At 37.7% G+C, this 243,793-nt stretch overlaps 1 protein-coding gene across 1 annotated transcript; it reads left to right on the top strand.

Moving 5' to 3' along the window:
• Positions 1-504: 504 nt before the first annotated feature.
• FRK (fyn related Src family tyrosine kinase) lies at positions 505-122,600 on the top strand. The gene is made up of 8 exons (XM_004471210.5): positions 505-1,524; positions 50,576-50,697; positions 85,058-85,221; positions 86,889-87,057; positions 96,533-96,691; positions 114,961-115,142; positions 116,817-116,982; positions 117,364-122,600. The coding sequence occupies exons 1-8, from the start codon at positions 1,154-1,156 to the stop codon at positions 117,558-117,560; spliced, it is 1,530 nt and encodes a 509-aa protein (XP_004471267.1). The 5' UTR covers positions 505-1,153; the 3' UTR covers positions 117,561-122,600.
• Positions 122,601-243,793: the final 121,193 nt, after the last annotated feature.

Here is a 243,793-nt window from a genome sequence, read left to right as displayed (position 1 = left end):
AGCTCCTGAGCTCTGGCCAGCAGAGTCGGTCGGATTTGCCTAGACCAGAGGTCAAAGTTTAACAGCAGCACACACAGACCTACTGTCTCTCCTCACTGTCCCAGTGCCTGTGTGTGTTTCAGAAATAGTACTTTAGAGATGGAAAATTAAAGTCTCTGTGGGAACTGTGTGTTTTAGGTTCTCAGCTTTTCAGACAGATGCTCTCTTACTTTTCCAGACTGGTGAATATCTTTTCAGGCTATGAAAGTCTAGTTATGGTGATGAAAAAAGGTAATTACTCTATGATTCCTTTCCCAATTGCCCTTTGTCCAACAACTGATACCTAAACACTTTCATTTGCATTTTATTCCCCATAATAACAAAAACAATCTTACTCATCTTTGTGGGTGGGGTAAAAAAAACGCACACACAACATACCACTTCCTGGATTCACCTGCCGAGAACACGGCAAGACAAAAAGTTGCCTGGGCTAGCCTGTTTCTCCAGGGAAAGGAATATGGATTTTGGCTGTTTTAAGTTTGGCTCCCCGGTGTAGGCACTGGTCTCTCCTGGGTGTGGCAAAGGGGAGGGGTAAAGAGGCCGGGAATGCCTTTTAGATCCGCGACAGACACAAACCAGGAAGTCAGGAGAAATTATTACAGTCTGTTAGTAACTCAGGATGTTAAAGGCAATCGCCTTGGCTGGTTGGTTATTCATTAGCAAAAAGGAAAGAGCCGTGGGGGTCAGGACTGGTCAAACTACAGGAACCGACTCAGAGCCGGGAGAGAGCTCCAGGCAAAGGCAAGGCGAGGAGATTTCACCTGGAGTTCATACTCTTGTTAACTTTTCCTTAGGACAAAACGCAGGAAGGCTCTTCTCTGTTTTCAGACATCGGTTTAAACATTGCCCACTTAATTTCGGTTTGTTTTTGTTGTGGGATTCCTAAAACCAGAAGAAAAGGCAGCAGCTCCCGGCACAGAAGGAAGGAGGTGAGTCTCTCAAGACAGGTCGCAGCAGCCACATCTGCTAGACTGTCGTGAAGCAGGACTTTGCACATTCTCCAAAGCATGATGAGCTGGTGCTGATGACAAAGTTGCCTGGTGGAGGACGAGAAAGTGGGTCCGCAGAGACCACGGGGAGAGGGAGAAGCCCTCTCCCGCCCCGCTAGGACACCATGGGGAACGTGTGTCTGAGGCTCAGGGGGTACCTGGAGCCCTGCCTCCCCTGCCTGCTCCAGGAAGCAGACAAGCCGGTGGTGATTGAGAACCCGGGGGCCCGATGCTCTCCGGATGCTCCCCGGCCGCGCAGGCAGGAGCCCGAGAGAAGCCACGGCCACTATTTTGTGGCTCTGTATGATTATCAGGCTCGGACCGCAGAGGACCTGAGTTTCCGCGCCGGAGACAAGCTTCAAGTTCTGGACACGTCCCATGAGGGCTGGTGGTTAGCCAGGCACTTGGAGAAAAAAGGAGACGGCTCCAACCCGCAGCTCCAGGGCTACATTCCGTCTAACTATGTGGCTGAGGACAGGAGCCTCCAGGCAGAGCCGTGAGTAGTACAAACGCCCACTGTTTCTCAATTCTCTAAAGGCCGGCTAATGGGTTTTCCTCCTTGCTTATCTATAACCCGCTGATTTCCAAAGAGCTGCCTGGGAAGTATGAGGAAGTACTGGCAAGAACCACTAATTGAAACACACCTCCCCTGCTAAGTGAGAGTGAACCTGGTCGGTAATTGTTGCTGAAATGCCTATTACAGGATGTATGCCCAGGAGCGCTGGGTGCATTTTGACCAACGTAAACAAATGGTGCGAGTAAAACTCTACCTTTTTTTCAGCTGGAACAGAACTCACACCCTACTTTTAGCAACAGAACTGCATTTCATTTGCAGATAAAACTCAGGACTTCCCTAAACCACAGTTTCAATTTTAAAGTTCCTTCCTTCCTTCCTTCCTTCCTTCCTTCCTTCCTTCCTTCCTTCCTTCCTTCCTTCCTTCCTTCCTTCCTTCCTTCCTTCCTTCCTCCCTTCCTCCCTTCCTCCCTTCCTCCCTTCCTCCCTTCCTCCCTTCCTCCCTTCCTCCCTTCCTCCCTTCCTCCCTCCCTCCCTCCTCTATTTTTTTTTTAACTTTTACTGCATTCTAGAGAAATACATCAAGTGTAGTCCTAACTCTAGCCCTAATCCCCTTTCATTCTGATAGGCACACATGGGGATAACTAACATAGAAGATAACATTTAGCAGATACTAATTTTACCAGTACTTTTTTTCCCAATGAAATTACAATGTAGACATTTTCTTTGAGTTCCCAGATCTTGATTGAGTTGCACTACCCTATACCTTTTTTTTTACTATAATATGAAACTACTGAAATTTACTATAATATGAAACTACTGAAATTTAACATGAAAAATAATATTTCCCCAGAAAAGGAGATAAACATTTTACCCAAGTATTTGAATGAATGCTGTGAATTACAGTGGAACAAAAGGGGAAATTTTTATGTTTTTATTCACTTATCCATCATCTATCTATCTATCCATCCATCCGTCCATCCAACCATCCATTCTTGCAAATGCCAGTCACAGTATTGCATGGTGCTTGGGGATGGGGTTGGGGAAGGAGGACTAACCTAGTCGTGGTTGCTTATAGAGCAGATAAAGCACAGTCTTGACAATACATTCTTGTGATCTGGTGAGTTGGGAACCAAGGAGAGACTATATTTCTGGCTCCAGCCTTATTGTAGCCTGGTTCCTATGAAGCCCAAGACTGGAAATGACTCGTAGGAAAGGGGCTCATTTTATAGAATTGTTCCCTTGTGGAGGAACCACCTGGGTTTCACTCATGTTCTTTTTCATGTGAGCTGAAGAATCCCTTACCTTAGTAGCCCAGGGAGTAAAATGTTAAGAGTCATGGTGACATCATTGCTGCTTTCCATAGTCACAAATTCAAAGATGAAGGGTGATTAGGTGATTTTTGAGATTCTTTGCATCACCAAAAAACCTATATACATGTTAAGGAAAATCTTAATTTATGCTAAATAGAAATGAATTACAATTTAGACTTTTGATGACTGGTACCACTGAGTAGTTCCCAAAGAGAAAATCACCGGTGTGTACATTTATTTTCTGTGATAATCTATAGGAAAATATCCTTATTTATTCACTAAATGCTTTGAACACACATAGATGTAAGGTAAGCATTACCTTACACATAGGTGTAAGGTATAACGTTATGGGTGCTTTATATTCAGTTTAATATATGCACACTACTATATAATAATAATATTTAGGGTTCTGAATTTGAAAACTGCTGGGCTTTTACTATAGTCATTTCACTTAACTGCTTTGGGCTTCAGTTTCCTCATCTTAAGGTCCCTGGGGTTGCCTAGACTTCTGGATTTCCTGGTTGTATGGATATGTGAGTTACATTCATATTTGGCAGAATTATAAATGATGATGAAAGAACATGGACTGAAATAAATCAGGCAATCCAAAAGAGATTACTTTCTGGGTAAAAGTCTTGAACCCAGTCTCTTTACTTATTTAGGCTGTCTTTGCTTAACAAACACAAAATAAGGCAAATAAAGCATAGTGGTTTTTTATTGATTCTCAGGGGTCATCTGTAGTCAAGAATATTTTTCCCTTCTACAGATAACTCTAGACCTTTCCTTTTGAAATTGGTTCTCAGTAGTGTTCCCATGTGTCACTAACAGCCAACATTGCCATACTGGGCTTCCCTCGGGATTTTCACATTCAGCGGGAAAATTATGATGCTCAGAAGATACTGCCTCTGCTTCTCTGGCCAGCATGGGCTACCTGTTTCCTTTTAAGTGCACACATAGCCTTCACCAGTGAACCCAGGTTATGTTTGCAGTTACTTGCCACTGTATGTCTAAAATGCTACAAGATGGTTAGTGCTAGTGACGATAGCCTCTGGAAGTCTATGTCATTTCAAATAGAAGTGATTTTAACTTAATGGTCTTCTGAATGAGATGTGAACAAGCAATCCACACAGTGCCTTAACTGTGGGAGATTATACAAAATATAACTTTTAGTGGCTTCAGTGTTTTTTTTCTAACTTAGACTTCCTTTTCTCTTAGGAATACTGTGAAAATCAATGTAGTTTATTCTACATTGAACCCAGTAAATATTAAGGAAAGATTATTATTTATATTCATCTATGTAAGATGAAAAGGCAGTGAGAAAACAATGTAAGTTGAATCATCTAATTCCTAATTATACCAGTTTAATGCAATATATATTAATATTCATCTGTTTATTTCTTTATTCTGGACATGCATTAATAAGAAAATAATGCAAATACTCCTGAAATTATTAGTGTCATGGCAAAAATGTTGAAAGTTTTAGTTTTTTTAAATTTTTTAATAATTGGAATTAGAGCGGTTGAAAGGGGAACCAGACTATGGTTAAAAGATAAACCAGTTTACTAATTGATTATTATTCCACCTAGAAATAAATGCTTTACCCCTTCTGTATATCTTACATTAACTTATATGCTAAACCAATTATTAATGATTTATTTTGTCTCTATGAAAAATCATTTATCTTATCTTCCCTTTGAATTTATTTCTAGATCCTTTCATCAATGAGTGCTTTTCTTCAACATAGAATCCCTCAAAAGCTTTACTCTTAAGCTCTTAAGCTCTTTACGTAGAACTCTATTTTAATTCATGGCATTTTTAAAGATATAAAGTTCACAGAAAGATTGATAGTATGAAAATTACATATAAACTTGGAGCCAAGCAGAATGGCTCTAAGTTCCATTGATTTTATTAAAAATTTTTTGAAGTTATGCAATATATTGAAGAAAAGTAATATGGCCAGCTACAGCATAATTTACACATAGCATCTTTCATCCACAACAAATTTCTAAAAATTGTTTGCCTAAATGCTAAGGTGTACCTAAGTTGAGGTCCACATGCTTTCCTGTGAGTGCAGTTACATTGGACTAGGATCAGGGATGAGGTCAGTTGAGTCTTCTAGAATGTCGGGGAAGAGGGAATGAGGTGGACATAACAACTTAAGGCAGGAGCTGATGATTTTTTTACCACACCAAACATTAAGATTCCTTTAAAAAAACAGATCACTAAAAAAATGTCAGAACTTTTTTTTTTTTGAGTAAGCTTTACATTTCTTCTGTGTGATATTCTTGTGAATATTCTTGAGTATTAGTAAATGATTTTGTTCTGAGTCCATTCCATGAGGCTGGTATTATGCTAGGTGAATAACTACTCCGAGTCAGAGGAATTAGTGTTCATTTTGTTTCATTTTTCATTTGACTTTATGTTAAGAATGTTTCTGCATTTATGCATGGAGAGTAAAGGCTATGAAGCCTCTCTCTATACTCCTAAACTTCTGAGTATCTTTGCCTCTAGAAAGGGCTAAAGAAGCCACCTGTACTGACCTACAAAAATGTCTTTGTATTATTCTCTGTTAGTACCTTAGCAGGAAAAGCAGCAAAGTATTTTGTGGGAAACTTTCTCCTCCTTCTGTTTCCAAGTAACGGTAAATTATTTCCAATTTCCTCTCCTGTTCACCATCAGAAAGAAAGAAAGCAAGAGTAAATATTTGTAACATAATTTTGTTGGTAGTTTTAACTGATGGATAAAAACGTTAGAATGTTATGAAGTATAAAGGAAATGGGATTTTTCTCCATTTAGGGCATATTTTTCTACTTATGCTTCTCTTTAAGGTATCAGACTAGAGTTTTAAAAATATTTTATCTAATTTAAGGTCATTGCATGCTTTGTCTGGTTTGACAAAAGTGGTGTGGAGAAGTAAAGTGGAATATTCTCAGGAAGATTCTCATATCCTTGTTTCAGAATAGAGTGGAGCCTTCACTGCTTGGTGATTTCAATACTTCTGATTTTAATAATATCGAATACAGCTATACAAAGAGTTCCTGGTTATTTTCAAATTAAGTGTCAGTAGATTTCTTTCTCAGTTGGGATAGTGATATGAAAGCATTTTCAAATGCTTTGGAACCTTAAACTAGTTAAAGGTAAAGGAACAATATAGTTTAAAAATTAAAATTACTGCTAGTAAATAAAAAGACATTGTATATTTTATCTACTTTGAATAGTTACATCAGTAGAAAAACACCTATGAGCAATTAGTCCCACAATTATTGTTTATCCAGATTATTTAGTCTTTCCCTTTGTGCTAGTTTTCAAGGAAGATTAAATGCACATGCATGGAAAATGAAAATAGCATGTTTATAGTTTTCCCCTCTAAGACAAAATATACTTACATACCAGAGATTTTAGAAACTAAGTAAAAGAAAGGTTTATAAATATAGGTAAAATACTTATAATACATGTATATATGACTATCTATCCAATTAAAATTTTTTGACAAATCCAAGATAGGAATTTCATTACAAATAATTTGAATCAATCAAAAGCATAGTTAAGCATAATACACCACATTAATAAATCAAAGAAGAAAAATCACATGATCATATCAGTTGACACAGAAAAGGCATTTGACAAAATACAGCATCCTTTCTTGATAAAAATACTACAAAACATAGGAATTGAAGGAAATTTTCTCAACATGATAAAGGCCATATATGAAAAACCTACAGCTAACATTGTACTCAATGGTGAAAAACTGAAAGCTTTCCCATTGAGATCAGGGACAAGGCAAAGATGCTCACTATCACCACTGTTGTTTGATATAGTGCTAGAAGTTCTAGCTAGAGCAATCAGGCAAGAAAAAGAAATAAAAGGCATCCAAATTGGAAAGGAAGAATTGAAACTTTCACTATTTGCAGATGATATGATTGTATATCTAGAAAATTCCCAAAAATCTACAACAAAGCTGCTAGAGCTAATAAATGATTTCAGTAGAGTGTCAGGATACAAGATCAATATGCAAAAATCAGTGGTGTTTCTGTACACTAATAATGCATGATCGGAGGAGGAAGTCAGAAAAAAAATTCAATCTACAATAGCAACTAAAAGAATCAAATATTTAGGAATAAAGTTAACCAAGGATGCAAAGCACTTGTATTCAGAAAATTATAATGTATTGCTAAAAGAAATAAAAAAAGATTTAAATAATTGGAAGAACATTCCTGCTCATGTATTGGAAGACTAAATATCATTAAGATGTCAATTCTACCCAAATTGATATCCAGATTTAATGCAATCCCAATAAAAATTCCACCAGCATTTTTTAAGCAAATGGAAAGCACAATTATCAAATTTATCTGGAAGAGTAAGAGGCCCCAAATAGCGAGAAACATCTTAAAAAGGAAAAGTGAACTTGGAGGACTCTCATTTTCAGACTTTAAATCATATTACCTAGCTACAGTGGTAAAAACAGCATGGTATTGGCATAAAGATAGACATATAGACCAGTGGAACCGAATTGATGGTTCAGAAACAGACAGTCCCATTTACAGCCATGTGATTTTTGACAAGCCTATCAAGCCTTCCCAATTGGGGCAGAACAGTTTATTCAACAAATGGTGTTGGGAGAACTGAATATCCATAGCCAAAAGAAAGAAAGAAGACCCCTACCTCACACCTTATACAAATGTTAACTCAAAATAGATCAAAGATCTAAATATAAAGGAAGTACAGTAAGGCTCCTAGAAGAAAATGCAGAGAAACATCTTCAAGACCTGGTGGTAGGTGGTGGATTCTTAAACCTTATACCAGAAGTATGAGCAACAAGAGAAAACATGGATAAATGGGACCTCCTCAAACTTAAACACTTCTGTGATTCAAAGGACTTCATCAAGAAGGTGAAATGGCAGCCCAGTTGATGGGAGAAAATATTTGGAAACCACTTATCCAATAAGGCTTTGATTGCCATTAAATATAAAGAGATTATACAACTCAACAATAAAAGAGCCAACAATCCTTTAAAAAATGGGCAAAAGATTTAAACCGACATTTCTCCAAAGAGGAAATACAAATGGCCAAAAAGCACATGAAAAAAATGTTCCATATCACTAGCTATTAAGGAAATGCAAATTAAAACAACAATGAGATATCATCTAACACGATATAGAATGGCCATTATGGAAAAAACAGACAATACGTGCTGGAGAGGATGTGGAGAAATAGAAACATTCCTTCACTGTTGGTGGGAGTGTAAAATGGTGCGGCCTCTGTGGAAGACAGTTTGGCGGTTCCTCAGGAAGCTAAATATAGAACTGCCATGTGATCCAGCAATTGCTCTATTAGGAATATATCTGGAAGAACTATAAACTATGACATGAACAAACATCTCCATACCTTGTTCATAGCAGCATTGTTCACAATTGCCAAAAGATGGAGACAACCCAAGTGTACATCCACCAATGAATGGATAAACAAAATGTGGTATATATATACGATGGAGTACTATGCTGCAAAAAGAAGAAATTAAATTGGGACATATGTGATAACATGGATGAGTCTTGAAGACATTATACTAAGCAAAGTAAGCCAGACACAAAAGGACAAATACTGCATGGTCTTATTAATATGAACTAAATACAAATAATAAACACATGGAATTTAAACCTAGAGTATAGGTTATAAGGAGATAAGAGGAGGGTTGAGAAGAACTATGGATGCTTAATGTATGTAGAAGTTTTAATTAACTTGACTGTGAAAGTGTGGAGATGGATAGAGTTGATAGTAACACATTATAGTGAGTAGCAACTGGTTTATAAATGAAATTGTGACTGAAAAAGGTAGTCTGGGGAAGTAAATGTTAATAGAAAGAAAGCTAAAGAATAATCTAGGGACTGAATAACAGTGAACCCAGAGGCGGTTGAGAATTGTGGTTAAGGGTACAAATTCAAGAGAGTCCTTCTGTTAGCTAGTGCAGATGTACATCACTATTGCAGGGTGATGGGAATATGGAGAAACATAGGAAAACTACAATTGGTGTGAACTATAGACTGTGGTTAACAGCAATACTATAATATTCTTGTATGAATGCCAAGCTATACTGTGTTGATAATGGAGGTGTATGGAAAAAGTGTGCCAAATGTATGCTATGGACCATGATTGGTGGTAATAATCTGATGATGTTATCTCATAATCTGTAACAAATGTTCCACCAAGGTGTGGAGTTATACAGGAAATCTACACATCTGTATGACTGTTTTGCAAATGCACAATATCTGTAACAAAATATATTTTAAAAAAAATAGTATGGGTTGGGGGAAAAATATACTAAATGTAGGATAAGGACTATAGTTGGTAGTAATATTTTAATGATGCTCTTGCATAGTTTGTAACAAACATTTCATGCCAGTGCAATGAGTTGGTGGAGAGGTGATGTCTGAGACCTCTGTGTGATGTTATGTATGTTTATTTTGTAAGTTTACAATCTTTACTATACACCTATTGTTTACATGTGTTCATGTATGAATGGTATACTTCAATAAAAAATTTTTAAAAAAGTATAGTTAGATGCCATGCTATTAATTACAAAAGTCTATTGTTATATTACATTACTTATAGGATTGTGATGTAGTCTATTCTCCCCATTCTTTGAATTATTTGTAGTTGTATGTTACTTACTCTGAAGTAAAAATAGCAATATGACAAATGTGTTGGTAACATAAATAATTTGTGAAAGGTATTACAACCTAGAAATAATGATTATGTGATTTTTTTTCTTGTTACTTTAACTCTACTTTGTCTTTATATAACTATGTTTCTCTCACTTTCTTTTTTTTTAAAGATTTATTTATTTATTTAATTCCCCCCTTCCCCTGGTTGTCTGTTCTCTGTGTCTATTTGCTGCACCTTGTTTCTTTGTCCGCTTCTGTTGTCCTCAGTGGCACGTGAAATGTGGGCTGTGCCATTCCTGGGCAGGCTGCACTTTGTTTCGTCCTGGGCGGCTCTCCTTATGGAAGGCACTCCTTGCACGTGGGGCTCCCCTATGCAGGGGACGCTCCTGCATGGCAGGGCACTCCTTGCGTGCATCAGCACTGTGCATGGGCCAGCTCCACACGGGTCAAGGAGGCCCAGGGTTTGAACCGTGGACCTCCCATGTGGTAGACGGACGCCCTAACCACTGGGCCAAATCCGTTTCCCTCACTTTCTTATATAATGAATTTTTACATGAATTGTCACAATTTTTAAGAAAAATGGTAATTAACCACTAAAAGAATACCAATCAAACTGCATTGAAATCACAGTTAAATTTTGAATTTAGTTAACAGCAGTTAAAAATAGTTAATAGCAGTGAAACTTGATTACATACATCTCAAAATTCCTTTAGGAAACAATGAAATGACATGGTATGGAATCATTAAAGCAAGTCAGGATCATTCATTATCTTTTCTAGAAAAATTAATAAAATTGATAAAACTTTGAAAGTTTTAACTGCAATATTTTATTCAGAACCACTCTCTCTTGTGAAAGTGTTGATTACTTCTTTCTTCAGAGGTTTTCAATATATTTCTAATGATAGAAAAACTTTAGGCCATTTAAGATAGATAAACTACTATCTTAAATGTCATAAGCTTCAAACTTAGATTAGAAACTCAATTCCAACTTAATTGAATAAGTTCTCTGGAAAAAATGTTCTCTTGTATTCCAATTGGTTTTTGTTGTACTGAGTTCATTTAAATGTTTGGTCTGTTTCTGTAGATAGATTTTGGTGTCATTTTCTGAAGAATAAAAATCAAACACCTCACCAACCTGAAGTTGTCAAAGCAGATAAAACTTTTGCTGTAGTAAAGTAGGGCAAACTTGATTAGCAACTACTCTATGCTGTTCACAGACTAGTGATGCTTTTCTTCAACGAACTCTGGTTATTAGCTCAGAAAATTCCCTTCAGATTTCCCCATCACCAATACCAGTGAAAGTCTATACAGAGAAGCAAAAATCAGAGCAGTATTTGGGTTCTTTTGCTAGATATTTTAATTAAGCCTAAACATTAGTGGTATAGAGTTTCAATTGAAATAGAAATACTGGTTTTCCCTTTTGGCCTGGCCTGTGGTGAATTAAGGACAGAGGCCCTGACCCCAGATGATCTGGATTTGAATTTGACTCTATCATGATTTAGCTGCGTAGCCTTGAGCAAATTATTTGACCCCTCTGCCTAAATTTCTAATTTGTAAAACAAGAATAATAATAATGCCTAACTTATAGGATTATGTGATTTAAATGAGACTGTCTGAGCAGAAAGGGATTGGAGAGTGCCTGACACATAGTAAGGGCTTAATAAATGTTACCTATTGCTTAGTTGGGCAGTTCCTCCTTTACTTCTGTTTAAACCAATTATGCTTGACACACCTCTTTCTAGCCTCAGCTCACAATATTCTTCCCCTACCGCAGGTCTCCTGCCCACTGAGTATCTTTAGGTCTTCTGGCTGTTGTATCCCCTCCCTGACCTGAGGTGTTCACTTGTGCTGTCCTCTCTATCTCTCGCTCATCCTCCAGGTCTCAGCTCATTTTTGCCTACCTCTCTTTAGCCTGGCCTGACATCCTAGACTATGTTAGGTGTTCCAGTTGAAAGATTTGAAAACCCTTTGTCGTTATTACTAATTTATTTTCTAGAAGATAAGCTCTGTATGTGAGCGGTGGGAAGAGGAGTCAGTGCCTTGAGCTCTGACATTTAGGGTGGCACCTATGTATAAAAAGCCTGTCAAATATTGGTCGGATAAATGAATAAGTAAATGAATGATTGCTTATCTACAAAGATCAGGTCTCTTTAAGAGCAGCCAAAAGAGTCAAAGTCAGAGTCTTTATTCTATGACTGTTCCTGTTTGAGTTGCCTTTTATATACCAGGAAAATCTAGAAAGTTTCCTTATTAAAGACATACGTCATTTTGCATTCTTTTTTCAATGAGTCATTCGTACCTTCCTTTTGGTTAGATGCATAATCAAATTGTGTAACTGCCAGGCTACTAGCAATTAGTTGTTCTAATTTACCCTCTGGGAGAAAATACTTAGGGGTCACTGACAGACTCACATATTCTTTATAATATAGAATGAATCTCAAGCCAGAATGAATATTGTCATTCTCATGGAAATGGCATCTAAAATCAAATATACACAAAATAAACTATCCTGTGATTATATTCAAAGTAAAGGAATTACTGACCTTAGCTTCTAAATGGACAGCAAACCACAGCTCAATTTATAAAATTAATGTTGTGGGACCAGACTTTTAATTTCAGTTTTTATGCTCAACATGCATAATTTGAAATTATTATGTATATGGAATTTATTATGCATATTCAATTTCAACTTGTACATACTGGAAGTTTGACTCTTTGGAGTATTAATAGATTTTCCCCGTTACATTTTAAAACATTACCAACCAAAATAATTTTTGTTCTTTTTCTAGTTTTCTTGCTAATTAGCTATGGATTTCGCTGCAGCATTCTCTGACTCCCCTTTGTTAATGTGGATTCTCTGCACTTGCATGGGAAGAGTTCTGGCAGGTTTCTCTATGGAGGGCAGCCATGCAGATTAATAGTGGCTTTCGTGGGGTTTCAGGACTCTCCGTGGCTATTTTCCTGAAGCCTGCAGCTTTAGTATTAGTTTACCTGGTTATTTCTTTAATGATTGATGTAACAAAGAATTTTGCTAAGATGCATAGACTCAGATGTGGATCATGTGATCCGTACCACCCACTCAGTTGCTTATTTGGCTAAATTCAGATGCTGTAATAGACTATCCCTTGGGTGAGATCTTTTTGTCATAGTGTTATTTTTTCCCTACATAATTTTTTAGTGAGATGTTTTTCATTTTAAAAATTGAATTAAATGCTGAGTGTCAAAACACAATGATGCTTTTGTTTATATGTCTTTTTTTTTCATATAGCCTATTTCATATGTGTCTTTTCTAAATCAAAGACAATTTCTAAATTAGAGCTTTTTTTATTTTTAGGAATTTAGTGCCTTTTAAAGGGTAAGATCAATTCCAGAAATGCTATTACTGGGAACTTTGGAATTTTGAGAGGCATGTAGTATCTATTGGGAAAGTCACTTAGAGTCTTCTATCCAAATAAATACTTCCATTAATACAGATGTTGCATCCTGTATGGGCATTGTGATTTGGATGAGTCAGGAAAATCCTGAAAAGTTCTTCAGGGCCAGAAATGTTGATAGATTTAAAGTCGCTGTAATGCTATTCCAGTTTCACATTTATCTTTTTGCCATTTCTAAATAGTACTCAGTTATGACATACTAAGATTCCCATTACAGGAGGCTGCCACCCCTCCAATGCCAGCCTCGTGCTGCCTGCAAAATCGCTGCCAGAGAATCATTGCTGGATGGTGCTTGTTGCACTTCTGAGAAGCAAGATTCAGGACATTTTCTCCAAAGTCCCTTTGGTATTTCTTGTAGTCGAAGAAAATAGTTTCTATGAAATTCATGTATCCATTCCACAAACTTTTTGTGGATAGTGACTCTTTTGAAGATGCTTTATTTTGCATTAGTGGGAGATACAAAAATGAATAAGGCATTGTCTGGGCATCTGAGAATTTTACAGTCTCAGGATTATATTATGCCACTGCCCCTTACAAAAGACCAGCAGGGACCCACATGTAGTGGTTTGACACTCATCAGCATGGGAGAACCCAGACCATGGAGAATGAGGGCCATCTCAGTCATAGGGTGTTAGAAAGGGTGTCTAATTTGGGGGTGTGATTTTGGGCAGGGTTTAAGGAAGTAGGATTTGCTCTGGATTGTATGCTTACAGGCGGTGAGGGTAATTGTATGATGCGATAGCTTAGTAAATCTTGCCAAGGAGGAAAGTCCAAGACTAAAACAATTATTGGTAAAGCAACAGCAGTCACTGATACCAGCCGAGATGGATGTTTGGGCATTTTTGTGGTTGGACAATGTCCATGTTTTTGTGGCTGTCCAGGCGTGATTACAGAATGGTCTTGTTTTTGTCTTCATCTGTTATTGTCACAGACTGACCTTTTCTAATGTGGGTATTCCATGAGATCATTCATGTCCAACAGAACACCAAAACTTAGCTTTAAGTGCCAGGCCAGCTCCTCACAACACCATGGCCTGGATAATAACGCTATATTGGACTAAGTTTGGGCACACCTTAACTAATAGCATCTTCAAAGACCTTATTTAAAAATGGAATCACACCAACAGGAGAGGGGTTGGGACCTGAACATGGCTTTTGTTGAGAACATGATTCAATCCCCAGCAAGGGGTTATGGGTTATGGTATTCTCAGAGCAATCATGGTAAAAAAGTGTTAAGAATCTGTTTTCAAAAATTAGTACAGGCAAAAGCTTAAGGATTGATTTTCTTGAAAAATTTATTTCTCCCTTATAGCAGATAATAAGAATTCATTACAGATCACATATTTCTTTTTTCTTAGTTTCCAGGAAGGTCAGAGTCCAATCTAATGCTTATTCACAGTAACTATATTTGATCTTAAATCTGACTTATTTTCTTCTTTCTTTTCTCCTTCTTTTTTAATCCTTTTCTTTTTCTTTTCCATGGAAAATATTTTTTTAGTGTGTGTTATTATAATGCTTTAATATGTAAATACTAACAATCAGTCTAGACATGTTTTACATTTCAGGACCCTTAAATTATAAAGAAAAAATGTTTTCCTAATCTCTATATTAATGAAAGAATACATTTTTATTTTCTTTCTGAGCTTGATTGAAAGACTAAGGCAAACATGGCAGGCTGTTCGATAGTATCACAATTAGTGACTGTTGGCAAAAAAGCTACTATAACCACTCCCTTGCCTTCCTTCCTGTTTGCTTCTCTGGCTCCCACCCTGGTGGGCACTGTCTCCCATGCCCCATTCTTTCATTTATTTTCTTTTCTATTTAAATTGAACCTGTCTTGTCTGTGGGAGAATTCAACACAAACTCCCTGCCCTTTCTCCCTATTCTGGGGATTATAGCTAGCATGTGTTGAACGTGTGTGGGATCTGCCAGTCTGGTCATCTCTGGATCTGAAGAGACAGGCAAGAGGGTGCCTTCATTAGGTGCATCAGGGGAGAAACTCAAGGGGTGGAGAAAACGAGAGACAAAGGGAATGAGGGGACACATGGTTTAAAGTATGCATAAAAATGACATGAATTTTTAGATAAACATCAAAAAAGAAGATGTCAGGAACAAACATCTTATAAGCACAAATAAAAGAAAATGAGGCAAATGAGGAAAACAGGTAAAGTGAGAGTAGGTGAGAAACCAGGGAATTAAAAAGGGGATTAATGAGCAAACTGATAACAGTGTGTATTGATTTATAGTTGAAGAGAGCCTAGATAAGGCTACTATGCTAAATGTGGAAATAAGTTAGACAAATGTGAATATGCCGGCAAGTCCATGGACCTATGCCTCTGCTATTTTAATATATTGAAAAAAATATTCTGAAGCTTTTGTGTTACATAAACATTGATACTAAGGGGACCATAGCCAGATACAACTTTGCAATTCATTCTTTTTTAAAATTATTTTTTCCCTCCCCCCTGCCTTGTTGTTTGCACTCGCTGTCTGCTCTGTGTCCAGTCACTGTGCGTTCTTCTGTGTCTGCTCTTCTTTTTTCTTCTCGTCTTTCTCTTTAGGAGGCACTGGGTACTCATCCTGGGACCTTTGGTGTGGGAGAGAGGCACTCAATTGCTTGAGCCACCTCATCTCCCTGGTCTGCTGCATCTCTCACTGTCTCTCCTCTGCATCTCACTTTGTTGAATCATCTCGCTGTGCCAGCTCTCCATGGCACAGGCCACCAGCTTTCTATGGTGCAGGCCAGCTTGCCTTCACCAGGAGGCCCTGGGAATCGAACCCAGGGCCTCCCATATGGTAGATGGGAGCCCAGTCGCTTGAGGCATATCTATTTCCCCTCAATTCATTCTTCACTGTTGGGACTAGGGTGAAGAAAAGAAAATGCTAATCATGGGCACTGAAAGTGAGTTAAATCCTTCTCTTCCCTCACTCTATCATCCTTATATCATTCAAATTACTCTGAAGCTTCACAAAGAAGAAAACAATCCACAAAAACACACATACCTGTAGTACAAACATTGAAACCAAGTCAGTTTGACATCAGGGATCTAAAAATGAATTGACCTCAAACATCATGGGCAAATCAGGTCAAAGCAGCTTAGGAGTGACACAATAATTCCTTAAATTCACTAATGGAAGATTGGCTTCTATAGAGAATTAGAGTAAATTAATAGCCTTGCTTGGCTCCAAATGATTTAGAAAGTCTCAGAAATAAACCAGTTGCTGATTTGGGTGTGCCTGACAGTCTCCATCAGGGCAACGTGCAATTTTTGTTGTCTGATTTAATAGTTATAGAAATATTATGGTAATTAAAATAAGAGCAAGGTTCATTCTGCTGTGCATGCTCACATATAGAACATGAAGTCGCTTTTTGAGGAATTAAAAGAATGAATAGCTGAACATTAGATCTGAGAAGGTTTATATAAATTTCTGCACAATTCAAATGTTAGCTTTTCCTAAGAGAGAGCTCACTTATCTCACTTAACTTATCTGTACATTATATATACAGTTAAGTAGGCTGATATTTATTTTGAAAAGCTGTTTCATTTATTTAACGGGCAAAATATATTTTTTTCTTTTCAATGGAATATTATCAGTTTATTTGACTTGAAAGGGACTTAACAGGAACTAATCACCTGTCAATGCAAAGGAGGAACATCACCCAGAAATCTTTGCTTAAACAGTTTGTGGGAATTAAAGAGAAGCATTTCACAAAGCAGTTTGTTTTGGTGTTCTAACTGCATCCTTGTATAGTGACAAAGATCACTGAGCGTACTTTCTGAATTAGTTTGTGTACAAGCAGGCATTATTAATAAACTATCCCAACTCATTTTTCAAACTTATGTTTTTAGTTTTCCATTGACATAATCATTTTAGCAAATTTTGGTTGCTATGGTTTTGTGCCACTGTAAAGAAAGAGGGGTATAAATAATGAATGGCTTAATTTTTTTTTAAATTTTTTAATTTTTTATTGACTTTGTAATAATATTACATTAAAAATATATATGTGAGGTCCCATTCAACCCCATCCCCCCACCCCCCCTCTCCCCCCCCCAACAACACTCGTTCCCATCATCATGACACATCCATTGGATTTTGTAAGTACATCTTTGGGCACCTCTGCACCTCATATACATTGGTTCACATCATAGCCCATACTCTCCTCCATTCCATCCAGTGGGCCCTGTGAGGATTTACAATGTCCGGTGATTGCCTCTGAAGTACCATCCAGGGCAGCTCCATGTCCCAAAGATGCCTCCACCTCTCATCTCTTCCTGCCTTTCCCCATACCCTTCGTCCACTATGTCCACTTTTCCCATTCCAATGCCACCTCTTCTATGTGGACATTGGATTGGTTGTGTCTGAATGGCTTAATTTGATGCAGCAGAAAGTAAGTATATTTGCTGATGGCTACCCGAGTAATTGCTGAGGTTCACTGCATTCTTGGAGCTTACCTTATCGAATGGGTCTCAGCCACTGCTGAAAGAGGGGAGCAGAACTCTCCCTATTGCTCAATTTGTAATGGAAAGAGGCTTTGTCCAAGCAAAGAAGGAAACGTTGTCCTTTCTTCTTAAATGACCAGTCTATTTTCAGAAATAAAGTATTTGTTCAGACAAACTTGTTAAAAAAAGAGCAGACAGATCTCCCGCTGCCAGTTCCATTTCTGTCCACACACTTCCTAGAAGGGAATACTGAAATTAAATCATGTTTAATGGAACTTAGAGGTAATGGTGATTGAGACAGAGAGCTAGATGAAGAGAAAGAAAATAGATGGAATGAGGAAGCGAAGATGAAGTAAAATAAGGCTAGGAATAAGGGAGGAGAAAGAAATACTTCAATTTCTACTACAAAGGAAAGTATCAAACAACCTCTGCGATTACTCTTCTCTACTGTAAATAGAAACCATAGTAACACATATTCACCTGCTCACTATTTATTCCTTGGTAGTTGTTGCAACACAAAAACTCAGTATCTGTTAGCTTAGTCACCAAAACTGGAAAAAAAAAAAAATTGGTACAGTGGAGAGTCAGGGAAAATATTTAACAAAATTCTTTTTAGAGGTCAAATTGGAAAGTCTGATTTTAGGGAGTAGCTACATGAATTATATTGTATCACACTTTTCCTTGCTTCTTCTTTTCTTGATTCAGTCATTTGTTGCATTTAATCCAAATTTACCAGCTATCATACACAATACTTGCTAATTAAATATATTAGCAGAATATAACTTTGAAACAGAATTTTTAATCAATATTATTAAGTAGGGGGCTCTGAAAAACATGCTTTTGATGAATGAGTAGGGAGTGAGCAATGGTTGTGGTTATATTGAAAAAGAATAAGAATGCCCATGTTTGGAATGCCCATGACTCTTAAGCGTTCTGTGGGTTCAGCTGAAATTGAATATGTGTGTATTGATTTCTTATAAAATTTCTTGATCTCTCTTAAGGTCAACACTATAATTTAAATTCTACTTAGTAAAGAATTGCATTATTTTTCAGAACTAATTTCTTCTGAGAAAGCCCTTAGGTCATACAGCAACATTCTTTACTCTTAAAACAACCCTTGACTTCCCTTCCCCTCTGGCTACTGCACAATTTGTCTTCTCTTTCATAGCAAAACTCTTTGCAAAAGTTGCCTCTACTCTGGCTCCTATTTCTTTTCTTTGTCTCTGTCTCTCCTCAATTAAAAAAATAATGATATGGAAAATTTTGAACACAAACATATGGAAAATAATACTCCCATGTACCATCACTCAACTTTAACAATTATTAACACATGGCACTCTTATCTCATCAATATACTCCTTCCCTCTCTCACTCCCACCCGACCACTAAGTTATTTTATTTTATTTTTTTAAAGATTTATTTTTAAAATTTATTTCTCTCCCCCTTCCCCTACCCCCACCAGTTGTCTGCTCTCTGTGTCTATTCGCTGTGTGCCGCTGATAAGAATACAAGCACTAGGTTATTTTGAAGCAAATCCTAAACATCATATAATTTTATCTGTAAACTCTTTTGTAGGTATTTCTAAAAGACATGAAATAATCTTAACAAATAAAAAAACATAACCACAATATAATTATGACTCCTAAAAAATCAAATAAATCTTAACATCATCAAATAAATATCTAGACATGTGAAACTTCTCATATATATAGATATTTTTGGTTTGTTTGAAACTAAATTTTTACAAATTTGTCTTGTGGTTTATTTGTGGATCCAAATAAAGTCCCAATATTACCCTTGGTTAATATGTCTCTTTTAATTTCTTTTAATATGTATCCCTCTGTGATTTTTCCCCCTTGCAATTTAATTCCTTTAACTGCAGTATCCCAAAATCTGGGTTTTGCTGACTTATTCTCTGTAGAATCTATTGTAATTTTAGACTTTTATCACTTTCACTGTATCACTCTTATCAAAGGTCACCAAGAAAATCCCACATTGCAAAATCCAATTATCTTTTTTCAGTCCTCATCTTAGTTGTTTTATCAACACTATTGATCACACTTGATAATTCACTCTTACTTGAAGTACTTCCTTTAATCATTCTCCAGGATAATCATTCATTTGGTTTTCTCTTACACCACTGACTAAGACATCTTTTTTGCTGGTTTCTTCTATTTTCCTTGACCAGTAAATATTGGAGGGCCCCAGAGTTCTCATCTTGTTCTTCTTCTCTATCTGCCCTCACTTTCTTGGTCATCTTACCAAATTGAGACATGTATATCCAATGATCTACTTGACATCACCATATCTGAATGGAGGCGTCCAAATTCCAGACGTTGTCAACACTTGTAAAACTGAAAGCCTACATTCCTCCCACAAGCCTGTCCCACAAAGTCTTTCCCATGTTTGTCAATAGCAGCCATCTCTCCATCAACTCAGGCCAAATATCTTGGAATAATCCTTGATACTCATCATCTTCTCATATCTCACAGTAAATCAGCAAATCCTTTTGTCTCTAATGTCAACATGTATCCACAAATTCATCACTTTCACCATCCCCTGACACCCCCTGGTTCAACCCAGGTAGGTGTACTAGTGCAATAGTCTCCTAATTGGCCTCCCTGATTTGGCTCTTGACCTAAAAATAGTCTATTCTCAAATCAACAGGCAGAGTGACTCTGTTAAAATGCAAGTCAGATCACATAATTTCTCTGCTAAAAATTCTGCAGCAGCTTCCCAACTCACTTATTCACTCAGAGTAAATGCCTGATCCGGCATTTTCACTATTACCTCTTGGACATCATTCCTCATTTTTCTACCTTACTTACTTGACTCAGACCACAGGACTTATTTTGGGGGAAGTCAGAGTAGAGTTGAAAAATCATTTTGTAAAGTTTGTGTAGAACCTGGGACTGGACTTAATATTGCTCAATAAACCTGTAAGAAATAAGGAGGGAAATGACTCGTTTAAACAGAATTAGAAAGCTGAAGAGCATCAGAGGTGATCTTTGATGCTCTACTGTGAACCTCTGTCCTGCAAGGGTAGGCCAAAATACCCCCAAATATTTTATTTTGATATTAAGGGGAAGAATGTCTTTCTTGGTTCATGTATAAGTACATTTGCTAAGAATATTGGCAAGCATAGCAAGCTTTCAAATCTACTGATATTGTGGGAAAGACTGATTTTTACTTAGATTTTTGACTTGAAGAGCAAACTTTTATATAGGTTGTGCTGATATGTCATCTGTATCTGCCATTTCAAACTGTTTCTTATCGAAAGTGGTGACCTGTCTTCAATTGTATGGCTTTAAGAACAAAGTGTTTCTTGCTCAAGTATGCTAAGTACAAGAAGGGAAAATCTGTGAAGTTGAATGAAATGGTCTGTAGCACATTTAACCACACAAAAAAGGCTGTTAATAAATAGATATTTAGGTTTCAGTCCTTGGCATTTCAAAATCCTTGACATTGCATTTGCTTTTTCTTATCTATATTTTTAAAGAATATTTTTTCTTCCCACTGAATTCAATGTGATATATACATGCCTAAAAGTAGATCTAAATATAGAAAAATCTGAAGGAGCACCACATATAATTAACATCAGCATCTCAAAGATGGTTTTCCTTCCTCAAGAAATTAAATGCTCCTATGAAAAATGAATATGTGTTTGCTCTATTTGCCACTTGATATTTTAGTTGTAATTAACAGAACTTTTATATTAATAAACATTAACAGTATAAATGCTTTAAACATGGAAGGCAGTTAACTGCCATACAGCAGATTATACACATTCATCAATATAACTCATGCTTAAAGATTTCTTTCTGAATGCTGTGCTGTTAGACAAGTATATTATGCCTACCACATGTATCTTGTGCTCTCTGTTATTCCAGTTCTGTAGATTTTACTCCTTCCTTAGGATACTGTGGTGGTGGAAGCTGGCTCTTCTGAGTAGGCAGAAGTGAGATAGATACCATTTCAGGTGAGAGATTGATCAGGGATATTGTCTTGGGAGAAGCAAAGGCAACCTCTTTTTTGTGTTTAAGAAAACTAACACATGCTCACTATGAAAAGTTTCAGACAACACTGAAAAATGTGAAGAAAAAGAAAATGATCTCTCATTTCAACATCCAAACATAACAACTGTCCATATTTTGGAGTCTTCTCAATCTTGTAGGAAAAAATAATATAAATTACATGAAATATTGCATACATAAATTACATGAAAAGTAGGAACCATATTATAATCTATTATATATTTTAAAAAAATGAAATCTACTATATACACTTGTGACAGTTTGTAGCTGTGTGTGGACCCCAGAAAAGATCATGTTCTTGGAGCATGTGGGTGTGGGACCGTTTGATTGGATTAGACCCAGTTGGGAGATCTTTGAATGAATTGTTTCAATGAGGTGTGACCCAGGGTGGGTCTTTGTCCTTTTGCTGCAGTCCTTTATGAATAGAGGACTGAAAGCAGAGAGACACAAAGAAAAAAACCTCAGAGACAGAAGGAGAGGTCCTGGAGACTGGAAGCTAGAATCAGTGGGGCACAGAGAAAATGGCAGAGACAGAAAGAAGGAACCCAAGGTGTTCACAGAGGAATCTCAGAGAGAGGAAACCACAGACGGAGCAGCCAGAAGCCAGAATGGACCCGGAAGAGATGCAGATGCCTCCATGTGCCTTGCCATGTGGAAGGAGTCTAGGATAGCCTGCAGCCGACATTTGATGAAACAGCATCTCTGATGATGCCTTGATTTGAGTGTTTTCACAGCCTCAAAACTGTATGCTTTTAACCTAATAAATTCCCATTATAAAAACCAACCCATTTGTGGTATATTGCTCCCAGCAACTTTTAACAAGCTAAGAAAATGCTATATGACTCTTTACCACATACATGCACCAAAATTGTGTTGATATTTCTTTTTACCTTTCCATTCCTATTTGGCGAAAAAAGGTATCATTATTTTAGTTTGCATTAAAAAAATAATTAGTGGAATTAAATGTAAATAATAGGGTACTTGATCATTTAAAGTTTTACTTTTGTGAATTGACTTTCAAATGCTTTGTCTATTTTTCTCTTGGATGTCAAATTTTTTCTTAGTCATTATGAGGATGTTACAAGGAAAAGTAACCCTTTTCTCTTAGAGATGTTGCAAATAGTGTTTTCTTAGTTTGACTTGCTTTTTTACATTTGTTATGGTATTTTTGCTGTACAAAGTTTTAAATTTTATTGTATCTATCAGATTTTTACTTAATGATTTTTACCTGCAGGGTTTTTTCTCAGAAAAGAATTCATAACTGTCTGCTATGTGCTCAACATTGTGGGTGAGTCCAAAGAATAAGACATAGACTGTGCCCTCATAAACAGATTCTTTGCTATCAGGAGGGGACCTTATTTTGGGAATGTCTCTAATATCTTCTCTTGCATATATATTGTTGTATCTCAATTTATTTATAATTTTAGAATTATGGCGAAACTTTACTAGAATGGAGTAAAGAGAAATTGTCTGGAAATCTGAAAGGAACTGAAAGATTGGTAAATTTTGAGGGGGTATAATTTCCTGCTTTGTTGGGCTGATGTCCTTTACTTAATCTTCTGTCAGAAGCAGCGTGATCACCTTTCAGGAATAGTATCTGAACATTTAGGGCACTTCTCATGTGAATGATCATGTCATTCCTTAAAATGGATTTTATTCCCAATTCATTGTATAATATTTTGTACATAAGTTGGTTAAAGATCATCAAGGTACATTGTTGTTACCTTTTTCATCTTCCAGGGATCAGGTTGAAATAAGCTTAAGCTGAATCTATATCAAGCTGGTTTTAAAGTTATTTTGATGATGGATATGGAGGTCACATGACTCTGTGGGATCCATGGACCCTAATTCTGATTGGCTTAGATATACATAGCAGTGAGTTGATTCTTTACTTTCCTGATATAGGGGTGATGTGAAGATAGAAACAGCAACGAAAAGTACTATTCTGAATGTGCTTCTCTCTTTTCTCCGCCCTCCATATTTAAATCTAACTTGCTATATTACTCTTCCCTCATGCACTCTGGCTAGATGTGATTTCCTCAATTTTGAAATTCACTTAAATATTTTTGGCACTTAATCATACATTATCTTATAGTGACACTTTTGAATATCATTAAAAGTACTTCCCAACTGATATATATATGTGTGTGTGTATCAAATATTTTATATACATGTAAATAATATACTTTCTTAGTTTTCACACACACACACACACACACACACATATATATATCTTCTACATGGAAGTAATCAGTGTACACTTTCTGTGTTTTTACTTCTCTGCCTACTAAGGAACTACTTAGCCTTCATATTTATTTTTCTAATTTCTGTAATACTCCTCTTCGTGAATACACCCAAATTTATTTAACCCTTCTCTTAATAGTTAGCGTCTCGGTTTACTTTCATTTTTCATTACTCTTGGATTTTGAATAGCATGGCAACAAATATCTTCCTGCATAAAGATTTTTCCATGTTTAAAAAAAAAAAAATTTCTTTAGGCTAGCTAGATTCCCAGAATGTTAATTACTTAGTCAAAGCATGAACAGTTTTAAGGCCCTTAATGCTTATTGCTGATTAAAAAAAAATTCACCTGAAACTATATAGGATGCTTATATATTGTGATACCCTTGTTACTAGTCATTGTCGTTATTTTCTTTTTTTTTTCAAAGATTTGTTTTATTTATATATTCCCCCCATCCCTCCCCCCTCATTGTTTGCACTCACTGTCTGCTCTCCGTGTCTGCTGGTCTTCTCTTCAGGAGGGTGCTGGGAATGGAACCTGACACCTCCCATGTGGGAAAGAAGTGCTCAATTGCCTGAGCCACCTCAGCTCCCTGTTTTTGCTGTGTCTCTCATTATCTTTCCTCTTTGTGTTTCCTTTGTTATGTCATCTTGTTGTGTCAGCTTGCTGAGCCTCCCTGTCTGCTTGCTTTCTTGCTTGTCTTCTCTAGGAGGCACCAGGAACTGAACCCGGGACATCTCATGTGGTAGGTGGGAACTCAATCGTTTGAGCCACATCCTCTTCCCTGTTATATTTTTAATAAGAAGAAGTCACAATTTTTAAAAAGTTTCTCCATAGTAACCTATTTGAACTTGCCCCATATGTTCTTTTACTAATTGAGATTTTCTCTAATGAACTTTAAATATTCTTGCCATTTGAAACTTGGATCTTATTTTTTGTTGTTCTTAACGTTGTGTGTGAGTTCTGTCAGTAGAAAATGTTCAGTCACTAATGTGTTTATCAAGTTATTTCGCAATGAGCATTTATGGAATGTTTCCTACATTTCAGCTTCATGCTAATTGTTAAAATAGAGGCAAAAGATATAGTTCTTGTCTTCCTGGAGCTGAAATTTTATATCTGGAAACTACCACTCTCTGGTTGCCTCTGCTCCTGCTACACTGACCAGCTTCCTGTTCTCGGGACACACTAGGTGGGCTCCTCCTCAGGAACTTTGCCCTTTCCCTTTCTTCTTCCTGGAACGCCCTTCCCCTAGATGTCTGTGGGGCTTCTCCCTCCACTCCTGTCCTCAAACATCACCTCAGCGAAGCGGTCCCTGAGCACCCTCTTTAAAATAATGACCCTTTCAATTCCTCCCTAATTCCTTTGCTTTAGTGTCCTTAGAATTTTTCACTTTTTGATATAGTCTGTAATTCACTTATTTATTTTGCGTATGGTGTGTCTCTCCGTTAGAATATAAACTTGTTGAGGACAGGGATTATTGTCTGTTTTGTTCACTGTTGTATCCCCAGGGCCTAAAATCATACTCAATGAAACTGTAGTGCGTAAAAAGAATTAGGTTGCAGTGGGCTCAGTGCTACAAGCTCCTAGTCTGGTACTGCAGATGTAGTCATTCAATTCTTTGTTCTCTTCTTTTTCTCTTTGAAGAATGACAGCATCCTAATTCATGCATTTATCACTGAGTTTGCTTTTAGGGGTCTGAGAAGGGACCTAATATATAATATTTAATCACATAAGATAAGAGCCAGGCACTGCGCCAGTTGTTTATTTTCCAATCTGTTCCTCAGAACAACCTGATGAGGGCTATTAACTCTAATCACTTTGAAGACAGAGTACGTGAGATATCATAAAACTTGTCTGAGGTCACATTAAGTAGCAAGCCCCAGAGCTGGAATGCAAATTCAGATGTTAGCCACCTCCTTTGCTCTATGAGGATTCTTCCCTTTGGCATCATCTCATAGAAATCAAAATACCCTGCCAGGATAGTCTTAATTCCCTCTCTGACCTGGAATTTCTTAGTTATTACTCTCAAATTATTTTTGTATTTTTGCTATTTCTTTTAGTTTACTTCTACTAATTCCAGGTCTTATTTTCTGATGGTCTCAAAATGCATGGTGTAAATTCGCTACACTTTTAAATTTATTGCATCCTTTCGTGGACTAGGATGATGTGGGTTTTTTTAAAAACAAAATATGGCTTCTTCAAGAGAAGGTGTAATCCAGATTTATGTGGTATAGAGTTGGATTCCGAAATGTGTTTTCCTAGTTGTATAGACAGAATGTGAGAAGATAAGGAACCAACCACTCCATGGTTCAGCTCCCATCAAAAAACTCCTCTTTGATCCCAAAGAAGGAGGGGAGTGGGAGTGGGGGTAAGAGTATGATGCTATTGTGCTCTGTCAGGTATGCCTCTTTATGGTTTCACCGACTCTCTCTCTCTCTCTCTAATGAATTTGAGAATTCAGGTGCTGCTGATTGTGGATTTTGTTTCTTCACAGTATCTGTGAAATTAATTCTAGTTCAAGAAACTTTTGGCTGGAATGGCTTTATCCCTTAATAGACCATCTTCTTATAATGCTATATTGCAAGTCCTTGCCTTGAACACTTACAGTTTTTCTTTTCTCTGCGTACTGGCTGGCTTCTCCTTTGAGCCCTGATCCTATCTCTGAGCAGTTCCTCATTTCCCTGCTGACCCCGGCTTGCCCACTATACTACATTTGCAATTTTTTAACAAAAAGCTTGTTTTATTTTGGTGTTTTTCTTAATCTTTTTATCTTAACCTCTTCAATCATATTCCCCTTTTTCCCTTTTAAATTATTTCTATATTGACTCTGTTATATACCTATAGTGCTGGATTCAAAGTCTCCTGTTTTCTCTTTTAATTTCAAATAGTTTTTGTTTTATGATTTATCTTTTGCGTGTATCATACTTATTATTTATGCCTGTTGTCAATTATAATGACCCTCTTTATTTTGATGCTTTAAAAAAACCTCCAAACTCCAGTTTTCCTAAATTAATATTCTTTCTAGTGTTTTTAAAAAATTGATGTTTTTATTTAGCATTTTACTTTTAACATTTCTGTATCTTTCTAGCTTCATTACCCCTAATAAGCAACATACACTTAAATTTGACTTTTAAAGTAATCTTAAATTCTTTGTCTTTAGGGACATTTAAGGTCACTTATGTTCATTGTTATATTAATATCTGTCATCTGGACACTTTAAAAAAATTATGTCTTCATGTCTCTTTTTCAGTTGAGACACATTAAAATGATGGGAAGAAGTTATTTCATCTTAAAGGATACCAATTTTTGAGCATTACTAGATGATTTAAAAATGTTATCGCATTAGTGCTTGCAATCACTTCATCATATGAAGTAATTAGTAACTATTAGCTTCATAATCTCATTTCCAACACAGTAAACTCTTTGAGACTCCTTTTCCCTGCATGTCAATTTATGTATAAAACAAATATGATAGCCAGAATCCAATATCTTTGAGATTTATTAGGAATTTCTTACCAGCTTTTTGTTACTCCATGCTAGTATTCCTAACCCTATTTTGACACATCTTTCTCCACCATTTTTGAGATTCAACAAATCTTTTCTCCAGGTTGCAAGCCAAAACACCTTTTCAACTTTTATGCTGCATTTCCTTCTTTTTGATAAATCATCTGTGAGGATTATTCCCCTAAGAACTAACTATTTTAACTTCTCTTTTTTGCTCTCAGAAAAACTCAGAGGATGAAAAGACAATTGTGGTATATCCATAGTGTGGACGACTACAACTCAGTAATATAAAGGAACAAATGATTGATACATGCAACAACCTAGATGAATCTCAAAGGAATTATACAGAATGAAAAAAGCCAATCCCAAAAGATTACATTTATATTACTGAGAAGTAGTCCATACTATGGATAGACCACAATTGTCTTTTTTTTTTTTAAAGATTTATTTATTTATTTATTTCTCTCTCCTTCCCCCCCACCCGAGTAGTCTGTTCTCTGTGTCTATTTGCTGCATCTTTGTCTGATTCTTCTGTTGTCAGCGGCACTGGGAATCTGTGTTTCTTTTTGTTGGGTCATCTTGTGGTGTCAGCTCTCCCTGTGTGTGGCACCATTCCTGGGCAGGCTGCATTTTCTTTTGCGCTGGGAGGCCCTCCTTACGGGGCACACTACTTGCGCGTGGGGCTCCCCTGTGGGGGACACCCCTGCGTGGCATGGCACTCCTTGTACACATTAGTGCTGTGCATGGGCCAGCTCCACACGGGTCAAGGAGCCCCAGGGTTTGAACCACAGACCTCCCATGTGGTAGATGGACGCCCTAACCACTTGGCCAAGTCCGCCACCTGTTCCACAATTGTCTTTATATCCTCTTAACTGAGTTTGTTTTTTGTTTTTTTTTTTTGCAGAGCACAAGTTTTTAATTTGGATTAGGTGCCATTTATCAATTTTTCTTTTTATGGATCATACTTTTGGTGTCAAGTCTAAGAACTTTCAGCCTAACCCTAAATCCTGAAGATTTTCTCCTATGTTTTTTACATACATACATTTAATTAAAGAATTATATTTTGCACCCTCCTCAAGTGAAACCAGTAATGTCTTGATTCCAAAGTTGAAAACTGCTTAAATGAATAAGTGGAGGAAAAGATTCACTAAGATCTACACAGCTGGAATCTTCTCTTTAAAACTACTGTTGATGGCTCTGTGAGTATTTTAATGAAGGAAAGAAGGAAAGACAGGACCTCTGTTCTCTGTGCTTTGTAGAGTTAGTGGTAGATTCTTAGAATTAGGGGTGTCTGATATCAATGTCAAGTCGAGATTAAGGTATTGGGTGTTACTTCTTTTAAATCTACTTTACTCTTTGTAACAAGCCTGTGATCATACCGTTTTAACTAATGGGGAAACTGGCACTGGAGGTAATGAAATATGTGAAACATACTCATTTACAGTAAGTCAATGGCAGATTTTGGATTCAAGCATAAACAGACAACTGTAGATCACTCTCCCAACAGTATTTACCATTTTGTATTAATGAACCAATAGTCAATGACTCATATTTTTAACAGAGGTTTATACCACAAAAGATTAAGAATATGTAAAGATATTATTCAGAAATAGTCTATAACAAAGATGCAACCAATATCTTGGGTGTTCAAGTTTTTAAAGTATCTGACCTTTAAAGGTAAAAAATCATAAGGGTGTGGTGCCAAGCTTTATTATTTCTAGAAAAAGCTTCCTTATTTTGGATATGTATTTATGGTCCAGGCTTATGTTTATGATAACTTCACCAGTAGTGGCAGGAGTTCCTGTTTAGAACTGAAGTTCAGCAGGATATTCTATATTTAAATATAGAACAGATGATATCTATAGATTTTTAAGATGGGCTTATAGTTATTTTTCTTATGAAATTGAAAGCAAATAATACATTTTGCTTTCTTCCCAGACTTAATATTTCCTTTATTAAAAAATAACATTCAGAAGCATAGCTTTTCATAATACATTTTGTGGTTTAGGTGTTTTACCTTCTTGACTCCAGGCTTTGAGCTTTAGCAAATCCTCTGAATATTGTGAATATGGCTGTACTTTCATAAACAAAGAAGAGGCTGCAGTCTCTGTGGTATCATTTGAGAGATGTTGCAGAGCCACTCTAAGTTTCTCCCTTTCATGGAACCTGAAATTATTCCTGCCATGTTACTTCTAGTTAAAGTTAGCTTTTCAGAAGACCTTTTATTTTTAATGAAAATATTTCACTAAGCAACCTGTGATGGTTAGGCTGTTGTGTCATCTCGGCCTGGTAATTGTGCCCAGTTGTTTGGTCATGCAAGCACTGGGCTAACTGTAATACAATGGCATTTATGGACTTTAGTCACCATTCACTTTACTGCGGTGGTAAATCATAGATAGCTGATTACATCAATTAGGGAGATTGCCATCAGCAATGAGTGACACTTTATCCAATCAGTTGAATTCCTTAAAAGGGTAAGTAATTCCAGCATTGAGTGAGAATTTCTCCAGCTCACCTTTGGACAGCCAACGTCTCCCAGAATGCGTCAACAACCTTCACTGGACTTTCATTGGAGCGCCTGGTTGCAATCTGCCTGTGGAACCTGGACTTGTGCATCCCCATAGTCACATAAGAGACTCATAAAATCATATACTATTGACAGATACCTCTTGTTGGTTCTGTTTCCCTAGAGAACCCTGACTAATACATTAGCACGTATTGAAATCCTCAAGCAACTCCTATTGCCATATTCACCCTGTAGCTGAGAATACAACCTTAAGGAAATAGGAATTAGGACAAATATAGTCTCATGATTGAGTCTAGAAAGGGAGCTAGAGGTTCTCAGGACCCTGTGGTCAGACTGCTTAGGTCAGACTTTCCAATAGCACATTTCCCCCCAAGAATCAACTTATTTATTCCCAGATCTAACCAAGGAAACATTGGGATTAAGAACTCATATTAAAGTTTTAAAAAATGAAATATAGTTTTTAATTTTAAGGAAATATAGCTTATATACAGTAAAGTGTACAGATCTTAAGCTTACATTTTGATGAAGTTTGGCAAATGTATACACACATATAACCAACACAACAAAAAATATATAGAACATTTCCATAACCTTAGTAAGTTCCTTTGTGTCCCTTTCCAGACACAACCCCTTCATTTTCCCCCTAAGCAAACACTGTTGTGATTTTTATCATCATAGCCTAGTTTGCCTATTCTTGAATTTGATATAAATGCAATTATACAAAATTTACTTTGTTGTGTTTGGCTTCCTTCACTCAACATAATGGTTGTAAGACTCAAACATACTGTTGTATATATCATTAGTTTGTTCTTTTTTCCTATTGAGTATTAGTTCATTGTATGAATATACCAAAATTTGTTTCTCCAGTCTCCTATTGATGGGCATTTGGGTTGCTTCCCATTTTTGCCTATTACAAATAAAAGCAGTCATGAACACTTTTGTGCAAGCCTATTTGTGGACATATGTTTTTATATTTCTAGAGTCAGTACCCAAGAGTAGAACTGCTGTTTTAGAGGATACATCTTGCTTAACTTTAGAAGATTTTGCTAAATAGTTTTCTTAAATGTCCATACCATTTTACACTCTCAAAACAATATATGAGAGATGTACCCCATCCTTTCCATGGTCAGTATTGTCTGTCATTTTTATTGTAGGCATTTTACAGGACATGAAATATTATCCCATTGCATTTCTTTAATGACTAATGAGGTTGAATGCTTTTTCCCATGCTTATAGGCCATTCCTATATCTTCTTTGGTAAAGTGTTGGCTCTTTACCCATTTTTTAAAAACAATTCAACATCTAGGCCTATGTAGAGTTAGTTTGCATGGACTGTTTTTATTCCTGACTATGGATCACACTTTTCTATTTTTTTGCAACACTAGTGATTTTTGGTTGAATACTGCTCATTGTGGGTAATATGTTGTAGCAACTCTGGATTCTGTCATTTTCTTCTGAGAATTATTGGTCTTTTGTTTGGGTAGGTAAGTTGCCTGGATCCTAACTGCAAACTTTGTTTCCCTCAAGGTAAAAAGCTGCTTGTATCTTTTTTCTCTTCTTATTTTACCACTGAGCATGATAACGGCTGAATGTTTCTACTTATTGCCTTTTTTTTTTCAGATTGAAGAAGTTTTCTTCTGTTTGAAGTTTATGAAGTATTACTGTTTTTTAAACAAAAATGTCGAATTTTTCAAACATTTTTTCTGCTTCTATTGGGCTGATCATGCAACTTTCCTTTTTAAAAAATCTGTTAATAGTTATTTAAATTGATGATTTCATGTATAAATTAATCTTATTTCTGGAATAAACCCTACTTGTTTTTGGTATGTCTTAGTTTGCCAAAGGTGGCTGATATAAAATACTAGAAATGGGTTGACTTTTAAATGAGGATTTCAAAGTAAAAGCTTACAGTTCCAAGACCATGAAAAGTCCAAATCAAGGCATCAACAAAAACCTTTCTCACCAAAGTAAGCTACTGGTGATCCTGGCATCCTGCCTCGTGGTGAAGTAAGATGGTCACTGATCTCTGCAGAGGTCCCTGCCCTCCCTTCCAGGCTCACCGTCACCTGGGGCCTAGCTGTGTATGATCAAGCATATGGCTGGTCTCCTCCTGGGCCTCCTCTGTCAGTCTCTGCTGCTCTGCTTTCTTTCTGAACCTAGTGGGCAATCAGGCATGATCAGCCTTGAGCTGCTCTATGGTCCAGGCCCCTTGGGGGTCTCTGTTGTGCTTCTATGCTCTGCTAATTCCAGACTCTGGGACTTCACTCAGGGTCTCAGTCTTCTATCCTCCTGCAGTCCTCTTTTGCACATGGTACAATTGAAGTGGCAACTTCGTTTATCTATGTCTCTTTTCTCTCTGTGTTCTCATTTTGTAAAAGACCTGGTAAGAGGATAGACACCCAACCTGAGTTATACCTCACTGACATAGTCCAATCAAAAGTAATTTAATCAAGGGAAGTGGGTATGGCTCAAGCAGTTGGGTACCTGCTGACCAGATGGGAGGTTCTGGGTTTGGTTCCCAGTGCCTCCTAAAGATGAGCAAGACAGCAAGCTGACATGACAGATTGGCAAGGTGAGCTGATGCAACGAGATGATGCAGTGAGATGATGCAGCAACATTATGAAGAAACATGAGGACACAACAAGCAGGGAGCGCAGGAGACTCAAGTGATTGGGCAGCTCCCTCCCACATGGGAGATCCCAGGTTCAGTTTCTGGTGCCTCCTAAAAAGAAGAGCACACAATGAAAAGACAGAGAGAGCAGATAGCAAGAATAAACAGTGGGGGTGGGGAGCCTGCAGGGAGAGGGGGAAATAAATAAAAATGAAAAAAAACTTTAAAAAAGTAATCTAATCAAGGTCCCTTATCAGAATCTAATGCAATGAAATGGTCTCACACCCACAGAAATGGATTAGTTCAAAAGCATAATCTCTTTTTGGGATTTACCAAATTTAAACTGTCACATGGTATGTTTTCCATTTTAGATATTTTTGGACTTTATTTACTGATATTTTTTGAGGATTTTTGCATATGTGTTCATAAGGGATACTTACCTGTGATTTTTTTTTTCTTGAAATGTGTTTGGTTTTCCTATCAAGGTAATTCTCATAAAATAAATTGGATAATATTTTCTCTTCCTGTATTTCCTGAAAGAATATGTGTTATAATGCTATTATTTCTTTCTCGAATAAAAAAATCACCAGTGAACCCCTGTGGATATAGAGTTTTTTGTGGGGTGGGGGGTAGGGAAAGGTTTTAAATTATGACTAAAATTTCTTTAATAAATGTAGGACTATTAAGGGTTTATATGCCTTCCTGTATTTGTTTAGTTAAGATGTATTTATCAAATAATATGTTTATTTCATTCAAGTTGACAAATTTATTAACATGTAGTTGTTAATTATTATACCTTTATTCTTCTTCTAATGTCTGTGGAAATATGTGATAGTCCTCTCTTTAATTATTGATACTGATAATTGTTTTGATATTTTTTCTTGGATTATCTTGCTAGAGGCTTATGACATTTTTAATCTTTTTAAAAAATCAACTTTCATTTCTGTAGATATTTTCTATTGTTTCTGTTTTCTATGTGACTGAATTCCACTGTTTTCTTTGTTTTTTTTTTCTTTTATGTCTTTTGGGTTTAATTTGTTCTTTTTTATTTTATTTTATTAGTTTCTTTCCTTTTAATGGGAGTACCTAGTATGATTTTTAAAAAGCAATGAAAAGATTTGCAGGCTTAGAAAATTTATATAGAACAGATTTTTCATTCTCTAGTATTTTATTAAGGCATTAAAAAATGATACGGTCTCAGTTTTAATTAATTACATGTGATTGGATGAAGACTGTAGGCAGAAGAGAGAAATTATGAGGTTTTGTCAAACTCTACTGCTAAAATAGCACTTTGAAAGTGGAAGTATTGTTATATATTTGAGGCAGTTATACTGCAAAAGATCTTTTTCTCATAGCCTCTGCCTTATCAGATATTATATATTACATTTTGCTTGCACCATTGACGTATTGATCACACATGTCAGTTATGAAACATTTCCTCATGATACATTTCTTTAAAAATATATTTCTCCAGTTTTCTGACAACATCAGGATATTTGGCATGGGCAAATTAAAAAAGATGATAAATGACTCAAACATTACAAAAATAAAAAATATTAATAAACTGCCTTCAACTATTCCCTCCTACATTCTTATTTCTTTTTTTTTTTTGGTTGTTTGTTTCAGATTTCTGCTTCCCTACATACTTCAACTTCATTTTTTGTGATTGTCTTTTCATATAACAAGAATTCTGTAAGACCGTTTTCTATAGGAAGATTAAGTGATAATTTGTTTTCACTCATGGGATGAATGACAAAATGTGACTAGAAAATTTTCTTTAAAATTTTTCTTTTAACTTCCTAATTCATTATTTATAATACCATATATAATTTTAGGGTTGTTTTAGTTAATTAAATATTTATTTGAATCTTACTTTGCTCTCCATTTTCAAATTTTGATCCTTTGGTCCTTCTACAACAAGCCTACCTCTAACTAACCAACAAGAATTAGGGTGTAACTGTGTAAAACTATATTCTGTTATTTGGCAGGAACATTGCTTGGACCTGAAGTTTCGTTCTTAATAAATTATAACTATTGAGAATGATTGACCCATTGTCTTGCACAGGTAATATTATTTTCTCAGGAAGAGTATCAAAGAGAATAAAGGTTAAAATCACCTCATGTGATTTTGTTTCTGAAAAAATCATTGAGGTTAAAGAGAAATCAGAAAAAAAGAGAAATCATAATATATTTCTTGTTACACTAGGCAAAAATCAATGATTTACCCTGTCCCATTCTCCCCGGGAGATATCATAAAAGAGAGCTTATCTAGTCATGATGGAAGAGGTGTGCCCAAGCATCCTCTTTTGTTTTTCCTTAAGATCACATTATGGGTCAATTTTCTATGAACACTGTTTGATACCTATTTTTATTTTAATCTTGATGTTCCTCTTTATGCAATGATTACATTATTTCCAACCCCCTCTGTAGAATGGTATTGTGATTTGAAGACATGTCCCTATTTCACACTCCGTATTCTTCACAATTTTAGGAGGCCATGTATAACCTTTGTGCACATCTGTTAACATTCTGGCAATGTGAGTATTTGCATACTGGCCAAGTCATGTAATTTCTCTCAACTCCAGTTTCTTCTTCCACACAGTGGGGATATTGAAGCACCTGTTCTGACTCCCCCAAGATTTCCCATGAGAATAGGTTCCACAATGTAGATGATGATACTTTGTGAATTATAAAGTGGCCTCCAAATGTTATTGTTATTTTATTGTCACCTTCTCATGGTACTGTGGTCATCTGATTGGCTTTGAGATTACTCGTGAACTGTAAATATTAACATAATTTTGTTCTTTGTACCAAACCTTCAGAGGGTTTGCTCTATATTCTTGTCTTATTTTGTGAAATGACTTGGTCAGTTTTAATTTTTAAATGCAAGACGGTGCCATTAGTTATTAGTTCATTCATTCATGCATGCATTCATTCCAAGTGCTGTCTGGGAATTGCAATGATGAGCAAAAAGATAGGGTTTCTGCTTTCCTGGAGCTTACAAGTATGGTGGGGAAGCAGACTTGGTCAAATAATATCAAAAAGCAAAAGAAATTGTGGAAACAGATATGAGACAAGGCAGAGAGTGCTAAGACTTAACTGGTGTGGGAGAAGGATTTCCAGGACAAGAACTTTGACTTGCTATCTTAGAGGATGAGCAGGAATTAAGTTAGAGGGAGGCTCACTTGTGTAAGAAATCTACCATCATGAATCTTTGCAGAAACCTGCTTCATGGACCTCCTTAGGGTCCAGATCCCAAGGCCTTGGGGTGTTCCTGTCCTGTGTCTTCATTCCAACAGCAGGTATTTTCAAATGACTAAGATTTTAAAATCACTTTCCTGAGTCATAATTCAGAGGTCGGAGTTCACAGTACTTTGTGTATCTTAACCAAAGTCTTTCTTCAATTACTTCTAGGCAAAGAGGTTTGCACTGGGAAAGTCTATGTCATAAAAAACCTGGAATTAAACCTATTTAGTTGGAATTTGCTTATTATGAGGGAGGCAATTCAGGCAGGGGCATATTCTAGTTTATTAAAACATATTTGATACACAGAAAGTTTCATTGCTAGTTGCAAATAATATTTGCATTCTGTAATCCTCTTGTAAAGACACATTGAAAGAACAAATATTTCAGCTGAGTCAAGTAATTCATAACTTTTATAAAAATGCATTATTTAAAACATAAACACAACTGGAATGAACTCTGTTCTCCCCTCTTCCCCCAGGGATGGGGTTTGTTCTAGACAAGGAGATTGTAACTAATTCTACTGCTAATTTCTTCCTGAGGACAATACCGTGGGAGATCCTCTACCTGAGGATTCCATGTGCCGAACAAAATTCTGTTTTCCAAGTTCTGGCTATTTTTTGCTGCTGAAGATCAAGACCTGGAGTAGCTGGGTCTCTAGCAGAACAATTTAATGAACTTTATAGTACACAGAGGGAGGTTCAGAACCTAGTTTGGGGTGAGAGTGGGGCGGAGAACCAAACTATCTTGCCTAAAATGGCCTCCTCGGGAAGTTTGTAGTAAAATTGGAGAGGAGCAGGAGAGAGGAAGAGGAAAGAGCCTTCGCAACCTGGAAGGTGGACCAGGACCTAGGGGAAGAGAAGTTTAGGGGAATTCCCTCTGCAGGGCAAAGGGCATTACATTTCTGTGAACACAGATGTCTAATAGATATTTGAACTTGTTTTCTACTCTGGGTCGTACTTAACCTTTGCTATTCACAAACTTCCCCCAAATTTGGATTTGAATTTCTAATGTTTGGGACCAAAAAACAAAGAAGTAAGTACAGTGTGGGGCAGAGTGGAGAGGAAAAAGGTTGGGGTGAGTTACAGCAAGGAGGTAGTTGCTGCTCACCAGAACCAACCCAGAAACACAGGTGAGAGAAACCCTCTGCCCTCAAAACACAGCACTGTGTGTTTCCAAGTGTGGTTCCCGGATGGATCGCCTGCTACCCTTGGGGACCTGCAGGTCCTGAGCTCTACCTCAGACACTGGGAAGCAGATCTCACCAAGTCCTGGGAATTTGCATTTTAAACACTCTCCTTGATTCATTCTTAAGGCAAACTGGAGTTTGAGAACCAAGGCACTAGAAGTTAATCATATGGTGGTGCTTGTGTGTGTGGGCTGGAGGGGCTGGGGACATTTCCTTCTTTCAGACTGCTGTTCCCCGTAAAAGGTCCTGGGGAGTGAGGTGGTAAATATTCTTCAGCAATTACCTTTCTTTTCATTCTTATCAAAAACAGCAAGGAGAAAACTAATTTTTGGATTTCAGAAAAATCAACAGTGCTAGCAGAACCTTCCTTTTGTTTCCTTACAAATAGCTTGTTGACACTGAAAATAAAAGGTGTATTTTCTGGCACTGCTTCTCTTTCCTTTAGACTCTAAGAGCAAGCTGCTTTGTGGACATGCTCAGCCTCTATCATTTCAAAGTCCAGTGGGTGGCATTTACATGGTCTATAAACAACTTTCAGTTATTAATGCTGGTATTATTATTGCTAATTATTAATGTTAGCAATATTTACTGAGTATCTGGGTGCACAAGGCCAAATTATTTAAAGAAATATAGAAAGCTGTGCCACTCCCGACCTTTAATGCACTCTCTCTTTTCTGCCTAGTATGGCGGAGAGGTGTGTGTGGCTCAAACTCCCTGCTTGGTTCCTTTTTATTCCCAAAAGAGCAGTCAGAGTGGTGCTTCCCTCTCAAACTCATGCATGTCTCCTGGAAGGTAGCTGCAGCTACACACACAGATGCTCACATCCACATCTGCGTGTGTGTGAAATAGGGATTAAGGTTAGATGAGAGATTTTACTCTGCATAGAATGTCAAAAGCAAAAAACAATTTGATTTTAACATTTATTTCTGAGCTATATATAGTTAGACTATACATAGAATATACATAGACCTTTCCCCATTAAACAAATACCTCAATTTTCCTTGCCCAAATTACTATAATGTTAACCCCATGGAGATCCTTGGAGGATAATTGTAGCTTTTTAGTATTTTGCATTTCCATAAACATTAGTGATAGAAAACAGTGAAGCTGATGGACATTGTTTGTTTCTTAATTAGAAAAAAAGCATGGTTATAGATTGCAGCCAAGCTGCAGTGGAGAGATCTGGATATTGGCTTCAATCCCAGAGTGGATCATGACCTTCACTCATCTACTCCATTCAAAGATTCTATCCAATTTTTCTCCACAGCTCTATTTATTCTCCAGATTACTTTTACTTTAGGAATGCACTGGAAAGCCCTCTAGAATGCCTACTGCTGCCTACTAAACACATCCTGCTGCCTACTAAAGAGTGATTTAAAAAGGTACTCTCAACTCTCCTTACTTTGCTTCATTTTTGTCTCCATCACACTTACCTTTACACGTTCTGTACAATTTGCTCATTTGTTTTTGTTACTGTCTTTCCCCATTAGCATGTGAGCTTCACAGAGGAGGGCTTTTTGTACCATTTGCTATTCTATTTTCACCACCTTGAAATATGCCTGGTACATAGCAGGTGCTCAATAAATAATTGTTGAGTGAAGAATGTGTAAAGGAATGAATTTTATAGTGGTAGATTCTGTTTTTGATTTCACCATCAGCCCTTATATGTACATTGAGAAATCATTTAGCTTCCCTGACGCTCAGTTGTTTTGCTTCTCAAAGGGGATGGTTGCTTCTGTCTCTGGCTACATTGAAAATTTAATAAAAGCAATGGAGTCACTTCTCAGAAAAATACATGGACTCATTTAAACACAAACGTTTACAAGAAATCAGAGATTTAACCATTACCTTATAAAACTTTCTTTCTAGCTCTAAAATTCTGATACTACCTTCTTTTTTGGGTCCTCCTTGTTTCCACCCTTCCCCTCTAAAATTTGCTTATTAAACATTTTTTTAATAACAAGTCAAAATTTCTTGTCACTTTTGCTGGTAAGCCCAGAATTTAAAATTCTCTACCATGTTAAATCTTAAACTGAATAGCTTAATATCTTCCTAATTTACTTTACAGATATCACTGAAGATTTATTTCTTCCAAGGAGCTAGTAGTGTCTACATGGAATGAGCTATAAACATCAAATAATTGTACTTCTTGCTTCCCCTTTTAAGGGACTCTCTTCCCTTGTCCCCCTAAGCCATCTCCTCACTGATACCTGGTGGGTTCTCTCCCTGTGTATGTGAATTTGACCTTTCTTTCTTTGGATTTTTCATTTCTTTCAAGTATTTATTCAAAGTGTATTTTTACCTGTTGATTTCTCTGACTACATATCATTGGTAATGAAATACTCTGTATTTGTTTTCTCATTCTCTTTTTTATTCATTTCTCAGTATCCGTTTTAAGTATTTTGATATCACTCAATTATCAGTCATAAATATTTTGAATATTACCCATTATAGGCAAAAAGGAAAATACAGGGTCCCTATTTTCTTTTTAAGGGAAACCTGGATGTAGGAAATACAGAATGGGTTCCTAAGTTCTAAGTAGGACATTGTAATTGAAGGTTAAGAATTAACAAATAATTATCATTACTAAATCATTATATAGATGCCTTTATATTATAAAATGACAAAAGGTTAATACTTGAAATTACTGCAGCTGGCTGGAGTGGTCCTGACCCTCTGGCCAGCTCACTTTAGCTTTAACCTCACCCTTGTGTATGCTTACAATTGTGACGTTAATTCTAGATCGAGTTTACCGATCTGTATGCTTACTATTGGGATGGTAACCATCCCACTCTCCTGTTTAATATCCTTATGGAAAACCTTGTGACTGACCTCCACTGCATACGTTCCTATCTCAAAAACTTGATCTCTGAAAATGATTGTAACTTTGTAACTCCCTCTGTTTGGGGTCCACCCCCAGCTTGTTCAACCCCTTAATGTTTATTAATGAAGGAACCTGTGTCCAGCTCCACCCCAAACTATTCATTAGCATCCTGATGTTATAAAATATTTGAATTTCTCCACGTCAGGGAAGCAGTGTTGGACCATCTAAGGTGACTGACCGCCTTTGCTTGGGCAAACAGATAAATTTGTCTCTCCTTGAAACCCTGGTGACTCAGGAATTGGCTTTAAAGATGCATTGGTAGGATATGTAATGTCCAGCATCTGACCCTGCAATAGCATTTAGGACAACTCCAAGTCCATAAAATGCCCCCACATCACATCTCTTCTTCCCTCTCCCTGCCCTCAGCAACTACTGTGGCCACTGTCTCCACATCAGTGATACAATTTCTTCCATTATGTATCCTGCCATAACCCACTGAATGGACTGGGGGAGAGTGTAAACTACAATGTAAACTATAATCCATGCAGTGCATCAGTGCTCCAAAATGTATTCACCAAATGCAATGAATGTGCCACAATGATGAAAGAGGTTGATGTGGGAGGAGTATAGGGAGGGTGGGGGGGTATATGGAAACCCCTTATATTTTTTAATGTAACATTTTTTGTGATCTCTATATCTTAAAAAAAAAAAGACAGTTAAAAAATAAATTAAAAAGAAAAAGATACATTGGGAGAAAAGCACCCATTTTTGCCTGGTATCAACATTGTTAACCTATCTCCAGGAGTTACACACACTGACTACTAACTGAGTAAATTCAATGTTTAACCTTGCTTATTTCATAAAGTAATTCCCAAAGAACAAACCATTTTGTAGCTCTTTAAAGAACACTTAATGCTTTCAGTAAAAGGGGATGAGCAATTTTCATTCATGATACTAGGAATTAAAATTGTTTAAAATTAGGTGAATTTTTAAAATTACTTTTATTTTTCCTCTTTGGGGTCAGGAAGAAAACCATTCTTGAGAGATGAATTTTTTTTTTTTTGTAGGAAATTAAATTGGAGCTGTCACCTCTAAAATCAGTGCCTCTATAACCATTAAGAACTCATAATAAAAATGAGTGTACTCCACAGGAGTTCTATTAAAAAAAAAAAAAGAGCTCATAATACTGCCCCAAAGTTTATTCATAAGAAGGAAAGGGTAAGCATCTGTGGTGTTTTATGAGGGAATCCATTTCCCCAGGCATCTTAAGGTTAATTGCATTTACCTTCTTTGGATGTAACAATAATGACTCAATTATTAATGAACCCATATTTCTCTAGTTTTTAGAACAAGTGTTATTACAAATACAGCACATACGCGAAAAAAGCAGAAAGATTAAATTTTACACTTTTATTTCAGGCTAAATGATAGGACATTCCCTTATGTGTGTATACGTTTTGTTTTTTATTTTAAAAGAGAAATCAAGTTAGCTTCCATTTCCTTTAGAATGAATAGAGAATGGTTGTGAAACAGAAACAGTGCCTTGGATTGAGTTACCTATCTGAAATTTATTGTATTCTTTTAATCTTTTTGAGACAAATTGTGTACTTTTGATAGATTCAGGGAAGGAGGTTTAAGTTATAACCAGATTCTTTCACAAATGTGTACTTTCCCCACTAGGCAAAGCATGAATTAACTTACCTTACTTCCTTTCTAAGAAAGTTCCTTCAAAATTCCCCTTTTATGAGACTGTAAAGGTGAGTAACAGCAACAAAATAGTTTTTATCAAATGACCAAGGCAAAGAACTTCCTTGTTTTTATGTGGCTGCAAGTTTTAGCTCAGATACCAGGTGCCACCTTGTCACTTTATCAACATTCTTAACATGTAGGCAGCCCTGATATACACTTGAGTTTTGAAGACCAGAAAACTCACTTTCATTTCTGATCTTTACTTTCATATTGAAGTGTTCTCTTTGGGAGAAGAGAGTGGTCAGTTTGGAGTCTGTGGCCTAAGGCCCGTTAACTTGGAGTCCACCACAACTGGCCTAAAGCTAGAAGACATCTCCCTTAAGTGCTGCATTAATCTGCCAAAGGGGTCCTGATGCGAAGTACCAGGAATCTGTTGACTTTTATAAAATATATTTATTTGGTGTAAAAGCTTACAGTTACAAGACCCTAGTCCAACTCAAGGTTGATTTCTCACCAAAGTCAGTTGCCATGTGTTGAAGCAAGATGGTCACTGATCTCTGCAAGGAAGGGGTCAGCCTTCCCCTCTGGGCTTCCTCTCTCTCAGCTGCAGGCTGGCATAGGGCTTGTCTTTCAGGACTTCCTCTCTCTCATGGCATAGGGCTCCTTACTTTCCAGGTCTTCTATATCTTCTCTTCCCATGGTCAGCTGCAAACTATCAGGTGAATGGCTCATCTCTCCCCAGGGTCCCGGGATCAAAAATGACAGACCTCTCTCTCTTTCAGTGTCTTCTTGAGTGAATGTCCATTTATATCTACCGATCAAGAGGGCGGGGACCCAAACTGAGTTACGCCTTATTGATGTAGCCCAATCAGAAGCCCTAAATGGATTTTATCAAGTAAATTTAATCGGATGCCCCTCAGTGAATTTAATACAATCAAAGGGTATCACACTCAGAAGAAAAGACTAGTTTACAACAAAATCTTTCTCCTTTTGGGAGTCACAAAAGTAATCTCAAACTGTCACAAGTGCTTTCCACTCCAAGGCATGTAGCAAGCACAAATAAAAGATTACATGAAAACACAGGCATTACCTGAAGTTCAACATTCAGTGTAAACCCAAAGACTATACAAGATGCCCACCTCGAGGCACAATGCATTAGTTGTTTCATCAACCAGCATTTATTCAACAGTTCCAAAGGAGAGACTATGTCAGAGGTAGGTGGAGTCATCAGATTCAGTCCTTGTGCTGGGAAAGTCTCCAGCCTCTGACGAACCCAGGGCATAATCTCAAAAACATAAATGACAACATGGTACTAGTTTTTGCAGACTATGTGCCAAACCAATGGGGGTAGTCACTGTGTACTGTTGGGAAATCTGGGTAGGCAAGTTTAAGTCATGCCACTACAAGTGGAGGTGAGAATAGGAGTTTAGCTGGAGCAGAGAGTTGATGTAGGGAAGATAAAGCTGAAGAAATGGTGAGTGTTCAGATGATACAGGATCTGATTCCAGGTTAATAAGGGTTTTATTCCATAAGCCAAAGGGAACCCATGAAACCTTATTTATGTGTGTCTATTGGTGAGATGTACCAGGTCATATTTTCAGATGAGTCATCTGGTGGTGGTGATGTGAGCCAAGGCTGATGTGAGATAATGTAGAGATAACTTATAGCAACAGTGCCTGGCTCACTGTAAGTGACCCATTTATGTAAGTTATTAACTTTAGGGAGAAAAGAAAGTCAAATATTGCCACAATCCAAATGGCAATGATGAATCTGACAATTGTGATGGCGGAAGTAGAAAGGAAGGAATGAATTAAAAAAAAAAAACAGCAACTACATAAGAGTATTATTTGTTTTTCTTTGTCTTAATATGTTTTTATTTGTGCCTAATTAATTAAAGAAAGCTGGGGGAAAGAGAAAGTTTTAGTATAGATAGAACTTCTAACTAGGTTTAGTAATTGTACTTAGTGCTTAAACATTAGTCTATATGTGTATGTGGTGGGAAAAGAGTGGCAGAGCTAATTTATTGTGGCACTAAGAAGGTTTTGTAGGTGGGGAGGGACATAATTAACTAGACAAGAAGGAACTTTACAGAGGCCTTCCTGGCACTGTTGCTGAAACGCTGATAGATGCCCGTGAGCCACATTGAATCACTATCGCTAAAGGTGGCGTAGAGGCTACAAGTCCAAGAATCATTTAGATATGATAAATAATCACATGAGATTATGTAAGTGTGCCCTAAAAACTGTAGGTATTTTGCAAATGACAGTGCCACTGATGCCTTCCAAGCCACCTGGTGAGGAAGTTGGTGGTTTTATCCATATAACAAGTGTAACTGTGACAACAATGCTAAGGGAATCCTAGCTCTGAGATCCTACAAGGAGACATCCTACCTTACTTTCACCATGGGTGGTTGTGCAAGTTGATCACCTATTCTCCTTTCTGCAGTTTCTGGGAAGACAGAGTTTTTTCCTGGGATTGGTTTTGTTTGTTGATTTCTTTAGGGTCTAGCTACTGTGTTTGAAAACCAGTCACCTTGGTTTGGGGGGACACACTGGGAAAAAGAATTTTAAATTAAATTTTATAATAATTTATCAGCTGACAGTAGATTCTCTTAAGAGAGTAGGAGGAAGGAAGTGGATGTGGCTCAAACAATTGGGCTCCCCTGTCTACCATACAGGAGGTCCAGGGTTTGATTCCTGGGGTCTCCTGGTGAAGGTGAGCTGGCCTATGCGGAGAGCTGGCCACAGCAGAGTGCTGGCCTGCACAGGAGTGCTGGCCCAAGCAGAGAGCTGGCACAGCAAGATGACACAAAAAGAGACACAGAAGAGAGACAATAAGAGACACAGCAGACCAGGAAGCTGAGGTGGCACAAGAGATTGAGCACCTCCCTCCCACTCCAAAAGTCCCAGGATTGGTTCACGGTGCCACCTAAGGAGAAAACAAGCAGACACAGAAGACGGTACAGTGAATGGACACAGAGAGCAGACAGTGGGGGGCGGGGGGAGAGGGCGGGGTGGAGAGTGATGGGGGGAGGGAATAAATCATAAAAAAATGTGTGTAGGAGGAAATTAGCTCCATCTGAGTGATAATCATGCCTATCTTAGACAGCTATTATTCTCCAGAGACAGCCGAGTGAACAGAGTAAGACTGATGAAATGAAGAAACACAAAGGCACCACATCTATTTACATGTTGGTTTCCCGACATTTTGATTATCTCTGTTAGTTAAATGTTGATATTCTTTGCTTAAATTCTGTTGTTTTTTTAAAGCTCATTTTCTCTTTTTCGTAAAATAATACCCCCCCAGTTAATCACACCAGTTTCTTGGATTAGTAAAATGTCTGCTGCCACCTGGTGGCAATGTGTCCTAGACAAGAATGGACAAGAGGGACAGTCACTTAGGGTGAAACTCAAGGCAAACGCAGTTAGAGAAGTAAGATCTTGTTCACACATTCTCTCTGGTGTTCCATCATGATCCCAAATCCACCATATTTAAAACCAAGTGCCTACTTTCTCCTACAAATTAGCTCTCTTGAAATAGGGTACTATTTATTGAGCCGATATGTGCCTAGATAGCAGGTGCTTCACCTACATTCTTTTTCATCTCAAAACAAGTCTTCAGGGTAATTCTTATTATTCCCATTCCCAAAGTGAGGAACTCAAGGCATAGAGAGGTTAAAGAATTTTCCCAGTGAGATGCTGTAGCTTTGAACTGTCATCATACTCTACTTTCTCATTTGTTGCATGGCATATCAGTCTAGAGTCATCCAGAATTGAATCCCTAGTGTCATATTTGATTTTCCATCTCTTCATCACTCATCTGTAGTCACTCATGCCATATTCCTTTGGAACTTTTCTTGTATCTATTAATTCTAACTGCCAAAGTTTAAGCCCAGAACTTGATAACATACAGACTGACTTCTTTTAATTTTTAAAAATATTTATATAAAATCTAAAGTAATATGCAACAACATCATTGTAAACATTCAAATTATAGAAAAGAATGCAGAGGAAAAAGTGAAGTCTGACATTTGTATCCTCTCACTTGTTTCCAGAGAAGTGAGCACATATAATTTTTGGTTTATTGGTATTTAAAATACGTATAGAATTGTAATAGACTGATTACTCTGCAATTTATCTTTTTTCATTTAGCAAAACTTGCAAAACTTTCTATATCAGTGCTTCAGAATTTATACACGGTAGACTACCCATAAATGTTTACAAACTAAATCTTAGATTTCATCCCTTTCATCTAAAGCAGTATACTTTTTGCTCTGTTTTTATTGAACTGAAGCATTTCTCTCTCCAGTAAATAGGTATCATAGCTTTCCTCTCCTTTTTGGTTATACTTAATAAAGATTTTTTTTTGAGTGGCCAGGTATAGCATAGCAGTAAATTTTTTCATTAAATATCAACAAAAGATATTTTCATTAAATATCAACAAAATATGTGTGAGTTGTCATTTTACTGGATACTTTTTCATATATATGTGCTAAACTAATTTATTCTCAGCTATCTTGTGGGAATTCCTAATTTCTTTACTATCTCTGTATCCCATGCTTCTCACACTTGAGCAGGCATCAGAATACCCGGAAGGCAAGGCAAACTTACATTGCTGAGCTCCACCCCCAGAGTGTCTGATTCTGTGTATCTGAAATGAGGCCCATTTGCATTACTATCCAGTTTCCAAGTGGTCTGGGAACCCACTTTGAAAACTACTGATCTACATGACTCCTCCTGATGCTGTATACATCCCAGGGCATCTTGATCCCTTCCAGGCACTCCCTATTTACTGCACGAAAGAGCTATAGCGTCAAGAGAGGGTTGAAAGTCTCTGTGGTGGCCGATGAGAACTGGGGTGGGTGAGCCCTTCCAGAATGGGGCCAGCAGGGACTCTTAACAAGAATGATAGTTCTGCCAATTGCTCAGACCACAAATTAAGGAACAATTTTCAAATGGGCAGTGGATGGAAAGAACTATTGACTGCTCATTTGTCTCTTCAGCAGCTCATGCTCTAGATATTGCAATAGACGGCAATTGCGTCATCTTTGAGTATGAAGGGGGCATTGTAATGCCACTACATCTTAGAAAACAATTTTTATTTATATTCTTTACTTCCTGATAGGAGCTCAGCCAAGTGAATTCCAGGTATTAAGTAAGTTGATTCATTTGGTCAAATATTTATATCCTTTTCATTGTTGCTATTGTTCAATACTGGTATGACTTGTTTTGTAAAGCTATTGTACCAATCTATTACACAAAAATCCAAAATTATTGTTCAGACAATACATTTTTTTCTTAAAGAAATTATACAGGGCTTCTCCAGAAATGTAGCAGAACTATTTTATCTGTAATCATTTGATTTGTAAAAAATACTTCCTTATACACATATTGGACAGAGAAAATACACCATTTAGAGGCATGGTAAATAAAAAATACAAATGTAGTATATGTACATAAAACTTACATAATGGAATATTTGTTCTAGTATTTTTTCTTGAGAATAATGAGGCATAGGAGAGACAACCATATTTTTAGGAATTTAATTTGCTAGACAAATTGTAATTCTTATAAAGGTTTATATATTTCCATTTTGATCAAACATTTTAATGTTGATGCATAATTAATGCACTATAAATCAGGAAAATGCATTGGATTGATCAGTATATTTGATCTATGTTATTTCTTTACTTGAAATATTTAAGTGTGAAGAAGTTCACCCATTTCTGGAAATGAAACCTAAAAAGATCTGTGAATATTTTAACTTTCACTTAGCATGCATATATCCATAAAAATATTATAGTGTTTTTTATGTGTATGCCTAAACTTTATATAACTAGAAGTATAGAGGTATATATTGTTCTTTAACTTCCTTTCTCTCCTCCACAAATACTCATTTTAACTGCTGTACAGCATTCCACTTTATAACCATAAGTCATATTATTTATCTTCCAGCTCTATGATCGACATGTAGGTTGTTTCCAATTTTTCAATGCTAAAATTCCTCAGTGATTGTTCTTGTAGCAGATTTCCTTTAGTACATGAATAAAGATTTCTCCAGCATCTAGTGCAGAAATGAAATTGAGTGGTTGGTATGCAAACACTCAATTTTGCCTGATATTGCCAAATTTCTCTCTGAATTAACTATAACAAATGATATTTGCACTGGTATTATATAAAGGTTCTTGCTTCACATTTTTGCCAATACTGATAATGGGAGAGTTTTTAATTTTGACCAGCCTGAAAAGTGTGAAATAGTGTCACATTTTGGTTTTAAATTCAGTATCTCTTATTTTATTAGTTTTTTGGGTTTTCCTCTTCTGTGAATTATGCCCTTCGCCAGTTTTTCTTATGTATTGTCTTTTCCTTATTGATTATAAGTCTCTATATAGTCTGAATACTAATCTAAATCCTGTTTTTTTTTTTTTTAAAGATTTATTTATTTATTTAATTTCCCCCCCTCCCCTGGTTGTCTGTTCTTGGTGTCTATTTGCTGCGTCTTGTTTCTTTGTCCGCTTCTGTTGTCGTCAGCGGCGCGGGAAGTGTGGGCGGCGCCATTCCTCGGCAGGCTGCTCTTTCTTTTCACGCTGGGCGGCTTTCCTCACGGGCGCACTCCTTGTGCGTGGGGCTCCCCTACGCGGGGGACACCCTTGCGTGGCACGGCACTCCTTGCGCGCATCAGCACTGCGCATGGGCCAGCTCCACACGGGTCAAGGAGGCCCGGGGTTTGAACCGCGGACCTCCCATATGGTAGACGGACGCCCTAACCACTGGGCCAAAGTCCGTTTTCCTCTAAATCCTGTTTATATCCTGTGTAAATATTTCCTCTAATAAGATGATAATCTTATTGGTGCAGAAGAAATGGTGATATAATTAATATTATTAATCCTTTTTCTTCAGGCTTCCCTGTCTTTTTTTTTTTTTCCTTTTGTCTTGTCTAAAGAGCCTTTCCTAGTCCAATGTCTTCACATAGTGTAAATTTTTATATTAGGTCTTTTATCTACATGGACTTGAAGGTGTATGCTGTAAAGCAGGATCGATTTTATTTTTCTTCTATATGGTCATTAATGGCACCGGCATCATTTATTGAATAATCCATTCTTTCAGCACTGATTTGTATGTGTGGGTCTGTTTGAGTTTTCTATTAAGTTCCATTAATCTGCTGACATATTTCTGCAGTAGTAGAAAACATGCATTTCTATTCTACTATGCATTTATTACATGGTTGCCTTAGATTTCCATGCCTTCCGTAGTTTCAGTTAGACAAACATTAGTCTATGAACATCAATTTGGCCCCTGTATTGGGTCAGTGTGATAGTGTAGACTCTCAGATGTTTTTAGTTGTCTGCACTGGGAAAGATGACGAAATAGCTCTTTCTACTCTTTTTGCATTTAGGCACCAGCATGTGACTTATTTGGCCAGTGGGTTCATTTTTGAGTAGAAACTCTGAAAACCAGCCATCCTTTCCAGTCTTGCCTCAACAGGAAGCATGGAGGTGGAAACTCCCAGAGGATTTTCAGTGGACATGCAGCTGAGTGAAAAATAAATCTTTGTCTTAAACCATTGAGATTTTTGAAGTTGTTTATTATTGCAACATACTTAACAAATCCCAAATGATATAGTTAATATTTGCATTTTTATAAGAAAATGGCAAACAAGCACACTGCATTTGTTAGAAGGTAACATTTGTTTTCCAGCGTCTCTCTTTCTTTTCAACACCCCCCCCCACCTCCAACTGTGTCACTCATCTCCCCAACACCCAGGATTCAGTGTTCCCACAAGGCCTTTCTTGCCAAAAAGGCAAATGATCTGCTAAATTGGCTTAAGCTAAGTTTTGATAGCCTATCTTCTCTTTTACTTGGTATTTCCTCTTCCAGCCTGTCTTCTCGAAGTCTGCCTTTTCTCTCCTGGCATTTTTACAGTTTCAGAGATGATTCCAGAAAGGATCACTATTTTACCTAAAATCTCTAAAGATGGTTTTTATGGCTGGGTAGTGGGTATCCGTTATGACAAGCAGGCTTTCTGAGCTTCCTCTTTTTTGGCCATATTGGTGCCTACCAACTTGATGTAGATTTTAGACTGGCCCTGATATTAAAGATCCATAATTATTTGGTGGTTGACCATAGTCACAAACTTACATGCCCAATATCTGACTCTTATTTTTCTGGAATAGTACGGAGAAGAGGGTCAAGACAAGAGATGGTGATAACAGCACTGAAAAGATACTTTGTGGGAAGAAGTATGTTTTTCACATCATTTCCCTACCTATCAATGATTCCTTTAAATTAATAAGTTCCTCCCAAACATGCAAAATCATGCCAATATTATGGTGAGACTTGGGGCAGTGATGGAGGTGGAATAGAAAGGATTTAGTGTCTGGAGAACCACAGTTAACATGTCGTATGTGAGTCCTTTCATTGCAATATTTTACTCCTAACACCTAGCTGGGAGTGGGCATTTGAAGGTGACGAGGAATAATTTAGAGCATGGAATGGACAGGCTTGTGAGGCAGGGCCACCCTGGAGGTTTTGGCTTTGATAGAAGGAGCACACAGGACCTCTCAGACAGAATGTGGGTGCAAGAAGGGTTGTGGAAGTAGGGAGAGCCAAATTCCTGTTTTGTAATTTCTTTTCAGGGCCCCTAGTGTGGATTACAAAGGTCCTGAAAAATCATTTCAAGTGCCAAAAGCCACCATTTATTCAAGCGTTGTTTCTGGTATTAAGACATTTTATTTTTTTAATATACCTTCTTATTTTTTTTTTAAAGATTCTTAGATTACATAAATGTTATATAAAAAATTTGGAATTTCCCATATGCCATGCTCCCTACTCCTCACACATTTTTCCACATTAACAACATCTTTCATTAGTGTGGTACATTTGTTACGATTGATGAACCATTTTTGGAGCACTGCCACTAAGCGTGGATTATAGTTACATTGTAGTTGACACTCTCTCCCACAAGATTTTGTAACTTATGACAAGATATATAATGGCCTGTACTGTCATTGCAATGTCATTCGAACAATTCCAAAGTCCGGAAAATGTCCCCATGTTACACGTTTTTCTCTCTGCCTCCCTTCAGAACCTCCAGTAGCCACTGCCTCCACATCAATGATAAAAGTTCTTCCATTGCTAGACTCACAATCAGTCTATAGGAGAATACCAGTAAGTCTACTCTAGTCTATCCTTCATTCTGGGATGGTGGATTCTGTCAAGAGGATTCTGGGATGGTGATGCCCTCTCCATCTCTAATCGAGCTTCTTGCTCCTTGAAAAATGAGTGTTGATTGGTTAATTAAAGTTTACATATTTCTCTTTTTTAGGTGGTTCTTTGGAGCAATCAAACGAGCAGATGCACAAAAACAACTATTATATTCAGAAAACCAGACGGGTGCCTTTCTAATCAGAGAAAGTGAAAGCCAGAAAGGAGAGTTCTCTCTTTCAGGTATGGGTATTGTTTTGTGTGATTTAAATATAGATTTGAGAGTCTCCAGTCATGAACGTACTCTGTGAACATGGAAATGTTAATTTAAAATTTGCCTTATTTCTTATTTTCATAATAGGACGAAAATTAAGTCTACTGAACTACTTAAGACTAGTATAAAATTAGCAAAATTTTTGTATTTATTGCTGGAAGTCTCTGTAAACAGTTTCAGATTATATGAACTGTAGGTATGAAATGAAAAAATATGAATCTGGCTGTATTTTTTCACTTATGCATTATTTAGGAAACTTCTAGGGAAATGATAAGCAAGAGGCAAAAACTATACTATTGATAAATTGATTTTGCCACGGTACAAATTCTTCCTTTCTTTGCATTTCACTTGTCTTGGCTTGGTAAATAGAAAATGAAATACCTAATGCAAATGCCTTTAATTTCTTTAATTAACCACATGACATTTAAAATTTAGTCAAATATAGTTTTTTAACTAAAAGGAGTCAAGTACATGTTAACACTACCCTAGGTAAAAAACGCAGTGGGGAGCTGAGAAATCTCTTCAAGAGTTACAAGGGCTTACATACATGCTTTTGCTTTCAAAAATCTGTATTTGCAGGTATATGGTGCAATGCTGCACAAGGGCTTTTCTTAAAGACTCTATTCCCGTCCATCTCTCTTGCTAGACTTTCTCTCTCTGTATGCCCTATTCTGATCTGTGCATTGTCCGATCTCCGCATAGACCTTGTGGAGAAGAGATTTTGTCTCCCCTTTGTCCCAGTTGTCCTGCAATAATGTTTATTAACCCTGATGCCTAAGTGCTCCATTGTGTCTTCCTGGCTCCCTGAACCAAAAGTCAGGAGCACCTTCACTGCTCAGTAGTGAAACTGACCCTGGGCCCACATGAATTGGGGACTTTGTCTTGGCATCCATCATCCTTCCTCACACCTGTGGTTGTGCATACCAGAGTTGATGGATTGGAGCTGGAGGGAATCAAGAGCAGTGTCGTCGAAACACTGAATAAACATGGTGTGGATTCGACACTATCCTTACCTAGTTCCATGGACAAGAGGTTGGGCAATCCTGACCTGCCCACCATTCATGATATGCTAAGGAAGATGTGCCACTGACCCTTCTAATCTTGTTTTCACACAGGGCAATAAACAAAATATGTTCTTTTTTGACCCCCCATTCTCATCTCCCTCTATCTCCTGGTAACCTCCGATCAGCATTCTGTAAATTTCCTATTTGTACAGATTTCCTATAAATGACATCATGCAATATTTGTCCTCATGTGTCTGACTTGTTTCACTGAGCATAATGTTCTCAAGGTTATTCTGTCTTGTAGCATGTCTCAGGACTTATTTCTTACATCCAAGTAATATTCCATTTATTATTTGTGTCTGTGCCACATTTAGTTCATCCATTCATTTGCTGATGGACACTTAGGGTTGCTTCCACTTTTTGACCACAGTGAATAGTGCTGCTGTAATAAAAATATTGATTAAATATTTTAAATATAATAAAAATATCCCATGACTGATATGGGGTAGACACTAGCAACTCAGAACTGATGCCCTACCAGACTGGAACTTCACACTAGTGCACACTGTGTAACCCAGGTGAAATAAGTGAATATTTTATTTTATATAATACCATTTTTTTTCTGATTATAAAACTAATATAGTATAAACTTTTTAAACAGAAAGGCACAAAGAAAATATTCTAGAATATCGCATTTTGAAGATACATTATTAATTTTGAAATCCCTTTCCTGTTAGGCCTTTTTCATGCTTGCCCTATAAGTATATTTACACATACATACTCTATACTCAGAAAGCAAAATCGAAATCATCTTATAAATTTAATACATAAACCCAGGCTTCATTTTTCTCTGTGAACATTTTTGCACGTTTTTTCCCCCTCCCTGTCTCCCTCCCCTGCTGCCTTGCTGTTTTTGCTGTTTGTGTCCATTCGCTGTGTGATCTTCTGTATCTATTTCTCTTTTTTGTTTTTTGGTCTTCTCGTTTTTCTCCTCTAGGATTCACCAGGATTCTATCCTGGGGAGCTCTGAGGTGGAGAGAGGTTCCCTGTCACTTGGGCCACCTCAGTACCTGGTTTCTGCTGCACCTCGCCTTGACTTTCCCCCTTGTCTCTCTTTTGTTGCATCATTATCTTGCTGTGTGACTACTTGTGTGGGCACTTGGCTTGCTGTGTGGGCACTCAGCTCACAGTGAGGGCACTCAGCTCACCACGCGGGTACTGGCTTGCTGCGTGGGCATGCTCTTTTTTACCAGGAGGCTCCAGGAATTGAACTTGGGTCTCCCCATATGGTAGGCAGGAGCCCAATCACTTGAGCCACATCTGCTTCCCTTTTGCATGTCTTTTAATGTTCTTCTATATTATTTGCAGAAGCCACTTAACTTTTCCTTTAATGGGTGGATCATCATTTATTTAATCTATACTGTGTGTATTTTAATCATTTTCAGTTATTTTGCTATTATAAATAGTGATGCAGTGAACATACTTGTAGATAAATACTTCAATACTTGGAAATCTCCATGAGAATACTATTATATTTATAAGAAGAAAAAAAATAAACCTTTTGAAGTCTCTATGCTTGATGTTGGCAAAGGAGATCCATAAGAGAATTCCTTGTTTAAATGCATCCGTATTTCTTTATTTGCCTAATGCTAAAATTTACATATAAAATTAGGTAGTTATTGTTTAACTAAAAACTAGATTAAAAGTTTTAGATTAGCATTAAAAATATGGAAGCACTAATATTTCCATGAGGAAAGCAAAGTAAAAGTAGAATTACCTGAGTCATAGCTTTGAATAAGTCTCTGGCTACAGTGACTTCTCTGAGCACTCTCTAAGAGAATATTATGGAACAAAACAGCTTTATGGGCTTAGGACAAAATTACAAGGATATTGACAGTTATGTGCTGTGAATATTCTAATGCTTGCTTATGGATTTAGGAAGCTTATGTTGGCCTTGCTTGGAGACTAGCATATCATTATAGATTCTTTTCCAATGAAGTCAAACAATTTAGAGTCTTTCAAACAAATTATCTGATTGCTGTGTATTCACTGGGGACAAAGTAAATACATGCCATTATGTTCTACTGAAAGGAAAATTTTCTTATGAATCAGAGGGAAAGCTGTATATGAGACAAATCGAAAGAAAAAGGTCTTGAGTAAATAGGCATTACAATAAACAAACAAACAATCAAAAACTCAATTGCCGGCTGTTGATTACCACCAAAGATTTTCAAAAAGATTTTCTTCTGAAGCGGTGCTGCCTCCTCAGTCAGGCAGAAGTGATGGTCTTCAATTTTGCTGACTGCTGTGTTGCTAAAGAAACCAAAGAATGTCCCTTTTCTTTCTCAGTCTTTTTCACATGAGTTTTCCTTGGGCAGCTACGGTTTGCAACTGTCACTGAAGAGCTTGTTGAGGGAGCAAGATGTACCGATGCCGAGGTGGGCTCTGAGAAGCAGTGGCCCAAGGTAGGGGTGGGTGCTGATTGGCCTCTTAGGATCTTTGCGTGTCTGTTGGCTCCTGTGGGGTCTGAATGGATCTGGAAAGAGAGTTAGGGCAGTGATACCTCTCATAATGGCGAGACACTAATTAGCTGTGAAATGCAGCCGCGCTTTAGGTTATTACATGTTATATGTGGTAGCCAGAGAATCTATCTTCATTAGACGCATGGCAGATAGTTTTACTGGCCCTACTGTTATTTGTCACAGGTAGTCAATTGTCTTTTTGTTGAAAAATATAAAAATTCTGGAGGCAGTTCAACTAGTTTCACTGTTGCTTGGCTTCAACCAATTACTTTAACAGAAATTATTATTATTACCATTAATATGAATTTGAAGTTGGTGTCCTTTAAGCATTTATATTAAAGTTTAAAGTGCACTGTAAGGAAAATGTGTGTTGAGGGCTAAAACTGAGCTGCAGGTGATTTTTCAGAAGTGATTCTCCATCTCACATTGTAATGTGACTGGGGGCAGCTCTGCCTGTAGACACCTACCCAGTAGCACGCAGGAACTCCAGATTCAGCCTCAGAGAAAACCCTTTCATGAGCAAATAGCAATAGATTGAAGATAGCTGAAAAATGATGAAATTGAAGACATGAGGCAAGAAAAGCTACCAACAGTATTTGGGGTGATGCCTCCAGGTGGTGACATCACTTATACATGTGTTTATTTCCTCAACAGTGATCTAGAGTGCCGTCCCTGTGCCAAGCCCTCTGCTTGGTAAAGGCCAGCAAAGGTGAGCACAGTGCAGTCCTCTCTGTCTAGGGGAGGGATAGAACCTTGCTGTCTTGTGAGATAAGAGGAGGCAGGGGCCAAGTGTCCTTGGGGAGCCTCATGGAGGGTTTCGCAGAGGAGGGAACCTTTGTGTTCTGCATCAGTTTGTGTTATGAGGTAGCAGAGTTAGAATAAGAATTTCTGGCTAAGGGATGTGCCTAGAAGTTGTGGGAGGGATGGAGGACAATGTAGGCACGTGTTGGGGATGGGATGGGGAGGTGGAATGGAGAATGGGAGGAATGGAAGGAAACAAACCTGGAAAGGAAAGTTGGGGGTAGACTGTTCAGGGCCTTGCATATCATGCTGAGGAATTCAGACCTTGTAATGCAGAGGAAAGTTTTACATACAGAAAGTAATGTGGTCTGATCTAGGTTTTTGACAGCTATTTTTCATGGCAATACAAAGAGCAGAAGAGAGACTTATATAGACAGTAGTATGGGGAGAAGGGAGAGAAGCAAACATAGTAACATCACTTGCTGCTTTCCAAAATCATAAATGGAAGAGAGCTGTGTCCCTCTGCAGAATGCAGAGGGAAGCTACTGAACTCAGATCAGCTGGCTGTGCTCTCCAGTTCTCTAGCAGAGGACATTGCCAAGAGGGACAGGGCCTCCAGTCGCTTTCCTTTTTTTATGGGGCAAGTGTGAGTGTGGCCTTGGGACTAGGGATTAAAAGGAATGCTTCATATTGCCAAATTCAGTTAGTAGGAAAATGAAATGGCAGTGATAGGTATAAATATTAGAAATAGAATACATACTAATTTAGAAAAACTGAAATAAAGTAAAAAATAAGTTGGGGAATTAAAAAATGAAAAATATCATAAAACTTTGTTTTTGATGTTTTGCCTTTCATCACTGTAATAGGTATTGCCCTGTATGTACAGTGACAAGGCAATATCTTTCATTTCTTCCTCAGTACCTACATCCTTTTTTAAAAACATTTTTAAATTTTGTCTTCAAAAACGTTTTAGAGCATAGTAAAGTCACATATACAATATAGGGGACTCCCATATATCCAACATCAAACCCTTTTCCCCAGCAATAATCATTTTACATGTTCATGTTATATTTGCTGCAGCTGATGTACAGATATTGAAACATAGCTACTAAGTGTGGTTAGGCTTCATTTTTTAAGAAGTTTTGGATCCCAGAGGGGTTCAACTATGGCAGGGAAGGAGCACTGGTGTGGGGTGTTATTGATGGGGACACATGGTTGGGAGGGAGTTCTCCAGGGCATGTAAAAATGTTCGGATATTCATTGGGTATTTTCATAGTAGGTAGAGTTACAAACAATAACTGAAGGAGTACTAAGTTCCTAGCCAAGGGAGCTCTGTCACATTCCCCAATGGAGCAGCAACAATCCCCCAAGTGCAAGGGCAAAGACCAGTTAAGAAGGACGGTCCAATGATGAGCCCTTGATACTGATGACTATGCTTATAAGTCTGTGTACCTAAAATTTCAACTAGACCTAGAGCTGCAGGGTGCCCAAGAGTTACCTCCTGAGAGCCTCCATGTTGCTCAAATGTGGCCATTTTCTAAGCCAAACTCAGCATGTAAATGCGTTACCTTCCCCCCAGTGTGGGACATGACTCCTGGGGATGAGCCTTCCTTGCGCTGAGGGACTACCAATCACTAGCTGGTGATGCAACTAGAAAAAGACTTTGAATAAAAGGGGGAAATGGTAAAGACAAATGAGTTTATATGGCTAAGAGACTTCAAAATGAGTCAGGAGGTCATTGAGGGGTCACGTTTATGCATGTCTCAGCAGGATCCCAGAGACAGCCAAAGTAGATACAACCCCAGGTACTGGTGCTCCTAAGGGCTACGGAGACACACAGATTCTCTGGTCATGGCATATGGCTCTGGAGTTCAGTGCCTTGTCAGGGGGCCCTACTTTGAAATTTGTGCTCCTGAGTGTGATAGAGGTGAAGTCAGATGTGACCTTTCTACATATGCCTCTTCTGACACTTTTACTGAATCTGTGGTTGGCACTGGGGTTAGTGTATACTCAGGAGACTTGAATCTCTGGACTGGTCATGTGCCAGCTGGGCCCTGAGCCTCAGCAGAGTTGTATCACCTACTCTCCGGTTCGTTTGACTTACCCAGGTCAGCTAACCGGGAGGTGAAGATGGTCAAACAACACATCAGAAAACTGAGAATGCCTGCAACTGCAAGCAGGAAAATTGCATCCATCAGCCATGTGGGATCTAAGCCCCCTTTTGATTGAGAGGTGGAGTGGACATCACCATCCCAGGGTCAAGATGGAGGAATATAATATGGATTAGAGTGGACTTACTCGTATTCTACTTTGGGACTGTTGTGACGCTAACAATGGAAGAATCTGTATCACTGATTGGAGACAGTGGCCACAGTTGTTGCTGAGGGCAGGGAAAGGGAAGAAGAGATGTGATATGGGGGCATTTTCAGGGCTTGGATTTGTCCTAAATGATATTGCAGGAACAGATGCTAGACATTATAGATCCTGCCATAACCTACTGAATGGACTGGGGGAGAGTGTAAACTACAATGTAAACTATAATCCATGTGGTGCAGCAGTGCTCCAAAATGTATTCACCAAATGCAATGAATGTGCCACAATGATAAAGAGGTTGTTTATGTGGGAAGAGGGGATGGAGTGGGGTGTGAGTTATATGAGAACCTCTTATATTTTTTAATGTAACATTTTTTTGTGATTTATGTATCTTTAAAAAATAAAAGACAATTTAAAAAAGGGTTACTTAGTTGCTGAACAGACTGAGTTCAGATATCAACTATTTGCAGGGTTGTTTGGGAAGCCCAGCACCTATGAGCTTTGGGGGCCGTGGGAAATTGTAGTGCCTCTTTCTTGGAGGATCAAACCATGTAGGAAGTTGAATTCAAGTATAGCCCCCCTTGCTGGGGGTTCAGGAGGCTGATGGTAGGACAGCCCCTTTGCCATTCAATCCAGAGAGAGACCCCAGGGTCCTTTACTAGACAGTCCTGCTCATCTCCACAAATAACTTGAAGCAGGGCAGAGGTTCTAGAAATGGAGAGTAATGTCCTGGAAGTGAGAACCATGTGGAAGATAGAACTGGCAGAAACTGGAGGTTGAGGAAGAATCTAGGACAGTATCAGATCTCTGACCTGAAGATATTGGTAACATTAGCCAAGATATATAGGCATATAGGCATATAGCCAAGGCATATAGGAAAAGAAGACCTATAGAGAGAGGGAAGAGAATGGAGTTAAATAAGTTCAGAAGCATTTGAAGTACTTGTGGATGGACATACAAGTACCTGTTGTCTCTTTTCTTGACTCATTTCTACTGATTTGGAGCAGAATTCTTACCTTGATAGAGTTCCACTATAGGAAACATGAAGGTTCCATAGAGTAGGCAGGACTTTTATAATGGTCTGTGATTACTGCAAAGTCTCTTATTGAAAATAAGATATTCCTCTGAATGATGCAATCTAATTTTTAAATACATGAACTAGAATTTTTAGAACCAAATAAATGTTTCACCCTTCAAAGTAATTAATTATCATTGCTCAAATTATTTCACAGATTTTAGAACTGTCTTTACAGAAAGAAGTCACTTTATATTAAAGACCCTTGGCTGCTGCAATTATGTGTTCATTAGGGGCAGCTTTGATACTGGAAAATGGCCAGAATTATTTGAAATAACTTTTTGAATAATATGGGTATTAACCGAGTGATATCATGACGTATCACTTTATGAGTATTTCTGCGTGCCTTATAAGTTCATTCTGAAGACGTTAAAAAAGTAATGAGAACAACAACAGTGTCTGTAGGGAGGCTGTGTGTCCTCTCATGTTGACCTTGTGTGTATCCTTCATGTTGAATTTATATGTTCAAATACAAATATTCATTTATGTTTATGAATAACTCAATGATAGGTAAAATACAAACATTTATGTTTATGAATAACTCATTATAGGCCAAAATTTCCTTCTCAGACCAGCTTTCTTGAGCAGGAAAACAACAACAACAAAGCAAAATATATTTTTTCTGCTTCTATTCCATGCTTTTCTCTATCCCAATAGAATCCAGTACAGTTCTATAAAGACAGTAGCTGCTCAAACATTCACTCCTTTGCTCTGTAGTCTACAAGGACTAAAGGAAAGCAAGGCCATTGTCACTTTCTTAATTCTCTGAAGTCTGGGCCAGGTCAGATCACAAATAATCCTTCTGTTCACTGCGTTTCAGACTTGTTTTATAAAGACAGTTTTTCACTTTGACAGGTTAGTTGGTTCCAAGTAATAAGACTTTTGTAGAGGAGACAAAATTAGAGAAAGATATCCCTTATGGTATAGTGTTCTATCTCTCTACCTGGCACAGGATTTAACCCAAACTCACTTTACATAGGCCATTGAGTTACCATTTTTCCTCCCAGACTTTTTGAGATCTGCTGACTCAATCTGATCTGACTTTGTGGCCCAGTGGCAAAAGGCTTTGTGCTTTGCTAGTAGTCCCTTGAGCCACCCATCCATTCTTCATTTAAAATCAGTGTGGACACTGCAACCACAAGGGTTTGTAGTGATTCTATGACTATTAACCATGAATGGAAATAAAATTATATATCCCCAGTGGGGACAAATATTAGATGACTGAAAAGAAATTGCTTCTTGAATTTATTGTACAATGAGACTATATGGATTCTGGGAGCATTTTGATATTGGTTAAAGATGTTTTGCTTTGTAAAAAGTGCACATGCTGCAAAAAGAAATTTTTATGTTAATAACTCCACTATCTCATATAAAATGTATTAAATTTTAAGCATGTTTGTGCCATCTTAGAAAATGCCTTTTAATTAAAGTCATAATTTAGTTGTGTTCAGCTTAATTGCGAATATCATTGCCTATAATAACAAGTGATGTTTTTCATGAGTTATGGTATATTTCGCTTTTCTTAACTTTACTGCTGATAAATTATACTCCAAATGTTTTAAATACTCTATAAAGTTAAATTAACATTTTATTATGCAGTACATATTTCTGTGTTTGTATCTCTATACACACTCACACACACACAGATGCACAGGCAAACAACCTTGCTCTTTATGGCACTGGTGCCTGGAGAAGTTTTAAGTTTTATTGAACATCCATGACCAGTCTTTTTAGAAGCTACGTTATTCTCTAGAGGGTTTGTGCTCTGCTTTTTCTCCTTTTACTTTTATATTAACCCCTTATATTGACTCATCTAAATTTTCCCTTCTGGTTTTGTTTACTTTTTTTTTCCTCCATTTTCGGTTTTGATAGTTGAGCTATTTGGGGGAAAACATAGAGAAATACTGTGTATTATTGTTATTTGAATATATCTTTATAATAATCAATTTCGTATATTAAATAATAAGTGGGAAGTTTTTAAGTCGTGGAAATTGGTGAAATTGTCATTTTGTAACTCATGACATTTTCTCCTCCCTTGTTCTTTTATTATTTTTAGCACTCAGATTAAGTTGATTCTTTATTTGCATTTTGCCTTATTTTGTACTTCCAGATTAAAATAGTGGCTAGCTAATAATCACTTGAGTTAGCATCCCCCTAATTTCTATCCAACTATCCAAGAACACACATGAGGGAAGCAGAATCGTAATAGCCCTGTAAACTAAGTCTATTGATCAGTGGTTTGATAGCATCTCCAGAGATTTTCTACTAATTTCAGGGTGGAATATAAGTCTACTGAGGCACTATAAGTGGCCAGAGCAAACTTTGACCTTCTCGTAAGAATAGGGCCATTCAGGAAGCAGGATGCCTGACCAATGCCCAGGGTGTGCCCCGCTTAGAGTAGTAGAATGCACAGATACCAGGAAACCAGGGAGCCACTGCCTTCCTATGAAGAATTGACTTGGTAATCGGGCTTGCCCTGGGCATCCATGCAAAGTTCCTTCTTTTCTACATTCAAATGAGTCAGCAGCTTCCAGCACAGCAAATGTTGTAACAGATGACCGGCAATGACAGTATGTTGTAAACTGGGAGTGAAGTTGACCTTACAGAAAGGACAAAATAAGAATACTGCTTGGTGATTGTATTTTTCACACATTCTTTTGGCTAAACAAACACTAAGGGCTCAGCATTATAAAATACTGAATTCTAGTTTTTATTGTCAGTGGGTCAAGAGAACAGGAGAAGATTCATTTTTCCTTCAGCAAAGCCACGTGGGCTGACTTTGCTAGACATTTGCAGTGTGATTAGGGGCTTGGCTCATAATTGGCGGCCCTGCTGCTGATTGCTGAGAGGAAAATGGATGCTTGGTCAAGTGGGTGGAGAGAAGGACAAGTTCGTATGATTTTCCTCTATACACCAGGTTCATTTCATTGAAGGATGAGTATTAAACTTTTTTTTTTAATGAGTCATGAGATTTTGGGTACTTAACAGAATTTTCCCAACCTATGTTCTAGAACATGAAAATTCTTTGTTAAGCCAAAAGAGCTCCATAAGACAGAGGTTTCAGCAGTTAAATGCATTTGGAAAACACTCTATCCCCTCTCCCCGTCTCAAAAAAAAATCTTAAAGTCTGAGAAATCCTACAGCCAAAAAATTGAAAGCTTTCAACTCAGAACTACCCAAATCACTTGATCACAAAACCCTTCCTTTTTATATAAAACATGGTTTGGGAAATAATACCTGATACTATAAATGATGGTGGATAATAACTGGAAGATATAGAGGAGACTCATACTTTTGAAAAATATTCACTAAAAGAAACAGAAGAAAAATTTTGAAATAATTTTGTTTGAAATCATAAAACTTGAAAAAACAACTCTATGAAATTAGACATAAAGAGCAGCATGACAAGGCATTTGTCACTGTAGGGAAGGATATTAGTGGTATAAAGAGCAAACTTGAGGTGGTCTCTGGAGAGAGAAAAAAACAGATAAAGGCTTGAGAGGGCAGATGATACATAAAGAGGAGAACTTGTTTTGAAATTTAGTAGAATAATTAAACATAAGAATTTGCTTCAAGCAAAATACGTGAAAAGATCCACATCTACATTATCTTTTCAAAATATTTGAACATCATGGATAAATGAAACAATTCTGTGAGCATCCAGGAAAAAATTAATTAATTATAAAATAATGAAAATTGAGCTAACTCAGAATTCTCCTCCACACCACTAAAAACCATTAAATTCTGTTTTAGCTTCCTGGCTTCTAATACAGATACTGTATAATGAGTTGGCTTAACAATGGGAATTTATTGGCTAATGATTTTCAAAGAGAAGTACAAAATCAAGATGGCAGCTAGGCGATGCTTCCTTTGGGAAGACTGTGGCTCTCTGGGGCTGATTGCTGGTGATCCTTGGTCTTTGCCTTCACTACCAAGGGCAATGCACATGGAGGCATCTTCTCTTTTCTCTTCCAGGTATCTTTGGCTTCCAGCTTCTGACTGATCCCCATGGCTTCTTTTTCTGCGTCCTGTTTTCTTTGGTTATAAGGACTCCAGCAATATTGGATTAAGGCCCACCACCCTCGTTCAATTTGTGCACACCTTAACAAAAAACACTTAAAAGGTCCTATTTACAAATGGGTTCACACCAATAGGACCAAGGGTTGGGACTTTAACATGATGTTTTTTGGGGGGACATGATTCAATCCTAACAAATACCAAACTCAAAATAAACATGTAGAGAGTTTTTACTGGCCCCCCAACTTTATTCCCCTAACTTAACTATTGATCAAGTTGAAAGACATCTGTATATCCTATCTAAATTCACCAATTATTAACATTTTGTGACATTGCTTTCTTTCTCTATCATATGTTAAGCATATACGTATGTGTATATATGTATGTATATATATTTGTAAGTTACAAATATCATGTCACCTCACCTCTAAAAGCTTTAAAATGCATGTCTTATGAATGAGCATGTTCTCCTATATTACTGCAATACTACTATTAAATCTAGGAAATTTGACAATAATATGATAATATTATCTAATATAGAGTCCATATTTAAATCTCTCCATATGCCCCCAAATGTCCTTATAGCTCTTTGTTTATTATTTTTTGATACGATCAAGGATTATGTCCCCAAATGTCCTTATAGCTCTTTGCTTATTTATTATTTTTTGATACGATCAAGGATTATGTATTGTATTTGGTCATTATAGCTCATTAGTTTCTTTTATCTAGAACACTCAAAAGCCTTCAATAGCTCTTCTTTGCAAATCACATAAATCCCTAACTTTTTACATTGACATTTCAGACCTTCATAATATTGCTGAAAGACATTTTCTAGTCTAATCTTCATACTCCCAGAAGTCAAACTATGATTCTTGCAAAATGGATACTAGCTATTTCATGATTATTTCTTGCACTTCCCCCCCTCCTAACCTTTGTTTTTACTCTCTTGGAGCAAGATACTCAGGACTTAGACAGTATGATGCATGCAGAATTTTTGGATAATGTTTGTTCCCTGAAGATTGAATTGTTTTAATAGTGTTCAATAAGGTTTTTCCTTGATTCACCTTTATATTTACGTAGAAGAGCAATTTTCAAAAATCTTTGAAGGAATGTTTTGAACTATTTTTAAAACCATTCACTCATTCCTTCTTTCATTCACTCATTCATCATAGAATATTCCTTTGTGTTTAGTATGTGGCACAATAGTTTAAGCAAGTTACTAGCTTACACAGTGATGAGCATAATAATCAAATTTTATGCAAAGTGCCTTAAGAACCCAGAAAAGAGAATAATTAATTTTCTGGAAGGGATTAATAAAGGAAGGTATTACAGGGGACATGAGACGTGAGAGTGTTACAGAAGACAAAAGTTAACATTACAGCTAACAGTGGGTAAAAATGGAAAATAGGTTCGTGAAAATTATTTTTCTGTTAAGATAATGGCCATTCTTAAGAGCCTTTTTTTTTACTTAGAAAAATCAGATGATTCCCCTAATCAGTTAGGGGAATAAAGATGAGGGGGGGGGGTAGGCAGTAAAAATTCTCTATATGTTTATTTTGAGTTTGGTATTTGTTGGGATCCTTAGATTAAGAAAGGGGAATTATTTTCTGAGAGGCTTTTTTTTTTTTAAGATTTATTTTGTTTATTTCTTTCCCCTTTCCCCCAACCCCTGTCCCAGTTGTCTGTTCTCTGTGTCCATTTGCTGCGTGTTCTTCTTTTTGTCCGCTTCTGTTGTTGTCAATGGCCAGGACTATGTGTTTCTTTTTGTTGTGTCATCTTGCTGCATCAACTCTCCATGTGTGCGGCACGATTCCTGGGCAGTCCGCACTTTTTTTTACGCTGGGTGGCTCTCCTTATGGGGTGCACTCCTTGCGCGTGGGGCTCCCCTACGTGGGGGGCACCGCTGCATGGCATGGCACTCTTTGAGTACATCAGCACTGCAAGTGGGCTGGCTCCACACAGGTCAAGGAGGCCTGGGTTTTGAACGGCGGACCTCCCATGCGGTAGGCAGATGCTCTATCCACTGTGCCAAATATGCTTCCCTGAGATGCACTTTTGAATCCTTTAACAAGTACAATGGAGATCTGTAAATTGCTCCTCCACTGCCACCAATATGCCTGAATAACTAACAAAGGTAATAGATTGCGTATAGTATTAATGTCTGCCAAGAAAGTACTAGAACTGAGAGTTGAATTCAGGTATCTTTGTTTCCAGAGTCCAGATAGCATATAAATTTAATTGATCTCAAACTGGGGGAAAGAAGAAGGCTTGAAATGAAAGTTAAGCAGTGGAAGACAGAGGGAAGCAAACCAAAGAAGGAAGAAAATTTGAGAAGGTGCTGAATTTTGGATTGAACAGGCAACTAAGGGGTCTTGGCTTTAGAAATCAAAGTCAATGGACCACAGGCTGCCCAGCCACTCCCCTTCCCCACTGGCCTTGAGCAATTTAGTCTGGTCTAGACTTTGAGTAAATAACTATTAAATAAATGTTTGCATATCAGGCTGTCTGATTTTTAAATCAAATGAAGTATTGGAGCAATTTCTTTTTGTTAGCTTAAGTGACAAAAATAATATTATTGAAAAAATTCTGTGAAATTAAGCCTAAACAGCATACTCCATATGGTGTTGATACAAACAGGAACACTGTCTACAATGCTAAATGTTATGTGTTTATTCTTCATTTCAAAACCTAGACACCATCTTACAACTGCAATCCATCTGGAGGACTTTTAATCAACCGTCTCTGCCCTCTTGTGGTATGTGTGGGAATAACATGCCATTATGAAAACATAGTTTGGAGTGTTTTCCTCATTTTTGTTTTGTTTTGTTTTCATGGTCCACGAATTTAAAGGAAGGGGAAGGATATCTTATTTTAGTTGAAAATTATTTTATAATTTAAAAAGGCCAATCAACTTGCACTATAAATGAGATCACACCCAACTGGAGCAAATTTTACTTTCTAATGTAAAAAAAATGACCACTATTTAAATTTTCTTAATGACCAGGCTTCTAGTTTCTCGGTAGCCATAGCAACACAAAATGTATTCATGACGTAAAAAGCAAATGAAATAAACATTGATATATGCATATTAGCTACTTTGTAACTATTTACCAGCATTCCATCAATTATGAAGTAATTTCTGATGCATTTTAGGAATGTTTTTTGCATTAATCTTATTAGGAAAACTGGCTCAGAAACTACAATATCAAAAGGTTTTCTGTTGTCTTAAAAGCTTATGCAGGTCACAAAGAACGGTACATTAAAAAACATAAAAAAGCATAAAAAACATAAGAGGTTCCCATATAACCCCCCCACCCCCCCACCCCATTAATTTTAATTGAAAAAATGTAAAAAAAAAACTGAATGAAGATTTTAAGGAGTTGGATATATGGATGGGAAAGTGAAGTCACTATTTTAATGGGGGAATTTTGAAAATAAAGGAATGTGATCTGGAATAGAGGGAAAAAAAGCCTATACAGGGAAGCGACTGTGGCTCAATCAGTTGGACTTCCATCCACCATATGGGAGGCCCTGGGTTCATGTCCCAGGGCCTCCTTGTGAAGGCAGGCTTGCCTGCACGCTGAAAAGAGCCACCCACCCAGCTGCCGCGGAGTGCCGCCTGGCCTGCAAGTGTCATGGAGTGCAGAAGAGCGCACAGTGAATGGACACAGAGAGCAGACAACAAGCAAGCTGCAAAGGGGAGTGGGGGGAGATAAAACAAACAAACAAAAAAAACCCAGACAATTCATTAAAATAAAAAAAGCCTATGCATGCCGGGGAACAAATTTATTTTCCTATTTGTTAGCACATGCAAGGACTTATTTAAGTCCCCTCTCTCTGCAGAGCTACCTTATTACCACTTAAAAAGGTTTTGTTTTTTTTTAAAGGTTTGTGAGAAGTTAAAGAATGGAGGAGGCAAAAGCAAAAATTATGCTCCTCTTTTAGTATATTTATAGAGCTAGGCAGGAGCATTTTCTGTATATCTGTTATATGTGTCATTCTAAACAAAAGGATGATCCAGATCTTAAGAACTTGAGATTTGTTCATTCATTCATTCATTCATTCATTCATTCATTGATCAAATATTTATTTAATGCCTAATTGGTGCCAGTTAGTTCTCAGAAGGTTGGGCTACAGTGGCAAAGAAGACAGTTCCTGCTCTCATGAAACTTACATTCTGGTTGGCAGTGGAGGGGAGATGCTAACTAAATAAAGAGAATAAAGTCATTTAGGAAAGACGTTTATTTGTTGTGTTATTCTGGTTTTTACAAGAGTTAGCGAATAGTCAAAAATCAAGAAAAAATACCGTTTTCTTTTTTCTGTACACAATAAAAAATGGATTGAAGTAGAAATAAGAATTGTTTTCTTTCACTGGGAATTTGAAAGGAATCTGAATGTAGAATTTTATTCTAAAAGTATCTTGGTTGGAAAGATAAGGTCAGGAGAGTTTCAGTTTGATTCTTTCATTAGTGGGAGAGCAGTTACTGGTAATGAACTCTGCAGCAAGGTTGCTAGGGTTGGGTTGGGGGTCTGCCTCTTACTAGCAGTGTGACTTTGGGCAGTTCACTTAGCTCCTCTGTGTCTCAGTTTCCTCTTTGGTGAATGGAGATTAAAAATAATATCTACCTCCCCGTGGTGGTGTTTGGATTAAATGAGTTAATGCATGTAAAGTGCTTGGAACAGTGCCTTGCACAAAAGGAGTCATATGCGGGTTTGCTGTTGTCATTAGCACGCACACCTGAGCAATCCTGAGCATTTGTGGTGCCTGCCCCGGAAACTAGCTTGGTGTCTACGGCATAACAAAGGGACTGTGAGGTTAGGGTAATCGCTGTGTGGGGTGGACAGCAGCAGACCTTGATTTTGCTCTTTTCTTTATAAAATTTGTGGCGTTATTTCTGCATTTTAATTTGGTTCACAAACAAATGAGGATGCGGTATGTGAGTTGGAGGGGTCGGTAGGAGGAGCATCCAATGAATGGAGCAGAATTCCAAGTGTCAAAGCACATTACTTGTGTACAACCCACCACGTGTCCTTGGACGTGCCTGTGTCAAACTGGTGTCTCCAGGATTTTCCAGTTTCATAAAAATGCTAAAGCTTTTGTCTCAGTTTTCTTTTTTAGAAAATAGATTGTTATCCTCCCTACTACACTGAAATGTTATGATGATTATGTTCATTTCTGTAAAGCTCCCTGCTGGAAAAGTAGAATTTGAGAATTTGAACTGGAGAGGACTTTCAAATCACCAAGGCCAAAGCACTCATTTTATATTCAAGAAATTGGAAGCTAGGTTGGGTAGGTGACTTGTTCAATAAATAATACAATAAAAAAGAGGATGCAAAAGTGCTTTGTAAACACTGCTAAGAAATACAAGGTAGAGATTTCATTCACCACTCTTTTCAAAAAAACAGAAATCATAGGCCTTACTAAAAACCTTAGTTGCAGCATTTCTCTGTTCTCCCGCCTCCCCACCTGTCTCTATCATTATCTAATTTCACATTCCCTTTAAAGGAAGTGAAGCTACCCAATGAGAGCCAGGAAAGGGACAGGCTTAGCCGTGTCCTCTGTGTGGGGTTTTGAAAGGGAGTAATCGTAGTTAACAGGTGTGGAGCACTGGCTGTGCTTTAGGAATATTTATTATAATCTTCGCAATGACCCTGCAAAGAATGTGCTTTCCTGTTTTAAAAAATGAGGAAACCAAGGCTTAGAGTCAATGAAAGAGTTGCCTTGCAAGTGAGTAACTGAGCTGGCTTCAAACCAGCTCTCTTAGAGACCAACTCAGGCTCTTTCCCCCATACTGCCTCTCAAGGAGAAGGCTCGATCGTAACTAATATAATCAAGTGGCATTCCATCCACAAGTCCTGGAGAATGTGACTATTGAAGTTTTCTTGAATTGTGAAAGAAAAATGGTCTGTGAGCTTCCAATGAGAAGACCTTTAAAATATTACCAAATCAGGATATAAAAAGGAATTTATTTTTTTAAAAACAAATCGATTTTATTGATACATATTAATAAAGCATACAGTTCATTCAAAATGCACAATCAATGGTATTTGATATAATCACAAAGTTGTGTGTTCATCATTTCAATCAATATTAGAGCATTTTCATCATTTCAATATTAATAATAAACAAAAAACAGACATATAAGACAATTCTTCACCTCTCGATGTCTCTGTTTCCCCTGCTGTACATAGCTGCTGTTTCTGGCTATTCTTGCACAATTATTTATTTGTTTATTAAGATGGCTTTTAGTATAATCACAAATGTTGTACAGTCATCATCTAAAAAGTTTTAAAACATTTTCATTACTCCAAAAACAAAAACTCCACACCCCTTAGCAAGGAATTTGTTTTAAAAAGTAGATCAAATATATTTATTGGGCTTTTAGCAAGTTCACAATAGGTTTGGCTATTAGTCATGTGATTTGAAGTCCAATTCAGCAGCTATTGGGAATTCTTTTTCCCTTTTAGACTATGTTCGGGTGGGAGCAGAGAAATGGTGTGGGATCTTTCAACTGGGATTAAAGGGAAAAACAAGAGGAATAAACATCAGAACTCACATAGCAGGTCTGCTTCTGGGTTTTACTTTTGTGGATTCATTCATTCATTCATTCATGCTTGCATGCATTCATTTGTACATCTATGTACTCATCAAACATGCCTTGAGAACTCTGTTAGGCCAGTAGGTTGTAGAGCTCAAGAGCATCAAACTGTCTGGGTGCCAGTATCAGTTTGCTGCTTAATAGCTGTGTTAACTCCAAAAAGTTCTTTAAGCCATCTGAGCTTCATTTTCCCAGCTCAGAGCTGTTGTGAGAATTCACTGAGATAATATATGTGAAGCTCTTAGCACTGTGTTTGACATACAGTAAGAACCCATAAATATTAGCCATGATGATGATGATAAGACAGATCTTGCACTGGTGTTGGAGTAATAAAGAAATTGAGCCACAGTCTCTGCAATCAAAGGGTTCAAAGTCCAGTAGGAGAGGAACAATGTAAATGAATAGAGGATAAATTCAATAATAGAGGTAGAAGTACAGTGGGATACAATAGACTGTCTAAGCTGCTCTGCTTGCTTAGGCCAGGAGACTTGAGAGAAGAGGAGATACCCGAGCTGGGTATTGAGACACAAATTGGTCTGCAGTACGAAGTTGGAATTAAGAACGAATTTGTTTGTACAAATGCATAGAGGTAGGAAATAGTATACCTTGAGGATGGGAAGCAATAGAGATCTCTGGTAAGGGATCTGAACTTTAGGCACTGGGGAATACCAAGCTTGACAGAGAAGAACAAGCTTAGATTTATGTTATAGAAAGAATCCTCAGGTAGCAGTGTGGGAGATGGACGAATGCGCTAACTCCAGTATTCCACAAAAGAGTATGTGTGGACACTCAATGAGGTGGTGGCAGCAGGGAGGGCAGATAGAGAGAATCTAGTGCCCAGTCAGAGGTGAGAAGCCAGGCAGAGGTCGGAATCGGGGGTGGTTCCCAGATCCCTAGCTTTAGTGCCTGGGTTTCAGGGTGACTGTGCCCACCATGGAAATGCAGAATACAAGTTGGGGAGGAAGTTTGGGGAATAAGGTAATGCGAGTTAAATTGTGGACTTGTTACGTTTGAGGCACCTGATCAAGTGAGGTAGCATCGCAGAGGGAGGGAGGGGAGTCCTCACACCCTCATCGTCACTGGAAGCTGAGTATCTGCAATAACACCGAGACTGGGTTAGGGAGAGTATATGATGTCCAAGGTCAGGTGGAGGGGGAGAATTCTGAAGACTAGTAAGACTAAGAACAAATAGATTCTTTTTTTAGTGGTTAATAGTATATTTAAATAATAGTTTCATCAACTGCAACAAAGGTACCACACTAATGCAAAATGTTTATAGAGAAAACTGCATGTATGAGGGGGTTATATGGGAACTCCACACCTTCTGCATGACTTTTCCACAAACCCACAACTTCTACAATCAAGAAACTAAAGCATGGGTTGGTGGGCCTATCTTTGATATATATGATAATCTATGATAACAGAGTTAGACTAACTTATAATTTCCCTACATGTGAATCTTCTACCCCTTTTATTTTAACCTACAATTAGCACTATACCTGTAAATATATGTCCCAGAGACTTAAAGCTTAAAACAGACTTGGTCTGTTCATCTCCTGGTTAAGCCCTTAATCTCAGTAGAGTTGTGGCCAACACCTACCCTCCAGTTCATCAGACTCGCCCAGGACAACCAAAAAAATGATGCAAAGAGTATCTGTAACTGTGGGCAAAACAGTTCCTTCCACATGCCCCATAAGATCTAAACCTGCTCTCAGTCTGAAGCAGAGCGGGCATCACCACCTCCAAATCCTCAAGAATGAGGAATGAACAAACATAAGTGGGAAATACAACCATGGACCAAAGTAGACTTATTGTTGTTGTAGTGGAAGAACATGTAACACTGATATAAAGATAGTGCTTACCATAGGTTCTGTGGGGAGGGGGAGGAAAGAATAGGTGGAATACTGGGTATTTTTAGGGCACTAGAATTGTTTTGCATGATATTGCAATGAGGAATACAGACTCTTATACATTTTGTAAAATCCTAAAATTGTACAGTCAACCATATAAACCATAATTAAACTATAGACCTTGGTTGATAGCAGTGCTTCAATATTTGAGGGACGAAACGGGGTCCCTGTTATGGGACGAGCGGGGTCCCTGTTGCGGGACGAGTGGGGTCCTGTTGTGGGACGAGAGGGGTCCCTGGCGTGGGGAAGAAAGCCTCGGACGGCCGCTGAGGCTTCCCTCGGGGGCTCCGAAGGCGTGGAGGGCGCACGGCCCAGGAAGGAGTCGCAGAGACAGGCTGATGGCACAAGTCTGGTTTATTGCGGAAGGGGATGCAGATTTATAGGATTGGGGAGTGGTGTGGCGGGTTCTGATTGGCTAGGGCAAATGCTGTTTCCATATAAGGCAATGTTCTGGCATTGGGCTAGTGATTGGCCAGTAGAGTATGTGCTAACTCTTGATAGGCTGACACTGTTACTAAGCTGATAGGTGGTTGTAAGCTGTTGCTGGGCAAACAGCGTACTAAGAGATTAGGTTTAAGGGAGGGGGGAGGGGAAGTGAGAGCTGGGCTAGGCGGGAGATAGGAAGGGGGAGGGCGGTGCCGGCTAGCCGTTAGCAGCAAAGGCCTAGTCAGGCGTGGTCACCTTGTCTAGGCCCAGTGGGCAGAGGCGGTGTCACCTCTTGCCGCACTGTTTGCCACTGAGGCAAGTCGGGTGCCCCTCCTCCCACAAATATTGGTTCATCAACTGTAGTAAATGTACCACACTATTATAAGATGCTATTAAAAGGTAAAAATATGGGAGGTGAAGGGGGTAGGACATATGGGAATTCCCTATACTTTTGGTGTAACTTTTATGCGATCTGAAACTTTTCTATAAATAAAGATTATTATATGGGAAAAGAAAACTAAAACAAAGAAAGAAAAAGATTTTTTTTCTTTCAATTTATCTGATTTAGGTTGATCTGTGTTAAGGATCTTGAGATGAGTTCATCCTGGATTATCCAGAGGGTCTCTAAATCCAGCGAAAGGCCTGGAGAAGAGGAGAAGGCCATGGAAAGAAACTGGAGTTATGGGCTGTAGCCAAGGAACTACCGAGTGGACCAGAAACTGGAAGAGTCAAGAAGGCTTCTTTCTCCTCTAGAGCTTTTGGAGGGAGCAGCTCTGACCACACTCTGATTATATATTTCTGGCTATCAGAACTCTATAAGATTTTAGCTGCTTTCCTCCTTTGCTACTGTTCCCAAATATCTCGATTTTCATTTTCCGGACTTTCTTCACTGTTTCTTCATTTCTAGTGGTTGTTTCTTTGGCCACTCATTGTCCAAGTGTTTGAGGCTTGGGGGTAAATGCTATTCTTTTTTCATGGTCATCAGACTCACTCTCAATGATCTTCATCCCGGTTTTCTTCATACCAGAGATAGTGGACCTATGTTTACATCCAAGGAAATAGAGTCATCTTTGGCCCTGGCCAATTCACAGTTTTGTTTTTTTCCTGTGGGCTGCCTAAATAAAAACTGTATCAGAGATCTGAACTATGTAATTAAAATTCCTTTTCTTCTGGAGAGCTGGAACTGTTAGAAGATGTACTGTGTTCATCCTTACTTTATGAACAGCAGTGTGTTCCATCCTCTTCATCTGTTGAAAGATCAACCATTTTGGGTTCTAAAAGGCTATTTTCTGAATCTGGAGCAGTGGGGGGCAGCTCTCACAGTGCAAGGGAGCTCGCCCAGACCGGTCCCGCCTCTGGGACCCCAGCCCTCACATTCGTTCTGTGGCCTCTGCATGACCCAGAGAGTGCAGATGGCTCCTCGCTGCAGTTGCTGTTGCTGGAGTCGGGTTGACTGCCAGAACTTCCTTATTGGCTATGAGATGTGACAGGCCATGAGTAGAATCTTTTTTTTTTTTTTCTGGGTGTTCTTATTTTATTTTATTTTATCCTCCTCTCCTCCCCCTCCTATTTTTGCTGTCTGTGTCCATTCACTGTGTGATCTTCTGTGTCTATTTCTCTTTTTGTCTTCTTGTTTTCCTCCTTTAGGATTCACTGGGATTTGATCCTGTGATCTCTGATGTGGAGAGAGGTTCCCTGTCAATTGTGCCACCTCAGTTCCTGGTCTCTGCTGCACTTCACCTTGACTCTCCCCTTCGTCTCTCTTCTGCTGCGTCATCTTCTATGTGACTCACTTATATGGGCACTGGCTTGCTGCGTGAGCACTTGGCTTGCTGCATGGGCACTGGCTTGCTGCATGGACATGCCTTTACCAGGAGACCCCAGGGATCAACCTGGGTCCTCCCACATGGTAGGCGGAAGCCCAATCACTTGGGTCACATCTGCTTCCCACAAGTAGATTCTTGATAATAGATGGAGTAAAATATTTCGGGAGGGAACACTCAACTTATTTCCCTTTAAGTGTAACAGGTGCAGATAAATATTGGCAGAATTATTAAATAATTAAATAGTAGGTACAAGTTTCCCTGCTTCTGGTGCCATGTGCAGCATCTTGTGCTACCTAAAAATATTTGCTCGTGGACAACAGAGGGAGACAGGGCAGAGAGTAAGGGTGTGGCTTCAAAGTCTGACTGGCTGGTTTTGAATGATGATACTGATATGTACCTGCTCTTCATCCTTGGGAAAATTACTTAATCTCCCTTTAAATTTTAGTTTCCTCTGAAAATGGTGAACATATCTATATCCCATAAGGTTGTTATGAGGATTAAGTGAAATATTACATAAAAATGCACTTAGCACTGTCCTTGCTAAGGCAAGTACTTAATAATAATCCAGTTGCTTTTATTGTTATGCATAAAGAACATTTTGCACGGAATGACGGAACTATTGGCCCACTTTGGAAGGTGTGCTTTGGGCTTTTTCTGGGAGTAGTGACAGAGTGTGCTGAGCAATTCGTAGTTGTTCACCTGGTTCACCCCTGAACCAGTGAGTCATTAGGGAGATGGGTGACGGGCTTCAAAACGCGGTCTCTGACTAGGAGATGGTTTGTCTTTCTGTGAAGTGTTTACCTGGACTATGTTGATACCCCTTCCAGCTATCAGAAATGAAACCAAATATAAACAGTCTGCCTCGTGTAACCTTCATCTAAAACATGTTGAAATAGACAATAAATAAACAGGACCATCTTATCAGATGGGTCTTCATTCAATATGATGAAATTTCCAAGAATGAGAGCTATCTGCTTTTGGAAATGAGAATGAATAATTAGTAAATCTCCTGTAGTTATCCTGCCTGTGTAAAAACAATGGAAACAAAATAAAACAGAAAGAGACAATATTTTGCTCTGAAAATAAATTAGCTACTCTGCAAGAAGTTCTTTTGTGTTTCCACAAGAAGGTAAAACTTGATTTCCAGGAATTTTAATGACTATTCACTACCTTTCTTAATGAGTCTCATGTTCCTTTTGTTTTACGTCTCTTGCTAGTTACTGAAATGAGCTGGGGATAGGGAGAAGTGGAATTTAGGGCCTCAGTTCAGCTTCATGGAGTAGGCTTCTAAGAACTTTGGGAGAGTTCTGAAAGGGATGGCAATGATGGCATTCAGAAAACTTTGAAACCCAAAACACCCTACTGAGAAGTTAGTAAATTATTATCTTTTTTTTTTGAACATAAAATAAGTGTGTAAAGGTTTCTACGCTTCCTACTGTCATTCATTTATTACCTTGGATGGCTAGGGCGGGTGACACAAGGCTTGGATTCTAGCCCCACCAAACAACTGGTTATGAAATCTCAGGCAGTTTACATCAAATTTTTTTTCTCATAAGTAAAGATGGATTTAGGCTAAAATTTCTTAAAATTTTCTTTTAGTTCATATATCGTATTTTTTTCTTCTCTAATTATCTTTTCGTTGATAGAATTTACAAAGGATATCTGCTCTAAATTTGTCCTTTCTGAGGACTTTTATAATACATCATTCCTAAGGGGAACTTCAAGTCTCAGATCTCCCCTGAACAGGAACCCTGGAGAATCAGCCTACTCCATCGTTAGGCAGTTCTCGCCCTCAGAAATTCTTTCTTCTGTTTAGTAGATGTGCCGTTTCATTTGGTTATTTAACATTTCATTTGTGCATGAATTTACTTATTTCAACAAAAGGTTTTAAGTTGGTTTACAATGCTGAAACAGTATAGACTACAGTTAAACATAAAAAAGCCAAAATCAATGAAAAAGAACAGAGAAGTTGAGCTTGCTGAGCCTCTAATGGGAGGTAATTGTAACAGTTTAGAAATCAGTTTAGCCTGGGGTTCTCTGGCAGCTAAGGCAAAAAGGAAGCATTATGATTCTCACTGGCTTATGTAAGAAGAGATGCATTATGATTTTAAGCACTAAGTTCAAAGAGAAATGAGTTCATGGGGTTTTATGTAAAGAATATCGAGTGTCAAAAGAGACAGTCTCTGGAGCAAAATGTCTAGATATTTGTCTTTAGATTGTTTAGTTTTGTATCATGTTCTTATTTTAAAGACAATATACCTTTATTACAGTTGATTTGGAAAACAGGGAGTAAAATACCCAAAAATCTGCTAACCTAACACAACTATTTTCCTATGGGCAGATTTAATCATCTTTGCCCTTATGAAATTAACGGTTTTCATAAGGAACCTCAGCTGGGTTCCTCTAGCAGTAAAAGGGCCTTGGGACATGTTAGCAGCCAGATGTATCGTCATGTTTGCAATTACGTTATTCTTTCAATTTTGTATCCCACTTATTTCATTTAATTCACTAGGTATTTTTTTCTTTTTGCTATATAATTTCCACAATTATGTTTTAAAATCTTTATTTTCAGATTTATTTAATGCTATAAAAATGCTGCAGTGAACATCCTTATGCATATTGCTTTTCCTGTTTTAGTTGATGAACTGTGTTGTTTTAGTTTCCCCAACAAATACTTTCATTGAATTTCATGTTGGAAAATGGCTCACATTCATGGATGTGATAAGAACCAGCCCTTTGCAATGTGCTGGTATATTTAGTATTGAGAGTGCTGATGATTTTTTCCATTATATTTTCTGTGTTTTCTTTATGGGGAACTATGTGAAAAGTTTGATTCCAATACCAGGAAGAGTTGTGTTTCTTTTGAGTAACAGTTTGCTAATATTTTCTTCGGGTAATCAGGTAACTGAATGTGTTTTCCTCTTTGCTTGAGAGCGGCTAGAAAGGCACAGAGCCAAATCTTTGGCCAGCAACTCTGGAACATAGATTGGAACTTGAAGAACGCCTTAGGTAAAAATAGCAGTCTTGTTTCAGGCATCATCATCCTTTCCTTTACCTTTTGTCCATTTTCTTCATCTATTTATTTTTAGTATTATTTCTTTTTGTGCCTCTTTATAATATAGAGAAGTCTTTCAGATCTTTCTGGAACCAGGCAAGGATACAGCCAACTAAATGGATGTAAATATTTGGATTATTTCCTGCAGGCAAGTATTGAAAGGTAGAAGCACTGGTTCTCATGTCACACTAAATTTTAACCCAGTGAAAGATTCTCTGTAGGAAACTGAGATAATATAACCCAAGTATGTTAATTCCTGATAATTTATTGGAGATATAATACTGAGTGAGAAGTTAGAGTCCTGAAAGGAAAAAAAGAGTCAATGTGTTTCCCAGAGAGTTTCTCTGCAATATCAGATGCTGCAGATACTGTTTTCTTATGTATTTGTGTTGGATGATTTTCAGTTGCATTATCTGACAAAATATTGAGTGTTAATTAAAGATAATACTCATCAGCTTTAGATACCGGATGTATAAATAATAAAATTGGCATTCTGTTCTGAAATTTAGAAGGAGCTTTGATGGGGGAGGGGAAGCTGGCCTATTTTTGTAAAGGACTGGACCATAGGGACCTTGAGGATAGGCCAACATTTTCTTTAAAAACATGATAAACTTTAGGCCGATAGAAGATGGTTTGGTATCACCACCTCTGTGCTGTGTGTTGGAGAAAAGTGGTGCTTGCTGAGACACAGAGACTGACATGATTGCAGGCATGAAACTTATTGAGAAGCTCTCCCAATGGAAGGGGTCTGAAGACTAGACTTCAGCCTGCCCCTGGAAAGGGGGGTTTGAATTTAAACAGTACATTCCTAGGCGGGGAATTGATAGAGGGTGGGAGGAGTCAAGGGTCTCAGTGAGGTGCAGGGGCCAATAGGAAGCCCTAGAGGTGAAAATTTTCCCTTGTATGGCTAGAGAGTAGTGGGTTAGGGAGTTTTGTTTTCTTGGAATGCTGGATAAGCAGGTGGCACTTTGATCTGGAAGGAGTGAAGGTCTTTATCTCACTTTACTCCCATTTGCACTTCTTTGCTCAACCTTTGGGGAAGTGCCATACTTTCAGGCATGTAGGCTTATGGGAGTGGGGAGACTTGTCTTTCCTCAATGCTTGTCAGGGGAACTGAGTCACAGCTTGTTAATTATTGCAAACCTAGTGAGAAGAAACTTCTAACACTGTCTAATATGGATGAGACAGCAGTTTTTTTTTTGCATTCAGGGGCTTCTACTGTAACTGCGTCACCTCTGACTATAATGGAGTCTGGGCTGGGCTTCTTTACCAGTAACAATTCTGAAAGGTTCAGGGTGTGTTAGCTCTGAGTTGCATCCTCAGATAGCTTATTTTAGTAAGCTTTTGTTTGTTTGTTTTAACTAACAGAAGCATTCTCTTCATGGATCTTTGCCTAACTCAACCATGAGTTTAATAGAAAAACTTACTGAGCAATGTCCACAGTGCACAATATTCCTGGCAAGAAGCGGGGAGTCAGGTGCCTTTGGGGATCCCAGGGTTTAGTAGTTTTCATAAAAAAGAGTCAGTTCTGTTTGTTACCTTGGTCTTAGTGGGTTCCACCCCTCGGCCCCACCCCCACAACCGTGGACCTGGAGAGAACAACTCTTTGACATGATACCACGTTAATATTTTGAGACTTTCTCCTCTCAAAATGTCTCATACTGGAATCATACCCTATTTGTTGTAGAACAGAATTCAATATAAAGTGAGTGTGTGTCTTGAATTCTGTTTTAGTGGGGGATACAGCATAATAACTCAACTACATGCTAATTACTTACTGGGTAGAATTACCTTAGCGTGATTTCTGAGGCAGTGATATAGGGGGAATTATCATGGTTATCTTCCCAAGTGTTTTGAAAAATACAAGGAAATCTTACAAAGTGAAAACTAACAGGAATTTAAGAGTGCAGGAGTTCTATTACACAGAATTAATGGCAATTTCTTCACTTAATATGTTTGGTAGCCAGTATGTTATGTAGCCATTATTTTGCAAAGAATGGAAAATGTTATTTTGGAAATGGCTCTTTTGTTGACAATGCCTGTTTGATAATAGTGATATTATAAATATAGTACTTACACATTGCACATTTACAAATATCTATCATTCTTTGTGAACAATGACACTCAAACTATCCCTGTGGGGGTATATAGATAATATCATTATTCTCATTTTCTAGATAAGGAAACTGAAATGAAATTCCTTGCCTAAGGTCAAAGAACAAATCACTGGCAGAAAAAGATTAGGGCAATGAGTTCTTGATTTTCAATCCTTTGCTCAATCAACTAAGTCATATTGTTTTACTCAGTTTGGGAACAGATTATTATCAGTCAGTAAGATTAAGGCCAGACGACCAGCTGAAAAACGAAAATCTGCTCTATCTATCATTTGTGTATTTATAAAATGCCAAACTATTCCTTATACTGATATTTTTCATTGAGCTGACTAGGCATCTTGGTGTCATACAGATGTAGCCTCTAACTTTATGTCATATTCCCAAGTTATTTTCTGCAGGTTGTGTCTTTAAAAATGGATAATTTTGGAATCTCTTAGAATTTTTAATTATTTAATAGGTTCTGAATAATACGTTATCAATGTGATAGAGTTGGGACAGATCCCTTTAAGGGTGTATTTTGATGAAATTTCACAGCCCTCCTTTGTGCAAACCCTTTTCTATGATCTAAACAATGTAAATAAGACTTCACCTTTAGGGAGAAGCTGGGCTTCTACATGTATCTCTGTCACCACTTTTGCACAAATGCATCTGGTCCTGGAAAATAGGACTGAACTCATCAGACCCATCTAGATCACATGGACCCCCCAGAATCAGTTATTCTGGGTGTGCCGGTGACCGAATAACCAGGTGGCCTGAGCTGTGGCGCACGTAGAAGCTCACGGGCAGAAAAGCAGAAATAGTCTTCAGCCCTGCTCGCCTACATCTCTGCAATATATCCTAATTCTTGGATGTGTTCTGGTAGATTAATCAATTGGCAGGTGAAACATTTTCCTCTAGGTCAAACAGCATAAATGTAAATTCATGATCCCTGGCCCTTTAGCTCAGTTCATTCAATCATGATGCTATTGAGTTCTGTGATGGGTGATTACATTATATTTTATAGTTAGACTTATACTTTCTTTAGGTGAGCTACTAAAATGCTTAACTAATCTGAACTCATAGTAAGTCACCGTAAGAATGGCATGAGCATGATCATTCACTTATATACGGGTTTGGTTCAATAATAAAAATAACAGTGAACTAGAAAAGGAATGAAAAATTAATTTCTTCCTCATTCTGAGAGCTCTGAATCTAATCTTCAGTAGGAATGACAATTTGCAAGTGTGTGGACTCACTACTAAAACCACTTAAAAATAGTTATATATTTTGGATTTGATTACTTAAGAATGTATGTGTGATTAAAAGTACCTTTTTTCTGACTATCAAATATTGAATTTCTCTGATGTAGCTTCTGTGGCCTAATTTTAAGATTATATTTAATCTTTCAGTCTTGTTCAGATTTTCTTAAATGATTCACTATAAATACCCATAATATTAGTTACAGATGGAGTAGGTTATTTCTGTGTTATGTTTCAAAAATCAAGATAATAGATATAGGCTTGAATGACTGTCCTATAATAGTATTTATGTCCTGAGGATAAGTTTGTTTTCCTCCCTTTTAAAATAAAATTCCAGGTATGTCTTGCTTGCCTTGAAAGCATTTCTATAATTACCTATTTAACTTTTTAAAAAAATTTTAATTGTGATAACATATAGTACTATAAAGTATATAATACTCAAAATTTTCCATTGTAACCACTTTTAAGTGTAACATTCAGTGGTATAAATTGCACTTCCAATATTGTGATATCATTACCCATATCTATTACCTAAACTTTTTCATCACCCCCAAAAGAAACTCTGCACCCTTTAGGCAAGAGCCCCTCATCCCACCTTCTATCCCCCACCCCAAGTGTCCTGAACACTTGTAATCTATTTTCTGTCTTCATGAATTTTCTTATTCTAGATATTTCATATAAGTGAAATCATACAATATTTGTTCTTTTGTGTCTGGCTTATTTAATTCAACATGATTTTTCAAAAGTTCACGCATGAGGTAGCAGGTGTCAGAACTTCCTTCCTCTTTCTTCTTTAATATTCTACTTAATGTATACACAACATTTTGTTTATCCATTCCTCTTTTGGTGGACACTAGATTGTTTCCACTTGTTATTTAATTTTGTTGTAGATATTACAGGAGCTTGTATCTTGCTTCAAACCCAGGAATTGTTGATATCATTCATGTAGCAGATTTTTTTTTAAGGATTTATTTAATTTATTTCTCTCCCCTCCCCCCGTTGTTTGCTCTCTGTGTCCATTTGTTGTGCACTCTTCTGTGTCCTCTTTCATTCTTGTCATGCAGCACCAGGAAACTGTGTTGCTTTTTCTGTTGCGTCATCTTGCTGTAGTCAGCTCTCCATGTGTGCAGCGCAACTACTGGGCAGGCTGTGCTTGTTTCGCGAGGGCGGCTCTCCTTGCAGGGCACAGTCCTTGCTGGTGGGGCTCCCCTACGCATGGGACACCCCTGTGTGGCAGGGCACTCCTTGTGTGCAGCAGCACTGCACGTGGGCCAGCTCATCACACGGGTCAGGAGGGCCTGGGTTTGAACCCTGGGCCTCCTACATGGCAGGTGGATGCTCTATCAATTGAGCAACAACCACTTTCCTTGTTAGTTGTGACATGTACAAAGTTCTGACAAGTTATTTGATGAAGACAGCAGAGCCCCTGACTTCATGGAGCTACCTCTATTGTGATAAATACCATCATGATTAAATGCTGAATGATGACCAAAGGAAGCTGGGGGGGGGGGGGGGGATGGGAAAATTCCATAATGTGAGTAGAGAATGCTGACTCTAAGAATTCAGCCTGAGGCATGAGAGAAGGAGCCAACCACTAACAGAAAGGAAAAGCTTTCAGGGCCTTCAAAGGATCTAATGCAAAAATCGCCTTGAGTTTTGTGAAAGGATTACAAAAAAGAATTCTCTCAGAATTCAGAGAGAGAAGGCAACAGACATCAGAAATGTTTGAACACTAAGGTGGAAACATTTGGAAATTTAAAGACTTTTAAAAACCTGCTCTTTTATTTTAAAGATGAAGAAATCCAGGCCCAGTTTGATTGAATTGTTTTTTGGTCATATACTAGTTGAATTGGAACCTGAGTCTCCCATCTTCCAGTCTATTGCTTTTTCTATTAAATAAAATTACTTTTTATTCTGCATGAAAACTCTAGATGTATTGCCAAATATTGGTTTTTAGACTTGAGAGTTTAAATCTGTACCTACAAAGAGTTGGCAAGCATTTATTTAGGCTTTCTTTATAATCAATAACAATTGCCAAGACCATATCAATCATTGTGATTTGCACCCCATAATAATAAAATCACAAGAAGTACCTCAACCCTTCAGGGATCTATTAAACTTTGGTCTATAGCTCCAACACCATCAGACCTTTTCCAGTATATAAAAAGGAATTTCTAAGTTCATGTTTAATTTCCATGCAGTCATCTTCAGTTAGAAACCAGAAGATGGTCCATCTTGTTTAACAAATGGGAATTTTTTTTTTATCTTTCCCAACCATATCCAATTACAGGTCTATTGGTGTACTAGACATCTCAGCTCTAATATATGCACCTCTTTATTGATAAACTGCAAGCCTTGAATTTTCAAGCCAGTAATTTGTATAAATTGTAGGTATACTTTATATTTTTTATTACTCTGTGGAGAAATGAATTGAGACTAATGCAATATTTTTTACAGTTCTCTTTTACTTTGCATTAGGCTTTTAATTCGTTCACAGCAACTTATTAATACCTAAGCTACATAACCTCATATAAACCCTCTGTTTGGTATTTATGCAGGGCAATCCCCTTAACTTTGCCCTAAAAGTCAGAGTCAGTGGGAAAGGTAATTTAACAGAGAGTACATGTAAGTGTTCTAGATCATTTCAAAAAGTGTAATTTAAAAACCTTTTGGAGGAGCAAATTATACTCTCTACTTCTGTATGCAGATGATGCTTTCTTGTCATGAACTGGAGGTGTATTAGACAACTGGATGTCTAAAACCTGCTGGTGGAAGGATTCTCAGAGTCACAGTGTCCCAACCGTGAATCCTGGCAATATCACCTACTTGTTTTTACAATTCTAAAATAGGCCTTGAAATCATATCTATCTTATAAGATTATTATGAGTACAAAATGTAATAATATAAAAGAGTATTACTATAGTGATTGGTTCAACAAATGTTGGTGAGGAGAAGAGAATGTTAAAATTGAAGTTTTGACTGAAGCTATCACGATACAATAGCAGTGAAATTCTAAAGCTGGATCTCCATACCCAGAGTTTACGAAGAATTGGTCAAAGACAGGTTGCAATTCTTGGATCCCTCAATGTGTTCATGATCTGAAAAGGATACAAGGAATTGTAGGGAGCAGGGACTTGTTGAGGGCATTTTATGTTTGGAGAAAGTTGTTGCCACACTCCAGGTCTTCCTTTCTTCCCAGGAGGCGTGAGGCCCTGGACCTAGTGAGAGCAGATTCTGAAAGGCCCCTCTGGGTGCTTGCAGTGTAGTTGAGGGCTAGGGCAGTGATGCCTGACACACAGCCCAAGGCAAAAGCAGCCTGTGACAACAGGATCAATGGACTTGTGCTTGTCTGGGCAAGGAATGTTGTCTCAGGACCATAAGCATGCTGTATACGGGAGCAAAGGGTCAGGGGCTGTGGGAGGATGGCCTGGAGGAGTGTGGGTTCTACCCAAGAGGGCTTCTGCCCAAAGATGAGAGGCCTCCGGGGAGTCTGACGAGTGCCTACCTAAGGATCAGAAGCTGAAGGGGGCTAAGGTGTAGGAGGTCAAGGAAACACTGGCATCTTGGCAGTTGCAGGGACAGGTCCTGTGGAAATGGGGAAGCTCCAAAGGGCATTGAGAAAGAGCCAGACTGAGTGTGCAGCTCACTTGTGTTGGTGCTATTCTTTACTGCCTCTCTTCCCTCTGCTTTTACCCTGACCACTCAGAACCCAGCTGCAAGGGGAGGGGAGTGGGGTGGGGACAGTCAGGGAAACAAAGGAGAAGCCACCTAGGCTTGCCTTTTCCATGGCTGCCTTGTGGTCTGAAGCAGGCATGGACTGTGGAAGGGGAGAAGATTCAACACACAATCTGGTCGAGTGTGATGGTTAATATCTTGGACTGGGCATTCAAAATTTGAATGGAGACTGTTCATGATTTCACAGGAAAGCAGGACTCTCTGACACCTTAAAGTGAGCAGAAAAGTCAAGGGCTTCGCTGGAGGACTGTGTTCAACGTTAGTAGATGATGCACGCAGTTTTCCAAAGCCATTGTAAACATTTACCCTTCCATCAACTGTGTATGAGGGTTTGACTTACTCTACTTCTTTGCCAACACTTGATATTGGTTGTCTATTTTCATTTTACCTATTCTTGTATGAGCTGGTTATTTTTTGAGGGTAATGTTATCCTAGCCTGTGCATTCCCTTAGTAAACCTCTATGTTAGGGTTATATGGTCCTCTATTCAGTCTGCTTTGCTTTCATGAGAGCATTGCTGCAGCACAAGCTTCTACATTTAGCAGGAAACTCAGAAAAGCTGTATTACTGGCAAATGCTGCTCAATACTTATCAATAGCTCTGCTAAGTGAAATAATAGGTATGAAGCACATTAGTCAATATTCTTTAGAGTGCCAGTGTAGAAAACCCTATTTAAACTAGCTTAAACAAGAAAGGTAATTAATTGGCTCCTGAAGCCGAAACTCAAGCTTGGGTGGCCCTGGGGCCTAAGCCTCACTCTGCAATATCAAGATTCTGATTTCCACCGGGCCGCCTTTCTTCTCAGGCAAGCGCTCCCTGTCTGGAAGCAAGAATTCTGCCAGTAGCTCTAGACACCCAGTAGTGGGGAAACTAAAAAGCCTTTTCATGTCTCCCTGGAGCCTTCTGACACAAGTCCTAGCTTTGTGTCTCCTTGGATCTTATTGTACCTTTCCTTAGCTCAGGGTTTCCCCCTTTAAATGATACACTTTTGCAGGAGCCAGGATTCTCTCAACAAAATTGAGAGAAGGGACAATGGCTGGTGGCAGGCAAAAACAACAAAATATCCACTACAAGTCAGACTGCCTGAAAAAGGGTTTGCAGTGTATTCCTGCAGATACTACAGGATTTACCCTTGGATTAAGGCTGTGTACGTGGATTGCATCATGTTAGGCACTGTGGATTTGCTTTTATTGAACTGCGCTTGGCATTACGTTATCATCCTACACTGAGGGACAGTATAAAGAATGTGGCATTCTTTACAATATTGTAGGACAGTACCAAGGACACTGTTTGTTCTATTTTGGTGTACATGTTATAGAATTTCCTGGGAGAAATTTCCCCCTGGTCTCTGTATCAGGAAGAGTTGAACTGTTTTTGAACACCTGTTGTGATTTTATCTTATGGGCACTGTGGTTCATGAAACTGGTTATGTTTCCTTCTTTGCATTGCTATAATGTTAGGGCCAATTTTATAGCTAGTTTTAATAATGTAGCATAAGTATACTAAGCATGTATTTTTTAAGTGCAACCTCACTCCTTTCTTTTTTATCTTATATCCTTCACTATGATTTTCCATTTTTTTCCTTTTTATTTTGATTTGTATCCTTTGTAAGCTTCATTAATCCCTTCTGAAAATAAGTTGAGAAATAATTAGAATTTTGTGAAGTTTGGTTCCATACATTGAAAATATCACCACAAAATGAATACATTTGCTTTGCCTTGGCAAGAAGTTAACTAGATTTGTCTTGGGTTCCAGTTTTAGATGAAGGAGTTGTGAAACACTACAGAATCAGAAGACTGGATGAAGGGGGCTTTTTCCTTACTCGGAGAAAAAACTTTTCAACACTGAACGAATTTGTGGACTACTACACCAAGACTAGCGATGGCTTGTGTGTCAAACTGGGAAAACCATGCATAAAGGTGAAATGCATTCAAGCTTTGGTTATTATCTATCTCTCTAAAACATAGCAAGATCATTGAAGTACAAGGGATCACTACATAATTATAAAAATTCAATTCCCCAAGAGTATTCAACAATTTTGAACACCTATGTACTTAACAAATTAGCTTCGAAATACACAAACCCTAGGCAAGTATGGGCAAAATATATATTTTTAAAACTTTATTCTATAACATACATACAACCTAAAATTTCTCCTTTCAACTACATTCAAATATACACTTCAGTGGTGTTAACTGCATTCCTGATGTTGTGCTAACATCACACCATCCATTATTACCGAAACTTTTCCGTTATTCCAAACCAAACCTCTTTACCAATTAAGCATTGACTCCCCATTCTCTGCCTCCAATGCAGCCACTTGTAACCTGTATTCTAGTTTCTGACTCTAAGAATTTGCTTTTTCTAATTATTTCATATCAATGAACCAATACAGTATTTGTCCTTTTATATCTACCAGGTTCACTATCCGGTTGAATTGTCTGCATATGGATATCATTTGACTATTTGGGTTAGGAGATTTTGGAGAAGTATATAGTATTTAATCATTTTTATGTACATCTATCATTATTCAGTTGTTTGCATGTTTTACCTAAACATATTTAAAATTATGTAGGAATCTTTCACTTGGGTGGGACAAGTCCTCAGCATTTTGTCAGAGTTCAGATCTCTTGTATTGTTGAAAGAATAGCCAGCCACTAGGTTTATACCTGAGAAATCAGTAAAATCTTCCTAGTGACGTTTGATTAGGATTTCATGGACAAGTAGCAGCTATCGAATTTTGCATAGTGTGGATGGACTTTATTGACTTAAACCCTACAAATCAAATATGTAATTGTGGTATAAATGTGCTTGGTTTGGATGGTGCAGGAAAGCTCCCTCCATCCAAGTATGTGTATCTTCATGCTGAGAAATAATTTGTTGATAGAAAAGTCTGAACTGAAAGTACTCAGTCCAGCTAATATTGTTGAATTCTGGTGGGGACAGACAAAGTTTTACAAAGAAATATAGGCTATTATCTTTGCTGTCAAGATGATCCGGGCCTGTTTGGGGGAGTAAGATAAATATCCAATGGTAGATGGTAAGTGAAGCCACGGGCTCTAAGTGGGCAGGGGCTTTCACTCTTTTGTTCCAGAATGGCACATGGTTGTATTTAAAAATACATGTTTGCTAAAATGAATGAATGAATGAACAAATGACTAAGTCAATGAAGAGACCGAGTTTGAAAAATGAAAAATTTAATTTTGCCAAACTGTATGATACAAATGATAAATGCTACAGGCCAAAGAATTTAGGAAGGATTTGTGGGTGAGGAAGGACTTCAATTCGACTTTGAATTTGGAAAGATTTAATAGGCAAAGAGAGAGAAATATTCTACAGCCATGTGAGGATGGCCAGCGAGGTCTTGACACAGTGCGAGTTGGGGGGAATTCAACTTGATGAGGCAAAGATGCAGATTATCCCACAATTGTTTTCTGTTTTAAAGTTGTAAACTAAAATTTACAATATTTTGTTTTCAGCATTATGTTTCTTTTGAAAAGTATAGGTACTTAAGCTGTTATCAACAAAAAAGATGCTTAATCTAACTTTTTTCCTTAACCGGTATTCTAATTACTCCACATAACAGGTACAAGTCCCAACTCCTTTTGATTTGTCGTATAAAACCGTGGACCAGTGGGAGATAGACCGCAGCTCCATACAGCTTCTGAAGCGACTGGGATCCGGGCAATTTGGTGAAGTGTGGGAAGGTCTCTGGAACAATACCACTCCAGTAGCAGTGAAAACATTAAAACCAGGTATGATGATTTCTGAGGTTAAATGGCATATGTTGATTTTTTTGTCGTGCTAACATACACGCAACTAAAAATTTCCCACTTGTCAAGCACACAATTCTGTGATATTATTTACATGAACAATGTTGCGCTACCATCAGCACCATCTATTACCAAAACTTTTCCATCAGCACAAACAGGAATTCTGTACCTACGGGTGAATGTTGATTTTAATGAGCTCAGGTTGCCGCCGTACAATGTCCACGAGTTCACAGGGCAGCCAGTGCTACAGCTGGTAACAAGTACAGATGTTGTCACTCTGTAGTCCTGGTGGCTGTAACTTGTGGGCAAAACTTTAGTATACAAAGGAAAAAGTATATAAAGACCAAGCTGTAGCAGCTAAGTCTTAAAATATCCCCCAATTCAAGATTTCAACAGTGCCTCTTTTCTCTGGAGTTTGGATCCAGTCCTCCAATTTCCTGCTTCCTGCTCTCCACTTTCTTTTAGCCTCTATTAAAAAAATAATGACTTCTAAAAATAATTAGAAAAACAGGTGGGGACATTGAGCTATGCAGGGAATGACTGTTTTGTTAAATAAATGTGTGTGGTTAAAGGTAAAAATTGTCCACCTAAAAGGTTTCTTATTTGAAATTTCAGGATTTTTTCCCCTCCATCTTCCTTTTTCCTGTAGTGTCAAGTGAATATTTATTAATATAAATATATGATCAGCCAATCATTATTCCTTCCATTTTAAAGAAGGGATAAGAGCATTTAGAGAGATTTAATAACTTTTCTAAGGCTTACTAGTCATATGATTGTGAGCAAATTTCTGAACCATTCTATGCCTCAGTTTTATCTTTTGTAAAATAAGGATAATAATAAGGCCAACCTAGAAAGCTTATGATTATGAAATTATGTCATTAGTGGAATTGCTTTGCATAGTGCCTGGGTAAGTGACCAACAAATGCTGTTATAATTATTGTTGTTGTTATTATCATCACTGTTATAATATCAAAGTTCAGTAGCTTGTAGGGCTGGGATTTGTACCCACATCTGTCATTCTTGCATCATACCCTATGAAAGTGACATTCTGTAAAAGTGCAGTGTTATTGTAATAGCCTCTTATAGCTACTTCAAATAAGATAGACTAATAACCATGGACTAAAAAGTGGTTCTCTGGAGACCTCCATTATGTACCTAACCCAGTATTCTTAGAGCTTGGAAAAACCTTCTGGCGACAGAACTTGAGCTCCTGGATACTGCTGGTAGCAAGCAGTTTAGTAAAGTAATACCATAGTTCCCAAATTGTGTGCCAGGGCGCCCTGGAGCACCACCCTGAGTTCATAGGAGTGCCACAGCATACTTAAAGTTCCGAGTAAGCATCTTGAAAACTGCACTAGCTGCCAGCTTGAAGTCGTTCACAGTCTCAAGATCATGTTCCATGCCTTTTTAAAAAACAATTTATTGAAGTATATCACTCAATATATAAGTATATAATATATAAGTATATAATAATAGTTGTGAACTTACAAAACAGACAGACATATATATCATACAGGGCTCGCATATCTCACCCTACCACCAATACCTTGCATTGTTGTAAAACATTTTTAACTAATGATTAAAGAGCACCCTCAAAATATTATTACTAACAAAGTATTTTTCCCCAACCCACCCTATTATTATTATTTATTATTATTATTTTCATATGATTTATACATGAACATACATAAACAATAAGGGTATAGTAAAAGTTGTGAACTTACAAAGCAAACACGCATAACATCATACAGGGGTCCCACACCTCAACCCACCATCAATACCTTGTATTGTTGTGAGATATTTGCTACAAATTATGAAAGAATATTATTAAAATCTCACTACTAACTATAATCCTTTTGTTACATTTGGTGTACTTTCTCCCAACCCACACTATTATTATTTTTAAAATATATTTTATGGCAGAAGTTGTAAACGTAACAAAACAACCATATACACATGCAGAATTCCCAAACAACACCCCTCTATCAACACACCACACTCTGATGGAGCATTTGTTACAGATTATAAGATTATACCATCTGATTATTACCAGGTCCATAGCATACATTTGGTGTATTTTTTCCATACTCCCCCATTATCAACACAGTACAATTTTGGCATAGATGCACTAATGTTACGTTATTACTGTTAACCACAGTCCATAGGTCACTCTAGTTGTATTTTTCCCATGCTTCTTCATATTCCCACTACCATGTGACAGTGGTGTACATCTGCTCTAGTTCACAATGGACATTCCTGCATCTGTACCATCAGCCATAGTTCTCATCTTCCTCTGGGTTTACTGTGCTGTTCAGTCCCTAGATTATTCTCTAGCTTTCTGCCAGTTGGCATTTACATCCCTAGACTACCTTTTTTTGCCACTTCCCCATTTCTAAACTAGCTATTACTCACTATAATGTGTTACCATCAACTCTGTTCATTTCCACACTTCTACAGTAAAGCTAATTAAAACTTCTACATACATTAAACATCAGTAGTACATCTCAGTCCTCTTCTTATCTCCTTTAAGAATCCACCACCTACCACTAGATTTTGAAGATATTTTCCTGCAATTTCTTCTAGAAGCTTTATGGTTCTTGCTTTTATGTATAGGGTTTTGATCTATTTTGAGTTAATTTTTGGGTAAGGTGTGAGATAGGAGACTTCTTTTCTTCTTTTGGTTATGGATATCCAGTTCTTTCAGCACCATTTGCTGAATGGACTGTTCTGCCCAAACTGGGTCAATTTGACAGCTTATCAAAAATCTCTGGACCATAGATGTGAGGGTCTATTTCTGAACCATCAATTCAGTTCCATTGGTCTATACATGTTTTTATGCCAGTACCATGCTGTTTTTACCACTGTAGCTTGGTAATATGACTTAAAGTCCAGAAATGAGAGTCCTCCAACTTCACTTTCCCCTTTTAAGATGTTTTTGGCTATTCAGGGCCCCTTACCCTTCCAAATAAATTTGATAATCATTTTTTCCATTTATTTTAAAAATCCTGGTGGAATTTTTATTGAGATTGCTTTGAATCTGTATATCAATTTGAGTAGAACTGACATTTTAATGATAATTAGTCTTCTAATCTGTGAGCATGGAATGTTCTTCCTATTATTTTGTTTTTTAAAAATTTCTTTTAACAATGAGTTGTAGTTTTCTGAATATAAGTGCTTTACAACATTGATTACATTTCTTCCTGAATATTTGGGTTTTGTCTGTCATATTTTATTTTCACCAATCTTTTGACACTTTTAGTTATTTTTATTGATATAATCTTCATTTCTAGACTTTCTTCCAGGCCTCTCTCTCCTGTCTTTTCTTTTCAGGCTGAAGCACACCCTTTAATATTTTATGCAAAGCCAGTCTCTTGGTTACAAACTCTCTCAGTTTCTGTTTATCTGTGAATAGTCTAAACTTGCCCACATTTTTGAAGGACAACCTTGCTGGATTTAAGACTCTTGACTGGAATCTTTTCTCTTGCAGTATCTTAAATATATCATACCACTATCTTTTTGCTTCCATGGTTTCTGATGAGAAATTGGCACTTAATCTTATTGGGTATCCCTTATATGTTATGCACTGCTTTTTTCTTGCTGCTTTTGGAATTCTCTTTGTCTTTGGCATTTGACATTCTGATTAATATATGTCTTGAAGTTGGTCTATTTGGATTTATTTGGAATGGAGTATGTTGTGCTTCTTGGACATGGAAATCTATGTCCTTCCAATAGGGTTGGAAAAATTTCCACCATTATTTCTTCAAATATTCCTTCTGTCTTTTTTCCCTTCTCTTCTCCTGCTTGAGTAGCCATGGAATGTATGTTTGCATGTCTCTTGCTGTCTATTAGTTCCTTGAGACCTTGTTCAATTTTTCCCATTCTTTACTTTATTTATTCTTTTGTATGTTAGCTTTCAGAGGCCATTTCTTCAAGCTCACCAATCCTTTCTTCTGTTTCCTCAAATCTGCTATTATATGATTCCAATGTTTTTTGTTTATTTCCCCTATCCCCTTGTGGCTTGCTTGCTGTCTGCTCTCTGTGTCCATTTGCTGTGCTCTTCTGTGTTCTCGCTTGTCTCCCTTCTTTGTTGTGTTACGTTGCTGAGTCGGCGCTCTGTGGCACTTGTGGCCCAGGTGGCTCTCTGGAGCATGTGTGCAAGCCTGCATTCACAAGAGACCCCGGGACGCGAACCCAGGGCCTCCCATATGGTAGATGAGTGCCCAACTGATTGGGCCACAGCTGCTTCCCTCCAGTGTTTTTTTAAATTTCATTTATTGAGCCTTTAATTCTTATAAGATCTGCTATTTTTCTATGTATGCTTTCATATTCTTTGTGCTAATCCAATGTCTTCTTAAAATCCTTAATCTTTTTGGCCATCTCATTGAATTTATTAAGGAGATTTGTTTAAACATTTGTGGTTTGTTGTCTCTACTCCTTTTTTTTTTTTCAAAGATTTATTTATTTATTTATTTTTCTCCCTTTTCCCCCCCACCCTGGTTGTCTGTTCTCTGTGTCTACTTGCTGCGTCTTCTTTGTCCACTTCTGTTGTTGTCAGCAGCATGGGAATCTGTGTTTCTTTTTGTTGCGTCATCTTGTTGTGTCAGCTCTTCATGTGGATGGTGACATTCTTAGGCAAGCTGCACTTTCTTTCGCACTGGGCGGCTCTCCTTACTGGGCGCACTCCTTGCGCGTGGGGCTCCTCTACGTGGGGGACACCCCTGCGAGGCAGGGCACTCCTTGCGCACATCAGCACTGAGCATGGGCCAGCTCCACATGGGTCCAGGAGGCCCGGGGTTTGAACTGCAGACCTCCCATGTGGTAGACAGACACCCTAACCATGGGCCAGGTCTGCTGCCTCTACTCCTTTATGTCATCTGGAGGCTTATCTTGTTCCTTTACCTAGGCCATATCTTCCTGTTTCATGGTGTTGATTGTAATTTTTTGTTGCCTTGGCATCTGGCTTACTAGAGTATTTATTCTGGGTACCGTTTCTCTCTTTAGTTTAGGGCTTTCTTGCCCTTTCTCCCTTGCTAGTTTTATAGTAGGAGCCAAGGATGTAGTTGGTGCTGTAAGTATGGAGGCTCAAGCTGCCGTCATTACACCATGGACCAATGAAGCTTCTTCTAACTTTCTCCTTTGCCAGGGATAGGAGCCACAGCTGTGTGTAATAATCCAAGTTGTGCAGGCCTAGACTGTAGTTGCCCAGAGAGGCTGATGAAAGCTTCAAGCCCCTTTCTCTCCTGCCTGGGGCAGGAATGGAGCTGCAGATATGGACAGCAGTCTATGCCATGTGGGTCCAAGATGACCACAGTTGCCCCAGCAGACTTCTGATTATTCATTCTTTGCCAGCCAAATGTACCTGCAGTTACCTAGATAGGCTGGTGCAGGTTCCACTACCTTCCTCCCTGCTAGAGGTGGGGCTGAGACCTAGGCTAGGGCTGCAGGCCAGTCTGGGTGAAAGAAACCAGTCTCTACTGTCTCCATGGTTTTCATTCAGCCTGGCTTCCCCTCATGTTGGGAGCAGAGTCAAAATGGCAGCTACCGGCCTTTTCCTGAGTTGGAAAGTTTCAAAATTTAGCTGTTGTTAGGGTTATACTTTAGCCAGCTGAATTTACTAATCAGTAACTGAAATTGGTGGCCAACCGTCTCTTCCTTCCCTGTTTTTGGGAAACAGAATTTCCATTCCAGCTACAGAACAACTCCTGGAGCAGTTGGGTTGCCAAAGTAGCATGATCACCGGCCTCTGCGGTGTGGCCTGTCTTTTCCCAGAAAGACTGGCGCAGGTCCCCTCAGCTTTCTCCCTGCCAGAGGTGGGGCTGGGGTTTAAGCTAGAGCTGCAATCTGACCTGGATGGAAAGAAGCTGGTCCCCACCAGCACTGTGATTTCAGTCTGACCCACTTCCCCTGGTGCAAGGAGTTAGATGGTGGCTACTGGCCTCTTTTTGACTTGGACAGTTTCAAACTTTAGCTGTTCTTAGAATTATACTTTAGCCAACTGAATTTACTAATCAATAGCTAAAGCTGGTGCCCAAACATCTCTTCCTCCTCTGTTTTTGGGAAGTCGAGCTTCCAATTCCAGCCATGGAACAGCTCCCGAGGTAGCTTGTGCCTCCAGTGGAGGATGGGCACCAGCCTCCATGACGTGGAGCGCTCTACGTACTAATCTTCTCTGTAGATGGTCAATCTCCTCCTTCCATTCCTTCAAGGATGTTGCAGGATGATCTTCTGGTGTCCTGGAGCCTCCAAACAGGTGCTTTAGATAGTTCTGGGTGATTGCTAACTGCCCTATAGCATGAGTTGACTCTAGGAGCTCCTTACTCTGCCGCCATCTTACTGGTTGTCTGCATTCCTTTTAATGACATCCTACTTTTGTGAAGTGGGTTTTTGGATCAAAAGCAAGTTCTTTACCAAAATCAGTGTGGAACAGGAAATGAGCAGTGTTTAATCTGACTCCATGATGTGAGAAGTTGTAAGTGACTGATAGGTATGTATATCTCTTTAGCAAGTAATGTAATTGTGATTAAGAATGAAACAAGAAAATATTTTTCTTTCAATTTATTTATATTGCTTTTTCAATTGGCTGTTAAGTTATTAGGATGCAAATACTTATTAAGTTATTTAGATCTAACCATTAAATAAACAAAACTGTGAGGTATTCATTTTGTCCTGGGGGCATCAAAAAAAACTTACAGGACACTGAGGGTGCCATAAATTGAGAAAGTGTGGGTCTCTGGTGTAAGGGTTAAGAGCATAAAGTTTGGCATAACATAAACCCAAGTTCAAGTTTGGCTCTTTTCTCTGTGACTTTGGATAATTTATGAAAATTTATGAATCTCCTTATTTGAAAATGGGAGTTATAATAGTTGCTTCTTCATCTAGTTTTATGAGCACAAATTGAGCCAGTGTGCATACGACATACATAGTAAGTCCTTTGCAAAGTTAGCTTCGGTGGGGGTGACTGACCAATGCAGTCCACTGATGCGAAACTCACCAGCATAGGAGTTCAACTGCAGAGAAGTACTTTTAAGTGGTCAGATGCCATGTATGAACTTCAGGTAAAGATGACATTCCCCATCACCTGAGGTTATCACGATCACTGTGTGTATATGTTTTTAAATCTTAATATTGTTGTGACAATCAAGATGAAACTTTATTATCCAACCTAATCATTTGTTTCCAAAAGGAGACAGCTAGCTATCTACCTTAATATTTTTCTCTAAGAAAGACCTTCTGGAGGTCCAAAGAATGAAAAATCAGATTTCTTATATTAAAAAACAAGCCACTATAGTTTTCTCTCTAACAGGAATAAATATTTTTGATTTACAGTGTAATAACAGCAAACAGCTTTGATGATTGTTTAAATGTCTTCACTGTGGCCATTAATCAATCATAGCAGCTATTTATTGCTTAGCAGACTACTATGCAATAAAGATGAGCCTGAAATAAACTCTCACAGCAGCTTTGACAGACAAAAATTAATATTTAATGTTGCATTACTAGCTGGGTTGAGACTGGGTCTCCTGTGCTCTGCAGGTGGTCAGCTGTAGCCATAAGAGCCTTAAAGATATATTCTGAGCAGCCTTCACCCACAGTAGCTCCTGATGCTCCATGACTTCAGCTCTTGAGGATCATCTCATTTGTGAATTAATTACGTGTCCTACAGTCTATGGATTTAATCGCCACCCAAAACAGTAATATAGAAATATACTGTATATATAAATTGTCTGAATGATGATGACACAGCCATCACAGGACGTTTCATGAATCAGTTTCTTTTTTTGGTGTGTGTGTGTGTGTGTGTGTACTATATCCTTATTATCCATATTTGACAATAAGCTAAACTACTTATAACAAACATGAACAAAGTTGCTTATTATGGTTTAGGAGTTTCTTTTTTTCTCATTCCATTTTGCTACTATGATTTAAATTTAATCCCATTTGATTATGTTGTAGAGATGAAATTGAGGGAGCTCAGAAAAATGTGATGGAAGAGAAGGTAGAGATATGCCCTTAATCTCCCTTATTAAGTCCTTTTTCCTTCCCCTTCACAGCCTATGATAAAATACAGTTGGTGTGTTTGATTTTACCCACAGTATATAAGTCAATAACAAAAAAATAGTAGTCAACAAACATTTAATATTCATGTGCTAGACATTGCTCTAATCCTGGTAATGGCTTTATAATGTTAGTGGGATAATTGGCCACATTTTATAGGTGAAGTTCAGGGAGGTCTGTTAACTACTCAAGATCACACAGCAAGCTAGTGGCCAAGCTGGGTTCATCCTGATTGAACCTGGATTCTGAACTTCTAAATTCTCAGAGGGCAGACCAAAAGGCAGACTGCCTATGTAAGCTTTATGTGAAATAATCTGGGAGTCACCTATAACTTTTTAACCCTAAAGTCACAAGTTTTACCTTAGAATGACAGCGCTTTCCCTTGCTTGGGCTCAAATATCCATTGAGAAGTCTTCGAGATGGGGAGGTAGGTATATGGAGAGTCTCTTTGACCATCAGTGGAAACGATATTTGCACAATCCATAGTGAATGCTAAATGGGAAATGACAGTATTCCTTCAATTACAATAAAATGTTTGAAATATCATATTGTAAAAGAAAGAAAAGATTTTATACTACCTAAGAAATGTAAAGCCCAGGGATCCTTCCTTCTCTTTATTTATTTATTTTTTTAGTCTTAACCAGTTGCCTGGTGAGTCAGAGTTGAGCCATTTGTGTACAATTGTAGGGGAGGCTTCAAAATAGGCCCAATACTGCATATTGTCTCCATTACCCTTTGGTCAGGTTATTAAGGCTCTAACTGCAGAAGAAGATAATACAGGAGAAAATATTGAGTTTCAGTTTCAGGTTAAACATATAAAACTGTTGGAAAAAATTGAAATTTTGGGAGTGGATCTTGAATATTTTTCTACCTGGCCTACATCCTATGTCTCTACAGAATTAAGAACATAAATGGAGTAGAATGTCATTGCTTTAGAATTGTTATCCAGCAGTTCATGCAGTGGGTACCAAGGACAGGGCAACTCTCACTCTTTCCTGGCTCTGGACCAAAAAGCTCTGGCCACAGTAATTAAGCTTTGTGTCCTCCCGTGTTCATGTTAATAGAGTGTCTTCGATCTGTGCTCCTAAGATGACTGCCTAGCTTTGTCAATTCCACTGCCAGTCTCTGCTTTCCTCTTCATTTTTCATATGGACCTGAATCAACCTTTCTTCACCTACAGGTCATAACACATAAACTGCACACCCTGATGTACTGGCACAGCCAGTTATTAGGCTGCTCTGGCTGAACTGATTCTCTTCTTTGATAACTCTGAAGATTTGTGACACTGATGCTCTTACTTTACAGACAGGCAGGAAGCAATCTTGGTGATTCCCACCAGGCGGCTGTGAGGATGGGAATGCCTCGATAACATAAAAGTGATTTGCCCCTCTTCTTGTTTCAGGTTCAATGGATCCAAATGACTTCCTGAGGGAGGCACAGATAATGAAGAGCCTAAGACACCCAAAGCTTATCCAGCTTTATGCTGTTTGCACTTTAGAAGATCCAATTTATATTATTACAGAGTTGATGAGATATGGAAGTCTGCAAGAATATCTCCAAAGTAAGCTGAAGACTTAATAAAAGGGGGAAAAAAGAGGAATTTAGTTTGGCTAGTCTTATAAATGTCAATTTAGCAAGCTTTCAATAACCCAAAGGATATTTACTATGTGTATATCTGTGAGAATGAATGTCTCAATGTTGAATGGCTCAACTACTCTTTAATAGGATATATACTTTGTTCTCAAGGGGAGGAAATATTTATAAAGTAAAAGAGCAAATTGCTTACAATAGACACATCAGAGTACTTAAATATAATGTGAGAAATTGAAATGTAGCTCTTCTGCATAAAGCTTTGTTTTCTATAATAGCAAGTTGAACATTAGCAGTCATGGACTACTACTTGCTATGGTCCAGAATTAGGGACCACGGGATATTTTGGGGGAAAAAATGGAGCAGAACCCTAGTATTTTTTCTTCTTCTGGTATTTCACAACATAGACATACTGGTTGATGTTTAAAGTACCTCCATTGCTAGGCAGCAGCATTAGAATTTTTCATGCTAAAAAGCAGAAATATATTATTATTTTATTCCTACATCTGTTTCCTGTAGTTAGGGACTTAAAGGTGCTGTGAAATTCTGGTGTTTGCTACAAATTAATAATTTAATAAACAACCATATAATAAACATTAAAATGATATGTTCAAAGAAGTTGAGGTCAAATACTGAAAAATAAATCTTTTCTATAATTTTTTAAATGTCAGAGTGCCATCGATAGAATGTATGGAGGTAAAGGGAGGTGAGAATAGTGGAACAAAGAATTCTGAAGGGTAAAAGTATTCTCTGATTTCAGGGTGATGTCTGATACTGTTAATATTAAATTGGAAAATGAGATAAAGAGAGAAAAACAAACAAACAAAGATCTATTAGATGTTGTTAAAAACAAAAATACACCTAGCTCCCTGGCATGGAGATATTTAAATTTAACAGCATCAGAATGTTTCCTGTAAAGATTAATGCCATAAAAGATAACCTCAGTCATGGACCCCTTTTGCGTTATTCCCAGGGGAGATCCTGGGTCATGTCTAACAAAAATTCCTTGTCAAGGTCACTCAGAACTCTCATACTCTTAAGTCTAAGAGTCAGTTCTCAGTCTTCAGACCAACTAGGCGCATTTGATTCAATGGATTATGTTTTAGTTTGCTAAAGCTGCTGGGAGCAAAATACCAGAAATGGGTTTGCTTCTGTAAAGTGAATTTATTAGGGTAAAAGCTTACAGTTCCAAGTTTGTGGAAATTGTTCAAATTAAGGCATCACCAGAGATGTCTTCTCACCAGAGGTCGACTGCGGTTGATCCTGGAGTTCTGCCACTTGCTAAGGCAAAATGGCACCTCTGCCAGTCTCCCTATGCCTTTTCCCAGCTCACTTTTTCTCCCAGTTTTGCTATGGGCAATCAAGCACCTGGCAGGGCTCTATCTCTTGAATTTTGAGCTGCTCTGTGGGTCTAGCTTCTTGGGGCCCTCTTTCCATGCCTCTGTGCTCTGCATATTCCAGTCTTGGGATTCCCAAAACTTCAAACTGTCATAGATCTTCCTGGAAGCACTTCCTTCACTTGACTTTCAAGACCCTTCATTCAGTGGCTTTTCCTCCTTCCTTCCTTGCTAGTTATTCTCAATAATGTGGTTGCCCTCATCTTCTAGCCCTCTCTGTCGCTTGGAGTTCCCCAGGACTCCTTTGCAGCATCACTTACTTCCTTGTGATTCTCACCCAGGCTTAGTGTTCAATACATTAATACATTGAAGATTTACCAAATTAATATAATTCAGACTCATATATCTAGCTGCCTTCTCAACTTCTCCACTGGAACATCTTATCATCTGGATAATGTAGATTTGCTACAAATAGTCATTAAATCCCAGAGGCTTAGTACAATAGGTGTTTATTAGTTGTTCATGCTACATGTGCAGTGGAGTTTGGCTGGTGGCTCTGCTATTTTGGTCACCATGGCAGAGAGAAGCAGATGTAGGTAACAATCCTGAAAGTTCTAGAGAGGAGGTAAAGTGTTTCTACTACATATGTCTATTAGATATCTAATAGACATATTCTCTTCTTTCTACTACATATGTCTATTAGATATCTCAAAATAACATATCCAAAACTGATCTCCTTGTATTCTCCTGCATAATCAACTTCTCCTGTGGTCTGTCCCTCTCTGTCAATGTCAATACTCAGGCCAAATACCTTGGAGTCGACTTTACTTCTAACCGATATCTAACCAACCAGGAAATCCTGCCAGCATGCATTCAAAATATATCCTGGATGTTACTCCTACTTAACATTCCCACCCTGGACCAAGCCAACACTAGCTCTCTCCTGGGTTGTGCAATAGCATCCTTATTGAGCTCCCTCTTTGAGTGCTTGTCTCCTTCAGTCTCTTCTCAACACAGTAGCTGGAGAGTTCCTAGTAAAATGAAAATCAGATCAAATCTGTTCTCAGCTGAAAACCTTTGGTGACTCCCGTTAGTTCCCAACTCTGTATAACCCATTAGTCTTGCGTGACCTAACTTCTCATTACCTCTCTGACCTCACTTCCCACAAATTTTCCCTCATTCACAGTGTCAGCCACACTGCTCTCCTTGATATTCTTCCTACCACCAAGCATGCTCTTGCCTCATGTCCTTTGCAATTGCTGTTTCTTCTGCATACCTCACTCCCTCACTTCCTGAGAGCCTTTACTCAGATGTTCCTGTCTTAGTGAAGCCTTCATTGGTTAGTCTCTAAAATCTAAAATTTATTCTCCTTTTATTGACCCTTCATATTCCTCTTCCCTCATCTTGTTTTCTCTCCTAAGTGTTAGTCATCTTATACTGTGTGACTTATTTATTTACCTGTTTTTAGTGTCTCCTAAAACCTAACTCCACAAGGACAGAGACTTTTCTTTGTTTCAGTGTTAGAACAGTGTCCGGCACATAGTAGATGTGGTGGATTGAAGCTGTATGTACCCCAGGAAAAACATGTTCTTAAATCTGATCCATTCCTGTGCATGTAAATCCATTGTAAATAGGACCTTTTGATAAAGCTACTTCAGTTAAGGTGTGACCCACCTCAGTTAGGATGGGTTTTAATCCTATTACTGGAGTCCTTTACAAACAGAATGAATATAGAGAAAGAAACCATGGAAGCAAGAAGTCCAAATCAAAGAAACGCCAAAGAGAAGGGAGAGACCAGCAGGTGCTACCATGTGCCTTGCCATGTGACAGAGGAGTCAAGGATGACCAGCAGCCAGTCTTTGAGAAGAAAGTATTGCCTTGTTGCACTGATTTGAACATTTTCCCAGATTCTAACCATAAGTGAATAAATTCCTGTTGTTTAAGCTGAACCATTTCATAGTATTTGCTTTAAGCAGCCTAGGAAACTGAAACCACAGGTGTACACTGAATATGTGTTGAATGAATACATGAAAGAATAGATTAAGTAATTAAGTAAGGACCATCCCAACCTAATGAGACTGGAAGTTGGAGTGGAGCTTGTTTTGAGACTCTTGGCACCAGTCTTGAGAAGACCCACTTAGCAATTTGCAAACTCCTTTGGTTTTCTGTGACTTATTGATGGTGTGGCTTACCGAAGGCTAATATAAACACTGTCATACCCTGGGTTGGACATCAGGGTTAAATTTATCAAGGCCTGCATTGCCAGGACACTTAGCTGTCAGGGGAGGTAATAAAGATAAGCTCTTAGAGACAAACCCTTCCTAATCAAGAGGGTTTACATTCAACAAAGTATCTTTAAATGAGTCTGCCACTCTTAGCCCATTCTAGGAAATACTATTAAGCTGAAAGACTCTTGAGTGATGGAAGATAATTGAAAATATCTTCTTGCTGCAGATGTAAATTGTCACAGGTTTGTGAATAATTATATCAGTTTTGATATACAGCGATTATATTAGAAATGTATTCTGAGGTTTACATAGGTAGTTCCTGGGCCACTGCACCCTTTAGGATAGGAAATATTACTCAATTTCCTTCAGAATTGTACCTGCCAGTGAAAACCTTTTTATATTCACTGTAGTTGGATTAGGTGTATTTTATAATTGAAATAACATACATATTTTTCTGTAGAGCTGCCCAAGCCAGCGGGGGCGAGTCCAGGGACCTGTGGGAAGAAGCAGGGTGGGGCAGGAGTCGAGAGAAGAATGGAGGCAAGACAAGGTTCTGATCAAGCCTCATTTATTGGGGGTAGAATATGGGAATATATAGAGAGGGAAAGGAATGTGTACATAGGTGATAGGCTGGTCTTGTGGGTGGCAGACGTCCAAGGAGGGGGTTGGCCGACAGTTCACACCAGGTCTGCGGAGTTTCGCGCCTTGCGCATGCATATTGCTGTGGTCACCTGAGTAGTGGCAGGAGGGGGAGAACAAAGAAGCAGGGAGGAGAAGAATAAGGAAATGACAGGGCAGATTTGTGAACTCCACCATGTTGTGAGAGGCTGTAAACAGACCTCACAGCGGGTGGCTCCCCACAGGTCCCCCTTCTCTGTTTAATGTGTTATGAATTGAAGAAAGGAACAGCCGGCGATGGCTCATGATAGAGCAGGGCTTATTTTCAGTAGTGGCATGTGGCTGCAAGGTGCTCCCGTGCTGAAAGGGGGGCTGTGCCTGTCTTAGGTCGGTGCTGCACTCGGTAAGCGATTCGTCTTACCCGGCATGTGATCAGTCTTACCCGTCATTGGGAATCATGGCAGCAAAAGGCCACGTCCCTGTCTTAGGTTGACTGATGGGTCAGCCCAGTTGCCTGTCATTGGCTAACCAGTCCAGCACCTCAGCAACAAGTAAGCTATAGTGGGGAGCTCTACACCGCGTATGACATGCATGATGTACTGAGATTAGTGGTTGAGGTCACACCCGCCCTGGTCTTGTTTGGCCAGGGTACCCGCTGCTGGTACCGCGTATGACATGCATGATGTACTGAGATTAGTGGGTGAGGTCACACCCGCCCTGGTCTTGTTTGGCCAGGGCACCCGCTGCTGGTATGAGCCACTAAACTCCTCACAGAAGCTGTTTTCCTTGCCGAAGCTGTTCAGCGATATTAATTAAACAGAGAAGGGTTAGCTGCGATAGGGGCAGTTGTGACCGTGGGCAGGAAGAACAGGCAAGGAAACGCCATTAGGGTACAAGTTGGTGAAGGCAACATAAGAGATTTGCATTTTCAAAGGTTGGTTGTTTGTTCTTTGGTCCGGATAGGCTGGTATTGACGAACAGCAGCAAGAAACATCACGTGGGCAGAGATTTGCTTCATCCTTTCTTGGAGAAATTTAAGGAGGCAAGGTGCAAATGCACAGATTAAAAGAAGTGCGATTAGAGGGCTGAGGAGGGGACCTAGCCATGTTACGAGGGGGGAGGTGAGCCAGGCAGATGAGGAGGAGGTTGATTGGGAGGGCAATATTCCTTCCCGCAATTCTCGTAGTATCTTAACATTTTGCTCAACAATACCAGATTCATTTATGTAGTAGCAGCATTCCTCCTGAAGGAAAAGGCAGGTTCCTCCTTTTTAGCTGTAAGTTTAAGGCCCTACGGTTTTTTAAGGCTACTTGGGCGAGGGATGTTAGTTGCTGCTGCAGAGAGTCGAGAGACTGTGCACTGGATTCTAGGCTAATTTGTCGTTGTTGTTTAAAGTATTGCAAGCTGATGAGGCCATGACCAAGAGCACCACCTGCTGTGGCAGCTGCAGTGACTGAACCTGTGAGGCTAATTTTTTACCAATATAGGGAGGAAGGTAGCTCTCTTTGACACAGATGGGAATAGTAAAATTTTTAGTTTGCCTTCTCCATAGTATGTTAGTTGTGGGGTAATGGCTACTAGGATGCAAGGCCTCATTTTATAGAATAGAGCATTTTTGGGTTATAGTTAATTTTCCAACCACAAACACATAAGGATCTCTTACACATGCCTGAAGATGATAAATTTGATTTAAATGCAGATATTGACCATTCTTACTATTATTCCCAATCCATTCTATAGTAGGAGCTATTCCTAGAAAAACTTTCCACAAATTCTTTTGTTTATGTATAGATGTAATATTACACCATGGAGAAGGGATCCATTTCCCTTTCTGTTTCCAAATATAATTTTTAGTAAAAATTATTTTTGTCCTTTACTATTTAGACCATGCCAAATAAATCTGTCATTATATTCAATGGGACTCCCCATAGGGGCACTTTCCCACACTCTTCCATAGGAATCATTAAAAAATGACAGATCCTCTTCCTATATGGCACTCTTGCCATCCTTCTTTATCCCTACTGTCTTTTTGTGGACAATCATAAGTAGGATTTTTGGTCATGAATAAATTGGAAGAGGGAAATAAAGTCACAATAAACTGAGTATTACTATTTTTGAAGATAATTATGACCCGATTTTTAACCTACATACAGGAAGGATGATTACTAATGCATAAGGGTTGATAATCAAATGGTAATATGAGATTATCGATTCTTTTTCTTTATAGGGTTTAATTGGCAATCGATTATCAATTGGTTTAAGGAATATATGGGTTTTATTCAGATATATATGAAAGAATGGATTTTTCCAGGTTAACACTCTAAGTAATGGGGGGTTAGGTATATAGGCCTAATAAGTGTAATTACTGGCAGCTTCCTTATTACTTACGATCACCATCATCAGAAGTTGTAGAAGACTCCATCTCTTCATTCTGGGGTTTAATTCTTTTCGCAGATAACTAAATTTGTTCTCCATTTTCTGAAATGATAAGAGCATAGCCTCACCCCCTTACTTTAATCCTGCCTTTTTTCCTTTCATTGCTTAAAATATCTTTCTAGAATATTGGTTGATCTTCATTTCCTATGTCTACTGTAGATGTTTGACATTTTCTAAGTGACATTCCACAGATGTTAATGAATTATAAACATTAAGAAAATGTAAAGTAAATAAAGCTTTTGCTAATTAATCTTTTGGTGTCATAATACCATCATCTCCCCCTTTTTGTTTTAAAATCATAGTTTTTAGGGTATGATGGCTGCATTCAACTATGGCTTGACCTGTAGGATTATAAGGAATGCTGGTAACATGTTCAATACCATATTTTAAACAGAAAGATTCAAAGGATTTACTAATGTAAGAAGGTGCATTATCAGTTTTAATTTTCAGAGGCCATCTCCTTACAGCAAAAGCAGACCAGAGGTGTGAGTGAACGTGATGAAACTGTTCCCCACCTTGAGCAGTAGCCCACATAAAATGAGAATAAATGCCAATATAAACATGAACATATTGTAGTTTACCAAAGGATGGTATGTGAGTAACATCCATCTACCTTAATTGATTAGGAGTCAGACCTCTGGGATTAGTTCCAGCCTGAAAAGGCACCACTGTCAGTGGTCCACAAGTAGGACAAGTGTAAATAATTTCTCGTGCCTGTAGTCTTGTTAACTTTTGGTATTTATTTTGCAGGCCTTTAGCATTAATATGAGTTAAAGCATGGCAATCACGAGCACATTGTAAACACCCTACCAATAAATCAGCTCGAGCATTATTTGATGTCATAGGACCAGGCAAAGAGGCATGAGAGATATATGAATAATGTAAATAGGATGCTGTTTTAACCTGATGAGATGTTGCAGGTCAGTGAAAAGTTGAGATAACTCATCAGTAGCAAAGATATGAGCTGTTTTAATATGCTTGACAGTAAGACTTACATATTTAGAGTCAGAGACAATGTTCAAGGGCTCTTAAAACATTTGTAAGACTTTAATGACGGCTGAAAGCTTTGTGCATTGAGCAGACAAATAAGGAGTTTGTCAAGCCTGTTCTTTTTGAGAAGTAATGTATGCTGCTTTTCCATTACTATTACTATCAGTAAATACTGTACAAGATGGTTGGGCTAGGCACATAGCCTTGAAAAGCACTGCAAAAGTTTATTGTTGGGTTTTTTATAGATAGAGGAATGCAGCTGGCTTGATTTGTGTAAGAAGACACTAAAGAAAGTCTTAGCAAGTTTTAAAACAAAGTGATAACAATACAGCTGGACTTTAACTTTTTGCAACAAACTAGCAGTGTTTGGGATTGCTGCATACTATGTTGTTACTTTAATCTATGATAAGAGGTTGTTTCTGTGACACATACTCTTTTGTAATAATTAAAACCATGAATAACCACACTGTACTTCTCTTTACTATTATGCTGAAATATTGGTAACTTTATACACTTTTAAGCATTTATAGAAACCTTTTATTCATTCGACTTTAATTAATAGAGGGTTCAAGGGAAGAAAAACTTGTTAATTTTATAACACTGTAAAACACCTTTATTTAACTTATATTAAATGAACTTAATTATTTTATTCAATTTTTCCTTTAAGGTAAAAGAACAAATCTCTTATAATTAGTTTGGAATAAAAGGCCACTGTTCAGGATTAGGTTTTGAGAAAGCAGTTTTGAACATTATGTTCCTTTAAAAGAGATAGAAGTTTCCTTGGAACACCGAGGAAACGATAAGCACAAGAAGCTATTTTGATAAGACAGACTTTCTTTGTATACTGACTATTGAGGATAAGAACTTTTACCAAAACAGACTAATGATGAGAGCCCTTGAGAAAGAATAAAAATTTTTAACCTTGCATCAGCCTACTACTTTATACTAAAGCCTTTAAAATTTTATAGATAGACCCATTAAATTTTATTTAACTTTAACTATAAAAATTCCTTTTCTACCAACCTCCTGCAGTTTCAGTATTCAGTCAGGTTTTGTCCCACACTCTACTCTTTCCAATAATCAATCATTTTACTCAGGACAAAATCATCTTCTGTTTCCTTAAGAATAAAAACACATTCCATATAGCCTACATACTAAGTTACCAAGCAAACCTTTTATAACATAATACCGTGAACACTAAACAAGCTTGTTAAAATAATGAACTTTTCTTTAAATACTTAGTAGCATGCAATATCAGAAACAGTTTTCTAGAAGCAAGTTGGCAGGGGAGGCTGGTTGCTGCCAATCTTTCCTGTAATAAAATTACCTTTTATTATTATTATTATTAATTCAGGTTTGTTTAATAATGACCTTTTGGAATTAGCCACTTAAACACTTTAATGTAAACAATGCTTCATAAGACCTTTTATAATTATTAATAACCATATAGACTATAATTATATCATTTTAAGACAAATTTTATCTTTACAGAACACATTCCCTTACTTAAAGTTATCACAATACCTTCTACAACTTGCCACATGCAAATTGAGTTTCAAGAGTTTATGAAAAATTAGCCATCCTATTTTAGGACAAAATACACCTTTTTGCAAAACTTATTAAATTTCAGTTAGCATTGTCACAAACTTTTAACCAAATATTCATTTAAGTTTTACATTCTTCATATTATCCTGTGAAGAAAAATAAGTTATTCATTTTAATCTAGGCAAGAACAACCTTTTATAAAAAGACTTATAGTAATTTTGTTAATCAAGAATTACGATTTTTATCATTGTAGAGATTTTATTAACATTTAAACTTAAGTATTAATATAAGTGCTTATTTAATTTTTGGTCATTTGAATAGAGCTCTTTTATAAATTTATATTAATTTATATTACCATCCTGAGGTATCAAAGTATACACTGACATTGAACGAACAGACAAACAGAGAACAATCACAACACAGTAACAGAAACATACAGTTTACAATTAACTCATAATTCTTACTTTCTTGGTATAGCTGCTTTTAAGTTCTCCATTATATGACATTTTAAATATTTACCATTAACTCATATTCTTACTTTCTTGGTATAGCTGCTTTTAAGTTCTCCGTTATATGACATTTTAAATATTACTTCTTAAGATTTCTTCTGAAATTCATGTTGCCTGTAACATGCAAGCTTGTGCTTGGAAACATTGTTATTAGTTTAGTTATGGTTAGACATTGTTCAAAGTGGGGCGGGGGGGGGGGGGGGGGGGGGGACAGCTAGCCTGAACTTTTGGAAGGGTTTATTGCTCCTCACCTTTTAAAGCACTTGGGGGAATGACTGTTATTCCGTTAGTAATGTTGTGGGTACCTACACTGTTGGCTTTATTATAATAGAGAGCTTTCTAGGTAATTAAATGTTCGGGGGTTAAAATAGGAAGGGCTAGATTTTTCTTATCAGTAGGTGTATTGTGAGCATGAGAAATGCTGTTTAATAACACGTGAGCACAGGGGCTATTAAGACTATATTTTTGAACGGCTTTAGGAAGGTGAGTAATGGTTTTATGATGCCAAGGTGCCTAAAAGGGAGGAAAATCTCATTGTGGTAATTTACTGGAAAGAAGTGAAGAGGAGTGAATGGGTGGTGATTAAGGACAATTGCAGTAAGTGGAGCTGAAAGAGGAGGTGTAGAAGGCGTGGCAGTGAAAGAGTTAATAAGAGGAGCTGAAAAAGGAGGTGTAGTAGGCGTGGCAGTGAGAGAGTTAGGCTCTGGCGGTTTTAGCCAGTGTCTAGCGGGGGATAATGAGTTATTTGATTGTCTAAAGGAGCCGGAGCTTGGGAAGCAGGGGGAGTACTTTTTGAGGGTGTAGTCTTAGGTTTTGGAAGTAAGTTAGAGCTATATTCTTCGTTGTCAGAAGGGGAACTTTCGGAGTGGCTAGAAGGTCTTGCAGCCTGAGGAAAAGGAGGTGAGGGCTGAGGGCAGAGGGCTTCATTATCTTGTAGAGGAGGGGAAAGGGAAAGCAGCGGACTAAGAGCCTTTTTGGGGGAACTAGGGACAAATTTCTTGGAGGAAGGCAAAGAATTTAGAGAGTTCTTTAACATTAACCTTTACTCCTCTCATCTTAAGGCCTGCAGGCCGAATAGGAAAAGGGAACTATTACTAGAGGAGCCCTGCCCCATTGTAGCCAATCACTTACCGAGATGTCTTCTAGGGAATAGGCAGTCCCCTGAAGGTCTCCTCCGCCCAAGCTGAAAGCTCAGGTCTTCCGCCCAGGCCGATGGCTCAGGACTTCCGCCCAAGCTGATTGCTCAGGTCTTCTGCCCAAGAATTCTCAGGTCTTCCTTAATTACAAAAACCACCTGCACAGGTTTTCCTGTGTATCGGCTTGCTTCTTCCCCCGGGTCCCATCCAATGTAGGGTGCCACTTGCCCGAGCCGTCGGGGGTGAGTTCAGGGACCTGTGGGAAGAAGCAGGGTGGGGCAGGGGTTGAGAGAAGAATGGAGGCAAGACAGGGTTCTGATCAAGCCTCGTTTATTGGGGGTAGAACATGGGAATATATAGAGAGGGAAGGGAACGTGTACATAGGTGATAGGCTGATCTTGTGGGTGGCAGATGTCCAAGGAGGGGATTGGCCGACAGTTCGCAACGGGTCTGTGGAGTTTCGCGCCTTGCGCATGCGTATTGCTGTGGTCACCTGAGTAGTGGCAGGAGGGGGAGAACAAAGAAGCAGGGAGGAGAAGAATAAGGAAATGACAGGGCAGATTTGTGAACTCCACCATGTTGTGAGAGGCTGTAAACAGACCTTACAGCGGGTGGCTCCCCACATAGAGCCATCTTTGTTGTCCCTGAGCTTGGCTGAATTTTTTTTTTTAAATAAATATCTCCAAAATGGAAAAGGCTTGTCAAAAACTTTAGCATTAAAGGTAATTGATGCCAGATCTTTCTTCTTGGAATTAAAGGAGAATAAATATTTGCATTTTTTTTTTTTTTTGTTTAGTTCAGTTAAACTTGGACCCCCCCCCCCCCTGAGTAAATACATATAGAGTACTTAAAATATGCCTGATCTCTATAAAGGACAACAAACATTTTTGTTTTTATATGAGTTAAGTTCTAGCTTGTTCATTATTTTCATGGACAGTGCAGTTGATTGAAGTAGACAGGAATGTTTCAATGAGATACAACTACTATAACTATTTACTGTCTGTTTGAATGGAAGTTTCCATTAGCCCCTGAATTTTGGGTACTCAGCAGTCACATATAAGATAAGTTTTAGGGAGGCAGTATAGAATGTTTCTTGAGAGCATGAGATTTTTGCCTCAGACACACCTGGATTTGAAGTTCCACTTCCCAACTTATTACTGTTCTTCTGAGTAGCAATAAGTATGTTATATACTTCATATTGCTGTTTATGAATGTTAAATGAGCTTATTTACTGGAAATCATCCATATAGAATAGTGATAGGAGAAGAGCATTCACTTTTAATTTTTTAAATTTAAAATATACAATATAGCATTAATTATATTTGTGCCACACACTTTTCTAAGAGCTTTATAAATATTAATTTATTTCATTCTCCTAACACTCTTGTAAGGTATGATTATCTCCATTTTACAGTTGAAGAAACTGAGGTATAGAATGGTTAAGTAATTTATCCAAGGTGTTTGATCCAGATTTCAAGCCCAGGAAGTCTTGCTCCATAGTCCACACTTTTAACAATATGCATTAGAACCAATGTTATTTTCCTAACATTAGTTATCTATTGCTGCATAACAAATTACCCCAAGAGTTAGTGACTTAAAGCAACAGGCATCTATTATCTCACAGCTTCTGTGGGTTAGGAACTCAGGTGCAGCTTGGCTGGGATCACAAGGCTGCCATCACTGTATTGGTGGGTGCTCCAGTCATCTGAAGGCTCTACTGGAGGTAGATCCACTTCCAAAACTCACCCATGTGGCGGTTGGCAGGACTTGGTTCTTCTCATGTTGGACTGAGGAACTCAATTCCTTGCTGGTTTTTGGTTGCAGGTTGTCTTGTGTTTCTTGCTACATGGACCCCTCCACAGGGCAACTCACAACACAGCAGCCTGCTTCATCAAAATGAGCATGCGAGAGGGCAAGGGATAGGAGAGTGACCACAAGACAGAAGTCACGGTTTTTCACTTAAAACTTTATTAGTTTTCTGGGCTGCTTAAGCAAATGCCATGAAGTAGGTCTGGTTAGACAATGGGAATTTATTCGCTCATGAATTTTAGGCTAAAAGAAAGTTCAAATCAAGATATAATCAAGGCAATGCTTTCTTCCCAAAGAACAGCATTCAGGGTTTGGCAACTGGTGATCCTTGGCTCCTCTGTCACATGGCAGTGCACATGGTGGCATATCCTGGTCCCTCCCTTCTCTTCCAGGTTCTGTTGACCTTCAACTTCTTGATTCCTGTGGCTTTCTCTCTCTGCCTGAATTTCATTCTCTTATAAAGGACTCCAGTAATAGGATTAAGACCCATCCTGATGGAGGTGGGACATACCTTAACTGAAGTAATCTCATCAAAAGGCTCTACTTACAATGGATTCACGCTACAGGAATTGATTAAATTTAAGAACACATTTTTCTGTGATACATACAGCTTCAAACCACAACAATAGCCTAATCTTGAAAGTGACACCCTATCATTTTGCTGTATTTTATTCATAAAATGAGTCACTATGTCTGGCTCACACTTAATGCAAGGGGGATTGCACAAGGACTTGAATAGCTGGAAATGGGGATCATTGATAATAGTTTTGGAAGCTATTTACCACATGGCCTAGTCAGTTTGTGTAATAGTCAAGTTTCTCTAGGGAAACAGGATCAACAGAGATATCTGTCAATAGTGTAGGATTTTACAAGAGTCTCTCACATGACCATGGGGATGCACAAGTCCAGTTTTGCAGGCAGGTTGCAAACCAGGGGCTCTGATGAAAGTCCAATGAAGGTCCTTGATGAGTTTCTGGGAGACATCATTGGCTATCCAAAAACAAGCTGTGAAAATCTCTCTGAATGCTGAAATCACTTCCCTTTTAAGGCATTCAACTGATTGGATAAAGCATTAGTCATTGGTGATGGCAGTCTCCCTGGTTGATGTAGATGTAATCAGCCATCTATGCAGTAAACTCACTGATGACTAAAGCCCATAAATGTCCATTTATTACAATTGGCCCAGTGCTTGCTTGACCAAACAACTGGGCATAATTACTTGGCCAAGGTGACACATCACAGTTTTTCTTAATTTTCATACATTTCTTTTCTTATTGAGCTCATTTGATAGTAATAGTTATGGCAGTTTTGCCTATTGCAGTAGCAATGCTTTGCAATTATGCTTCACACTAATTTAAATTTTATCTTTCTGCTTATTTCTTGTTTTAGTCTGAATAATTGACATTAGCTATAAAATAGAATCCCAAAATCTCAATGAGCTAACAAAAAAAATTGTACATTTCTGATGTGTGTCAGACTGCTCTTCTAGATGGCTCTTTTCTATGGGATGACATAGGGATTTAAACTGCTTTCATAATGTGGCTCTGTCATTTCAAAATTTATCCCTTCTCAATAGAAGGATGTGGGAGTTTTAAGGGTCAGGTCTGTAAGTGATGTCTGTTACTTCTGCACATATTGCTTTGTCCAGAACTAATCGCATGGCTGAACTTAAGCGCAAGAAAGCTGGGAAATGTAGTTTTCTGTGTGTGCCCTTAAAAAGAAGTGAGGATCAGTTAGCAGTTAGCTATTTTCATCTCACATCTTATTTAAACATGCTGCTTGCCTTTATAAATATATAACCAAGAGATTAGAGTAAGAATCCAATTATTATTGGATCATGAATATAGTATAGAATTCAAAGGGTATTGTGGCAGTTCAGTTCATGTGTCACCTTGGCCAGGTCATGGTGTCCAGTTGTTTATTCAAGCAAGCATTGGTCTCATTATTATAGTGATGATATTTAATGGATTTAAATCATCTGTAAGTTGACTGTATCTGTGGATGATTACACCTACAATCAAGTGAGGAGATTGCCTTCAACAATGAGAGAAGTCTTACCCAATCAGTTAAAAGCCTTAAATGGAGAAGTGATGATTCCAGCAGCCAGAGGGGAGAATTTCCATCACTACTTCAGCTAGCGCATGTCTCCTGGAGAATTCAGTGAAAACCTCCATTGGAGTTCCCAGCTTGTGGCCAGCCCTATGGAATTTGAACTTGCCCATCCCAACAGTTGCATGAGCCCATTATTATTTTAAAAATCATAATATTTACATTATACATGAACACACACACACACACATAAATCTTCTGTCAGTTCCCTTTCTTTAGAGAACTGTGTCTAATACAAGTATCATGAGTTATATATATGAAATCTGGTATTCAGTTAATTTTTATTGATTAACACAGCTTGTAGTGTGAATAAGAAACCCATAAATAAATAGAGCTAGTTAATTCATTTTACTAGGGACTGTACATAAAACTTTAGAAAAGTAATTTATTTCTCTGTGCATCAGGTTTTTCAACTAAGAAATAGCAACCTTCCTTAGATTTTTAAAGTCTTAAATATAAGTATATAACATGCCGCTTTTTTTGACCCCATGTACCTTCGCAGCTGTTTTGTGTTCCTCCTCCAAATTTTTTTCCTCCCTTTCCCCCTCTCCCTCCCCCCTCCCTCCGTTGTCTGCTTTCTGTGCCCATTCGCTTTATGTTCCTCCGAGTCTGCCTTCACTCCCATCACGCAGCACCAGGAAACTGTCACTTTTTTTGTTGCGTCATCTTGCTGTGTCACCTCTCTGTGTGCATGGTGCCACTCCCAGGTGGGTTGCGCCGCCCTTGTGTGGGGCAACTTTCCCTGTGGGGCGTACCCCCTGCGCGCGGGTCACCCCCACGTGGGGGACACCCCTGCACTGCATGGCACTCCTGCGCATGGCAGCACTGCACGTGGGCCAGCTCAGCACATGGGTCAGAAGGCCCTGGGCACCGAATCCTGGACATTCTATGTGGTAGATGGATGCTCCATTAGTTGAGCCACAACAGCTTCCCCCTCCAACTTTTTTTGATCATTGACTTAGTGGATTTTTTCTGCTAAACCTCACTGGTCCCATCGTTGGTCACTGTGGCTGGTCTCTAATCAGCCTTTTAGACTTGCCATCTCACTTTTCTTTCCATTCTATTTATATGAACCCTTTAATCCTTAGATCATTGTAGCTACTGTACATGTTTGCTTTCCAGTATAAGTACTCAGTATAATTTGGTGAATATTTCTCGTTTGAGGATAGCACTTTCTTCCATTATCTTCCGTGTCATTTTTACTCCTCATGCTTTTATCCAATTCCTCTTATGCATTCCTAGCAAATGACCTCATTTCCTATTTCATTGAAAAAAAACAACAGGTTGTTAGATATGTACCCCGTAAATTTTTGTCTCTTTTCTATGAAATCTACACCCACACTTATTCTTACCAGTTTTTGGTTTGCAAGGATGACCAAGGTCTTATCTCTTGACTAGGTTTAACCTTTCTACCTTCTTTCTCAATTCTATCTTCAAGTCTCTTCCTGTGCCTTACATTGTCAATTATTGTCTCAGCTCTTTTTCATCAGCCTATAAATATGCTCTAATCTTTTCCATTAAAAAAACAATAAACCTCTCTTGATTCTATGTATTTCATTTTTAATTGAAAAAGATAGCATTCTTGTAGAAAGTACATAAATCATAAGTCTAGTTATTGTAGTTGTAAAATAAGCAAGCAAATAACTGGATAGCTACTGCCAAAATCAAGAATTAGAATATGGCCAGCACCCCAGAACTTCCCTGAATACTTTATCAGTCACACCTTCTATTATCTAAATTTTGTGGTAATTACTTTCCCTTGACTTTGTGTTTCCCTCTATTGGCTCCTTGTCTTTTCTTCCCTCCTGGACTAGGTTTTTGGAAATTGACAACTCCTCTTGCTGTGTCCCATTCAGCCATCAATCTATTGTATTCTGTCTCCAGTAAAGCTGCTATTCCAGTGACCAAGGCCAACAAAGCCTCCTGAATTATTATATTCAACAAATGCCTTTTAGTCCTTATCTTACTGGGCTTATTTGTAGAACTTGACTTTCTCTTTCTGAAAACCCTTGACTCTTATGATGTTCTCTCCTGGTTCTCCTCTCTTACTTTTCTGACTGGTTCTTCTCAGTCTCCTTTCAGACTTCTCTTCCTCTGCCCACCCTAAGTGACAATATTTCTCATTATACTGCCATTTCTTAGCAATCTCACCCACTTTTAATGTTTTAACTCCTACCCGTAAACTATGGCTATAAAATCTATGTCTCTGGCTTCATACTTTCCTCTGAGATCCAGACACATAGGCTCACCTCCCTTTAGATATTTCTACTTAGGTATTTCATATGCATTTCCAGGTTAACAAACTGCATATGTAAAGAGTTCTTTACATCTTCCTGAGTTGAGTGTCTGGCATGTCAACTCATCTATGTGCCTGGCACTGCTCTACACGTGCTTTACATTTTAACTCATTTTAATTCTTATAACAACTAATTCCATAAGGTCTTTACTATCATCACTATGCAGATAAGGAAACCAAGGCACAGGCCTGTTAAGCGGCTTGTACAAAGTCACACAGATGTGTGAAGCAAAGCCTGGCACTCAGGCTTCCTAGCTGTTTTCCTAACCACTGTACTATAGCTGCCTCTCAAATCAGGGCTTGCACCTAAGATTTATAACCCTGTGCCCAGTGCACTTTCATAATAATATTCAGCTTATTCACACAGGAATAATGATACTTTGGATCTATGTGAGACTTTTAATTCTCCCCAAATATGGAAACATCCACCTGTGGTGTGGCAGCTAAACACTTCCCAAGAATAACAGATACCATTCACAAGGTTATTGTGACAATAGTATCGCTCCTTCTACTAATGATTGAACTGACTCTACTACATAAACTTCTTATACTTAATTTTACAGAATGAGCAGTAGGAGATACTATGCCTACTAAATGCATGTCCATGCCCGGAGAGAAGAGCAGCCTAATCTAAGAATATCAAGCTAAGAAAAGCAAGTCAGAAAATCTATCAAGCTTAATGGTATACAAAAGGGCATCTTTTAGCCACTGATAGACCTTTCACTTTTGTTAGTGCGTTAGTTTTTAAGAACATTTTGATGGAGAAATGCAACCTCTTGATTGACTTAGCCATGTAAGCCAGCATATATTATAGGATTAATGCCTAAAACAAATTGTGCAATGTTTGAAAGAAATCTGAAGGGATCCAAATAACAATTTCCACAAAGAGATGAGGCAAAAATGTAGGATATTGAAAAGGATAATACCTGGACTCTTGCCAGTAATTATAGGTACGTTTGGATCATGTGATACTTTGTTACTTTCTGTCTGTATAATGCTCATTCAGAGAAGGAGGGTCACAGTCTTGGAATGTGTTTGAATTCTGTGAAAAGTGTTGTTGCATTCATAGGAACTAAAATTCCTTGTATTAATTATATTTCTTTGCTCAACAGAAAGTGCCAAGGCAATTAATCCCACTCATAGTTCATTTATTAAAATTCTCAGACTCTTCTTCAAGAGTTCAAATGTTCTCCTAAGTAAATCACTTTCCTTTCTTTTACTGCCTAGATGATGCTGGATTAAAGATCCATCTGACTCAGCAGGTAGACATGGCAGCACAAGTTGCCTCTGGAATGGCCTATCTGGAGTCCCAGAACTACATCCACAGAGATCTGGCTGCAAGAAATGTCCTTGTTGGTGAACATAATATTTACAAAGTGGCAGATTTTGGACTTGCAAGGGTTTTTAAGGTAAATTTTTTAAAATCAAAGACATTATATTATTAGCAAAGTTGTGGGTTTACAGAACATGGATAAAATAGAAGATTCTTATATACTACCTTATGAGCACCTTGCATTGGTGTGGTACATTTGTTATAACTGATGAACAAATATTGAAGCATTGCTACTTACCATGGTCTATAACTTATGTTATGGTTTACACTTTGCAGCACACAGTTTTACAGGTTTTGACATAATGTATAATGGCCTGTATCTGTCATTGCAATGTCATGCAGAACAATTCCAATGCCCCTAAAATGCCCCATTTTCCACTTACTCTTCTCCCTCCCTCCCCTCAGAATATCTAGTGACACTGTATTTATACCACTGTTACAAGTTCTTCTAATACTAGAATAATTATAAGTTTACTTTAATCCATAGTCTCATTCTCTCCTTATGTGTATCTTCATTTCTCACTCTTGAAGCTTTCGGGATGGTGACGCCCACTCTGCTTCCAATTGAGAGGGGGCTTAGATCCCATGGGGAAGGTTATGGAACTATCTTGCTTGCCATGTAGCTACTCTCTGTTTTTTGGGATGGGTGTTGTCCAACCATCATCATCCTTTTGTTAGCTGTCCTAGGTGAATCTTGTTTTGTTTTAATTAGTTTTTGTAATGGGTCAAAAACCTGACAGACTAGTGGATCAATGGGTTTATTGTCATTCTTCAAAATGATATTTCTCCAATTTCTATGGGCCATAATAGAACACTTCAATAGACCTATAGCAAAATACTGCCCATCCTATTTTCTTCACCAAGGAGAAAGAAATAACAAAAACAATAACCAACCAGATTGGAAAGTATGTAATTAAGTTTGTTGTTGAATTAATAATCTCTTTTTTGATTAGTTAAATAGGATTTGACTATTTATATTTCTTCCTCTATTCCCTTACACAAAGCAGTGTACTTTCTACAGTGAGTTACCCTGCCTACCACATGCTGCCAGAATTCTTCAGCAGTCATTGGCTTTCTTTATTACCCTCATTTTATCACATCTTATATTAGGAAGGCCAAAAGGCACTAATAGGAAATAAAATAGGAGGTGTTTTCCTCGGTGTTTAATTTTCAATTCCCACATTGTATTCTTAAAAATATGGGTAAGGAACATGAAGCACAACAAATAAATAATTTCCTTTTGATCCTCTTAAACTCATCATCTTCGTTTTTACATTAATTTGAACCCCAGTGAATTGATGTATTAATTTAAATCATTTGGATCTTATTTCTCAGTATTAGAAAGTGGTGACATGGTAACTCTGAAAGTTAGTGTCTCTTCAAAACCAGTAAGCAGTAAGCCAGAAAATAGATTCTGCTGTCATTTCTTCTATTTAATACTAGATGTGAAGTCAGTGTCATAATATGAATTCTCCCTTTTGTAGTAAATTGCTCTTTCTATTGCTATTCCTAGCACATAGTAGGTCCTCCAATAATATTTTATTAATAACTTCCCAGAGAATGTTCAATATTGTATGCCAGATTCAGAATTTACTACTGTGATTATCAATTGAGCAAAACTCACTTTGAATCTCTTCTCTTTAAATTTTAATGTGATAGATCAAATTTATAGATGAAAAAGGTTATAGATTAAAAAAAAGGGTGGCAAAAAATCACTTTAAGTTGGCTTGATTCCTTAATGCATTAATAGGTAGATAATGAAGACATCTATGAATCTAAACATGAAACAAAGTTGCCGGTGAAGTGGACTGCACCTGAAGCCATTCGCTGTAATAAATTCAGCATTAAGTCTGATGTGTGGTCATTTGGAGTCCTACTTTATGAAATCATTACTTATGGCAAAATGCCTTATAGTGGTGAGTAATTCTGAGGTGGGCCTTTCAGCTGTGGGTCACTTACTTAGGTGTGATTTTAATTGGTTTGCCTAGACGTAGAGGGCAGAGTTACCAGGCTGACCATACCATGTGTCTGTGGAAGCTTAAGAGCTAAAACTTGACGATGATTTGCATTAATGAGGTGGTTTATAACCTCCTTTGCCTTTGCTCTTGAATTGCAGTCTTATAGACATTCCTTGCTGCAAGATTTAGTTTAATCCCAGAAGCCTGGAAGGGGGATGGTAAACTTCATAGCTTTACAAAGGAAATCAGTTTGCTTTATAACCTAGAGTACAGTATCTATGAATTTAAGACTCTGATCTTTAACTTGTTCTTTCACTGGTTCTGTTCTATATTTTTTAGGTCTGACAGGTGCTCAGGTAATCCAGATGTTGAGTCAAAACTATAGACTCCCTCAACCATCTAACTGTCCAGTGCCATACTACAACATCATGTTGGAGTGCTGGAATGCTGACCCTAAGGAACGGCCAACATTTGAGATACTGCATTGGAAACTTGAGGACTATTTTGAAGCAGACATGCCATATGCAGATGCTTAGTAAGATGAACACAGAAGAAGAACATCAAATAAACAAGTGATAATAACATTGATTAATCAGTCTAGAAATACAACCTTATCAACCAACTATAAAATCAGTTTATCTTGCCTTGTTCAAGTGATAGGGTGAATTTGACCATGTATTATAAAAAAGATTACGTGCACAGCACATTTTAACGACTGGGTAACACTGCAGGACAGTCTAAGATGTTATATCATTTCCTCACTGCCTGAAAAAAATAAAACACATGCAACAAAGTTATATTTTTCTTTTTGAAAAATACTTACATTTCTATTTATTGTTTGAAATGCCGATCAAGGGAATCAACAGATGATAGTCAATTTTTACTCAGTGACTCTTGTAGCATTTTCCTGTTTACTGATTAGAGTGGTTATTCATTATTCCTTGGATTGCTGAATCCCATCATGCTGTTACTATGAAGGAATTTGATTGCTTTGCTGCACAGCAGGACCTGTGCTTTGAGATTTTTTTGGCTCTTTTTAAATATCTTGTGACTACAATAATGGTAAAGCCATGTTAAATGCCTTGATTGTACTTGGAGTAATTGCACACATTTTTTTTCCTTGCTTAAAAAAATGAAGCAGCTGTTGAGAAAAAGAATTAAAATCTCTCTCATTTTGTAGAAGGAAATGATGGCATTTTTCTATACCTCAGTATGTGTCATTTGAGAATAATCTACATTAGTTTTAATCTCTTAATGTTAAGAATCAGATCGCACAGTTGATGAGTTATTATCTACGAAAATATGTGAGAAACATCTAATAGCTTATAAGATCTGAGAAATAGGTATCAAAATAGTTTAGGAAAATGAGAAGAAAGCAGTAGGATTGCTGAGGCCTGGGATTTCTGAGTAAGTAAACAAATGTACCTTTGGCATTAGGCCAGAGTTTTAAATTGACTACATAACAGGTCAAGCTCTGTATTAGATTTAGAGGTTTGGAATAATATCTGACCTTGATTATGAAACTATATTTTGTATGGTTGAAGAAGATTTTTACTCATCTTAAATTTGCATCAAACTTTCCAAGGATCTTCTTAAACAATGACGTATCAAATTCTGTGCCTCATTAGATGACTAGCAAGACTTCTCAAAAGTAATTTCAAAGTCAAATACATTTTTGAAGATCTGATGTAAAGCAATATGAATGAAACAAGCCACAGGAAAACAGGATACTTTCAGTTTATTCATTCTTTCATCTTTAAAGGGAAAGTAGAGCATATCTGTTTAGTTACAGACATCCTAACTCAAAGTGAAGTAAGCAGTAAATTAACTTGTCAACTTTCATAGTGTGAAGCCTAGAGGTTGGGAGGGCTCCTGGTATGGTAGAATTAGTAGCTCAATGATGTTAACAAAGACCCTAGTTCTCTCCAATTCTCCTGTCTGTCTTCAGTATTGTTCTCATTCACAGGGTCACAAAATGGCTGTCAGGGCTGCTGGAACTCCCTGGTCTCTTTCCTTCATTTCAAAGGAGAAGTGAGAAACCTTTCTCCTGGGCTTGAATACAAACTTTTCTTTTTCTGTTTGTGAAAACTTAGGTCATCTGCCCAGTCCTGGTCCAATAATAGACTTTCGGTGAATGCTTTGTGCTTGCTGGCTTAGAGTAAGGTCTACCATGGAACATGGGAATGTGGTCGCCTTCCCTGAAGTCAAGCTGGGGATTTGCTTCTTTCAATAAAATTGAGGAAGGGTGGATGTTGGATAGGAAATATCTGGAGATGAAGTAACTTAAAAGTTCTGTCTATTTATCTATCTATCTATCTATCTATCTATCTATCTATCTATCTATCTATCTATCTATCTATCTATCTATAGCTATCTCTCTAATCATCTATATCATTATCTATGTCCATCTATCATCTATCTACCTATCATTTATCAATTTCTCTCTTTCTCTTGTGTGTGTATACACATAAACACTCAAACTTTCCTGAAGCCCTTAGACAAAAATAAGTCATATGGAGCTAAAAATTGTAGAGGCACTTGATTCCATCAGAACAGAAACTTTGGAACATAAGGTTGACACTAATCTTTTTTATGAACAGAATATGTATAGGACAACTTCAACTTTTTATTTAAAGCCAAATAGTCTCATGCAATCAAGGTGCAAATTATAAATATCTGGTTATTAAAAACTAAGAGAAAATAGCTCATTTTCTTCAAATTCATTTATTTGAGTTAATCTTGCTTGGGCACATAAAGAAATGAATTGAAATATTACCATTTCATTGTGCAAATTCAACTAGTTTATTGTTTGTCTTTTTGCAGTAGTTAATAATAATGATAATAAATTTTTTAGTAAGATCTGGCTTTGAAAGGTAAAAGGAAGGTTATCCTTTCCTGTTTTAATACCACCTGAAACCTGTTTAACTTACTGTGTATGATTCTTGGGGACATTTATGTTCAAGATTCTGTCAAAGCAATCTATTATTCTTGTTTTTGCCTGATGGATCATGGAGAAAAATAATGGATTCAGTTATGAGAAGCAGTAATAGATTTTTTTTTAACTGACATAAATTTCTCTTCCTGTATAGAACAAAAGGATCAGAAAAAGATATGTTGAATTTTCCTGCAATGAGCCAGCTCTGGTTAAATTTACCTTCCATAAATTGTAGCAAAGCACTTTTTATGTAATGTTTTATTTATGTAATTCAGTTATTTGGAGGTGGTGGTGAAGGATGCAAGTACATCATTTCATGTGATATTTCAAATCTCTTTTGACATAAACCTAAAAAGTGATTGCAACAGGAAAAATTCCAAATTCCATTATGCTCCTTTAAGAAGATTAGGAAGGAAATAGATTTAAATTATCTGAGGTCAGGAAGAGGTACAGGGTGGACTCCTAATAGGTATAGAAACTGAATATTTTGTCATCAGAAACAAAGGTAAAGTAAAAGTGATCAGCAACCTGCCCACTAGACTGGGAATATGGGCAGCCTTAAGGATGAAAAAGAACCAGGAGGATGTGTGAACCCTCATGCCTCTGGGGACAAAATAAGTTTGGGCCCAATCACAATTTCTCCTCATAGCACGTGTCCCCATGGTGACTGCATGGATGGATGGAACCATGAGAGGCCCAAACTCTTTCATCTCCATAATGGTCTGAAGGGAACCATTACCCTTGGAAGGATGCAATACTTTCTCAGCTGTAGCTTCCTGGAGGAAGGAGGCTCAGCTAGTGCTCCATGACTCACAAAGCATCTGCCTTCCTACAGTAGCATTTCTCTTAGTCCAATTGATGTTATGATTTCTGGACCAAACAGTATTGCTGGTTGTGTGTCTAGATAAATTACATGAACTAGAATGGGGACGATTCGGGCACTTTTATTCTCATTTTATCATTGTGTTCCCCCATTGAGAAAGTCCACTCTTAAAAAATATGAAGTTTGCATACCTGAGTATTGGAATTGTTAATGAACTCATCTGGAAGTGTTTGATTCTTATATTTGCTGGCATCATTATGGACAAATTTCAATCTATAATCTTCAACATGATGCAAAAATTCATCAGGACAAAAACCAAGCTGGGAAATTTGATGGAGAGTACTTGTGATCTTTGAAATCCATGACTCCAACAATATTTTAATTTTCACAGGATCATCCATACTGCCTGCAATACCCCATTAAACTCTTTCAGGTGTTTCTTTCTTTATTATATTAAGAAGGTGATGTTGAAAGATTTCTTAAATTATTTATTACATTTAGAAATAAGCTGGATAAATAAATTGTATGAAAATCCTGAATTTCAGGGCCTTAAAATAATTCAGCTTCAATATGAATTCAGAGGCACTCTCTCTCTATATATGGGTTATAAGATTAGGTTAAGGGAAGAGACTGCCAAATATTTCACATTTACTCTTCTTGCCTGGGTGGTTAATTTAACTATTAGCCATCTATTGCACTGTAGTTAAATGTAACGTCTTTTTCATTTCATGGAAAATAATCAGCTCTTCCAGAAAAGAGTAAACATTCTCAAACAATCCTCAAGTACACTGTTAAAGTGTATTGCTGTGTAGGGATTCAAGTCATATAACATAATAACTGCAATTGTGTGTGAGGAAAAAAGGGATTAAATGCTGCTCTGTTTGGAAGAAGCTAAACAATGTCTTATAATAATTCCTGAGATCTTAGAATAGAGGCTTTTATTATATTATTTGTGAAATATGAAGCTGCTAGTCATTAACAAATTATATTTAATTTTTATTCTCCACAAAATTTCAAGATAAAGAAGGTATAGCTTTTAATCATTTTTAAAAAAAATCTACCTTTTATTATAGATTCAGCCAGTTGGAAATAAAACCAGTTAGGTAGATTGGTCTATTTTGAAGGTTCCATGTGAGATTTTTTTTGTCTTTTCAAAGCTGTATGCATTTCTATATTGCTTCCTTTAATGGTACTTATATTGAAAATTACATGTGAATGTATATTACATATGATTAATTTATATATATGGCAAAAAGGATAAAAAATGTTTTAATTATACTCCTTGTTATAAGGATATTGTTTACTTTGTTTCCCAATGCAATTATTTAATATTATTTTTAAAAATTTCCATCTCTGTCTTCTTTAAAATATCAATGCAAAGGCTTTTACCCTTAGTGGTCTATCTTTATTTACACTGGATTTATTCATAATACTACTTAAATTAAATTGAATTTTAAAAAATTTATTGAAGTGCATCATTCATACATGAACATACAGAAACAATAAGTGTATAATAAAAGTTGTGAACTTACAAAATGAACATATATAACATCATACAGGGGTCCCATACATCAACCCCACTAATACCTTGCATTGTTGTGAGATATTTATTACAAATTATGAAAGAATATTGTCAAAATCTTAATAACTGTAGTCCATATCTTACCTTTGGTTTATTTTTCCCCCAACCCACCCAAATCGATTATTTTTAACTTGACTTTGAAGAGTTGACTTGAATGTTTTAGTGGTTAAAGTGGTTGTGACTTCACAACTTGAATTTAATGTATTTCATAGCAAATAAAATGTTTCCTCAGTTGACTACATTAGAAGAATTTTCATTCATATGATGGGTGAAATAAGTCTGTGAATACAGGGAATAAGTTCTTCCTTATACCACATGCTCACTGCAGGTTAGCTTCTTCAAATCACCTTTCTCAAAGACCTAAGCTGAAGGAAAAACCACCACACCTCCTGCTGGCTGCTCTGACAGTGGAAATAAGAATTGGGTGCAAAGGACCCTCATGCCACTACTACTCCCTAGTCATTGACCACACTCACATTGATTTATCCAGTCATAAGGGGTCCTGCAGGTGCAATCCCAGCATGTGGCCAAGGGTAGAATGCCAGAGATATTCTCCAAATAGCATTGACTAACACACCACATTAAAACATCTAGGAAATTTTCGGTGATGCTGACTAGTAGAAGGCCGTATATATACTCATTTATTCATTCTTTTTTTCATTATTTTATTAATTAATTCAAGAAATAGTTGATGTCTGCCTACCGAGTAGCAGACATTGGGCTAGATGCTTTGGTAAAATTGTGAATGAGAGAAATGGCGTTTGCTTTCTCTACATTTATAATCTCTCCTGGAAGACTGTTTGGGTTGTATGAATCTTAGCTCTCAAACCAATATGCACAATTTTGCATTCTAGGTTTTCTCTTAAAATTTAAATTATTGCATATATAAATTGATATTAAATATTCATTCTTTCCTTCCTCCTTAAAAACAGAACCTGTAATTATTATTGGAACCCAGATAAAATTCACATTTCTAGCCTTTTTTACAGCTAGAGATTGCATGAAAGAGAAAGATATTTGTTAGGACTTCTAGGAAGACTCCATAAAAGGTAGGCAGACAGCTGCCATGTGCTGTTTTTGTATGTTTCCCATTTCTTTTGATTTAGTTCTGGAAATCAGCAATCATCTTGGATCATGAAGACTACTTAGGGATGGGACTCACTTGTCAGAAGGGTCTGAGTCCTTGACGACAGGGATGCTGCTATGCCAGTTTTGGATGGCTGAACTCAGGAGTTTTACTGTAGGAGAAAAACAAATGTTAATGCTATTGAAGAAACTTATTTCCAATTGCCACTGCTAGAGATTGGGAAACCCAATTTATCAGGTCATTTGTCCATTTGACCATCCACCGAGATGCTTTCTCTCTCACATTAAATGACCTCTCGGTTCAAGGTCTTTCTCTTCTATTTTCATATCTCTCTTAGGTCCAAGCACTTGAACCCTCTGCATGGATGCTCCATAACAATGGGGTGTTCTCTCATATAACATGGTCAGTGTGAGGAAACCCTGAAACTTTTGCCTTCTCCAGGCTCAACTTGGGGATGAAGATCATTTGCCCTCTGCTCTCAGATTACCCCAAACCATCTGGAAATCCTTCTTTTCTCCTTCCTCACAAGTCAGAACAGAACTTTTTTATCAAGGCCCTACCAAACTCATGTGCATCCCTTTAGCTCTTTTTTTCCCCCTGTCCTTGGAATCTAATCTTTTAGGGTGGTGGACCTGGTTGGGGGTAGACCAGAAGACTAGTAACTGGACTTCAAAACCTTGGATTTTAAAGCCCTAAGGACAAGAATTTGACACTTGTTTTTTATTTTCTACTGTAACAATCCTCCCTTTATATAATAAATACTTCATGGTCTGACAGTCTAATAGGGAGGACCAAAACATAACAGTTAATATCTAGGAAAACATCCATTAATATCTTAAAATAGTGTCCCACCATGCACAGAAATAAAGCAAAAATTACACAATAATTACTTAACTATGGTTGCACTGAGTATTGTGAAGGGTGTTAAAAGTTTGCAAATAACAGAGTCCAAAAACTGGGTCTGAGGAGGTTGGGGAGAATTGGAGAAAGTGATGTTTAACCGTGGTCTGAAGAATGAGAAATTTCCCAGTAACTAGGCCCGAGGAGACTGTAGACACAGCAAAGGCAAAGACTGCAGAAAACAAGAGCATGACATAGTTGAAGAACGGAAGCAAATCTGGTTTGCCTGGAATTGGCAGACTGAGTTGGAGAGGAAACATGTTAGGACCAGCCAAGCAAGTTCTGCTTCAGTCATGGAGGACTTTATAATTCAGGATAATAATCTTATTTTTAATTCTAATGGACAGATATTGAAAGTCTTTAAATTGGTAACAACACCTACTTTGTATTTTTAAATGAGAATTTTCATTCAAGTATGGGAAATGGCTTTGATGATGATAAGAGTAGATATGGGGAGATAATTCAAGAGATCTGATTGGGTGACAGATAATAGTGGATCAGAATAAAAGATGGGCATGGATATAGAAAACAATAGACACATGAAACATTTGGAGGTAGAACTAGCAGAACACAATAATTGTTTGGCTGTATGGGTGAATAATAATTAGTATTAAGGATGACTCCCATGTATCTTCCAAATGCATCTGAAATATGGATAAAAAGAAGGGTGGGATAATCATAGGGTCTGTTTTAAGAGCAGTTAACATATCAATTTTATATGTCATAAAACATCCAATTTGAGATGTTGTACCTGGGGTTCAGAAGTGACATATGAAGCCACCTGGAAATTAAGGGGACATTAGTATATAGGAGGTGTTTAAATTCATATAACTGGATAGGACCACCAGGGGAGATAATGTAGAATAAAACTGAAGATGGTCCACACCAAGCCCTGAAGAGATCATATTTAAAATTTGTATGCAGGAGAGGAAGCCAGAGAAATGAACAATAAATCAGGAATCAAGGAGTGACCAATTGTATTGAGTGTTAAGGAAAGCTTAAAAGAGGTGGGAAGTGAGTTTTCCATTCGATTTTAGCAATTTTGAGGTCAGTAGAAAGAACATTTTCACAAGGGAAGTCGCATCAAAGGTCAGACCTTAGTGGGCTGAAGCACAAGTGAGAGATAAGGGGTGAGAACAACATCTACTGCATCGATAGTTTCTTCCCAGATGTATCTGTGAACCTAAGAAGAGCTTTAATAATGGGATTTAGAGTGGTATATGCGTGTGTACTTCTTAATATGGGAGATACTAGGACTTCTATTAGGGCTGTTAGGATGGTTGTTATTTTAGCAGGACAAGCATAGAGGAAAATATTGTGTCTCAAATAAGTCTGAAGATTGACCAATGGCTGCCTTACTTCTTGAATTTGTATGGGTGCTGTAATATAGAGCTTCTTTGTTAAGCTAAATATCTTTGCTTTGGGGTAACTCAGGCCTGGAATGTAGTAAAATATTTTTAAAACTGATACATATCTCAATTTGGGGAAGATGGCAGAATAGGCAGCTCCAGGAATCAATTTCTTGACCAGAACAATTATTAAACAGGCAAGGACTATCTGAATCAACTATTTCAAAACTCTGAGTCCAGCAGAGCACTTCATAACATTCAGGGAAAGAGTAGGATGAAGAGGCTGATTAATTATGGTAAATATCAGTAAACTGTTCTCTCTGTGTGTGGGTTACTGGTGTCCATCCTTTGGATAGCTCGGAGTCTGGCACTGAGGGTGGCCTTTGTGCCAACCTCCCCCAGATAAAAGGTGGTGGAGGAGACTTAAAGATGGCATGCTTCCTTAGAGCTGTGGAGGGCAGTTGAACGGTTGCATTGTCTAGGAAGGTACTAATACAAGACAGCACAACTTTGGGGAGCCATGGAAGAAAATCCTGGTACACTTCTAGTGTCTACCTTATCCCCTCCACAAGGTAATTTGTAGCTGGCCAGCACTCTCTTTGGGGGTTCCTGCCTTCTTCCTGCTGAGAAACTCCTCTTCAGAGTGCCCCCCTCCTAGAATTTGCCCTCCAGGAAAAAGCAGTTTGAGACAATGACTTCAGTGTAAGAAACAATTGAAGCATAAAGCCTGAGTTAGAGGCCTACCTGCTGTAAGTTCCTCAATGGAAGAGTTGGAAGAGGGAGAAGATCTGTTCCCTGGGAGTAGAGAGTGCATTCAAACTCCTGTAAATGGAATTCCTAAGATGACTAGCAAGCACAGGCCCAGGAAAAGACACAGGTCTAGAAAAGATAGGGAGGACCCTGCACTTTGCATTTGACTTGGGCTGACTTTCTTGATAGGATAGCTGAACTTAGAGGGACAGTACCAGCCAATGAAAAACCAATTGGTAAAGATGGTGAAAATGTGTTTTGTTTTGTTTTGTTTTTTAATGCTTAGGTTTGCTTGGTTTTGTTAGCTCCTGAAATCAAAAATTTTTTTATCATGTCACCAATTGGTTACAAACTGAAGAAACAGATGTGTCAGGGAATATATTCCAGAGTTAACATTTAAAAATATTAAAATGTGTAATAAAAGATTTTAAGAAAAACAAAGAAACAGGAAAAGACGGCTCATCCAAAGGAAAAGGATAAAAATCTAGAAAACATCAACAAAAAAGACTAGACTGTGGATATACCAAAGACTTAAAAAATGATCTTTAATATGGTGAAGGAGATAAAGGAAAATACAGAGAAAGAACTAAACAGTATCAGGGAAACTATGAATTGACAATATGAGAATCTCCATCAAGAGATAGAAATTTAAAATAAAACAAAACTATTGGAGTTGAAAACCACAATAAGTGAAAAAAATAATTCCCAAGATTTTTCATAATACATTGGATCTGGCAGAAGAAAGAATCAGCAAACTCAAAGATAAAACAATTGAAATGAGTAATGTAGAGAAGCAAAAAGATTAAATAATTATAAGAAGTGAAAGTAGCCTAAGAGACCTCTAGTATACCATCAAGTATACAAATATATACATTATGGGATTCCCTGAAGGAGGAGAGAGAAAGGGCAGGAGGAATATTCTAAGAATTAGTGACAGAAAACTTCCCAAACTTAGTAAGACATGAATATGCACATCCAAGAAGCTCAGAGAATACTAAACAGGACAAACTTGAACATAATATGCCCCCAATCACAAGCTGTTCAAATTGTCAAAGGCAAAGAAAAAGGAGAGGGTTCTGAATGGTTCAACAGAAAAGCAATATGTCATGTACAAGAGAGACCCAATTAAATTAAGTGCCATTTTCTCATTGGAAACCATGGAGGCAAGAAGTCATAGGGTTGGAATATTTAAAGTGCTAAAAGAAAACAATTGCCAACTAAAAGTTTTATATTCAGTAATACTTTCCTTCAACAATGAGGGAGAGATTAAGACATTTCCAGATAAACAAAAGCTGAGAGAATTCATCACCACTAGAACTTGTCCTACAAAAAATACTAAAAGGAGTTCTTCAGATTGAAAAGGAAAGACATTAGATAGTGGTTCAGTATGGCATAAAGACCTCAGGTAATGGTAATTATAATTATGGGTAATTATAAATGCCGGTTCTATTTAATTATATTTTTTGGTATGTAACCCCACTTCTTAATCTCTACAGGTATAAAATGCAAATTACAAAAAGTCGTGAAAAATATACAATTTTGGACCTACAATATATAAAGATATAATTTTTAACAAGTACAGAAAAGGTGGAAGGCCAAATGGTATAGGAACAGTGTATGTGTATGCTACTGATGTTAAGTTGGTATTAAAACAAATAAGATTTTCATATATTTAGGATGTTGTATTAGTCAGGGTTCTTTAAGGAAACAGAAGTCATGGGGTTATATACTATGTAAATGTTAGGAGATTTTTCTAGGAATTGGCTCACATGAGTGTGTGATGGGATAATCCCAATTCCATGAGGCAGGCCACAAGCTGGTATTCTGATGAAGGTTTTCAGTGAATTCCCTAGAAGAACCTGGCTGGCTGAAGTAGAGATGGAAACTCTCCCTTCTTACTGCTGAAATTGTCACTACTTCTTTTATTTATTTAATTTTTAATTTTTAAAAAATATTTTATTATTTTTAATTCATTTTTAAAAAATATTACATTAAAAAAAATGAGGTCCCCATTCACCCCCACCTCCCCCACCCCACCACTCCCCCCACAGCAACACTCTCCCCCATCATCATGACACATCCATTGCATTTGGTGAGTACATTTCTGGGAATCGCTGCACCTCATGGTCAATGGTCCATATCATAGCCCATACTCTCCCACGTTCCATCCAGTGGGCCATGGGAGGATCTACAATGTCCAGTAATTGTCCCTGCAGCACCACCCAGGACAACTCCAAGTCCCGAAAATGCCTCCACATCTCATCTCTTCCTCCCATTCCCCGCACCCAGCAGCCACCATGGCCACTTTTTCCACACCAATACCACATTTTCTCAATTACTAACCACAACAGTTCATGAATAGAATATCATTAAGTCTACTCAAATCCTTACTGTATTCCTCTATCCTGTGGACCTTGGATTGGTTGTGACCATTCCACATCTATGTCAAGAGGGGGCTTAGTTTCCACATGGATACTGGATGCAATCCTCCTGCTTTCAGTTGTAGGCACTCTTAGCTCCATGGTGTGGTGGTTGACATTCTTCAACTCCATGTTAGCTGAGTGGGGTAAGTCCAATAAACCAGAGTGTAGGAGCTGAAGTCTGTTGAGGTTCAGGGCCTGGCTATCATATTGTCAGTCCAGAGATTCAGAACCCCTAGATATATCTTAAACCCCAGCACCAACTACAATTCTGGTAAAGTAACAGGAAAGGCTTGTGAAAAGAGATCACATCTGAGTCCAGCTCCATCATGCAGAAACACCAACTCCAAAGAAGGGCCAATTGACATGGCAGTGAACTCCATCTGCCATGACCATAAAACCTGTGGGTCTCTTTAGCCCTCAGAAGAACCAGTACCTGGGGTTGTATCTACTCTATCTGTCTCTGAGACTCTGCTCAGGTGTGCATAAGGGCAATCCTTCTGATAACCTCCAGACTCTTTTAGAGACTCATAGCCATATAAACTCATTTGTCCTTTCCATTTCCCCCTTAATTTAGGTCAAAAAGCATTTTTAACTCCTGTTATTATATGTAGACAGGGATATTCTGCTGGTCTGAGTTGAACCTTTTATTCAAGTTCATTTTCTAGTTACGTCATCAGCTGATACTTGGTAGTGATCCCTCGGTGCCAGGGAGGCTCATTCCCCCACGCTGGGGGGAAGGCAGTGCATTTACATGCTGAGTTTGGCTTTGAGACTGGCCATATTTGAGTAACACAGAGGCTCTCAGGAGGGAAATCTTAGGCACAGTGCTGCTCTAGGCCTTGTTCTTATTTCAGGTGTATAGGCTCACAAGCATAGTCATTAGTATCAGGGGCTCACTGTTGGACCCTTATTCCTTCCTGGTCCTTGCCGTTGCACCCGGGGGACTGCCACTGCTCCCCTAGGGACCACGACAGAGCCCTCCCGGCCAGGAACCCAGCACCCCCCCAGCTGTTGTTTTTAATTGTCTCCACTATGAATATATCCAAACATTTCCATGCACTCTGGACACATGCCCTGTATAACTCCCTGTCAACCATATGTCCCCTGTCAATAACATCCCATACCAGTATTCCTCCACTGCCATTGTTGAACCACTCTGTGTTCTAAAACTTCCTAAAAAGTGAAGCCCAATATAATGCCAGGTTCCCTTAATAGTAAAATGGAATATAGCGATGAGTTTAAAGGTTAGATATAGAATACATATTAATTTGGAAAAATTCTACATCCTATCTTTTTCTTTTCTTTTTTCCTAATTATTAAGCTTCTTTTCACAAGAGTTATAGGTCACAGTTATTCATATATACAATATACAGTACTGCCACATATCCAATATAAAACCTTTTCCCTTCACAGCAATAATCTTTTAACATATTCATACCATATTTACTGAAACTGATGTACAGATATGAGACAATAGCTTTCAAACAAGGTAACATTTGTGTTTACATTATGGTTTACACTTTAGGCTATACAATTTTCTAAATGTTTAGTTATCCTATGTTTTACATTATGATTTACATTATTAGTCTGTTGGTTCCTATATGTTTTTGGTGTAATATTACATGTTTTATATCCATCCTTGCATACTCTTGTGAAACACTTCTATTGCCCTCACAGTTACGTTGGTTCCATTTATTCAATATCTATTTGCCCCTCCCCTTGGGGCCCACAGTGACAGTCAATCTTCATTTCTTGAGGAGCCATGTTCAGAGATATTTGCAACAGTGTTGAGGGCTTGACATGCTCAACTGCCCTAATGCCCTGGGAGCCACCCTTTCTCTTGAGAGATACAGTTCCCTCTATTTGATGGCATTAGTCCTCCCCAGGATGTGGGTATACATTCATTCTCATTATATGGGTCTCTACTCAATGATATAACCCATTCTGGCAAAATGAGTATTCACATATTCCCTAGGAATCTGTCCTACATCAGATTATCCCCTTTAAGTATCTTAAACAGGTAACTTTCCTAATTATATTTTGAAAAGGTTTTCTCAGCATTATACTCTCAACCAACACCTGATAATCTCCTATGTTCGTATGTTGCCCCACCCTCCCCCCAATTTCTTGGGCAATATTACCCATCCGCCCATCCCTAGCCCCCCTCAAACCTGCATAGCCCCACCCAAAGGTAACCCTATGCCCCATTTTATCCCTTCCTTGTACACATACTTACCTCCAGCTTATCATAGATTTCACCCATGTAGATGTCAGCTTACATCATTTCTCTACCCCCCGATTTCCTGAAAACCTATCATCCAGTCTCTAGCTCTCTGAGGCAGCTTGGTTTACTTATTTCATATCATTGAGGCCATGTAGTATTTGTCCTTCAATGCCTGGGTTGCTTCACTCAACATAATGTTCTCAAGATTCACCCATGTTATCATGTGTGTTTGTAGTGTATTTGTTCTTAAAGCTGAGTAGTATTCCATTGTATGTATATACCACATTTTCTTGATCCACTCATCTATTGATGGGCATTTGGGTCGATTCCAATTTTTGGTGATAGTGAACAATGCTGCTATGAACATTGATGTGCATATATTGGTTTGTGTCCTTGTTTTCAGTTCTGCTAGGTATATACCCAGCAGTGGAATTGCTGGGTCATATGGCAAATCTGTGGTTAGTTTTTTGAGAAACTGCCAAACTGTCCTCCAGAATGGTTGGATCCTTCTGCATTCCCACCAGCAGTGGATGAGTGTTCCCATTTCTCCACATCCTCTCCAGCATTTGTATTCTTCTGTTTTTCTCATAGCTGTCAATCTTATGGGATAAGATGATATCTCATTGTAGTTTTGATTTGCTTTTCCCTAATAGCTGAAGATTTGGAGCATTTTTTCATGTGCTTTTTAGCCATTTGTATTTCTTCTTTGGAGAAGTGTCTGTTTAAATCTTTTTCCCATTTTTAAAATGGGTTGCTTATCTTTTTATATTTAAGATATAGGAGTTCTTTATATATGCAAGTTATAAGTCTCTTATCTGATATATGGTTGCCAAATATTTTCTCCCATTGTGTAGGCTCCCTTTCTACTCTCTTGACAAACACCTTTGAGGTGCAGAAGGCTTTAATTTTGAGGAAGTCCCATTTATCTATTTGCTCTTTTGCTGCTCGTGCTTTGGTGTGATGTTCATGAAGCCATTTCCTATTACAAGGTCTTGTAGATGTTTCCCTACACTGCTTTCCGAAGTCTTTATGGTCTTGGCTCTTATATTTAGGTCTTTGATCCATCTTGAGTTGATCTTTGTATAAGGTGTAAGATGGTAATCCTCTTTCATTCTTCTACATATGGATATCCAGTTCTCCAGGCACCATTTGTCGAATAGGCCATTCTCTCCCAGTTGAGAGGGTTTGGTGGCTTTATCAAATATTATATGGCTATATATATGAAGTTCTACATCAGAACTTTCAATTCGATTCCATTGGTCTGTGCGTCTCTCCTTATGCCAATACCATGCTGTTTTCACTACTGTAGCTTTGTAGTATGTTTTGAAGTCAGGTAGTGTAATTCCTCCAATTTCATTTTTCTTTTTCAATATGTCTTTGGCTATTTGGGGCATCTTTCCTTTCCAAATAAATTTCATAGTTAGTTTTTCTAGTTCCTTAAAGAATGCTGTGTTGATTTTTATTGGGATTGCATTGAATGTGTAGATCAGTTTTGGTAGGATAGACATCTTAATAATATTTAGTCTTCCTATCCATGAACAGGGAATATTCTTCCATTTATTTAGGTCTTCTTTGATTTTCTTGAACAGTCTTGTATAGTTCTCAGTGTATACGTTTTTTACATCTTTAGTTAAATTTATTCCTAAATACTTGATTTTTTAATTTACTATTGTGAATGGTGTTTGTTTCTTGATTTCCTCCTGAGCTTGCTCATTATTGGTGTACAGAAATGCTACTGATTTTTGCGCATTGATCTTACAACCTGCGACTTTACTAAACTCATTTATGAGTTCTAGAAGCTTTGTTGTAGACCTCTCAGGGTTTTCTATGTATAAGATCATGTCATCTGCAAATAATGAAATTTTGACTTCTTCCTTTCCAATTTGAATGCCTTTTATATCTGGTTCTTGCCTCAGTGCTCGAGCAAGTACTTCTAAGACAATGTTAAATAGAAGGGGAGAGAGTGGGCATCCTTGTCTTGTTCCTGAATTTAGAGGGAAGGATTTTAGGATTTCTCCATTGTAAATGATGTTGGCTGTGGGTTTTTCATATATACTCTTTATAGTGTTCAAAAAATTTCCTTGTATTCTGATCTTTTGGAGTGTTTTTATCAAGAAAGTGTGCTGTGTTTTGTCAAATGCTTTTTCTTCATCTATAGATATAGTCATGTGATTTTTTCCCTTCAATCTGTTTATATGGTATATTACATTGATTGATTTTCTTATGTTGAACCATCTTTGCATACCTGGAATGAATCCCACTTGGTCGTGGTGTATAATTCATTTAATATGTTGTTGAATATGATTAGCAAGTATTTTGTTAAGTATTTTTGTGTCTAGCTTCATTAGAGAAATTGGTCTGTAATTTTCCTTTCTTGTGGTGTCTGTTTGGCTTTTGTACTAGGGTAATGTTGGCATCATAGAATGAGTTAGGCAATGTTCCTTCTGTTTTGATTTTTTGGAAGAGTTTCAGCAAGATTGGTGTTAGTCCTTTCTGGAATGTTTTGCAGAATTCACCTGTGAAGCCATCTGGCCCTGGGCTCTTCTTAGTTGGGAAGTTTTTAATGACTGATTCTATCTCTTTATTTGTGATTGGTTTGCTGAGATCATCAATTTCTTCTTTCATCAATATAGGCTGCTTATGTGTTTCTAGGAATTTGTCCATTTCCTCTGAATTGTCATTTTTGTTGGAATATTGTTTTTCAAAGTATCCTCTTATGATAGTCTTTATTTCTGTGGGGTCAGTGGTGATATCTCCTTTCTCATTTCTTATTTTGTGTATTTGCATCTTCTCTCTCTTTTTTCTTTGTTAGGCTTGCTAAGGGTTTGCCAATTTTATTGATCATCTGAAAAAACCAGCTCTTGGTCTTGTTTATCTTTTCAAGTGCTTTCTTATTTTCTATTTCATTTAGTTCTGCTCTTACCTTTGTTCTTTCTTTCTTTCTTCTTCCTATGGGATTACTTTGTTGTTTTTTTACTAATTCCTCCAAATGTGCAGTTAGTTCTTCAATTTTTGCTCTTTCTTCTTTTTTTGATGTATGAATTTATGGCTATAAATTTCCCTCTCAGTACTGCTTTTGCTGCATCCCATAAGTTTTGATATGTTGTGTTATCATTATCATTTATTTCAAGGTAGTTATTGATTTCTATTGAGATTTCCTCTTTGACCCACTGTTTTTCTAAGAATATGCTGTTTAATTTCCATATCTTGGTGTGAAATCTGCACCTCTGGCCCTGCTGATTTCCAGCTTCACTCCACTGTGGTCAGAGATATTATTTTGTATGATTTCGATCTTTCTGAATTCATTAAGCCTTTCTTTGTGGCCTAGCATATGGTCTATCTTGGAGAATGATCCATGTGCACTTGAGAAAAATGTATATCCTGCTGTATTTGGGTGTAATGATCTGTATATGTCTATTAGATCCAGCTCCTCTAATATACTGTTCAAATATTTTGTTTTTTTAGTGATTCTCTTTTGAGATGTTCTGTCCAGAGTTGATAGTGGTGTATTAAAATCCCCCACTATAATTGTAGATGTATCTATTCTTTCACTTAGTTTTTCCAGTGTTTGCCTCACGCATTTGGAGGTGCCCTTGTTAGGAGCATAGATATTTATGATTGTTCGTTCCTCTTTAGAGATTGTCCCTTTCACTAATATGTAGTATCCTTCTTTATCTCTCACAATTGTTTTGCACTTAAAGTCTATTTTGTCTGATATTAATATAGCTACTCCTGCCTTTTTTTGGTTATTGTTTGCTTGTAAGATTGTTTTCCAACCATTCACTTTCAGCCTCCATGAATCTCTGGGTCTAAGATGTTTCTCTTGTAGACAGCATATAGATGGGTCATATTTCCTTATCCAATGTCCCAGTCTGAATCTTTTGATAGGTGAGTTTAATCCATTGACATTCAGTGTTATTACTTTCAAGGAATTATTTATGTTAGCCATATTTTTGATTGGACTTGTGTTTGTCATATTTTGTTTGTTTTTTTTCCCTTCTCTTTTTGTGTTTTCTGTTGCTCTTACACTCTCCTCCAACTCTGCTGTCCTGATTTTTCCTTTCTTCCTGCAGATCTCCCTTTAGAATTTCTTGAAGGGGAGGTTTCTTATTGGCATACTCTTTCAATTTCTGTTTATCTGTGAATATTTTGAACTCTCCATCATTTTTTAATGCTAGATTAGGTGGGTAGAGTATCTTTGGTTGGAAATTTTTTTCTTTTAGTACCTTGACTATATCACTGCCTTCTTGCCTCCATGGTTTCAGATGAGAAATCAGCACTTAATCTTATGGAGCATCCCTTGTATGTGATGGTTTTCTTTTCTCTTGCTGCTTTTAGAATTTTCTCTTTGTTTTGAGCATTGGATAATTTGACAAGTAAATGTCTTGGGGTGGGCCTGTTGGGGTTTATGATGTTTGGGGTGCATTGTGCTTCTTGGATATGTACATCTGTCTCTTTCAGTAGATTTGGGAAGTTTTCAGCCATTATTTCCTGCAACACCCCTTCTGACCCCTTTCCCTTCTCTTCTCCTTCTGGGATGCCTATAATATGTATGTTTGTGCGTTTTGCATTGTCATTCATGTCCCTAAGTCCTAGCTGGATTTTTTCTATCTTTTTATCAATCAATTCTACTATCGGTTTGATTTCTGATGTACTGTCTTCCACATCGTTAATTCTCTCCTCTTCCTCTTCTAATCTGCTGCTATTTGCTTCAAGTGTATTTTTGATTTCTTGAACTGTGGTGTTCATTCCCATCATATCTGTTATCTTTTTGCGTATGTCTGCAATTTCCTTTCCAAGTGTTTTCTTCATATTGTTAAACTCTTCCTTTACTTCATTAAGTTTGTCTCTGATATATGTTCTGAGATCTTTAATTACTTGTCTGAAGTTCTGGTCCCCTTCCTGGTTTTTAGTTTGTTCATTGGATTCAGCCATGTTTTCCTGATTACTGGTTTGGTTTGTAGTTTTTTGTTGCTGTTTGGTCTTCATTTTATCTTGATGGGTTTAATCAGTTCCTTAGCTTCTTTGTCTAGTCTTGGGGATTAATTAGCTGTTGTTCTTGCATAAGTGTTATATCTTCTCTTTGTCACTTTGTTCACTTTGTTCTTCTTATTCTAATTTCTTGTTGCTGGCTGAGTTCACTTTGAAGGAAAATATTAGGGCCAGGGAAAGGCAATTGTGTAAAAAAGGAAAATGTGTAAAGTAGTATTGGTAATAAATGTTAACAGAGCAACAATATGAGATCTAGGAGGATGGATATTAGATTCATGTAAGTTGTGTAGAGTTATAGCAGTAAGCAGAGTACCTATAATGAGGTAGTCGACTGAATATGGGAGGAATATAGTATGAATTAAAAAGCCAGTGTTTTCATGAGAGAGGGAAAGATAAAAGAAAGACAATAGTATCAAGAGTGGATAAAAAGACAGAAAACAAAACAAAATGTTAGAAATTAAAGGTTAGACAATTTGGGGACCAAAGAAAGGGAGGTGGAATATAGGAGAGATAGTAGATGATGGAGGATATCAAGATGTGGGGGAAAAGTGTTAGTGTAGGTGGCCAAAATCAATTCACACAGAAACGAGGAAATGGAGGATGAGGAAACCCAGCAAATGTGAGGTGCTCCCTGCAGCACCTATTATATAATTAAGATAAAATAAAATAAGAAGAAAAAGAAGGAAAAGGAAAAAAAGAGAAGGAAAAAAAGGGGGGTGGGCAAAGAAAAGGCAGGGAAACAAGCAAGAAAAAGAAAAGGAGAAAAAGAAAAAAGAAAAAAAAAAACGCCTCACAAAAAACTCCGTCTCTGTTTCACCAAATCTGCTTCCAGACACCTCCCGACCTGCAAGCCTCTGAAACAGCCTGCTGGTGATGCCTCCTTATTGCAACCAATTTAAGGACCACTGCAGATCGGCAGCCAGCCCTAGGGGGCTGTCATAGCTGGAAGCGCTGATCTCCATGTCAGAAACCCAAAATTCCACATCTTGCAAAAAATTCCTCCATCTCTGTCTCACCAAATTGGTTTCCAAACACTTCCTGCCCTGCAAGCCCCCGAATAGCTCACTCAGGGCTTATGAATACCCCAGCACTTCAGAGCCTCCAGGAATCACAGCTGCCATGCTGCCCACCCCAGGGTGGAGTGTCCTGTGCGCAGTCCCTATTTCTGTGAAAGAGAGCCTCAATTCTACCTTTTACATGAAACTTCTCTGTCACCGTCCCACCAAATCGATGTTCAGACACCTCCTGCCCTGCAAAACCCCGAAACAGCCTAGTCCTGAAGAATTTTCAATGCTGCCCAGCCACTTCTTTGCAGGAGAGACTATAAGGTGCACTCACTCAGACACCATCTTGCCCCCCCTCCCCCATCACTACTTCTTTTAAAGCCTTCAACTAATTGGATGAGCCATTTCATTGTTGAAGATAATCTCCTCCATTGACTGTAGAGGTAAGCACCTATAGACGTAATCAACTTACTGATGATTTAAATCCAGAAAATATCCTCACAGTAACAATCAAAACAGTGCTTGCTTGACCAAACCACTGAATACCATAACCTGGCCAACATGACACATGAACTTAACCATCACAGTCCACCTCTGTTCAACTTGTCACACATACATATCTCCTTGAACCATATTTAATCTCTAAATAAAAACAAAATCAGTTATATTTTTGCTTCACAATATACAACTGTCCTGCATAGAACTGGAAACACACTAACTTTCCCTAAAAGAGGGTGCAAGTCGTTGGGTAATATTGATTCTTAAACTTCATAACATTTCCTGTGGATGTGAACTCATTTTAAGTAGAACTTTTTGATGAGGTTACTTCAGTTAAGGTGTGGCCAACTCAATCAGGATGAGTCTTAATCCTATTACTGGAGTTCTTTATGACTGGAATGAAAATCAGACATAGAAAGAGAAAGTCACAGAGGGAAAAGTCAGAAGCTAAACCCAACAGAACCCAAAAGAGAAAGTAGAGGCTAGAAGAGGCTGCTGCATGACTTGCCATGTGACAAGATAAGGACCAAGAAACACTGGCAGCCAGCCATAGGAAGAAAATGTTGCCTTGGTGATGCCTAGATTTGGACTTTATCTTAGTCTTAAAACTGTAATCAAATACATTCCCCTTGTTTAATCTGAATAATTGTGTGGTATTTGCTTGAACAGCCCAGGAAAATAAACAGATGTTAAATTTTAACCCTATGGTAACCAAAGGAAAATACATGAAAAATATACCCAGATGGAGAAGAGAAGGGACTCAAGAGAGTACAAGAAAAAGATAAAATAAATCTGAAAATAGGCATTAACAGAAAAACTGAGGTACATAAAATGTACAAGATACACAGAGATCAAATAACAACATGTCAGAAGAAAATCCTTCATTTAGAAATGATTTTAACTGTAAATGTATTAAACTTTCCAGTCAAAAGGCAGAGATTGTCAGAATGCATAAAAAAGCATGACACAACTATATGTTGTTTAAAAGAGACTCTCCTTGAATTCAAAGTCATAGTAGGTTGAAAGTGAAAGGATGGAAAAAAATATACCATGGAAATAGTAACCAAAAGAGATCTGGGGTGGCAAAACTGATATCAAATAAAATAGACTTTAAGTAAAAAAACTGTTATGAGAAATAAAGATGGTCATTACATACTGATAAAGTGGTTAATTCAACCAGAAGACATAACAATTATATATATAATTGGAGCCCCAAAATATATGAAGCAAAGACTGACAGGTTTGAAAGGAGAAATAGATGGTTCTACATTAATAGTAGGAGAATTTAATACATCATTTTCAATAAAGAGTAGAACATATTGGACAGAAAACCAAAAAAGAAATACAAAACTTAAATGATATCCTAAACACGCTAAACCAAATAGAACTTTATAGAACAAATTCACCCAACAGAATACACATTCTTCTTGAGTGCCCATGGATCATTCTCCAGGATAGACCATGTCTTAGGTCACAAAACCAGTCTCAATAAATTTAAAAATAATGAATTAGGGAAGTGGACTTGGCCCAATGGATGGGGCATCTGCCTACTACATGGGAGGTCCGCGGTTCAAACGCCAGGCCTCCTGACCCATGTGGAGCTGGCCCATGTACAGTGCTGATGAGCGCAAGAGTGCCATGCCATGCAGGGGTGTCCCTCGCGTAGGGAAGGTCCATGTGCAAGGAGTGCATCCCATAAGGAGAGCCGCCCAGCATGAAAGAATGTGCAGCCTGCCCAAGAATGGAGCTGCACACACGGAAAGCTGACACAACAAGAAGATGCAACAAAAAGAAACACAGATTCCCGATGCTGCTGATAAGGATAGAAGTGGTCACAGAAGAACACACAGCGAATGGACACAGAGAGCAGACAATGAGGGAGGTGGGCAGAAGGGGAGAGAAATTAAAAAAAAAAAAATGAAATCATATAATGTATCTTCTCTGACCAGTATCCAGTGAAGCTAAAAATTAATAACAGAGGGAGAAATGGATAATTCACAAATATGTGAATGTTAAACAATCCACCCATAATCAATCATAGGTCAAAGAAGAAATCACAGGGAAAATCAGGAAATAACTTGAGGCATATGAATGTGAAAACACAACATGAAAAGTATGGGATGCAGCAAAGGCAGTGGTGAGAGGGAAATTTATAGTTCTAAATGTTCACATTAAAAAGGAGAAAGATTGCAAATCAGAGACATAATCTCAAAAGTGGAAGAACTAGAAAAGAGAAGAACCAACACATGCAGAACGAAAGAAATAACAAAGATTCAAGCAGAGAAATGAAATAGTGGTAAAAAAAAAAAATAGTGAGAATCAATGAAACCAAAACTTGGTTCTTAGAGAAGATCAATAATATTGACAACCTTTAGCTAGACTGACTAAGATAAAAAGGGGGAGGACACAATTATAACTAAATTAGAAAATGAAATGGGGACTTTACTGTTATCCACACTGAAATAGAAAGGACTCTGCACAATAGAAAGGACTTTATGTCAATAAATTAGATAAACTTAATGAAATGGATAAATTCTTAGAAATGCACAAACTACTTATACTGACTCAAGAAGAAATAGAAACTCTCAAAATACTCATAACTAGTAAAGAGATTGAAGCAGTAATAAAAAAACCTACCAACAAAATAAAAACAGGAACAGATAGCTTCACAGGAGAATTTTACCGAAGATTCCAAGAAGAATTAACAACAATCCTGCTCAAACAGTTCCAAAAATTGAAGAGGAGGGAATACTTCATAACTCATTCTATGGGGCAAAAACACCCTAATACCACACAGAGATAAAGATGCCACAAGAAAAGCAAATTACAGAACAATGTCTCTTATGATTATAGATGCAAAAATTCTCAATGAAATACTAGCAAACCAAGTCCAACAGCATATTAAAAGAATTATACACCATGATCAAGTGGCATGTATGCAAGAGTGTTTCAACATAAGAAGATCAGTTAATGTAATATACCACTTTAGTAAAACGAAGGAGACAACCACACAATCATCTCAATTGTTGGTGAAGAGGTATTTGACAAAATCCAGTCCCTCTTCTTGATAAAATCATCTAGAAATCTAAGAATAGAAGTAAACTTCCTCGACATAACTAAGGGCATATATGAAAAACCCACAACTAACATCATATTTAATAGTGAAAGACTAAAAAGTTTTCTCTAAGATCAGGAAAAAAAGAAGGATGTCTACTGTCTCCACTGTTACTTTTTGACATTGTACTGGAAGGTCTAGCCAGAGCAGTTAGGCAAGAAAAAGAAGTAAATGATATCCAAATTGGAAAGAAAGAAAACATTTTCTATTTTCGGATTACATGATCTTATATGTGGAAAATCCTGAAAAATCCACAACAAAGCTACTAGAATTAATAAATGAATTCAGCAAAGTGGTAGGGTACAGGATCAATACCCAAAAATTAGTAGTGTTTCTATATACTACTAAAAGTGATCTGAAGATGATACCAAGAGAAAAATTCCATTTATAATAGCAACTAAAAGAATCAAATAACTAGTAATAAATCTAACCAAGTATGTGAAGAACTTGTATACAGAAGTCCTTTACAAAACATTGCTAAAAGAAATTAAAGAAGACTTAAATAAGTGGAAGAACATTCCATATTCATGGATTGGTCGCCTAAATATTGTTAAGATGTCAATTCTATCCAAAGTGATTCACAGACTCAAAGCAATCCCAATCAAAATTCCAACAACCTTCTTTGCAGAAATGGAAAAGCCAATCATCAAATTTATTTGGAAGGGAAAGGGGCACTGAACAGTCAAAGATATTTTGAAAAAGAGGAATGAAGTTGGAGGACTCACACATCCTGATTTTAAAACATATTACAAAGTCATAGTAATCAAAACAGCCTGGTGAAGAGAATTTGGCTCAATGCATAGAGCATCTACCTACCATATGGGAGGTCCAGGGTTCAAACCCAGGGCCTCCTCACCCATGTGATGAGCTGGCTCACATGCAGTGCTGATGCACACAAGGAGTGCTGTGCCACGCAGGGGTATCTCCCGTGTAGGGGAGCCCCACTCACAAGGAGTGTGCCCCGTAATGAGAGCCACCCTGCATGAAAAAAGTGCAGCCTGCCCAGGAGTGGTGCTGCACACACAGAGAGCTGATGCAGCAAGATGACGCAACAAAAAGAGACAGATTTCCAATGCCACTGAGAAGAATACAACCGGACACAGAAGAACACACAGCAAATGGATACAGAGAGCAGACAATGGGGGGGGGGGGGGGGGAGAGGAAAGGGAGAGAAATAAAAAACAAACAAACAAAAAGCCCCAGCATGATCCTGGTATAAGAACAGACTTATAGATCAGTGGAATTGAATTGAGATTTCCAAAATCAATGCTCGTATTTATATCCAACTGAATTTTTGCAAGGAGACAAAGGCCACTCAATTGGGAATGAATAGTTTCTTCATTAAATGGTGTAGGAAAAACTGGATCTTCAGTTATAAATACTTAAAGCAGACCATTATCCCATTGTATACAAAATTCAACTCAAAATTGAACAAAAAACCTAAGTGTAAGAGTCAGAAGTATAAAATGGCTAGAAGACAATGTAGGAAAGCATCTTATAACCTTTCATTAGGCTTGGTTTCTTAGACTTTATACTTAAATTAAAAGCCACAAAAGGAAAAAATAAATAAATAAGACCTCATCAAAATTTAAAAGCTTTTGCACATCAGAGGACTTTTATCGTGAGGTGTGGTTAGACTAGTATGTCAACTTGGCCAGGTAATTGTGCCCAGTTGTTTGGTCCAGCAAGCACTGGGCTAACTGTAATACAAAGGCATTTATGGACTTTAGTCTCATTCACTTTACTGCAGTGGTAAATCATAGATAGCTGATTACAATTACATCAATCAGGGAGATTGCCATCAACGATAAGTGACACCCAATCAGTTGAATACCTTAAAAGGGGCAGTGATTCCAGCAGGTTAACAGAGGATGGGATTTTGGTAGGGAAAAGGGAGTTGAGGCTTAAATGTATGGAGTTTCTATTTTGGACGATGGGGAACTTTTAGTAATGATAGCACAACATTGTAGATATTATTACCAACACTGAAGTATATATCAGAATGTGGTTAAAAGGGGGAAATTTTAGGTTGTGTATATTACCTGAATAAAAAAAAAATCCATGGAACCACACTACACTGTGAACCTTAAGTTAAACCATACAGTATAAATATTAACAGTAGTACAACTATAAAAATGTGCCTTCATCAATTGTAATAATAGGAAGGTAGATGAGAACACTATATTTTATGCATGATTCTGTAAACCCACAACCTCTCTACTTAAAAAAAGTGTGAAAAAAATCACTACCCCAAAAAACAAACAGAAAAACCCAGTTACATCACTTACTCCAGGAATGTTGACTTTATTTTAAAGAAAATTTCTCAGTGAAATTCTCTTAACCAGTTTCCCTAAGATAGATCTAGTTTGTTAATATTCTTTGAGTAGGTAGGTTGCTTTTCTTTAGAAGAATATGTTGAATCTGGATTTAGAGAATAAAAATGGAAGGTAAATTTCAAGTAATTCCAAGTAAAATATCTATTCATTTTTCTTAAATATATATGTCAGGTCTAATTGTTCAAAATGAAACAATGTGTCTATTTGCAGATGATTTATGAAATCCACTTAATAGTATGTTAAAATAGGGTCAAGGAGGTGATAAGAAGGCTGAGTTTTAATTTTGCAAAGAAAAGACATGTGAACCGTCCCAAAGAATATAATTATAAGGAAGAATAAAAGGGAAGAATAAAGGAAAATGAAGAGAGAAAAGCCTATTTTAAGAAAACATACCATCAAAGTCTCGGAAGAAATGTTTCTTCCTTTATCTGGTTAGTTAGCTTATGAATAATACATAAACATTCTTATATGGCTTTAAAACATTCTTTGTTCAAACCCTAAGTGTTAGGACCTGAGTCAGACTGATTTTGCAATCGAATCTTTCTTGGACATTATCTTCATCAATCTATTTGTCATAGAACCAGAGAATTTTGGAGCTGAAAGGAATTTTGGAGATCACATGGTTAGGCTCTCAGTTCTTTCCCTCTTTTTGGAATGAAAACTCAGAAGCAAAAACAACAAAAAACAGAAGCAAAAATAACAGAAAACAGCTTCATAGTCTCTTTAAATTCCTGAAGATTTATTTGTAAATCTTCAAGAAAAGACACGCATAAGTTAGGAGATAAATTAATTCCTTTCTCCTTAGTGAAACTTATGACGATTACTTTAGAGAATAGCAAAGATAAAATCCAAGATTTGCTTTTGTGACTGCCAAAAATATTATCATGTAGCTTGCAAGGTGTACAGTGTTGTGCAGATGGGGATGGGTGTCAGCATCATGTAATTGCAAAAACCAGAGCCACAGGATAAATTCATTTTCTGAGTTCTTTATTTGACCAGCAGATGGGGACCCAGATTGCTGCCAAAGAACTTATGATTAGAATAAAAAAAGAAAAAGAGCCAAAAATGTTCTAAAATTTTCATATATTATTTAGTTTATGTTAAAAAAAATACTTATTTTAAGTACCTGTGCTCAGTCCTGCAGTGGAGACATTGATTTTACATTACAATGCATTGCACCTCGGTTTTAGAGAAATGAAAAATTACATAGCTCACTTCTCACAAAATTCTAATGATTAAAATAATGTTGAGTGCTCCCCACCAAAGAAGAGTTAATAATGCACAACTCTCATGAATGTTACTTTTTGATATATGGATTCTTATATTTCAGCTTTTATTTTATATGCATTTTATAATGCACGCTGAATATCTTCCCACTTGCTCAATTATACTTCACAAGCATTGAAATGCTTTTTATATATCTTTGCTCGCTGTCTTTGCCTATTCACTCTTTCAACAAAGAAGTACGATAGACTTCTATGAAATTAATTTCAAAAAATTACAGGCATTTAGATTGTTATTAATACAAAAAGTAAAACATTTTCAATACTTACTCACAAAACTGGCAACTAATCATAGTTCACTTTTTTGATCACAGGAGAGTCAAATTATTACTATACCATTGAAAAGTTGTACAATTCTCCCCCCACCGCCCAACTGTGCCTTAGGACTTTCAGTTCAGAAAACAGTGAAAATGATATGTTGTTTATGACATTAACTCTACTTAATTTGGAACCTTAGAATACATTTATTCTCTTCCATTAAATCCTTAATGCATTTGCAGGATAACATTGAAATATTTTAATGTGTCAAATAAGGATTTTGTGTTAACACTTTAAGGCTTTCAAGATCATATTAATATTTTTTGTTGGATCAGAAAACCAGTTGATCTTACTGTATTATCTATTTTATATTATGAGTATAAATTCATCTGTTGCCTAGAGAAGAATTATGTCCTCTAGGCCCATTCTATTATTATAAATAGATTGTGTGAATGATATTGATGTGAATAATTCACCCATTTTTTCCTCCATAAATGATGTAATCATACTTTCTCTTTCATTTTTGAATTTGGTTAAATTGTGGCAGTTCCTTACATCGTGTACCCTCACACTGAGAACGTTTTAAGAAAGAAGCACTGTTTGGCTAAAGCTGGGAAAATGCCAATGGACAGGTTGATTTAAGAACTTCTTGGTCTATTGTTTCTGGGGTAAGATGGATGAGAAAATATGGAAGATTAGAATCCTCATATGATTTTGACAGGCTGCAGGCTAAGAGAAAAATTTGCCTTTGGGTCCATTTGAGAGAAGACTTGGGTTACCTACAGCACAAGCTCTCAGTAATGTCTTTATAACCAGGCAGGGCAATATGAACATAGCAGAAAGGGGAAGGGTGGATGTTCTCTTGGGAAATTTAGGAATTACTTTCTTTATAGTCTTCACATAAGAGTTGTCCCTATTTCCTCTACTTCATGCTTCCTTTTTTTGCCAGAGGATGGAAATTAGATCACAGAGGAAAAAAAGAACAAAAGGAAATAGGAAGTAGAAAAAAATGTAGTTAAGTCAGAGATGGAGAGCTAGTGGGAACCAACTAATTTTTCCCTATTGAGACTATGTAGTTAGATTTATACCATCTATTTCGGTCTTAGAGATTTACTGACAGATCTGTGCCAAATTAAATCACTTAATTCTATAAGCATTTTTTTCTTTACTTTTGGTAAAATATTACTGTTAGTATCTATGAATTGCAATGAGGTTTCATGAACATAAAACCATGAATATTTCATGAAGGTCTTGAGACGTTTGGATCTATGTATGTGTTTTCAATATAGCAACTCTCAAATACCACTTAGTGGGTTATGTGTGGAGAACTTAGTTCCAGACTGATATATCCTTGCCACATAACATATTTCTCAGCTGTCTCCCTTCATAAGTTAGTCAGTGTGTAGCTAAGGAAAGAAATCTAATTTAATTTGAGTCTGGGCTGTAAATTTCCTTTCGCAAAGATTGAGATACAAGAACATGGGTGAGTGATGGTGGAACTGCTTTGGGTTTTTGTTCAATCATCAGTGCAACTCTTAATTAAGCACCTGCTCTGTGCTAGGGACTGGGTTAAGTTTTGGGGAGAAAAATATGAATAATAGAGGAAAATCAGTGTGGGTAAGAGATAAGGCCTTAGAGTTAGCGTGATCAGATTTGAAACCCAGGTTTGCATTATTAGTTGTTAGCCTTGTACATAACACTTAACATCTCTTACCTATATTCTGATCTGTAATATGGGCATATTATCTAGCTCAGAGAGTGATTTTAAGAGGTAAGTGAATCAAGCGCTTTGAACAATGCCTGGTACATGGCTAGGCACTCCGTAAATGTTACATGTGAAAATCCAGTCTCTATCCTCCAAGACCATTATCAGTGGGGAAGACAGACAAGGAACCACTGATTGCAATATAATGGCTAAATTCTATTTTTTTTAAGATTTATTTTTATTTATTTCTCTCCCCTTCCTACTCCACCCCACTTGCCTGCTCTCTGTGTCCCTTTGCTGTGTGTTCTTCCGTGAGCACTTCTATCCTTATCAGTGGCACCAGGAATCTGTGTTTCTTTTTTTTGTTGTTGAGTTGCATCTTCTTGTTGTTGTGTCAGCTCTCCGTGTGTGTGGTGCCATTCTGGGGCAGGCTGCGCTTTCTTTCATGCTGGGCGGCTCTCCTTACGGGGCTCACTCCTTGCGTGTGGGGCTCCCCTACACTGGGGACACCCCTGTGTGGCACAGCACTCCTTGCGTGCATCACCACTGTGCGTGGGCCAGCTCCACATGGGTCAAGGAGGCCCAGGGTTTGAACCGCGGACCTCCCATGTGGTAGGTGGATGCCCTATCTATTGGGCCAAGTCCACTTCCTGGCATGGGCCATTTTGAGGACTCAGGAAACAGACTGAAATCACATGGGAGGGTTGGAGAGAATTGAGAGAGGATGACAGCACACCAGGTTTTGGGGGATGCTAAGCCAATGTTCTGAAAGTCTACCCTGAAAAAATATTGGTACATAGCTTCAGACTTTGAGTTTGAGTTGAGCTCAGGAAATCTTTGTCAATGAAAGTCTACCAGGATTTTAAACATATGACTCATCTCTTGTAGTACATGAAAGAACTTGGTTTTACATTATTAGTTTTTGACCTGTTATTTAGTCAAAGTTTCTGACTATTTCACAGTCTTATCCTTTTATCTTATACAAATTTGAAAACTTAGGTTTTGTTAATCTATATTATTCTACCTTTATTTGCCACATTTCTCAAGTTACTATACTTATTCTTTGCATTTTACTCCTATTAAAAATGTTTAGTCTCTTTCTCTAGAGAACTTTGGAATTTCTTTATCCCCATAAAATATCTTCATTTTCCTCAAGTGTTCCCTTTAAATCCGGCATTATGTATACAAAGCACTGATTTAGGGGAGCTGCTTCCAGGGTAATAAATGCAGCACAGCAGTGGATTGGTAGAGAGAACTCATATGTGGAGGAGGAAGACAGTGTTTGAGCCCCAGCCTTGTTCCCTAACTCAGTGACCTTAAGCTAACCAATTAGTCACTCTAAATCTCATTTTTAAAAGTTTCTAACATATGCGTATTGCATAGAATTATGAATGTGGAAATGCCTGGCACAGAGAAGGTTCCAAAGACTCTAAGTTGAATCCAACTCATGCTCCTAAAGATAAGCCCCTTGCAGATGAAAATGATCTCCTTGTCCTAGAGAAGGTCAGCTCTGCATCAAGTATGGTCAATTCTTAGTATAGTTCCTGGCACATGGTTGCTAAAAAAAGAAATGCGTAAGAGTGCTAAAATATCTACAACAAAAATCACAGCTTCTGCTTCTCAGCATATGACAAGTTAAAATTTTCCTAAGGAGTTACCAAATACGGTGTGGTTTGCTTATGCCCAGGTCACCTGGTGCATAGTAGCAAAATGGTGCAACTTTCTGCCTCTGGTTAATAGGTCTGTGCAAGTTGGCATCATAAGTGAATGTCAAGAATGCAGCCTGAATACCAAGCCAAAAGAGTCTGCATTCTCCATCTACAACATCAGGTGTTGTTGAATCTTTCCCTGAAAGCTTTCCACAGAGAAGTACACGTTAGGGTTCTTGATTCATCATTAGAATATTTAGGATACATAAAGCAAATGGGTTATTTTTTCCCCTTTAGGACTGAATTTAACAAGGATTCCTTACCTCCATCTCCTCCTTTCAATGTTAAATCAAAGGAGAAGTGAGCTGCGGTTGGCGGCATTATAGACAACATTTAAAATGGAGAAGCATTATCTCATTCACCTAAACTAGATTTAAAAAAAGAACTTTTCTTGGTTTCTTTTCCATCCATGAAATCCATGATAAGAACAAAAATTAACATGTATTCTTAAGGTTCATGTGAAGCCTAGCATGTTTGTTAAGAGTTTGTCAGGTTTGTGGCTTAATAATCCAAAGAGACTTGAATGTCAGGACAGGAAATGATCTGTCACATCCTAGACTCAGAAGTTTCCACACCATGGACTGGTTCTACTAGAACAGCTCCCTGAACCAAAAGGTAAATTTCTAGGTCAAACAAATTTATCCTTATAATCAAGTCAGCCACCCTTAGGCTGGGCTTCATTCAAGGTTAATTGACTACAGCGCTTTTTTCCATTCTGGAGAAGGATGTTTTAGATCAAGTGAAAGTGATCATTCATTCATTTGTTCCTTCATTTTCATTCAGGTACTATTTATTGAGTGTTAATTATGTGCCAGGGATTGTCTAGGCCCTGGGAATAATGAGGACAACAAAACAGACCAAGTCTCTGCTCCACATTCTAAGGATTGATTTACCCCCCTCAACCAGTATTCCTGCCTGAATCTTAAAGTTTCCTTAACCAGAATGGCAATATTATGAAGGTATAAAGGTCAAAAGGAAGATAAAGTGCTTCTGAGTATGCTGTTAATCTTCAAAGTTCTAAAAGATTCTCTAATTGTCTACTGACACAGCTATATGCTGAGCTTTTCCTTAAACAGAATTCCAAGGGTCTGATGAAGCTAGTCTGAAGCTGTCTGAAGCTAGTTTCCACTTCCCTAAACTGGGACAATAGAAATTTGGCAATCCTATTTTTTGTTTACATAAAGATCACTAAATGATTTTCCATCCTACAAAATTTACAAAGACATTTCAAACAGAATTCATATGAAATAATCTAAATACTCATGCTTAAATATTTTTTCAAAAATTGTCACTTTACAACTTACACTATCTTATCAGTCCACAGGCGCTGTGGGCAGTTGTAGACCCTTTTAAAGAGAAATTTTGAAAACATGAATCCTGCCAGTGCCTGGACAAGCATTTCACTCAGTTCTTCTGTGAAGAGCTATGTGAGTTTTTTCCATTGTAGGGATTCTGCATCTGTAAAACAACAACTACAACAAAATCTCTCTTTCTAAACATCTGATCAGTAGATTAAAACTTTAAAGGACTGTATGAGACCTCTTCTTGCTATGAAACTTAAATGATCTCTTAGGCTATGGATCTCCAAACCTTTGAAAATATTCTAATTATCTATATATAGGTATTGTACTTTACATAGGAATTGTACTTCATAGGGATGATTCCCTTAGAAAACTTGCATCGTTTACTCCAGCTATAAATTCTAAAATCCACAAGTTTCAAACTGACCTCCCTCTTTGGTCTCTTATGTTTTTTTTTTTTTTTAACTTTCACTCTTCTCTTCCTTTGCTGACTTCTCTGATAAAGCAGCACATTTTGATATCTACTAATTATTCTTTTCCTAGTTAGCCTCTAAAGTTAGTGAGAGCAATTTGCTTAGCAATAAGGTGATTGAAATCAATTTACTTTTTTCCCTTTTTATTTGTGGTTTTTAAAAATCTTTTCTTTTCTTACCATCAGACTCTCAAAGGTAGAATTCTATACTCTAATAAGGTAAAATGAACATCATAAGCCTCAAAATGGGTGGAAAATGTGTAATAATCAAAATCTGAGAATAGGAAAATTGATCATTAAAAATATTCATTAGTGAAATTATAGAATCAGCACATAAAAAATAGCAGTGGAGAAATGCAGTGGTCCTCAGCAAATGTCATATACTTTCTTTTAAACCTTCTTTTCTTTTCTCATTCCTTAAATGTGGCCATTTCTTAAGATTTGCTCCTTGGTTTTCTGTTCACCTCCAAATACACTTGTGCTAGAGTTCTCAGCGACTCTTTTGCCTTGACAAGTCATCTGTACATAGGTTGAATAGTATGACAAGCATCCGTTGAGGACTGTGTTGGTGACTCTCTGCTTGCCCTGCGATTTTTTTCTGCACTGCTCTGTGCCTTAGGAGGCTGACCTCCATGGATGCATCACTCTGGCTCCCTCACCCTCTGGTTTCTTCTTGGATTTGGACAATGACAGGGTGGAAGAAAAGTGGGTGGGGTGATGTAACAGTTTGATATGATTTATGAATTCTGAAAATAGATATTGGATTATGTTTGTAAACTGGTCTGTACCTGGGTGTGATTAAATTATGATTAGGGCTTTGATTGGGCCACGTCAATAGGATGTTGAGTGTGTGTGGGGACTCACAGATAAAACTTCATGGCAGAGCAGAGGAGTTCGTTGGAGTTTTGATGTTGGAGTTTTTGATGCTGAAGTTTTGAGCTGGAGCTAGAGAAGTGAACACACAGGAGAAGAACACAGAAGAATAGAGACGGCTTCTTAGACACGGCAGAAGCCCTGAGAAGAGAGACAGAGCTGGTCACCTGATAGTCTATAGCTGGTCTCGTGGAGAGAGGCAAAGCCTAGAGAGCCTCATAGTCTACAGCTGATCTTGTGAAGAAAACAGAGGAGTTGAGTCCAGAGAGAAATGAACCCCAGGAAGAGAGGAACCCAGGAAGCCTGAACCCTGGCTGAGGTGGGCAGCCATCTTGCTCAAACACATGGCGAAAGACTTTGGTGAGGAAAGTAACTTACGCTTTATGGCCTGGGAACTGTAAACTACCCCAAATAAATACTTTTTATAAAAACCGATTTTTGGTATTTTGCATCAGCACCCTTTTGGCTGACTAATACAGGTGATTATTTCTCTTCCTTCTCGCTCACTGCTTCACCACAGTTTGGGCTTCAGCCCTCATTGGTGGTTCCTCTTGTATCACTCCAGCTGTCATGGGCCTCTGTAACACAACTGCCTCCTCTTGCCCCTTTATATCCAGAGTTGAAGGCAGTTGCCCTCTGTTGCTAGCCTGTGGGTCCCTCAGTCCTGCCCACACCTCTGCAAAAAGGCCCTCCTTATTTGAGTTAAATCCCCTTGGGTGTGCCATCTGTTTCACTGCTAGATTCCAACAGAGACAGATTCTTACTGGGTACCAGATGCAGGCTGTTAAGTGCTGGACACTCAGTGGTGATGAAAATAGACACTTTTCATCTTTGTGGTGCTTGAATCCTAGTATGGTATACGTTGGTGTGTGTGTGATAGTAAATAAACTAGTAAACTAATAAATAAAACAATTATTACAGTTTGTGGTAAGGTTTATGATAGGAGTAGGATGAAGTAAAAGATAAACAGATGTGGCGATTTTGAGGCTGAACTAAATTAGACATGGAAATGTGCTTCTGAGGGGTGACACATGAGGCATAACTTGAATAGTTGGAAATAAGCTAGCCATTTGAAGGAGAGGAAAGGGTATCTCAGGAGGACAAAACAGCAAATACAAAAGGTCTGTAGCAGAAAAGAGCTCAGTGATACTTAACTATATATCTGAGTTGAAGATTTTGTGTTTAAATTCTCTTCTTATATTGGACGATGTGCATTTATATGTTGAGCAGAGACTTATTGCTTTCCATATGCCAGTCACTGTTTTACATACTTTATAAATATTATATCATTTAATCTTCATTACATCTTAAAAGTAGAAGTAATTTTCTCCGTTTTACAGAGCAGAGATAAGATATGTCCTACCGTCATTCACAGATTTGGCAGCTCCAAGGTGAAGTTTATTATTTCAAATGGTATTAATTTTATTTCTGTCAGTGGAAGCCCCTTTGTAGAGCATGTTGCTACAACAGTGTGCTGTGGGAACATATGTTCATGGCACAACGGAAACTCTCAGCAAATGATCCTAGTCTTACTTGCACAGAATAGATTACAGAAAGCACAAATAATCTCCTTATCACTTATACAGTTCAAAGAGTCCAAAAGAGCAGGGGAAGAAGTCCCATCATGGCCAGTCACCTGCCAGACGGCAGCTCGATATGCCTCACTCTGTCTCAGGGTAAGGGACAAAACTGTACTGTATGAGTGTGGTTATGATCCAGTTTGAGGGGAGGGACCCTGTCACGAGATCTCTTCTGGTAAGCATCTGGGGTTGTTTGTTTCCAGGTTTAAAGTCTGGGCTGCTCTTTCCATTAGACCTAACATCTCCGCCACATTGTGGAATGGCCCACAATAGAAATGGAGGCAAGAGGAGTGGGAGCTCCGAGGACGGCCATTTCCCACGTTGGCGAGGCCCAGGTGATGGCTGCTTGACAGGTGACCGTGACTTCCTTGGCACCCATATCTTAGTCACACAGGGTAGAAACTTAGATCTTGTACTTGATTACTGTTTACCTTTTATCTCTTTTATGATAAGGGATGATAAGTTTTGTCAATTTTCCCTTCAAAATATATATATGTCACTGTCTTTCCATTCTTACCACCAACACCCTAATGCAGGGCTTCTTAACGAGGCGTCCGTAAGCTTGAAATGAAATTCAATAAAGCATTTTTTCCTGTGGGGACGTGTTGATGCAGATGTGATATATTTAGTAAATAATACACAGTCTAATGTGGACTTAGTAAGGGGTCCATGGTTTTCACCTGACTGGCAAAGGCATCTGTGGGACAAAAAACGTTAGGAAGCCCTGCCCTAATGCCTTTACCCAATTTCCTCCCACCTGGGTCACTGTGGCTGCCTCCTCGTGTCCCCCGCCTCAGAAGGAGAGGGGCTGAAGAAGGTGCCTGATTATTTCTTCAGAGAAAATCAATTCATCACGTTATTTCCGTTTCAAAAACCACCAGTGGCCTCACAATCCTGGCACAAAGAACACATAAGATTGCCTTGCCATTTAGCTCTGTCCCTTCTGTCCTTCATTTCCTGTTCTCAACACCAGTTTTCTGTCCCTGATTTTCTGGATTCTCTGCTGATTTATGAACATGGAGGAATCAGAAATTCCACGGTCAATGTTGCTCTTAAGTATAAGCTGGCTGAACATGTTAACTGTGAGGGAAAATGTGTCAATTTAGGAATCTACTCTTTGGAAGTCAATTAATACATCTAACAAGGGGATTATGCACCTGAGGCTAAATGCACTTTTAAAACATGAGAATTGGCCACTTCTCATCTACCTACCTGGCTATATAACCACAAGATATGGTAGTTTGACTTTTTGAAATGATTTATCTATCACAATTTCATTTTTTTTTTACTCAGCAGCCATTTTGTTAACTTGAATGTTATATCTGACTATGAGGAATATATGGAAGGAAATTAAGTCCATACATAAATAAATATTTACTAAGACATTATTTATGTGAAAATCCTGTTTTAAGGGCCATGGAGAGTAAAAGAATATGTTATGCTTTTTCTCTCTAAAGGAGCTTCACGTCTACTGGAGTTCAAAATGAAGTTCACGTAAGGTCACCTGGCTACTCCAGGTGAGTAGTGGAAGGAGGTATTAGAGGAACCCAGGCATCTAAATAGGTAGAAACGTTAATTGATTCAGTACATGAAAAATTTCACCACTTCTGTAATGGCATTTGAATATTTTCCCATTAGCCCAATGTAGTTCTGTCTCAGTGCTTAATCTTCACTTAGGCCACTTGGCAGTAAGAAACAGCCAATACATGTCTAAAATTAAGGATTGAGAAATCAATGTTTTAAAAAAGTGCATAGTCACCAATCTCCTAGGGTATTTACTCACTTTCAGAACACTTATATTTCAATCAATACAAAAGCTGAGGATTTATTGTTCTGCCTCAAGATCTCATCCCTTTTCCCAGCATCACATGTTCTACATAATGTGTCTACATAATTCAGTCTAGAAGAATGCACCAGATTTCCAGTAAGACAGTGTGGGTGACTTTTGGTACTTTCTGCACATCAGGGAGTCAGGGAATAGGAGAAGGTATCTTGGTATTCTAAGAGTCCCTCCACAATTCAGTGGGGTGGCATTGTATACCCTGATTTCAGCCATCCTTTGAGGACTCCATGCTAGTGTAAACTGTGCATATACCTCTTGGTTTTCTTCATTGTCTAAAATAATTACTGTAGAACACACATACACATATCCACAAAACCTTCTCCAAAGGACAAACATTGACTCTCAAAGATGATCCAATTTAAACCCAAATTCCAGGGCATGCAGGGACCAGGCTTGCAAATTAAGACAGTGCAGAGGCCAGTATTGTATGGAGAGGTGGGAACTCTGGCAATCTCTTTTGTCTTCATCTTTTTGTTACCACATGAGACAAGGCTCTAGTGTTGTATACAATCTGATTTATGTCAGGAGGTAGAAATCCATATTTATAAAATGAAAAAAATGAATTTTACTTGCCCACATCTAATTGAAAATTAAGACAAAGTAAAACAAGTAGTAGAATACACCTACACATTCTTCTCTATTGCACATCTATCATTCTCCAGGATAGACCATATATTAGGTCACAAAACAAGACTCAATAAATTGAAAAGTAATGAAATCATTTAATGAAACTTCTCGAACCACAAAGGAAGGAGCTAGAAACTAATAAAAAAGGAAGTAAAGAAAAATTCACAAATATGTAGAAATTAAACAACATAAATAGCTAATGGGTCAGAGAAGAAATGACAAGTGAAATTAGGAAATATCTTGAGGTGAATGAAAATGAAAATACAGCATACCAAAATTTATGGGATGCAGCAAAGGCAGTGTTGAGAGGGAAATTTACATTCTAAATTCTTACATTACAAAAGGAGAGAGATCTCAAATCACAAACTAACCTCAAAACTGGAGAATATTGAAAAAGAGGAGCAAATTAAACCCACAGTAAGTGAAAGGAAGAAAATAACAAAAATTGGAGTGGAAATTAATGAAATAGAGTTAGAAAAATAATAGAGAAAATAAACAAAGCCAAAAATTCATTCTCGAAAAGATCAAATAAAATTGACAAACCTATAGCTAAACTGACAGAGAAAAGAGGAAACAAAATCAGAAGTGTAAAGGGGGATATTATTACCAACAACACAGAAATAGAAAAGGATTATAAGAGGATACCACGAACAAGTGTACTTGAACAAATTAGATAACCTAGATGAAATGGACAAATTCCTAGCAATATCCAACCTACCTACACTGATCCAGGAAGAAATAGAAATATCATCAAATCCATAACTAGGAAAAAGATTGAATCACTAATCATAAACTGATCAACAAAGAAAAACCAGGAGCAGATGGTTTCACAAGAGAATTTTACCAAATATTCCCAGAAGAATTAACAACAATCCTGTGCAAATTCTTCCAAAAAATTGAAGAGGAGAGAACAATTCCTAACTTGTTCTATGAGGCCAACATCACCCTCAAACCTAAGGCAGGTAATATACGACAAGAAAAAGAATTCACATTATGACTATAAATGCAAACGTCACCAACAAAATGTTAGCAAGCTTAATCCAACAGCACATTAAAAGAATGATATATCATGATTAAGTAAGATTTATCCAAGGTATACAAGGGGGGTTAAACATATGAAATCAATTAACATAAAATATTACATTAACAGAAGAGAAAAAACCCTACATGATCATCTCAATTGATGCAGAAAAGGCATTTGATAAAATCCAGTGCCCCTTATGTTTTTTATTAAGTGTTTATTATGTGACTATATTATTTATTTATTTGTTTGTTTATTTATTTCTCCCCACCCCCTCATGGTTTGCACTTGCTGTATGCTGTGTCTTTTAGGAGGCCCTGGGAATTGAACCCATGATCTCTGATGTGGGAGGGAGGTGCCTAATCACTTGGACCACCTCCGTTTCCTGCTTTGTTGTGTCTCTCATTATGTTTTTCTTCTTGTGTCTTTTGCTGCCTCATCTTGTTGCATCAACTTGCTCCACCTACCAATTGCATCAGCTCACTGTCTTGCTTGTGTTTTTTTTTTTTTTCTTTAGGAAGCCCTGGGAACCTCTGCTCCCTGCTTTGTTGTGTCTCCTCATGGTTTTCTTCTTGTATCTCTTGTTACATCATCTTGTTGTGTCAGCTTGCTGAGCCTGCCCATCACACCAGCTCACTGTCTTCTTTAGGAAGACCTGGGAACTGAACCATGGACTTCCTATGTGTTAGGCAGGAGCTCAGTCACCTGAGCCACATCCGTTTCCCTATGTCACTATTTTTTATGTTTCTACAATTACTTTTTTTCAAATTTGGGTGACTTTTATTTCTTTTTTTAAATAATATTTTTTTTTTAATTTTAAAAGAAGTTTTCAATTACATAAATGTTACATAATAATATAAGAGATTCCTATATGCCCCACTCCCTTTCTCTCCGATACTTTCACACATTAACAACATCCCTCATTAGTGTGATACATTTGTTAAAATTGATGAGTACATATTGAAGCATTGCTACTAACCATGGACTACAGTTTTACATTATAGTTTATACTTCATCCCACACAATCTTATAAGGTATGATAAAATATACAAGGGCTTATATTCAGCACTGCAATGTTATGCAGGACAAATCCAATACCCCCCAAATCCAGTGCCCCTTCTTAATAAAAATTCTTACAAAATGAAGAATAGAAGGAAACTTCTTCAACATAATAAAGAGCATATATGAAAAACCCACAGCTAACATCATATTTAATGGTCAAAGACTGACAACTTTCCCTCTAAGGTCAAGAACAACACAAGCATGCCCAGTCTCCACTATTACTCAGCATTTTATTGGAAATTCTAGCCAGAGGAATTAGGCAAGGAAAAGAAATAAAATTGGAAAGGAAGAATTAAAACTTTCCTTATTTTCAGATGAAAAGATCCTATATACAGAAAATCCTGAAAAATCTGCTACTTAGTTTCTAGAGCTAATGAATGAATTCATTGAAGTACAGGATCAACCCCCCAAATCAGAGGTGTTTCTATACACTACTAATGAATAATCTGAAGAAGAAATCAAGAAAATAAATCCATTTGTAATAGATAAAATAATAAAATAATAAAATATCGAAGAATAAATCTAACCAAGGGTGTAAAAGGATTTGTACACAGAAAACTACATTGTATTGGTTAAAGAAGTCAAAGAAAAGCTAACTTAATGGAAGAAAATTTCTTGTGCATGGATTGGAAGACTAATTATTGTTCAGAGGTCAATTATACTCCAAGTGATTTATAGACTCAACCCAATCCCAGTCAAAATCTCCACAGCCTTCTTCGTAGAAATGGAAAAACTAATCATCAAATTTATATGGAAGGGCAAGGGGTCCCGAATAGGCAAAACCATTAAAGAAAAATGAATTTGGAAGTCTTCACATGTCCTGATCTTAAAACTTATTACAAAGCCACAGTAATCAAAAAAGCATGGTGCTGGTACAAGGAAAGACTTACACCCAATGGAATTGAACTGAGAGTTCAAAAATCAACTCTCACATTTATGGCCAACTGATCTTTTACAAGGTTGTCAAGGTCACTCAATTGGGAAAGCAAAGTCTCTTCAACAAATGGTGGTGGGAAAATTGGATGTCCATATGCAAAGGAATGATTGTGGACCCCACCTCACTTGATATATAAAAATCCAAATACCAAAAACTCCAAAGATGCATGAAAGATCTAAATATAAGCACCAGAACTATAAAGTTCCTAGGAGAAAATGTAAGGAAGCATCTTAATAAGCCTGTATCAGGCAATAGTTTCTTAGGCCTTATACCCAAGACACAAGCACAAAAGAAAAAATAGATAAATGGAACCTCACAAAAATGCAGAGCTTTTGTGCATCAAAGGACTTCATCAAGAAAGTAAAACGGCAACTTATACAATGGGAGAAAATATCTGAAAATCACATATAATGGTTTAATTTCCCTAATATATAAAAAGAAATCCTACAACTCAACAACAAAAAGACAAACCCAGTAAAAACATAGATAAAAGACTTGAATTGACATTTCTCCAAAGAAGATATACAAATGGTCATAAACCATGAAACAATGCTCATCAGTAGCCATTAGGGAAATGTAAATTAAACCACAATGAGGGACCATTTCATACCCCCTAGAATGACTACTATTGAAAATCAGAAAGTTATAAGTTTTGGAGATGATGTGGAAAATAGGAACACTAACTCATTATTGGTATGAATGTAAAATGATTCAGTCACTGTGCAAGACAATTGGCAGTTCCTCAGAAAATTAAATATAGAAATATCATATAACATGATCAACCCATTTCTATGTATACACCTAAATGAATTGAGAGCAGGGATTCAAACATCGATGTTCATAGCACATTATTCACAATTGCCAAAAGATGGAAACAACATGAGTGTCCTTCAACTGATGAATGGATAAACAAAATGTGGTATACACACAATGGAGCATTATTCAGCCATAAAAAGGAATGAAGTCCTGATACAAGTGAGGACATGATTAATCCTGAAGACTTCATGTTGAGTGGAATAAACCAGGCATAAAAGGATATTGTATGAGCTCACTGATCTCCAATAATTAGAGGAAGAATATTCATAAAATTGGAAGCTAGTATATAATTTACCAGTGGCTGGAGTAGGGTTAGTTGATAGGAATTAATACTTACTTTGTACAGAGTTTCTATTTGGAATGACGGGAAAGTTTTAGTAATGGATGGTAGTGATGGTAGCACAACATTTGAATGTAATTAACATCACTGAATTATATATTTGATGATGGTTCAAAAGGGGAATATCAGGTTATATATAAGTTACCATAATAAAAGTTAAAAAAAAAAAAAGACATACAAGCCAAGTAAAACAAAGCAATGGTGTGAAGTCCCTTCACGATGTGACTGAAGGCCAGGGCCATCATTTTAGCTCCCCACACCTTCCGTAAGAGAACAGTTAAATGTTTTCCTAATTTGCCTATTTCACAATGAAGATACGTAGAGGAGGGTTAGTAACTTCCCCACCACACACACATATACCTCACTTTCAGTGATTCTTCTAGGTTCTTCTGGCCCAAAGAGTTCTGCCTTCCCTCCCAGTATCTCCCAGTCACAGTACCTTAGCCAAGGCTTACTGGGTTTAGCAAATTCTTAGACCAGAGTGTCTACCTCCTCAGCATCCATTAAAGGTAGCTTTGAGGTACTTGGAAATTATAGTTCCAGGATTCTGGTTTTGTAAGTAGAGACTTTTTATCTATCTATCTATCTATCTATCTATCTATCTATCTATCTATCTATCTATCTATCATCTATCTATCTATCTATCTATCTATCTATCTATCTATCTATCTATCTAAAAGATTTATTTATTTTTAAAAATTTACTTCTCCCCCCCACACACACAGTTGTCTGCTCTCTGTGTCCATTCGTTGTGTGTTCTTCTGTGACTACTTCTATCCTTATCAGTGCACCAGGAATTTGTGTTTCTCTTTGTTGTGTCATCTTGTTGTGTCAGCTCTCTGTGTGTGCAGTGCCATTCCTGGGCAGGCTGCACTTTCTTTCGCACTGGGCGGCTCTCCTGATGGGGCGCACTCCTTGCGCGTGGGGCTCCCCTATGCAGGGGACACCCCTGTGCTGCACGGCACTCCTTGCACGCATCAGCACTGCGCATGGGCCAGCTCCACACGGGTCAAGGAGACCCAGGGTTTGAACCGTGGACCTCCCATGTAGTAGACGGATGCCCTATCTATTGGGCCAAGTCTGCTTCCCATTAGTAGAGAGTTTTTAAAGAACAAACCAAACCATATACATTAAAAGGGATGCTGACCCTTAAGGTCCTTAAAAAAACTGCATATTTTAATAAAGATGCTGCCATTATTAAAATCATATTTTAATATCTCTTTTAGAATTGCTTTCTGAAAGAGTCTCACAGTTTATAATCACTCTAATTAGAGTTGCACTTTGCCTTTGAGCAAAGAACCCTCATTAACCAAATTAATATTCACCTTTTCAACTTTTGGTTAAAACATGAACTTATATAAACCCTTCAAGAAAAAAAAAAATTTCCTACCGCTAGGATTACATAAAAGAATGCACCATATGGTGCTAAAATGTTTTAAGCAGTGGTCATATCACAGGAAAAAAATGCGTATTATGCAAAGATGAAGTTGTCAGGTGGAGGTAAAAGTTTTGCTGCATTTGTTTGGAAATCTGTTTTGCTACCTTAAAGCAGGGCCACAAATGCAAAAGCATTTTGTTGAGTAAATTGTTTTGGGAGTAAGACAACAGGAAATGGGGTGAATTGAAAAGGAGGGCAGGTCAGGAACTGCCAGCTGCTCCAGCTAGATGTTGTCAGGGGGACATCTGGGCCCCTTGTTGCTGGATCCTGGATGTTTCAACATCTGCAGAAGATGTGGGGGAGACATGACTCCAATGACTTGTGGTATCCATGGTCATGTTTCAGTCATGCGAAGGCCAGATTAGGAGGAGAGGAAGTAGAAACTGAAATTACAGACCATTTATTTGATAATTTTACATGTGAAAGGAAGAAGATAAATTAGAATATTAGCAGAGTCCAGTGAAAATTGCTGAAAAGTGGAAATGTGAGCGAAGGGTAGTATTCTGAGAGTAAGATGGAAATGGAGAGGGGACAGTGTAGGCGTGGAGAGCAGGACTAACTGAGGGAACATGGAACCAGGAAACTTGGAAGACATAAAGTCAAGGACCCAGGAAGAAGTGCAAGTTGTGAGGATGAAAGGAAAGTGATTTATTGTGATTGAGAGAGACGATCAATTATATGGATAAAAATAGAAAACAGACTTATCAAATATGTGCAGCATGTTCCAGTCTGTGAAGAGTAGCTAATATGATTGATAATAGAATCAAGATGAACTGAAACAAACAAAATGAAGTTTAGTGATGCTGAATGTAAAAATTTCCCTTTATGTGAAAATAAATCATTTAAAGTACCGAATGGAGGAGAAATGACTTAATGTCATTTCATGAGGAAAAGACTAGAGTTTTACTGGGTACAAAGCTTGCATGTTACTGATGCTGGAAGGGTAGTGTAGCAATTTGCTATGGTTATGAATTCCAAAAACAGATATTGGATTATGTTTATAATCTGGTCTTTACCTGACCATGATTAAGTTATGATTAGGGCTTTGATTGGGCCACGTCATTACGGTGTTGAGTCCCTACCCCTTGGTGCGTGGGAACTCAACAGATAAAAGGTATGGCAAGGGATAGAGCTGAGGGATTTTGATATTGGAGTTTTGATGTTGGAGTTTGATGCTGAAGTCTTAGGCTGGAGCCCCAGGAAGTAAACTCACAGAGGAAAGAGAAGCAAGCCCCAGGAAGAGAGGAACCCTGAACCCAGGAAGAAGCAAGCCCTGGGAAGAGAGGAACCTAGGAAACCTGAACCCTTGCAGACATTGACAGCCATCTTGCTCCAACACATGAAAACAGACTTTGGTGAGGGAAGTAACTTATGCTTTATGGCCTGGTATCTGTAAGTTCCTATCCCAAATAAATATCCTTTATAAAAACTAACCAGTTTCTGGTATTTTGCATCAGCACCCTTTTGGCTGACTAATACAGGTAGTGAGGTTGCTTTAAAGCTAGTTTAATCCTATGTTTAGTGAACAGGGAAAATAGTGGATCCAGCCCAGGAGACTCATAAATGTCTAAAACCGGGGGATGGGGAAGAGCCTTAGTTGGGACACTAATTAAATGAACTGTGATGTATTCTCACAAGGGAATATTCTGCAGGGCCCTGTGTTCAAACTGGGTTAAATTTTCAGTATGTATTGTTAAGCAAAAAATGAAGGTGTACAGTAGTATATATAGCATTATCCCTTTATCTATAAAATAGGACAAGGGAAATAAGAATATGTAATCATATTTTGCTTTTATTTGCATGAAGGAACCCAAAAATAATAAAAATTAATAAAAGTGGTTACGTAGACGGCAAAGTGGGAATGGAGTAGACAGGGGTAGGAGTGAGTTTCTCAGTGAACCCTTTGTTAATTAAACTTCTGTTCTGAACCTATATTACCAATTAAAATATATTTTTCAATGGGACTGTTTGAGCAGGGGTTGAAATTCACAGTGGAAAAGAGAAAATCCAGGGAAACTATTCAAAATTGCATTCTTGGCAATGGCAGGGGTTAGGCTATGTTTATTTTTTCTTCTCCACAGTGTCTACAATAATATTTCTCATAGAGAAGGCCATCAATGAAATGTTTGTTGAATGAATGAACAAATGAACAAATGCATGACACATGGCATGAGATGACATCTGTCCTTATATGTTTGAGTTGAAAAGAATTAGTCGTCTTTTTAGTTCTATGGGATCAAAGTAGAATCAGTGAATGAAAATTACAGGAAGAAAAATAGAGAAGTTTGTTCTTTCCACAAGAATTTTGAGGGCCTTTTTGGTAGCAGGAACTATATTCCATTATATCAAGTGGCATTAGACATGGCTTAACATGTCAAGAGGTTCCCAGGATGGAATCAGCCTGTCAGGCCACATAATCTCAATATAATGAAATGAGTGCAAGGCTAGAAACAGGCAGAGGAAATATGGGGAGTGCTGGACAAACCTGGGATGAGGGTGTGTGTGATTTTGGGCTGGCTATAGATAGCTTCCTGGAGAAGGGCATCTGCTAGCTCAGTCTTAAAATTTAAGGAGGCATTATCCTGGTAAAGGGAAGAGAAGAAAGGAGAGATCTAGGGGAAGGGAGGGCAAGAATAGAGATTCAGGGGGAAACGAGAGCAGGTAATGCTGTGAGGAACGTCAGGCAATTCATCTTGGTGGGAGAATAAAGGTCAGATCAGGGATGGCAGGAGATACAAGAAAGGAATTCTAACCACCTTGACCTCCGTATAAGAAAGATGTTTCTAGCAGTCTACCTGATCCAAAGCGCAAATAGTGCTTAATGGAGGTTTTTTGTTCAAGCCCAAGCAGGCAACATGATCACTTGTTAGTGCTGTAGAGAGTAAAAGATCCTGCACTCAGAATTTAAATAAAACTTTGTCTTTTATAAGAACTGCATTGCAGGAAAAAGGTGGGCAGGAACAATGACATTGCAGTTTTTGTTTTGCACAAGTCCTACCTACGACCACGTCCCCCATGCCTGGTGGGTAGCAGAGAAGGAGGGCATCCTGCCCTTCAGGACAGGGGAGGAGAGGTCATGACCAGGCAGTGGGAGGAAGGTTGACCTCGAAGTTGGTAACCTTGACAGAGGTTCTTTGAAAAGAGTGCTGATTACCAGCATTCGAGTGGATCTTGTATCCAGTAAAACGTTAAACAGCTTTCATGTTGTTGAAAAGTTCTCTAAGGACTATTCTTCAGAGCTGTCCTCTTTGAGTGACTGATTTTTTTTCTTCAGTAAGGATAATAAAGAGAGGGAATCCAAGCATAGTGTAAAGGATTGGACGAGATGGTCATTTATGATACTTTACAGTCCTGAGTTCAATAATCATGAAAGATGCCTGTTAAAACCTGCCTTTGGGCTATATTGTCCTATATGGCCCAAACAGAAGGAATCTCTTGGAGAGGGAAGGTTTTCTGTAAGACTTAATACAGGGGTTTTATACCTAACAGGGACAAGAAATAAGTTCTTTTTTATGAATGAATGTGGTGGAGAATCACAAATAGTCCTCTGATATCTTTTATCTTGATAGTAAAACTAGCAGTTATATGTGCCAAGTGACTTCTATGAATCTTTTAATCTACAGACACACACACAGATACACACATTCCCTTTACAGATGCAAAAGCTGAGGAGCAGTGAAATTAGGTAATGCTCCTAAGATCACAGAGCTAGTCAGTGATGGAACACACAAACCTTTCCAGCTCCCAAACTCATGATCTCAAACTACAATATTAAGATAGTCACTTGCTTGTTCTGTTATTCATATTCTATTTTAAATTTCAAATTATTTTCAAAAGCTACACAAAGCAAACAAAGGGGGGACTCCCACCCACCCTCCTCTGAATTTAGCCACAAGGTTATCATGCTTGTTAAAAAGAAATCTCAGAGTAGCAGCCTGCCTTTCCCATGGGATGCCCAAGTCTGCTTTAGACACTTGTCCTATAATTTGAAGAACTGGTAGATGCTGACAGTGTAGTGAGAAGGGTACAATCAGCTTCCTGACATAGGAAGAAAGCCTGTAAAGAGGCCAATTCTCCTGAGACCCTGGGTGCCAACTGTGGGGCAGAGCTAACAACTTCCAGAGGGAGCGGGGGCCAGCTTTTCCTCTCCAGATGGTTCATTGCTGTTGGAGGGCCCCACAGTGGGGGGCTGTGGAAGGGGCTGTCCTGGAGGTAGGAACAAGCTATAATCATGAAAAACCCTTCCAAAAACAACTGGGGCATGCTAGCCCTGAAAAAGAAGGATCCAAACTACTGTCGCCTCCCAGCAGGGCGCCGTCTCTCACACTGCTCAGCTGGACCCATCCAGGGACCCCCTTAGATGTGAATAATTATAAATACTCCAGATACAATCTTGCATATGTTCAATTCTTTGGCAAAAGTGATAATGCTAATGACTAGCAGTTTGAGGCTGTATGATGATTGTCAAGCTCTTGAGGTGAGTGCTTTTTTTACTTCATAGGAGAAGTCGAAACACCCGCACATATAGCACTGTACTGATGAGTTACCAGGAATACATTTTATTCCATTTGGCTGGTTTCCTCTTGCGTGTGCTATTCCCTTCTTACCTGAATGTTTGTGTGTGTAATGTCTGCAGCAAATGTAACCCTGTAGCCATCATCTCTGGGACTTCTCTCTCAAATGAACAAGATGAAAGAGCAAATGTATAAGCGCGAAGTTAGTTTCACATCACATTACTATGATTTTCTGTTATCTATCTTGCTTTTACAAATAGAATATAAGAGAATCATATTTCTTTTTACAAGTCTTTATTTCGTTTTTTTAAAAAATGTTATTATTATAACATTCAGCTTTATCTTCTGTACCCCTAACCTCAAAGACCTTACACAATTGATAAGGCATTAAATTTAATCATGTTTGGAAACCACCATATGACTCATTTCACTACTGCTAATTGTTAAAATGCTATGACTTTGCATACTTTTAAAAGAGTTTTATATGCTTAATATGTAACTTCTTTGATCCTTGAAACAATCTGTCCCATTATATAGCTAAAATCTTTTCCTGTGGAGGGTGGGTTGTGGGTTGGTGGGTGGCAGATTGAGAACTACCCACCACCCTCTGAGTTTTAGTCCAGTGTTCCAATCATTATGTCTTTCTTCTCTGAGGGAGAAATTTCCTCTCTCTCAGTTACCAGGAGCCCCGACACTGATTGCTTTTCTCTCTATTCACAGGAGCCCCATGCACAGCTATTTAAAACAGGGGAGAAAAGAAAAGAAAACATCCAGTGGAGGGTGAATAGACAGATATCTGGAGGGATTAGTCCTCCACTGATTTCTTCTTTCTCCCAGGAATCCTCTGGTTACTGCTGTTCAGCTCAAAGCACAATTTCTCTCTGGGTTTTCTGGTTTGGTTGTTTCCAAAGTTATGATGAGGATAAGGAGAGGCTGAAGGTCAAAGGGCCCATTTCCTTAATGAAGTGGGGATGTGACCCAAAGAGTTTACTTAACCTTCCTGAACTTCTTGGGTCCCTTTTATTATCTTCTCTTCCACACTCTGGCTTCTCATTTTCTTTCCCCCTTTCTTTAGTGTTGGTATACATTTCTCCCTTTCACCTTTTCTGTGAATTTCTCATTCTTTCATTTTCCTTTATCGTCTATCTGTGGACCTGGGAGAATATGTGCCGGTGGCTTTCGGTAGAATGAAGGATTCGGTTCTTTGTTTAATGTACATGTGAGGATGCCATGTCAGGCTTGTCTGTGATAAATGTTAATGGCCATTTATCATTAATGGCTCTTCCTTTTGCCACCAGCTTGTTTAGCTAGAGTGGGAAAGGAGTCAGAATTTCTCTCTTTCTCTCTGCATTTGAATCTCCCTCTGCAACCTCTCCATCTCTGTCTCCTTCTCTATTTGCATCTGCATATCCATTTCCTCTATCTGCATACGCATCTCCTTTTCCATCTTTATCTACATCTGCATCTCTGTCTCCTCCTCCATTTCCAACTTCTACTTCATCTACATCTCTATCTTCATATCCAACTCCACCTATTTCTTTATATTCATCATATCTGTATCTATCTATATATCTACCTATCCTATTATCATCTATCTGTTCTCAAAAGCAGAGAAATCTATCAGTTCTATTTTGATTTTACACATCTATATAAGAAATATTTTTTTCTTTCCCTTGAGGACTTGAAAGACAAAAGTTATATAATGATACCTCTAAGCAATATGTTGAAATGAAAAATACATTTATTAATAGATAAGAGGACTGACAGTGCTACAACTGGGCTGGGCAGGGCGTAAGGCTTATTAGGCAAAGTTACTCTGAGATGCTTAATTACAAAAGTATAGCTATTTGTTAGTCCCTGAATTGGAAAATGACCCCATTTTAGCAAAGTTTCTGTTCGAATTTAGGGGACATTTACATAGTATGTAAGTGACATTTGTTGTTAAAAAAAATAGTTGTAAATTCACTAGTAGACAGTTATATGACAGTAATATCTCCTTTATTAAAGGAAAATATAAAAAATTGTGGTAATTAAGTAATTAGATGGAGCTGAGAACAAAATTCCAAATGAGTGAATAAATACCAACAAAAAGTCAAATGACTGTGTGCCTGGGAAAAGTGACCGTTTAGGTTCCTTGTGGGAATGTTTAAGGAAATAAAGGTAGAAATACAACCCAAGTAAGATTTATACTATTAAAGACAGGGTGGGGATAGGCTAAGAATAACTAAATTGCTAGTTGCCCATCCAATAACTATTAACGTCTTGCTTTTTCACAAAAAGAACTTTTAATCAATGTGCAGCTATCAGTCTAGCCAAAAAACAGTATTTTCCAGACTCTCTTCAGATATAGGTATTAATGAGGAATTAAGACAAGCCTTTGTTGAAGGGGCTTACTAAGCTGCAGCTACTCTTTCTTTGTGCTTCTTCCTGCACACTACTATCTGGAATGCAGACATGTCAGATGGAGTGCAGTAGCTGTCTTGTGACCATGAGTTGACCTTAACATTTGGAGCCATGGAGAATGGCAAGTAGAAAGAGAAAAAAGCCTGGTGTCTTGGTTTGCCAAAGCTGCTGTAACAAAGTACCATAGACTAGCTAACTTAAAAAGATAGGAATTGATTATCTCACAGTTCTGGATGCTAGAAGTCCAAATTCAAGTTGGTGGCAGGGCCATGCTTCCTCTGAAGTCTTTTGGTGGTGACTTGATGGCAATTCATAGCCCAATCTTTGCCTCTACCACATGGGTCTCTCTCTGTGTATCAGTTGTATTTCTGTCTAAATTTCATTTCCTAAAAGGACTTATGTCATTGGGATTAGGGTCCACTGTAATCTATTTTGTCCTCATTTTAACTAATAACATCTTCAAAGATTCTATTTACAAATGAGTTCTCACTTACAGGATAAGTGGTTTGGATTTGAACATGTCTTTTTGGGGGACACAATTTAATCTCTAACATCTGGGGTGTTGATGACTGCTTGAAGCTTCCCTTCCAGCCCTAAACTGATGCATTATAAGTCCTTTTACATGAGAAAAAAATTACCCCCTCCCCTTTTTCTTAGATATTTGTTATTAGCAGCTGAATTTACTGTGCCTACTACCTGTTAGCACCTAGTACTTTATACATGAACACAAAAACACACACATGTATTTCATTTATCATATATATGTATAGTATAATTGGTTTAGTAATCCAGTCATCCCAGACACCTTTACATTGTTCTAGTTTTTCTTTTTACCCATAGCATTTATCACTTTTTTCACATAATCTGTACCTTCTTTTTTATGATGTTGCAATCGTAATTGCTGATCTCTTGCAAAAGATTAGCTCTATAAGGGGTAGTGATCTCCGCCTGTTTTGCTCACTGAAGTATTCAAGGGCTTAGAAAATAGCTTGGCACATAGTAGGTGCTTAGGAAATATTTATTGGATGGATGATTGTTTTTCTACATACAAAATATAAATGAAATGGTGGGCAATATCTATTATTGTATTGTAAATGACAGAAAATATTATCTTCGTTGAAGAAGATGTGGGTTATCTGTTTCTAGAATTAATGTACTAATCTGGTTATTAAAACTAAAGAATGCATAAGGGTATTGGATAAAGATTTCAAAACGGGTAGCTAAAGGGTCAGATGCCTGGATATGAAAATGCACTCTGAAAGAATTAGGATTGCTTAGTTTGGACAGTCATGGCTGGGAGGCAAAATAGTGGAAGTCCAAAAAACATATGAGATAAGAAAAGGCATCATTCAGCAAATTCAAATCCAAAGAAGTTGTCTTTCGTAACCTGATAGAGATAAGTTTCATAGTAATGAAAGGATGCCATGAAAAGATGCTTTTTAAAAAATGTCAGTGATATTCATATAAAACTCTTTACCTTGGGGTGCAGATGTAGCTAAGTGGTTGAGAACTCGCCTGCTTCCCATGTATGAGTTCTAGGGTTTAATGGCCGGTACATCCTAAAAATAAATAAAATAAAATAAGATAAAATAAAATAAAATAAAATAAAATCTTATTCTCTAACAAGCAGCAGCAGGCCAGATCTGAGAAGGCCAGGTACCTGTTAAGGCAGGACAGAAGGTTAGGGTAGAGCCCAACAGGAAGGAAAAAGTGGAAATGTAGATGGGTGAGCCTAACACCACTTTAAGGGGTACTGGCAGAAGGGATGCAGAGAAGTTACAAGAACTGGGGTTGAGAAACAGCACTCCAGTGTCAGGGCAGAGCTGGTGAGGGACTGCAGGGAGGGAATGGAGAACTAGCTAGGGAGCCAAGGAAAGATCGCCTGGAGACCTATGCCATTACCTGGCATATAAAACAAGTGCTTCTGCAACAGAAATATGTGGGCAGAGCAGCAGGGTAGACAACTGTGGATCCAAAACTTGGTTTTACCAATTATCACATTATTCCTGCATTGGGGTCAACTTGTTCCCAGATCTTGGACAGTGTTGTACTTATAGGTATGCAGTATGTGACCCTAAATCTGATTCTTGGAGTCACATGGTAGCAGGAAACCAAATACTGGGAATGATGTAGAAAATATGAGTGAAAGACATGGTGTATCTGCCTCTGTAATTTGTGAACAGTTTTGGTTAGGTGGGCTTAAAAAGATGAGAAAATATGATATATAAAGAACTCCACATAAAGTATAATAAATTAAATAATTAAATCCATGGTAAAAAAATTAAGGGGATTAGGGCAATTTGGAGCATATCAATGACATTTGTGAAGTTTATGTCTATGGAACCATCACATCTCCTATGGAACTATCTGGTATCATTTTCAAAACACTGAGCTAAGATGGAGGAACCATGAATCTAAACTGGTTTATCAATATTAAGTTATTATTCAAATGAATAGTAACAAAACCACAAAAAGAAAAAAAAAAAAACCTGTCCCTGTAGAAGGTTAGCATTTAATAGCTTAATTTCTATGACTAACCCACTTCTTCATAACTTGACTTTCTCTTCTGGATTGATTTTTATGGTTGTATAATCAGAATTTGAATAAGTACCTTGACCTGCTGCCCATGTTTATGCCAAGATGTCAAAACATTTATCTTCAAAATTATGTTATAATATGTTTGAAATTTGTTTTTATAAAGGCCCTGATTTTGCATTTTTATTAGGAAACATTCTAGAGGAAGATATTTTGACATTAATTTAACTTTTCTTGAAGGATGTAAAAAAACGTGATTGGGTTTGCATATATGTGTATAGATCATTTATATAGAACTAGGCTTAAGGACCAAAAACTTCATGCTCAGACCAGTGTGGTATGTTTACTGCAACAAGTATGGGATGCTCAGTGCCTATATCCAAAGAAGTTTGCCAATAACCCTCAAGACTATCAACATGTGTGCAAACTTGGCCTTGCCTATAAACCAGGGCAATGAGAAATCATTATTAGAAAAAGGAATGATCCCTTCACCAGCTGAGGAAACTAAGACTTTTTATCCTTTATCCCCCTCTAGTCAAAATGGATGAACACATTAATTCACTGTGTACAAAGGACATGCAACTCAATTATTTAGTAGAGGCATAAATTAAATGCTGAGCATAGTTCAGGCAGCAGGACATCTTTCTTTCTTGAAGAGCAAACGAGGAGAGAAAAGTCTCAGATGCTTCTAATCCTGCCTTCTCATATTATAGTGAACAAATCCAGTTTAATCTATTTCAGGGTTAGGCTTTAAATTTTCATGTTTTCTTCTTGTTTTTCAGTGGAAGCTGGTGTGCAGACCAGCCACAGTGCTTGTTTGTTTTTATCTGAGCAAATGTCTCCATTCCCACCAAAGGGTCTGTGTATTCTTTACCCTTTCTCTTCCAAACGACCTGTCAAAACTTGGAAATGTCATGTTAATGTTTTATGGACAGCCTATCCCAGCTACTTCAGGAAATGGCAGCAGTGCTTCAATAATTTACATTGCATTTCTGCTCTATTTTTTCTGGTGTCTGTAAAGTTTCAGCAGCGAAAATCCAAACAGCAAGAGGGCTTACCGGTAGCATATCAATCTCTAGAGCTTTGCCCACTTCTAATCCTGTTATTTTTACCCTAAATGAAAAAGTCAAACAATTTCCATTTTCTGGAGCCAGTGGAAGCCATCATTTTATTCTTTTTTTTTTTTTTTAAAGATTTATTTATTTAATTCCCCCCTCTCCCCCCGTTGTCTGTTCTCTGTGTCTATTTGCTGCGTCTTGTTTCTTTGTCCGCTTCTGTTGTCGTCAGCGGCATGGGAAGTGTGGGCAGCGCCATTCCTGGGCAGGCTGCACTTCCTTTCGTGCTGGGTGGCTCTCCTTAAGGGGGCACTCCTTGTGCGTGGGGCTCCCCTACGCGGGGGACACCCCTGCGTGGGGCGGCATTCCTTGCGCGCATCAGCACTGCGCATGGCCAGCTCCACATGGGTCAAGGAGGCCCGGGGTTTGAACCACGGACCTCCCATGTGGTAGACGGATGCCCTAATCACTGGGCCAAGTCCGTTTCCCACATTATTTTATTCTTACAAAGGAGCTGTTTCATTCAGTTTGTGGTTAAAGTTCATGATTGTTTTTTATCTATTTTATTTATTGACTATACGTCACAATTAGCAACTTGTTTTATATTTACTCATTTATTAAGAAGTCCATCTATAAATCTCTTGGCCGCTTACTTAGATGAAAATATCCTGGGTGAGAAGAGAATGCACATTTCTTTTGTGCCAGTTTGATATAATCATATAAATTCTGGTCCATTTAAAACTCTTAATAAGTACTTGTCAATTTTAAAAAATTTCATTAAGAATAAAATTCGCCTCTTGTTTACTATATTGTACAGTTGAAAGAAGGAAAGCTTGGCAGTCTGATGGTCCAGAATTGAGTCTCACCCTTGCCACTGACATTTTATGGAAACAGAGTCAAAGATTTCTTCATCTATCATACAGGATTTCTAATATCTGCCTGATATCTCACATGGCCTGTATGAGGGTAAAATGAGATGCTGTATGTAAATGTTTCATCAATAGAGGATCTTTAACTTGATCCTCTCAATCTGAAAATGAGTTTAAAACATTTTGATCTCTCTGTGAACCTTTTGGGAACTTTGTACTCTGAATCAGGAAAAGTCCAAGGGGCAGTACACAATGCTGTAGCCTCTGGAAATGTTAAAACACTTCCCAAACAAGGAACTCAAGTAGGGTAAGAGTGGTTTGGTGCAATCCTGTGTCAGAGAGCTTGAAAGGGATTATGTAAGAGGAAATCATGCCTGCTGGTTCCCGTCCACCGAAAGGTTTTCTTCAATCAAAGCCTCATCATCTTTTTCTAGACTCTCATTCTGAAGCTATGAAAGACACTTTTAAAAAAAAGAAACTTCCATCTTATAGGTCTTTTGGTGAAGAAGTTTTAAATAAAAGAGCAGGTACTTTCCTTTAGGAAATTTAAAATGGTTTGTATTTAGTAGTGTTTCAGAGATTTGCCAATTTATTTCCCATATTCTATTGTTTCCCTTACCAAATAGGTAATTGCTTTTGTTTGGGAATGCTAAGATTTAATTTACCTATCCTTTGCATTTATAATCTGCCTTACATTATGGTTATGTCTAGGTTTAGCTTATATCTTCTTGGGCATAAGGGTTTCAATCATGTTTTCAGGGGCCTCTTAATTATTTGAATATATTAGTTGCTCAATACATGACTGCAGAAGGAATGAATAACTCTTCCGTGTACTCTGTTTTTTTTCATGTGAATGTACATATTATGAATGATTTTTTTTTTTAAAAAGATTTATTTATTTATTTAACTCCCCCCCTCCCCTGGTTGTCTGTTCTTGGTGTCTATTTGCTGCGTCTTGTTTCTTTGTCCGCTTCTGTTGTCATCAGCGGCACGGGAAGTGTGGGCGGCGCCATTCCTGGGCAGGCTGCTCTTTCTTTTCACTCTGGGCGGCTTTCCTCACGGGCGCACTCCTTGCGCGTGGGGCTTTCCCACGCGGGGGACACCCTTGCATGGCAGGGCACTCCTTGCGCGCATCAGGGCTGCGCATGGCCAGCTCCACACGGGTCAAGGAGGCCCGGGGTTTGAACCGTGGACTTCCCATATGGTAGACGGCCGCCCTAACCACTGGGCCAAAGTCCATTTCCCATGAATGATTTTTGACAAATGATTTCCATGATGTCATTTCCTGTCAGCTGTTTACTATGGCATAACCTAAAATAATCCAAACAGTTTTGCCTGTTCAATGTGAGCTTGTGAGTCTCTGGTACTATTCCTGAGTCTCTGACTCACTAGCTGGGTGATTTGAGGCAAGTGATTTTGTGTCTCTGGGTGTCAGTTTCCTCACCTATAAAACGAAGAGGCAAATACGGGAAATTCCTGAAGTACAATAAGCTGATTCCTTTGTCTTTCTTGCTACTCCAACTGAATCCCAGCTCCTGATTTTCTATGCTATTATTTCTTCCCAGAATGCCTCGTGTGCATTAACACATACACACACAATCATGTGAATTAATGACATTCTCATTCGATCTGTGTCTTTTCTTCCAAATTTCATTGGATAGGTGGAAGCAGAAGTATGCTTGAGTATGTGTGTGGGAGTGTAGAAATGGAAAAAAGGTTAGTAAAAACACACATTCTTAATCTGTAGGTGTACTGATTTTTCTTATCTAACTGAAGAAAAGGAAATCAGTTTGAACCAGAGTTCTGGAGAACTTTACTATCTGCAAATGAGGTTGTTGAGAGAGGAAAGACCCATAGCATTTTGGAGAAGGTAGTTGCAGAGAAAAAGAGAGCTGCATACAATCTTGTTTATCTTTCTTAGAAATAGGTAATGCAAATAGCATTCTTTATTCCAAGGACATGACCTTTATTAGCTTACCTTAAATAATGTTATCAAGGAGATAGATGCTAGTGGCATAACTTGAGTGTGACATTTTTATAATGGGATATTGAATAATAAATGTTTTTATTTCACTGATGGTTATTTTCTGCTCATTATGGTGGAGAAGGATGTGTCCCTGGCAGTCATCACAGGGACGTCTGGTGAGGCTTTTGTGCTGCAGAGCTCCAACTGTTCATTCACAATTTTGTTCTTGGCTTAAAGAAGAACCACCCCATCTTCTACTTACAGAAGAAAATGAGCCATTTACCACTGTTGCATGTCACCAGTTAGCAGATATTATTGCTGCCTATAACTGGGTAATGAACATGAATCGCAAAAAGATTCGTGTTCAAGCTAACCTTGTTAAAAAAAAAAACCTGTTATTTGGTTTACTATATTTTGATTTATTAAAGAAACAAATTTACAAGAGACTTTTTCTTTCCAGAGGGAAGTAAAGTTATGACTTTGGATTTTTGTTGTACTGAAAATTAAACCTAAATGAAGATTATTAAAATGGTCATAGCCACTTAAAGGTGGGCATAAATCTTAGGTACTGAGGGCTTCTCGAGAGCTGAAACAAGTAGGTGTGACATCTCCCTCTTGAAGGAGCTGGGCTCTAAGCAATGTGCTGTGTTTTGGGCAGAATGTAGCTGGCTTGGTCACTGAGCAGTTCTTTCGTCCCAGCTGCAGGTTGATTGATGGCACCGCATGGGACAGCACTCTTGGGGGAGCTGTTTACTCCCATCTTCCATCTGGAGCTGCTGAGATATAGTTCAGTGTGATGATGGCTACTGAATGAGATGCACTGGCAGGACCGCTGTGACAAGGAAGGCTGGTGGCTGGGGAGCCGGCCCAGAACCAGAGGATGTCAGCAAAATGAATGGAGCGAAGCACAAAACAGCCAACTCTTCTCAAACGTGAAGGGTTAGCAATTCAAAATGACTGTGCACAGCTTTAAAAACTACCAAGTGGGACATTTTATGCTCCCTTGTTCTTTCTCTTAGAAAGATTACTTTTGTAGAGATTCATTTTGAATCAAGGAAACATGCTACTTTACCACTGAACTATACTGACTTTGTTGACAGCCAACTATTGTTTAAAGTACACCTGACCACTCTTGATTATACACTTCTTTGGAGGAAGGTATCCAATATTTGTCTGGACACATTAATAGCCAGAACAAGAGGTGCTTTCTTGATCTATGGGTCCTATGGTATCTACAATTATGATGTATTTGGGAAATGACAGAAGGCAAAAATGACGTAAGTTTTTTTCCTATTTAGTGGGAAACAGTACAGAAAAGCCCATAAAAGTACACTTGCAAGAGACAGATACACATAAGAGTGTCTGTCACCAACCTCAGATGTTGCCTGGATAAGTGCTAAATATTATGGGAGCCAGGGATACAGTAAAAGTGAAGGCATGTCTGGGAATGAAGCCAGCAGTGGTGTGCCTAGAAAGCTCTGGGAGAGAGTTGTAAGCAGAGACAGGGGAGAGAGATGATTTTCTGGGCTCTTACTCTACTGGTTGTGACTATGCGTTATCACTTTGGTGCTCTAGTTTTGCACAAAGTTATTGTCAGTCTTTTATTTTTAAAATAAAATCTATTTCTTAAACTCTGAATGGCATGTAAAATACCCCTCTTAGGAAAAATGTAATGCTTACATTAAATCTTAAGTTATGTTAGAATTGGGGCAGTTCTGGCTGGTGGAGTAAAATTTGCATGCCTTACTAGTAATATAAGAGAAGGGATGAGATCAAAATGATAGTCAAGGAAGGTGGAGTTAAGTTCATTCTGTTCCTAAGACTGATAGGGAAGAGAGTTTTGAAGGAAGGAAAAGTGAAGCAGGAATGAGAACACAGATGAGGAATCCACACACCTTATGTTGAACACAACCAGGAAAAGACTAATCTTAGAGAATACATTTGCTTGTCCATACAATTCTTTTATGAAAGTCTTGTTTATTTTGCTACATGGAGTTCATGGATGGATTCAGCGACTCTCAGTTGGTTATGGTTATGTATCATCATTTTTGCTACTCTAATTTTGCATAAAGCTAATGTAATGCTTTTATATTTTGCAATAAAATCCATTAAGTTTTGCTGATTAGATGAAGAAGGTGTCTTTTGGAAGCAAAATTGTATTGTGTGTTCTTTTGATTTTTAGGCATTATTTTTTTTAGACTGGCTCTGATAGACACTGAGATTCTCACTAACTGAGGAAAGTACAAACCGTGCTTGAATTAACAGTGGAAAATCAGTAGAAGGTACTAGGCACCTAATTTGTGCCCATTGCTGATTTTTAAAATTTACTTGTCCTTTAATCTCCACACAGTGACACCATGAGATAGAGATTAAACTGGATTAAGTAATTTGCCTGAGGTTATACAGTTACTAAAGTGGGGAGTAGGGATTTGACCTCAGCCCTCAATTCGATTTGAAGCCTATCTTTTTTCTATCACTCAATTTTGCTTGAATTTTTACTGTTCTTGATTATCTGGGGCTTGTATTATTGAACATTTAGACATTCTACTAGCTTCTTATTAGCAGCTTGCCTGAAGGAAAATTAAAGAATTGAGATAAAATTTATCAATCTTGTTGCTTAGCACAGTTTTGTAAAAAGTTTTACTGAGGAGGAAACTGAAACAAATGACAAAAATTAGAAATTTGGTTAATGCATAAACTTTTAAAAATTTAAATTCCCTCTATGATCTAGAGAATTGTGACTCAAAGGTAAGTGTCACTATGTAAAACCTATGCATCTAAAGTCAACATTTTATGGAAAAGGAAGTTTTCCATTCTTCTTTATATATTCCTAAATTTTGACTGATACTGTTTTATTAACTGCAAATATTTCTAGCTATATCAAACATTATTCTAAAGCATTTAGCTCAAGGTGTAATGCTTTTTTTTTTTTGTAAAAGATTGTCCTTGCCAAATGAAATGCTGCCTCAGTTTACTATTAACTTCTGAAAATTTTAAAAGAATATCATTTTAAGCCAAGAAGACCACTGGCTTTAATGGAAAGGTTTGAAGTTGGGGTTTATTAGTTAATGTCAGATATTAAAACAAACAGAAACCAAAAAAAAAAAAAAGCATCTTTTTCTTTTAGTGGGTATTTTTTCTTTCTTGGTTACAGTTTTTTTTTTTTTATTTTTCTGTATAGATATTGATAAACTCTTAATATACAGCCACCAAACAATATACATATACTTTTTACAAATTTTGAAGGCAAAACATTTCCATGTGTGAAATCATGTCCAACTTTATAGTTCTGAGTCCATCTGTAACACATTTTTTTAATCTAGGAATAACAAAGGAAGGTTTCCTGGTTTAAGATAAAAGGTTTTAAACACTTTATATGGTTTCTTTGGCATCAAATAACATCTCCACAATAATATGTAACAGCTGTGCTACTGTTGTGAGTTGATTTATTGTTCTATCTTTGAGAGAACAGCAATATGCTGGGGAAAGTGATGGTGGGTAAGAACTAGCAAGGAGACTCAGGACAGTGAAATATTCATTTTGAAAAACTTAGTCCCTGCGCTAAATCAGCCTCACTCACATTTTTGCCATTTATAACAGGGAAAGAGAAGCTTCACTTTAATACCTGTTTATTGAATAAAACAAAAAACAACTACAAATAAAATTCCAGATAAAAAGAAGAAATTCATAAAATCATTTAGAAAACAAAACATTGAGTATGACATACTTGATGCTTTTGCATATGTGATCTCATTAATCCTTCAGTAACTCTGAGAGGTAAAAAGATGATGGAATATCTTCCCTATTATTTCATTTGAGGAAACAACATCAGGGATGGGTGGTGACTCAGTCAAGGCTGTTTGGTTTGTTATTCGCATAGTCAGCATCCAAATTTCTAATCAGAGTTTTCTGACTCAAGAGTAATGACCAGATGCCTCCCATATGCTAAACTGTATTGGAATAATCCTTTGGTTACTAATCTAGAATATAGAATATATTATGAAACACATCCAGACTGAAACAACACTCAATGAAAGATAATAACACAAAAACTGTTTCCTACTTGAGTTTTCCTGGGTACCAGAAGCTTGACTCTTATGATTCAGGTTAGGTCTATGTAATTCAGACATCTACATGTGTATATTATCTTGACCATTACGAATTTTCTGAAAAGATCTTTTTTTTGAATGTCTTCACCTATATACACTAAGAAATAGAAACAATCAACAGACATATAAAACAAATATACAATGGGTTCTGATACCAAGCTTCAGTTTTTACTAAGAAGCTCCTGATAATGCTTCCCCTGTGGCTGAGAAATTTGTGTGCAGCTGGCTCTGCCTCCTTGGATGCCTCCTTTATCCCAGGCAGTTCCATCTCTAGAAGTGTGGACTCACAGCTCCAGGGCACTTCACTGAGTCTCAGTATTGGCTGTTGCAGTGGATCCAATCACAGACAATTGTATACTGGGTGTTGACCAGTTGACTCCCACAATGGAGGTGTAATATTGCACTTGTTCTCTATCATGCCCCAAACTGTGAAATTTCACATTCACGGAGGCCGTACAGTCAAGACAGAATGTGTACAGACACTCTTCTCTCCTCAGTCTGCTTGTGTACTCTATTATCTTCTCCTATCTAAAGAAGGCTCATTGGGAATTTTTGACCTAGCAAAGGTGTATTGACATAGAAAGTCATTTTCCTCTCTTCTTTCTCTTTCTCGCCTAGTCTTTTTGACTTAGTTGTGCTTATAACAGATATTTCCTTGCTTTTATTTTTAATATGTCTCTGTAAAAAGGGTACTTTTGGCCACCATAGTCAGGCTACAGTGCCAAAGCCATCCTTGGGGGCTCTGAATGGGTCATTACAGCTGAGGAAGTCTCCTTTTGATATTCAAGGCCAGTTTGATTTTATTTATTTAATTTGAATTCTAAGTCCATCGTAGATTCTCAATTTCTGTTTTTTAATGTAATATTCCACTGATACCTATTCCCCACTGAAGAGCATTTTTCTTTCTTGTGGCATATGCAAATTTCCCGGATGCCATGAATTTTAATTGAAGATGAAGCGGAAACTAAGGCTACACGTAACTTTTCTCCTCCTCAATATTATCGTATGGAAACTACCCACTAGAGGGTGGCCTTGAGCTGTTATGATGTGAAAGGCTTTACTCCCGGGGAAGGTTTCTTGCCTAGCAGTCCTGCCTCTCTGGAATGGATAACGTGGATTGTCGCGGAGGGCAGAGTCCGAAGGAAGCAGTGAGGTTTCATTGATCCCGAAGTTCCTATGCGTCTACTAGGAAAAAAGAGAGGATTTATATATACGTATGTATTTTGAAATTTGATCAACAAATCCAAGTCAAATAGACCATAATCTATGGAGAAGGGCACGCGCGCGCACACTCATGCATACACACTGCAAGATCAAACTCCACAATGACCTAAGGAACACTGGCTTAGTAGAAATACTGTTTTCTCTAGACCTCCATGAATCCAGGAACTATAGTACTACTTTTTTTCTGGCAAAATAGATTTAATTTTTTTAGTATCTTTTTTTTTTAAAGATACATAGATCACACAAAATGTTACATTAAAAAATATGAGGTTCCCATATACACCACTCCCCATACCTCCCACTCCTCCCACATCAACAACTTCTTTCATTAGTTGTTTGCATTTGATGAAGACATTTTGGAGCACTGCTACACAGCCTGGATTGTAGTTTATACTCTCTCCCAGTCCATTCAGTGGGTTATGGCAGGATATATAATGTCCTGCATCTGTCCCTGCAGTATCATTGAGGACAACTCCAAGTCCCAAAAATGCCCCAGTATTGCACCTCTTTTTCCCTCTCCCTGCCTTCTGCAACTCCTATGGCCACTGTCTCTGCATCAATGACATAATTTCTTCCATTGCTAAAGTCACACTAATTCTATAGTAGAATACCAGTAAGTCCCCTCTAATCCATATTTTATTCCTCCATCCTGAGGCCCCTGGGATGGCAATGTCCACCTCTAAATCAAGAGGGGGCTTAGAGGCCACATGGCTGATGGATGGAATTCTCCTGCTTGCAGCTGTAGACTCTTACAGTTTCCTGGTGTTTTTGTCAGGCAGATCAGTGCATTTTACCAGAAAGATTCCTGGAGCGAAATGTGTTTCCCTTCCCATAACCCCTGGTATCTAGATTGCTGACTATAAACATTCCATCTAGGTGAGCCACAGTGTAAAGTCTGACCAATGCTCCCTGGACACCAAGAAAGTCTACAGACATTGCCACATGCTCTTTAAACATTCACATTTAAGACTCCCTGTTTGTTTTTCTTCTTTTTATCTTTGAAAACTGTTAAACTTTTTAATGCTTCAGTGTCAAGACAGTTTTTTAATTGCGTGAGCCCTTTAAGCATTTTAAACTGCTTCCTTTCACTAGGTTTTCAAGCAAAATGATGTCTCTGGTGTCCTTCCTAATGTTGAAAGAGTGTCAAAGAGTGTCATTAAGAATGATCCGGTTCTTTTACCTTTGCATATGGAGCTTATTTTCAAATACTTTGTCAATTTAATTTCCCAACATTCTATCTCTACATTGTCAGTTCTTAATGAGATTTGGGTTGTCATACCAAATAAATCAATCAATATCACAGTTGGCCCCATCAGTTATTGTACATTTTATAAAACACTCTCAGAAGTGTTGAATTGGCCAGTCGTGTGGCCGGGTGAATCAAGCTGCTCAGAGTAGTTTATGTCTTTGTTCCTGCTTTTAACAAGCAGGGGACTATATTAGTCAGCCAAAGTACCAGAAATCTGTTGGCTTTTATAAAGGGTATTTATTTGGGATAGAAACTTATAGTTACAAGGCCCTAAAGAGTCCAACTCACGGCACCATAAGAGGTACTTTCTCACCAAATGTCTCTTGTCACGTGTTGAAGCAAGATAGCGGGCCATGTCTGTGAGGGTTCCGCCTTCCTCTTTCCTCTTATAGCTCCGCGAACCCAGCTTCTTCCAATCTTATCTGTAGGCTGGCATAAGTGTGGTCTCTCAGGGCTTCTCAGCTGCTCTGTTCTCTTCACAAAGTCAGCCGTGAACTACCAGGTGAATGTTTCCTCTCTCCCTGGGGCTCCAGCATCAAAACCAAGTTCTCTCTTCTGTCATGTCTTTTTCTGTTTATCTACTTCTCTGTGTCCTTGATTGAGCATCCATTTATATAGCCCACCAAGGCCTAATGACATGGTAGAATCAAAGCCCTAATCTTGATTTAATAAAGTAAAAGTGAAACCTCTGAATTTACTATAATCAAAGGGTTATCATTCCCAGAGGAACAGACCAGTTTATAAACACAACCAGTATCTCTTTTTGGAATTCACAAATAATATCAAACTGCCAAGATACCTACTGAATACCAAGTTTGAACTTATGGAAAATAATGAAATTGCTGTCCTTCAATTATCCCTTCATTTAGTTTTATGTATTTAGAATTTTCATATCCACTCCTGGCTTTTCAAGGAACCCGTCTTACAATGCCCTTCTCTGAAATCCTCTTAACTATTGTCACACAGAGACTAGTAATAGTTTTAATTAATTTCTCTTGACTATTATTTTAAATAATGTTCTCCCTGTCTACGGTTTCAGTTGCTATCTATATACTGATGTGTCGTAAATGTATATACTGTCTCAATGGTTCTCAAACTTTTTGTTCTCATTAACTGTTTCTATTCTTTAAAATTACTGCAGTTCCCAAGAACCTATGTTTATGTGGCCATTGATTATTACATTAGATATTAACATTGAGAAGGTTCTAAAACATTTATTAATTCATATAAATATAACATTAATAAATCCATTAGTTATTAATGTATTTTTAAGGAAAAATAAATATGTGTTCCAAAAGAAAACGAATTTAGTGAGAAGAATGGCATTGTTTTGCATTTTTTCAAATCTCTTTTATATCTGGCTTAATAGAAGATAGAAGACAGCTGGATTCTCATTTGCTCGTGCATTCAATATATTGTGATATTCTGCTTTGGCTTCACACAGATATGTAGTTGGGTAAGGAAGGTGTTTTTAATAACTTTTTCAGAAAACTGTGTGTATTCTTTGACATTATACCAAGTATGGACAAGAGAGAGTATATAAAAAGGTAGTAGTAAGGTGAAATTTGAAACTTTAGCAAACAACTTCTCATACTCTTTTACCTTAAAATCTAATGGCTGATCTGAGACTTTGAATGGATTTTTTTACCCACGTGTGATATTGTAATATCATGCATTGGGCATTTGGAAAATATTGATCGCTAGAGTTATTTATGCAATTTTCCAAATGTCGATGCAATTTCAGCAGGAGAATTAAAAATATTTGGAAGCTGCCAGGATCAGAATAATGGATACAAGTTTTCCAAAATTCTAATTTTGATTTGAAAGCTCAAATTTTGTCTTTGGCAACAATTTTTTTTCCTTGAAATGACAGGCTTGCTTTGTTCATTTTGAGAAAATGTCTGCCAAATGCCCACATCTGAATAGCCATAGCTTGCCAGCTGTTCCTTAAAGAAAAAAATAAAAGGCTATTTAAAGAAAAAAGTGAGTGCTTCAACTCCCAATGTGTCCCAATGTGTCTCATACATTTCTGGTGAGACAACCACCAATGTACTTTGGTCTGCAGTGCAAGTGCTATATGGGTACCTCCCGTCTTATCTATCTAAATACTAAGAGTTCTATTCAAGGGCTGACATTTAATAAAATTAATTACCTTTATTGCTTCATCATTTTTAAGTGAAACTGACTTTTTTAAAAATGCAAGTGTTGTGGTAGAGAATATTATGACTACCACTACAATTCAGTGCTTCAGTCTTCATTTGTGCTAAATTGGCAGGAGGTTTACCCACCTTTGCTTTTGCATCATTAGCACTAATAGCACTACAGGGAAAAAGGCAAATACATTCATGTCTTAGGGACATTATTTAAATAGTTCTTTCAAAGTGTCTCAGGGACACCTAGGCATCCATGGACAAGTTGAGAAGCCCTGCACTAACTTAAAACTCTTTCTTAAATGCTATACCCATATATTCAATGATCTAATTATTTGGTGTCCTACAGGCACTGCCAAGTCAAGAAGTTTAATTGGCTGCTGGTCACATTTCCTCCTCTTCCCCCAAGCTCAAAGAAGTGCTCCATTTTCTCTTGGAGTTGCAGACACCATCGTTCTCTGAGTTGCTCATGTCAGAAATGTGGGGATCATTTTATTTTCTCTTTTTCCTTAGCCTTTATGACTAAGTAACCACTAAGTTCAATCTCTTAAACATACTCCTTCCTTTCCACACTTATCAGGATTCACATAAGCACGTAAGCATGTCAGAAAACTGCCTCTAACTAATTTTCTTCCCTTCCGTCTCCATTTTCTCCTGTTTACTCTCCACCTATCTCCTGGAGTTTGCTTTAACAAAAAAACAAATTTAGATAATGCATTGGTTAGGAGCAGTGTCTCTGTATCATCTGGTCTTGGCCTCATTTCCTTTCACTGTCACTTACCAGCTGGGTGAGTTTGCAAATTACTGAGGTTCTCTGTGCACATTACTTCGGTTCTCTGTGCTTATAGTGTCTTCACTGTAGAGCCACTTTTTTTTACATTTGACTTTTTATTTCCATATGCAATGAATGTAATGTTTAGACATGCTGTTTGGGGTGCTATTTCTAAAACATTATTGTAAAGCCAGTTTTTAAATAAAAATATCTACTGCATTTGGCATAAAGACAGATAGTTCACGTAGTTAGTCTGGAGTATGTTTATTATTGTTCTGCCATTTCTCTCCTTAAAATCCTCTAAATTTTAGTAAAGCACTTACTGTCATGTTGGAATTAGTGTTATAAACTTTTAAAACTGTTCTTCATTTATTCCCAAGGCATAGCACATCCAAAATATAGTCAGTGCTTAATTATTGTTGGTTGAATGAATGGAAAGTTTGACCTCAATTATCTATAAACATAGACTTTTAACGCTGTTAAGAATTTTTTATAGCCATGTGTCTTAATTCTTGAAAATCCTACTGATTACCAGATGAAATATATACATATAATAGGTTTATACATATAAATTAAATATATGAAAAGGTAAATCTGTAAACCCATTGCCATTAAATTGTCAAGATCCTTCAGCCCATTGTTTAAAACCCATTTCTTCTAAAGTGCTAATAGTGCAAAATTCTTAATTTGTCAGTGGGAGGGTTTGAGGAGACATGGGAAAGAGTCTGAAATTCCTGATGTTATTTGCAATATTTAGTGTATCAAATCACACACTGAAGGCAGCTGCGGGCCTGGGCCTACACTTAGGACTGAACTTTGAAAATAAATTACCTGAAGTCCATGACCTTAAACTCGAGTACCTGACTCCTGAACAAGAGCCAATAAATAGAATCATTAAATCACAGTCCTGATTTTACTGTAGCTTTTTCCAAGTGTCCCTTGGTTTGCTGCCAACTCTGCTGGGGGTTTAGACAGAGCTTGTGATGATCACGACCTTGGGTTTAGTTTCTTTTGTGTGAGTCTCCTGAATTTTTCTTCCATTCTTTTTATGTTCTCAGTGTGATGCCTTTTATTTATTTTTAGGCTAGAAATCAGAATAGATCCAAAAACAGAACATTGTGGTTTCCCCTTTTTAAAAAACCCTGAGCAGAGAAGGAAGAGGTGTTCTTTGACTTCATAACATCTTTTGAAAAGATGTTTGTTACTAGAATTTCTTTTTCTTTTTACAATGTTCCTTTTGAACTTTGAATAGACTATGTGGATAGTTTAACTAAAACTCAGTAAAATACTGGAAGATACACTTGGGGGAGAAATACTGTTTAAATGTAAGATCATGATCAGACTAGACCAAGAATGGGTTAAGGGCCTGGAAACAGAAGCATGTCAAAACTATTCAGAAGGGAAATTCTCACTGGCCCCTTTGAAATTCCAGAAGTGACTTTTCTAAGTATCAGGCTAGGTTAAGACCTGATATCTGGTCTCTTCTCCACACAATGGCCATATTTCTTCATTTGCCCAAGACAATCCCAGTTTACACACACTGCCTTAAATGCTGTTGGCTCCTCTTTTATTCTCAAAAATGTCTTAAGTTTGAACAACAAATTATATGGTCACTAACAGTATTATTCATTTGAGTCCACTGATGGCTGTGGGATTAGGTAAATGTGCAGCACTGATGGAAGGGAGAAAATCATATATATTGAGATGGTAGGCATCACACTCTTTTTGTAGAGGTAAAAATGTCACAATGTAGGGGAAAAACTGTATATGGTATCACCTTAAAGATTCAGGGTTGTGTTCGAGACAAAAAGTATGACTGCATGCAATAACCTGACCTCGTCCTTCAGTGTATTCTTGGTGGACTGCCTTTGGCTCAGTGGTCTGTGCAAAAGGATTATGATGAAGATCAACAGAGATTGGAGAAATGCCTCAACGGATACCACGGTCAGCTTTTGTTCTTGTGATATTTTTCATTACCGTATGTGTGTGAGTTTACAAGAGCTGCATCTGTGATGAGGGTGTGTGGCTATAGGCAACGCTAGCTGCTCTGGCCCCTCTGATTGATAAGGCACAGGCTTTAATCTGAATTCCAATCCCATCTGTAGGGCTTTGTAAATTAAAAAAAAAACAACAACACACAAACAATAAGAACTCTTTATTAAAATATATAAAAATAAAAGTATTTCCAAACACTTGAAAAATAAGGCTCATGTTAAAATAGGCTAATGAACATAGTGGCCTTTGGTAGAGTTGGGTGCCTTTCTTTCTGAAAATTTCCTGTTAAATTTTCTGGTCCTTTCCTCCTCTTCCATTTATGGCTTCAACGACAGCAATTTTTGACTTTTTTTCCTCTCTTAATCCACTTATTAAAATCTCAGGCTTACCTGTGGCCCTGATTTGTGAAGGTCCTTGGTTCCACTGTGCAAATCTAGGTTCTTGCAGTGATGGCATGTGCCCTCGGTTCTTCCTGGGAAGGGGAGGCAGAAGTGGGTGAGTGAGAAGCAGGTGGCTCCTTCCTCTGTTGCTGCAAACTCTCAGAACCATGTCTTACTTGTCTTCTGTGAAACTAAAACAAAATTGATACTTCTTTTCAGCGAGACTCTACGTACCCCACAGAAGTGTCACTACACATTTTCTTTCTCTTTTCTTCTCTTTTGAAGAGACCAATCTCCCATTCCTAATGTTCCTACTGACTGTCACTGAAATTCACACATTTTGAAATTTAAGTTCATAACCACAAACTCTTCTCAGGAACAGACTGACACAGTTTCTGATTATAGAGACTGAATTAAAAACAAATAACGAAATAACTTTGAGAATTGCTTGATTTAAACATGGATTCTGAACGGACTGGATGTTGCTTTATGATAGATGCTTTATTTTCTTGATGTATTCCATCCTTCACATTCCTCTAAGAAGCCATAGTACAACACTTTCTTTTCCTCTTGCCCCACTAACTTATCTTAATCAATATATAATGACTGTAAAAGCCTCCAACTTGTAATTGTTCACATATGCAATAAATGTTTCAGGAAAAAATGTGTTTTTTTAAATTAAGTTAATGTGGGAAATATTGAGTGGTGCCGATTTAAAGGAGTTTCTTTAATGAATGCTCCTTAATATATATTGAAAAACTCTAAGAGGTGGGTGGGTGGGGATACGGCAGAGTATTTCCTAGTGTGTTCATCCACGGGAAACTTGTCAATGGGGCATTTCTTTTGCTTTGAATATTTAGTGGGGGCAGTGTCCTATGGAAGAAATTTGGGGAAATGCTGTGCTCGTCCACTCGAGTGAGTCCAGTTGTGGTCACATAAGTGTGATAGACCTGTGAGGGTGTGTGTCTCTGCACAGGCATGTATCTATCCAAATAACTTCATGGCTGCAGGAGCTCTATTCTGTCAGTGACACCTTCTCTGTATACGTGGATTGATGCCTGCGTGGGGGCTGTGCCACTCCATGGGAAAGCGTGCAGGTGGGTGTAGATGAATGCACTTTATGCCAGTAGTTCCTGTGTAAGACAAGGTGAGAATTCGTTTTCAGCATGACTGGGTTCAGGCCAGCATAAGATGGCAACTGGCTTTAAGCCAAGATTACTCTTTCCTTACCAAATTACATATGCAGAACTGCTTGTATAAGGGATTTATGTTTAAAAAATTGCAAGAAAGTTGACTGTGAGTTTGGAGTGGAAATTGGAGCTGTGTTGAAGGGAACATATGTAACTGAGTAGCCAGGGACTCCAGTACACTGCGTAATTATTGTACCTTCGTTGCTTAATGTATGTGAATTTGTATAGACAAGGACAAGATTATTCCTATTTGTGTATTCTCTTTTGCTTATGTTGGGCCATGACACACTGATTATCACCATTCAGATCACTTAGTCCTCCAATTACCATTCACTCTAAAGTGCTTGCTTTTGAGTTTAGTGGCTCGATCAAAGGATAACTTGTAAAATTATGTTTGGCTAATGGCTAAAAGCTTCTCCCTCTCCTTTGATAACAGCGCTGCCCTCCTTGTAGGCTTTTGTACAAAAATAAAAATGCAGAATTGCTTCTAAGGGGAAGCAAGTAAGTTATGTGACGTGAGGGTTCCCAATGCCTTATCCCTGGTGAGATCTCAGTGTCCACCTAAATTTATAAGTCCTTCAGGTCGGTGACAGATTATATAATCACAACGGAATCCCAAGAGGAATGCTTCCTAGATTATCACCGTTTTAAAACCAGATCTATGTCACAAAGGAGGCAGAGTTGAAGTGACCCAAGTGGAAGCTGACAGCTCGTGAAGGTGAATTAGCTGCTGGGATGTCAGTGGGTGCAAATCACAGCAGGTGGCAGTGACCGCTGAAGAAAGGTCTCTTCTGGGTTAGCTGCTGGGCCAATTAGGTGCTAATGGCAGCAGAGAACTATTCTTTTGGTGGCATAAGAGGTCCGCTGAGATCAGTGTCATTAGGACTGCAAATATGAGTATTTTGTCATGATGTGGAAACAATGGAAACATTTACCTTCTTCTTATAAAGCGGGCTGCAAAAGCACATGAGAGCTGGCCCATCAATGGGAGTTTTATTTTCCTAAAGCCTTTGTCTTTATTGAGAACAAAATATTTGACCTTTTCACTTTTTTACTTTTATGCGTTTTCATTCTTTTATTGTTATCTTATTCTGCAATGTGCAGTTCAGACTGACCTTGAAGAATTGGCTTTATAGCGTGAGTCTCAGTTTGAAATACATTTTCCCACTGATCTACCCTTAGGAAGTTGGCTATGAATTCCTCCAGAAGGCAGTTTGTGCTCTAGTCATAAAGAAATAACATAGATGTATCTAAAATTTAACAAACATGGTAAAAAGATCACTGATTTTAAAGGGAAGATTATTATTTTATTTTACTGAATTAATAGCTTGTGACATTATTCAAATAAAACAATAATTACGATGCTCTAAGCAAATTCCTTAATAAAGCACTAAATTTAAACTAAAGTTTGTGGTGTTTACCGTACAGTGAAGTGTCAGTAACATCAGTTCAGAGACCTGGAAAAGTTGCTTCTAGGGAGAGTCTTCAGGCAAGAAGGTCAAACTTTTTACCTCTGCTTTCTTCCTCTAGCTATTGAGTGTATTTTGCTTTTGCACCATCTTGGGACTAAGTGTCACAAAAAGGAAACTGACAAGGATAGTCATCTGACAGGAAGCAAGTATTCAAAAGCATGAAACAGTTTATTTCGAACGTGAGTGACAATCCTTAGTCCAGAAGAATTAATACATATATACATACACACTCACTGAAACAGATTCTAAATTATATTGGGTAATATGTTCCAGTCCTTTTAGTAAATTGTTGGGGGAATATTGTTTAAAAAAAGTCTCTAAATTTTTGAAAATAACTTGGAATCAATATATGGTAACAGTCTCTTATAATATAACTCAATTGTAATATTCCCAGGAAAACTCAAGCTATTAAAAATGCACTATTAAAAATATTTATTTCAATGACAAAAAGGGAGAAAGGACTAAGTGTTTTAGACCTAAATAACAGTTATTATTTTCCTGCAGGAATTACAATCACGAGGGGCTTTCAATGGCTATAAACCTCTGTGACCTATAACATCAGGAAACAAATCTAGCATTTGATCATATCCACTCTACTCACTTTTAATACTTGTGTCACCTATTGTTGTGAGAAAAAAAATCACAGATCACCTCAAATTCAGTAGCCCCATTGCAGGCAGAACAACTTTGGTTCTAGGTCTGGTCCAGCTGAATTGTGTTCTAGTCTATTGTAGTTAGCATGATGCAGAAACATTCCTACATAATTGGTTCTGTGTATCCAGTTCTTTTTTTATGAAAATGAAAGCTGGGAGAGAGGCGTTGCCGTTTCTTTGAGAACGGAGAAGCATTCATGATAGACAACATGAAGTAATTTGAACAATTCAGGGACAAACAGACAAACAGACCTTGGCAGAGAACATAAAGGGATTCTCAAAGTGAACTCAAAAAACAATTTCTGTGCCCTGGAAGGGGTGGGGTGACTTGTGTCTAACTCACATCTCCTTTTAGCTAAAAGCAGGAGGAGGGAAATGGGCCCCTTTGCATTTTTTTTTCTCAAAATTTCAACTGCTTTGTTGTTTGGAGAAGGGAAGTTTTGTTTCTTCTTTACTTTATGTCTCATTTCTGCTTGCTTTAATCTTTATCTTTGGGGAGAATGTGTGTGGACTTGTCTCAAGCTTGGTAAGGAGCAGCCAGAGACTAAAAAGAGGGAAACAAAGGCAACTGTGGGAAAATTGTGACTTAGGGAGGAGAAAGGACAGTAAACAGAGATCTGGAAAAAGGGGAGAAAAAACCAAGACACTAAATCATTATTTTCTTTATGGAATGTGGTATAAAATTTGGGAAACTTTTCTGCTCAGTGCATTACTCGGTATCTTTGGAAGCCCGTTCCTTTCATGTGCTTTTGACAATTTCATTTTGATCTTCCTGTCTTCTTTTTTGCTGGAAGCTGCCCGGCCCCCTCTGTACTGGTCAGCACACAGTCTATTGTTGTTGTCACATGCTTGTCATCTTCACATGAAGTGCCATGGGCATTCACATCTTATCAAACATGTCACTGCTCTGCACCTGTCAACATTACAGTTGTTGCCTTCTTGACAGGCACCTTTGAAAATTGGTTAACATTTCATTTTGCTTTAAACCAAATAAGAGGATCCTCTTATGGGCCAGATAGAAAAAAAAATGAGTTAGGGAAAGAGAAAAAGGAAGATTATTTGAAAGAAGAAAAATTTTCCATTAACATGCCAAGCTTAAAGAATTATTGAGACCAAATTGGATAGAGGGAAAATGACCCCAACCTACTGGGCCCAGCTTAAGTCTCTGCAAAATATTTGAATAGTTTTCCATAAAAATCACTATCTGTGACTTTATTCTACTTCATAGAGTCAACTGATATGTTTTCATTAAAATTATTTCAATTGTCCAATTACCCAGCAGCAAAACACACATACACATACCCCCCAAAACCCACCAAGTATTAACACTTTGTGCCTCCAGAGGATAAAATTGTTGCTCTTAAAAATGTTTCTGTAAGTTCCAAAATTTCTACTCCATGAGCATTAAAAGAGTGCTACTCTATGAATATACAATAAATTTATATAAGAAACAAAACTGAGAAAGAATTCCAGATGCATTGCCTATTGTTATTTTCCTATGCATGTCTTCTTCATGGGTGGTATGTAAGCAAGTTTTGTCAGGCATGTCACTACACTGTGGTTTTTCTTGTAGTGGTAGTGGTGGATCAGCTGTTCTGTGAATAACCTTAAGCCATATTTTTGCCAAAGATGGTGTAAACATCTGTTTCATGATATTTATAGTAGAATATAAGTTTTGCCACTTAATATAATTTACTCTTCACTAGACTGTGATCACCTTCAGACCAATAATTATTTTATTTATCTTTACTTTGAAGACCTTTATCCAATCTCTGACATGTATAGAAAATAAGTATTTGTTGAATGATTGAACGAATGAATCTAAAATATATGAATTATTTTTGAATGGGATTTTGGTAGTCTGGAGTAGTTATGTAGGAAGAATCTGTGTTTTTAAACCGATATGATCCAAGATTTTGTAACATCTCCACAGCATGTACCACTACCTGGAACGTAATATATTTATTTTACATACTTGTTCTTTGAATCTTCCTCTCCCAAATCCCTCTAGAAGTCAAGCCCCATGAAGGCAGGGACATAATTTGTTTTTGTGGCAATTCTTTAGCTCCAGTGTCTTGAATGGTACCTGGCATGTAGTAGGTACTCAGTAAATATTTGTTGGATAAATGAATGCAATGTCTTTTTTAAAATATAAATTGAAAGAATGTTTATAGGAAAATTTAATTTGCACAAATAGAAATTACAATAAAAACAATAAAGTCACCCACAATTCAGTTGTCCAGAGGAAAATCACTGTTAAACAGTACATTTCCTTTCAGTATCTTTCTATGTATGAAATGCAAAACTGGGATTATATGTTGTGACAGTCTGAAGCTGGGTGGATCCCAGAAAATCATGTCCTTAGGACTAATCCATTCCTGTCGGTGTGGAGCCCTTTTGATTGGATGGCTTCAGTGAGGGCCTTTGATTGGATTGCAGGACCCAGGGTGGGTCTTGGTCCTCCTGCTGGAATTCTTTTTTAAATGGAGGACTGAACGGAGAGACACAGAAAGGAAAAACCACAGAGATAGAGAGAAGGAACCCAGCAGCTCAGAGAGGAACCCGGGAGAGATGAAGTAAAAAAAAAGAGCAACTAGAAGCTGAAGCAATGAGACCCAGAAGAGAAGCAGATGCCTCCATTTGCCTTTGCCACATAGCAGGAGTCCAGGATTGCCTGCAGCCAAACTTTGGTGAGACAGCATCTCTGATGGTGCCTTGATTTGGACATTTTTTCGATTTCAGAACTGCAAGCTTGTAATCATATAAAGTTCCATTATAAAAGCCAGTCCATTTCTGGTATATTGCTCCCAGCAGTTTTCAGCAAACGTGTCTATACTGTTAGATAATCTGAGTTTTCCCAGTTTTTATATGAGATAGGCATCACCAATCATACTGGCTGCATAATATTTCTTTGTAATTTTTCCAAGGTTTGCAACATTGGCTTCTATTTAGTGGAAAGAGCAGAGACTTCGGAATTGGCCCAGGTTTAAAGACTGACTCTTCCTTTATTACCTATGTGTGGCATTTTGAGATTATATTATGAATCCCAGAAAGAGAAAGATTACATTTTAAAAACTAATCTATTCCTGTGGGTGTGATACTCTTTGATTGCACCAAATTCCATTGGTGCGATTGCCCTTTGATTAGATTGCTTGATAAGACTGATTTAGGGCTTTTGATGGAACTATGTCCATGAGGCGTTATTCAGGTTAGTCTCTGTCCTTTCCCTGGGTCTGATATAAGTGGAGACACAGAGTGAGACACACAGACAGGAAAAGGAAGCCACCATATTTTATCCTGACATGTGAGAAAGAAAAAAAACAACAGTTTTACCCACAGCTGAGCTGCAAGAAAGAATACCCCAAGATGCTCAAAGGGCTCAGGCCCAGGGAGAGAAGAGCAGTATGGCCAATAGCTTGCAGCTGAACTCGGAAGGAATGTGGGGAAGCTGCGACTGATAAAGGAGGCCTGGAAGGAGACAAGCCCTTTGCCTGGTTGCCCTCAGCTCAGCACAAACTTCAGCAGAGATGGATGGTCATCTGGTTTCAATGCTTGGCGGCTGACTTCAGTGAGAAAGCACCTTTTATGTGCCTTGAGGTGGCCTTGTAAGTTTTGTAGCCGTAAGTTTTTACCCCAAATAAATCCCCTTTATAAAAGCCAATCCATTTCTGGTGCTTTGAATTGGTAGCCCTTTGGCAAAGTAAAACACTACATAATCTTGCGTATGTTACCAACATTTCTGCGGTTTTGAGGCCATAAAAGGGAGGAAGAAGAGAGGAAGGGAGGGCTGGAGGAACAAAGAAGGGAATGACAATGAGGTCCTGCTGGATTCCAATGCTACTCCACCTTACTCAAAGTGGGGCGTCTTCCTCCCCTGTCGACTGGCTGCCAAAGCTACAGAGGAGATTTGAACGCTATATCTTCAGTCTCAAACCTTTTCTGTCCTCAGCAACAAGTGCCACTCAAAAATACATAACAGAGAAAATTTAAAATGCAAGCATCTTTTTTTTTTTTTTAAGCTGTATGTCTAAAGAATTCTGCAGTGATATCTCACTACACTTGCCTGGAGCTGGAATCATGCTGAGTCAGTGTCAGCAAAGAATGAGTTATTGCTCTCCCAAATGAATGCTCTTTAGTTTTGTACCAGTTGCTTTTCTGCCTCAGATATTCAGATTTTTAGAGAAGCTCATTATAAATGTTATTTTATTTATTAAACATTTATCAATTTCCCACTTCTTTGATTTCCCTTTCTCTTAAAATTTTTGTCTCTTGGGACCACACATGAGTTTGGTAGCTATTTTTCTGGGGAATTTTCTTTGGAAACTCAAACTACTTTCCTAGTAGGCATAGTCGATAGTGGTGTTCCTCGGGCGTAAATATATATATATAATATATTTTAGATTAAAAAATTTTTAAAAAATTTATTTCTCTCCCCTTCCCTGCCCTTCCCCCCCTCCCCCCAGTTGTCTGCTCTCTGTGTCCAGTTGCTGTGTGTTCTTCTGTATCCACTTATATTCTTGTCAGCAGCACTGGGAATCTGTGTCTCCTTTTGTTGCGTCATCTCGCTGCATCAGCTCTCCATGTGTGCAGCACCACTCCTGGGCAGGTTGCACTTTTTTTGTGCTGGGAAGCTCTCCTTATGGGGCACACTCCTTGTGGGCGGAACACCCCTACGTGGGGGACACCCCTATGTGGCACAGCACTCCTTGCGTGCATCAGCACTGTACGAGGGCCAGCTCATCACATGGGTCAGGAGGCCCTGGGTTTGAACCCTGGACCATCCATGTGATAGGCGGATGCTCTATCCATTGAGCCAAATCTGCTTCCCTGTAAATATATTTTTTAAGAAGCCCAATCTTGTCTCACTACACCAGCCCAATCCCCAAAATATTCCTCCTCCACATTGGTCATTGAGATTTAGTGTGCTCTCTGAATTTTCATTTCTTGGATAATCATCATCTTAATCAAATAAATATCTGTCATTACGTAAATGGTTCCAGAATGCATTTAGAGCTGATACTGTATAGATGACTCATCAGGAAAAGGTTATTAAAGCAGACCCTCTATAGGGGCCTCATTGAAGTTTTTTTGTGATTGGTATGTTAGCTTGTCCCAGCTTCTCAAAGTAGCTTGAACAGTGGAGGTCTTTAGAGTGCAAATTCTTCAGGGATATAAAAAATTTTTTTTCCCAGAGAAAATCCTGGGTCTTCTGGTAGAGACCAAGAACCTAGATCCTAACAGGTTGCTGTTTCAGTTGGGACAAAACGGAGATCCAGCTCCCAGACTTTCACAATGGAGGCTTCCTCTCTCTTGCCTTTGCATTTCTTTGTTTTGGCTACATTCTGAGGAAGGGAAAATACTTCCCTAGCCACCAGTAGCTCCAGATTTATATCCTTCTGACTCAGTGATCCTGGTGGAAAGAGAAGACCTCTTTTCTGAAAGCTCCAGTAACAGTTTTGGATTTGAGTTTCATTGGCCCAGCGTAAGTTGTGTATCTGTGGAGTAGGAAGTATGATGAGTGCATGTTTGTATGTGCGTGTGTGTTTCTCCTCTTTGCCTGAACTCTTTCCTCCTCTTATTAACGCTTCCTAATTTTTTTGGTTATGTCCAGAAACCAAATTGCTCTGCTCTTCCTTGTCAATGAAAACCCCATGGCAACAAGTTGAGCCAACCAACTTTCTTTCCTGGGAATCTAAATCTTCCTGGAGCCACCCACACAAAGGTGGTAAATGACTGGAAGTGATTCATAGCTGATCCTTGCAGCCTGAAGACTACCTGTTTGTTCCTGTTGCTTCAGATAGCCAGTAGTCTTTCTTCAGAACAAAACTTTGGGATAAATCAAACAGTGTTTAAAGTAAAAGAGAGAAAGAGCTGACTAGATTTAATTAGACATGCTGACAGAGTCTTTTCAAGCCTGGTTGCTTTTAGGACTGGAAACTCAGCAGCTAGTGTTTGTTTTTCAGGTTTGGGTTTAGAATATTTGTATCAAATTCAAACCAAAATTTATTTGATTAAAAAACCAAATAATTATTAACATTTGTGAGAAAAAGCATGAGACTGTAAATTGAAAACATATGCTCTGAAGGCTAATTAAACCAATTATGTTAAAATCTCATAATGAGATGAAGTATAACTGACTACAGTATATTTGGATTTTCTGGTTCTCTGGTTTGAAAGTGATTAAGATGGAAGCTCTTGTCTATCTAAACCCATCTGAGAGGTCATTGCAGATTATGTGCTCCATAGGAGAAAAAAAGTCCCAACAGAAGGCTTGCATCCCTTATTTCAGAACAATAGGATGACACAAAATACAAAGTAGAAGTCAGGACAACCAGTTTTCTTGCTAGAGAAATACCAAATTGTTCTATGTCATTTCTAAATTTATTCTTTAGTCTGATTGCTTCTTTCTGGGTTATTCATGCACCATCAAACACAGAGCACAGAAATTGCTATACTGAATCAGATGTGTTGTCATCAGAAAGGGTTTGATACATCATCCCCGATAGCACTGGTAAAGGTGAGGCCAATTTCATCATCTTGTTGAAGTCTCCCATGTCTTACACTCACAGATCAAGTCAAACCCTTTTAGAAAAAAAATCATGTATATTTATTATTCTGAGTGTTTATTTTTAGTTTAGTTTATGATTGCTTGAGCATCTCCTCTGAGCTAGGCATTGTAATAGAAGTTGGAGATGCCAAAATGTGGAAGATGTCCCTGCATTTTGGTTTGCAATCTTACAAGGGGATAAATGAGTTAAGAGAGAAATCTGGTGTAGTGGAATAAGGGTTATAAAAATAGTGACTAAATTTCTCTTCCATTGCCCCCCCCCCAGAGATGGCTCCCTTGTCTGTTTGCTTGTTTTTGTTGTTGGTATTGTTTTACTCATTTTGTGCTTGTTTCCTCTTTAGGAGGCACTGGGAACTGAACCTGGGACTTGCAATGTAGGAGGTGGATGCCCAATTGCTTGAGCCACATCCCCTTTCTGCTCATTTTTGTTTTTGCTTACTGTCCACTTGTTGTTTTGCTTGTCATCTTGCTTGTTGGTTTTTTTTTTTCTCATTGTTTTTTTGCTTGTTGTCTGCTCATTATTTTGCTCATTGTCTGCTTGTTGTTTCTCCTAGATGTCTGCTCATTGTTTGTTTGTCTTTTTTAGGAAGCACTGGGAACCAAACCTGGGACTTCCCATGGCCTGCAGGTGGCCCAACTGCCTGGGCCACATCCACTCCCAGTGACTAAATTTTTTAAGCCCTTCATCACAGACCTCATATATAGCAGAGCCAGGAGTCAAATCCACTGTGTCTGGTGCTGAAGTCCATGCTCTTAGCTGCTGTGATGGTTAAGAAGAGCTAGTGCTAAGACATGTCTCGGGGGTGCTTGAAAGCACAGCATCTACCCAGCCTACAGGGTCAGGGAAGGCTTTCCTTGTGGACCCCTAAATCTGCCTCTGTGGAGAATTGGGAATTTTTCAAGTGAAGGTGGGAAAAGGGTTTCCTAGGAGGTGAAAGAGCCTCAGAAAAGGTGTTTAAAAATGAAGAAGTATAATGCACCTGGAGAGGAACACCAGGAATAATTTAGTAAATTTGGAAACTAATTTGCAATAGCCCTGATTTGTGCAAAAACAAACAAATAAGCAAACATGTTAGAAACGCTGTTATAGGTTAAGGGGAGTCACTGATGGTTTTAAAGCAAGGGAATCATGCTTCTAGATGCCTATTTTAGAATCACCACTCTGAATGCAGTGGGTAAAGTTTGAGACAGAGAAATCAGTTTGGAGTCTCTTACAGTAGCCTACATGGGAGATATTAAGGGCCTACCTAAGGTGTAGCAGTGGTGATGAGGAGATAAGAGTATGGAATCAAGAGTTATTTAAGAGGTAGAACTGATAAGCTTTGTAAAGGGCCAGCATAACAGTTGAGCCAGACAGTCCAGCCTCTGATCCCAGTTCTGCTACATTTTGGTTGGGTGACCTTGGGCAAATTGCTTAACTTCTCTGAGCTTCAGTTTCTTCACCTGTCAAAAGGTATTAATAGAACCTACCTCAATGGGTTGTTATGAAGATTAAATGTTAATGCATGCCAAGTCTTTCGAACACTGTCTGCCATGTATTATTATTATTATTTCTTATTGGCTGTAAGTGATAGGGATGTACCTATTGGTGATTTGGTACATGGCAGTACCATCCTTTGAGCTAGAAAATACAGAGGGATCTGGTTTGGGGGGAAAATTAATTATTTTAGTTTTACATTTATTGGCCTTGATGTGTTTGAGTTGCATTCTTGGGTAACAATGTTTAGGAGACAGTTTCATAGTAGACTGGGTTTGAACCCTGGACCTCCCATGTCGTTGGTGGATGCCCTATCCATTAGGCCAAATCCTCTTCCCCTGTGTGAGGATTCTTAGACCACTTCGATCTTCAATTTTACCTCCCCTCTGGCAGCAATGAAAAATCAGGATGAATGAAAGATGCTTTTGTGGGTCTATCTGGGCAGAAGTGACTGATAGGACAGGAAGATTCCATTTTTTTGTAAAGCTACTGACATGAGGATGAACACACTTCTCACTTTTTCATCTACTCCATGTTTTAGCTCCACTTTTCTCTTTTTCCTTGCTCCACCTCACTTTTCTTTCTGTTAGACACTTCTCTAGTTTCACCAGGCCCTTTTGGAGAGTGGGAATGATAACTAACACAAGTTTGGATATGGGCGAATCGCAGCTTTTATATAAAGAAAGATAATGTGTTCTGTATATTTCTAATGCTCAAGATTTTGTTGACCTTATTTGCTACAAAGTCACATTGTTCTGATTCTGTAAGAAGCTAGCTTTCTGTGATGACTGACAGTCCTCTAATGGGTTGTAACAAAAGCCCCCAACTTTTTAAAATGCCATATGCAACCATGGACAGAAAACAAAAACGGCAAAAAATGTTTCCTCTACCACTTCTGAAGACAAATTGTGCCACATCTTAATTGTCACTTCTCTCCCAAAGTTTCTTTCCATGGTTTAGGATTATAAACATTCCTACCTATTTGAAAAGTTGAACAGTTTTCAGTTTATTTCATCTTTATTTTGCATGATAATGTGGGTGACTTAGAATCATAAATGGCTTTGAATACATAAATGAACAAATGAAAGTGGTGTGATCATGTACTCAGTGGTGTAAATTATACATTAAAACATATTATGAGACACATTTTTAATAACATATACTTTCTCTTTGTATAGAATTTTAAGCTAATTGTTTTATTTGCACTGCTAAATTGAATCTTTTGATTTCAATCTCAAAACTGTTTAAATTAGTTTCCATATGATTCTAATGCTGTGAAAGCTGTGATCTTACTGAAAAGAGCACATTAATATAAGGTAAATGACATCTGTGAGAATAAACTGTTTTTCTTCTTCTTTAGATTTATTTTTGAGGCAAGAAAAAAACCACAAAACCAGAAAATATTTGGGAAAAACTGCAGCACCAGTTTTAGAGAAAGGATTCTTTTCACAATACAGAGCAATTTCCTTTGTGAGAACTATTGAATCCATGGTTTTCTATGGATTATGTCTGCTTCCAACCTGGGATCTAAACCTGGAAACATAAGATTGGCAGAGCCTCCTTCCTGTTTACCATCACTGAGCAACTGACACAAATGCTGTTCATCTTCTTGATTGACTAGTGTATATATTTACACCATGATTATCAAGGATTTGGTTCCTGTGGGGTTTTTTTGTTTTTGTTTTTTTACAATAATAGGTTTCTTTTTCTCTACAATGTGAAGATTGAAACATCAACTCTTGAGCCTACAATGAAAGAACAAGGACTGGATAATATTAAAAGTACAGTCAAATTGTAACAAATAGAAAGGAGACTGTCCATAACTTCAGATCCCTGAATGTTGTGAAAAATCCATTGTTTCAGATATCTATTTTTAATTTTATATATTTTACTTTAATATAATTCAATTATATGCGAAGTTTGATGTTACAAACGAATGTTTGTTTGTTTTTTAAAGAAAATAAGCTAATTATTTTCACAGCTTTTTAAATTCAGAGTTTAGACCTAATAATGTTTTGGGCTTACCATGATAATCCCTCTTTTTTATGGAAAAACAAAATTTTTAATGAGAAAATGAAATGATAATTTAGTCAAAGATGTAAGTTAGTAATCAAATGATATTATAGTTAAATTACACTGTAAAAGAGACATTTATATGTTCACATATCTAAGCCAAAAATTGTTAAATGCTTATTTCTAGTTCAATGGCAAAAGCAAGCAGGGGAGAATGGAATAAAAATTTTCTTCAGAGACGATGATAATCTTGCTATCTTCTTTACATAAACAAAAAGACTGGAGTGGCTCATTAACCCAATGCTAATTTAACTTTTTTGGTAAATGCTTAAGTATCTTAGGTTTTTTTTCTTCCAGATAAATTATTTAACAAACGTTTCATTAGTATCAAGAAGAACTGGAAAAGTAGGGCTGGTTCTTCATGAACTGATTGATAGAACTGACTGATTTCTCCTCCAAGGAATTGTTTTCACCACTTATTTGGCAATTTCAGAATTTTGTTGTCTCCTTAAGAACCATTTTTAGGTTGCTCTTTTACAGGATTGGGCCCATGCCTTCTTAGAGGAAGAACTTTCATGGAATTGTGCCCATTTGTTTCTTAAATGACTGAACTGTCTCACCTGGCACTCACGGAGTTAAAGGCAAGACCATCAGGAGACCACATGTGAAAAAGCAGTGGCTGACCTGAATCTCAGCAGAATTGCAACACCTACTCTCCAGCTCATTGGACTCACCCAGGACAACTAGCAAGGGGATGATGATGGACAACCACCATACCAAGGAACAGAGAGTGTCTGCTACTGCAAGCAAGATAGCTCCATCCATCTGACCCATGGGATCTAAGCCCCCTCTCAATTAGAAGCAAAGTGGGCATCACCATGCCCAAATCCTCAGGATTGGGGAATGAGAAATGGACTAAAGTAGACTTATTATTCTTCTATTATAAACTTGTTTTTAATCTAGTAATGGTAGAACTCTTATCATTGCTATAAAGGCAGTAGTCACCAGAGGTTCTGAGGGATGGGAGACAGAAGAATAGGTGTAAGAAGGGAGCATTTTGGGGACATTGGCGTTGTTCTGCAAGACATTGCAAAGATGGATACAGGATTGTATATTTTGTCATAACCTATGAAATTGTGTGGGACAAAGTATAAACTATAATGTATACTATAATCCATGATTAGTAGCAATGCTTCAATACATGTTCATCAATTGTAACAAATGTACCAGTCTAATGAGGGATGTTGTTCATGTGGGAAAGTGTGGGATGGGGAGGGAGTGGGGCATATGGGAAACTCTTGTGTTTTTTATATAACATTTATGCAATCTAAAACTTCTTTCAAAATAAAAAAAATGAAAAAAAAAAAAAAAAAGCAGTGGCTGAATGAGATAGCCAAATGCCTAGATTTGGAAAAGACTCCCAGCAGCAGCCCACAGTAATATAGAAAGTGTAAGTCTGAAAGTAAATGTAGTCCTGAACGCTTCGGAGAGCAAAAATGACTTCATTAAAAACTGAATACAATAATTTTGGCTCTAAGTCCCCTCCTTATTAAGGCTGAAACATTATTTTGCTTGTGAGTGCACTCAGCTTATTCCATGGATACAAAAGGCAAGTACAGGTTTCCTGGAAGGAAACAAAGCTCCAACTCAGAGCTTCCTAACTTCTATCTCCCAGGCAAAATACCCCAAAAGTTGGGAGGGCAGAGGTGTGGCCATCTGCTTGGTCTGTCTGTCTTCTTTGCCTTCACAGTATCATATAAGATGGTGTATAGCCAAAGGTGTGCTGATGCAAAACACCAGAAACTGGTTGGTTTTTATAAAGGGTATTTATTTGGGGTAGAAGTTTACAGTTACTAGGCCATAAAGCATAAGTTACTTCCCTCACCAAAGTCTTTTGCCATGTGTTAGAGCAAGATGACTGCTGATGTCTGCCAGGGTTCAAGCTTCCTGGGTTTCTCTCTTCCCGGGGCTTGTTTCTCTTTGAGCTCAACTGCTCTGCTTTCTCCACAAGGCCAGCTGTATAATATCAGACGAATGATTCTGTCTCCCTCCCCAAGGCCTCTGTCTGGGTTTAGTGGAGACTTCTTTCCTTCCTCATGTATTGCTTCTCTGTGTGCTTACTTCCTGGGCTCCAGCTCAAAACTCCAACCTCTCTTCTCTGTGGTGCAGTTTTTTTGTGAGTCCTACTGATGTGGCTCAATCAAAGCCTTAATCATTATTTAATCAAGTAAAGTGAAACCTCTGAATCCAAAATAATGTAATTGCTGAGAGGAAAAGACCAGTTCACAAACATAATCCAGTATCTATTTTTGGATTTCATAAATAATATCAACCTGCTACAGATGGGAAAGTATTTGGGGGTGAATAGGGAGTGTAGAAGGCCTGCTCAGCCCTGGTTCTGATGGATGGCACAGTGGGTTATTGCAGAGCTCCCTGGCATGACTGAGTCCAGGGATGTGCATTCACTCTTCCCCACCCTTGGGGCTGGCACAGTTAATCAGGTAAGCAGTAAACGTTCAGTAGCCCACTCACAGCCACACCAAATATGGATGAACGCCCATTAAATTGGGGATGAGAACGTGGACATGCCCTTGTACCTAAAGGTACAAAGCCATCTTCTCTTGCTACCAGACCTGTCTTCAGAGCTGAGATATTCAAACCACAGCTCAGAGCCCAAGCTGCAGGCTCCTCTTCTCTTGAACAGGGGTAGAAGAGGGGAGGGGACTGAGGGCCTCTTCTAGTGTTCCTTTCCCTCACCCCTCCCTGGCATGGAGGAAGAACAGAGGCACAAAACTCTCCTTTATTTTACTTTTACAATTTTCTCTTATTTTTCTACTCTCTAACCCACTTCATATGGGCAAGGATGCACGTGTGTGATTTCAACTGCATCAGCCAGTTTCTGGGAGTCTATGTACCACTGCCTCACCCACAATGATCACTTTGTTGGCTAGTATTTGACAACTCTGCTGGCCCCCCTCTACTATTGTGGGACAAATAACAATGTTGCAATTGAAGATCAAAATGGTTTGGTACCTTGGGAGAGGAAGGTCAAACCCCAAAACAAACAAACTAAAAACTAAAACTAAAACCACATCCTTGGACTTCACGTACTCTGCAACACTAATAAAAACATGTACAGATACAGTTTTTTAAAAAATTAAAGCTGTTCTGTGGTTGGTTGAGTTTGAATTTACTCTAGTGATATTTGTAAGAATATTATATACAAAAGGACAAATGGGATACTCTCCATTCAGTCCTCATTATACTTAAGTAGGCTACTTAATCTTCAGTAACTATATTTGGTACTGTCATATTTTTCCTATAATAATGAATGAATAGACTGTGTTGTAAATAAATTAATCAGGATCTTTTGGTGAGGAAATGATCAAAGTGCTAAAATGCTGAACTAGGTAAGCAAAAGACTTTGGTTGCATTAACAGCAATCAAAGCCACCATCAATTTAAAATAAGAATTCAAACAAATCCTCCAGATCCCATACCAATGATGGTCTGTTATCTCATCCAGTTTTCATCCCCAAGCACAGCTGCACTAATTGTGAAGTATTTCATTTTAACATTACCATTGCTTACTCTAACTATGGTCAAAAGTTTGTTCTAACTTGAATCTTTCATTTGATATCACAAGTCAATCCATTTTTAAATATTTCTCAAGTATTTTTATTGATTAAGACCACTTTACCTGTGGGTCCACACCATATTTCACAAATGGATACATCTATGGTGTGAAATTCCCTTCACTACTAGAACTTCAAATTTACTGGATAAATATAATGGCAAATTTTAGAGCTATAAAGTGATTTCCTAAAGTTCCCCTGACTTTGAGCACTACTTCTATAGCCAGATGTAATAAAGACTTGCTTAGACAAGAATGAAAGTTGAGAATATATAAAAAGAATATATTTACTAGGTTCTTTCATTCAAATAGCTGAACAATAATGACTTTTATAAGGTCTCGTTCACCAGTAACTGCTCAATAAGTATCACTGATGAATTGGTAGCAACCCCACCTCAGGGTTCAGTCCCATCATTTGTCAAAGGTTAGAGAACGGAACCTGGTCACAGTCAATAGGCCCACGAACACCCTTAAGGTCCAGACGAAAATGCCTATTGATTCTGTAGGCGGCTCATCTTTCTACAGTTCAATACCTTTAGCTGGCATTCCAGTCCAATGCTTTTTAGGTAACATATTTTTTTGCTCTTATCCTCAGGGATAAGAAGACAACCTGTTCACATTATAATTTAATATGACTGCATTGCAATCTTGAAACAACTAGATGTAAAAGGAAATACTCTAACAGATCATTGAGCAGTTTACTGGTATGCACTGTTGTTGGATTCCTTTCCTCCTTTTTATTCCCCTTTGGCATGACTATGACTAATATGATTGTTTTCTTTTTGTTAAGTTGACTGTTTGACAGGATTCTCTTTTTCCTTCAACCTTGGAATATGCCGGTGATAAGCAATATACATGGAATCCTACAGAAGTATGGAAACTTATGAATCCATGTATTAGTCAGCCAAAAGGGTGCTGATGCAAAATACCAGAAATAGGTTGGTTTTTATAAAGATTATTTATTTGGGGAAGAAGCCTACAGTTACCAGGTCATAAAGCATAATTTATTACCCTTACCAAAGTCTTTTGACATGTGTTAGAGCAAGATGACTGCCAACATCTGCCAGGGTTCAGGCTTCCTGGGTCCCTCTCTATCAGGGCTTGTTTCTCCTCAGGCTCAGGGTTCCTCTCTTCCCATGGCTTGCTTCTCTTTCCTCACAACCAAGTTCCTTTGTATGCTTACTTCCTGGGGCTCTAGCTCAAGACTCCAACCTCCCTTCTCTGTGATGCAGTTCTCTGTGAGTCCTCACCCACCAAAGGGGTGGGAATGCAACATTCCATTGACATGGCCCAATCAAAGCCATTATCGTACTTTAATTCCACCCAGGTACAGATCAGTTTACAAACATAATCCAATATCTATTTTTGGAAGTCATGAACCATGTCAAACTTCTATAGGCCACTTAGTCTAAGACCTCACTCCCTTATCAAGAATTCCTTCTACCAACATTTTTGAAAATCTTTGAGCTCTGTTGAATACATTGATCATGGTGGTTCTCATTTCTTCAGGGCACACAGCTCATTTCTTGTTTTTTTATTCTTCTGTTTATAAACCCAAAGCCCTTTCTCTGCTTCTTACCCCTACCCTAGTGTTCCAGGTGTGGTGCTCTGACACAACAAATAATATGTTCATTTCTTTTCCCATGTGACAGGTATTTCAAAGATTTGAAACCAGCTCTGTTTAGAGTCTTTTTTTTCCTAGCCAAGACATCAGTAATTCTTCCAGCCATTCTTCTCACCTCATGGTTTTCAACAATTTCTAATTCAGGTTATCTCTTAAAATGTTCATAAGGTAGCTCTCATACTCATTAATCTTTTCCATAAAGAGCTTTAGAAAACTTCCTTATTTTAAATCTTAGTAAAGTTCTCAAGAACATTCTCCACATTTTCACTTTCTTAAAACTCATCTGAGGTCCAGCAGAGACTGTGTCTGAGAAATAAGTTCAAAATAAATGTCTTTTTTCAGGCACAATCACATTAATAAACCAACCGATTTAGTTAGGGATGTAAAGGTCAATTAAAAGAAAGCTAGAAACTGTGGGTTTCTAGCCCTCAGAAGAACCAATACCTGGCATTGTATCTACTTTATCTGTCTCTGGGACTCTGCTCAGGTGTGCATAGTGCCATCTCAGTTGGCCCTACTTTGGAGTTTGTGTTTCTGTGTGATGGAGCTGGGCCTAGATGTGATCTTTGTCCACAAGTCTCTCCTGTTACTTTTACCGGAACTGTAGTTGTTGCTAGTTTTAATGTATACCCAGGGGACCTGAATCTCTGGACTGATCATGTGATAGCCAGGCCCTGAGCCTCAACAGACTTGCAACTCCTGCACTCTGGTTTATTGGACTTACCCCACTCATCTAACATACCAGAAATAGGTGAAGAAGGTCAACCACCACACCAGGGAGCCAAGAGTGCCTACAACTGAAAGCAGGAGAATTGCATCCAGCATCCATGTGGAATCTAAGCCCCCTCTTGATATAGATGTAGAGTGGACACAATCATTCTAAGGTCCACAGGATGAAGGAATAGAGTATGGATTAGAGTGGACTTACTGATATTCTATTCATGAACTACTGTGATTAGTAATCGAAGAAAATATGGCATTGGTGTGGAGAAAGTGGCCATGGTGGCTGCTGGGGGTAGGGAGTTGGAGGAAGAGATGTAATGTGGGGGTGTTTTCAGGACTTGGAGTTGTCCTGGGTGGTGCTGCAGGGACAGTTACCGGACATTGTATGTCCTCCCATGGCCCACTGGGTGGACTGTGGGAGAGTGTGGGCTATGATGTGGACCATTGACCATGAGGTGCAGCAGTGCTCAGAGATGTATTCACCAAATGCAATGAATGTCTCATGATGATGGAGGAGGTTGTTGTTATGGGGGGAGTAGTGGGGTGAGGAGAGTGGGGGTATATGGGGACCTCATATTTTTTGAATGTAGCATTAAAAAAATAAATAAAGACAAAAAAAAAGAAAGCTAGAGAATAAACTAAGGACAGTATAACATAGGAACCCTGTGGTAGATGAGGAGTAGGGTTAATTGCATATATATGGGAATCTTTATCTATGAACTAGAATGAATGTTTGTCACTATTACAAAGTGGTAAGAATATGGGAAAATACAATTAATACAACTTATGATAATAGTTAATAGTAATATTGTAATATTCTTGCAACATATGGCAATAGTTAATGCAACATATGACAATAGTTAATAGTAATAATGCAGTGTTCTTGCACCAATGGCAAAGAAGGTACTATGTAAGTGCTAGGGGTCAATAATAGAGAGCATGGGATTTTTTTTAGACAAAGGAAAATGCTCAAAAATTTGCTGCATAACTCTGTGATGAAACTGAGAGCCACTGAGTATACACTTTGGATGGATTGTACAAAGCATGAGACTGTACAACAGTGAACCATGTGATGAATGACGGACTGTGGGTGAAAGTACAAAAATAAAAGCATTCTCTCATGACTATAACAAATGTACAATACTAATATACAGTGTTGAGAATAGGGAGCTGTATGGAAAAAGTATACTAAGTATAATCTGTGGACCATAGTTAGTAGTAATAATTTGATGATGTTGTTTCATAATCTGTAACAAAGGTCCCACAAAATTGCATGGTGTTGGTGGAGAAGTGATATATTGAAATTCTGCTTTAATGCATGATTGTTTTGTAAGCTCACAACTTCTCTAATAAAAATATATTAAAAATAAACACTGGGACAGGTGAAAAGATGGTGTCAGTTTAAGTGGGCACTCACCATCTTTCTTGCAAAACAAGGTTTAGTAGGGGCAAGATCCTGCCTGAGTGAGCTGTTTTGGGAACTTGCAGAGTAGGAGGTTTCAGGAAATCTATCAGGAGGGAGCTGGACAAAGAGATAAATTGCTCAAGGTAAAACTGTGAACTTCTTGCCCCTGGAGCTGGAAACTGTGGACAGCTAAGCCCCACCCTCAAGGCAAAAAGCCACTGAGAGCCCCAACTCCCACTGGTCACCCAGTGGGAGGGAACATTGTCTGAGGGTGGGAGGGGAAATTCTGGCAAAGGGGAGAGGGGTTTCCTTTCTGTGGGCTTGGTTGCCTGGATCCCCTTTAAGGTTCAGGGAGCATACCAGCCAGCTCAAGGTGGCACGAGAAAGAGGGGAGAGGCAAATCTGCTGAGGCAGCCTAATTTACCTAACTACCTTGGGATAGAGAAACTTGGTCAGGGAGACACAGAGTCAGGCAATTGACTAGTCCCATGCTGAAACTATAAAAATTTCAACTTGCCTAAGAGAGGCGGGCAGTAGGAAGTGCTTAATAAGCTCCCAAGAACCTATTTAGGGTCCCCTGGGAGGAGGGGGTTGTTTGGAAGAGGGTGAGAGTCGTTTTTCTCCAGTGAGTTCAGTTGCCAGCATTCCATTTGAATTTCAGAAGGGAATGCAACCTGACCAGGAGAGGTGAGGGGGGATCTGCTCACACGGGTTGTTGCATCCTGCTGCCCTGGGAGAGAAAACAATAAGAATAGAAAGATGGCTCTCTGAGACAGCTTGGTTTGCTTAATTCATGTGACAGAGGCCATGTAGTATTTGTCCTTCAATGCCTGGCTTTGTATTCCATTGTGTGTATATACCACATTTTGTTTATCTAGTCATCTGTTGATGGGCATTTGGGTTGATTCCAACTTTTGGCAATAGAGAATAATGCTGCTATGAACACTGGTGTGCATATATCAGTTCGTGTCCTTGTTTTCAGTTCTCCTGGGTATATACCCAGCAATTCTATTGCTGGGTCATATGGCAAATCTATAGCTAGTGTTTTTTAGGAATCTCCAAACTCTCCTCCAGAATGACTGGATCTTTCTACATTCCCACCAGCAGTGGATGAGGGATCCCATTTCTCCACATCCTCTCCAACACTTGTAGTCCTCTGCTTTTTTAATAGCAGTCTAATGGGTATAAGATGGTATTTCATTGTAGTTTTGATTTGCATTTCCCTAATAGCTAGTGATGTTGAACATCTTTTCATGTGCTTTTTAGCCATTTGTATTTCTTCTTTGGAGAAGCATCTGTTCAAAACTCTTGCCCATTTTTTGAATGGTTTGTTTGTCTTTTTATTTTTGAGATTTAGGAATTCTTTATATATGTTGGATATTAGGCTCCTATCAGATATATGGTTACCAAATATTTTCTCCCATTGGGTAGGCTATCTTTTCACTTTCTTGATAAACTCCTTTGAGGTGCAAAAGGCTTTAATTTTGAGGAGGTCCCATTTATGTATTTTTCCTTTCACTGCTCACACTTTGGGTATAAAGATCATGAAGCCATTTCCTATTACAAGGTCCTGTAGATGTCTCCTTATATTAACTTCCAAGGTCTTTGTGGTCTTGGCTCTTATATTTAGGTCTTTGATCCATCTTGAGTTGATTTTTGTGTACAGTGTGAGATGGTAATCCTCTCTTATTCTTTTACATATGGATATCCAGTTCTCCAAGCACCATTTGTTGAAGAGGCCATTCTCTCCCAGTTGAGTGGGCTTTGTGGCCTTGTTGAATATCAGATGACTGTATATACAAGGATCTATATCTGAACTCTCAATTCAGTTCCATTGGTCAGTGTGTCTATCCTTGTGCCAATACATGCTGTTTTGACCACTATAGTTTTGTAGTATGCTGGGGTTTGCATTTGCTCAGGAGACTTGGATCTCTGGACTGTCCATGTGCCAGCTGGGCCCTGAGCCTCAGCAGAGTTGCAATCCCTACTCTTTGGTTCATTGGACTTACCCAGGTCAGCTGACAGGGAGGTGAGAATGATCAACCACCACACCAGGGAAATGAGAATGTCTACAACTGCAAGAAGGAGAATCGCATCCATCAGCCATGTGGGATTTAAGCCCCCTTTTGATTTAGAGATGGAGTGGACATTGCCATCCTAGGGTTCACAGGATGGAGGAATATAATATGGATTGAAGTGGACTTGCTGGTATTCTGCTATAGAACTATTGTGACTCTAGGAATGGAAGAAATTGTATCACTGATATGGAGATGGTGGCCTCGGGAGTTGCTGAGGGCAGGGAGAGGCAGGAAGAGGTGTGATATTGGGCATTTTCAGGACTTGGAATTGTCCTGAGTGATATTGCAGGGACAGATGCAGAACATTGAATATCTTGCCATAGCCCACTGGATAGACTGGGGGAGAGTATGAACTATAATGTAAACTATGGTCCATGTGGTGTGGCAGTGCTCCAGGGTGTATTCACCGAATGAAATGAATGTGCCTTACTGATGAAAGGGGATATTGATGTGGGAGGACCGGGGCGAGGGAGTGGGGTATATGGGAACCTCTTATGTTTTATAATATAACATTTTGTGTGATATATTTATCTTTTAAAAAAGACAGTAATAAAAATAAATAAATTTAAAAAAAAAAAGAATAGAAAGGTGGCAGGGACAGACTCCTAATCAACAGGAATATCCCCAACTGCAAAGAGTCAAACCTGCCTGAGGGAAAGGGACTGTATAGCTTCCTGAAGAGCTAACTGACACAATGAGAAAGTTTAGCTCCATGGGGGTAGGGGGGTTCTGCCTTGAATATACAAGGTCCCTAGTTCAATTCCCAGCTCTTCTTAGCATAGTGATCCACTGGGATATCAAACATCCAGCTGATACTTAGGACAGGGAAAATGCAGACATTGTTTTTCTATTAGCTTCTCTTGGGTCTCTATTTTTCCTAAAAAAATGTTATTTAAAGAAAAATTAATTTAGATTACTCACTGAAAACAGCTTCAAAACCTACAGAGGGAAAGCTGCAGGGTCATTAACTGATGAGCAACGGCAATCTGAGAAGCTCCTCAGGAGCATAAGAAGGAAGGTTTTTTCCTTAGTTTTTGTTTGACTGCTTGCTTGTGTGTGTGTTTGTTTGTTTTGTTTTCTTGTTTTTCTTTCCTCTTTCTCCCCCCTCCTTTTTTAAAAATTAGGTGCTGCTGTCTTGATTCTTATTTGCTGTGATTCCTCTTCCTTGATTTTTCTTTTCTTGTGTATACTGATTTTATCTACCAACGCTATCTCTTTTCCTTTCTTCATCTTTCTATCGTCTGCTTTTTGTTGTTGTTCTTACATTCCACCTCTTGGTGTAGGCCTCAATTTTTCTGGTTTTTATTTCTATCTCCTCTATACTGTTTCCTTTCTTTTATTAATTGCTTTTCTTTTCTCTTTCCCTCTCTCTTCATAATTCTGACCTTTTAATTCATTCTATATATTTTTCTCTATTAGGCTTCCCTTTTCATTGCAGGTACTCCACTTTTTTACTCCAATTATTTGCAGTTGCTTAAATATTCATCTTAATTGTCTTCTAGGGTTCCTCTTCTATCTTTTACTATTATTATTACTATTATCCTTTTTATTTTCTTACTCCTGCACTTTCTCTGGCCCTAATCTTTTTCCTTCAAGGGAACAGACAACTGCAAGGAAATAGAAGAAGAGGAACAAAGTGTCAAAGAGAAAACTTAACACACACACACAAACAGCAACTAAATAAAACCTTAGAGTTGAGAGAGAAGCTAAATAACTGAATAAACACATCAAGATAAAAAGATGACCAGAGAGCAACAAAAAATTACAAACAATACCAAGGAATAGGAAGACATGGTTCAATCCAATGAACAAACTGAAAACCAGGAAGAGAAGCAGAACGCTTAAAAAGTAATCAAAACTGTCCAAACAAATATCATGGACCAACTTAATGAAGTGAGGGGAGAGATTAAGGATATTAAGAAGACACTGGGAGAACATACTGAAGAAATTGTAAACATACATAAAAAGATAATGGATATGATGGTGATGAATGGAACAACCAAAGAAATAAAAAATACATTGGAAGCACATAGCAGCAGATGTGAACAAGCAGAGGAAAGAATTAGTGATGTGGAAGACAGCAATCTGAAATCAAACAGTATTAGAACAAATGAATAAAAAGATAGAAAAAAATCCAACAGGATATTAGGGATTTGAACTACAACACAAAACACACAAACATACACATTATCAGCATCCTAGAGGGAGAAGAGAAGGGAAAGGGGACAGAAGGAATGTTGGAGGAAACAATGGCTGAAAACTTCCCAACCTTATTGAGGGAGATGGATGTACATGTCCAGGAAGCTCAGCACACTCAAAACAGTATAAATCCTAACAGGCTTACAGCAAGACATATACTTTTCAAACTGTCCAATGCTCAAGACAAAGAGAAAATACTGAAGGCAGCAAGAGAAAAGAGAACCACAACATAGTTGGGAAGCTCAATAGGATTAATTGCCAATTTCTCATCTGAAACCATGGAGGCAAGAAGACAATGGTATGACATAGTTAAGATACTGAAAGAAAAAACCTTCCAACCAAGAACTCTCTATCCAGCAAAGGAGGCATTCAAAAATGATGGAGAGTTCAAAATATTCACAGAAAAACAGAAATTAAGAGAGTATGCCAATAATGAATCTTCCCTTCAAGAAATATTAAAGAGAGTTCTGCAGGTTGGAAGAAAAAAAAAAACCAAACAGGAGAGAGAGAGTTGGAGAAGAGTGTAAGAACAACTAAAAGGACAAAAAGAGATGTAAAAACAACATATGATATAGACAAATCCAAAGAAAATATGGCTAATGTAAGTAATTCCTTGAGAGTAATAACACTGAATATTAATGAATTAAAGTCACCAGTCAAGACACACAGGTTGGCGGAATGGATAAGGAAATATGATCCATCTAAATGCTGTCTACAAGAAACCCACCTTAGATCTAGGGATTAGAGGAGGTGGAAAGTGAATTGCTGGAAAACAATCTTACAAGTAAAAAATAACCAAAAAAGTGCAGGAGTAGCTATACTAATATCAGACAAAATAGACTCTAAATGCAAAACTACTGTAAGAGACAAAGATGGACACTATATATTAGTAAAAGGGGTAACCTTTCAGGAAGAAAGAATAATCATAAACACTTATGTACCTAACCAGGGTGCCTCAAAATATATGAGGCAAACACTGGAGAAACTAAGAGGAAGAATAGATGCCTTTACAATTATATTGGGGGTCTTTAATACAGCATTATCATCATTAGACAGAACATCTTGACAGAGAATCAATAAAGAAACAAAGACTTTTAATAATACATTAGAGGATCTGGACCTAATAGACAGCAGGATATACATTCTTCTTGAATGCATGTGGATCATTACCCAAGATAGACCATATTCTAGGCTACAGAAAAATTCTCAATGAACTCAGAAAGATTGAAATTATACAAAGTAATTTCTCTGGCTACAATGGAATGAAGCTGGAAATCTGTAAGGTCCAGAGAACCAGATTAGACACAAACATATGGAAGTTAAACAAGACACTCTTAGACAAACAGTCAGCCAAGGAGGAAATTTCAAAAGAAATCAGTAACTACCTTGAAACTAATTAAAATCACAACCATATCAAAACCTATGGGATGCAGCAAAAGGTGTACTGAGAGGGAAATTCATAGCCATAAAATGCAGATATCAAAAAAGAAGAGCTAAGATCAAATATCTAAGCACATACCTGCAGGAATTAGAAAAAGAACAACAAACTAATTCCAAAGGAAGTAGAAAGAAGGAAATAACAGAGATTAGAGTAGAACTAAATTAAAAGAAAAATAAAAAAGCACTAGAAAAAATAAAACCAAAAGCTGTTTTTTTGAGAAGATCTATAAAATCGATAAATCCTCAGCTAGAATAACAAAGAAAAAAAGAGAAGATGGAAACACACAAATTAAGAAATGAGGGAGGAGATATCACCACTGACTCCACAGAAATAAAGAGTATCATAGGAGGATACTTTGAAAAACTATATACCAACAAGAAGGACAATTTAGAGGAAATGGATAAATTCCTAGAAACACCCAAGCAGCCTACATTGATGAAAGAAGAAGTTGATAAACTCAACAGACAAATCACAAGTAAAGAGATAGAATCAATCATCAAAAACCTCCAAACTATTGAGAGCCCAGGATCAGATGACTTCACAGGTAATTCTACCAAGCATTCCAGAAAGAACTGACACCAATCCTGCTTAAACTCTTCCAAAAAATAGAAGTAGAAGGAACATTGTCTAACTCATTCTATGATGCCAACATTACCCTAATGCCAAACCCAAACAAAGATGACACAAGAAAGGAAAATTACAGACCAATCTCTAATGAACCTAGATGCTAAAATACTCAACAAAATCCTGGCTAATCATATTCAACAACACATCAAATGAATTATACACCATGGCCAAGTGGATTTCATCCTGGGTATACAAGGATGGTTCAACATAAGAAAATCAATCCATGTAATACACCACATAAGCAAACTGAAAGAAAAAATTCAAACGATCATCTCTGTAGATGCAGAAAAAGCATTTGACAAAATATAGCACACTTTCCTGATAAAAACACTGCAAAAAATAGGAATAAAAGAAAAGTTTCTCAACATGATAAAGGGTATATATGAAAAACCCACAGCTAATATCATATACAATGGTGAAATCCTAAAATCTTTCCCTCTAAGATTGGGAACAAATCAAGAATGACCACTATCACCTCTCCTATCTTACATTGTGTTAGAAGTACTTGCTCAAGCACTTAGTCAAGAAAAAGATATAAAAGAGATAAAAATTAGAAAGGAGGAAGTAAAAATTTCACTATTTGCAGATGCCATCGACCCCTGAGAAATCTATGACAAAGCTTCTAGAACTTATAAGTGAGTTCAGTAAAGTTGCAGGTTATAAGATCAATGTACAAATATCAGTTGCATTTCTGTACACCAATAATGAGCAATCTGTGGAGGAAATAAAGAAAAAAATACTGTTTACAATAGTAACTAAAAAAATCAAATAACTAGGAATAAATTTAACTAAAAATGTAAATGACTTATACACAGGATACTGCACTACACTGTTAAAGGAAATCAAAGTAGACTTAAATAAATGGAAGACTTTCCCTGTTCATGGATGGGAAGACTAAACATCATTAAGATGTATATTCAACCCAAACTAATCTACAGATTTAATGCAATCCTGCAAAAAATCAACACAACATTTTTTTTCTGAATTGGAAAAACTAGAAAATTTATTTGGAAGGGCAAAAGGTCTCAAATAGCCAAAGTCATACTGAAAAATAAAAATGAAATTGGAGGAATCACACACCTGACTTTAAAACATACTACAAATCTACAATGATCTAAACTGTATGGTATTGGCACAAGGATAGACATACCAACCAATGGAACTGAACTGAGAGTTCTGATCTAGATCCTTGCATATCCAGTCATCTGACATTCGACACCACCACCAAGCCCACTCAACTAGGAGAGAATGGCCTCTTCAACAAATAGTGCTTAGAGAACTGGATATCCATATGCAACAGAATGAGGGAAGAATAGATAAATGGGACCACCTCAAAATTAAAGGCTTTTGCACCTCAAAGGAGTTTGTCAAGAAAATGAAAAGACAGCCTACCCAATGGGAGAAAATATTTGGTAACCATATATCTGATAGGAGCCTAATATTCAACATACATAAAGAAATCCTATATCTCAAAAATAAAAAGACAAACAACCTATTTAAAAAATGGGCAAGTGATCTGAACAGACACTTCTCCAGAGAAGAAATACAAATGGCTAAAAAGCACGTGAAAAGATGTTCAACATTACTAGCTATTAGGGAAATGCAAATCAAAACTACAATTAGATACCATCTGACACCCATTATACTGGCAGCCATTAAAAAAACAGAGGACTGCAAGTGTTGGAGAGGATGTAAAGGAAGGGGAACCCTCATCCATTGCTTGTGGAATGTAGAAGGATCCAGCCATTGTGAAGGACTGTTTGGCAGTTCCTCAAAATACTAACTATAGATATACCTTATGATCCAGCAATTCCACTGCTGGGTCTATACCCAGAAGAATTGAAAGAAAGCACATGAACAAATACATGCACACTAATGTTCATAGCAGCATTATTCACTAATGCCAAAAGTTGGAATCAATCCAAATGCCCATCAACAAATGAATGGTAAACAAAATGTGGTATATACATATAATGGACTATTACTCAGCTGTGAGAAGGAATACAGTACTAACACATGGGATAACATGGATGAAATTTGAGAACCTTTTGTTGAGTGAAGAAAACCAGGCACTGAAGGACAAATATTACCTGACCTCTCTGATATGAATTAAGTAAATTGAGCCATTTCAGAGAGGTAGAGTCTGGAAGATAGGTTTACAGGAAATAGAAGGGAAGAAGAAGGTTATGAACCAATGCCCATGTGTGCAAAATCTATGATAAGGTGGAAGTGAGTAGTTGTGTAATGAAGGGATATGACAGGGCTGTAGTAATACTATTGGGTTGGGTGGTGAAAGCTTGACAAGGGGGCAGGGTGAGGAGAATGGTTTGGATGGTTCATGGAACTTGGGGGAGGGTAGGGAGAGGGAATAGGTGAACAATGGGAATTGGCAGCTACGTGGTTGTAAGTATCTAGGAATCTTGTCCTTCAAGGAGCGAAGCCTGGTGGTCACCATGGGCCCTGAGAGTGGGGGAGGGAAGAAAAGAGTAGATGGAAGAAGGGTTATTTAGGGGGCAATGGAAGTGTTCAGCACAATCTTGCAATGATGGATACAGGCCATGTTGAATTTCATCACAAATTTATGAAAGTCTATGGTCTAGAGTGTAGACCATAATGTAAACCATTGACCATGGTTAGTGGCTATGTTCCAATATTTGTACATCAGTTGTAACAAATGTACAATCCACCTATAAAAAGGTTATTGATACTGAAAGGGGAAAAAGGGGGAGGATAGTGAGTGTATGGGAGTCCCTTGTGTTCTGTATGTAACTTTACTGTGACCTAAAACTGCTTTGAAGACAAAATGAAAAAAAGTAAGACACTGGGGAAGAAATGGAAGAAAATGTAACTGTACATAGATAACAACAGATATTACTGTGATGACAGGCAAAATGTCCCAAATTAAAAAAAAATATATTTCATTAATTTTTAAATATCCCAATGAACATATTTTTAGTTTTTCTAAATTATTTTGTATTTTACTTCTTATATTTAAACCTATCATTATTATTTCATTTTCCTATTAATTGCATTTGGTGATATTCTTGGCTTTATTTTTGAAGAAATTTTGGATCACATAAGGGTTTTAACTACAGCAGATGGGGATCATTGGTGTGGCATATTGATGATGAGGGATACATGGGAGGAATTTCACCTGGGCATACATATAAGGTATATAAATGTGTTCTAACATTCATGGGGCATTGCCACAGTGGGTAGAGATTCACGCAACAACCGAAAGAATATTGAAGTCCCATCCTGTGGAGCTCTGCTACATTCTCTAATGGAACAGCAACAATCCCCCAAGTACAGGGGGAAAGACTAGTGAAGAAGGATGGTCCATTCATGGGCCCTTGATATTGAAGACTAGGCTTAAAAGCCTTTGCTCTTGAAATTGCAACTTATCCTAGTGTGGTAGGGTGCTTAAGAGTTACCTCCGGAGAGCCTACTTGTTGCTCAAATGTGGCCACTCTTTAAGCCAGACACATCATATAAATGCATTAACCTTTCCCCCAGCATAGGACACAACTCTCTGGGATAAGCCTTGCTGACACCAAGGGATTACTACCAAGCACCAGCTGGTGATGCAACTGAAAAATACCTTGAATAAAAGGGGGAAAAGGTAAAGACAAATGAAGTTTATATGCTTGAGACTTCATCGAAGTGAGCTGAGAGATCATCTAAGAGGTAACACTAATGCACTTCTCAGCCGGATCTCATAGACAGCCAAAGTAGATACTAGTGGGGCTTCTGAGGGCTCCAGAGACATCCAGGTCCTACGTTCATGGCAGGTAGCTCTGGAGTTTTGTGCCTTGCCAGTGGGCCCTACTTTGGATTTTGTGCTCCCAATTGTGACAGAGTTGGACTCAGATGTGACTTCTCTACTCACGCCTCTTTTGTCCCTTTTATTTGATCCCAGGTGCTAAGCCTCAACCGAGTTGCAACATCTACACTCCAGTTTGTTGGACTCACCCAGGACAACTAATAAGGAGGCGAGGATTGGCAACCACCACACCAAGGAACTGAAAGACTCTACAACTCCAAGTAAGAGAGTCCCATCCATCAACTGTATGAGATCAAAGCCCCCTCTCAATTACAGGTGGAATAGGCATCACCATCCCAGAATCCTCAGGATTGGGGAATAAAATATGGACTAGAGTGGAGCTACTAGTATTCTACTATAGATATTGTGATTCTAGCAATTTATATTTTTGATGTGGAGACAGTGGCCACTGGAGTTGCTAAAGTCCAGGAGAGGGAAAATGAGGTGTAATATGGGGCATTTTCAGGAGTTGGAATTGTCCTGAAAGACATTGCAATGACAGATACAGGCCAGTATATATCCTGTCATAACCTCCAGAATTGGGAGAGAGTGTAAACTACAATCTAAACTATAATCCATTTGGCAAAATGTGTTCACAAATTTCAATGAATGTACTACACTAATGAAAGAAATTGTTAATGTGGGGAAAAGTGGGAGATGTGGGAATTTGGGCATATGGGAATCCCTTATATTTTTTATGTAACATCTTATGCAATCAAAGTATCTCTTAAAAATAAATTAAAAAATACTTTCTTTTTTCAAAAGAAAGAATTAAAAGACTAATAAAATAGAATCGATAACTTTCTAAAATAATGAACTTTGTAAACGTTAGAGGTTTGGAATAATTAACAAGCTGTAGCTCAGTTTCCCCTGATATGCACTGGGGAAAGGCTAACCCCATCCCCCATAAACCTACATGTCCAAGGGCATGGCACTTCCTCACAGTTTAAATAAAGAAACTACATAGAGACGGGAGTAAAGGGAAATGGAAACCATCCCTACCTGCATATCAGAGGGAGATAAAATCCCTACAAAGAAACATCTGCTCCTGCACCATTCCAAGAAACCATAACTCCCTAACCTACTATCTTCTAGTCACTATGAGGGAAAGTTTTCAACTCTACGGATTCCTATTGGTCCCTGCACTTCACTTGGACCCTCAACCCCCACCAACTATCATTTCTTCACCTAGGAAAGTTCTGTATAAATCCAAATCTCCACTTCCAGTGTTGGGCTGAAGTCTCTCTTCAGATCCCCACCATGCTGGTGGGGGGGCTGAAGTCTGCTCTTCAGACCCCCTCCATTGGGAGAATTTCTCAATAAATCTTTCTTTGTCTATAGTCATTTCAGTCTCCGTGTCCCAGTAAGCTCCATATTTTCTCCAACAGTAACACAATTAGTTGTTTTGACATATAATCAGATGTGTCCTCACCATCTATTCATAGGCTTAGAGTTGGAAGGTGACTTGGAAATTAAACCAGTCAAGATCTGCTGTCAGTAGGACCTTGTTTTATCCCAATGATTTTTAGGGGTTTTCTCCTTGCCTTCACGTCACTAGGTATATATTTTAGAGTAGAAAGAAAAAAATATATAGAAGTTGTTATTATGATTCTGTATCTCTTTATCAGCCTACTGCTATTATTTCCATAGCTTAAAGTGCTTGATTTACAATTATAATACTTAGCTCTCCTAATTTGTTTTTCAGATATGGAAAATGAAGCACATGCATGGTTAGATAATATACTCAAGGTTAAACAGCTATTAAGGGGCAGAGATGGGTGACCCAAGATTTGTTATCTTTGTATTTTAAGCATGACTTAGTGCCTGGCTATAATAATTTATCAATCCTTTTTTTGTTTGAAGAATACATATATTTGTTAACATTTAAATCTAAATTATATTTATATTAATACATTAAAGTTATTTATGTATTGAGACCAAGGGGTCAAATAGTTCTACAAGCTTTATAATGAAAAACTAATTAGTCCCTCTCCCACCCTTCCCTATCTCTAATTTATGAGTTCAAGAGAAAACAATTTTCAATAGTTTTGTCTACTGTTTCTGTAATTTACCCTCCAATTACTCAAAACTATGCTTATTTTATTACACTTGAAGTTTTGCATTAACTTCTTACTATGAAAGGTAAGCATTCAGCTTTCTCACCCCATTCTCCCCTACGTGAATTCATTTCCTCTCTTTCATCCTCCTATTACAGCTATAGATGGCTTTAATTCATAATAGTCAGTGGTGACTATATGATGATAATGTAAACATTTTTCACAACAGAGCGGCATATTGGGTTATATTGCCTATCTTGTACAACATTTTTGCTTTCTAGTTAAGAGTTTCTCCTGTTGAAAAAAAAGTGCTTAGTTTTGGTTTTCTATGTTCCACCCATTATGCCCAAATTCTAAAATTTAGTTTCCCAGGTTACTGAAAGCAATATACTGTGAAATGGGTTGGCTTTTAACAATGAGAATTTATTTGCTTGTAAGCTTACAGTATAGAGGCCATGAACATGTCTAAATCAAGGCATCATCATGATGATGCTTTCTTCTTGAAGACCAGCTGCCTGGGATCCTGGAATCCTTTGTCATGTGACAAGTCACTTGGTGGCATCTGTTGGTCTCTCTCTTCTCTTCCTGATTTCATTGCTTTCAGCTTCTGGTTTCCATGGCTCTTTTCCTCTGTATCTATCCAGTTTATAAAGGATTGCGGTAGGTGTGTTAAGATCCACTCTAAGCCACACCTTAACTGAAGTAACCTCACAAAAATCTACTTACAATCAGTTTACACCCACAAGGATGGACTAGCTTTAAGAATGATTTTTCAGGATACATACAGTTTCAAACCACTGTAACAACAGAATCGAAGGTCCCTGTAAATGCCACCAAACACATGAGATGATTATTTTTTATTTTCAAAGAAATGTTCTTTCAGAATCTTTTAACTTCTTGCTCCAGTCAGAACTGGTTTATATCTAGGCTTGCCTTACTGGCATCATCTAAAAATCCCTGTATCATCATGTTAGGGAGGTTTGTGGCTTCTCTTTTCTGTCAGATACTCTGTTTCCTGGATCTTACATCTTCCTCTTTTTTAGTTTACTCTCTTTTCTTTTTTATTTGGGGCAGGGGTAGGGGAAGGAAGAACTACAGTTCCTGCAGCAATATATTCTTTAGAAAGGGGATTGGGGAAATAAATTTTGGGAAAATGAATTGTTTGAAAATGTCTTTTACTCCCCCCTTTCACTTAATGTTAACATGGCTGTCTATTACACTTTCAAGTGGAAATAATTTTCCTTTAGAATTCTGAAGGCATTGCTCTGTTGTTTTCTAGCTTCCAGAGCTCTTGTAGAGAAACATTATTTTTTGAATTGTAAACTGATTTCACCCCCTTATGGAAGTATTGAGAAGATATCTACTGCTCTGAAAATTCATGATGATATTGTCTCATTCCATCCACCATACTGAGAAATGGATGTATCATTGTCATGTATGGATCTCAGTACAAGAAACTTTCTCTAAATTTTTCTTTGCTTTTGTAACTCCTATTAATTGGATGGTGGATTTCTTTGGTTAATCCTCTATTTTCTTTTCTTATTCTTATCCTTTCTTTTCTTCTTTCTCAGAGATTTCCTTAACATTATCTTCACTTTTCTACTGAATTTTTTTTCTATTTTATTTTATTTTTTTACTTTAAAAATTTATTTATTTTTTAAATTTTTAAATTTTAAATTGTTATTGAAGATATCATTCATACATGAACACATAAACAATATTTTCTGCTGATTTTTAAATCTTTTATTTTATTTTTAATTTTCAAAAGTTTTTTTGCATTGTCCGAGTCTTCCTTTCTAATATTCTTCTCTTCCTTTATGAATAACATATCTTCTATTATCTCTCTGGGGTTATCTTTTTTTTTTAAATTGTATTTTTTGGAAGATATATAGATCAGGACTTGGAGTAGTACTGGGTAGTACTGCAGGGACAGATGCTGGACATGCATGTCCTGCCATGGCCCACTGGGTGCACTGGGGAGAGCGTAAACTACAATGTAAACCATTACCCATGTGGTGCAGCAGTGCTCCAGAATGTATTCACCAAATGAAATGAATGTGCCACAATGATGAAAGAGGTTGATGTGGGAGGAGTGGGGTGGGATAGGTGTGGGGTATATGGGAACCTCTTATATTTATTTTTTTCTCTATTTTTCTTTTAAGTGTTACATTAAAAAAATATGAGGTCCCCATATACCTCCCACCGCCCTCACCCCACTCCTCCCACATCAATAACCCCTTTCATCATTGTGGGACATTCATTGCATTTGGTGAACACATTTGGAGCACTGCTGCACCGCATGGATAATAATTTTCATTGTAGTTTACACTTTTCCTCAGTACATGCAGTGGTTATGGCAGGATATATAATGCCCATCACCTGTCCCTGCAATATTATTTAAGACAACTCCAAATTCTGTAAATGCCCCCACATCACATTTTCTTCTCTCTCCCTGCCCTCAACTACTATGGCCACTTTCTGCACATCAATACTACAATTTCTTCCATTACTAGTCACAATAGTTCTATAGTAGAATATCAGTAAGTCCACTCTAATCCATATTTTATTCCTCCATTCTGTGGATCCTGGGATGGTGATGTCCACTCCACCTCTCTGAGGTTGTCCTTGTAGTTTTGTAATAGTTCTCGTTTTCTGTAATGTCTCTTATTTTTTAGATCTTTTCCCTATATACTCTTTAAAGATTATTTCACATTAAAACATTTCCTCAGTTGGCTGATGATCTTGACTGTCCTTTCAAATTTAAGTTTATGGTGCTTAAAGTCTGATTTTAACAGGTGTGTGAGTAGAAGCAGGTAATTGGTAGGGCATGTCACTATAAGATGGGGATCCTGATGGGCCATTTTGCCATTGTTCCCCAAATGGTCAGTATTTGTGAGACTTTTCTCTTGAGATTTTTCTTTTCCTTAGAAAGAAATCTTCTAGTTGGATGCCAAGATGAATAAGGCGGCCCAATGTTTGGTACCTCACTTTCCTCATTTGCCCTGTTTTCAGTAGAATACCTTATACTGAGCTGAGCCTGGTACCTCCTAGGACAAAGCCTCTCTTCAAAGAGAAATCCTAGGACTTCAGCTGGAGTAGAAGAGAGGCAGTTACAGAACCAGGAAATGAGAAGATTCTAGGGATCTAGAGGCTTCTAACTGCAGACTTCCAACTAATTTGGTTTAGAACTCATTCTATAGGCACTGTCTGAGGTAACTGCTGCCAAAAATTTTACTTCTTTATCTCTCTGGGGTTCTACGGTATGAACCAGCTTCTTTTTATGCCTGCCCAGCTATCTCTGGTTTGCCGAGTTAGTTACCACTTGTCCATCCTATTTCTAACTTCCATTTTTTCCCTTATATGCCTTTTCTTATTTGTGATCATTGTTATGTGTTTATGAGTTAAACTGCCACAACTATTTACTGACATCTTAGTGGATTTTGGAATGCAGTGGAGGTAAATACTTATATTCAGTGTTCCACATTTAACTGGGTGTTCTCCTTGCTATATTATAAATAACTTTCATTTCACTACAAATTTAATGTACAGCCACCTAGTAAGTTTGGATCGTATGGTTAAGCGGTAATAATGAATTCTGTCACCCAGAAATTATTACTGCTAAAATTTGTAAGATTATATTCTGCCTTCGGTTTTGCAAACTGTTTTTAAAAACAATATTTTCCCATATAAAATCAATTTTTTTTTTTAATTATTTCACATTCTTGTTCATTCACTCATTCCAAAAGTATTTGGGAATCTATGAGTACCTACTACGGGCAATGCAATTTGTGCCTTCAATATAGTAGTGAAAAAGACAAACCTATACTTGACCCTCAAATGCTATCTGAGAATATACCAGGAGGCCCTGCCCTGCTCTGAGGGTTAGGAAAGGCTTCCTTCAAAATGTTACCTTTTTTCCTTCAGGTTGACAGTTCTTTTAAACTTATTTAGATAGATAGCAGTACTCCCTTGTCCCTTTCTCCTTTGTAATTTATTGGGGAAAGAAACTGGGTCATTTGTTCTCTATTTTTTCCCACATTTTGGATTTGCTGATAACATACCTGGAAGTATTAAAACAGGCTCTTCTGTCCTGTGTGGTTTTTAAAAAAATAATTTCTAGATTAGGAGCTTGGTCTGAAACAGTTTTGAATTTTTCGGCAAGAATACTTTATAGGTGGCACTGGGTGCTTCCAAATGTATCACATTTGGAGGCTTACAATGTCTAGTTGTCTCTGATGTTAGGATTGATTGACTAATGGGTTTAGATGTTATCATCCGAATACATTCCATGGTAAATCCCTCATTTGCTTTTTAAGGCATTTTATTAACAAATTTTGTTGTAGGAGTTGTAGGTTTACAAAAATGTCAATCATAAAATACATAAAATACAGGTTCTCCTATATCACCCTATTACTAACACTTGGCATTTAGAGTGGTAAATTTGTTATAATTCATGGAAGAACATTTTTATAAATGCACTATTAACTATAGTCCATCATTTACAATAGGGTTCATTGTGTTGTACAGTCCTATGTATTTTAATTTTTATTCTAGTAACATATATATGATCTAAAATTACCCCTTTAATCACATTCAAATATATAATTCATTACTGATAAATTCATTCACAATGTTGTGCTACCATTACCTTCACCCTTACCAAAACTTTACAGTCTACCCCAAAAGAAAGTCTATACAATTTAACCATTAAATCCTCATTCCCTACCCTCAAGTTAGCCCCTATATTCTATATTCTGACTTCTAAGAGTTTGCTTATTCTAATTATTTCATAAAAGTGAGATCATTCAATATTTGCAAGTACTTGAACAGATATTTGCACACTGATGATCATCACAGTATTATTCACAATTGCCAAAAATGGAAGCAACCCAAGTGTCCATCAACCAATGAATGTATTTAAGTAAAAGTCCTCAAGGTTCATCTGTGTTGTTACATGAAACAGAAATTCATTCCTATTTAATGATGACTAATATTCTGTTGCATGCGTGTACCACACTTTACTTAAATACATTCATCTGTTCAAGTACCTGTTTTCCATTATTTAAGTATGTACCTAGAAGTGGGGTTGCCAGGTCATATAGTAATTCTATACTTAGCTTTCTGAGGACCTGGCAAATCGTTTTTCTTAGTTGGTATACCATTTTACATTCCCACCAATAATGAATGAGTGTTCACATTTCTCCTCATCCTCTTTATGAGTTGTAATGCTTGTCATTTTCTGTTTTATTTTTTAATAGTAGCCATTCTAGTGGGAGTAGAATGGTATCTAATTGTGGTTTGATTTGCATTTCCCTAGTAGGAATGATGTTGAGCATGTTTTCATGTGCTTTTTAGCCATTGTTATATCCTCTTTGGAGAAATGTCTATTCAAGTCTTTTGCCCATTAAATATTTTTTGGCTTTTTAGAGTTGAATTATATTTTCTTTATATAATCTGGATATTAAACCTGTATTGGATATGTGATTTTCAAATATTTTCTCCCATTGCATAGGTTGTCTTTTCACTTTTAAAGTCCTTTGATGAACAAAATTATGAGGTCCCATTTATGTGTTTTTTCTTTTGTTGCTTGTGCTTTGAGTGTAAAGTGTAAGAAACCATTCCTTAGCACAAGACCTTGAAAATGCTTCCCTTTGTTTTCTTCTAGAAGTGTTTTACTCCTAGTTCCTATATTTAGGAATATGATTCATTTTGAGTTAATTTTTGTATATGGTACGAGATAGGGGTCCTCCTTTATTCTTTGTCATATGGATAGCCTGTTTTCCAGAACCATTTGTTGAAGAAATTATTTTTTCCTACTTGCATGGACTGGGCAGTCTTGTCAAAAATCATTTTGCCATGGATGTGAAGGGTATATTTCTGAACTCTCTGTTTGAGTCCATTGGTCTATATATCTGTCCTTGTGGCAGTACCATGCTGCTTTGTCCATTGTAGCTTTGTAATAAGTTTTAATGTCAGGAATTGTGAGTCTTGCAAGTTTGGTCTTCTTTATCAAGATGATTTTGGCTCTTTGGAGCCACTTACACATCCAGTAAGTGATAATTGGTTTTTCCATTTCTGCAAAGTAGGCTATTAGAATTTTGATTGGGATTGTATTGCACTTGTAAATCATTTTGAGTAGAGTTGACACTATTTAGTCTTTCAATCCATGAGCATGGAATGCTCTTCCATTTATTTAGAGCTTCTTGGATTTCTTTTTGGAAAGTTTTGTAGTTGTCCATGTATAAGTCATTTACATCCTTGGTTAAATTTATTCCTAAATATTTGATTCTTTCAGTTGGTATTGTAAATCAGATTTTTTTCTTGATTCTCACCTCAGATTTCTCATTACTGGTGTATAGACGCACTACTGATTTTTGTGTGTTAACCTTGTACCCCACCACATTACTGAATCTGTATATAAGCTTTAACAGTTTTTTTGTTGATTTTTGGGGGCTTTCTATATAAAGGATTATGTCATCTTCCAGTAATGAAAGTTTTATTTCTTTCTTTCCAGTTTAGTTGCCTGGAACTAAACTGGGCACTGTGGATAGGTGCATAAATATTCATGATTGTTATTTCTTCTTGGTGAAGTGACACTTTGGTTAATGTATAGAGTCTTTCTTTATCTCATAACATCTTTTTACTTAAAGTCTGTTTTATCTGATAATAGTATAGATGCCTCAGTTCTGTTTTGGTTACTATTTGCATCAATTATATTTTTCCATCCTTTCCCTTTCAACCTATTTGTTTCTTTGAGTCTAAGGTAAGTCTCACGTAAACAACATGTAGTTGTATCATGTATTTTTTTAATATCCATTGTGCCAATCTGTGTTTTTTGATTGGCGAGTTTAATCCATTATTGTTCAGGGCTTGTAGTGCAAAGGCAGTACTACTTCAGCCATTTTGTCCTTTGGTTTTTATACACCTTCTATACTAGCTCTCTTTTCCTTCATTATGGCTTACTTTTTTTGTATAGTTGATCTTTTGTGGTGTGACTGATTCTTTTGCATTTCTGTTTCTGTATATTTTTAAAATACTTTCTTTGTGTTTACCCTGGGATTTGTATTATATGACCTTTGTCTATAACTTACTAATTTGAAAAGATACCAACTTAGCTTTAATAGTATACACATTCTCTGCTCCCTCAATGTCCTTTCTGTACATGTGTATATACATATAAAAATATATATATATATTCCCATATCACTTCTTCATATTTTCAGTGTCTATTTTTAGGAAATATGAATATCAGAATACAATCGTATTCTGAGTCTTATAGGGATTAAAGAGTAGAGTTATGTATTAAGGATACAATATTTACTCTTTTAATCACTTTCACTGAAGAGCTTTACTTATTCATGCTACTCCAAGTCATGCTCTGCTGACCTTTCCTTTCAACCTGAAGCACTCCCTTTAGTAATTCTTGTAGAGTGGGTCTTTTTGTTAACAAACTCTTTGTTTCCATTTATCTGTGAATATTTTAAACTCTCTCATATCTGAAGTACTGTTTTGCTGGATAAAAACTTCTTGGCTGGCAGTTTTTCTCTTTCAATAACTTAAATGTATCATACCTCTGCCTTCTTGCTTCCATGGTTTCTGATGAGAAATCGGCACTTAGTCTAACTGAGGATCCCTGTTTGTGACAAATTGCTTTCCTTTTGCTGCTTTCTGAATTTTCCATATTTTTGGCATTTGACATTCTGATTAATATATGTCTTGGTGTAGGTCTATTGGGATTTATGCTGTTTGGAGTACATTGTGCTTCTTGACGTGTATATTTATGTCTTTCATAATATTGGGAAATTTTCATCCATTATTTCCTCAAACATTTTTTCTGCCCTTTTCCCTTCTCTTCTCCTTTTGAGACATCCATGATGCATATGCTTATATGATTCATTTTGTCACTCAAATCCCTGAAACACTGTTTTATTTTTTCTGTTCTTATTTGTTCTCTTGACTGTATAATTTTGATTGTCCCATCTTCTAATTCACTGAATCTTTCTTTTTTGCCTGTTCAGCTCTGCTGTTGTATGCCTCTAGTGTACATTGATCTCCATTACTGTGTTTTTCATCCTTGTAATTTGTTTTGCTTCTTTTTCAACTTCCAATTTTTGCTTTATGTTTACATATTGTCTTCCTAATACCCTTCATCTCTATATCCACTTTTAGTTTATTTCTATCCATATGTTCCTTCATCTCCTCATATTGATTTGTGAGATTGTTTAATTGTTGCAGATTGTTTCTCCTGTGAAGTTTTAACTTGCTCCCTTGACCAAGCTTTATATTCCTGCTTCTTAGGATGGCTTGTAAGTTTTTGCTGGTGTCTGGGCATCTCATTATTTTGATGTGTCAACTCTGAAAGTCTCTCCTTCTTGTTTAAGGTTTTATTACTGTTTGGCTTCATGTTAAGACTTTTCTGTGATGCTGGTTCAACTTACTGTGGAACTTGAAAGTAACCTATGTTTAACTGTTCAAATTTTCTAAGCTCTTCTTCACGTGCTTCTTGTCCTGGATATGCAGTACAATTTTAAGATTGTATTTTTTGTGCAATTCTTTCACCCCAGCAGAAAGCTTTCTTTCCTCTGTTCCTTATACAAGAATCTTGATCTGTCCTATTTCTTTTTTTTTTTTTTTTTTTAAGATTTATTTATTTCTTCCCATCCCCTGTTGTTTTTCACTTGCTGTGTCTATCTTCTTTGTTTCTTTAGCAGGCACTGGGAGCTAAATCCAGGATCTCTGATGTGGGAGGGAGGTGCCTAATTGCTTGAGCCACCTCTGCTCCCTGCTCTGTTGTATCTCTCATTATGTTTTTTCTTCGTGTGCCTCTTGTTGTGTCAGCTTGCCATGTCTGGCTGTTGTGCCAGCTTGCTGTTTTCTTTAGGAGGCCCCTGGATATGAATCAGAGACCTTGCATGTGGTAAGTGGGAGCGCAGTTGCCTGAGCCACATCTGCTTCCCTGTTCTATTTGTTTTTGTGCAGAATTTTCTATCCAGCTCCTATGATTAGTTTAAATTTTCTCCCTCACTCAGTGTCCCCTTTTTCATAACACTTTTCAGTCCTGGTATGTATCCTGTCTCACAACTATTCAGTGCAAACACTCCCCCCTCCTCCCCCCCCATTTTTTATTTTTTGTAAGAATTTTCTACTGCCAGTTTCTTCCCTGTTAGTGTATTTTACTCAGAGAGCCAGAATGGGGTCATTCCAGAATGGCTCATTCTTTGTTCAGATCATCTAGCAAACAGATTGGATTGAGAGTGAGCACCTCTTACCAATACATCAACCACAGTTTGTTTTCTCTGGAGGCACTTTTTCATGTGGCACCCTTCAGCATTTTGAGTTCCTCCCTGGATCTCTGCAGACTTGGTTCTCTGTGCCTGGATATCACTGAGGTCCTAACTCACTGCTGTGAGTGGCTCTATGGGCTGGGTCTGCAGGAGGAGGGACCAGGGCCATGTTACCTCTGTGCAACTCCCAAGCTGTGCAGATAGAAGGGGAGGGTCCAAACTGGTGGGTCTGAGACAGGAATCTCCTACGACCTGATTTTGGTATTTGTCTTCTTTTTTCAATTCATCATTTTTGGAGTTCTTTTCCAGTTTCTATTGAACTCCAGAGATATAAGAAAGTGGGATTTGTCCTTTTATTAATTGATTCTGAGGGAAGACTTTTCCAGGGGATATCTTACATTGCCATATTGATGACATATGATTTTTAAATGCACATTTTATTAAAAAATGGATAATGTAAGTGACTGAATCTTAAAGAATATCCTTAATAACTTCCTACTAAGTAAATCCCACAGTTTTAGCTCTGGGAACACTTCCTTCATTAAAAAGTTTTCATCAGTTTTATGGATGTATAATTTATATAAAATAAAGTTAATAATTTTTAAGTGCAAAATGTGATACATTTCAAAAAATAAACACAATTGCATAACCACTTCAAAATTCCTTGTGCACAGGTGTGTGTGTAAATTTGACAACCCCAAAAACTTCCTTGCACTCAACTGCATTAATCCTATCCTCCATACTCTTGTCTCCTTGCTACCATTGATCTGCTTTCTATCAATATGATTTTTTCTTTTCCAGAATTTCTTATATATTAAAATCAAACAATGGCTGTTACACATAGCATAATGCTTTTGAAATTCTCATATGTAGTTCCATGAATAAATAGTTTCTCCCATTTTATTGCTCAGTAGTATTCCATTATATAGATTTACCAAAATTTATGTGTTCACCAGTTAATGGACATTTTTTTCCAGTTTTTGCCAATTGTGAATAAATCTGCTATGAATATTTGAATATAAGTGTTTTAGTTTCCTAGCTCCTAAAACAAGTACCATACATCAGGTTGGCTTAACAATAGGAATTTATTGGCTCACAGTGTCAGAGTCTCAAAACCTTGCTTATACCCAGGGTTGGTATCTTTGAACTGGCCAGAAGTTTTGGGGTTCCTTGACTTTTCCATCACAAAGGGTATGTTTTCTCTTTTCCCTTCCAGGTTCTGTTGACTTCTGGCTTTTAGTTGCTCCCCATGGCAACTCTCTCTGACTGAATTTCACTTTGCTTATAAAGGACCCCATTAATTTGTATTAAAGACCAACCTGATTCAGTTAGACAACACTCAAACTGAAGTAATGTCTTGGAGAGGTCTTAAATACAATGGGTCCACATCCAGTAGACAGCAAACCAAGACCGAGAACATGCTCAAATTGAGGTAACACAATTCAATCAACAAGTTTTTGATTGGACATAAAGTTTTATTTCTTTTTAGTAGAATCAAGGAGTAGAAAATCTAAATCATATGGTAAGTGTAGGTTTACTTTATAGGAATATATCAAATTGTTTTTCAAAGTGGCTGTATCATTTTGCATTCTCAGCAGTAAAACATAAAATGTCAGTTACTCCGTAACCTTGACAATACTTTGTATTATCAGTTTATTTTTAAACTTTAACCATACTATTATGTGTATAGTATTTTTCATATGTGTGTAATTTTAATTTGCATTTCCCTAATGCTGAGCATCCTTGTGTTTAGCATATACCAACCATCAATATAATCTCTTCCCATTTTTGATGAGTTTTTTGTTTGGATTTTTGGTTTATTATTTTTGAGTCGTAGGAGATCTTTCCATATTGTGCTAAATGTACTTTTTGGGGGTACATGTTTTCCAATTATTTTTATTTTCTATTTATCCCATTTATTCTATGTTCTTTTTTTCTGTTTTTCAGTTCCATTGTATTATTATAAATGGTTCAACTTTGTCTCCATTATTGGCTTTTTATTTATGCCTTTTTGTTTTATTTATTTAGGTGGTTGCTTTAGGGTTTACAATATAGGTGGTCAACTTACCTGTCTTACACATATTATAAGCTTACAATAGAAAACCTTTATTTCTCCTTCTCTCCTCTAGGCTTTTGTGCTCTTGTGTCATATGTTTTACTTCTAAATATGTTATAAATCCCACAATACATTGCTACTACTTTTGCTTAAATGGTAAATTTGAGGAACTTGGCTCCTGACTGAAATCTTATGTGTGATCATTCAGTCAAAACCATAGGCATTAAAAAGGCTTTACTTGGCTGGCCTTATGGGCAGAAGCTGCCTTTCCCACACCCAAACTGGCGCATGGCCAGTGTTTTGGAGGCTGCAAATGGAGTTACCGTGAAGTACTCAGGTCCGCATGGCTGACCATGCTCTTACCGTAACTGCATTCCTAGGCTAGGGGCCTCCATTTTGAAGCCTCGTTTTCAGTGGTGGGGATGAGCAGCCCTTTGCAGAGTCCTTGCCCACACTCCTCTGCTATTGTATCATTACTAGGGATGAAGAGATGTGCTTGAAGACATTTTTCTCCATTCTAATTCAGTAATCAGTACTTTTCCACTCCCCTGGCCTCTCGGTTCATAAAACAGCAGTTTTGTTTTTTTGTTTTTTTTTTCTGGGTCCCCTCTTCATTAAGACAATCTCCACATCACCACTGATTTAATTGGCCCTTACCTGGAACAGTTCCATGGATACTGGTGTTTTTTTGTTTAGCTTCTGGTTTATACTATTGCCTTAAGTGGTTAAAGGCTTTATTGTTAGTTCCATTTTGGCTTGCTGTCTTAATTTACCGCCTGATATCTGTGCTCCAAAGCTGATATCAGTGCTCCAAAGCTCAGCTCTTGGCAAAATCATTTTTTAAAGATAATAAAATGAGGAGAAAAATGTCTTTTATCTTTACCCATATATTTACCATTTCTGGTGCTCTTTATTCCTTTCCATATTTCCACTTAGTTTCATTCATTCTCACTAAACACATTTCTTAAATTTAAAGGTCTGTTGGTAAGAAATTGTCTCAGTGTTTTTTTGGGTCTGAAAATATCTTCATTTTGGCTTCAGTTTTGAAAGATATTTTTGCTGGGTGTAAAATTCTAAGTTGACTTAATATTTTAAATCTTTCAGTACTTTAAAAATGCCACTCCATTTCTTCTGGATTGTATAGTTTTGATGAAAAATCTGCTACCATTCTTATGTTTGCTCTTTTGTTAATAATTTGCGTCCCTCCCTACTTTCCCCCAGTGGCTGCCCTTTAAGATTTCCTCTTCATTTCTAATTTCCAGCAAATTGATTATGACATGCCTTCATCTGGTTTACTTAAGTTTATTCTGCTTTTGGATTTGTTGAGTTTGTTGGTATGGTATAGTTTTCTAAAATTTGGAAAAATTTGGACCTTATTTCTTTAAATATTTATTGTGTTTCTCAACCCATCTCCCCCTTCCAGGACTTGTCCCCTCCATCCTATTTCTTTCTTCTTCCCATATTTAACCATTTTCATTATATTTCAGTTTATTTATTATTTTTGAAAAAATAATTTGGCTTCATAGGTAAAAGACAAGATGGCATAAAAGATAGGGTGGCATATACCCCATTTCGTATTTTTCATTTAACAATATCTATTGAAACTAATACTATAGTAATAAATGGAAACCTTAATTCCTTTTGACAGCTGTGTAGTACTCCATAATGTGAAAGTATCACAGGTTATCAATTTAGTACCCTATTTATGGACATTTTTGTTGTTTCAAGTCTTTTTCTATTACAAAGGATAGTATAAAAATAGCCTGTGTCATTTTGCATTTTGTCCAGTGTATGTTTGGGATAGATTCATAGAAATAAAAGTACTGAGCTAAAGGTAAATGCATATGTTTTGTGCTAGATATTGCCAAATTCCCCTCCACAGTGGCTGTACCATTCAACCAGTAATATAGGTGAGTCCCTCATTCATAGTAACCTCACCAGAATATGCTGTCAAAATTTTTCATGTTTGGCAATAAACCTTTTTTGAGATGAATTTTGAAGGATAAAGAGAAATCAACTTGCCAGATAAGGGATATATTCAGTTAGGGAAAAGGGATGGAGTTAGAACTTGAAGAATGTTCCAGGCATAGAGAATACTTTGTGAAGCATGTCATGGAATATTGTTTAATATGTGTTTTTAATCCACTCGTAGTATTTCCTTATGTCTATACTGCGTCATTCATTCAACCACACCCTTGTTATTGGGTATTTGATATTGCCTACACTTACACTATTATACTATTATAAACAATGCTGTAATAAACAGCTTTTAACATATATCTTCCCATAATTTTTTATGTATTCTTTTAGGATAATTTCCTAGAAGAAAAAAATCTAGGACAAAGTTTATGCAATATTATAAGGTCTGCGATAATGAAATGAATAGATTTAAGTGTTTTACTTACCGCTAGATGCCCTTGTTAATTCTCATCTTCAACAATGCTCTGGAATTGTTGAGAGGAGGGATAAATTGAGTAGAAGTATATATAATTCAATTAATAAATATATCAAGGGATTTTTTTTTTTGCAAATAAACTCATGCTGCTTCATTCCTGTTGTTCTTCTGAAACACCTTAAAGTCAGATAGCAGCCAATTCAAAGAGTTTTGTGATAAGTAACAGCATCTTATTTTTTAGATGAAAGTTTTTATTTATTATAGTCCATTTAAACTTCTTCAAGCAATGCAGATGAACTAGCATGAAACCTTCTTTTTCCTTTAAAAACAGCAGATGATAACAGTTGCTTATTGCTGCAGTTGCTATTCTTAACCAAACTGCCTTTTATGAAGTAAAATGCTTGCTAAACACGTTTAATTTAAAAGTTGCATGAAAAAAGTTGCCTCTAATTCAGAAATTTTTGGTTGGAGTAAGAGCCCAAGCAATACTGCATTAAGCAAGGAAGTATTGGCACTCCGTCTGCAGTGCTCTGTTTCTATTGCAAAACTCTTTGATATACATCCCATCTGGAGCTTCTGCCAAGATTCAGTAATCATTTTTGTCAGGGGGTATTTTTAAAGCTCTGCAGGGTGAAAGGATTTAGATTTAAACTTGTAGTGTAAAAAGGAAAAAGGAGAAGGGGGCAGGTTGGTAGAGACAGAGGTGCTTTATGTGCACGAAAATATCATAGTTAGCTTCCTTGGTGGGGCTGAATTCTCACAGACCCCTGGAAAGTCATACCAAAGAACATAACACGTGATAGGACAAATATAATTAAATCAAACTAGCCTGATTTTAGTGTACATTGTATCATATCAGAAAGTAGTGCTGCAGTTAAAGTGAAGAAATTACAATGGCATTGCCTGCTTAGAGAGAACTTGTTTTAAAGAGCACATATAGAGTATGCTGGCACTCATGCTGTATAAATAGAATGTTCCCTACAACATCTTAATACTTATATATCGAAAAAAGTTCTTTTTCAGATGGTCTTTACTCTTATAGAATTTTCCTGTATTTTTTTTCCCTTTTGCATTTTCAATTGGTTTTGACATTCTGACTCTCTGGGTAGTTGTCAAGTAGACAAACTCCCACTATAACCGAATTTAAATAGAGACAAAAACAAATCTTTCAATATCCTGATGGATTAACGCTTCTCGGAGAGTTTCCTTCAATAATTGATTATTTGCTGTGGTTTGACCATATGTGTTGGGGACAGCAAGTCTGCTGCCATGACAAGCTAATTGGGCAATTCAACCGACCTGGCGTCTGGCTTCCCGCAGTGTCGTGAACTTCAGGCGTGAGTGCCGAGCACAGCGGCCCTCTTAGAGCAACGCATCTGGGAGTTTTGAGACTTTTCCAATTCCCTTCACCTGTGACCCACTTTATGGATTTTAACTATGTGTGAGTCAGCACCCAGGAGGGCCAGCTCGCTTCAGTACCTTGTCCCGTAGGCAAAGGGAATAGACCATCCATTACCCTCTCCCTCTCGTTCTTAGGTTAATGACTACATTAAATATTAAATGGGTTTCCGTCTCGAGAGTGCCCGTGTAAGTGATTTTACATTAGCTCATCCACTTTTGGCACCGGCCTTTCTTTGATTTCTGATAAAGCATGTTGCTTCTGTGTAACATAACTCAGAGGAAATCATGATTGATTTGACAAGCGTTAATGTGAGGCTTAATATTAACCTTTATCTTAGATATGAAGGAGGAGGGTGAAGGAGGAAGGGAGGGGATGGCTGGGGAAACAGAAAGGGAAATGTGTTTTAGACTTTCTAAGGGGGCAGGGACCAGATGATCTCATTGACATATCATACGCAGTTAACACCTTTTCTCCTCTTTTTCTTCTTTGAGTCAGTTCAGGGACTCTTGTGATTGCTCAGATACTGGTTCTGCGCCTCTGTTCCACGGCCTCAGAGAGCGGCACCGATAGGGTAAAGATCATTTGGGGACACAGTTTCTTTCGGGAATAAAATCTGTAGGATTTGCTGCAGCTCTTTAAAAAGAACTGAAGAGTTAGGGTTTCACCTTCAGCTGTCTTATGATTTAACATTTAATGAGAACAGGTGATGTGGTGGAGGCTGCAAGGAGAGCAGAATTAAGACATAATCTCTGTTCACCGAGGTTGTTATCGAAGTAGACAGACAGGCAAGACCCACTGAAAGCAGAGCGTGGAGGAGGGAGCTTCAGGCAGGGGGATTCAACCTAAAATCAGAAGCATCTGTTGGCAGCTGTTTTTCTGGATTCAACCAGTAAAAGAAAGGCTTCCCTGCGGCTTTTCCTTCTAAGGCAAAGCTTGTTTTGTTTTGTTTTTTTTTTTTTTAAATCAGCCTCTTTTTGTACGCAGGATAGCATAGTTGCCCACGCATCTCTTGGCTGTTCTTTTAGGACTGGAACTAGATATTTAATATATAAGTATGTGAATGTATTTCCCTTCTCCTTAATGGGCAAGGAGATGGAAATTCCTGGGTTACTGCAGAAGTCTATGTTTTTTGAAGCTCAGTCTTTACCACATGGCAAAAGCCCATTCTCCTCCGAAATTGCCAGAATTACAGCAGCAAAGATTTGGGCTGTTTGTGACAGATTTCCTCTTTGTGTCCCTCTCACAGACTTTCTACACATCTATTTTATATATTTTATAAATTTATTTTTTTATTGGAGAAGTTGTAGGTTTACAGAAAAAATGTTCAGCAAATATAGAGTTCCCATACACCCCTTACAAACGAAGTTTTCCCTATTATTAGCAGTTTGCATTAGTGTGATCCCTTTGTTAAAATTGATGAAAAATTATTTATTATATTGTAGTATTTATTACATAAGTATTTTCCCTAGTTTACATTAGGGTTCACTGTCTGGGTTGTATATTATTATTATTATTTTTATAAAGTTTTATTCTAGTAACATATACATAACCTGAAATTTCCTATTTAATCACATTCAAATATATAATTCAGTTCTCTTAATTATGTGCACAATGTTGTGCTACCCTCATCCACTACCAAAACTTTTCCATCACTGAAACAGAAACCAAGAACAATTTAAGAATTAACTCCCCATTCCCTCCACCCAACCTGGACCCTGGTACCTATATTCTAGTTTCTAACTCCATGAATTTGCATATTCTAAATATTTCATATCAGTGAGATTGTACAGTATTTGTCCTTTTGAGCCTGAACATGATGCCTTCAAGTTTCATCTATGTTATTGCATGTATCAGAACTCCATTCCTTTTTAGAGCTGAATAATACTCCATTGTATTACTATACCACATATTGTTTATTCACTCATCCATTGATGGACACTTGGGTTACTTCCCTCTTTTGGTAATTGTGAATAATGCTGCTCTGAACATTAATGTAAAAATTTCTGTTCAAGTCCCTGGTTTCAATTCTTTGGTTTTATACCTAATAATGGGGTTGCTGGGTCATATGGTAATTCAATACTTAACCTATTGAGAGGACTGCCAAATTGCTTTCCACAGTGGCAGCATCATTTTACCCTTCCACCAATAATGAGTGAGAGTTCCTATACTTCCACATCATCTCCCACACTTATTATTCTGTGTATTTTTTATAGTAACCATTCTAGTGGGTGTGAAATAGTATCTCATTGTGGCTTTTTATTTGCATTCCCTAATTGCTAATAAGTATCTTTTATGTGTTTATTGGTCATTTATATATCTTCTTTGGAGAAATGTCTATTCAAGTCTTTTGCCCATTTTATAATTGGGCTATTTGTCTTTTTTTGATGAGTTGTAGGATTTCTTTATATATTCTGGATATTAAACCATTATTGGGTAGGTGATTTCCAAATATTTTCTCCCATTCTGTAGGTTTTTACTGTTGATGAAGTCTGTTGGTGCACATAAGTTCTTAATATGGAGGAAGTCTCATTTGTCTATTTTTTCTTTTGATGCTCATGCCTTTGGTATAAAGTCTAACAAACTATTGACTATTCATAGGTTTGTTTCTTATATTTATTTTGAGTTCATTTTGAGTTAATTTCTGTATATGGTGTGGGGTAAGGGTCCACCTTCATTTTTGCATATGGATATCCAGTTTTCCCAACACAATTTTTTGAAAATACTATTATTCTTTCCCTTTTGAGTGGAATTGGCACTCTTTCAAAAATCAAGGGGCAATAGATGTGAGGGTCTATTTATGAACTCTCAATTTGGTTCCGTTTGTCTCCATACCTGTCCTTGTACCAGGACCATCCTGCTTTGATTACTGCAGCTTTGTGGTAAGTTTTAAAATCAGTTAAGCATAAGTCATCCAACTTTGTTATTATGTTGCAAGATGGTTTTGGCTATTCAGGGCTGCTTTTCTTTTTGTATAAAGTTGACAGTTGACTTTTCTTTTTCTACAAAGAAGGCTGCTGGAATTTTGATTGCGATTGCATTGAATCTGCAATCATTTTGGGTAAAATTAACATCTTAATATATTTATTCTGCTAATTCATGAACAGTTTTCTTCCATTTATTTAGGTCTCCTTTGATTTACTTTAGTCATTTTTAAAGTGTTCTGTGTAAAAAACCTTTACATCCTTGGTTAAATTTATTCCTAGATATTTTATTCTTTAGTTACTCTTGTGAATGGTATTTTCTTCTTGAAAAAGACCATTTTCAAGGATTTTCCAGGGAAAACAGAATTGGAAACAGAACTTTCTCTTGTGGTTGAAGGTATGGACAGGTCCAAATTCTGTATGGCAGGCTGCAAACTGGAAACTCCAAGGAAGGTTTTTGATCAATTCCCCAGGAGAAGTTGACTGGCTAAAATAAATATAGAAATTCTTCTTTCTGACTGCTGAAATTATCAGTTCTCCTTTTAAGGCCTTTAACTGATTGGATGAGACTTCTCTCATTGCTGAAGGCAATGCTCCTCTATTGATTGTAGATGTCATCAACCATAGATGCAATCACCTTACTGATGAGTTAAATCCACAAAATAACCTCATTGTAAGAGTGCTTACTTGACCAAACAACTAGACACCGTAATTGTCTCTATTTCATTTTTTATACTCTAATCTTTGTTATTTCCTTCCTTCTGCCTGCTTTGGGTTTACTTTGCTTATCTTTTTCTAGATCCTCCTGCTGAGAGGTTAGGTCTCTGATTTGAGATCTGTCTTCTCTTTTAATGTAAGCATTTAGAGCTATACATTTTTTTCTTAGTATTGTCTTTGATGCATCCCATAAATTTTGGTATATTGTGTTTCAGTTTTATTTGTCTCAAGGTATTTCCTAATTTCCCTTGCAATTCTACTTTTACCTCTTGCTTGTTTAAAGCTTTGTTGTTTAATTTCTACTAATTTGTGAATTTTCTAGTTCTTCCTCTGTTATTGATTTCTGGCTTCATTCCACTGTGGTTGGAGAAGTCAGACTGTATTATTTCCATATTTTTCAATTTATTGAAACTTATTTTGTGACGTAATATATGTTCAAAAGTGACTCATGTGTATTAGAGGAGATTGTGTATTCTGCTGCTATTGGGTGAAATGTTCTGTATATGCCTGTTAGGTCTATTTGGTTCATAGTATAATTCAAGTCTTCTATGTCCTTATTGATATTCAGTCTAAATGTTCTACCCATTTTTGAAATTGGTTGATTGAAATCACCTACTATTAATGCTGAACTATGTATGTCTCCCTTCATATCTGTCCATTTTTGGCATTCTGCTTTTAGATGCATATGTATTTATAACTATACAATGTATACAAGAGTCTCACCTTAAATTCAAAGACATAAATGGGTTGGATATGAAAGGATGGAAGGAAATATACCATACAAATAATACCAAACAATAGGCATATTATATAGTTACCTTTTTCATATCTTTTAGTAGATTTTTTACTTAAAGTTTATTTTGTCTGATATTAATATAGGTACCCCAGATCTCTTTTGGTTACTACTTGCATGGTATTTTTTTCCCATCCTCTGTCTTTCAACTTACCTATGTCTTTGAATTTAATGTGAGTCTCTTGTAAACTGCATATAGTTGGGTCATACTTTTTATACATTCTTCCATTCTCTGCCTTTTGACAGGAGAATTTAATTCACTTTCATTTAAAGTAACTATTAATAACACAGAATTTTCTTCTGCCATTCTGTTCTTTGGTCTTTGTATGTCTTATACATTTTGTTCGTTGGTTCTTCTGTTAATGCCTAGTTTCATATTTATTTGCTATTTTGGTAGTGTACCATATTGAGTCTTTCCCTATTTCATTTTACATATATTTTTCAGATCTTTTCTTAGTAGTTACCATGGGGCTTACATTTAACATCCTAAATCTGTAATGATCACACATGATCTGATACAAATTTAACTTCAAAAGACTACACAAATACTATTCTATACCTCTCTGTCTCCCTGCCTTTTTGCTGTGCTTGTTACAAATTATATGCTTTTATGTTGTATGTCCCAAACTATAGATTTGTCATTGCTTTTTATACAGTTGCATTCTAGAGCCTGAGAGAAGTAAAAAGTGGAGTTACATATCAAAAATAGAATACATAAGTACTACCATTTATAATTACCCATATGGTTACCTTTACCAGACATCTTTATTTCTTTATGCCATTGCAGTCCACTGTCTCGTGTCCTTTACTTTCAGTCTGAAGGACTCCCTTTAGCATTCTTGGTCAGCAGGTCTTGTGTGGATGAACCTTTTCAGCTTTTGTTTATCTGGGAATATCTTAAACTCCCCCTGACATTTTTTTTCTTTTTTCTAAAAAATTTATTGAAATATATGACTCACACATAAACACACATAACTAATAAGTGTATAGAAATAGCTGTGAACTTACAAAACAAACATACATAGCATCATATAGGACTCTCACCGCACCACCAATACCTTGCATTGTTAAACATTTTAAACTAATGATTAAAGAGCATTGTCAAAATATTACTACTAACAAAAGTATTTTCCCCCAACCCATCCTATTATTATTATTTTATATCATTTATATATGAACATACATAACAATAAGTGTGTAGTAAAAGTTGTGGATTTACAAAGCAAAAATGCCTAATGTCATTCAGGGGTCCAATACATCAACCCTTCACTAACACCTTGCATTGTCATGAGATATTTGTTACAAATTGTGAAAGAATATTGTCAAAATCTTAGTACTAATTTTAGTCCTTGTCTTACATTTGGTGTATTTTCCCCCAACCCACCCTATTATTATTTTTTAAATTTATTTTTTATGACAGAAGTTGTGAACTTATAAAACAAACATGCACATGTGCAGAATTCCCAAATGACATCTATCCATCAACACACCACACTGTGGTGGAACATTTGTTACAAATAATATAATATCTGATTGTTACCATGTCCACAGTGTACATTTGGCACACATTCTCCATACTGCCCCATTATCAACACAGTACATCTTTGGCATAGATGCAAGCATATTTCATTATTACCGCTAACCACAGTCAATAGGTCATTCTAGTTTTATTTTCCCCATGCTTCTCCACATTCTCACCACCCTGCAGTAGTGATGTACATTTGGTCTAGCTCACAAAGGACACTCTTACATCTGTACCATCCACCACAATTCTCGTCCATCTCTTGGTTTACTGTGCTATTCAGTTCCTAGATTATTCTCTAGCATTCTGTCATTTGGCATTTACATCCCTAGACTACCATTTTCAGTCACATCCCCATTTATAAACTAGCTGTTACTCACTATTTGTTACCATCCATTCTATATATTTCCACACTTTTGCATTAAAGCTAATTATAACTTCTGCATACAAAAAGCATCAGTAGTCTATCTCAGTATTCCTCTTATCTCCTTTAAGAATCCACCACCTTCCACCAGGTCTTGAAGATATCTTCCTATAATTTCTTCTAGAAGCTTTATGGTTCTTGCTTTTATATTTGGGTTTTTGATCCATTTTGAGTTAATTTTTGGATAAGGTGTGGGAGAGGGGTCCTCTCTCCATTTTTCGGCTATGGGTATCCAGTTCTTTCAGCACCATTTGTTGAATGGACTTTTCTGCCGGAGCTGTGTGGATTTGACACGTTAGTCAAAAATCACTTGACCATACATGTGAGGGCCTGTTTCTGAACCATCAGTTTAGTTCTATTGGTCTATATGTCTGTCTTTATGCCAGTACCATGCTGTTTTTACCACTATAGCTAGTAATATAATTTAAAGTCTGGAGATGAGAGTTTGCTTTTCCTTTTGAAGATGTTTCTAGCTATTCAGGACCCCTTAATCTTAAAAATAAATTTGATAATCGTGTTTCAATTTAAAAAAATGCTGGTGAAATTTTTATCAGGATTGCATTGAATCTGTATATCAATTTGAGTAGAATTGATGTCTTTATGGTATTTGGTCTTCTAATCCATGAGCTTGGAATATTCTTACAATTATTTAGGGCTTTTTAAATTTCTTTTAACATTAAGTTGCAGTTTTCTGAATACAAGTGCTTTACATTGTTGGTTAAGCTTATTCCTATTTGAGTTTTATCTGTCATATTTTTTTCCCCACTCTTTTGACACTTTTGGTTACTTTTATTGATATAATCTTCATTTCTAGACTCTCTTCCAGGCCTTTCTCTCCTGTCTTTTCTTTTCAGGCTCTAGCACACCCTTTATTTTTATTTATTTCTTTATTTATTTTAACATTATCAGTAGTTATTTTTTTGTCTTTATTTATTTTTTAAATGTTACATTAAAAAAATATGAGGTCCCCATATACCCTCCACCCCACTCACTCCACTCCTTCCCCCATACCAACAACCTCCTCAATCATCAAGAGACATTCATTGCATTTGGTGAATACATCTCTGAGCACCGCTGCTCCTCATGGTCAATGGTCTACATCATAGCCCATACTCTCCCACATTCTACCCAGTGGGCCATGGGAGGACATACAATGTCCGGTAACCGTCCCTGCAGCACCACCCAGGACAACTCCAAGTCCCCAAAACATCCCCACATCCCATCTCTTCCTCCCATTCCCTACCCCCAGCAGCCACCATGGCCACTTTCTCCATACCAATGCCACATTTTCTTCAATTACTATTCACAGTAGTTCATGAACACCCTTTAGCATTTCCTGAAAATCTGGTCTCTTGGTCAGAAATTCTCTCAGTTTCTGTTTATCTGTGAAAATTCTAATCTCGCCCTTATTTTTGAAAGATAATCTTGCTGGATATAAGATTCTTGCCTGGAAGTTTTTCTCTTGTAGTATCTTAGATATATCATACCACTGTCTTCTTGCCTCCAAGGTTTCTAGGGAGAAATCAGCACTTAATCTTGTTGGATATACCTTATATGTTATGCATTGCTTTTCTCTTGCTGTTCTCAGAATTCTTTGTCTTTCATTTGTTCTGATTGCATGTGTCTCAGAGTTGGTCTATTCAGATTTTTTTTCAGATGGGAGTATGTTGTACTTCTTGGACATGGATATCCATGTCCTTCAATAGGGTTGGGAAATTTTTTACCATTATTTCTTCAAATATTCCTTCTGCCCCTTTTCCCTTCTCTTCTCCTTCTGGGACACCCATGACATGTATGTTTGCATGTCTTTTGCTGTCTTTAAGTTCCCTGAGACCTTGTTCAATTTTTTCTAACTCTTTGCATCATTTGTTCATTTGTATGTTCACTTTTAGAGGCCGTTTATTCAAGCTCACCAATCCATTCTTCTGCCTCCTCAAATCTGCTGTTATATGATTCCAATGTTTTTAAATTTCATTGATTGTACCTTTCATTCCCATAAGATCTGCTATTTTTCTGTGTGTGCTTTCAAATTTTTTTTTGTGCTCATCCAATGTCTTTTTAATATTCTTAATCTCCTTAGCCATGTTATTGAATTTATTAAGGAGATTTGTTTGAACATCTATGATAAGTTGTCTCAACTCCTTTATGTCATCTGGAGGCTTATCTTGTTCCTTTAACTGGGCCATATCTTCCTGTTGCTTGGAGTTGATTATAATTTTTTGTTGGTGTCTTGGCATCTGGCTTACTAGGGTGTTTATTCTGGGTGCAGTTTTTCTCTTTAGTTTAAGGCTTCCTGCCCTTTCTCCCTTGCTGGTTGTGCAGTACAAGCCAAAAATGTAGTTGGTGCTATAAGCTGTGGAAGCTCAAGCTGCCCTCATTACCCCAGGGACCAATGAAGCTTCTCCCAACTTTCTTGTTTTGGGGTAGAACAGAGTCACAGCTGTGTGGAATAATCCAAGTCGTGCAGGCCTGGACTGTAGTTGCCCAGAGACTGATGAGGCTTTGTGCCCCTTTCTCCTCTGTCTGGGGCAGGGATGGAGCTGCAGGTGTGGGCAGCAATCTATGCAGTGCGGGTCCAAGATAACCGTAGTTGCCCTGGTAGACTTCTGATTATTCAGTCTGCCAGCCAAAGGTAACTGCAGTTACCTGCATAGGCTGGTACAGGGCCTGCCAACCTCCTCCCTGCCAGATGTGTGGCTGAAGCCTAGGCTAGGGCTGCAGGCCGATGTGGGTGAAAAAACTGGTTCCTAATGTCACTGTGATTTTCGGTCCTGGCTTCCCCTCAGACTGGGAGCAGAGTCAAAATGGCGGCTACCAGCCACTTTCCCATTTGGACAGATTCACATCCTAGTTGTTCCTAGGGTTATTCCTTAGCCAGCCGAGTCTACTAATCAGTAGCGAAAATCAGTGGCCAAATGTCTCCTCCTCCCCTCTTTTTGGGAAATGGAACTTCCAATTCCAGCCACAGAATAGCTCCTGGGGCAGCTTGTGCTGCCAAAGTAGGATGATCATTAGTCTCTACAGCATGGCCAGTAATTTCCTGAGAGGCTGGCGCAGGTCCCCCGCCCCCAGCTTCCTACTTCCCGGGGGTGGGGCTGCGGCTTAGGCTGGACCTGCAATTTAATTTGAATGCAAAGAAGCCTGTCCCCACTAGCACTGTGATTTTCAATTCACCCCACTTTCCCTAGTGCCAGGTGAAGAGTTAAGATAGTGAGATAGTGGCTCCCGGCCCCTTTCTGACTTGAACAGGCTCAAACTTCAGCTGTTCTCAGGATTATACTTTAACTCTCTGAATTTACTCCTCAGTAGTTGAATTTGGTGCCCAACCGTCTCTTCCGCTCCCCCCTTGCCCCCCCCCCTCACTTTTTGGAAAGTGGAGCTTTCAGGTCCAGCCATGGAACAGGTCCTGAGGCGGCTTGTGCCTCCAGTGGAGGATGGGCACCGACCCCCAGGGCATGAAGCCCTCCACTTGTGAGTCTTCTCTGCAGATAGGCAGTCTCCTCCTTTCATTCCTTCAAGGATGTGGCATGATGCTTTTTTTGATTCCTGGTGCCCCAAACAGGTACTTTAGCTAGCTCTAGATAGCTCTGGGTGTTTACTAACTACCCTGTAGCAGGAACTTATTATAGGAGCTCCTTACCCCTCTGCCATCTTGCTGGTTCCACTCAGAGCCTTTTTCAGTCTCCCTCACTTTTGAAAGGCAGTCTAGCCAAATATAAAATTCTCAGTTGGCAATAACTTTCTTTCACCACTTTAAATATTTCACCC

Source organism: Dasypus novemcinctus, chromosome 11, assembly GCF_030445035.2.
Source record: "Dasypus novemcinctus isolate mDasNov1 chromosome 11, mDasNov1.1.hap2, whole genome shotgun sequence".
NCBI classification, from domain to species: Eukaryota; Metazoa; Chordata; class Mammalia; order Cingulata; family Dasypodidae; genus Dasypus; species Dasypus novemcinctus.
This window is presented reverse-complemented; position numbering and strand designations above follow the sequence as displayed.

Excerpts from the sequence above, each read along its gene's own strand:
- FRK (XM_004471210.5), top strand. The coding sequence starts at position 1,154 with ATGGGGAACGTGTGTCTGAGGCTCAGGGGGTACCTGGAGCCCTGCCTC. Across the intron at positions 85,222-86,888 it reads TGGGAAAACCATGCATAAAG|GTACAAGTCCCAACTCCTTT; the intron begins GTGAAATGCATT and ends TCCACATAACAG. Across the intron at positions 116,983-117,363 it reads TGGCAAAATGCCTTATAGTG|GTCTGACAGGTGCTCAGGTA; the intron begins GTGAGTAATTCT and ends TATATTTTTTAG.